The following is a 288358-nucleotide window of genomic DNA, read 5'->3' as shown; positions in this document are numbered from 1 at the left end:
ACGGGGCCCTTCAAAGTGGTCGAGCGCAAAAGCCCCGTCACTTACCTCATCGACATGGGGACCTCCCGGAACCCCCTTCGGGTCCTCCACACCAACCGACTCAAACCACACTTTGTGCGCTCAGAACTTAGCCTCCTGATGGCTACGGACAGTGGTGCAGAAGAAGACTCCGAACCCCTCCCGGATCTCCTGAAGACTCAGGAGAATGACGGCGCCGTGGACGGGGTCCGGCTCTCTGACGCCCTCACTTCGGAGCAACGCCAGGACTGCCGGAACCTCCTGCTGCAGTTCGCTGCCCTGTTCTCCCTCACCCCCGGGGTCACCCCTTGGTGTTTGCACGACGTAGACACCGGGGACAGTCCCCCTGTCCGACACCGGGCCTACCGCGTACCAGATCGGGTACGGGCCTGCATACAGGAGGAAGTGGCCAAGATGCTCACGATCGGGGTCATCGAGCCCTCGGACAGTCCCTGGGCCAGTCCGGTTGTATTGGTTCCCAAAGCCGCTGCCCCCGGCACCGCACCCGAACTGAGATTCTGCGTCGACTACCGGGGCTTGAACGCTGTCACCCGGACCGACGCTCATCCTATCCCCCGAGCAGACGAGCTGATCGACCGGCTGGGGGCCGCCCGCTACCTTAGTATCTTCGACCTAACAGCGGGCTACTGGCAGATCGGCCTCACACCCAGGGCTCAGGAACGGTCAGCCTTCTCTACCCCCGATGGCCACTATCAATTCAAGGTCATGCCCTTTGGCATGAAGAATGCCCCCGCCACGTTTCAACGCCTTGTGAACCAGGTCTTGGCGGGGCTCGAAGAGTTCAGCGCTGCCTACCTGGACGATATCGCTGTATACAGCCGCCACTGGTCCGACCACCTCCGTCACCTCCAAGAGGTCCTACAAGCCCTCCAGCGGGCCGGCCTCACCATTAAGGCCGGCAAGTGCCAAATTGGCCAAGGGTCTGTGACCTACCTTGGGCACCAAGTGGGAAGCGGGCTGGTGGCCCCGCTACAACTTAAGATTGCTGCCATCCAGTCCTGGCAGCCCCCCGTCACCCAGACCGAGGTCCGAGCCTTCTTGGGGCTCACCGGCTACTACCGGCGGTTCGTGAAGGACTACGGCAGCATCGTGGGGCCCCTCACGGGTCTCACGTCCAAGAACCAACCGAAGCGGATTAACTGGACTCCTGATTGTCAAGCGGCCTTCGAGAAGCTGAAGGCCGCCCTGTGCACCGCCCCTGTGCTCCAGGCCCCCGATTACAGTCGGGAATTTGTGGTGCAGACCGACGCCTCCGACCACGGCATCGGAGCCGTCCTTTCTCAGTTAAACCCCGAAGGTCATGACCAGCCGGTGGCCTTCATCAGTCGACGTCTCCTGGCCCGAGAACAGCGTTGGAGCACCATCGAGAGGGAGGCATTCGCAGTAGTGTGGGCCCTCAAAAAGCTCCGACCCTATCTCTTCGGTACCCACTTCCGGGTACAAACCGACCATCGACCCCTGCAGTGGCTGATGCAGATGCGGGGGGAGAACCCAAAACTCTTGCGCTGGTCCATTTCCCTGCAGGGAATGGACTTCACCGTGGAGCACCGACCAGGCCAAGACCACGCCAACGCGGATGGCCTGTCCCGCTTTTTCCGCCTCGACGAAGAGAGTCCCCAAGGAGATGGGTGACTCTCCCCGCCTTCAGCTGGGGGGGACGCATGTTGGACAGGCCACACAGAGGGCTTGCTCCCTCCCCGCACGACAGGGCCCAAGCTCCGGCCCACCAGGCATACCCCACGAAAAGCACCTGTACCCCGTCTCCCGACGGATCTTCTGCCCTCGGACCTCTACTCATCACGGGGGCCAGCCGCCATCTTGGGCCCTGCACCACGAGGCCGCGTGGCCTCACCCCGACCCTAACTCCGGGCCTGGCCGGCCCCGACATCCCGGCACCACCATCCACCCAGGAGGTGAGCGGACCACTTGGCAGGTCAATGGGAGAATGAAGTGTCAAGGGCTCTCCCCCGCCAGGTGCCGATCGCCTCCAGCTCCCCCAGGCACTGGCTCCACCCCCTGCTGGGTGTCTGGACACCTTCATCCCGGACCCTCCGACCTCCAAGTGCGAGGGTCCGGACATCAAAGGGCACCAGCCCTATAACTGGGGCAGCTCCGGAGCAGGAAGGCAGTTGTATCCTGGAGTCGAGAGACACCGAGAGAACTCAGCCTTGACGGACTACTGGCGCTGCCGTAGCCCGCTCTTGTGAACCATCGTCCTGCCTGCTGGCGCTGCCGCGGCCTTCTGCAACCTCCATCCTCGTCGGGACCTGCTGGCGCTGCCGCGGCCCGTTGTAACGACCATCCTCGTCGGGACCTGCTGGCGCTGCCGCGGCCCGTTGTAACGACCATCCTCGTCGGGACCTGCTGGCGCTGCCGCGGCCCGTACATCGACCATCTTTCCGGGACCTGCTGGCGCTGCCGCGGCCCGTACATCGACCATCTTTCCGGGACCTGCTGGCGCTGCCGCGGACCGTGTACCGACCATCTCAACCGGGACCTGCTGGCGCTGCCGCGGCCCGTACCACCTAAGCCACCAAGCTCGAGGATTGTGAGCTAGTCATCATCTCACCCGAACTACCTGACTGGTAGACAGACTGTCCCGCTACCCCTTACCCTGCTTTGAGAGACTTGAATCGAGGGGACCCCTGAGTCCAGACCTCCTTGTACCATTCAACCGTACCTTAAGAAGTGCTTATAAAGAACACTGAACCTTATCCGTGTGTGGTATCTGTCTGTGGGGGGGAAGTTACTTGTCTGTACGATCGTTGGAGACGGATCTCCCCGGAGACCTCTCCTCCTGTCCCCGGCCGACCCTCCCGGTCCATCTACCCTTTCTAACACTCACCCTGCACACCCACACATTTCTCACCCTGCACACTCACACTGCTGGCCCTGGGCTCCACACACTGCTCACCATGCATACTCACACACTTCTCACCCTACACACCCACACACTGGTCATCCTGCATACTCACACACTGTTCACCCTGCATGCTCACACACTACTCACCCTGATTATTCACACACTGCTGGCCCTGGACACCCATACACTGCTCACCCTGCACTCTCACCCACTTCTCACACACACAGTGCTCACCCTGCACACCCACACCCTGGACACTCACACGCTGCTCATGCTGCACATTCACACATTACTCACCTTGCACACCCACACACTGCACACCCTGCACACCCACACACTGCTCACACTCACACACTGCTCACCCTGCATGCTCGCACACTGCTCACCCTGCACACTCACACCCTGGACACTCACACGCTGCTCACGCTGCACATTCACACACTACTCACCTTGCACACCCACACACTGCACACCCTGCACACCCACACACTGCTCACACTCACACACTGCTCACCCTGCACACCCACACACTGCTCACCCTGCATATCAACACACTGCTCACCCTGTACAGTCACACACTGCTGGCCCTGGACACACACACACTGCTCAGCCTGCACACCCACACACTGGTCACCCTGCACTCTCAAGCACTGCTCACTCTTTAACACACTGCTGGCCCTGGACACTCACACACTGCTCAACCTGTATACTCACACACTGCTCGCCCTGCACACCCACACACTGCTCACCCTGCTCACCCACACTCTGCTCACCCTGCACACCCACAGACTGCTCACCCTGCATACCCACACATTTCTCACCCTGCACACTCACACACTGCTCACCCTGCATACTGACACACTACTCACCCTGTACACCCACAATCTGCTCACCCTGCATACTCACACTCTGCTCACCATGCATGCTCACACACTGCTATCCCTGTACACCCACACACAGCTCACCTTGCACAACCACACACTGCTCACCCTGCACACCCACACACTGCTCACCCTGCACATCCACACACTGCTCACCCTGCACACTCACTCTGCTGGCCCTGGACACTCACACACTGCTCACCCTGCTCACCCACACTCTGATCACCCTGCACACCCACAGACTGCTCACCCTGCACACCCACACATTGCTCACACTGCATACTCACACACTGCTTACCCTGCTCACTCACACTGCTGGCCCTGGACACCCACACACTGCTCACACTGCATACTCACACACTACTCACCCTGCACACCCACAATCTGCTCACCCTGCATACTCACACACTGCTCACCCTGCATGCTCGCACACTGCTGGCCTTGGACACTGTTAGAATTGGGAATCTCTAGTTGGCACAGGTATGCACTTGCGACAAGCAGGGACTCTCAATTCTAAGTCAGGATAAGGGGATCACCCTTTCAAATAACCCCTGCTCACCCTTTAGGTAGTGTGGCGCAAGCAGTCAAGACTATTCTCAGGGCGTCATAGGTTAAGCATTTGTGAACACATACAGTAATGCAATGACACACCACAAATGGACACCAGTCAAGGTTATATCAAAAATAGTTTTCTTTATATTAGGCTTAGCACAAGACCAGAATACCGATTAAAATGACCACAGTATTATTTTAAAGTTCAATGTTCTTGTAAAAAGGCTTAAAATGCAAAATTACCAAAAAGACAGCTCCTGAGGCGGAAGCCGGGAGTATTGCTCGCTATTTTTAAAGAATCAATCTGCTACAAAAATTGTTTTTTATCTCTGTGTCACTCTGCCCTGAGCACTCCCCCTGAATTCGAGTCACCGTTCACGCCGCACAGCCGATCTAAACGCTGCTGCGGGTGTAACCATTCTCTTGCTGCCAATTACGAGGACAGTGAGGCCACACCTATCGCCCTGAGGCCACGCCCCCTCTACTTGGTATTTAAGTCCCGCCAAACCCCAAACACGCTATTACCAAAAAGACAGCTCCTGAGGCGGAAGCCGGGAGTATTGCTCGCTATTTTTAAAGAATCAATCTGCTACAAAATTGTTTTTTACCTGTGTGTCACTCTGCCCTGAGCACTCCCCCTGAATTCGAGTCGCCGTTCACGCCGCACAGCCGATCTAAACGCTGCTGCGGGTGTAACCATTCTCTTGCTGCCAATTACGAGGACAGTAAGGCCACGCCCATCACCCTAAGGCCACGCCCCCTCCTTTCCCTTACAAAACATGTGCCTGGGACGGACACGCAGTGGACGAGCGCAGCGGGCGCGCCGCCTGTGCGCCGAAGGCGCACCAAAGGTAAGCCTGTCTGCGCCCGTCCGCGACCGGCCGGGACTAGGGGCTATACCCCCTGCTGGTTCGACTCAAAACTCGTCTACACCCACCCGCTACTCTCGCAATGAATTGCTAGCCTTTCATAATGATAATAAGGGTATAAAAACACCTCTATGTACCCAAACGGGGCCAGGATTATCCTATGGACCAATCTCCTGCCTCGCTTGTCGCTGGTCCAGCATGGGTCAAACCCCATCAGGAAACCACACAACCCATGCAAAAAATCACTTGACTCTGAACTGTCTATATTTTAACGCTAGATCCTTACCTAGACACGCCCTGGACATCTGGGATCTACTTATATCTAAGACCCCGGACCTAGTTTTCATTGCCGAAACCTGGCTATCCGAGACCAATGCTCCAGACTTAGCAAACGCCCTCCTCTCTAATTACAAAATCATTACGCAAGACAGACTTGGTAAAAGAGGAGGGGGGGTTGCTGTGATATTCAGGGAACAACTAACATGCTTTGTGGAACCTACAACTGCCCACATCGAACATCAGACCTTACCTTTTAAAGTACTTTACGAGGGCCTTACCATCCTAGCTGGTGCAGTTATATACAACCCCCCTGGACAACAAGCCAGTCTCGGCGCCAAATTATTGAATCAACTTCTGCCACTCTGTCTGAAACACAAAAATTATCTAATTGTTGGCGATTTTAACATTCACTACGAGAAAATGGATGCCCCGGCAGCCTCCCAGCTTGAATATGACATGGGAATTCTCAATCTTAAGCAGTGGGCCCCACTCATACAGCTGGCCACACACTAGACCTACTACTTACTAATATCGAATCCACCAACATAAGAGAGGTCCACCCCCTATCCTGGTCGGACCACTCCTTTATTTCCTTCTCATTCGACCTTCCCGGTAAACCTCCGAAATCCAAGGTAGCCCCTCATATCTCCAAACGAGCTTGGAGGCTAATCAACGTATCCAATTTTGAGAAGCACTTTCAAGAGGCTATTATTAAATTATCGGAGGACTCCTCTGTCTGTAATGATGTTGCCCTACTAGATGCTGGAATATTGCAAACATTAAATAAACTAGCCCCGATGCGGGAATCCAGAAAAAAATCTATAACAGAGAAATGGTATGCCCCCCATCTAAAAAATCTTAAAAAGGAATGCCAAAAAACTGAACATCTATGGAGACAGTCCAAAGACAGCGAAACGAGACTAACCTATGTCCATAAACGAAAGCAGTATATTCTTGCCATCAACAATGCAAAAAAGGATTACTTTACTCAGCGTATTCAAGAAAACAGTAATTCAGCGAAAGAACGGTTTAGGATAGTGAAGGAGCTTAGCAAACCATCCAGCACTTCACAAACACTCACCCCCTCGACCGAGGCTTGTGAGCGTATCAGTATCTTCTTTTCTGAAAAGATCAAGAAAATATACTCTACTTTCACCCCCCAACATACCCACAGCAACTCAGATAACCCATCTAAGATTGCGATGCTACCAGAAATACCCACAGCCCCTGCAGACTCAGGAAATGCACCCCGCTTAACCAGCTTTGAACCACTCTCTGCAGATGAGGTTCTAGCAGTTCTAAACACAGTTAAATCTGGATCTCCTTTGGACCCCTGTCCCCACTTCGTGTTTTCAGAAATTGCGCCCACGCTCTGCCCCCTGATCACTCAACTTTTCAATAAATCGTTAATCACTGCTATCTTCCCTGATGTCTGGAAGCACGCCTCTGTGACCCCCCTTCTGAAAAAAGCGGGATCCGATATTCTCAATCCAGAGAACTACAGACCGATTTCCCAGCTTCCTTACCTCTCTAAAGCTCTGGAGAAATTGGTCAATGCACAGCTGACTAGGTACCTAGAAAGTAACTCCCTTCTGGATCCCTCCCAGACTGGCTTTAGAGCCAATAACAGCACCGAGGCAACGTTGCTGGCAGTGTCGGACAGTATCAGATCCTCCACCGATCAATGTGGAGCGGTGGCGCTGATACTGCTTGACCTGTCAGCGGCATTTGACACGGTATCCCACAAGTGTCTGATGAACATACTTCAGAGCAAGGGAGTTCAATCCACGGCACTGAACTGGCTACACTCTTTCCTGAGCAACCGTACCCAGGCAGTACATATGGGTCAGTTCCATTCAAGGCCCAACCCCATCGGCTGCGGGTTCCCTCAGGGCGCCTCACTGAGCCCCACTCATTTCAATGTCTATATTTCATCTCTTGCTGACATCGGAAGGAAGTGGGGCATTGGCATCTGCTCCTATGCGGACGACACGCAGCTGATGGTGGCCATGGACGAAGGGCCAGATGTAACCAAAACCAAGCTACATGACTGCCTTTCCGAAATGGCACAATGGATGCATGATCACTGCCTAAAGTTGAATGCAGGTAAATCGGAGATTCATCTGTTCGGTGGTGCCAAACGCATGTGGGATGCCACATGGTGGCCACCTTCACTGGGATTGGCCCCCACTCCAAAACAACATGCCAGGAACCAGGGAATCATCATGGACGATGCCTTGTCCATGAAGGATCACGTCCGATCCCTTTTTGGCAAGGGCTTTGCCATACTAAAACTTCTCGCCAGGATATTTCCCTGGATACCCCTAGATTGCAGACGCTCAGTCACACAGGCCCTATTGGTCAGTCGCCTGGACTATGGCAATGCGTTGTTTGTAGGGATGAACGAACATTTATTCTCCCGCTTACAGGTTCTGTAAAATCTGGCGGCCAAACTCATCTGCAAAAAAGGTAAACGAGACTGGGCATCAGAATGCTTAAAGAAACTTTACTGGCTCCCGATGCGTCAGAGGGCTGCCTTTAAATTGCTTAGCCATGCCCATAGGGCTTTACACAAGACCGGCCCCACAATTCTCCAAGGGAAAATTGAATTTTATGTGCCCAATAGGAACCTACGCTCATGTCAATCAGCTTTGGCTAAAATCAAACGCATCTACAAAGTTCGAACAGGCGGCCGCTCCTTCTCTTACCTAGCAGCAAAAAGGTGGAATGAGCTTCCCACTGACCTAAGACATACTACAAATTATCTCCAGTTTCGTAGAAAGTTGAAAACCCATCTCTTCCCCAATCCTTAAACATCTCAGCATACGCCATCAGCAGTCCTTATTTTGGTATAAAGCGCCGTGATATCCCATGGGATGAGTGTCGCGCTCTATAAAAACCGCAAATAAATAAATAAATACATAAATAAATAAATAAAAATAGGCTTCTTTTACTCAATTCTGCTTCTTTTCAGGCTTTGTACGGTTCGTACCTGGGTGTGCGGCTCGTCCGCATTAAAACCAAGGAAAGTACGAGTCAAAAAATCGGTGCGGACTCCGGGGTCCGTGACGCGCACGCTGCGGTGCGAACAGAACAAAGTACCTTAAGTTCGTGGGGTCCGCGACGGACAGTGCGGGACAAGTTGATGGGTCCGGGTCGTAGTTCGGCAGCGTATTCGGTCTGGTCGGGTCGCGGCGTCGGTACGCAGCGTTGGTAAGCGGCGTTGGTACGGGGCCTTCAGGGATATGTGCGGATGGCCTGGATCAGCTTGCAGAGTCCGTGGCGTTCGGCGTTCGAGCCGTACCTTCAGTGCGGATAGGCAGCGACACTTCTCGGCGCCGTACAGCGTACGGGGAGGATCAGCATACTGCGGCTTCTTGGCTCTGAGTAGGGCACGGTGCAGAACGTTAGCAGCGTACGGACCGTACCTGCGGGACGATGGAACTTGGGTCCGGCGTATAGGGTTCGGCAGCCAGGTCTGTACGTCTCGAATCGGTGGGGAAGGTTAGGTGCAATGCGGCCGGGAGGAATACGGTGCGTACTAACGCTTTTGGATCAGCGTAAACACACGGTGCCGGGCGGCAAAGACACGGCTTCGTGGCGGATGGGGTACGAGGCGTACTGGGGCCAAATCCAGCGGGAAACAAGCACAGATCGTCCAGGCAACTCAATTTTGGAAGGCAGATGAGTCCAATGGTCCTGGGACTCAGTTCAGGATGCAAGCTCTTCTTCCAAGCCCTTGGAGATAGTTGAAAAACAAAGTGCAAAGTCTCTTTCAGTCTTTTCCTCTCCTTTCTCAGCAAGGCACCAACTGCAGGCCAATCCCCCAGGTCAGGGAAAGTTACTCCTCCTTCAGCTTCTTCCAGGTCCTTCTAGTCAGGCAGAGTTCCTTCGTGGTTCAATCAGGATCTGATTTCTTAGGAGCAGGGCTCCTACATTTATACTAAGGTTCTTTTGTCTTTACAGGCCAGGGGGGCCTTTGCATAATCCCAGTCCAGTGTTTTTCAGTGAGGAGCACTTTGTTGCTGGGACTCTGGCTTCTTCTTTCAGCAGGCAGGGCAGAGACATCAGACGCTCCCCAGGGGGTGGAGCCAGCATTGTGGAGGCAGAGCACTGCCCTATTCAGAGTCAAGGTGCACTCCTCCCACCCATCCTGGTGTAATCTTTCTATTCACCACCTGGCAGCCCCAGCCTGTCTCCTGGAACTTCCCAGCCCTGTCACTCAGCTACACACAAAGAAGATAACCCCTCCCAGCAGAGGCGGACTGAAATGGTTAGGCAAGCAAATGCTAACTTTCTAAAAGTAGCATTTGCAAACCCAGGATATTAAAATAAACTTTACTAAAAGATGTATTTTATTATTCTGAGTTCAGGCATACTAAACACGAATTTCTACCATGCTTCCTGAGCCTGCTAGGATTATAGAGTGTTATAATCTAGCAGCCCATTCTGGCCTATGGAGAGCAGGTAGCCTTACAATAGTGAAAAACGAAAATGGCTGTAATTCACTATTAGGACATGCCACACACCTCAGGGCATGTCCTACCTTATCCTTACAATGCACCCTGCCCTAGGGCCTACCATAGGGGTGACTAATATGAAGGTAAGGGAAGGTTTAGGGACTGGAAAGTGGGGACACTTGCCCAGTCAGCATGACAGTAACAAACTGCATGCAGGTTGTACAATGGCAGACTTTAGACACATTTTACCCCGCTGCTTCTGTGGGTGGCACAACCAGTGCTGCAAGCCCACTAGCAGCATTTGGATATACAAACCCTTGGCACCACTGGTGCACTCTACTAGGGACTGATAGTAAACCAAATAGCCAAACATGGAAGTCAATTCACATAATACATTTTACCATAGGGAGCACTTGCACTGTGGCACTGGATGGCAGTGGCACAGTGCCCTGAGCAGCTCTCACCAGCACAAAAATACATTGAGGCACAGACAAAAAATGTAAGGGTGACCCACGACAATGGTGCCAGGTCTAACAGACACCAACCCACTGCTCACCCTGCACACTCACACACTGCTCACCCTGCACAATCACAAACTTCTCACACTCATATACTGCATACCCTGCACACCCATACACTGCTCACCCTGCATACTCACACACTGCTCACCCTGCATACTTACACACCGCTCACTCTGCACACTCAAACACTGCTCACCCTGCACACTCACACACTACTCTCCCTGCACAACCACACACTGCTCACCCTGCACACCCACACTGCTCACCCTGCACATCCACACACTGCTCACCATGCATACTCACACACTGCTCACCCTGCATACTCACACACTGCTCACCATGCACACCTACACTCTCCTCACCCTGCACTCCCACACACTGCTGACCCTACACACCCACACACTGTTCACACTGCACAGCCACACACTGCTCACCGTGTGTTGGAGAGAGGCCCGCCAGGTAGTCAGGGAGACTATTCCGGCACCTTCCTACCGCAAAGTTATAGCCGAGCGCCTCTGAGAAGCCTCCTCGGGGAGGTCTTTCTCCTATAATCGTACTAGGCCCAGTAACACCACCACACAGGACTCAATAGTAGTTGCGAGATTAGATTCTTTATCGGCAGGAATACGTGCAATATTTACAGAGGGATCGAGGGATCCGGTCAGAGTCTCAGTGTTCGTTCAAGAGGATAGGGTAGCGGGACAGTCTTAGTGCCAGCCAGGCATGGGAGGGTTCTGCGCCAGACCTTGGATGCTGGTCTCAGAGCGGCTCGGACGTGGAGAGCCGCGACGTCGTCTGCAGGGCTCGGATGGTAGTTCCGCTTAGGTCGAGCCGCGACACGGTCAGCAGGGCTCTGGTGGTAGGTCCGCTTCGGTCGAGCCGCGACGAGGTCAGCTGGGCTCTGGTGGTAAGGTTCAACAAGGTCGGGCCGCGACAGCGTCAGCAGGGCCCCAAGGGTTCGTGAAGGTCTTTAAGCACGGTGGAGCCGCGACGTCGTCAGCAGGGCTCAAGGGGTGGTTCAGGGTGAGTCTTCTTCGTGGGGTCAGCCGCGATCCGATCAGCAGGGCTCTCGACTCCAGGATACAACTACTGCCCTGTTGTCGGGTCGCCCCAGATATAGGACGAGAGCCCTTTGATGTCCGGACCCGTGCGCCCGGAGGGGGCGGAGAGGACGGGTAGGGGGCGGCCAGATGCCCAGCAGGAGAGGCGCCAGGCCCCAGAGAGCTGTGGGGTGATCACACCCAGGTGTGGAGAGACGGTAGGGGGTCCCATCGATACTGCCCTCCGCCGAGAGTGGGAAGGGCTCACGTGGTATCCCCCGAGCCAGGGGTTGGCGTCTCGATGTCGGGCCTCGCTGGGACCGAGGCCGGGTAGAGCAGGGTCATATAGGTGGTCACGTGGAGTGACGTGCAATCCAAGATGGAGGAGCCCCGATGTGCATGGGACCTCGTGCGGCTTAGCGCGGGGAAACAGGACCACGCCACGAGGCCGGCTCCCACACGCGTCCCCCCCAACTGAAGGCAGGGAGAGTCACCCATCTTCTTGAGGGTTCTCCTCGCCGAGGCGGAAGAATCGGGACAGGCCGTCAGCATTGGCGTGGTCGTTGCCGGGCCGGTGTTCAACAGTGAAGTCCATCCCGTGTAGAGCGATGGACCAGCGTAACAGCTTGGGGTTCTCGCCCCGCATTTGCATGAGCCACCGCAAGGGCCGGTGGTCAGTCTGGACCCTGAAGTGGGTACCGAAAAGGTAGGGCCGGAGCTTTTTGAGAGCCCATACCACAGCGAAGGCCTCCCGCTCGATGGTGCTCCACCTCTGTTCTCGCGGCAGCAGTCGGCGGCTGATAAAGGCCACCGGTCGGTCGAGGCCCTTGGCGTCCAGCTGGGAGAGGACGGCCCCGACCCCGTACTCCGAGGCATCGGTCTGGACTACAAATTCCTTGCTGTAGTCGGGGGCCTGTAGCACAGGGGCAGCGCACATGGCTGCTTTGAGAGTATCAAACGCGGTCTGGCAGCGGGGCGTCCAGTGCACCGCCTTGGGTTGTTTCTTTGAAGTGAGTTCCGTAAGAGGGCCCACAATGCTGCCGTAATCCTTTATGAAGCGTCGGTAGTAGCCTGTGAGGCCCAGGAATGCCCGGACAGCGGTTTGGGTGCCGGGGGGCTCCCACGCCTGGATGGCGTCCACTTTTACCCGGAGGGGGGCCACCTGGCCACTCCCCACCTGATGGCCCAGATAGGTCACAGATCCTTGACCGATCTGGCACTTGCTGGCCTTAATTGTGAGGCCGGCTCTTTGGAGAGCGGCCAGGACTTCCCCCAGGTGTCCTAGGTGCCCAGTGGTCGTTGAAGACAGCAATGTCATCGAGGTAGGCCGCGCTGAAGGCTTCGAGACCGGCCAGGACCTTATGTACCAGCCTCTGAAAGGTCGCTGGGGCGTTCTTCATGCCGAAGGGCATCACCCGGAAGTGGTAGTGGCCGTCGGGGGTAGAGAAAGCTGATCGTTCTTGTGCGCCGGGAGTGAGTTTGATCTGCCAGTACCCAGCAGTGAGATCAAAGGTGGTTAGGTAACGGGCGGCCCCTAAGCGATCAATCAGCTCATCGGCTCGTGGCAAAGGGTGGGCATCGGTCTTGGTAACTGCATTCAGGCCCCGGTAGTCGACACAGAATCTGAGTTCGTGGGCCGTGCCGGGGGCGGCGGCCTTCGGTACCAAGACTACGGGGCTGGCCCACGGGCTGTCGGAAGGCTCGATGACTCCGAGGGCGAGCATCTTGGCGACCTCGGTCTTTATGCAGGCCCGGACTCGGTCAGGCACTCTATAAGCGCGGTGTCGTACAGGGGGGCTATCCCCCGTGTCCACGTCGTGGACGCACCAGGGGGTTACCCCGGGCGTGAGAGAAAAGAGGGCAGCGAAGGGTTGCAGTAGCTTCTGGCAATCCTGGCGCTGTTCTGGTGTCAGGGTGGTGGAGAGGTGGACGCCCTCCAAGGAGCCGTCTTGGCTCGAGGACCCCAGGAGGTCCGGTAGGGGCTCGGAGTCACTTTCACCCCCATCGTCGGTAGCCAGTAGCAAGCTTAGTTCAGTTCGGGCAAAATGGGGCTTGAGCCGGTTGGCGTGCAGGACCCTGAGGGGGTTCCTCGGAGACTCCATATCGACGGGTACGTGACGGGGCTCTTCCTTTCAACTATCTTGAAGGGCCCGGTCCACTTGTCCTGCAGGGCGCAGGGGTCCACGGGTGACATGACCCAGACTTGCTGGCCCGGCTCAAACTCGACGGCTGAGGCATTCTCGTCACACCAGCGTTTCATATCTTCTTGGCTGGCTTCAAGGTTGGCTTCTGCCAGGGCACGGAACTTTCGAGTCTGGTTCCGCAAGGTCAGGAGGTACCGGTAGACGTCGGGCGGGGCACTCTGGACGTTCGCCTCCCAACCCTCCTTGACCAGGCTGAGGGGCCCTCGAACGGGGTGCCCATACAACAGTTCGAAGGGGCTGAAGCCCAGGGACTTCTGGGGTACCTCCCGGTAGGCGAACAGGAGGCAGGGCAACAGGACATCCCATCTCCTCCTGAGGGGCTCTTCCAGGCCCTTGATCATCCCCTTCAGGGTTCGGTTGAACCGCTCGACCAGTCCGTTCCCCTGGGGGTGGTAATGGGTGGTGAATTTATAGGTGACCCCACATTGTTGCCAGAGGGATCTCATATACTTCGAGATAAAGTTCGTCCCCCTGTCGCTCACCACTTCTCGGGGGAACCCCACCCTGGAGAAGATGCCCATCAGGGCCCGGCCCACCACTGGAGCGGTCACAGTTCGGAGGGGAACAGCTTCTGGGTACCGGGTGGCGTGGTCGACCAGTACCAGGATGAAGCGGTGGCCCAGGGCGGTCCGGGGGTCGAGGGGCCCCACGATGTCTATCCCCACTCGTTCGAACGGGGTGTGGACGGCTGGAAATGGTTGCAGGGGGGCTTTCACGCGTCCCCCAGTCTTCCCGCTAGCTTGGCAGGTCGGGCAGGACCGCCAGTGCTGGTCCACGTCTCGTCTCATTCGGGGCCAATAGAAATGGGTCACGAGGCGGCTGTACGTCTTGTCCCGCCCGAGATGTCCGGCGAGGGGCACGTCATGTGCCAGGTTCAAGAGGAATTCTCGGAATCGGAGGGGGACCACCAGCACCCGGCTGGCCCCTAGTTCGGCGACTTTCTGCTCGCTATACAATAAGTCATTGTCCCAATAGACCCAGTGGGTTCCCGAGGGGTCCCCCGCAGCCTGGGCGGCCGCCTGGTGTCAGGCCCCCTCGAGGGACGGGCAGCCCTTCTGTTCTTGCTGGAATTGTTCACGGGTGGGGCCCCCGTCGTGGCGCCACTGGGCCAGCTCGGGGATCTCGCTGAGGGGAGCGGCCTCGTTGGAAGAAAGTTCGGAGGGCCCGGCCTCCTCGTCAGGTTCCTCCGGGCTGGAGGAGGTGGATGGTTCGGGGCCCGCCGGTTTGTCGGGGGCCGGGGCCGCAGCTGGCTGGACGGTCATGGACCGAGTGGTGGCGCAGGCCCACTCGGGTAGTCCTAACATCCCCAGATGCTCTCGGCGCTCCACCTGGGCCCAGGGGGAGCTCTCTAGGTCGTTCCCCAGGAGGCAGTCCACCGGGGCGTCGTCGCGGACAGTCACTTTTAGGGTGCCGGACACTCCTCCCCACTCGAAGGGGATTCGGGCCATCCGGCAAATGCTCTCGGTGTTGTCGGCGGTCCGGACAGGGCAGAGGACATGTGGTAGGATCTGTTCGGGGGTCACCAGATGGCAGCGGACAGCGGTCACACTGGCCCCAGTGTCCCGGAGGGCCTCGGCCCGTCGCCCATTGATGGTGACCCACTGTTGGTACTTCTGGGTGTTGCTTGGGATGGTGGCGCGGGGCACCATTTCTCGGGAGCCTAGGCATACAAGCGACATGGCGGCTGGTTCCCACTCGGGGGACCCGTCGTCGTGGTTCTCCTCCTCGTCCTCTCCCTCCCCAGGGCTGCGGCGGCAATTTGTCAGGGAGGTGGCCCCGTGGTCCCGTTCCGTCGGTTCACGGGGCAAGCCGGGTCACTTGCATAATGGCCGGTCTGTTGGCATCCAAAGCAGGTTACTGTTGGTCGTGGTCCAGACCGGGCGATAGGGGTCCCTCTTCGGCCCTGGGTCGGGGAAGCGGGGTTGGTTGTTTGCCCTCGTGGCGGACTTCTGGGCGGTCCAGCTGGGAATTCTCGACTGCGGTGGGACCCCCCTCCTCCGCCGCGCTGGTGGGGAGGTCCCGTGGTGCTCCGTTGGTAGTCCCCCACGGGGTTCCGGGGGACCCGGGTGTTGACCCATCGGTCCGCTTCGGCGGCGAGCTTCCGGGGCTCGGTCAGTTTACTGTCCAGGAGGTGTTGCCTTAGTTCCACAAAGCAGTTGTTGGCGAGGTGCTCCCAGACAATGAGGTCGAATAGTTTGTTTTAGGAGGTGACCTTGCTCCCTTTGATCCATCCCTCCAGCGCTCGGCTGAAGAAGTCCACGTATTCGACCCATGTGGTACCGGGGATCTTCTTGCAGTCCCGGAAGCGTTGCCGGTACATCTCGGCCGACAGTCCGTAGCGTGTGAGTAGGGCTTCCTTCATGTGGTCGTACGAGGTCATCACTGCGTTGGGGAGTTGCAGCAGGGTATCCCGTCCCTCGCTGAGGAACCTCCCCCACAGGCCGGCGCCCCAATCCTTCCGGGGTACCCGATGGGAGGTCATGGCGACTTCGTACGCTCGGAACCATTGCTGGATGTCGTCATTTTTATAGTACTCCTTGACGACATCCTTGGGGATGTGAACCTTTGGCTCGGTCGGGGGCAGAGCGTCCCGGGCTCCGGGGTTGCTGGTCTCCCCAGCTTTAGCTTTTAGTTCAAGTTCTTTAAGGCTCCTCTCGTGCTCGAGGGTTAGCCGTCTCTCCTCTAGCTCCCGATGCCTTTTCTTCTCCTCGATTTCATCTTGTAGTCGTAGTTGCTCCAGGGCTATCTTTTTCTCCGCCAGTAGGAGCTCACCGTCCAGCCGGAGTCGGGCAAGATCCATTTCGTGTGTCCGGGCCCTTTCCCGTTCTCGTATCTCTTCGGGGGAAAGGCTGGTGTCTGGGATGGTTCGCTCCCCGTTTGTCGGGGCCGTGGTCGGCAGGTTTCCGTCCCGGGCCGAGGTCCCTTCGGCTCGGGGTGGAGGGGTCTCGGGTTCTGCCCAGGCTTTCAGGGCTTTCTGCATTTCCTCCTTGGTGCCCAATCCTGTGGTTGGGATCCCTTTGTCTTTGCAGAATTGTTTGAGTTCCTTGTGGGTGTATTCCTCCAGTTTCTCCAACTGGAAGGTTGCGGTCGTGGTTGCTTCTTGGCCATCCGTGGTTCCCTTTTTCTCTTCTCGTCTGGTCAGGTAGTGGTTGCGTTACTTGCTTGTACGATTGCGTTTGCTCGGATCCCGCCGCTGGCCACCAAATGTTGGAGGGAGGCCCGCCGGGTAGTCGGGGAGACTATTCCGGCACCTTCCTACCGCAAAGTTATAGCCGAGCGCCGATGAGAAGCCTCCTCGGGGAGGTCTTTCTCCTATAATCGTACTAGGCCCAGTAACACCACCACACAGGACTCAATAGTAGTTGCGAGATTAGATTCTTTATCGGCAGTGTTGGAAAGGCGCCTGCCGGAAGGGGGTTCGATACACGTCTTGCCCACCCCTTCGACCCACCTCTCCCAAGTAAGCCGAACCAGGCGCGCACACCCTGATCTGGACTGTGAACAGAGGGACACCACACGTATTCTTTGTAGGACGATAAGTTCTTTTATAGATGATTTCAGGGATCTTTATGACCCAAAAGGCAAATAGTACAGCAGTGGCACAACGTACCACAAATCAGTCGTGGGGAATGGGGGTAGCGGGACAGTCTTTCAAGATAGTGTCTCTGCGAAATACCCTGCGGAAGCTCACAATCCTCGAGCTGGAGGGTGTCGTGTCTCTGGGCGATCTCTTATCGAGTCGTCCTCAAGGGGAGCGCCGCGAGTCTCTCAGCAGGCACAGGTGGTCGGAGTTCAGGAGCCGCGATTCCGTCCGCAGGGCTCAGATGGTTCAATAGCTGGGGGGCCGCGAGTCACTCAGCAGGCCTAGGTGGATCAGTGTTCGGGAGCCGTGACCTCGTCCGCAGGGCTCAGATGGTTCAATAGCAAGAGGCCGCGAGTCACTCAGCAGGCCCAGGTGACTTCAGCGTTCAGGAGCCGCGACAGCGTCAGCCGGCTCAGATGGTTCCAGCTCTTCTCAGTCCTTGTTCCTCCGGCACCCCTTGTTATACTCAGCTGGTTCTTTGAAGTCCGGAGTGCTCGCAGGGGGGGGACTGGGGTGACGGAGGGGGGTCGGCGGGATTTCCTGCCGCTCACTTCTTTGGTCTTTTCAGGTGGGTCTGGGAGGGACCCCAGACGCTCGGGGAGGCGCCTGCTCCCCAGGGGCCTGGTGGCCGATTGAGTCCTCCCGGGGAAGGCGACCCGAGGTGTGACTGGGCTGGCGCCTCTGGGTCTGGCTCGAGGGTTACCCGCTCCCTCGGTTGGGCATGCGTGGTAGGGTGTTGAGTCTGTCAGGTCTCTGGCCGGCCCGTGGATCGGGGGTGGCTGGGGCGGCCGGAGTCGGGGATGTCGTGTCTTGAGGGTGGTTGCAGGTTGGCGGGATGATGGAGAGGGCAACGGCGTGAGGCCGGTCTCACACGCGTCCCCCCCAGCTGAAAGGCGTGGAGAACTACCCATCCACTGGGGGGTTCTCCTCGCCGAAGCGGAAGAACCGGGACAGGCCGTCGGCGTTGGCATGATCCGTCCCGGGGCGATGTTCGACAGTGAAATCCATCCCTTGGAGAGAGATGGACCATCGTAGTAGCTTGGGGTTCTCCCCCCTCATCCGCATTAGCCACTGCAAGGGCCGGTGGTCAGTCTGTACTCGAAAATGGGTTCCGAATAAGTAGGGCCGCAGTTTCTTGAGGGCCCAGACTACGGCAAAGGCCTCTCGCTCTATAGTGCTCCAACGCTGCTCCCTCGGCAGCAGCCTTCGGCTGATGAAGGCTATGGGCTGATCAATGCCCTTGTCGTCGAACTGCGAGAGCATGGCCCGATGCCATGTTCGGATGCGTGGATCTGGACCACGAACTCTCGGGAGTAGTTGGGGACCTTGAGTACGGGAGCGGTGCACATGGCGGTTTTCAAGGCCTCAAACGCCTGCTGGCACTGGGGGGTCCACTGCACCTTCTGCGGAAGCTTTTTGGAGGTCAACTCTGTGAGGGGCCCTATAATGAACCTCCGGTAGTACCCCGTAAGGCCCAGGAAGGCCCGAACCTCTGTCTGCGTGGTGGGGGGCTCCCAGGACTTGATGGCATCGATCTTCGGCTGGAGAGGGGCGACCTGGCCGCTGCCCACCTGATGCCCCAGGTAGACCACGGAGCCTTGTCCGAGCTGGCATTTGCTGGCTTTCACTGTCAGGCCCGCTTGGCGCAGGGCCATTAGTACTTCTCGGAGGTGCTGGAGATGCTTGTGCCATTGAGAGCTGAATACGGCGATGTCGTCAAGGTACGCTGCGCTGAACTCCTCGAGTCCGGCCAGGACCTTGTTCACCAACCGCTGGAACGTGGCTGGGGCGTTTTTCATCCCGAACGGCATGACCCTGAAGCGGTAGTGGCCATCTGGCGTGGAGAAAGCAGAGCGCTCCTTCGCCCCTTCCGTGAGAGCGATCTGCCAGTACCCGCAGGTCAGGTCGAAAGTGCTGAGGAACTGGGCGGCCCCCAGGCGGTCGATGAGCTCGTCGGCTCGGGGAATAGGGTGAGCGTCTGCGCGGGTGACCGCATTGAGCCCCCGATAGTCTACACAGAATCTTAGTTCGGGGGCGACCCCTGGGGAGGCAGCCTTCGGGACCAGAACCACCGGGCTGGCCCAGGGGCTGTCGGAGGGCTCGATGACCCCTAGGTTGAGCATTTTCTGTACCTCGGTCTTGATGCAGGTGCGGACCCGGTCAGGCACCCGGTAGGCTCGGTGTCTCACAGGCGGGCAGTCTCCGGTGTCCACGTCATGGACACACCAGTCGGTCACCCTTGGAATGAGGGAGAAAAGGTCTGCGAATTGTCCGAGCAGCTGGCGGCAATCGTCGGCCTGCTGGGGAGTGAGGGTGTCCGACAGTTTCACACCCTCCACGGAACCGTCCAGTTCTTTTGTGCACAGGAGATCGGGCAGGGGTTCAGTGTCCTCCTCTGCCCCCTCATCGGTGGCCAGTAGCAAACTCAGTTCTGTCCTTACGAAGTGGGGCTTGAGACGGTTTACGTGGAGGACCCGGAGGGGGTTCCGTGGGGATTGTACGTCGACCAGATACGTGACCTGGCTCTTCCGTTCGACCACCTTGAATGGACCAGTCCATTTGTCTTGTAGGGCGCAGGGTCTCACCGGAGCCATGACCCAAACCTGCTGGCCCGGCTGGAACTCGACCAAGGTTGCGTTCTGGTCATACCAGCGCTTCATTTCTTCTTGGCTGGCCTCGAGGTTAGCCTCTGCAAGTTCCCTAAACTTCCTCGTCTGGTTGCGGAGCGCCAGGATGTAGCGGAACACATCTGGGGGTGTCCCCCGGGGGCTTGTTTCCCAGCCCTCTTTGACCAGGCTTAGGGGCCCTCGAACGGGATGTCCGTACAGCAGTTCGAAGGGGCTGAACCCCAGAGACTTTTGGGGAACCTCCCGGTACGCGAACAGGAGGCAAGGGAGGAGGACGTCCCATTTCCGGCGCAGGGGCTCTTCGAGGCCCAGGATCATTCCCTTCAGAGTTCGGTTGAAGCGTTCCACCAGGCCGTTGCCCTGGGGGTGGTAGGGGGTCGTGAATTTATACGTGACTCCGCACTGCTGCCACAGGGACTTCATGTAGCGGGATATAAAGTTCGTGTCGCGATCACTCACAACCTCGCGGGGAAATCCGACCTGGGAGAAGATCCCCATGAGAGCCCGGCCCACCACGGGAGCCGTCACGGTGCGGAGGGGGATGGCCTCGGGGTAGCGGGTGGCATGGTCCACCAGGACGAGGATGAATCTGTGGCCCTGGGCGGTCTTCGGATCCAGGGGTCCCACGATGTCGATGCCGACCCGCTCGAACGGGGTACTTACAACGGGGAACGGTTGTAAGGGAGCTTTGCGTTTTCGGCCACTCTTCCCACTGCCCTGGCACGTGAGGCAGGACTTGCAGTGTGTTTCTACATTCGCTCGCATCTTGGGCCAATAGAAGTGGGTCACCAATCGCTGGTATGTCTTGTCTTGGCCTAAGTGTCCTGCCAAGTGTACATCGTGGGCCAGGCCCAGGAGGAGGCTCCGGAACCGCAGGGGTACCACCAGTACTCGTGCTGCGCCTAGCTCGGCGGACTTTTGCTCGCTGTAGAGGAGGCCATTGTCCCAATAAACCCAATGGGTTCCGGTTTGATCACCGGCGACCTGGGCTTCGGCTTGTTGTCTCAGTCCCTCGAGGGAGGGGCAAGTGGTCTGTTCCTGGCAGAACTCTTCGCGGGAGGGCCCCCCTTCGCAGTGCCACTGGGCCAACTCGGGCAGTTCGTCGGGTTCCATCGGGGCCTCTGGGGCGGAAGGTTCCGGTCCTTCCCCTGGGTTAGTGTCTCCTTCTTCCTCGGAAGGAGGGTTGTCTGCTTCTGGTAGGGGGTCCCTGTTCTCGGGGAAAGTGTTCGGTAAGAGGGCTTCACCGCCCTTGGAGGGGGCCACTCGTGCGGTCATGGAGCGTGTGGTGGCGCAGACCCATTCCGGTAGGCCCATCATCTCTAGGTGGGCTCTTCGTTCTACCTGCCCCCACGGGGAATTTTCCAGGTCGTTGCCCAGGAGGCAGTCTACGGGCTGCGAGGTCCGGACCGCTACCTTCAGTTCTCCGGAGACCCCTCCCCACTCGAAGGGCACCAGGGCCATCTGGCAGAGGCTCTCAGAATTGTCGGAGGATACGACCGGACAGAGGGCCCCGGCTAGGATCTGGTCTTCGGAAATTAGGCTGTGGTGGACCGCGGTGACACTCGCCCCGGTGTCGCGAAGGCCCTCGACTCGGTGGCCGTTGATAGTCACCTGCTGTCGGTATTTCTCTGTGTTGGCGGGCAAGGGTGTCCCAGGGACCATTTCTCGATCACCAAGGGAGACCAGGGCCATGGCCGCCGGTTCCCATTCCTCGGAGTCTTCCATTTCTTCCCCCAGAGCCACGGAGGCCATCTGCCGGGTCGTGGGGTTGGTCGTTGTGGTTCGCTGATACTGGGGACACTGGGGGTCATTGGCGTAGTGTCCGGGCTGCTGGCAGCGGAAGCAGGTGATCCTAGCTCGTGGACCTGGTCGTCCTGGGGCTCCGGTGCTGGCTGGAGACTGGGCCGAACCCGCCGCTGGTGGGCTGCTGGGGGGGCTGGTGGAGGACCCCCCGGCAAAGTCTCTTGGTCGGCCCTCTGGCGGGGGGGACCCTGACTGTTGCGGCCGTAGTCCCCCACGGGGCCCCGGGTGGCCCGGGTGTTCACCCAACGATCAGCCTCAGCGGCCAGCTTCCGAGGGTCGGTGAGTTTACTGTCTAGGAGATGCTGGCGCAGTTCTATAAAGCAATTGGCCGCTAAATGTTCCCAGGCGATCAGATCGAACAGTTCTTCGAAGGTGGAGACCTTGCTGCCCTTGATCCACCCGTCCAGAGCTCGGCTGTAAAAGTTCACGTATTCGACCCACGTGGTGCCCGGTATCTTTTTGCAATCTCGGAACCGTTGTCGGTACATTTCGGGGGTGAGTCCGTACCGGCCCACGAGGGCTTCCTTCATGTGGCTGTAGGAGTTCATGACCGCGGAGGGCAGATCGAGCAGAGTGTCCCTTCCTTCGCTTAAGAACCGGCCCCATAGGCCAGCCCCCTGCGGGACTCGGTGAGAGGTCATGGCGACTTCGTAGGCTTTAAACCACTGCTGGATATCATCGTTCTTATAATACTCCTTGACCACATCCTTGGGGATGTGAACTTTGGTTTCCCCGGCGGGAGCGGGCTGGGGATTCCCGGGCGGCTGTGACTTTTCGTGTCTAGCCCGCCACTCAATTTCCTTCAGGCCGCGTTCATGTTCTAGCTGGAGTTTCCTTTCGTCGTGCTCCCTTTGGAGTCTCTTCTCTTCGAGTTCCCCTTGTAGCCGTAACTGCTCGACGGCTAACTTCTTCTCTGCCAGTTTTATCTCTCCCTCGATTTTTAGTTTTGCCAGTTCCAGTTCGTGGTTGCGGCTTCTCTCTCGGTCCGCTAGTTCCTCGGAGGACAGGTTCCCCTCTGGTCCGTTGTTTCTCGCCGGGGTGCTTGTTTGTTCATGGGTAGAGTCTCTTTCCGTTTGGGTCGGGGGCGCCCCCGTCTCGACCCAGGCTTTCAGTACTTTCTGGTAGTCTTCCTTTGTGCTCAGTCCGGTGGTAGCGATGCCAAGGTCTTTGCAAAACTGTTTTAGTTCTCTATGCGTGTAATAGTCCAATTGATCTTCTCGGAACGGTGAGCTTATTTCGGTACCTGTGGCACCCAGGGAGGTTTCTCCTTCCATTTCTGTTTGGTAGTGCGTCAGTCGTTTACTGCACGCTCTCCTTCGGTGTCGGCTCGGATCCCGTCGTCTGCCACCAAATGTTGGAAAGGCGCCCGCCGGAAGGGGGTTCGATACACGTCTTGCCCACCCCTTCGACCCACCTCTCCCAAGTAAGCCGAACCAGGCGCGCACACCCTGATCTGCACTGTGAACAGAGGGACACCACACGTATTCTTTGTAGGACGATAAGTTCTTTTATCGATGATTTCAGGGATCTTTATGACACAAAAGGCAAATAGTACAGCAGTGGCACAACGTACCACAAATCAGTCGTGGGGAATGGGGGTAGCGGGACAGTCTTTCAAGATAGTGTCTCTGCGAAATACCCTGCGGAAGCTCACAATCCTCGAGCTGGAGGGTGTCGTGTCTCTGGGCGATCTCTTATCGAGTCGTCCTCAAGGGGAGCGCCGCGAGTCTCTCAGCAGGCACAGGTGGTCGGAGTTCAGGAGCCGCGATTCTGTCCGCAGGGCTCAGATGGTTCAATAGCTGGGGGGCCGCGAGTCACTCAGCAGGCCTAGGTGGATCAGTGTTCGGGAGCCGCGACCTCGTCCGCAGGGCTCAGATGGTTCAATAGCAAGAGGCCGCGAGTCACTCAGCAGGCCCAGGTGACTTCAGCGTTCAGGAGCCGTGACAGCGTCAGCCGGCTCAGATGGTTCCAGCTCTTCTCAGTCCTTGTTCCTCCGGCACCCCTTGTTATACTCCGCTGGTTCTTTGAAGTCCGGAGTGCTCGCAGGGGGGGACTGGGGTGACGGAGGGGGGTCGGCGGGATTTCCTGCCGCTCACTTCTTTGGTCTTTTCAGGTGGGTCTGGGAGGGACCCCAGACGCTCGGTAGGGGAGGCGCCTGCTCCCCAGGGGCCTGGTGGCCGATTGAGTCCTCCCGGGGAAGGCGACCCGAGGTGTGACTGGGCTGGCGCCTCTGGGTCTGGCTCGAGGGTTCCCGCTCCCTCGGTTGGGCATGCGTGGTAGGGTGTTGAGTCTGTCAGGTCTCTGGCCGGCCCGTGGATCGGGGGTGGCTGGGGCGGCCGGAGTCGGGGATGTCGTGTCTTGAGGGTGGTTGCAGGTTGGCGGGATGATGGAGAGGGCAACGCCGTGAGGCCGGTCTCACAGGCAGGAATACGTGCAATATTTACAGAGGGTTCGAGGGATCCGGTCAGAGTCTCAGTGTTCGTTCAAGAGGATAGGGTAGCGGGACAGTCTTAGTGCCAGCCAGGCACGGGAGGGTTCTGCGCCAGACCTTGGATGCTGGTCTCAGAGCGGCTCGGACATGGAGAGCCGCGACGTCGTCTGCAGGGCTCGGATGGTAGTTCCGCTTAGGTCGAGCCGCGACACGGTCAGCAGGGCTCTGGTGGTAGGTCCGCTTCGGTCGAGCCGCGACGAGGTCAGCTGGGCTCTGGTGGTAAGGTTCAACAAGGTCGGGCCGCGACAGCGTCAGCAGGGCCCCAAGGGTTCGTGAAGGTCTTTAAGCACGGTGGAGCCGCGACGTCGTCAGCAGGGCTCAAGGGGTGGTTCAGGGTGAGTCTTCATCGTGGGGTCAGCCGCGATCCGATCAGCAGGGCTCTCGACTCCAGGATACAACTACTGCCCTGTTGTTGGGTCGCCCCAGATATAGGACGAGAGCCCTTTGATGTCCGGACCCGTGCGCCCGGAGGGGGCGGAGAGGACGGGTAGGGGGCGGCCAGACGCCCAGCAGGAGAGGCGCTGTTAGACGGGCCGGGAGGGTCGGCCGAGGACAAGGGGAGAGGTCTCCGGGGAGAGCCGTCTCCAGCGATCGTACAGATGAGTAACTTCCCCCCCACAGATATACACCACACAAGGATAGGATTTAGCGTTCTTTATAAGCGATTTCTTAAGGTACGATGGAATGGTACAAGGAGGTCTGGACTCAGGGGTCCCCTCGATTCTAGTCTCTTGGTTTGGGAAAGGGGGTAGCAGGACAGTCTGGTTACCAATCTGGTAGCTGAGATGGTATGGTGGATAGCTCACAATCCTCGAGCTCGGTGTTCTAGCTTGGACGGGCCGCGGCAGCGCCAGCAGGTCCCGGTGAAGGTGGTCGTTACACGGTCCGCGGCAGCGCCAGCAGGTCCCGGTGAAGGTGGTCGTTACACGGTCCGTGGCAGCGCCAGCAGGTCCCGATGAAGGTGGTCGTTACACGGTCCGCGGCAGCGCCAGCAGGTCCCGATGAAGGTGTTGTTACAACGGTCCGCGGCAGCGCCAGCAGGTCCCGACGAGGATGGAGGATGCAGAAGGCCGCGGCAGCGCCAGCAGGCAGGACGACAGTTCACAAGGCAGGGCTACGGCAGCGCCGGTAGTCCGTCAAGGCTGAGTTCTTCTCGGTGTCTCTCGACTCCAGGATACAACTGCCTTCCTGCTCTGGCGCTGCCCTAGTTATAGGTCTGGCGCCCTTTGATGTCCGGACCCTCGCACTTGGAGGTCGGGGGGTCCGGGATGAGTGAGTCCAGACACCCAGCAGGGGGGTGGAGCCAGCGCCCGGGGGAGCTGGAGGGCGATCGGCACCTGGCGGGGGAGAGCCATCGACACTTCTTTCTCCCATTGACCTGCCAAGTGGTCCGTTCACCTCCTGGGTGGATGGTGGTGCCGGGATGTCGGGGCCGGGCCAGGCCCAGGGTTAGGGTCGAGCTGAGGCCACTCGGCCTCGTGGTGCAGTGTCCAAGATGGCGGCTGATCCGGCCGGGGGAGCCGGTAGTGGTTCGGCCCCATGATACATGGATGTCCGGGGGCAGGAGTTCCGTCGGGAGACGGGGTGCGGGTTGCTCTTGTGGGTAACACCTGGGAGTCCGGGGCTTGGGCCCTGTCATGCGGGGAGGGAGCAAGCCCTTCATGTGGCCTGTCCAACATGCGTCCCCCCCAGCTGAAGGCGGGGAGAGTCACCCATCCTCTTGGGGACTCTCCTCGTCGAGGCGGAAAAAGCGTGACAGGTCATCTGCGTTGGCGTGGTCTTGGCCCGGTCGATGTTCCACAGTGAAGTCCATCCCCTGCAGGGAGATGGACCAGCGCAATAGTTTTGGGTTCTCCCCCCGCATCTGCATTAGCCACTGCAGGGGTCGATGATCGGTTTGCACCCGGAAGTGGGTACCGAAGAGATAGGGCCGGAGCTTTTTGAGGGCCCACACCACGGCGAAGGCCTCCCTCTCGATTGTGCTCCAGCGCTGTTCTCGGGCCAGGAGGCGTCTGCTGATGAAGGCCACCGGCTGGTCAAGACCCTCGGGGTTCAGCTGGGAGAGAACCGCCCCGATGCCGTGGTCGGAGGCGTCCGTTTGCACAATGAATTCCCGACTGTAATCGGGGGCCTGGAGCACAGAGGCGGTGCACAGGGCGGCTTTCAGCTTCTCGAAGGCCGCTTGACAGTCGGGGGTCCAGTTAATCTTCTTCAGGTGGTTCTTGGACGTGAGACCCGTGAGGGGCCCCACAATGCTGCCATAGTCCCTCACGAACCGCCGGTAGTAGCCGGTGAGTCCCAAGAAGGCTCGGACCTCGGTCTGCGTGACTGGGGGTTGCCAGGACTGGATGGCAGCGATTTTGAGTTGCAGAGGGGCCACCAGACCGCTTCCCACCTGGTGTCCGAGGTAGGTCACGGACCCCTGACCAATTTGGCACTTGCCGGCCTTGATTGTGAGGCCGGCCCGCTGTAGGGCTTGCAGGACCTCTCGGAGGTGGTGGAGGTGGTCGGACCAGTGGCGGCTGTACACAGCGATATCATCCAGGTAGGCGGCGCTGAACTCTTCGAGCCCCGCCAAGACCTGGTTCACTAGTCGCTGAAAAGTAGCTGGGGCATTCTTCATGCCGAAGGGCATGACCTTGAAGTGGTAGTGGCCATCGGGGGTAGAAAAGGCGGACCGTTCTTGGGCTCGGGGTGTGAGACCGATCTGCCAGTAGCCCGCTGTCAGGTCGAAGATGCTGAGGTAGCGGGCAGCCCCCATGCGGTCGATCAATTCATCCGCTCGGGGGATGGGATGAGCGTCGGTCCTGGTGACAGCATTCAAGCCCCGATAGTCGACGCAGCATCGGAGTTCAGGAGTGGTGCCGGGGGCAGCGGCTTTGGGGACCAGCACGACTGGGCTGGCCCAGGGGCTGTCTGAGGGCTCGATGACCCCGAGCGTGAGCATCTTGGACACTTCCTCTTGGATGCAGGCCCGCACCCGATCTGGTACGCGGTATGCCCGGTGTCTGATAGGGGGACTGTCCCCAGTGTCCACGTCGTGCAAGCACCAGGGGGTGACCCCTGGGGTGAGGGAAAACAGAGTAGCAAACTGCAGCAGGAGGTCCCGGCAGCCTTGGCGCTGCTCTGGGGTGAGGGCATCGGAGAGCCGGACCCCGTCCCCGGAACAGTCTTTCTCCTGAGTCTTCAGGAGATCAGGGAGAGGCTCGGAGTCTTCTTCTGCCCCACTGTCTGTAGCCATCAGGAGGCTGAGTTCCGAGCGCACAAAGTGGGGTTTGAGTCTGTTGGTGTGGAGGACCCGGAGGGGGTTCCGGGGAGACTCCATATCGATGAGATAGGTGACGGGGCTCTTGCGTTCGACCACTTTGAAGGGCCCCGTCCACTTGTCCTGCAAGGCACATGGTTCGGTGGGGGACATCACCCACACTTGTTGACCAGGTTCGAATTCGACGGAGGAGGCATTTTGATCGTACCATTTTTTCATGTCCTCCTGACTGGCCTCAAGATTCGCTTTTGCCATTTCCCTGAATCGCCGGGTCTGATTGCGTAGTGCCAGGAGGTACTTGAAGACGTCTGGAGGGGTCTTTAGGGGGGCCATCTCCCAACCTTCTTTGACTAGGCTGAGGGGCCCTCGCACAGGGTGCCCGGACAAGAGTTCCAAAGGGCTAAAACCGAGGGACTTCTGGGGAACTTCTCGATAGGCGAAGAGGAGGCACGGAAGTAGCACATCCCACTGGCGACGGAGGGGCTCTTCCAATCCCCCAATCATTCCCTTGAGCGTGCGGTTGAATTGCTCGACTAGTCCGTTTCCTTGAGGATGATAGGGGGTCGTGAATCGGTAGGTGACCCCGCACTGTTGCCAGAGGGACTTCATATATTTCGAGATAAAGTTTGTGCCTCGGTCGCTGACGACTTCTCGGGGGAAGCCCACCCGGGAGAAGATCCCCATTAAGGCCCGGCCGACCACCGGAGCTGTTACAGTTCGCAGGGGCACAGCCTCGGGGTAGCGGGTGGCGTGGTCCACCAGTACCAGGATGAACCGATGTCCTTGTGCTGTGCGGGGGTCCAGGGGCCCCACAATGTCTATTCCCACCCTCTCGAACGGGGTGGTGACAACTGGGAAGGGTTGCAGAGGTGCTTTGAGCTTGCGGCCGCTCTTCCCGCTGGCCTGGCACGTGGGGCAGGACCGGCAGTGGTTGAGGACGTCGTTTCGCATCCTCGGCCAGAAAAAGTGGGTCACCAGGCGACTGTAGGTTTTGTCCTGGCCCAGGTGTCCAGCCAGAGGGACATCGTGGGCCAAATTTAGCAGGAAGTCTCTGAAACGGAGGGGCACCACCAGCACTCGACTGGCCCCTAGCTCCGCGATTCTCTGTTCACTGTATAACAGGTCGTTATCCCAATAGACCCAATGGGCTCCGGTGGAGTCCCCTGCGCTCTGGGCGATGGCTTGCTGGCGGAGTCCCTCGAGGGAGGGACAGGTCTTCTGCTCCTGGCGGAACTGTTCCTGGGTGGGCCCCCCTTCTTGACGCCACTGAGCCAGGCCGGGAAGGTCCTGGGGCTGGGCGACCCCTTCGGGGGTTTGCTCTGGGGGGTCGGTATAGTCGGTGTCCTCTACTGGAGCGATCGGGGGAGGAGGTGCAGGCCATTCTGGTTCTTCTGGTCGGGGATGGCACGGGCGGCCATGGACCGGGTGGTTACGCACGCCCAGTCCGGGAGGCCCAGCATCCCCAGGTGCTCTCTTCTTTCGACGGCGGCCCACGGGGAACTCTCAAGATCATTCCCCAGGAGACAGTCCACGGGGGCATCATCCCGGACCGTCACCTTCAACATGCCGGAGACCCCTCCCCATTTGAAGGGGACGCAGGCCATCCGACATAGACTCTCGGAATTGTCGGCTGAGCGGACGGGGCAGAGAATGTTCGGCAGGATCTGCTCTGGTTTTACCAGGTGACAGCGGACGGCCGTCACACTGGCCCCTGTGTCACGTAGGGCTTCGGCCCGGCGCCCATTAATGTTCACCCACTGGCTATATTTTCTGGTGTTGGCGGGTAGGGGGGCCCGCGGGACCATGTCTTTTCCCCCTAGGCACGCTAGAACCATGGCGGCCGGTTCCCACTCTTGTTGTGCCTGCTCGTATTCTTCTTGTTCTTCGGAGATTTGTTCTCCCCCCAGGGCGGCGGCAGCTACCTGGCGGGGTTTTGGAGTTTGGTTCTGTGGACAGTTCGGGTCATTGGCGTAGTGGCCGACTCGCTGGCATCGGTGACACGTGACGTTGGCTCGGAACCCCGGGCGCATCGGGGGGTTCCCCCGGCTGGCCGGGGGCGGGGTGCTGGCAGCGGGAGCGGCCGGGACGGTGTCTCTCCCTCGCCCCTGGCCTCCTCCTCCTCCTCGGGGACGGTGCTGACCTTGGTTGTTCCGGTTCTGCTCGTGTGGCCCTCTCCGGCCCACTCGGGTGCTTTCCCACCGGTCAGCTTCGGCGGCGAGTTGCCGTGGGTCAGTCAATTTACTGTCGAGGAGGTGCTGCCTGAGCTCGACGAAGCAGTTGTTAGACAGGTGCTCCCACACCATGAGATTAAAAAGTTGCTCGTAGGTCGTTACGTGGCTTCCCTTGATCCAACCCTCGAAGGCTCGGCTGAAATAGTTGACATATTCCACCCACGTTGTACCCGGGATCCGGGTGCATTCCCGAAACCTCTGGCGGTACATTTCGGGTGTGAGCCCATATCGGGTGAGGAGGGCAGCCTTCATGTGGTCATAGGATGACATCTGATGGTGTGGGAGCTGCAGTAGGGCATTGCGGCCTTCGTTGACGAACCTCTCCCATAGGCCGGCTCCCCAGTCACTTCGATCGATCCGGTGGGAGGTCATGGCGATCTCGTAGGCCTAGAACCACTGTTGTATGTCGTCCTCTCGGACATACTCTCGGACAACATCCTTGGGGATGTGGACTTTCTTTTCTGTCGCTCCCGGGGTGCGCGGTCGCTCGGGCACTTCCGGTTCTTTGTTCTGCTTCCGTAGTTCTATTTCTGCCAGTTTGCGCTCGTGTTCGTATGTTAGTCTTTTTTCTTCGAGCTCTCTCTGCCTCTGTTTTTCTTCCCGTTCTTCTCGGAGCCGCAGATGTTCTAGGTTCAGTTTTTGTTCGGCTAATTTTAGTTCACCGTCCATTTTGAGTCGTGCCATTTCTAACTCATGTAATCTGTTTTTTTCTCTTTCTTGGATCTCTTCCTGCGAGAGGCCCGTTCCTCGCTCCTCGGGAGCCGTGGCGTTCCTCTCCGATGCTGCACCGTTTTGGTCTGGGGATCTGGCGACCCCGGTTTCTGCCCACGACTCAATGGCGTGCTTAAAATCGTCTTTGGTACTCAGGCCGGTGGTAGCAATGCCTAGTTCCATGCAGAATTGTTTCAATTCACGATGGCTATACTCTTCCAATTTATCCATCTGGAATTTCTCGGTGGATCCGCTCTCTTTGGTTGACATCGTGGTTTTGTCGTGGGGTGAGCTACTCTCTGTACGATTACGCGTTGATTCGGATCGCGCCGCTGGCCACCAATGTTAGACGGGCCGGGAGGGTCGGCCGAGGACAAGGGGAGAGGTCTCCGGGGAGAGCCGTCTCCAGCGATCGTACAGATGAGTAACTTCCCCCCCACAGATATACACCACACAAGGATAGGATTTAGCGTTCTTTATAAGCGATTTCTTAAGGTACGATGGAATGGTACAAGGAGGTCTGGACTCAGGGGTCCCCTCGATTCTAGTCTCTTGGTTTGGGAAAGGGGGTAGCGGGACAGTCTGGTTACCAATCTGGTAGCTGAGATGGTATGGTGGATAGCTCACAATCCTCGAGCTCGGTGTTCTAGCTTGGACGGGCCGCGGCAGCGCCAGCAGGTCCCGGTGAAGGTGGTCGTTACACGGTCCGCGGCAGCGCCAGCAGGTCCCGGTGAAGGTGGTCGTTACACGGTCCGCGGCAGCGCCAGCAGGTCCCGATGAAGGTGGTCGTTACATGGTCCGCGGCAGCGCCAGCAGGTCCCGATGAAGGTGTTGTTACAACGGTCCGCGGCAGCGCCAGCAGGTCCCGACGAGGATGGAGGATGCAGAAGGCCGCGGCAGCGCCAGCAGGCAGGACGATAGTTCACAAGGCAGGGCTACGGCAGCGCCGGTAGTCCGTCAAGGCTGAGTTCTTCTCGGTGTCTCTCGACTCCAGGATACAACTGCCTTCCTGCTCTGGCGCTGCCCTAGTTATAGGTCTGGCGCCCTTTGATGTCCGGACCCTCGCACTTGGAGGTCGGGGGGTCCGGGATGAGGGAGTCCAGACACCCAGCAGGGGGGTGGAGCCAGCGCCCGGGGGAGCTGGAGGGCGATCGGCACCTGGCGGGGGAGAGCCATCGACACTTCTTTCTCCCATTGACCTGCCAAGTGGTCCGTTCACCTCCTGGGTGGATGGTGGTGCCGGGATGTCGGGGCCGGGCCAGGCCCAGGGTTAGGGTCAAGCTGAGGCCACTCGGCCTCGTGGTGCAGTGTCCAAGATGGCGGCTGATCCGGCCGGGGGAGCCGGTAGTGGTTCGGCCCCATGATACATGGATGTCCGGGGGCAGGAGTTCCGTCGGGAGACGGGGTGCGGGTTGCTCTTGTGGGTAACACCTGGGAGTCCGGGGCTTGGGCCCTGTCATGCGGGGAGGGAGCAAGCCCTTCATGTGGCCTGTCCAACATGCGCCAGGCCCCAGAGAGCTGTGGGGTGATCACACCCAGGTGTGGAGAGACGGTAGGGGGTCCCATCGATACTGCCCTCCGCCGAGAGTGGGAAGGGCTCACGTGGTATCCCCCGAGCCAGGGGTTGGCGTCTCGATGTCGGGCCTCGCTGGGACCGAGGCTGGGTAGAGCAGGGTCATACAGGTTGTCACGTGGAGTGACGTGCAATCCAAGATGGAGGAGCCCCGATGTGCATGGGACCTCGTGCGGCTTAGCGCGGGGAAACAGGACCACGCCACGAGGCCGGCTCCCACACCGTGCATACTCAAACACTGCTCACCCTGCACACTCACACACTGCTCACCCTGCATACTCACACACTGCTCACCCTGCACACCCACACTCTGTTCACCCTGCACACCCACACACTGCTCACCCTGCACATCCACACACTGTTCACACTGCACACCCACACACTGTTCACCCTGCATACTCACACACTGTTCACCCTGCACACTCACATACTGCGCACTCTGCATACTCACACACTACTGGCCCTGCACACCCACAAACTGCTCACCCTGCATACTCACACACTGCTCACCCTGCATACTCACACACTGCTCACCCTGCACACTCACACACTGCTCACCCTGCTCAACCACACTCTGCTTCCCTGCTCACCCACAGATCGGGTGAGGAGGGCAGCCTTCATGTGGTCATAGGATGACATCTGATGGTCTGGGAGCTGCAGTAGGGCATCGCGGCCTTCGTTGACGAACCTCCCCCATAGGCCGGCTCCCCAGTCACTTCGATCGATCCGGTGGGAGGTCATGGCGATCTCGTAGGCCTTGAACCACTGTTGTATGTCGTCCTCTCGGACATACTCTCGGACAACATCCTTGGGGATGTGGACTTTCTTTTCTGTCGCTCCCGGGGTGCGCGGTCGCTCGGGCACCTCCGGTTCTTTGTTCTGCTTCTGTAGTTCTATTTCTGCCAGTTTGCGCTCGTGTTCGTATGTTAGTCTTTTTTCTTCGAGCTCTCTCTGCCTCTGTTTTTCTTCCCGTTCTTCTCGGAGCCGCAGATGTTCTAGGTTCAGTTTTTGTTCGGCTAATTTTAGTTCACCGTCCATTTTGAGTCGTGCCATTTCTAACTCATTTAATCTGTTTTTTTCTCTTTCTTGGATCTCTTCCTGCGAGAGGCCCGTTCCTCACTCCTCGGGAGCCGTGGCGTTCCTCTCCGATGCTGCACCGTTTTGGTCTGGGGATCTGGCGACCCCGGTTTCTGCCCACGACTCAATGGCGTGCTTAAAATCGTCTTTGGTACTCAGGCCGGTGGTAGCAATGCCTAGTTCCATGCAGAATTGTTTCAATTCACGATGGCTATACTCTTCCAATTTATCCATCTGGAATTTCTCGGTGGATCCGCTCTCTTTGGTTGACATTGTGGTTTTGTCGTGGGGTGAGCTACTCTCTGTACGATTACGCGTTGATTCGGATCGCGCCGCTGGCCACCAATGTTAGACGGGCCGGGAGGGTCGGCCGAGGACAAGGGGAGAGGTCTCCGGGGAGAGCCGTCTCCAGCGATCGTACAGATGAGTAACTTCCCCCCCACAGATATACACCACACAAGGATAGGATTTAGTGTTCTTTATAAGCGATTTCTTAAGGTACGATGGAATGGTACAAGGAGGTCTGGACTCAGGGGTCCCCTCGATTCTAGTCTCTTGGTTTGGGAAAGGGGGTAGCGGGACAGTCTGGTTACCAATCTGGTAGCTGAGATGGTATGGTGGATAGCTCACAATCCTCGAGCTCGGTGTTCTAGCTTGGACGGGCCGCGGCAGTGCCAGCAGGTCCCGGTGAAGGTGGTCGTTACACGGTCCGCGGCAGCGCCAGCAGGTCCCGGTGAAGGTGGTCGTTACACGGTCCGCGGCAGCGCCAGCAGGTCCCGATGAAGGTGGTCGTTACACGGTCCGCGGCAGCGCCAGCAGGTCCCGATGAAGGTGTTGTTACAACGGTCCGCGGCAGCGCCAGCAGGTCCCGACGAGGATGGAGGATGCAGAAGGCCGCGGCAGCGCCAGCAGGCAGGACGATAGTTCACAAGGCAGGGCTACGGCAGCGCCGGTTGTCCGTCAAGGCTGAGTTCTTCTCGGTGTCTCTCGACTCCAGGATACAACTGCCTTCCTGCTCTGGCGCTGCCCTAGTTATAGGTCTGGCGCCCTTTGATGTCCGGACCCTCGCACTTGGAGGTCGGGGGGTCCGGGATGAGGGAGTCCAGACACCCAGCAGGGGGGTGGAGCCAGCGCCCGGGGGAGCTGGAGGGCGATCGGCACCTGGCGGGGGAGAGCCATCGACACTTCTTTCTCCCATTGACCTGCCAAGTGGTCCGTTCACCTCCTGGGTGGATGGTGGTGCCGGGATGTCGGGGCCGGGCCAGGCCCAGGGTTAGGGTCGAGCTGAGGCCACTCGGCCTCGTGGTGCAGTGTCCAAGATGGCGGCTGATCCGGCCGGGGGAGCCGGTAGTGGTTCGGCCCCATGATACATGGATGTCCGGGGGCAGGAGTTCCGTCGGGAGACGGGGTGCGGGTTGCTCTTGTGGGTAACACCTGGGAGTCCGGGGCTTGGGCCCTGTCATGCGGGGAGGGAGCAAGCCCTTCATGTGGCCTGTCCAACATGCGCCAGGCCCCAGAGAGCTGTGGGGTGATCACACCCAGGTGTGGAGAGACGGTAGGGGGTCCCATCGATACTGCCCTCCGCCGAGAGTGGGAAGGGCTCACGTGGTATCCCCCGAGCCAGGGGTTGGCGTCTCGATGTCGGGCCTCGCTGGGACCGAGGCTGGGTAGAGCAGGGTCATACAGGTGGTCACGTGGAGTGACGTGCAATCCAAGATGGAGGAGCCCCGATGTGCATGGGACCTCGTGCGGCTTAGCGCGGGGAAACAGGACCACGCCACGAGGCCGGCTCCCACACCGTGCATACTCAAACAATGCTCACCCTGCACACTCACACACTGCGCACTCTGCATACTCACACACTACTGGCCCTGCACACCCACAAACTGCTCACCCTGCATACTCACACACTGCTCACCCTGCATACTCACACACTGCTCACCCTGCACACTCACACACTGCTCACCCTGCTCAACCACACTCTGCTTCCCTGCTCACCCACAGACTGCTCACCCTACAGACCCATACATTGCTCACCCTGTACACTCACACACTGCTCACCCTGCACATTCACACACTTCTTTCCCTGCACACTCACACACTGTTCACCCTGCATACTCACACACTGCTCACCCTGCATACTCACACATGGCTCACCATACATACTCACACACTGCTCACCCTGCATACTCACACACTGCTCACCATGCACACCTACACTGCTCACCCTGCACTCCCACACACTGCTCACCCTGCACACCCACACACTGTTCACATTGCATAGCCACACACTGTTCACACTGTACACCCACACACTGCTCACCCTGCATACTCACACACTGTTCACCTTGCACACTCACACACTGCACACCCCGCATACTCACACACTACTGGCCCTGCACAACCACACACTGCTCAACCTGCACACCCACACACTGCTCACTATGCATACTCACACACTGCTCACCCTGCATACTCACACACTGCTCACAATGCACACCTACACTCTGCTCAACCTGCACTCCCACACACTGCTCATCCTGCACACCCACACACTATTCACACTGCACAGCCACACACTGCTCACCCTGCATACTCACACACTGCTCACCCTGCACACTCACACACTGCTCACCCTGCATACTCACACACTGCTCAACCTGCACACCCACACTCTGCTCACCCTGCACACCCACACACTGTTCACACTGCACACCCACACACTGCTCACCCTGCATACTCACACACTGTTCACCCTGCACACTCACACACTGCACACACTGCACACCCTGCATACTCATACACTACTGGCCCTGCACACCCACACACTGCTCACCCTGCATACTCACACACTGTTCACCCTGCATACTCACACACTGCTCACCGTGCATGCTCACACACTGCTAGCCCACTTACATCCACACACAGCTCACCTTGCACAACCACACACTGCACACCCGGCACACCCACACACTGCTCACACTCGCACGCTGCTCACGCTGCACATTCACACACTACTCACCTTGCACACCCACACACTGCACACCCTGCACACCCACACACTGCTCACACTCACACACTGCTCACCCTGCACACCCACACACTGCTCACCCTGCATATCAACACACTGCTCACCCTGTACAGTCACACACTGCTTGTCCTGGACACACGCACACTGCTCAGCCTGCACACACACACACTGGTCACCCTGCACTCTCAAGCACTGCTCACTCTTTAACACACTGCTGGCCCTGGACACTCACACACTGCTCAACCTGCATACTCACACACCCACACTCTGCTCCCATGCACACCCACAGACTGCTCACCCTGCACACCCATACATTGCTCACCCTGCACACGCACACACTGCTCACCCTGCACATTCACACACTTCTCTCCCTGTACACTCACACACTGTTCACCCTGCATACTCACACTGTGCTCACCATGCATGCTCACACACTGCTAGCCCTGTACACCCACACACAGCTCCCCTTGCACAACCACACACTGCACACACACACACTGCTCACACTCACACATTGCTCACGCTGCACATTCACACGCTACTCACTTTGCACACCCACACACTGCACACCCTGCACACCCACACACTGCTCACACTCACACACTGCTCACCCTGCACACCCACACACTACTCACCCTGCATATCAACACAATGCTCACCCTGTACAGTCACACACTGCTGGCCCTGGACACACGCACACTGTTCAGCCTGCACACACATACACTGGTCACCCTGCACTCTCAAGCACTGCTCACTCTTTAACACACTGCTGGCCCTGGACACTCACACACTGCTCAACCTGCATACTCACACACTGCTCACCCTGCACACCCACAATCTGCTCACCCTGCATACTCACACACTGCTCACCCTGCACACTCACACACTGCTCACCCTGCATACTGACACACTACTCACCCTGTACACCCACAATCTGCTCACCCTGCATACTCACACACTGCTCACCATGCATGCTTACACACTGCTAGCCCTGTACACCCACACACAGCTCACCTTGCACAACCACACACTGCTCACCCTGCACATCCACACACTGCTCATCCTGCACACTCACTCTGCTGGCCCTGGACACTCACACACTGCTCACCCTGCTCACCCACAATCTTATCACCCTGCACACCCACAATCTGATCACCCTGCACACCCACAGACTGCTCACCCTGCACACCCACACATAGGTCACACTGCATACTCACACACTGCTCACCCTGCTCACTCACACTGCTGGCCCTGGACACCCACACACTGCTCACACTGCATACTCACACTCTACTCACCCTGCACACCCACCATCTGCTCACCCTGCACACTCACACACTGCGCACCCTGCATACTCACACACTACTGGCCCTGCACAGCCACACACTGCTCACCCTGCATACTCACACACTGCACACCCTGCATACTCACACACTGCTCACCCTGCATACTCACACACTGCTTATCCTGCACACCCACACTCTGCTCCCCTGCACACCCACAGACTGCTCACCCTGCACACCCATACATTGCTCACCCTGCATACTCACAAACTGCTCACCCTGCATACTCACACACGCGTCACCCTGCACACTCACACACTGCTCACCCTGCATACTCACACTCTGCTGGGACTGGACACCCACACACTGCTCCCACTGCACACTCACACACTGCTCACACACTGCTCACCCTGCATACCCACACACTGCTTACCATGCATACTCACAAACTGCTCACCCTGCATACTCACACACTGCTCACCTTGCAAACCTACACTCTGCTTACCCTGCACTCCCACACACTGCTCACCCTGCACACCCACACACTGTTCACACTGCACAGCCACACACTGCTCACCCTGCATACTCACACACTGCTCACCCTGCACACTCACACACTGCTCACCCTGCACACTCACATACTGCGCACTCTGCATACTCACACACTACTGGCCCTGCACACCCACAAACTGCTCACCCTGCATACTCACACACTGCTCACCCTGCATACTCACACACTGCTCACCCTGCACACTCACACACTGCTCACCCTGCTCAACCACACTCTGCTTCCCTGCTCACCCACAGATCGGGTGAGGAGGGCAGCCTTCATGTGGTCATAGGATGACATCTGATGGTCTGGGAGCTGCAGTAGGGCATCGCGGCCTTCGTTGACGAACCTCCCCCATAGGCCGGCTCCCCAGTCACTTCGATCGATCCGGTGGGAGGTCATGGCGATCTCGTAGGCCTTGAACCACTGTTGTATGTCGTCCTCTCGGACATACTCTCGGACAACATCCTTGGGGATGTGGACTTTCTTTTCTGTCGCTCCCGGGGTGCGCGGTCGCTCGGGCACCTCCGGTTCTTTGTTCTGCTTCCGTAGTTCTATTTCTGCCAGTTTGCGCTCGTGTTCGTATGTTAGTCTTTTTTCTTCGAGCTCTCTCTGCCTCTGTTTTTCTTCCCGTTCTTCTCGGAGCCGCAGATGTTCTAGGTTCAGTTTTTGTTCGGCTAATTTTAGTTCACCGTCCATTTTGAGTCGTGCCATTTCTAACTCATTTAATCTGTTTTTTTCTCTTTCTTGGATCTCTTCCTGCGAGAGGCCCGTTCCTCACTCCTCGGGAGCCGTGGCGTTCCTCTCCGATGCTGCACCGTTTTGGTCTGGGGATCTGGCGACCCCGGTTTCTGCCCACGACTCAATGGCGTGCTTAAAATCGTCTTTGGTACTCAGGCCGGTGGTAGCAATGCCTAGTTCCATGCAGAATTGTTTCAATTCACGATGGCTATACTCTTCCAATTTATCCATCTGGAATTTCTCGGTGGATCCGCTCTCTTTGGTTGACATTGTGGTTTTGTCGTGGGGTGAGCTACTCTCTGTACGATTACGCGTTGATTCGGATCGCGCCGCTGGCCACCAATGTTAGACGGGCCGGGAGGGTCGGCCGAGGACAAGGGGAGAGGTCTCCGGGGAGAGCCGTCTCCAGCGATCGTACAGATGAGTAACTTCCCCCCCACAGATATACACCACACAAGGATAGGATTTAGCGTTCTTTATAAGCGATTTCTTAAGGTACGATGGAATGGTACAAGGAGGTCTGGACTCAGGGGTCCCCTCGATTCTAGTCTCTTGGTTTGGGAAAGGGGGTAGCGGGACAGTCTGGTTACCAATCTGGTAGCTGAGATGGTATGGTGGATAGCTCACAATCCTCGAGCTCGGTGTTCTAGCTTGGACGGGCCGCGGCAGTGCCAGCAGGTCCCGGTGAAGGTGGTCGTTACACGGTCCGCGGCAGCGCCAGCAGGTCCCGGTGAAGGTGGTCGTTACACGGTCCGCGGCAGCGCCAGCAGGTCCCGATGAAGGTGGTCGTTACACGGTCCGCGGCAGCGCCAGCAGGTCCCGATGAAGGTGTTGTTACAACGGTCCGCGGCAGCGCCAGCAGGTCCCGACGAGGATGGAGGATGCAGAAGGCCGCGGCAGCGCCAGCAGGCAGGACGATAGTTCACAAGGCAGGGCTACGGCAGCGCCGGTTGTCCGTCAAGGCTGAGTTCTTCTCGGTGTCTCTCGACTCCAGGATACAACTGCCTTCCTGCTCTGGCGCTGCCCTAGTTATAGGTCTGGCGCCCTTTGATGTCCGGACCCTCGCACTTGGAGGTCGGGGGGTCCGGGATGAGGGAGTCCAGACACCCAGCAGGGGGGTGGAGCCAGCGCCCGGGGGAGCTGGAGGGCGATCGGCACCTGGCGGGGGAGAGCCATCGACACTTCTTTCTCCCATTGACCTGCCAAGTGGTCCGTTCACCTCCTGGGTGGATGGTGGTGCCGGGATGTCGGGGCCGGGCCAGGCCCAGGGTTAGGGTCGAGCTGAGGCCACTCGGCCTCGTGGTGCAGTGTCCAAGATGGCGGCTGATCCGGCCGGGGGAGCCGGTAGTGGTTCGGCCCCATGATACATGGATGTCCGGGGGCAGGAGTTCCGTCGGGAGACGGGGTGCGGGTTGCTCTTGTGGGTAACACCTGGGAGTCCGGGGCTTGGGCCCTGTCATGCGGGGAGGGAGCAAGCCCTTCATGTGGCCTGTCCAACATGCGCCAGGCCCCAGAGAGCTGTGGGGTGATCACACCCAGGTGTGGAGAGACGGTAGGGGGTCCCATCGATACTGCCCTCCGCCGAGAGTGGGAAGGGCTCACGTGGTATCCCCCGAGCCAGGGGTTGGCGTCTCGATGTCGGGCCTCGCTGGGACCGAGGCTGGGTAGAGCAGGGTCATACAGGTGGTCACGTGGAGTGACGTGCAATCCAAGATGGAGGAGCCCCGATGTGCATGGGACCTCGTGCGGCTTAGCGCGGGGAAACAGGACCACGCCACGAGGCCGGCTCCCACACCGTGCATACTCAAACACTGCTCACCCTGCACACTCACACACTGCGCACTCTGCATACTCACACACTACTGGCCCTGCACACCCACAAACTGCTCACCCTGCATACTCACACACTGCTCACCCTGCATACTCACACACTGCTCACCCTGCACACTCACACACTGCTCACCCTGCTCAACCACACTCTGCTTCCCTGCTCACCCACAGACTGCTCACCCTACAGACCCATACATTGCTCACCCTGTACACTCACACACTGCTCACCCTGCACATTCACACACTTCTTTCCCTGCACACTCACACACTGTTCACCCTGCATACTCACACACTGCTCACCCTGCATACTCACACATGGCTCACCATACATACTCACACACTGCTCACCCTGCATACTCACACACTGCTCACCATGCACACCTACACTGCTCACCCTGCACTCCCACACACTGCTCACCCTGCACACCCACACACTGTTCACATTGCATAGCCACACACTGTTCACACTGTACACCCACACACTGCTCACCCTGCATACTCACACACTGTTCACCTTGCACACTCACACACTGCACACCCCGCATACTCACACACTACTGGCCCTGCACAACCACACACTGCTCACCCTGCACACCCACACACTGCTCACTATGCATACTCACACACTGCTCACCCTGCATACTCACACACTGCTCACAATGCACACCTACACTCTGCTCAACCTGCACTCCCACACACTGCTCATCCTGCACACCCACACACTATTCACACTGCACAGCCACACACTGCTCACCCTGCATACTCACACACTGCTCACCCTGCACACTCACACACTGCTCACCCTGCATACTCACACACTGCTCAACCTGCACACCCACACTCTGCTCACCCTGCACACCCACACACTGTTCACACTGCACACCCACACACTGCTCACCCTGCATACTCACACACTGTTCACCCTGCACACTCACACACTGCACACACTGCACACCCTGCATACTCACACACTACTGGCCCTGCACACCCACACACTGCTCACCCTGCATACTCACACACTGTTCACCCTGCATACTCACACACTGCTCACCGTGCATGCTCACACACTGCTAGCCCACTTACATCCACACACAGCTCACCTTGCACAACCACACACTGCACACCCGGCACACCCACACACTGCTCACACTCGCACGCTGCTCACGCTGCACATTCACACACTACTCACCTTGCACACCCACACACTGCACACCCTGCACACCCACACACTGCTCACACTCACACACTGCTCACCCTGCACACCCACACACTGCTCACCCTGCATATCAACACACTGCTCACCCTGTACAGTCACACACTGCTTGTCCTGGACACACGCACACTGCTCAGCCTGCACACACACACACTGGTCACCCTGCACTCTCAAGCACTGCTCACTCTTTAACACACTGCTGGCCCTGGACACTCACACACTGCTCAACCTGCATACTCACACACCCACACTCTGCTCCCATGCACACCCACAGACTGCTCACCCTGCACACCCATACATTGCTCACCCTGCACACTCACACACTGCTCACCCTGCACATTCACACACTTCTCTCCCTGTACACTCACACACTGTTCACCCTGCATACTCACACTGTGCTCACCATGCATGCTCACACACTGCTAGCCCTGTACACCCACACACAGCTCCCCTTGCACAACCACACACTGCACACACACACACTGCTCACACTCACACATTGCTCACGCTGCACATTCACACGCTACTCACTTTGCACACCCACACACTGCACACCCTGCACACCCACACACTGCTCACACTCACACACTGCTCACCCTGCACACCCACACACTACTCACCCTGCATATCAACACAATGCTCACCCTGTACAGTCACACACTGCTGGCCCTGGACACACGCACACTGTTCAGCCTGCACACACATACACTGGTCACCCTGCACTCTCAAGCACTGCTCACTCTTTAACACACTGCTGGCCCTGGACACTCACACACTGCTCAACCTGCATACTCACACACTGCTCACCCTGCACACCCACAATCTGCTCACCCTGCATACTCACACACTGCTCACCCTGCACACTCACACACTGCTCACCCTGCATACTAACACACTACTCACCCTGTACACCCACAATCTGCTCACCCTGCATACTCACACACTGCTCACCATGCATGCTTACACACTGCTAGCCCTGTACACCCACACACAGCTCACCTTGCACAACCACACACTGCTCACCCTGCACATCCACACACTGCTCATCCTGCACACTCACTCTGCTGGCCCTGGACACTCACACACTGCTCACCCTGCTCACCCACAATCTTATCACCCTGCACACCCACAATCTGATCACCCTGCACACCCACAGACTGCTCACCCTGCACACCCACACATAGGTCACACTGCATACTCACACACTGCTCACCCTGCTCACTCACACTGCTGGCCCTGGACACCCACACACTGCTCACACTGCATACTCACACTCTACTCACCCTGCACACCCACCATCTGCTCACCCTGCACACTCACACACTGCGCACCCTGCATACTCACACACTACTGGCCCTGCACAGCCACACACTGCTCACCCTGCATACTCACACACTGCACACCCTGCATACTCACACACTGCTCACCCTGCATACTCACACACTGCTTATCCTGCACACCCACACTCTGCTCCCCTGCACACCCACAGACTGCTCACCCTGCACACCCATACATTGCTCACCCTGCATACTCACAAACTGCTCACCCTGCATACTCACACACGCGTCACCCTGCACACTCACACACTGCTCACCCTGCATACTCACACTCTGCTGGGACTGGACACCCACACACTGCTCCCACTGCACACTCACACACTGCTCACACACTGCTCACCCTGCATACCCACACACTGCTTACCATGCATACTCACAAACTGCTCACCCTGCATACTCACACACTGCTCACCTTGCAAACCTACACTCTGCTTACCCTGCACTCCCACACACTGCTCACCCTGCACACCCACACACTGTTCACACTGCACAGCCACACACTGCTCACCCTGCATACTCACACACTGCTCACCCTGCACACTCACACACTGCTCACCCTGCACACTCACACACTGCTCACCCTGCACACCCACACTCTGCTCACCCTGCACACCCACACACTGCTCACCCTGCACACCCACACACTGTTCACACTGCACGCCCACACACTGCTCACCCTGCATACTCACACACTGTTCACCCGGCACACTCACACACTGTGCACCCTGCATACTCACACACTACTGGCCCTGCACACCCACACATTGCTCACCCTGCATACTCACACACTGCTCACCCTGCATACTCACACACTGCTCACCCTGCACACTCACACACTGCTCACCCTGTACACCCACACTCTGCTCCCCTGCACACCCACAGACTGCTCACCCTGCACACCCATACATTGCTCACCCTGTACACTCACACACTGCTCACCGTGCCCACCTACACATTGCTCACCCTGCACATCCACACATTTCTCACCCTGCACAATCACATACTGCTCACCCTGCACACTCACACTGCTGGCCCTGGGCTCCACACAGTGCTCATCCTGCATACTCACACACTACTCACCCTACACACCCACACACTGGTCATGCTGCATACTCAAACACTGTTCACCCTGCATGCTCACACACTGCTCACCCTGATTATTCACACACTGCTGGCCCTGGACACCCACACACTGCTCACCCTGCACTCTCACCCACTTCTCACACACACAGTGCTCACCCTGCACACCCATACACTGCTCACCCTGCATGCTCACACACTGCTCACCCTGCACACTCACACCCTCGACACTCACACGCTGCTCACGCTGAACATTCACACACTACTCACCTTGCACACCCACACACTGCACACCCACACACTGCTCACATTCACACACTGCTCAACCTGCACACCCACACACTGCTCACCCTGCATATCAACACACTGCTCACCCTGTACAGTCACACACTGCTGGCCCTGGACACACGCACACCGCTCAGCCTGCACACCCACACACTGGTCACCCTGCACATCCACACACTGCTCATCCTGCACACTCACTCTGCTGGCCCTGGACACTCACACACTGCTCACCCTGCTCACCCACAATCTGATCACCCTGCACACCCACAGACTGCTCACCCTGCACACCCACACATAGGTCACACTGCATACTCACACACTGCTCACCCTGCTCACTCACACTGCTGGCCCTGGACACCCACACACTGCTCACACTGCATACTCACACTCTACTCACGCTGCACACCCACAATCTGCTCACCCTGCAAACTCACGCACTGCGCACCCTGCATACTCACACACTACTGGCCCTGCACACCCACACATTGCTCACCCTGCATACTCACACACTGCACACACTACATACTCACACACTGCTCACCCTGCATACTCACACACTGCTTATCCTGCACACCCACACTCTGCTCCCCTGCACACCCACAGACTGCTCACCCTGCACACCCATACATTGCTCACCCTGCACACTCACACACTGCTCACCCTGCACATTCACACACTGCTCTCCCTGCACACTCACACACTGTTCACCCTGCATACTTACAAACTGCTCACCCTGCATACTCACACACGCGTCACCCTGCACACTCACACACTGCTCACCCTGCATACTCACACTCTGCTGGGACTGGACATCCACACACTGCTCCCACTGCACACTCACACACTGCTCACACACTACTCACCCTGCATACCCACACACTGCTCACCATGCATACTCACACACTGCTCACCCTGCATACTCACACACTGCTCACCATGCAAACCTACACTCTGCTTACCCTGCACTCCCACACACTGCTCACCCTGCACACCCACACACTGTTCACACTGCACAGCCACACACTGCTCACCCTGCATACTAACACACTGCTCACCCTGCACACTCACACACTGCTCACCCTGCATACTCACACACTGCTCACCCTGCATACTCACACACTGTTCACCCTGCACACTCACACACTGTGCACCCTGCATACTCACACACTACTGGCCCTGCACACCCACACGTTGCTCACCCTGCATTCTCACACACTGCTCACCCTGCATACTCACACACTGCTCACCCTGTTCACCCACACTCTGCTCCCCTGCACACCCACAGACTGCTCACCCTGCACACCCATACATTGCTCACCCTGTACACTCACACACTGCTCACCCTGCCCACCTACACATTGCTCACCCTGCACATCCACACATTTCTCACCCTGCACAATCACATACTGCTCACCCTGCACACTCACACTTCTGGCCCTGGGTTCCACACACTGCTCACCCTGAATACTCATACACTACTCACCTTACACACCCACACACTGGTCATCCTGCATACTCACACACTGTTCACACTGCATGCTCACACACTGCTCACCCTGATTATTCACACACTGCTGGCCCTGGACACCCCACACTGCTCACACTGCTCTCTCACCCACTTCTCACACACACAGTTCTCACCCTGCACACCCACACACTGCTCACCTTGCATGCTCACACACTGCTCACCCTGCACACTCACACCCTGGACACTCACACGCTGCTCACGCTGAACATTCACACACTACTCACCTTGCACACCCACACACTGCACACCCTGCACACCCACACACTGCTCACACTCACACACTGCTCAACCTGCACACCCACACACTGCTCACCCTGCATATCAACACACTGCTCACCCTGTACAGTCACACACTGCTGGCCCTGGACACACGCACACCGCTCAGCCTGCACACCCACACACTGGTCACCCTGCACTCTCAAGCACTTCTCACTCTTTAACACACTGCTGGCCCTGGACACTCACACACTGCTCAACCTGCATACTCACACACTGTTTGCCCTGCACACCCACACACTGCTCACCCTGCTCACCCACACTCTGCTCACCCTGCACACCCACAGACTGCTTGTGAGACCGGCTTCACGGCGTTGCCCTCCCAATCATCCAGCCAACCTGCAACCACCCTCAAGACACGACATCTCCGACTCCGGCCGCCCCAGCCACCCAGATCCGAGGGCCGGCCAGAGCCCTGACAGACTCGACACCCTACCACGCATGTCCGACCGAGGGAGCGGGAACCCTCGAGCCAGACCCAAAGGCGCCAGCTCAGTCACACCTCGGGTCGCCTTCCCCGGGAAGACTCGATCGGCCACCAGGCCCCTGGGGAGCAGGCGCCTCCCCTGCCGAGCGTCTGGGGTCCCTCCCAGACCCACCTGAAAAGACCAAAGAAGTGAGCGGCAGGAAATCCTGCCGAACACCCTCCGTCACCCCAGTCCCCCCTCTGCGAGGACCCCGGACTTCAAAGAGCAAGCGGAGTATAACAAGGGGTGCCGGAGAAACAAAGGCAGAGAAGACCTGGAACCATCCGAGCCTGCTGACGCTGTCGCGGCTCCTGAACGCTGAAGTCACCTGGGCCTGCTGAGTGACTCGCGGCCTCCTGCTATTGAACCATCTGAGCCCTGCTGACGAGGTCGCGGCTCCCGAGCACTGTAAAGCATCGATAAAAGAACCTATCGTCCTACAAAGAATACGTGTGGTGTCACTCTGTTCGTAGTGTATATCAGGGTGTGCGCGCCTAGTTCGGCCTACGTGGGAGAGGTGGGTCAAAGGGGTGGGCAAGACGGGCATCGAACCCCCCTCCGGCGAACGCCTTTCCAACATTTGGTGGCAGACGACGGGATCCGAGCCGACACCGAAAGAGAGCGTGCAGTAAACGACTGATACACTACCAAACAGAGATGGAAGGAGAAACCTCCCTGGGTGCCGCAGGTACCGAAATAAGCTCACCGTTCCGAGAGGATCAATTGGACTATTACACACATAGAGAATTAAAACAGTTTTGCAAAGACCTTGGTATCGCTACCACCGGATTAAGCACAAAGGAAGACTTCCAGAAAGTATTGAAAACCTGGGTCGAGACGGGGGCGCCCCCGACCCAAACGGAAGGAGACTCTGCCCATGAACCACAAAGCATCCCGGCGAGAAACAACGGGCCAGAGGGGAACCTGTCCCCCGAGGAGCTAGCGGACCGAGAGAGAAGCCGCAACCACAAACTTGAACTGGCCAAGCTGAAAATCGAGGGAGAACTAAAACTGGCCGAGAAAAAGCTAGCCGTCGAGCAGTTACGGCTACAAGGGGAACTCGAAGAGAAGAGACGCCAAAGAGAGCACGACGAAAAGAAGCTCCAGCTAGAACATGAACGCAGCCTGAAGGAGATCGAGTGGCGGGCTAAAAACGAAAAGTCACAGCCACCCGGGAATCCACCACCCGCTCCCACCGGGGAAACCAAAGTCCACATCCCCAAGGATGTGGTAAAAGAGTATTACAAGAACGACGATATCCAGCAGTGGTTTAAGGCCTACGAAGTCGCCATGACCTCTCACCGAGTCCCGCAGAAGGATTGGGGGGCTGGCCTATGGGGCCGGTTCTTAAGCGAAGGAAGAGACACCCTGCTAGATCTGCCCTCCACGGTCATGAACTCCTACAGCCACATGAAGGAAGCCCTCGTGGGCCGGTATGGACTCACCCCCGAAATGTACCGACAACGGTTCCGAGATTGTAAGAAGATACCGGGCACCACGTGGGTAGAATACGTGAACTTTTACAGCCGAGCCTTGGACGGGTGGATCAAGGGCAGCAAGGTCTCCACCTTCGAAGAACTGTTTGATCTGATTGCCTGGGAACATTTAGCGGCCAATTGCTTTGTAGAACTGCGCCAGCATCTCCTGGACAGTAAACTCACCGACCCTTGGAAGCTGGCCGCTGAGGCTGATCGCTGGGTGAATACCCGAGCCGCCCGAGGCCCCGTGGGGGACTACGGCCGCCACAGTCAAGGCCCCCCCGCCAGAGGGGCGGAGGGAACCACGGCCGACCAAGAGACTTTCCCGGGGGGTCCTCAACCAGCCCCCCCAGCAGCCCACCAGCGGCGGGTTCAGCCCCGTCTCCAGCAAGCACCGGAGTCGCAGGACGGCTAGGTCCACGAGCTAGGATCACCTGCTTCCGCTGCCAACGGCCCGGACACTACGCCAATGACCCCCAGTGTCCCCAGTATCAGCGAACCACAACGACCAACCCCCCGGCCCGGCAGATGGCCTCCGTGGCTCTGGGGGAAGAGATGGAGGACTCCGAAGAATGGGAACCGGCGGCCATGGCCCTGGTCTCCCTTGGTGATCGAGAAATGGTCCCCGGGACACCCTTGCCCGCCAACACAAAGAAATACCGACAGCAGGTGAACATCAACGGACACCGAGTCGAGGGCCTCCGCGACACCGGGGCGAGTGTCACCGCGGTCCACCGCAGCCTAATTTCAGAAGACCAGATCCTAACCGGTGCCCTCTGTCCGGTCGTATCCTCCGACAATTCTGAGAGCCTCTGCCAGATGGCGCTGGTGCCCTTCGAGTGGGGAGGGGTCTCCGGAGAACTGAAGGTAGCGAGTCCGGACATCACAGCCCGTAGACTGCCTCCTGGGCAACGACCTGGAGAGTTCCCCGTGGGGGCAAGTAGAACGAAGAGCCCATCTGGAGATGATGGGCCTACCAGAATGGGTCTGCGCCACCACGCGCTCCATGACCGCGCGATTGCCTCTCTCAGAGGGCAGTGAGGCCCTCCTACCGAACACTATCCCCGAGAGCCGGGACACTCTACCAGAAGCGGACAACCCTCCTTCGGAGGGAGAAGAAGACACTAACCCGGGAGAAGGGCCAGAACCTTCCGCCCCGGAGGCCCTGACTGAGCTCGGAGAACTGCCCGAGATGGGCCAGTGGCGCTGTGAGGGGGGGCCCTCCCGGGAAGAATTCTGCCAGGAACAAGCCACTTGCCCCTCCCTCGTGGGACTCAGACAGCAAGCCGAAGCCCAGGCCGCCGGTGACCGAACCGGAACCCATTGGATCTATTGGGACAATGGCCTCCTATACAGCGAGCAAAAGTCCGCCGAGCTAGGCGCAGCCCGGGTACTGGTGGTACCCCTGCGTTTCCGGAGCTTCCTCCTGGGCCTGGCCCACGATGTACCCTTGGCAGGACACTTAGGCCAAGACAAGACATATCAGCGATTGGTTACCCACTTCTATTGGCCCAAGATGCGAGCGAATGTAGAAGTACACTGCAAATCCTGCCTCACGTGCCAGGGCAGTGGGAAGAGTGGCGGAAAACGCAAAGCTCCCTTACAACCGTTCCCCGTTGTGAGTACCCCATTCGAGCGGGTCGGCATCGACATCGTGGGACCCCTGGATCCGAAGACCGCCCAGGGCCACAGATTCATCCTTGTCCTGGTGGACCATGCCACCCGCTACCCTGAGGCCATCCCCCTCCGCACCGTGACGGCTCCCGTGGTGGGCCGAGCTCTCATGGGGATCTTCTCCCGTGTCGGATTTCCCCGCGAGGTTGTGAGTGATCGCGGCACTAACTTTATATCCCGCTACATGAAGTCCCTGTGGCAGCAGTGCGGAGTCACGTATAAGTTCACGACCCCCTACCACCCCCAGGGCAACGGCCTAGTGGAATGCTTCAACTGTACACTAAAGGGAATGATCCTGGGCCTCGAAGAGCCCCTGCGCCGGAAATGGGACGTCCTCCTCCCTTGCCTCCTGTTCGCATACCGAGAAGTTCCCCAAAAGTCTCTGGGGTTCAGCCCCTTCGAACTGCTATACGGACATCCCGTCCGAGGGCCCCTGAGCCTGGTCAAAGAGGGCTGGGAGACAAGCCCCCGGGGGACACCCCCTGATGTGTTCCGCTACATCCTGGCGCTCCGCAACCAGACGAGGAAGTTCAGAGAACTCGCAGAGGCTAACCTCGAGGCCAGCCAAGAAGAAATGAAGCGCTGGTATGACCAGAACGCAACCCTGGTCGAGTTCCAGCCGGGCCAGCAGGTTTGGGTCATGGCCCCGGTGAAGCCCTGCGCCCTACAAGACAAATGGACTGGTCCCTTCAAGGTGATCGAGCGGAAGAGCCAGGTCACGTACCTGGTCGATGAACAGTCCCCCCGGAACCCCCTCCGGGTCCTCCACGTGAACCGTCTCAAGCCCCACTTTGTGAGAACGGAATTAAGTTTGCTACTGGCCACCGATGATGGGGCGGAAGAAGACACCGAACCCCTGCCTGACCCCCTGTGCGCTAAAGACCTGGATGGCTCCGTGGAGGGAGTAAGACTTTCAACCACCCTCACTCCCCAACAGTCCAACGACTGCCGCCAGCTGCTCAGACAATTCGCAGACCTCTTCTCCCTCATTCCAAGGGTCACCGACTGGTGTGTCCACGACGTGGACACCGGCGACAGCCCGCCTGTGAGACACCGAGCCTACCGGGTGCCTGACCGGGTCCGCACCTGCATCAAGACCGAGGTACAGAAGATGCTCACCCTTGGAGTAATCGAACCCTCCGACAGCCCCTGAGCCAGCCCGGTGGTCCTGGTCCCGAAGGCGGCTTTCCCGGGGGTCGCCCCTGAACTAAGATTCTGTGTGGACTACCGGGGGCTCAATGCGGTCACCCGAGCAGACGCTCACCCTATCCCCCGCGCCGACGAGCTCATCGACCGCCTGGGGGCCGCCCGGTTCCTCAGCACTTTCGACCTGACCTGCGGATACTGGCAGATTGCTCTCACGGAGGGAGCGAAAGAACGCTCTGCCTTCTCCACACCAGATGGCCACTACCGCTTCAGGGTCATGCCGTTCGGGATGAAGAACGCCCCGGCCACGTTCCAGCGGTTGGTGAACAAGGTCCTGGCCGGACTCGAGGAGTTCAGCGCAGCATACCTTGACGACATCGCCGTATTCAGCTCTCAATGGCACGAGCACCTCCAGCACCTCCGACAAGTACTCATGGCCCTGCGCCAAGCCGGCCTAACAGTGAAAGCCAGCAAATGCCAGCTCGGGCAAGGCTCCGTGGTCTACCTGGGGCATCAGGTGGGCAGCGGCCAGGTCGCCCCCCTCCAACCGAAGATCGACGCCATCAAGTCCTGGGAGCCCCCCACCACGCAGACGGAGGTCTGGGCCTTCCTGGGCCTTACAGGGTACTACCGGAGGTTCATTAAAAACTATGGTAGTATCGCGGGGCCCCTCACGGAGTTGACCTCCAAAAAGCTTCCGAAGAAGGTGCAGTGGACCACCCCGTGCCAGCAGGCGTTCGACGCCTTGAAAACCGCCATGTGCACCGCCCCGTACTCAAGGCCCCCGACTACTCCCAAGAGTTTGTGGTCCAGACCGACGCATCCGAACACGGCATCGGGGCCGTCCTCTCGCAGTTCGACGACAAGGGCATCGATCAGCCCATAGCCTTCATCAGCCGAAGGCTGCTGCCGCGAGAGCAGCGTTGGAGTACTATAGAACGAGAGACCTTTGCTGTAGTCTGGGCCCTCAAGAAACTACGGCCCTACTTGTTCGGAACCCATTTCCGAGTACAGACGGACCACCGGCCCTTGCGGTGGCTAATGCAGATGAGGGGGGAGAACCCCAAGCTACTACGATGGTCCATCTCTCTCCAAGGGATGGATTTCACTGTCGAACATCGCCCGGGGCGGATCATGCCAACGCCGACGGCCTGTCCCGGTTCTTCCGCTTCGGCGAGGAGAATCCCCCAGTGGATGGGTAGTTCTCCACGCCTTTCAGCTGGGGGGGACGCGTGTGAGACCGGCCTCACGGCGTTGCCCTCCCAATCATCCAGCCAACCTGCAACCACCCTCAAGACACGACATCTCCGACTCCGGCCGCCCCAGCCACCCAGATCCGAGGGCCGGCCAGAGCCCTGACAGACTCGACACCCTACCACGCATGTCCGACCGAGGGAGTGGGAACCCTCGAGCCAGACCCAAAGGCGCCAGCTCAGTCACACCTCGGGTCGCCTTCCCCGGGAAGACTCGATCGGCCACCAGGCCCCTGGGGAGCAGGCGCCTCCCCTGCCGAGCGTCTGGGGTCCCTCCCAGACCCACCTGAAAAGACCAAAGAAGTGAGCGGCAGGAAATCCCGCCGAACCCCCTCCGTCACCCCAGTCCCCCCTCTGCGAGGACCCCGGACTTCAAAGAGCAAGCGGAGTATAACAAGGGGTGCCGGAGAAACAAAGGCAGAGAAGACCTGGAACCATCCGAGCCTGCTGACGCTGTCGCGGCTCCTGAACGCTGAAGTCACCTGGGCCTGCTGAGTGACTCGCGGCCCCCAGCTATTGAACCATCTGAGCCTTGCTGACGGAATCGCGGCTCCCGAACTCCGACCACCTGTGCCTGCTGAGAGACTCACGGCGCTCCCCTTGAGGACGACTCGGTAAGAGATCGCCCAGAGAACCGACACCCTCCAGCTCGAGGATTGTGAGCTATCCGCAGGGTATTTCGCAGAGACACTATCTTGAGAGACTGTCCCGCTACCCCCATTCCCCACGACCGATTTGTGGTACTGTGTGCCACTGCTGTACTACTTGCATCTTGGATCCTAAAGATCCATTGTAAAGCATCGATAAAAGAACCTATCGTCCTACAAAGAATACGTGTGGTGTCACTCTGTTCGTAGTGTATATCAGGGTGTGTGCGCCTAGTTCGGCCTACGTGGGAGAGGTGGGTCAAAGGGGCGGGCAAGACGGGCATCGAACCCCCTCCGGCGAACGCCTTTCCAACACTGCTCACCCTGCATACCCACACATTGCTCTTCCTGCACACTCACACACTGCTCACCCTGACTACTGACACACTACTCACCCTGTACACCCACAATCTGCTCACCCTGCATACTCACACACTGCTCACCATGCATGCTCACACACTGCTATCCCTGTACACCCACACACAGCTCACCTTGCACAACCACACACTGCTCACCCTGCACACCCACACACTGCTCACCCTGCACATCCACACACTGCTCACCCTGCACACACACTCTGCTGGCCCTGGACACTCACACACTGCTCACCCTGCTCACCCACACTCTGATCACCCTGCACACCCACAGACTGCTCACCCTGCACACCCACACATTGCTCACACTGCATACTCACACACTGCTCACCCTGCTCACTCACACTGCTGGCCCTGGACTCCCACACACTGCTCACACTGCATACTCACACACTACTCACCCTGCACACCCACAATCTGCTCACCCTGCATACTCACACACTGCTCACCCTGCATGCTCGCACACTGCTGGCCTTGGACACCAACACACTGCTCACCCTGCACACTCACACACCGCTCACCCTGCATACTCACACACTTCTCACACTCGTATACTGCATACCCTGCACACCCATACACTGCTCACCCTGCATACTCACACACTTCTCACCCTGCATACTCACACACTGCTCACCCTGCACACTCACACACTGCTCTCCCTGCACAACCACATGCTGCTCACCCTGCACACCCAGACTGCTCACCCTGCACATCCACACACTGCTCACCCTGCACACTCACACACTGCTCACCCTGCACACTCCCACTGCTGGCCCTGGACACCCCCACACTGCTCACACTGCATACTCACACACTACTCACCCTGCACACGCACAATCTGCTCACCCTGCATACTCACACACTGCTCACCCTGCATGCTCGCACACTGCTGGCCTTGGACACCAACACACTGCTCACCCTGCACACTCACACACTGCTCACCCTGCACACTCACACACTTCTCACACTCATATACAGCATACCCTGCACACCCATACACTGCTCACCCTGCATACTCACACACTTCTCACCCTGCATACTCACACACCGCTCACCCTGCACACTCACACACTGCTCTCCCTGCACAACCACATGCTGCTCACCCTGCACACCCAGACTGCTCACCCTGCACATCCACACACTGCTCACCCTGCACACTCACACACTGCTCACCCTGCACACTCCCATTGCTGGCCCTGGACACCCACACACTGCTCACCATGCATACTCACACACTACTCACCCTGCATACTCAACACTGCTCAACCTGCATACTCACACACGGCTCACCCTGCACACTCACGCACTGCTCACCCTGCATACTCACACTTTGCTGGGCCTGGACATCCACACACTGCTCCCACTGCACACCCACACACTGCTCACCCTGCACACCCACACACTGCTCACCATGCATACTCACACACTGTTCACCCTGCATACTCACACACTGCTCACCCTGCACACTCACGCACTGCTCACCCTACATACTCACACTTTGCTGGGCCTGGACATCCACACACTGCTCCCACTGCACACCCACACACTGCTCCCACTGCACACCCACACACTGCTCACCCTGCAAGCCCACACACTGTTCACCCTGCATACTCACACACTACTCACACTGCATGCTCGCACACTGCTCACCCTGCATACTCACACACTGCTGGCCCTGCACACCCACACACTGCTCACCCTGCACATGCACACACTTCTCACACTCACACACTGCTCACCTTGCACACCCACACACTGCTCACCCTGCACTCTCACACACTGCTCAACCTGCATACTCACACATGGCTCACCCTGCACACTCACACACTGCTCACCCTGCATACTCACACTTTGCTGGGCCTGGACATCCACACACTGCTCCCACTGCACACTCACACACTGCTCACCCTGCACACCCACACAATGCTCACCATGCATACTCACACACTGCTCACTCTGCATACTCACACACTGCTCATCATGCACACCTACACTCTGCTCACCCTGCACTACCACACACTGCTCACCCTGCACACCCACACACTGTTCACATTGCATAGCCACACACTGATCACCCTTCATACTCACACACTGCTCACCCTGCACACTCACACACTGCTCACCCTGCATACTCACACACTGCTCACCCTGCACACCCACACACTTCTCACCCTGCACACCCACACACTGTTCACACTGCACACCCACACACTACTCACCCTGCATACTCACACACTGTTCACCCTGCACACTCACACACTGCACACCCTGCATACTCACACACTACTGGCCCTGCACAACCACACACTGCTCACCTTGCACACCCACACACTGCTCACTATGCATACTCACACACTGCTCACCCTGCATACTCACGCACTGCTCACCATGCACACCTACACTCTGCTCACTCTGCACTCCCACACACTGCTCACCCTGCACACCCACACACTGTTCACACTGCACAGCCACACACTGCTCACCCTGCATACTCACACACTGTTCACCCTGCACACCCACACTCTGCTCACCCTGCACACCCACACGCTGCTCACCCTGCACACTCACACACTGCTCACCCTGCATACTCACACACTGCTCACCCTGCACACCCACACTCTGCTCACCCTGCACACCCACACACTGCTCACACTGCACACCCACACACTGCTCACCCTGCATACTCACACACTGTTCACCCTGCACACTCACACACTGCACACCCTGCATACTCACACACTACTGGCCCTGCTCACCCACACATGGCTCACCGTGCAAACTCTCACCCTGCACACTCACACACTGCTCACACTCGCACACTGCTCACGCTGCACATTCACACACTACTCACCTTGCACACCCACACACTGCACACCCTGCACACCCACACACTGCTCACACTCACACACTGCTCACCCTGCACACCCACACACTGCTCACCCTGCATATCAACACACTGCTCACCCTGTACAGTCACACACTGCTTGTCCTGGACACACGCACACTGCTCAGCCTGCACACACACACACTGGTCACCCTGCACTCTCAAGCACTGCTCACTCTTTAACACACTGCTGGCCCTGGACACTCACACACTGCTCAACCTGCATACTCACACACTGCTCGCCCTGCACACCCACACACTGCTCACCCTGCTCACCCACACTCTGCTCACTCTGCACACACATAGACTACTCACCCTGTACACCCACAATCTGCTCACCCTGCATACTCACACACTGCTCACTGTGCATGCTCACACACTGCTAGCCCTATATACCCACACACAGCTCACCTTGCACATCCACACACTGCTCACCCTGCACATCCACACACTGCTCACCCTGCACACTCACTCTGCTGGCCCTGGACACTCACACACTGCTCGCCCTGCTCACCCACAATCTGCTCACCCTGCACACCCACAGACTGCTCACCCTGCACACCCACACGTTGCTCACACTGCATACTCACACACTACTCACCCTGCTCACTCACACTGCTGGCCCTGGACACCCACACACTGCTCACACTGCATACTCATACACTGCTCACACTGCATACTCACACACTACTCACCCTGTACACCCACAATCTGCTCACCCTGCACACTCACACACTGCATACTCACAAACTACTGGCCCTGCACACCCACACACTGCTCACCCTGCATATTCACACACTGCTCACCCTGCATACTCACACACTGCTCACCCTGCACACTCACACACTGCTCACCCTGCACACTCACACACTGCTTACCCTGCACACCCACACTCTGCTCCCCTGCACACCCACAGACTGCATACCCTGCACACCCCTACATTGCTCACCCTGCACACTCTTTAACACACTGCTGGCCCTGGACACTCACACACTGCTCAACCTGCATACTCACACACTGCTCGCCCTGCACACCCACACACTGCTCACCCTGCTCACCCACACTCTGCTCACTCTGCACACCCACAGACTGCTCACCCTGCATACCCACACATTGCTCACCCTGCACACTCACACACTGCTCACCCTGCATACTGACACACTACTCACTCTGTACACCCACAATCTGCTCACCCTGCATACTCACACACTGCTCACCGTGCATGCTCACACACTGCTAGCCCTGTACACCCACACACAGCTCACCTTGCACAACCACACACTGCTCACCCTGCACACCCACCCACTGCTCACCCTGCACATCCACACACTGCTCACCCTGCACACTCACTCTGCTGGCCCTGGACACTCACACACTGCTCACCCTGCTCACCCACAATCTGATCACCCTGCACACCCACAGACTGCTCACCCTGCACACCCACACATTGCTCACACTGCATACTCACACACTGCTCACCCTGCTCACTCACACTGCTGGCCCTGGACACCGACACACTGCTCACACTGCATACTCACACACTGCTCACACTGCATACTCACACACTACTCACCCTGCACACCCACAATCTGCTCACCCTGCACACTCACACACTGCATACTCACACACTACTGGCCCTGCACACCCACACACTGCTCACCCTACATACTCACACACTGCTCACCCTGCATACTCACACACTGCTCACCCTGCAACCTCACACACTGCTTAGCCTGCACACCCACACTCTGCTCCCCTGCACACCCACAGACTGCTCACCCTGCACACCCCTACATTGCTCACCCTGCACACTCACACACTGCTCACCCTGCACATTCACACACTGCTCTCCCTGCACACTCACACACTGTTCACCCTGCATAATCACACACTGCTCACCCTGCATACTCACACATGGCTCACCCTACACACTGACACACTGCTCACCCTGCATACTCACACTCTGCTGGGCCTGGACACCCACACACTGCTCCCACTGCACACTCACACACTGCTCACACTCACACACTGCTCACCCTGCATACCCACACACTGCTCACCATGCATACTCACACACTGCTCACCCTGCATACTCATACACTGCTCACCATGCACACCTACAATCTGCTCACCCTGCACTCCCACACACTGCTCACCCTGCACACCCACACACTGTTCACCCTGCATCCTCACACACTGCTCACCCTGCACACCCACACTCTGCTCACCCTGAACATCCACACTCTGCTCATCCTGCACACCCACACTCTGCTCACCCTGCACACCCACACACTGCTCACCATGCACACCCACACACTACTGGCCCTGCACACCCACACACTGCTCACCATTCATACTCACACACTGCTCACCCTGCATACTCACACACTGCTCACCCTGCACACTCACACACTGCTCACCCTGCACACCCACATTCTGCTCCCCCGCACACCCACAGACTGCTCACCTTGCACACCCATACATTGCTCACCCTGTACACTCACACACTGCTCACCCTGCACATTCACACACTGCTCTCCCTGCACACTCACACACTGTTCACCCTGCATACTTACACACTGCTCACCCTGCACACTCACACATTGCTCACCCTGCACTCTCAAGCACTGCTCACTGTTGGAAGGGGCGATCCCAGGGGGGTTACAGAACACGTTCCTGACCACCCCGTGACCCACCTCTCCCAGAACAGGGCCGAGCACTGGCGGGGAGGCCCTTTCAGGGAAGGGTCTTGTACTTTAGGATCGCACGCGCTGAGCTTGCACTACTTGACAAAGGGACACCACACAGTAGGTTTCAGTAGACGGAGATCTTTATCTAAGTTTCTTTGGATCTTTATGATCCGCAAGGTAGTCTTTGGTCGATACAACAAGCTTGGTAATTCCTTCACAGGGGGGTTGGGGTAGCGGGACAGTTCTAGGTTCAGAGTCAATGCCGAGTATCCTTCGCACAGCTCTCAATCCTCGAGCCGGGGGACACGGTACAGTCTCGGGTCCATCTGGACCAGTGTATTCTCGAGCCGCGACCACGACCGCAGGGCTCCGGCAGGAAGGAACTGTCGATCGGGTGATCTTCGGGGAGCCGCGATTCACTCGGCAGGCTCAGCCGGTCCTAGAGTTGGTGTGAGCCGCGAGTCTCTCAGCAGGGCTCCGATGGTCTTATGGTCTGGGGGAGCCGCGAGTCTCTCAGCAGGGCTCCGGTGTTCTTAGTGTTCTCGGGAGCCGCGACGACGTCAGCAGGGCTCGGATGGTTTCCAAGGATGAGGTAGCGTCCTTCTTTCCGGTTTCGTCGAGCCGTGACCAGGTCCGCAGGGCTCTCGTAGTTCCAGGTCTTCTCTACCCCAGTCCCCTCAGCACCCCTGTTATACGCCTTCTTCTCTTTGAAGTCCGGCATCCTCACAGAGAGGGGTCTAGGCGTCTGGGGGCGGTGTGTTGTGATTTCCTGCCGCTCGGCTCTTTGATCCTTTCAAGTTGGGCCGGGAGGGACTCCAGACACCCAGCATGCGGGCAGCCAGCTCCTTGGGGGCCCAGAGGGCGATCGAAACCCTCTATTGAGAGAAGGCCAGAGGTGTGACAGAGACTACTCCTCCCTGTCTTGCTTGGGGGGTTCCCTCTCCCTCAGCCGGGCATGGCCGTTTAGGGTCTAGGTTTCGCTGGGGCCCCGGGCCGGCCATCGGAACATAGGGACATGTTGGCCGGGGGTCTTCGGTGGCTACGGGGTGGGGAGGCCGGGCCGCTATAACCAGGGATCAGGGGTGGTGCATGAGTTGGGTTGGGGTGCTAATGGTCATGGAGGCCCACGCCACGAGGCCAGGCCCCACACGTGCCCCCCCAGTTGAAAGTCGGGGAGAACTACCCATCCTCTTGGGGGTTCTCCTCGCTGAGGCGTGTTGGACTTGGGCCTTTTTGCAGGGTCATCCCTAAACTTTTTGCCTTCCTTCTGTATTTTTTCTGACCTGGTGTTGGCTGTTTTATGACTCTGGGCACCTTACCACTGCTGACCAGTGCTAAGGTGCATATGCTCTCCCTATGGGAAAATGTATTATGTGAATTGACTTCCATGTTTGGCTTATTTGGTTTAATGTCAGTCCCTAGTAGAGTGCACCAGGGGTGCCAAGGGCTTGTATATCCAAATGCTGCTAGTGGGCTTGCAGCACTGGTTGTGCCACCCACAGAAGCAGCCTGGTAAAATGTGTCTAAGGTCTGCCACTGCAGAACCTGCATGCAGTCTGGTACTGTCATGCTGACTGGGCAATTGTCCCCACTTGCCAGTCCCTAAACCTTCCCTTACCTTCATGTTAGTCACCCCTATGGTAGGCCCTAGGGCAGGGTGCATTGTAAGGATAAGGTACGACATGCCCTGAGGTGTGTGGCAATTCCTAATAGTGAATTACAGCCATTTTCGTTTTTCACTATTGTAAGGCTACCTGCTCTCCATAGGCCAGAATGGGCTGCTAGATTATAACACTCTATAATCCTAGCAGGCTCAGGAAGCATGGTAGAAATTCATGTTTAGTATGCCTGAACTCAGGATAATACAATACATCTTTTAGCAAAGGTTATTTTAATATCCTGGGTTTGCAAATGCTACTTTTAGAAAGTTAGCCTTTGCGTGCCTAACCATTTCAGTCCGCCTCTGGAGGGGAGGGCTATCTTCTTTGTGTGTAGCTTGAGTGACAGGGCTGGGGCTACCAGGTGGTGAATAGAGAGATTACACCAGGATGGGTGGGAGAGTGCACCTTGACTCTGAATAGGGCAGTGCTCTGCCACCACAATGCTGGCTCCACCCCCTGGGGAGCGTCTGATGTCTCTGCCCTGCCTGCTGAAAGAAGAAGCCAGAGTCCCAACAACAAAGTGCTCCTCACTGAAAAGAACGGGACTGGGATTATGCAAAGGCCCCCCTGGCCTGTAAAGACAAAAGAAACTTGGTATAAATGTAGGAGCTCTGCTCCTAAGAAATCAGATCCTGATTGAACCACGAAGAAACTCTGCCTGACTAGAAGGACCTGGAAGAAGCTGAAGGAGGAGTAACTTTCCCTGACCTGGGGGATTGGCCTGCAGTTGGTGCCTTGCTGGGAAAGGAGAAGAAAAGACTGAAAGAGACTTTGCACTTTGTTTTTCAACAATCTCCAAGGGCTTGGAAGAAGAGCTTGCCCCCTGAACTGAGTCCCAGGACCATTGGACTCATCTGCCTTCCAAAATTGAGTTGCCTGGACAATTTTTGCTTGTTTCCCGCTGGATTTTGCCCAAGTACCGCTCGTACTCCATCCGCCGCGAAGCCGTGTCTTTGCCGCCCGGCACCGTGTGTCTACGCTGACCCAAAAGCGTTAGTACGCACCGTATCCCTCCTGGCCGCATCGCACCTAACCTTCCCCGCCGATTCCAGTCGTACAGCCCTGGCTGCCGAACCCTGTACGCCGGACCCAAGCTTCATTGTCCCGCAGGTACGGTTCATACGCTGCTAACGTACTGCACCGTGCCGTACTCAGAGCCGTGAAGCCGCATCACGCTGATCCTCCCCGTACGCTGTACGGCGCCGAGAAGTGTCGCCGCCTATCCGCACCGAAGGTACGGCTCAAACGCCGAACGCCACGGACTCTGCCAGCTGATCCGGGCCATCCACACTTATCCCTGAAGGTCCCGTACCAACGCCGCGTCCGGACGCCGCGACCCGACCAGCATCTGAATACGCTGCCGAACTACGACCCGGACCCATCAACTTGTCCCGCACTGTCCGTCGCGGACCCCACAAACTTAAGGTACTTTGTTCTGTTCGCACCGCAGCGTGCACGTCACGGACCCTGGAGTCCGCCACGATTGTTTGACTCGTACTTTCCTTGTTTTTAATGCCTACGAGTCGCACATCTAGGTACGAACCATACAGAGCCTGAAAAGAAGCAGAATTGACTAAAAGAAGCCTATTTTTGTATTTTAAGCCTTTTTACAAGAACATTGAACTTTAAAATAATACTGTGGTCATTTTATTCGTTATTCTGGCCTTGTGCTAAGCCTTATATAAAGAGAACTATTTTTGATATAACCTTGACTGGTGTCCATTTGTGGTGTGTCATTGCATTACTGTATGTGTTCACAAATGCTTAACCTATGACGCCCTGAGAATAGTCTTGACTGCTTGCTCCACACTACCTAAAGGGTGAGCAGGGGTTATTTGAAAGGATGATGCCCTTATCCTGACTTAGAATTGAGAGTCCCTGCTTGTCGCAAGTGCATACCTGTGCCAACTAGAGATTCCCAATTCTAACATTGGTGGTCAGCGGTGAGGATTTGAATTTGCATTTGTGATTCATGTACAGTGATTGAGTGAACGCCACGTAGTGAGTTCAGACCGATAACGCACCCACACTGTATTGATTTTTTGTTTTGCTGAAGAATCTATCTCCACTTTAAGAAACCATGCCTAGGTCAGTCAATGGAGGCGGGGCGTCCTCTATATTCTCTGGGGTTGATGATATAGATTGAGAGGAGAGGGCACTGCTGAAGTGCACAAATAAAGTCTTGAAAGGATACCTCTCCAAGTACAGAATTAACCAAACTGGATTGAAAAACAAGGAGCAGTATACAAAGGCGCTGAGGGCCTGGTACGAATCCAAGTTCCCAGAGAATGTGCTGGAGGTGATACCCCCAGAAGGTGCTTCTAAGCCTGGCAGAGGCCTGTCGCCAGAGGAGATGGCCGACAGGAATGCTGCGAGAGCACATGAAGTGAAGATGGCAAAACTGCGAATGGAAATGGAAAGACAAAGGCTGGCCATGGAACATGAGGTAAAAATGAGGGAGTTGGATCTCAAGGTCAAGAGTTTAGACCGCTCTCCCTCTGGTGGCAGCAATATTGAATTTTCTAGTGCTGAGAGAGTAGTACGCACACCCAGAGATGTGGCGCCTGACTTGAAGGAGGGGGTTAACATACACCAGGAGGTTCAAGGGCATGAGGTAACTCCAGTAGTGCACAGTATCCCTGAAGGGAATAGGGTAACTGGCGCAGGGGTTCATTGTCCTAGTGGCGAGAGGGACACTCTACTGACTCTAGCTGAGAGGTGCAGGGAGAGGGGTTCCCCCAAAATTGAAGTCCTGGTGGGTGAGTGTGAAGACCGCCCAGAAGAGTGTGGGTTGTGTGACAGGGACAGTCAGATACTGTCTTGCCAGTCTCAGGAGAGTGGTGTGGAGTACGTGTGTGAAGCACTGGATGGGAAGGTGATGGATAGTTTGGTTAACCCTGCTAGGGGGCTGTGTGATCCAATTGTGGGAGAGCATATTGTAAATCCCTGTTTTCCAGAGCTATGCCAACACCTGTGTGAGGGTGAGTTCTCTGACCGCAGAGAGCCCACATTGGAGGCAGACCTTTTGGTGGATTCCAGAGGGTCTGGAGAGGCATTGGGGAGTGACCCCGTGGGGAGTGGCTCAGGTATCTTCCAACCCAGAGTGGTGGGAGTGGTGCAGAGTAGCCCAGCTAGGTCCCCTGGTAGTGGGAGGGGTGTAGGGGCTCACGTCCTGTCTCAGTGGAGAAGGAGTGAGTGTGGGGCTGCGTGCCCCCAGGTGCCCGAAACCCAGTCTCAGAGCCTGGATGGATCTTTAAGGGAACACCAGGCGGGGAGCCTAGGCTGTTCTGATGGTCCGCCCATTGAAGGGGATCCCCTAGTGTCTAGTGGACGGGGAGTGTCTGTAAGCAGGCCTCCCTCGGCTCTGGTGTCTGGCAGTACCGTTCCAGTTGGGAGGGTGCAGAAGTCCAGAGTGAGGGGTGAGAGGGGGAAAGAGTCCCCAGTGGAAGAACCAGTGGGTCAGGGGCCAGCCAGAAGGGCTGCGTCACCAGTGAATGACCATGGTGACACCACTTCTGTCCTGGGGGATCTTCAGGCACTGTCAGATGGACAGGGGTCGGGAGATCAGCGCAAGGCAGACTGTCACAAGACACATGAGTTATGTGTCACCCCCAGGGGGGGGCATGCGTGCTCCCCGGGAAGTCCTGGTGCGCCAGGCGAGCGTTCAACCGCATGGGTTGGACCCAGGGTTGGGAAGCCAGGTTCAGGTGTTGTCTGACCTGGAGGGTGGGACCACTGTAAGCAGTGTCCTGACCCATGTTTCTTCTAGGGGTACCACGCCAGTTGGGAGTGGGCAGTACTCTGGAAGGGGGTGCAGAGGGAGGGAGTCCTCGCCTCTGACCCCGGCTCAACTAAGGGGTTTAGACCCTAGGTTGGAGGGCCAGGTTCAGGGTGTTCCCCCTGACCTGGACGCCCAGTTGCAGGATAGAACCCCTGAACTGGTGGGCGAATTGCGCAGGACACCTGCCCCAGGTGCCCTGGCAATTCTGGAAGGGGGTACCACTCCAGGTGGGAGGGTACAGAGCCCCAAGAGGGAGGACTGGGTGTGGGAGAGGCCACCCCAGTCTTTAGTCCAGCCACCGGGTACAGTCCTGGGGCTGGTGAGTCAGTGGCAGGATGTCATACCTGACCTGACAAGGGGGAGAATGGACAGAGGGTGCCAAGCACCTGGGGCTACTGCCCCCCGCTCCCTGGCGCCACAGAGGTTTGAGAGCCCTGAGATGCATACGGCCTGGGTCTTATCCCTGACTACTGTCAGTGGCCACGGTAGCATTTTGCTGTCTGTCTGTTGGGACACACCTGTGGGCCAGTTAAGGTTAGGTGCTGCGCAGGTGGTGTCCACAGGTGAGGAGAAGCGTTCCCCAGGGATTGGCTTGGTGGGCCCTGAGAGTATGGACAGAGGGATTCCAATAGGTTCAGATTGGCGTAGAACTGGAGTCTGCCCCTGCAGTTGCGGGCCAGGTCCTTGTTCTATCGCCCCAAGCAGCGAAGACCATCACGGTGGTGATTGGTCTACCCTGCGTTTTGGCTGGAAGGGGGTTGTGTTGGACTTGGCCCTTTTTGCAGGGTCATACCTAAATGTTTTGCCTTCCTCCTGTATTTTTTCTGACCTGGTGTTGGCTGTTTTATGACTCTGGGCACCTTACCACTGCTGACCAGTGCTAAGGTGCATATGCTCTCCCTGTGGGAAAATGTATTATGTGAATTGACTTCCATGCTTGGCTTATTTGGTTTACTATCAGTCCCTAGTAGAGTGCACCAGGGGTGCCAAGGGCTTGTATATCCAAATGCTGCTAGTGGGCTTGCAGCACTGGTTGTGCCACCCACAGAAGCAGCCTGGTAAAATGTGTCTAAGGTCTGCCACTGCAGAACCTGCATGCAGTCTGGTACTGTCATGCTGACTGGGCAAGTGTCCCCACTTGCCAGTCCCTAAACCTTCCCTTACCTTCATGTTAGTCACCCCTATGGTAAGCCCTAGGGCAGGGTGCATTGTAAGGATAAGGTAGGACATGCCCTGAGGTGTGTGGCATGTCCTAATAGTGAATTACAGCCATTTTAGTTTTTCACTATTGTAAGGCTACCTGCTCTCCATAGGCCAGAATGGGCTGCTAGTTATAACACTCTATAATCCTAGCAGATTCAGGAAGCATGGTAGAAATTCATGTTTAGTATGCCTGAACTCAGGATAATAAAATACATCTTTTAGCAAAGGTTATTTTAATATCCTGGGTTTGCAAATGCTACTTTTAGAAAGTTAGCCTTTGCGTGCCTAACCATTTCAGTCCGCCTCTGGAGGGGAGGGCTATCTTCTTTGTGTGTAGCTTGAGTGACAGGGCTGGGGCTACCAGGTGGTGAATAGAGAGATTACACCAGGATGGGTGGGAGGAGTGCACCTTGACTCTGAATAGGGCGGTGCTCTGCCACCAAAATGCTGGCTCCACCCCCTGGGGAGCGTCTGATGTCTCTGCCCTGCATGCTGAAAGAAGAAGCCAGAGTCCCAACAACAAAGTGCTCCTCACTGAAAAGAACTGGACTGGGATTATGCAAAGGCCCCACTGGCCTGTAAATACAAAATAAACTTGGTATAAATGTAGGAGCCTGCTCCAAGAAATCAGATCCTGATTGAACCACGAAGAAACTCTGCCTGACTAGAAGGACCTGGAAGAAGCTGAAGGAGGAGTAACTTTCCCTGACCTGGGGGATTGGCCTGCAGTTGGTGCCTTGCTGAGAAAGGAGAGGAAAAGACTGAAAGAGACTTTGCACTTTGTTTTTCAACAATCTCCAAGGGCTTGGAAGAAGAGCTTGCCCCCAGGACCATTGGACTCATCTGCCTTCCAAAATAGAGTTGCCTGGACAATTTTTGCTTGTTTCCTGCTGGATTTGGCCCCAGTACGACTCGTACTCCATCCGCCGCGAAGCCGTGTCTTTCCCGCCCGGCACCGTGTGTCTACTCTGATTCAAAAGCGTTAGTACGCACCGTATCCCTCCCGGCCGCATCGCACCTAACCTTCCCCACCGATTCGAGTCGTACAGCCCTGGCTGCCGAACCCTGTACACCAGACCCAAGCTTCATTGTCCCGCAGGTACGGTCCGTACGCTGCTAACGTACTGCACCGTGCCGTACTCAGAGCCGAGAAGCCGCATCACGCTGATCCTCCCCGTACACTGTACAGCGCCGAGAAGTGCAGCCGACAGCTCACTGGGTTGATGTGCCAGCTGGAGAGATCTGTATATCAGTGTAGATCACGAACAGGAGCTTTTAGAGGAAGTACCTCGGGGCAAAGCCGGAAAACCGGAATCAGGTAGAGCCATACTATGCTTAAAATGATCCCCCGGCTGTGCTCTTACAGCCCCTTGTGACGTCAGCCCCCAGCAGCGGGCCAGTGTGGGGGGCCAGACGTCATTTAGCAAATCTGGACCCGGCTCCCGAATGGACTCAGATGTGAACTAGATTTTTTTTTTCTGTAGCCTGTTTGTTAAAAACGTTTTCTTTTTAAAATTGTTTCTGACTTTCCGGGGGTGCAGTGACACGACGAGTCCTCGAGGAGAGCACAGGCACTGGACACTGCTTCGGTGGGAAAGAAGCGCAGAACACAAGCCAGCTTGGAGGCCGTCAGAGAGACATCAATGCTTTTGTCCGTAATGGGACACCGCCCTTTCTCTCCGCGCCAAGAAAGACAAGTAAATGAGTAAAGGATGCTGGTGGCTTAAGTCCTTCCTTGTTCCCCCGAACTTGACCCGAACTTGACCCTTATCTCGCTCATCGCTGCATTGACTGCCTGGATGCACGCGCTCACACCTTCAATTCTCCTGAATACAAGAATCATTTTTCGCGTTTATAACACAATTATTGTTTAAACCCTGCAGGTTGAACTGTGGCACTCACCTGCTTGGAGTCGAACGCTGAAACCTCGAGGATCTTGGTCTCGAATGCTTCGATGAACTGATCGTCTGCCTCTGCTTCCATCAACCTGCCTGACACCACCCCCATCTAGTGGAGAGAACTGGAATATTTTTTTTTTTTTTTTTTATTATTGAATTACACATTATTGCCCTGGATGTTATTTTTGGGTCTGTGAATAATCCGGTCACAGGATTGAATGGACAAAGAGCGTGAATTCCCCCCCTGGGATGCTTGTTTGTTTGTATCTGGAGGCACCTCTGAGGCCAAATATATCGTTGCTACACTTGAAATTGAGGCGAGGCGAGGTAAGGTGAGGTGAGCCTGAGGAGTGTTTTCACTACAGCTGCTGGAACTTATTCCAGGACTTACATTGAGCTGGAGCTGGAGCTGGAGGCGCCCGACTGGTCCCTGGTGCGTTCGTTCTACGAAGCGTGAGTTGAGACGCCGGGGAGACGACGGCTGTGACAGGGAGAGAGATACCTTACCCATAGAGTGAGTCGGTGCATGTTTTATTTTGGCAAAAGCTGAGCAGTGCTTTACCTGCTGTGACTCCTCTCTTCAGATACGAACTTGTTTAAGCCTGTGGTATCCTGCGAGACACGCTTTAGTGTCCCGCAGGAAGTTAGCCTTGCTAAAACTTCCTGCGCTGTAAGTACAGCTGACCTGACCTGCTGGTGTGCGGTGTCCTTTGAAGCTTGCCTGGGTCCCCCTCGCCGCCGCAGCATCCTAGAGTGCGGCCGCAGTTGAGGGGTAGAAACTACACTACCCAGGATCTTCGGCTTGAGGAAAGCCACCCGGGGGCACGTCCACAACGCGATTGGTGGCGCTCATAAGGCCGCGAACATCCCGGTGGAGCGGGGAGCCTTGCTAAAACTTTGGGGGCATAGCGCTGTAAAGTACAGCTGACCTGTTGGTGCCTGGTGTCCTTTGAAGCTTACCTGGGTCCCCCTCACCGCCGCAGCATCCTCGAGTGCGGCCGCAGTGGAGGGGCAGAAACTACACTACCCAGGATCCTCGGCTTGAGGGAGTACGCGGGAGCACCGGGAGAAGCCTGGGACAAGGGTGGGTTCATCCGTGCCCATCAGTGACTGAAGAGGCTGGGCTGGATCACCCCCCCTTGTGTCTACGATAAAGGTATTCGAGAAAAGAGACACAAACTGTGAACTGTATGGACATTCTTTCCCCAGGGAGTGGATTGCTCCTTCCAAACACCAATAATAGCCTGTTGATAATGACTACTGAATACACTGAGTTCGGGGGAAGCCACCCATTCACACACACGGTAGGGATAAAAAGTAGGCCATCTGACCAATTGCTGGAACAACCAGGGCAGTAGGGAGCTCATGGTGCTATAGTTCCTTTTAAACTGACTTTGTTGAAACTTTGGGTATGTCTAACAAAACTAAAACACGATCTGCCACAAGTAAAACCCAGTCATCTCGGTCTGATAATCCCCCAGGTGCGGCACTAAATGGGATGTTACAACCCACTGCAATTGATTTGATGCTGCAAAAAGTAAACAGGGAGATAGAACGAACCAAGAGAAGCTTGTCCACCCCAAACACACCGATACAACCCATTGCACCGGAAATTCTAGAAATTTCGGGAAATGAGTCATCGGAAAATTCTACAGATATAATCCCTTGCGCCCAAGTGGTAAACGAAATAGTGATGGAAAATAACAGGAAACCCAAACCAGGGGCTAGCAGGAAGAGCAGAGTTAACAAAAAGAAGCAAAGCAAGGGAGTAGGGGGGACAAAAAGCAGGGGGGAGACAGTGATTGAAGAGTTTAGAGGTACAATAGCAGGGCAGCAACTCCCACCAGGTTGGTTGGAAGAAGTGATGGGCGATTTCCAAAAACGTATGGAAACATTTATAGTGAACCAACTAAAACCAATTATAAGCAGGCTAGACAAAGCAATAAATAAAATAGCAAAGCAGGGGAAAAGTAAGGGAACATCTGACACCAATCAAATAGTAAATCACCCCGCAGTAGGAATCAGGACAGGGGAACATGCACGAGGTAGAAACAACTGTGTGAGTAACGAGGACTGTGGCATAGTGCTACTACATGACACACCCTCGGCAATGGCTCAAGGAGACAGGGGTAACCCTAACCTAGGGGGGGTAACCGTACGCGAAAATACCCCACAGAGAACAATTCCTACACTCCCACAAGAAGGGACTGTAAAAAGTCAGTGCTGTGTAGAGAAACCCCAAACTGGGTGCAGTCCCCCAGATATCCCCACTGACTATGTACCAACATGTATCAATTTACCACCTGAAGCTGCCGCTTATGTGGTGGTTTTTACGGGAGTACCTGGTCTTAGGACAGGGGAGAGAGAGTCACATGCAGAGTTAAAAATGAAAATAATTAAGTGGCTAAATATACACAGGCCCCTGAGAGGAGGAAAATGTGTGGCAACCCCATGTTGCAATGGGGAGGAACAAACTCTCTAAATCTATTAACTCTGTCATCTCTCTTCGCCAACCCCATCGGGCTGATGTGGTTTCCAGTTTATTACAAATTTATCGGACTCAATGTCTCCCAACTGGAACGTATGGAGCAGAAGTCTGGGGGTTCTCGAACTGTTCAGAGATACAAAGAGAAGAGAATAGATTCTGTCGGAAGATCTTGGGGGGGGTTATTACCGCACCGACCTACGTATGTCATAAAGAATTAAATTTACACTATATTGAGGATTTTATAAGAGCCAGACCTGCATTGTTTTGGTTAAGGATTTGGCAAAACCCAGCAGCTTCCCTTTCCCGTGAGATCATTATGGACTGTTTGAAAAGTGAGAAATCGAGTTTAATCCCCTGGATAAATGCGGTGGAAAGGAGCCTTGTGAGTGTCAACTATGGTCACCTTTTCACAGATCCCCACCAGATTGACTGCTCTCATAAAAATCTGGTGAGAAGGGCACTTTATCAACACTTTTACAATGAGAGGGAAAGAGTGGACTTACTGAAACCATCCACAATAAACTACTTAACGATCCAGGAGTTATATATTGAATCCTCGACGTTACCCCAGCCCTATCTACGCAAAAAATTGGGCAGGTGGAACAGGAGCTTAATATTTAGATTTAGGGACAGGAGCATTGTAAACCTTATCTGCTTTCCACTGGGCTATATTAAAAATTTGGAAAAACTACATTGCCCCTGCGATCATGGTGGAACCCAGAGTATGCTCCATTTTATTTTTGGCTGTGGTTTTTATAGGAAATATACAAAGTATTACCTAATCCCTTATTGCAGGAAATATGATTTGACTGACCACAACCATGCTTTTAAACACTTTTTAATGCTTGGATCGGATGAATTAATTTTTAGAGTCAGTGGTTTTCTCAATGCAATTGTACGTTCACGCAGGTCTTTGAAAATTGAGTAATTCTGTTTATATACGCATTATGCACTTTAAAGCTTTATCTGCACAAATCCAATGCATTGTATCTGCTTTGCCCTTATAACGCTAGTAGTTAACATTATTAACTGCGGCCTAAAATTGTAGATGTTTAAACGTGTATTTTAAACTCAGGTTTCGTGCTTTTATGGATGTTTTTTTTTTTAAATCCGAATAAAGACTATTTGAATTGAATTTGAATTGAATTGAGGAGGAAAATGTGGGGAGATCCTGTTAGTAAGAAGAACAAACTGGGTAGGCAGCAGGAGGAAAGATGCTGCAGGAGACTGCATCGTGGCAAACTTTAGGGACACGGAGCTAGTAAAATATATACTAGGAGGCTACAATAGAAATCACACTAGCACAATATGCCCTCTACCACTAAGATACTTTTACCCCAGGAGATGTGCCCCAAATCCCCTACACCATGCCCAGGATAGACCAAGAAACATAGCGGCTAGAAATTGGCCAAGAGAGGAGGGACAGAGAGGGCAGGATTACACACAGTGGGCAAACAGATTCAGTCCTTTGCAATCCTTAGAAGAACTAGACTGACTATCCCAATCACCCCAGGAAAGGGCCTCTAAATGGGTGGTAAAGGAGTATGGGGAAGGGAGGGATCTAGATAGCATCCCAGAGAAGGGGACAGTTATCACCCAAACACATACAGGCAAAGGGGGCCAGGGAGGGACCAAGAGTAGGGCAGCAGATCCCATAACATCAACACAGGGTGAAGAAGGGGAGAGGGAACTACCAAGGGAAGGCCTAAAAATACTGTCCTGGAATATTGCTGGTTTGGCGGGGAAATTTGACAATGTGGACTGGATAAGCAATCTCCAGGGGTACCATGTCATAGCCTTGCAGGAGACATGGGCACTAGACCCATCCGCCTACCAACTAGAAGGCTTTAAATGTTTTTCTGTCCCTGCAAGGGGCAGAAGATCGGGCAGAGCGAAGGGTGGGCTAGCCCTGTATGTTAATCTAGAGCTGGAAGGCACATGGTCAGAACCCTCATGGTCGTCACACCTAATCCAGGCAGTCGAATTTCAGGGGCAGGGACTAAGGTTACTGATATTTAACATCTACAACTCAGTCTCAGGGGAAGGAAATGAATCAATAACTCAGGAACTAGAAAATAGGTTAAAGCATGAGACCAAACAACAGAGAAGGGGCGGCATCCTGTCCGGTAGAAAGTGGGCCTCACTTCGAGGATAACAGGGAGGGAAACAGCCTCATGAAAACTCTGGACACCTTTGCCATGACCCACACTATAGATCTGATAACCCCAGGGAGGGATGGCTTCCTCACTCCAACATTTAAGGGCAGAGGTTGTTATTCAATTATAGATTTTATGTTGATATCCTCTGCCATAAAGGACAGGGTGAAGGAAGTGAGAATAGACTGGAACCCCTTTAGCGACCATAACCCGCTGATAATGGTCCTAGAATACAGCGATGGACGCAGTAGAACTCAACAGGCCGCCTCTATACTGATTCCAACAGACCAGGGGAGGCGATTAAGATGGGCTGAGATCAATGCAGAGGAGTTTTATAAATCCCTGGTGATAAAAGGCAAACACCAAATTGAAGACTGTCTTGATCCCCTAGTAGAAGGTGGGTGTTTGGTTTCTGCCTTTGAGGTACTAACCACCATGATAGGGGAACTCCTGAAAGCAAAAGGCCCAGTAAAAATTGTAACACAGCCACGCTGGTTTAATCCCGAATGTGCGAGAGCACTTAGGGAATTGAAACTATGTCTCAAAACCTACCCTAGGGACAAACAGGCAGTAGCCCTATGTAGAAAGGTATACAAGATAAAGGTCAAGCAGAGGAAGATTACGCTCCAAGCAGAAGTGTGGGCGGACCTGAGGGAAGCGGGGGAACATAGAGACATCAGCGAATTTTGGAGGATTATCAATAGGCCCTGCTTCCAAGAGAAAAACTCCCCAGGGATCAGTAACAATATTCTTTCTGACCAGTGGGTGGCACATTTTAAGAGTCTGTACAATCATGAAAGTGATACTGTGACTACAGCGGGATGGGAGGAATGCCGATCGTGCAAGGTCGAATTCTCACTCCAAGAAATTACCCAAGCAATCAGAGGGCTAACTCGCAACAAAGCACCCGGGCCTGATGGGACGCCACCTGACCTTTACCTGAGTAACCCTGATCTCTGGGCTCCCATTATGACGAGGGTCCTAAATGCAGCAATTGCCACGGGTCTGCCACAGTCTTGGTCTATGGCACTGATTGTCCCTATTTTTAAGAAGGGGTGTAGGGACAATCCACAGTGCTACAGACCAATATCGTTGATAGACGTATCGGCCAAACTATTGGGCAGGGCAATTTTGAGTCGCTTGATGTCATGGACAGAAGAACATAACATTATAGCAGACACTCAATACGGCTTTAGGCCAGGCAAGTCTACCAGTGACCAATGCTTGAATTTGTACCTATTAATAACTAAATACACAAAAGCTGGTAAAGGCACACTATTCATGGGTTTCATGGACCTGGTGGCAGCCTTCGATAATGTTAACAGGAGCAAACTTTGGGATCTGATGACCAACCTGGGAATTGAGCCTGGACTCATTGACATCTTAAAAGAATTGCACTGGAACACCACTGCGAGGGTCCGCTGCACAACGGGGGGGGGGGTGCACGGATCCCTTCCCCTGCACGAGCGGAGTGAGGCAGGGGTGTATCCTTGCCCCATTTTTGTTCTCTCTCTACATTAACGATTTGGAGAGAAGGTTGGTTGCCTTAAATGTGGATTGTCCCAAAGCTGGAAATCGTCACATACCGGTTCTACTGTATGCTGACGATGCCGTCCTGCTTGCCAGGACGGCCGAGAGCCTACAACAATTGGTCAATGGATTTGTGGAGTTTATGGGCGAATTAGATTTGTCCGTAAATTTGAGCAAATCGTATGTCATGATAGCTGGCAAGAAACCAAGCAGGAAATTTGCTTTTAAAATAGGGTCGCACAAATTGGAAACAGTGAGCTCTTTTTCTTATCTGGGTCTACTGTTTGACGGGGATACAAAGTTTGATCTGTTAATGGAGGATAGATGCAGAAAGCTGGTATCGGCAAATGGGGCTATTCATAACTTTGCTCGTAGACTGGGGAGGTGGTCTCCGGAACAGGTGATGAATCTGTATGTGGCGGTTAGCACCGCAAAAGCCATTTACGGAGCGGAGGTTTGGGGATTTAGAGATGTAAGGCCCCTGCAACTGGAGGAAGATACATTTTTTAGGAGGATATTGAAGCTACCACAGGGTACCCCAGCAGGTATAACACACACAGAACTGGGGTTACCTTATATCACCGACTGGGTAAAGGTGAGACCCATTATGCTATGGCTTAGGTTATGGGTGAATCCCGCAGCGGAACTAAGCAGGCAAATAGCTCGGGACTGCTTGCAAATGGACAACCACCTACGTATCCCATGGCTGAGGTACATAAAAGAGACATTGGATTCAATCGACCACCTATCTCTTTTCAGTGATCCTACCTCCATTACCCCCACATGTAGAAACCAGATTAAGAGAGAGCTACTGGATAAATTTGAAGCACAAAGAGCAAGCACTGACTCCTTAAAGAAATCAGTTATAGCACACCACCGAGTGAGCAATGGAGCAGGAATGGAGCCCTATTTATATCTAATGCATAATCACCAGGACAGATTTTTAATGTGCCGTTTTAGGCTCAACCTGTTACACCACATTTTAGCTTATCCTCCAGGTTTCACAGTAACGGTTGAACAGAAGGGTGCCTGCGGCTGCGACAATAGGTCTCCGCAGGACACCCTTCATTTTGTACTTCTGTGTTCTTTTTATCAAATCCCCCGTCACAAATTTCTTGTTCATATCCTAAAGGAGGCTAAAATACGTGAAGCCAAGAGTGCCCTGAATTTCTTACAAATAGCCGTGGACACCCGCACTTTGTGCTCGATTGTAAATTTCTTGAGAGTGTCGGTAAGATTGAGGAATACCCGTGACTGAATAATGATAAATTAATAATGTAATGTGCCCTTTGCAAAGTGCCTTTTTAAAGTTTCGTTTTTAACCTGTTTTTAATGTCCATCGGCTCAAATCTAATGTAAATATACTGTACACTGTATATTGTATTTGTATTTTGTACTTTTTATGTTGATTTTTAATCAGCGAAATAAAGATTTACTGAACTGAACTGACTGAAAGAGACTTTGCACTTTGTTTTTCAACAATCTCCAAGGGCTTGGAAGAAGAGCTTGCCCCCTGAACTGAGTCCCAGGACCATTGGACTCATCTGCCTTCCAAAATTGAGTTGCCTGGACAATTTTTGCTTGTTTCCCGCTGGATTTGGCCCCAGTACGACTCGTACTCCATCCGCCGCGAAGCCGTGTCGTTGCCGCCCGGCACCGTGTGTCTACGCTGATCCAAAAGCGTTAGTACGCACCGTATCCCTCCCGGCCGCATCGCACCTAACCTTCCCCACCGATTCGAGTCGTACAGCCCTGGCTGCCGAACCCTGTACACCGGACCCAAGCTTCATTGTCCTGCAGGTACGGTCCGTACGCTGCTAACGTACTGCACCGTGCCGTACTCAGAGCCGAGAAGCCGCATCACGCTGATCCTCCCCGTACACTGTACGGCGCCGAGAAGTGTCGCCGCCTATCCGCACCGAAGGTACGGCTCGAACGCCGAACGCCACGGACTCTGCAAGCTGATCCGGGCCATCCGCACGTATCCCTGAAGGTCCCGTACCAACGCCGCGTCCCGACGCCGCGACCCGACCAGCATCTGAATACGCTGCAGAACTACGACCCGGACCCATCAACTTGTCCCGCACTGTGTGTCGCGAACCCCACGAACTTAAGGTACTTTGTTCTGTTCGCACCGCAGCGTGCATGTCACGGACCCCGGAGTCCGCCACGATTGTTTGACTCGTACTTTCCTTGTTTTTAATGCCTACGAGTCGCACATCCAGGTACGAACCGTACAGAGCCTGAAAAGAAGCAGAATTGACCAAAAGAAGCCTATTTTTGTATTTTAAGCCTTTTTACAAGAACATTGAACTTTAAAATAATACTGTGGTCATTTTATTCGTTATTCTGGTCTTGTGCTAAGCCTTATATAAAGAGAACTATTTTTTATATAACCTTGACTGGTGTCCATTTGTTTTGTGTCATTGCATTACTGTATGTGTTCACAAATGCTTAACCTATGACGCCCTGAGAATAGTCTTGACTGCTTGCGCCACACTACCTAAAGGGTGAGCAGGGGTTATTTGAAAGGGTGATCCCCTTATCCTGACTTAGAATTGAGAGTCCCTGCTTGTCGCAAGTGCATACCTGTGCCAACTAGAGATTCCCAATTCTAACAAGGCGGAAGAATCGGGACAGGCCGTCAGCGTTGGCGTGGTCAGTACCTGGGCGATGCTCTACAGTGAAGTCCAGCCCCTGGAGGGAGATCGGCCATCGCAGCAGTTTGGGGTTCTCTCCTCTCATTTGCATCAGCCACCGTAAGGGTCAATGATCTGTTTGGACTCGGAAGTGGGTTCCGAACAAGTAAGGCCGTAGTTTCTTTAGTGCCCAGACTACTGCGAAGGCCTCTCCTTCAATGGTGCTCCACCGTCGTTCCCGGGGTAGTAGCCTCCGGCTAATGAAGGCTACGGGCTGGTCTAGGCCCTTCTCGTTGAATTGTGAGAGGACGGCCCGATGCCGTGCTCCGAAGCATCCGTCTGGACTACAAATTCCTTGGAGTAATCGGGGGCTTGGAGCACGGGGGCAGTACACATGGCGGTTTTTAGGGCGTCGAACGCCTCCTGGCAGGGGGGGGTCCATTGTACTCTCTTCGGTTGTTTCTTGGAGGTTAGCTCTGTGAGGGGGCCTACTATGCTGCCATAGTTTTTAATGAATCTTCGGTAGTAGCCGGTGAGGCCTAAGAAGGCCCGAACTTCTGTCTGGGTCGCAGGGGATTCCCAGGCCAAGATGGCGTCGATCTTGGGCTGAAGGGGGGCGACCTGCCCGCTCCCGACCTGGTGTCCCAGGTAAACCACTGAACCTTGTCCAATTTGGCATTTGCTGGCTTTGACGGTTAGGCCCGCTTGGCGCAGGGCCTTCAGCACCTGTCGGAGGTGCTGGAGGTGTTCGGTCCATTGGGAGCTGAACTCCGCAATGTCGTCTAGGTACGCAGCGCTGAACCCTTCGAGCCCGGCCAGGACCCTGTTGACCAGCCGCTGGAAGGTGGCCGGGGCATTTTTCATTCCAAAGGGCATGACTCAGAAGCGATAGTGCCCATCTGGGGTGGAGAAAGCGGACCGCTCCTTGGCTCCCTCGGTGAGCGCAACTTGCCAGTACCCGCAGGTCAAGTCGAAGGTGCTGAGGTAGTGAGCAGCCCCCAGGCGGTCAATGAGCTCGTCGGCGCGGGGAATAGGATGAGCGTCGGCTCGGGTGACCGCGTCGAGCCCCCGGTAGTCCACACAGAACCTTAGTTCGGGGGCGACCCCAGGGGCCGCTGCTTTCAGAACCAGTACCACAGGGCTGGCCCATGGACTGTCGGAGGGTTCGACCACCCCTAGGGCTAGCATCTTGGTTACCTGGATGCAGGTCCGGACCATGTCAGGGACGCGGTAGGCTCTGTGCCGTACTGGCGGGATGTCTCCGGTATCCACGTCGTGGACACACCAGTCGGTGACCCTGGGGGTGAGGGAGAAGAGGTCTGCAAATTGCCCCAATAGCTGGCGGCAATCGTCGTATTGTTGGGGGGTGAGGGAGGAGGAAAGTCTCACTCCTTCTATAGAGCCATCTTTTTCCTTAGTGCACAGGAGGTCCGGGAGGGGCTCGGTGTCCTCCTCGGCCCCATCGTCGGTGGCCAGGAGCAAACTCAACTCCGTCCTCACAAAGTGAGGTTTGAGGCGGTTGACGTGGAGGACCCGGAGGGGGTTCTGAGGGAACTGGACGTCAACTAAATAAGTGACTTGACTCTTCCGCTCTATGACCTTGAAGGGTCCAGTCCATTTGTCTTGGAAAGCGCAGGGTTTCACCGGGGCCATCACCCAGACCTGTTGGCCCGGCTGGAACTCGACCAGAGTGGCATTCTGGTCATACCAGCGCTTCATCTCCTCCTGGCTAGTCTCGAGATTTGCTTCGGCGAGCTCTCGGAATTTCCGAGTCTGGTTGCGGAGCGCCAGGATGTATCGGAATACATCTTGGGGGGGCCCTCGGGGGGCGGTCTTCCAGCCCTCCTTGACCAGGCTCAGGGGTCCCGGACCCCAGACGGGGTGCCCGTAGAGCAATTCGAATGGGCTGAACCCCAGGGATTTTTGGGTGACTTCCCGGTAGGCGAATAGGAGGCAGGGGAGGAGGACGTCCCACCTTCAACGAAGGGGCTCCTCGAGGCCCATGATCATCCCCTTCAGGGTCCGGTTAAACCGTTCCACTAGACCATTGCCTTGGGGATGGTACGGGGTGGTGAATTTGTACGATATCCCACATTGCTGCCATAAGGACTTCATGTACTTCGAGATAAAGTTAGTGCCGCGATCACTCACGACCTCGCAAGGGAACCCTACGCGGGAGAATATCCATATCAAGGCTCATCCCACTACGGGGGCCGTCACGGTTCGGAGGGGGATGGCCTCGGGGTAGCGGGTGGCATGGTCCACCAGTACGAGGATGAACCGGTGGCCCTGGGCGGTCCTTGGATCTAGAGGTCCCACGATGTCTATCCCCACCCGCTCGAAGGGGGTACTAACGACGGGGAAGGGTTGTAGTGGCGCCTTGCGCTTTCCGCCACTTTTTCCGCTGGCCTGGCACGTGGGACATGACTTACAGTGGGCCTCGACATTAGCTCGCATCTTGGGTAAATAGAAGTGGGTGACTAAGCGATGATAGGTTTTGTCTTGGCCCAAGTGTCCCGCCAGGGGCACATCGTGGGCTAGGCCCAGGTGGAAGTCTCGGAAGCGCAGGGGTACCACCAGTACCCGGGCCGATCCTAGCTCGGCAGACTTCTGCTCACTGTACAGGAGGTCGTTTTCCCAATACACCCAATGGGTTCCGGACCTGTGGCCCACCGCCTGGGCTTCGGCCTGCTGCCGGAGCCCGGTGAGGGAAGGGCAGGCGGCTTGTTCTCTGCAGAACTCCTCCCGGGAGGGGCCCCCCTCGAAGCGCCATTGCGCCAACTCAGGCAGGTCACCTAGCTCCGTCATTTGCTCGGGGTTCCGATATAATGGTCCGTTGTCGGGGACGGGTTCCCCTTCTGGGGGGAGGTCACCGGGCTCGGGTAGCCCGTCCCGTCCCTCGGGGATGGCGACTGGGTTCAGGGTTGGGGCCTCACCTCCCTCGAGGGTAGGCGATCGGGCTGACATGGAGTGTGTGGTGGCGCACACCCATTCGGGTAGGCCCATCATTTATAGGTGGGCCCTTCGTTCCACCTGTCCCCACAGGGAGCTCTCAAGATCGTTGCCCAGGAGGCAGTCCACTGGCTGGGAGGTTCGGACGGCCACTCTCAATTTACCGGTTACCCCCCCCCCATTCGAAGGGTACCAGGGCCATCCTGCAGAGGCTCTCGGAATTGTCCGAGGATATAACCGGACAGACGACGTCGGGTAGTATCTGGTCTTCGGCGACCAGGTGGCAGTGGACCGCTGTGACACTCGCCCCAGTGTCGCGGAGGGCCTCGACTCAATGACCGTTTTATTTCTTGGTGTTGGCGGGTAAGGGAGTTCCGGGAACCATTTCTCGGTCTCCTAGGGAGACCATGGCCATGGCTGCAGGCTCCCACTCCTCGGTGTTCTCCATCTCCTCCCCTAGGGCCACGGTGGCCATCTGTCGTGCTGGGGGAGCGGTCGCTGCGGCCCGTTGGGACATGGGACATTGGGGGTCACTGGCGTAGTGACCCGTCTGTTGGCATCGGTAACAGGTGATCTTGACTCGGGGTCCCTGTCTCCCCGGGGGACCCGTGCTGGCTGGAGGTGGTGCTGGGAAGTGCGGGGGTTGGTTTCTGGGGGGACTATGCTGGGGGCCTGCCTGAAATTCCCTCTGTCTTCCCTGGTTCCCCCCAACCCTCTGGCAGGGAGATCCGTGGGAACTGTGGCGGCCGTAGTCTCCCACGGGGCCCCGGGGGGCCCGGGTGTTCACCCAGCGGTCAGCTTCAACAGACAGTTTCCGAGGATCCGTGAGCTTGCTGTCGAGGAGGTGCTGGCGTAACTCTACAAAGCAATTGGCGGACAAATGTTCCCAAGCGATTAGGTCGAACAGCTCCTCAAAGGTGGAGACCTTGCTGCCCTTGATCCACCCGTCCAAGGCTCTGCTGTAAAAGTTTACGTACTCCTCCCACGTAGTACCGGGTATCTTTTTGCAGTCTCGGAACCGTTGCTGGTACATCTCGGGGGTGAGTCCATATCTCGCTAATAAGGCCTCTTTCATGTGGCTGTAGGAATTTAGCAAGGTGGAAGGCAGGTCCAGCAGGGTGTCTCTCCCCTCACTCAGGAACCGGCCCCACAAGCCAGCCCCCCAATCCTTCTGTGGAACTCGGTGGGAGGTCATGGCGACCTCGTAGGCCTTGAATCATTGCTGGATGTCGTCGTTTTTGTAATATTCTTTCACCACATCCTTGGGGATGTGTACCTTTGGTTCCATTGGGGGAGAGGTCTCTTGATTCCCGAGGGGCTGGATTCCTTATTCTTGGCTTTGAGTTCGATCTCTTTTAGGCTGCGCTCATGTTCCAGTTGAAGTTTTCTTTCTTCGTGTTCTCGCTGGCGTTTCTTTTCCTCTAGTTCCCCTTGTAGGCGTAACTGTTCAACAGCTAACTTTTTTTCGGCCAATTTTAGCTCTCCCTCTATCTTAAGCTTGGCCAATTCTAGTTCGTGGCTGCGGCCCCTTTCCCAGTCCGATAGTTCCTCCAGGGATAGGCCCCCGTCTGGGGCGTTGCTCCTCACCGGGGTGCTTCGGAGTTCGTTTGGCAGTTCCCCCTCTCGAGCGTCTCGTTCGGTTTAGGAAGGGGAAGCTCCGGACTCTATCCAGGCTTTCAATGCTTTCTGGAAATCTTCTTTTGTGCTTAATCCGGTGGTAGCGATTCTAAGGTCTTTACAAAACTGTTTTAATTCTCGGTGCGTATCCTCGTCCAACCGGTCCTCTCGGAACGTAGGGCTCGCATTGGTTCCTGTGGTACTCATGGCGGTTCCTTCTTCCATCTTTGTTCGGTAGTGCGTCAGCCGTTTACTGTACGATCTCTAGGTGTCGGCTCGGATCCCGTCGCCTGCCACCAAATGTTGGAAGGGGCGATCCCAGGGGGGTTACAGAACACGTTCCTGACCACCCCGTGACCCACCTCTCCCAGAACAAGGCCGAGCACTGGTGGGGAGGCCCTTTCAGGGAAGGGTCTCGTACTTTAGGATCGCACGCGCTGAGCTTGCACTACTTGACAAAGGGACACCACACAGTAGGTTTCAGTAGACGGAGATCTTTATCTAAGATTCTTTGGATCTTTATGATCCGCAAGGTAGTCTTTGGTCGATACAACAAGCTTGGTAATTCCTTCACAGGGGGGTTGGGGTAGCGGGACAGTTCTAGGTTCAGAGTCAATGCCGAGTATCCTTCGCACAGCTCTCAATCCTCGAGCCGGGGGACACGGTACAGTCTCGGGTCCAGCCGGACCAGTGTATTCTCGAGCCACGACCACGTCCGCAGGGCTCCGGCGGGAAGGAGCTGTCGATCGGGTGATCTTCGGGGAGCCGCGATTCACTCTGCAGGCTCAGCCGGTCCTAGAGTTGGTGGGAGCCGCGAGTCTCTCAGCAGGGCTCCGATGGTCTTAGGGTCTGGGGGAGCCGCGAGTCTCTCAGCAGGGCTCCGGTGTTCTTATTGTTCTCGGAAGCCGCGACGACGTCAGCAGGGCTCAGATGGTTTCCAAGGATCAGGTAGCGTCCTTCTTTCCGGTTTCGTCGAGCCGCGACCAGGTCCGCAGGGCTCTCGTAGTTCCAGGTCTTCTCTACCCCAGTCCCCTCAGCACCCCCTGTTATACGCCTTCTTCTCTTTGAAGTCCGGCGTCCTCACAGAGAGGGGTCTTGGCGTCTGGGGGAGGTGTGTTGTGATTTCCTACCGCTCGGCTCTTTGATCCTTTCAAGTTGGGCCGGGAGGGACTCCAGACACCCAGCATGCGGGGAGCCAGCTTCCTGGGAGCCCGGAGGGCGATCGAAACCCTCTATTGAGAGAAGGCCAGAGGTGTGACAGAGAATACTCCTCCCTGTCTTGCTTGGGGGGTTCCCTCTCCCTCGGCCAGGCATGGCGCGTTTAGGGTTTAGGTTTCGCTGGGGCCCCGGGCCGGCCATCGGAACATCGGGACATGATGGCCGGGGGACTTCGGTGGCTACGGGGTGGGGAGGCCGGGCGGCTATAACCAGGGATCAGGGGTGGTGCATGAGTTGGGTTGGGGTGCTAATGGTCATGGAGGCCCACACCACGAGGCCGGGCCCCACACTCACTCTTTAACAGACTGTTGGCCCTGGACATCCAAACACTACTCACCCTGCACACTCACACACTGTTCACCCTGCCCACCCACTAACTGCTCACCCTGCACACCTACACATTGCTCACCATGTGCATACACACATTTCTCACCCTGCACAATCACATACTGCTCACCCTGCAAACTCACACTGCTGGCCCTGGGCTCCACACACTGCTCACCCTGCATAATCACACACTACCCACCCTACACACCCATACACTAGTCATCCTGCATACTCACACACTGTTCACCCTGCATGCTCACACACTGCTCACCCTGGTTATTCACACACTGCTGGCCCTGGACACCCACACACTGCTCACCCTGCACTCTCACCCACTTCTCACACACAAAGTGCTCACCCTGCACACCCACACACTGCTCACCCTGCATGCTCAAACATTGCTCTCCCTGCACACTCACACCCTGGACACTCACACACTGCTCACGCTGCACATTCACACACTACTCACCTTGCACACCAACACACTGCACACCCTGCACACCTACACACTGCTCATACTCACACACTGCTCATCCTGCACACCCACACACTGCTCACCCTGCATATCAACACACTGCTCCCCTATACAGTCACACACTGCTGGCCCTGGACACACGCACACTGCTCAGCCTGCACACCCACAGACTACTGGCCCTGCACACCCACACACTGCTCACCCTGCATACTCACACACTGCTCACCCTGCATACTCACACACTGCTCACCCTGCACACCCACACACTGCTCCCCTGCACACCCACAGACTGCTCACCCTGCACACCCCTACATTGCTCACCCTGCACACTCACACACTGCTCTCCCTCCACACTCACACACTGTTCACCCTGCATACTCACACACTGCTCACCCTGCACACTCACACATTGCTCACCCTGCACTCTCAAGCACTGCTCACTCTTAAACATACTGCTGGCCCTGGATACCCACACACTGTTCACCCTGCATACCCACACACTGCTCACCCTGCATACTCACACACTGCTCACCCTGCACACCCACACTCTGCTCCCCTGCACACCCACAGACTGCTCACCCTGCACACCCCTACATAGCTCACCCTGCACACTCACACACTGCTCTCCCTCCACACTCACACACTGTTCACCATGCATACTCACACACTGCTCACCCTGCACACTCACACATTGCTCACCCTGCACTCTCAAGCACTGCTCACTCTTAAACATACTGCTGTCCCTGGATACCCACACACTGTTCACCCTGCATACCCACACACTGCTCACCCTGCATACTCACACACTGCTCACCCTGCACACCCACACTCTGCTCCCCTGCACACCCACAGACTGCTCACCCTGCATACTCACACACTGCTCACCCTGCATACTCACACACTGCTCACCCTGCACACTCACACACTGCTCACCCTGCACACTCACACACTGCTTACCCTGCACACCCACACTCTGCTCCCCTGCACACCCACAGACTGCTCGCCCTGCACACCCCTACATTGCTCTCCCTGCACACTCACACACTGCTCTCCCTGCACACTCACACACTGCTCACCCTGCATACTCACACACGGCTCACCCTGCACACTCACACACTGCTCACTCTGCATACTCACACTCTGCTGGGCCTGGATACCCACACACTGCTCCCACTGCACACTCACACACTGCTCACCCTGAACACCCACACACTGCTCACCATGCATACTCACACACTGCTCACCCAGAATACTCACACACTGCTCACCATGCACACCTACACTCTGCTCATCCTGCACTCCCACACACTGCTCACCCTGCACACCCACACACTGTTCACATTGCATAGCCACACAATGCTCACCCTGCATACTCACACACTGCTCACCCTGTACACTCACACACTGCTCACCCTTCATACTCACACCCTGCTCACCCTGCACACCCACACTCTGCTCACCCTGCACACCCACACACTGCTCACCCTGCACACCCACACACTGTTCACACTGCACACCCACACACTGCTCACCCTGCATACTCACACACTGTTCATCTTGCACACTCACACACTGCGCAACCTGCATGCTCACACACTACTGGTCCTGCACAACCACACACTGCTCACCCTGCACACCCACACACTGCTCACTATGCATACTCACACACTGCTCACCCTGCATACTCACACACTGCTCACCATGCACACCTACACTCTGCTTATCCTGAACACCCACAGACTGCTCACCCTGCACACCCACACGTTGCTCACCCTGCACACACATATACTGCTCACCCTGCACACTCACACTGCTGGCCCTGGACACCCACTCACTGCTCACCCTGCATACTCACACACTACTCACCCTGCACACCCACATTCTGCTTACTCTGCATACTCACACACTGCTCAACCTGCATGCTCACACACTGCTGGCCCTGGACACCCACACACTGCTCAACCTGCACACTCACACACTGCTCATACTGCACACTCACACAGTGCTCACCCTGCACACTCACACACTGCTCACCATGCACACTCACATACTGTTTACCTGCATATGAACACACTAATCACCCGGTAGACTCACACATGGCTGGCCCTGGACACCCACACACTGCTCACACTGCACACCCACACACTGCTCACCCTGCACTCTCAAGCACTGCTCACTCTATAACGCACTGCTGGCCCTGGACACCCACACACTGCTCACCTTGCTCACTCACATACTGCTCACCCTGAACACTCACACACTGCTGGCCCTGGACACCCACACACTGCTCACCCTGCACACACACACAGCTCACACTGCACAACCACACGCTGCTCACCCTTCACACCCACACACTGCTCACCCTGCACACTCACACACTGCTCACCCTGCACACTCAGACTGCTGGCCCTGGACACCCACACACTGCTCACCATGCATACTCACACACTACTCACCCTGCATGCTCGCACACTGCTTACCCTGCATACTCACAAACTGCTGGCCCTGGACACCCACACACTGCTCACCCTGCACATGCACACACTTCACACACTGCTCACCTTGCACACCCACACACTGCTCACCCTGCATACTCACACACTGCTCAACCTGCATACTCACACACGGCTCACCCTGCACACTCACACACTGCTCACCCTGCATACTCACACTTTGCTGGGCCTGGACATCCACACACTGCTCCCACTGCACACTCACACACTGCTCACACTCACACACTGCTCACCCTGCACACCCACACACTGCTCACCATGCATACTCACACACTGCTCACCCTGCATACTCACACACTGCTCACCATGCACACCTTCACTCTGCTCACCCTGCACACCCACACACTGTTCACCCTGCATACTCACACACTGCTCACCCTGCACACCCACACACTGCTTACCCTGCACACCCACACTATGCTCCCATGCACACCCACAGACTGCTCACCCTGCACACCCATACATTGCTCACCCTGCACACTCACACACTGCTCACCCTGCACATTCACACACTGCTCTCCCTGCACACTCACACACTGTTCACCCTACATACTCAAACACTGCTCACCATGCATACTCACACAATACTGGCCCTGCACACCCACACACTGCTCACCCTGCACACCCACACACTGCTCACTGTTAGGAATGAGGGGGCTCTGGTTGACGCAGGTGTGAACCCACAACAAGCAGGGACCCTTTACTTCTTGTCAGGGCGAAGGATGACTCCCCAGAATAACCCCTGCTCACCCTCTAGGTGCGTGGCGCGAGCAGTCTAGGCTAAGTCTCAGGCGTACACGGTTAAGCAAATGCAATTACACATACAGTAAACCCCTTGCATGCACCACAAATGGACACCAATCAGGAAGTATATAAAAATACGCTTTTATGTAGATTCAGCAGATTCAAATACAAGGCCCAGTAACGTTGAACTGATGGGGCCACAATTCTTGGAAATACGGTAAAGTTCTCTTTGTTTTACGTAAAGTTCTTTAGGCGGGCACAAGGTAACTGTAGGCCTCAGCGTACTTTGTGCTGAGGCAGCGCCCCGGAAGCACACAGCAGATGACAGGGAAATAAGAACGTTGCGGACCCTGGATCCGATGCGAGCTCGCGGTCGAGTTCGTAAGTACAGTACCTTGTTTCTTGACGCAAAGGCGGGTGCGGGATTTCAGCGGCTCTTCGACAGAAGAGCGAGGCGGCGTCCGGGGCTCCCACACTTCACGAGGGTGTCTGATCCTCAGGCTCACGACAAGAGCGGGGTGTTGTAGGTGGCGGGTGAACAAAGCGGGGCAGCCGGGCACGCAGATGCGTCCGGGCCGTCCGAGGCTTGGAGATGCTCACACGCCGATTCCGGCGGGAGGGTGAAGGTGCACAGCGAGCCTCCACGAGCGAGGTGACGGGGCAGCCCTGCACAGCGTAGGGGGAGCGGCTCCGATCGAGCGAGGCTCTTCCCAAGGCGGGGGCGGCTAAGCAGTCCTGGTCACGGCTCAGGGAGGGACTGGGCACGAGGGTCACAGCTCCGGCGAGGGAAAGGACACCACAGTCCAGCAGCAGGCGAGTGAAGATCAGGTAGAGCCCAATGGTCCTGGGGCTCAGTTCAGGGGGCAAGCTCAGTTCCAAGCCCTTGGAGATCGTTTTGGAAAAGCACAAGTCTTGAAAGTAAAAGTAAAGTAAAGTTTTCAGCAACAGTTTCTCTTCTCTCCTTTGGCAGCAAGGTCACCACTGCAGGCCAATCCCCCAGGATAGGGACAGTCTTCCTCCTACAGCTTTCCCGGTGCCTCCTCCTCAGGCAGAGATTCTTCTTGGTCAAAAGCGGATCTAGTTTCTTAGGAGCAGGGCTCCTCCATTTATACCACAAATCTTTTGTTCTCCCAGGCCAGGGGGGCCCTTGCCTAGTTCAGTCCGGTTTCTGAGCACTTTGTTTACGTGATGCAGGCTTCTTCTTTCAGAGTGCAGGGCAGAGTCATCAGACGCTCCACAGGGGGTGGAGCCGGCATCGAGGTAGCGGAGCACTGTCCTATTCAGAACCTAGGAGCACTCCTCCCACCCATCTACCTGTCGATCGTCCTATTCATACCAGGCTACCTGGCCCTGCCCATCTGGGTTCCCCCAGCCCTGTCACTCACACCAGCCAGACATCAGATACACATCACGCAGAGGCGGCTGAAATGTTTAGGCAAGCAAAGGCCGACTTTCTAAAAGCGGCATTTGCAAACCCGGAATATTAAAATAAACCTTGCGAAAAGATGTACCTTATTATTCCGAGTTCAGGCATACTAAACTCGATCTTCTACCATGTTCCCTGGGTCGGTTAGGATCATAGGGTGTAATAATCCAGGCCGCCCATACTGGCCTATGAGAACAGGGTAGCCTTGCAGTAGTGAACAACAAGATGGCGGTAATTCACTACTAGGACATGCCACGCATCCGGGCTTGTCCTACCTTAGGCTTACAACGCACCCTGCCCGTGGGCCTACCAGAGGGGTGACTAACATGCAGCTAAGGGAAGGTTTTAGGGACTGGCAAGTGTGGGCACTTGCCGGTCAGCATGTCAGTACCAGACTGCACGCAGGTTCTGCGGTGGCAGACCTCAGACATATTTTACCGGCCGCTCCTGTGGGTGGCACAACCAGTGCTGCAAGCCCACCAGCGGTGTTCGCATTTACATGCCCTGGCGCCCCTGGCGCACTTTACTGGGGTCTGACAGTAAATCAACCAATCCAATCATGGAATCCAACCAACATATACAATTTACATAGGGAGCACTCGCACCGCGACACTGGTTGGCAGTGGCACAGCGCGCTGAGCGGCCAACACCATAAAAACACATGAGGCACAGCGACAAAAAGAGGAAGGGAGACTCACGCCAAGGTGCCAGGTCTAACACGTGTCCCCTCCAGCTGAAAAGTGGGGAGAACTACCCTACCCCAGGGAGTTCCTCATCACTAAGGCGGAAAAATCTGGACAGACCGTCAGCATTGGCGTGATCTGTACCAGGGCGATGTTCCACCGTGAAATCCATACCCTGTAGGGAAATGGACCACCTCAACAGCTTTGGATTCTCACCCCTCATATGCATCAACCATCTGAGGGGCCTGTGGTCCGTCTGAACCCGGAAGTGAGACCCAAACAAGTAGGGTCTTAGCTTCTTCAGCGCCCAGACCACAGCAAATGCCTCACGCTCAATAGCACTCCACCTTTGTTCCCGTGGAAGTAACCTCCTGCTAAGAAAGGCTACGGGTTGATCTAGGCCCTCCTCATTAATCTGTGAAAGAACAGCCCCCACACCATGCTCTGAAGTGTCTGTCTGAACGATAAACTCTTTGGAGAAGTTGGGAGCCAAGAGCACGGGCGCCGTGCACATAGCAGTTTTCAAGGCCTCAAAAGCTTTCTGACAGGTGTCAGTCCAAATCACTTTCCTGGGCTGCTTCTTCGAAGTCAGCGCTGTCAAGGAGGCAACCATGTTGCCATACCCCTTGACAAACCTCCTGTAGTACCCGGTGAGACCTAGGAAGGCTCTCACCTCCGTCTGGGTTTTGGGCGCCTCCCAATTCAGGATGGTTTCTATCTTGGGCTGAAGGGGTGCCACCTGGCCACTCCCAACTTGGTGTCCCAAGTACACCACGGAACCCTGCCCGATCTGGCACTTACTCGCCTTGATCGTGAGGCCTGCCTTGCGCAGCGCCATCAACACTTCCCAGAGGTGACGCAAGCGTTCCTCCCAAGTGGAGCTGAACACTGCGATGTCATCCAGGTAGGCCAACACCTGGTTGACCAATCTCTGGAAGGTGGCAGGGGCATTCTTCATCCCAAATGGCATAACCCGGAACTGGTAGTGCCCATCTGGGGGTGGAAAATGCTGACCTCTCTTTGGCCCCCTCGGTCAAGGCGATCTGCCAATACCCAGACGTTAAATCAAACGTGCTGAGGTAGTTGGCAGCCCCTAGCCGATCGATGAGCTCATCAGCTCTGGGGATGGGGTGGGCGTCTGTCCTAGTGACCGAATTGAGTCCTCTGTAGTCCACACAGAACCGGAGTTCGGGTGTGGCTCCCGGCGCTGCAGCCTTTGGGACCAAGACCACGGGGCTGGCCCAAGGACTGCTAGAAGACTCAATTACCCCGAGTGCAAACATCTTGGAGACCTCCTCCTTGATGCATGTCCTCACCCTGTCAGTCACCCTGTAGGCCTTGTGCCGCACAGGTGGACTATCCCCAGTGTCCACATCATGGACGCACCAATCAGTGACACCAGGGACCAGGGAAAACAGGTCAGAAAACTGTCCCAGCAACTGGCGACAATCATTCTGTTGCTCAGGGGTCAGGGTGGAAGAGAGGATGACACCATCCACTGACCCATCTTGCTCCTTGGCTGACAGGAGGTCAGGAAGAGGTTCTGTCTCCTCTTCCATTCCAGCATCTGTTGCCAAGAGCATGCCCACTTGGGACCTCTCCAAGTGGGGCTTGAGGCGGTTGACATGTAGGACCCTTAAGGGGTTCCTAGGAGACTTCAGGTCCACCACGTAGGTAACAGGACTCTTGCGCTCCACCACCTCAAAGGGACCGGTCCACTTATCCTGGAGCGCACACGGCTCCACGGGGGCCAAGACCCATACTTTCTGTCCAGGCTGAAGCTCTACCAGAGTGGCATTCTGGTCGTACCACCGCTTCATCTCCTCCTGGCTGGCTTCCAGATTTGCCTCAGCAAGTTGCCTGAATCGCCTAGTCTGATTCCTGAAGGCCAGCATGTAACTATATACATTCTGGGGAGGCTTCCTGGGAGATTGCTCCCAGCCTTCTTTGACCAGACTTAGAGGTCCTCTGACTGGGTGGCCATACAGAAGCTCAAAGTTACTGAACCCCAGAGACTTCTGTGGCACCTCACGGTAAGCGAAGAGAAGGCATGGTAAGAGGACGTCCCACTTACGCCTCATGGCTCCTGCTAGGCCCATTATCATGCCTTTGAGGGTTCGGTTGAATCTCTCAACCAACCCGTTTCCTTGGGGGTGGTAAGGGGTGGTGAACTTGTAGGTTACACCACACTCTTGCCAAAGAGATTTCATGTACTTGGACATGAAATTGGTACCTCGGTCAGACACCACTTCTAGAGGGAATCCCACTCGGGAGAAAATTCCCATCAGTGCCCGTCCCACCACGGGGGCCGTCACTGTCCTTAGAGGAATGGCTTCCGGGTACCGGGTGGCATGGTCCACCAGGACCAGGATGAACCTATTGCCCATCGCTGTCCTGGGGTCCAGTGGCCCTACAATGTCAATCCCCACTCGCTGGAATGGGGTACCGACCACAGGGAATGGCTGGAGTGGAGCCTTCTGCTTCCTTCCACTCTTTCCACTGGCCTGGCAAGTCTGGCATGTCCTGCAGTGAGTATCTGAACTCCTGCGCATTTGAGGCCAATAAAAGTGGGTGACAAGCCTTTCAAAGGTCTTGTCCTGCCCCAAATGCCCTGCCAATGGCACATCGTGAGCCAGCCCCAGTAGGAAGGCTCTGAAGTCCTGGGGTACCACCAGCGCACGGGCTGACCCAGGCTCAGCAACCTTAGGCTCTGTATATAGGAGGTCGTTCTCCCAGTAAACGAAATGTGATCCTGACTGATCACCTGCGGCCTGGTCTGCAGCCTGCTGCCGCATACCCACGAGAGAAGGGCACTCCTTCTGTGCCTTGCAAAAGTCCTCCCTGGTGGGACCCCCTTCCTGCTGCCAATGGGTCAGCTCCGACAGGTCTCCCAGTTCAGCTATCTGCTCCCCTGTAGGCTCCAGGGCATCCCCCTCAAGGTCTGCTCCCTCCTGGACCGTGGGAACTTCAGGGGCCGGCTTCCCGCGCCCCTTGCTCCTTCTCTCTGAGGCCGGTTCCTGGGCCTCCCTCTCAGGCTCCAGGACCTCTTGAGTACCTCTACTGGCTGCCATGGACCGTGTGGTGACACACGCCCAATCCGGCATACCCAACATCTCCAGGTGAGCACTCCGCTCCACCTTAGCCCAAGGTGAGCTCTCCAAATCGTTCCCTAACAAACAGTCTACAGGCATGGCGGGCCTCACAGCTACCTGAAGAGTACCAGAGACCCCCCCCCCACTCAAAGGGAACCTGAGCCACCTTGCAGTGTCTCTCTGTGTTGTCAGCGGCAACAATGGGATAGAATGCATTGGGGACCACCTGCTCCTGAGACACCAGGTGACACCTGACAGCTGTCACACTGGCTCCTGTATCCCTAAGAGCTTCCACTCTATGGCCATTTATGGTCACCCACTGCCTGTACTTCTTAGTGTTCTCAGGCAGCTGGGTTGGAGGGACCACTTCACGGTCTCCTAGCGAGACCAGGGACATCTCTGCGGGACCCCACCCACCTTGGACATCCCTCTCCTCCCCCAAGGCTACACTAGTCACCTGCCGGGATGGAGCACCAGTGGGTGCTGGTTTACCAAACAATGGACACTTTACATCAGAGGCAAAATGCCCCAAATTGTTACACCTGTAACATCTTACGGGCCCCTTTTGAACAGGAGGACCTGTCGGGGCCCCGGTCGGTTTCTGGGGTGGGGGAGGCTGAGAACCCTTCCCTTGGTTCCCTTGGGGACTATTTTGGGGCCCTTTTTGGAACTGCTTCTGTTTACCCCTGTCCCCCCCACTCTTCTGCTGGGGACCCTGCCCACCTTTGGCGGAATCTCCCACGGTACCCTTGTGGACCCTGGTACTGACCCAGCGGTCCGCCTCCTCAGCAAGCTTCCTAGGGTTAGTCAGCCTACTATCGATCAGGTGCTGGCGTAGCTCAGGAAAACAATTACTGGACAAGTGCTCCCATGCCATTAAATCAAGAAGCCCTTGATAATCATTCACCTTACTACCCTTTACCCAACCATCCAGCGCTCTGCAAAAGAAAGTCACATACTCCACATACGTACTATTGGGAATCTTAGTGCAACCCCTGAACCTCTGTCTATATAACTCAGGGGTCAACCCATACCTAGCCATCAATGCTTCCTTCATATGGGCATAAGAATTATGAACATCAGCAGGTAAATCTAACAGTGTGTCCCGCCCTTCACTCAGGAACCGTCCCCACAACCCCGCTCCCCAATCTTTCTCAGGGACCCGGTGGGAAGACATGGCTACCTCGTAGGCTCTGAACCACTGCCCGATGTCGTCATTCTTGAAGAACTCCTTCACCACATCCTTGGGAATATAAACTCTTGGTTCCACCGGTACTGGCGGTGTGCTGCCACCAGAGGGATTAAGCTCCAAACTTTTTGCTTTCAGCTCCAGCTCCCTCAGCTTCATGTCATGCTCTAATTGTAGTTTCTTTTCTTCCATGGCTAGTCTTTGTTTTTCCATATCCATCTGCCCATGAAGTTTTGCCATCTCCACCTCGTGTGCCCGGGTTGCTGCCCTGTCTGCCAATTCTTCTGGCGACAGGCCTCTGCCAAACTCATGGACACTTTCTGGTGGAACCACTTCCACCTGATTCTCTGGTGCCTTTGACTCATACCAGGCCCTCAGCGCCTTCACGAATTGGGTCTTGTTTTTCAATCCAGTTTGGGCAATCCTGAACTTGGAGCAAAGACCTTTCAAGTCTTCATTGGTACGATTCAGAAGCGCGTCTTCTTCCCAATCTACGTCTTCAAATCCAGAGATTATGGAAGCCGCCCTTCCGGCGGAAAGTGAACCAGGCATGGCTCTAACAACGGAGACTCTTGGCAAAACAAAAACAAATGCTAGCCTTGTGGCTGTGTTACTGGTCTGCTCTCACTACGTGGTGATCAGTGATTCACTATACGCAAACCACAAATGCAAATCCGTAAATCCCCACCGCTGCCACCAATGTTAGGAATGAGGGGGCTCTGGTTGACGCAGGTGTGAACCCACAACAAGCAGGGACCCTTTACTTCTTGTCAGGGCGAAGGATGACTCCCCAGAATAACCCCTGCTCACCCTCTAGGTGCGTGGCGTGAGCAGTCTAGGCTAAGTCTCAGGCGTACACGGTTAAGCAAATGCAATTACACATACAGTAAACCCCTTGCATGCACCACAAATGGACACCAATCAGGAAGTATATAAAAATAAGCTTTTATGTAGATTCAGCAGATTCAAATACAAGGCCCAGTAACGTTGAACTGATGGGGCCACAATTCTTGGAAATACGGTAAAGTTCTCTTTGTTTTACGTAAAGTTCTTTAGGCGGGCACAAGGTAACTGTAGGCCTCAGCGTACTTTGTGCTGAGGCAGCGCCCCGGAAGCACACAGCAGATGACAGGGAAATAAGAACGTTGCGGACCCTGGATCCGATGCGAGCTCGCGGTCGAGTTCGTAAGTACAGTACCTTGTTTCTTGACGCAAAGGCGGGTGCGGGATTTCAGCGGCTCTTCGACAGAAGAGCGAGGTGGCGTCCGGGGCTCCCACACTTCACGAGGGTGTCTGATCCTCAGGCTCACGACAAGAGCGGGGTGTTGTAGGTGGCGGGTGAACAAAGCGGGGCAGCCGGGCACGCAGATGCGTCCGGGCCGTCCGAGGCTTGGAGATGCTCACACGCCGATTCCGGCGGGAGGGTGAAGGTGCACAGCGAGCCTCCACGAGCGAGGTGACGGGGCAGCCCTGCACAGCGTAGGGGGAGCGGCTCCGATCGAGCGAGGCTCTTCCCAAGGCGGGGAAGCAGTCCTGGTCACGGCTCAGGGAGGGACTGGGCACGAGGGTCACAGCTCCGGCGAGGGAAAGGACACCACAGTCCAGCAGCAGGCGAGAGAAGATCAGGTAGAGCCCAATGGTCCTGGGGCTCAGTTCAGGGGGCAAGCTCAGTTCCAAGCCCTTGGAGATCGTTTTGGAAAAGCACAAGTCTTGAAAGTAAAAGTAAAGTAAAGTTTTCAGCAACAGTTTCTCTTCTCTCCTTTGGCAGCAAGGTCACCACTGCAGGCCAATCCCCCAGGATAGGGACAGTCTTCCTCCTACAGCTTTCCCGGTGCCTCCTCCTCAGGCAGAGATTCTTCTTGGTCAAAAGCGGATCTAGTTTCTTAGGAGCAGGGCTCCTCCATTTATACCACAAATCTTTTGTTCTCCCAGGCCAGGGGGGCCCTTGCCTAGTTCAGTCCGGTTTCTGAGCACTTTGTTTACGTGATGCAGGCTTCTTCTTTCAGAGTGCAGGGCAGAGTCATCAGACGCTCCACAGGGGGTGGAGCCGGCATCGAGGTAGCGGAGCACTGTCCTATTCAGAACCTAGGAGCACTCCTCCCACCCATCTACCTGTCGATCGTCCTATTCATACCAGGCTACCTGGCCCTGCCCATCTGGGTTCCCCCAGCCCTGTCACTCACACCAGCCAGACATCAGATACACATCACGCAGAGGCGGCTGAAATGTTTAGGCAAGCAAAGGCCGACTTTCTAAAAGCGGCATTTGCAAACCCGGAATATTAAAATAAACCTTGCGAAAAGATGTACCTTATTATTCCGAGTTCAGGCATACTAAACTCGATCTTCTACCATGTTCCCTGGGTCGGTTAGGATCATAGGGTGTAATAATCCAGGCCGCCCATACTGGCCTATGAGAACAGGGTAGCCTTGCAGTAGTGAACAACAAGATGGCGGTAATTCACTACTAGGACATGCCACGCATCCGGGCTTGTCCTACCTTAGGCTTACAACGCACCCTGCCCGTGGGCCTACCAGAGGGGTGACTAACATGCAGCTAAGGGAAGGTTTTAGGGACTGGCAAGTGTGGGCACTTGCCGGTCAGCATGTCAGTACCAGACTGCACGCAGGTTCTGCGGTGGCAGACCTCAGACATATTTTACCGGCCGCTCCTGTGGGTGGCACAACCAGTGCTGCAAGCCCACCAGCGGTGTTAGCATTTACATGCCCTGGCGCCCCTGGCGCACTTTACTGGGGTCTGACAGTAAATCAACCAATCCAATCATGGAATCCAACCAACATATACAATTTACATAGGGAGCACTCGCACCGCGACACTGGTTGGCAGTGGCACAGCGCGCTGAGCGGCCAACACCATAAAAACACATGAGGCACAGCGACAAAAAGAGGAAGGGAGACTCACGCCAAGGTGCCAGGTCTAACACTCACCATGCATACTCACACAATGCTCACCCTGCATACTCACACACTGCTCACCATGCACACCTACACTCTGCTCATCCTGCACTCCCACACACTGCTCACCCTGCACACCCACACACTGTTCACATTGCATAGCCACACACTGCTCACCCTGCATACTCACACACTCCTCACCCTACACTCACACTGCTCACCCTGCATACTCACACTCATTCACCCTGCACACCCACACTCTGCTCACCCTGCACACCCACACACTGCTCACCCTGCACACCCACACACTGTTCACACTGCACACCCACACACTGCTCACCCTGCATACTCACACACTGTTCACCCTGCACACTCACACACTGCGCACCCTGCATGCTCACACACTACTGGCCCTGCACAACCACACACTGCTCACCCTGCAAACCCACACACTGCTCACTATGCATACTCACACACTGCTCACCCTGCATACTCACACACTGCTCACCATGCACACCTATACTCTGCTCACCCTGCACTCCCACACACTGCTCACCCTGCACAGCCACACACTGTTCACACTGCACAGCCACACACTACTCACCCTGCATACTCACACACTGCTCACCCTGCTCACTCACACACTGCTCACCCTGCATACTCACACACTGCTCACCCTGCACACCCACACTCTGCTCACCCTGCACACCCACACACTGTTCACACTGCACACCCACACACTGCTCACCCTGCATACTCACACACTGTTCACCCTGCACACTCACACACTGCACACCCTGCATACTCACACACTACTGGCCCTGCACACCCACACACTGCTCACCCTGCATACTCACACACTGCTCACCCTGCATACTCACACACTGATCACCCTGCACACTCACACACTGCTTACCCTGCACACCCACACTCTGCTCCCATGCACACCCACAGACTGCTCACCCTGCACACCCATACATTGCTCACCCTGCACACTCACACACTGCTCACCCTGCACATTCACACACTGCTCTCCCTGCACACTCACACACTGTTCACCCTGCATACTCACACACTGCTCACCGTGCATGCTCACACACTGCTAGCCCTGTACACCCACACACAGCTCATCTTGCACAACCACACACTGCACACCCTGCACACCCACACACTGCTCACACTCACACACTGCTCACGCTGCACATTCACACGCTACTCACCTTGCACACCCACAGACTGCACACCCTGCACACCCGCACACTGCTCACACTCACACACTGCTCACCCTGCACACCCACACACTGCTCACCCTGCATATCTACACACTGCTCACCCTGTACAGTCACACACTGCTGGCCCTGGACACACGCACACTGCTCAGCCTGCACACACACACTGGTCACCCTGCACTCTCAAGCACTGCTCACTCTTTAACACACTGCTGGCTCTGGACACTCACACACTGCTCAACCTGCATTCTCACACACTGCTCGCCCTGCACACCCACAATCTGCTCACCCTCCATACTCACACACTGGTCACCCTGCACACTCACACACTTCTCACTATGCATACTGACACACTACTCACCGTGTACACCCACAATCTGCTCACCCTGCATGCTCACACACTGCTAGCCCTGTACACCCACACACAGCTCACCTTGCACAACCACACACTGCTCACCCTGCACACCCACACACTGCTCACCCTGCACATCGACACACTGCTCACCCTGCACACTCACTCTGCTGGCCCTGGACACTCACACACTGCTCACCCTGCTCACCCACAATCTGATCACCCTCCACACCCACAGACTGCTCACCCTGCACACCCACATATAGGTCACACTGCATACTCACACACTGCTTACCCTGCTCACTCACACTGCTGGCCCTGGACACCCACACATTGCTCACACTGCATACTCACACACTACTCACCCTGCACACCCACAATCTGCTCACCCTGCACACTCACACACTGTGAACCCTGGATACTCAAACACTAGTGGCACTGCACACCCACACACTGCTCACCCTGCATACTCACACACTGCACACCCTGCATACTCACACACTGCTCACCCTGCACACTCACACACTGCTTATCCTGCACACCCACACGCTGCTCCCCTGCACACCCACAGACTGCTCACCCTGCACACCCATACATTGCTCACTGTGCACACTCACACACTGCTCACCCTGCACATTCACACACTGCTCTCCCTGCACACTCACACACTGTTCACCCTGCATACTCACACATGGCTCACCCTGCATACTCACACACAGCTCACCCTGCACACTCACACACTGCTCACCCTGCATACTCACACTCTGCTGGGCCTGGACATCCACACACTGCTCCCACTGCACATTCACACACTGGTCACACTCACACACTGCTCACCCTGCATACCCACGCACTGCTCACCATTCATACTCACACACTGCTCACCCTGCATACTCACACACTGCTCACCATGCACACGTACACTCTGCTCACCCTGCACTCCCACACACTGCTCACCCTGCACACCCAAACACTGTTCACACTGCACAGCCACACACTGCTCACCCTGCATACTCACACACTGCTCACCCTGCACACTCACACACTGCTCACCCTGCATACTCACACACTGCTCACCCTGTACACCCACACTCTGCTCACCCTGCACACCCACACACTGCTCACCCTGCACACCCACACACTGTTCACATTGCACGCCCACACACTGCTCACCCTGCATACTCACACACTGTTCACCCTGCACACTCACACACTGTGCACCCTGCATACTCACACACTACTGGCCCTGCACACCCACTGTTGGAAGGGGCGATCCCAGGGGGGTTACAGAACACGTTCCTGACCACCCCGTGACCCACCTCTCCCAGAACCAGGCCGAGCACCGGCGGTGAGGTCCTTTCAGGAAGGGGTCTGGTACTTTAGGATCGCACGCGCTGAGCTTGTACTACTTGACAAAGAGACACCACACAGTAGGTTTCAGTAGACGGAGATATTTATCTAAGATTCTTTGGACCTTTATGATCCGTAAGGTAGTCTTTGGTCGATACAACAAGCTTGGTAATTCCTTCACAGGGGGGTTGGGGTAGCAGGACAGTTCTAGGTTCAGAGTCAATGCCGAGTATCCTTCGCACAGCTCTCAATCCTCGAGCCGGGGGACACGGTACAGTCTCAGGTCCAGCCGGACCAGTTTATTCTCGAGCCGCGATTCACTCAGCCGGTCTTGAGTTGGTGGGAGCTGCGAGTCTCTCAGCAGGGCTCCGAGGGTCTTAGGGTTGGGGGGAGCCGCGAGTCTCTCAGCAGGGCTCCGGTGTTCTTAGTGTTCTCGGGAGCCGCGACGGCGTCAGCAGGGCTCAGGTGGTTTCCAAGGATCAGGTAGCGTCCTTCTATCGGGTTTCGTAAAGCCGCGACCAGGTCCACAGGGCTCTCGTAGTTCCAGGTCTTCTCTGCCCCAGTCCCCTCAGCACCCTCTGTTATACACCTTCTTCCCTTTGAAGTCCGGCGTCCTCACAGAGAGGGGTCTTGGCGTCTGGGGGCAGTGTGTTGGGATTTCCTGCCGCTCGGCTCTTTGATCCTTTCAAGTTGGGCCGGGAGGGACTTCAGACACCCAGCATGTGGGGAGCCAGCTCCCTGGGGGCCCGGAGGGCGATCGAAACCCTCCATTGAGAGGAGGTCAGAGGTGTGACAGAGACTACTCCTCCCTGTCTTGCTTGGGGGGTTTCCTCTCCCCCGGCCGGGAACTCACCTCCCTCGAGGGGAGGCGATCGGGCTGACATGCAGCGCGTGGTGGCGCACACCCATTCGGGTAGGCCCATCATGCCTAGGTGGGCCCTTCGTTCCACCTGTCCCCACAGGGAGCTCTTGCGATCGTTGCCCAGGAGGCAGTCCACTGGCTGGGAGGTTTGGACGGCCACTCTCAATTTACTGGTTACTCCCCCCCATTCGAAGGGTACCAGGGCCATCCTGCAGATGCTCTCGGAATTGTTCGAGGATATAACCGGACAGAAGACGTCGGGTAGTATCTGGTCTTCGGGGACCAGGTGGCAGTGGACCGCTGTGACACTCGCCTCGCTGTGGCGGAGGGCCTCGACTCGGTGACCGTTGACTGTCACCTGCTGTCGGTATTTCTTGGTGTTGGCGGGTAAGGGAGTTCCGGGAACCATTTCTCGGTCTCCTAGGGAGACCAGGGCCATGGCTGCAGGCTCCCACTCCTCGGTGTCCTCCATCTCCTCCTCTAGGGCCACGGTGGCCATCTGTCGGGCTGGGGGAGCGGTCGCTGCTGCCCGTTGGTACATGGGACATTGGGGGTCACTGGTGTAGTGACCAGTCTGTTGGCATCGGTAACAGGTGATCTTGACTCGGGGTCCCTGTCTCCCCGGGGGCCTCGTGCTGGCTGGAGGTGGTGCTGGAAAGTGCGGGGGTTGGTTTCTGGGGGGACTATGCTGGGGGCCTGCCTGGAAGTCCCTCTGTCTTCCCTGGTTCCCCCCACCCCTCTGGCGGGGAGGTCCCTGACTGTGGTGGCCGTAGTCTCCCACGGGCACCCAGGGGGCCCGGGTGTTCACCCAGCAGTCAGCTTCAACAGCCATTTTCCGAGGATCTGTGAGCTTGCTGTCGAGGAGATGCTGGCGTAACTCTACAAAGCAATTGGCGGACAAATGTTCCCAAGCGATTAGGGGGAACAGTTCCTCAAAGGTGGAGACCTTGCTGCCCTTGATCCACCCGTCCAAGGCTCTGCTGTAAAAGTTTACGTACTCCACCCACGTAGTACCGGGTATCTTTTTGCAGTCTCGGAACCGTTGCCGGTACATCTCGGGGGTGAGTCCATATCTCGCTAATAAGGCCTCTTTCATGTGGCTGTAGGAATTTAGCACGGTGGACGGCAGGTCCAGCAGGGTGTCTCTCCCCTCACTCAGGAAACAGCCCCACAAGCCAGCCCCCAATCCTTCTGTGGAACTCGGTGGGAGGTCATGGCGACTTCCTAGGCCTTGAACCATTGCTGGATGTTGTCGTTTTTGTAATACTCTTTCACCACATCCTTGGGGATGTGTACCTTTAGTTCCATTGGGGGAGAGGTCTCTTGATTCCCCGAGGGGCTGGATTCCTTATTCTTGGCTTTGAGTTCGATCTCTTTTAGGCTGCGCTCGTGTTCCAGTTGAAGTTTTCTTTCTTCGTGTTCTCGCAAGCGTTTCTTTTCCTCTAGTTCCCCTTGTAAGCATAACTGTTCTACAGCTAACTTTTTTTCGGCCAATTTTAGCTCTCCCTCTATCTTAAGCTTGGCCAGTTCTAGTTCGTGGCTGCTGCCCCTTTCCCGGTCTGCTAGTTCCTCCGGGGATAGGCCCCCCTCTGGGGCATTGCTCCTAACCGGGGTGCTTCGGAGTTCGTTCGGCAGTTCCCCCTCTCTAGCGTTTCCTTCGGTTTGGGAAGGGGAAGCTCCGGACTCTATCCAGTCTTTCAATGCTTTCTGGAAATCTTCTTTTGTGCTTAATCCGGTGGTAGCGATTCTAAGGTCTTTGCAAAACTGTTTTCATTCTCGGTGCGTATACTCTTCCAACCGGTCCTCTCGGAACGTAGGGCTTGCGTTGGTTCCTGTGGTACTCATGTCGGTTCCTTCTTCCATCTCTGTTCGGTAGTGCGTCAGCCGTTTACTGTACGATCTCTAGGTGTCGGCTAGGATCCCGTCACCTGCCACCAAATGTTGGAAGGGGCGATCCCAGGGGGGTTACAGAACACGTTCCTGACCACCCCGTGATCCACCTCTCCCAGAACCAGGCCGAGCACCGGCGGTGAGGCCCTTTCAGGAAGGGGTCTCGTACTTTAGGATCGCACGCGCTGAGCTTGTACTACTTGACAAAGAGACACCACACAGTAGGTTTCAGTAGACAGAGATCTTTATCTAAGATTCTTTGGACCTTTATGATCCGCAAGGTAGTCTTTGGTCGATACAACAAGCTTGGTAATTCCTTCACAGGGGGGTTGGGGTAGCGGGACAGTTCTAGGTTCAGAGTCAATGCCGAGTATCCTTCGCACAGCTCTCAATCCTCGAGCCGAGGGACACGGTACATTCTCAGGTCCAGCCGGACCAGTGTATTCTCGAGCCGCGATTCACTCAGCTGGTCTTGAGTTGGTGGGAGCCGCGAGTCTCTCAGCAGGGCTCCAAGGGTCGTAGGGTCGGGGGGAGCCGCGAGTCTCTCAGCAGGGCTCCAGTGTTCTTAGTGTTCTCGGGAGCCGCGACGGCGTCAGCAGGGCTCAGGTGGTTTCCAAGGATCAGGTAGCGTCCTTCTATTGGGTTTCGTCGAGCCGCGACCAGGTCCGCAGGGATCTCGTAGTTCCATGTCTTCTCTGCCCCAGTCCCCTCAGCACCCTCTGTTATACGCCTTCTTCCCTTTGAAGTCCGGCGTCCTCACAGAGAGGGGTCTTGACGTCTGGGGGCGGTGTGTTGGGATTTCCTGCCGCTCGGCTCTTTGATCCTTTCAAGTTGGGCCGGGAGGGTCTCCAGACACCCAGCATGCGGGGAGCCAGCTCCCTGAGGGCCCGGAGGGCGATCGAATCCCTCCATTGAGAGGAGGTCAGAGGTGTGACAAAGACTACTCTTCCCTGTCTTGCTTGGGGGGTTTCTTCTCCCCCGGCCGGGCATGGCGCGTCTAATGTCTAGGTTTCGCTAGGGCCCTGGGCCGGCCATCGGAACATCGGGACATAGTGGCCGGGGGTCTTCGGTGGCTACGGGGTGGGGAGGCCGGGCGGCTATAACCAGGGATCAGAGGTGGTGCATAAGTCGGGTTGGGGTGCTAATGGTCAGGGAGGCCCACGCCACGAGGCCGGGTCCCACACCCACACACTGCTCACCCTGCATACTCACACACTGCTCACCCTGCATACTCACACACTGCTCACCCTGCACACTCACACACTGCTCACCCTGCACACCCACACTCTGCTCCCCTGCACACCCACAGACTGCTCACCCTGTACACCCATACATTTCTCACCCTGTACACTCACACACTGCTCACCCTACCCACCTACACATTGCTCACCCTGCACATCCACACATTTCTCACCCTGCACAATCACATACTGCTCACCCTGCACACTCACACTGCTGGCCCTGGGCTCCACACACTGCTCACCCTGCATACTCACACACTACTCACCCTACACACCCACACACTGGTCATCCTGCACACTCACACACTGTTCACCCTGCATGCTCACACACTGCTCACCCTGATTGTTCAAACACTGCTGGCCCTTGACACCCACACACTGCTCACCCTGCACTCTCACCCACTTCTCACACACACAGTGCTCACCCTGCACACCCACACACTGCTCACCCTGCACGCTCACACACTGCTCACCCTGCACACTCACACCCTGCACACTCACACGCTGCTCACGCTGCACATTCACACACTACTCACCTTGCACACCCACACACTGCACACCCTGCACACCCACACACTGCTCGCACTCACACACTGCTCACCCTGCACACCCACACACTGCTCAACCTGCATATCAACACACTGCTCACCCTGTACAGTCACACACTGCTGGCCCTGGACACACACACACCGCTCAGCCTGCACACCCACACACTGGTCACCCTGCACTCTCAAGCACTGCTCACTCTTTAACACACTGCTGGCCCTGGACACTCACACACTGCTCAACCTGCATACTCACACACTGCTCGCCCTGCACACCCACACACTGCTCACCCTGCTCACCCACACTCTGCTCACCCTGCACACCCACAGACTGCTCACCCTGCATACCCACACATTGCTCACCCTGCACACTCACACACTGCTCACCCTGCATACTGACACACTACTCACCCTGTACACCCACAATCTGCTCACCCTGCATACTCACACACTGCTAACCGTGCATGCTCACACACTGCTATCCATGTACACCCACACTCAGCTCACCTTGCACAACATCACACTGCTCACCCTGCATACCCGCACACTGCTCACACTGCATACTCACACACTGCTCACCCTGCTCACTCACACTGCTGGCCCTGGACAATCACACACTGCTCACACTGCATACTCACACACTATTCACCCTGCACACCCACAATCTGCTCACCCTGCATACTCACACACTGCTCACCCTGCATGCTCGCACACTGCTGGCCTTGGACACCAACACACTGCTCACCCTGCACACTCACACACTGCTCAGCGTGCATACTCACACACTTCTCACACTCATATACTGCATACCCTGCACACCCATACACTGCTCACCCTGCATACTCACACACTGCTCACCCTGCATACTCACACACCGCTCACCCTGCACACTCAAACACTGCTCACCCTGCACACTCACACACTGCTCTCCCTGCACAACCACACACTGCTCACCCTGCACACCCACACTGCTCACCCTGCACATCCACACACTGCTCACCCTGCACACTCACACACTGCTCACCCTGCACACTCACACTGCTGGCCCTGGACACCCACACACTGCTCACCGTGCATACTCACACACTACTTACCCTGCATGCTCGCACACTGCTGGCCCTGCACACCCACACACTGCTCACCCTGCATACTCACAAACTGCTCAACTTGCATACTCACACACGGCTCACCCTGCACACTCACGCACTGCTCACCCTGCATACTCACACTTTGCTGGGCCTGGACATCCACACACTGCTCCCACTGCACACTCACACACTGCTCACCATGCATACTCACACACTGCTCACCATGCATACTCACACACTGCTCACCCTGCATACTCACACACTGCTCACCATGCACACCTACACTCTGCTCACCCTGCACTCCCACACACTGCTCACCCTGCACACCCACACACTGTTCACACTGCACAGCCACACACTGCTCACCATGCATACTCACACACTGCTCACCCTGCAAACTCACACACTGCTCACCCTACATACTCACACACTGCTCACCCTGCACACCCACACTCTGCTCACCCTGCACACCCACACTTTGCTCACCCTGCACACTCACACACTGTTCACACTGCACACCCACACTCTGTTCACCCGGCATACTCACACACTGTTCACCCTGCACACTCACACACTGCACACCCTGCATAATCACACACTACTGGCCCTGCACACCCACAAACTGCTCACCCTGCATACTCACACACTGCTCACCCTGCATACTCACACACTGCTCACCCTGCACACTTACACACTGCTCACCCTGCTCAACCACACTCTGCTCCCCTGCTCACCCACAGACTGCTCACCCTGCAGACCCACACATTGCTCACCATTTACACTCACACACTGCTCACTCTGCACATTCACACACTGCTCTCCCAGCACACTCACACACTGTTCACCCTGCATACTCACACACTGCTCACCCTGCATACTCACACACGGCTCACCATGCATACTCACACACTGCTCACCCTGCATACTCACACACTGCTCACCATGCAAACCTACACTCTACTCACCCTGCACTCCCACACATTGCTCACCCTGCACACCCACACACTGTTCACATTGCATAGCCACACACTGATCACCCTTCATACTCACACACTACTGGCCCTGCACAACCACACACAGCTCACCCTGCACACCCACACACTGCTCACTATGCATACTCACACACTGCTCACCCTGCATACTCACACACTGCTCACCATACACACCTACACTCTGCTCACCCTGCACTCCCACACACTGCTCACCCTGCACACTCACACACTGCTCACCCTGCATACTGACACACTACTCACCCTGTACACCCACAATCTGCTCACCCTGCATACTCACACACTGCTAACCGTGCATGCTCACACACTGCTATCCATGTACACCCACACTCAGCTCACCTTGCACAACCACACACTGCTCACCCTGCATACCCGCACACTGCTCACACTGCATACTCACACACTGCTCACCCTGCTCACTCACACTGCTGGCCCTGGACAATCACACACTGCTCACACTGCATACTCACACACTATTCACCCTGCACACCCACAATCTGCTCACCCTGCATACTCACACACTGCTCACCCTGCATGCTCGCACACTGCTGGCCTTGGACACCAACACACTGCTCACCCTGCACACTCACACACTGCTCACCCTGCATACTCACACACTTCTCACACTCATATACTGCATACCCTGCACACCCATACACTGCTCACCCTGCATACTCACACACTGCTCACCCTGCATACTCACACACCGCTCACCCTGCACGCTCAAACACTGCTCACCCTGCACACTCACACACTGCTCTCCCTGCACAACCACACACTGCTCACCCTGCACACCCACACTGCTCACCTTGCACATCCACACACTGCTCACCCTGCACACTCACACACTGCTCACCCTGTACACTCACACTGCTGGCCCTGGACACCCACACACTGCTCACCGTGCATACTCACACACTACTTACCCTGCATGCTCGCACACTGCTGGCCCTGCACACCCACACACTGCTCACCCTGCATATTCACAAACTGCTCAACTTGCATACTCACACACGGCTCACCCTGCACACTCACGCACTGCTCACCCTGCATACTCACACTTTGCTGGGCCTGGACATCCACACACTGCTCCCACTGCACACTCACACACTGCTCACCATGCATACTCACACACTGCTTGTTGGACAGGCCACACGAAGGGCTTGCTCCCTCCCCGCACGACAGGGCCCGAGCTCCGGCCCACCAGGCATAACCCACGAAAAGCACCTGTACCCCGTCTCACGACGGATCTTCTGCCCTCGGACCTCTACTCATCACGGGGCCCAGCCCCACCGGCTCCCCCGGCCGGTTCAAGCCGCCATCTTGGGCCCTGCACCACGAGGCCGCGTGGCCTAGCCCCGACCCTAACCCCGGGCCTGGCCGGCCCCGACATCCCGGCACCACCATCCACCCGGGAGGTGAGCGGACCACTTGGCAGGTCAATGGGAGGACGAAGTGTCAAGAGCTCTTCCCCCGCCAGGTGCCGATCGCCTCCAGCTCCCCCAGGCGCTGGCTCCACCCCCTGCTGGGTGTCTGGACACCTTCATCCCGGGCCCTCCGACCTCCAAGTGCGAGGGTCCGGACATCAAAGGGCGGCTGCCCTATAACTGGGGCAACTCCGGAGCAGGAAGGCAGTTGTATCCTGGAGTCGAGAGACACCGAGAGAACTCAGCCTTGACGGACTACTGGCGCTGCCGTAGCCCGCTCTTGTGAACCATCGTCCTGCCTGCTGGCGCTGCCGCGGCCTTCTACAACATCCATCCTCGTCGGGACCTGCTGGCGCTGCCGCGGCCCGTTGTAACGACCATCCTCACCGGGACCTGCTGGCGCTGCCGCGGACCGTACCTCGACCATCTCCACTGGGACCTGCTGGCGCTGCCGCGGACCGTACCTCGACCATCTCCACTGGGACCTGCTGGCGCTGCCGCGGACCGTGTACCGACCATCTCCACCGGGACCTGCTGGCGCTGCCGCAGCCCGTACCAACTAAGCTCGAGGATTGTGAGCTAATCATCATCTCATCCAAACTACCTGACTGGTAGACAGACTGTCCCGCTACCCCTTACCCTGCTTTGAGAGACTTGAATCGAGGGGACCCCTGAGTCCAGACCTCCTTGTACCATTCAACCGTACCCTAAGAAGTGCTTATAAAGAACCCTGAACCTTATCCGTGTGTGGTATCTGTCTGTGGGGGGGAAGTTACTTGTCTGTACGATCGCTGGAGACGGCTCTCCCTGGAGACCTCTCCTCCTGACCCCGGCCGACCCTCCCGGTCCGTCTACCCTTTCTAACATTGGTGGCCAGCGGCGCGATCCGAATCAACGCGTAATCGTACAGAGAGTAGCTCACCCCACGACAAAAACACAATGTCAGCCAAAGATAGCAACTCCACCGAGAAATTCCAAATGGATAAAATAGAAGAATACAACCACCGCGAACTGAGACAATTCTGCATAGAACTTGGCATTGCTACCACCGGCCTGAGTACCAAGGATGATCTAAAACACGCCCTAGAGTCGTGGACAGAAACTGGGGTCGCCGGACCCTCCGACCAAAGCAGCATCACACCAGAGGGGAACGCCACGGCTCCCGAGGAGCGGGGAACGGGCCTCTCGCAGGAGGAGATCCGAGAAAGAGAAAGAACCAGATTGCACGAGTTGGAAATGGCACGACTCAAGATGGATGGGGAACTCAAGTTAGCTGAACAGAAACTCAACCTCGAGCACATGCGGCTCCGAGATGAACGAGAAGAGAAGCAGAGACAGAGAGAGCTGGAGGAGAAAAAAATAACGCTCGAGCACGAGCGCCAACTAGCGGAAATAGAACTTCGGAAACAGAATAAGGAACTGGGGGTGCCTGAGCGACCACACACCCCGGGGCCAATCGAGAAAAAAGTCCACATCCCCAAGGATGTTGTCCGCGAGTATGTCCGAGAAGACGACATACAACAGTGGTTTAAAGCCTACGAGATCGCCATGACCTCCCACCGGATCGACCGGAGTGATTGGGGAGCCGGACTTTGGGGGAGGTTTATCAACGAGGGTCGCGATGCCCTACTGCAGCTCCCAGATCACCAAATGTCGTCCTACGACCACATGAAGGCTGCCCTCCTCACCCGCTACGGCCTCACACCCGAGATGTACCGCCAGAGGTTCAGAGATTGCACCCGGATCCCAGGTACAACTTGGGTAGAATACGTGAACTATTTCAGCCGTGCCTTCGAGGGTTGGATAAAGGGGAGCCAGGTCACCACCTACGAACAACTCTTTAACCTGATGGTATGGGAGCACCTGTCAAACAACTGCTTCGTCGAGCTCAGGCAGCACCTCCTCGACAGTAAGCTGACTGACCCCCGGCAGCTCGCCGCCGAAGCTGACCGATGGGAAAGCACCCGAGTGGGCCGGAGGGGGCCACACGAACAGAACAGAAACAACCAAGGCCAGCACCGTCCTCGGGGAGGAGGAGGGGGCCAGGGGCGAGGGAGAGACGCCTTGCCCGCAACACCCGTGGCCAGCACCCCGGCTCCGGCCGGTCGGGGCAACCCCCCGTGGCGTCCTGGGGTCCGAGCCAACGTCACGTGCCACCGATGCCAGCGAGTCGGCCACTACGCCAATGACCCGAGCTGCCCGCAGAACCAAACACCCAAGCCCCGCCAGGTAGCTGCCGCCGCCCTGGGGGAAGAGCGATCATTGGAGGAACCAGAGGAGTATGAGCCGGCCCAGCAAGAGTGGGAACCGGCCGCCATGGTCCTGGCGTGCTTAGGGGGAAGAGACATGGTCCCGCGGGCTCCCCTACCCGCTAACACCAGGAAATACGGTCAGTGGGTGACCATTAATGGACAACGAGCCGAGGCCTTGCGTGACACAGGCGCCAGTGTGACGGCCGTCCGCTGTCACCTGGTGAAGCCCGAGCAGATCCTGCCGAACATTCTCTGCCCCGTCCGCTCGGCAGACAACTCTGAAAGTATGTGTCAAATGGCCTGCGTCCCATTCGAATGGGGAGGGGTCTCCGGCCTGTTGAAGGTGACGGTCCGGGACGATGCCCCCGTGGACTGCCTCCTGGGGAATGACCTCGAGAGTTCCCCGTGGGCCACCGTTGAGAGAAGAGAGCACCTGGGGATGCTGGGCCTCCCGGACTGGGCCTGCATAACCACCCGGTCCATGGCCGCCCGTGCCGTCCCTCGATCAGAAGAACCAGAATGGCCAGCACCCCCGCCCCCAGTCGCCCCAGTAGAAGACAACGACGAGGCCAGCCTCCCAGACTCGACGACCGAAGGGGACGCGCAACCCCAGGACCTTCCTGACCTGGCTCAGTGGCGTCAAGAAGGGGGGCCCACCCAAGAACAGTTCCGCCAGGAACAAAAGACCTGTCCCTCCCTCGAGGGACTCCGCCAACAAGCCAGCGCCCAGAACACAGGGGACTCCACCGGAACTCACTGGGTCTACTGGGATAACGACCTGCTATACAGCGAGCAAAGAATCGCCGAGCTGGGGGCCGGTCGAGTACTGGTGGTACCTCTCCGCTTCAGAGACTTTCTGCTCAACCTGGCCCACGATGTCCCCCTGGCTGGACACCTGGGCCAGGATAAAACGTACAGCCGCCTAGTGACCCACTTTTTCTGGCCGAAAATGAGGAACGACGTCCTGAACCACTGCCGATCTTGCCCCACATGCCAAGCCAGCGGGAAGAGTGGTCGGAAGCTGAAAGCCCCTCTGCAACCCTTCCCTGTGGTCACCACCCCGTTCGAAAGGGTGGGGATAGACATCGTGGGGCCTCTGGACCCCCGCACGGCACAAGGACACAGGTTCATCTTAGTACTGGTGGACCATGCCACCCGCTACCCCGAGGCGGTGCCCCTACGGACCGTGACAGCTCCGGTGGTTGGCCGGGCCCTAATGGGGATCTTCTCCCGGGTAGGCTTCCCCCGAGAAGTCGTCAGCGACCGAGGCACGAACTTTATATCCAAATACATGAAGTCCCTCTGGCAACAATGCGGGGTCACCTACAGATTCACGACCCCCTATCACCCCCAAGGGAACGGACTAGTGGAGCGTTTTAACCGCACCCTCAAGGGGATGATTGGGGGATTGGAAGAGCCCCTCCGTCGCCAGTGGGATGTACTACTCCCGTGCCTCCTCTTCGCTTACCGAGAAGTTCCCCAGAAGTCCCTCGGTTTTAGCCCTTTCGAACTCCTGTACGGGCACCCTGTGCGAGGGCCCCTCAGCCTAGTAAAAGAAGGTTGGGAGATGGCCCCCCTTAAGACCCCTCCAGACGTCTTCAAATACCTCCTGGCCCTACGCAACCAGACCCGGCGCTTCAGAGAGATGGCCAAGGCGAACCTCGAGGCCAGCCAGGAGGACATGAAGAAGTGGTATGATCACAATGCCTCCTCCGTTGAGTTCGAGCCTGGACAACAAGTATGGGTGATGTCCCCCACCGAACCATGTGCCTTGCAAGATAAGTGGACGGGGCCCTTCAAAGTGGTCGAGCGCAAAAGCCCCGTCACTTACCTCATCGACCTGGGGACCTCCCGGAACCCCCTTCGGGTCCTCCACACCAACCGACTCAAACCACGCTTTGTGCGCTCAGAACTCAGCCTCCTGATGGCTACGGACAGTGGGGCAGAGGAGGACTCCGAGCCCCTCCCGGATCTTCTGAAGACTCAGGAGAATGACGGCTCCGTGGACGGGGTCCGGCTCTCTGACACCCTCACTTCGGAGCAACGCCAGGGCTGCCGGAACCTCCTGCTGCAGTTTGCTACCCTGTTCTCCCTCACCCCCGGGGTCACCCCTTGGTGTTTGCACGACGTGGACACCGGGGACAGTCCCCCTGTCCGACACCGGGCCTACCGCGTACCAGATCGGGTACGGGCCTGCATACAGGAGGAGGTGGCCAAGATGCTCACAATCGGGGTCATCGAGCCCTCGGACAGTCCCTGGGCCAGTCCGGTTGTATTGGTCCCCAAAGCCGCTGCCCCCGGCACCGCACCTGAACTGAGATTCTGCGTCGACTACCGGGGCTTGAACGCTGTCACCCGGACCGACGCTCATCCGATCCCCCGAGCAGGCGAGCTGATCGACCGGCTGGGGGCCGCCCGCTACCTCAGTATCTTCGACCTAACAGCGGGCTACTGGCAGATCGGCCTCACACCCAGGGCTCAGGAACGGTCAGCCTTCTCTACCCCCGATGGCCACTACCAATTCAAGGTCATGCCCTTCGGCATGAAGAATGCCCCCGCCACGTTTCAACGCCTCGTGAACTAGGTCTTGGCGGGGCTCGAAGAGTTCAGCGCTGCCTACCTGGACGATATCGCTGTATACAGCCGCCACTGGCCCGACCACCTCCGTCACCTCCAAGAGGTCCTACAGGCCCTCCAGCGGGCCGGCCTCACAATTAAGGCCGGCAAGTGCCAAATTGGCCAAGGGTCTGTGACCTACCTTGGGCACCAAGTGGGAAGCGGGCTGGTGGCCCCGCTACAACTTAAGATTGCTGCCATCCAGTCCTGGCAGCCCCCCGTCACCCAGACCGAGGTCCGAGCCTTCTTGGGGCTCACCGGCTACTACCGGCGGTTCGTGAAGGACTACGGCAGCATCGTGGGGCCCCTCACGGGTCTCACGTCCAAGAACCAACCAAAGCGGATTAACTGGACCCCCGATTGTCAAGCGGCCTTCGAGAAGCTGAAGGCCGCCCTGTGCACCGCCCCTGTGCTCCAGGCCCCCGATTACAGTCGGGAATTCGTGGTACAGACCGAGGCCTCCGACCACGGCATCGAAGCCGTTCTTTCTCAGTTAAACCCCGAAGGTCATGACCAGCCGGTGGCCTTCATCAGTCGACGTCTCCTGGCCCGAGAACAGCGCTGGAGCACCATCGAGAGGGAGGCCTTCGCAGTGGTGTGGGCCCTCAAAAAGCTCCGGCCCTATCTCTTCGGTACCCATTTCCGGGTACAAACCGACCATCGACCCCTGCAGTGGCTGATGCAGATGCGGGGGGAGAACCCAAAACTCTTGCGCTGGTCCATTTCCCTGCAGGGAATGGACTTCACTGTGGAGCACCGACCAGGCCAAGACCACGCCAACGCGGATGGCCTGTCCCGCTTTTTCCGCCTCGACGAAGAGAGTCCCCAAGGAGATGGGTGACTCTCCCCGCCTTCAGCTGGGGGGGACGCATGTTGGACAGGCCACACGAAGGGCTTGCTCCCTCCCCGCACGACAGGGCCCGAGCTCCGGCCCACCAGGCATAACCCACGAAAAGCACCTGTACCCCGTCTCACGACGGATCTTCTGCCCTCGGACCTCTACTCATCACGGGGCCCAGCCCCACCGGCTCCCCCGGCCGGTTCAAGCCGCCATCTTGGGCCCTGCACCACGAGGCCGCGTGGCCTAGCCCCGACCCTAACCCCGGGCCTGGCCGGCCCCGACATCCCGGCACCACCATCCACCCGGGAGGTGAGCGGACCACTTGGCAGGTCAATGGGAGGACGAAGTGTCAAGAGCTCTTCCCCCGCCAGGTGCCGATCGCCTCCAGCTCCCCCAGGCGCTGGCTCCACCCCCTGCTGGGTGTCTGGACACCTTCATCCCGGGCCCTCCGACCTCCAAGTGCGAGGGTCCGGACATCAAAGGGCGGCTGCCCTATAACTGGGGCAACTCCGGAGCAGGAAGGCAGTTGTATCCTGGAGTCGAGAGACACCGAGAGAACTCAGCCTTGACGGACTACTGGCGCTGCCGTAGCCCGCTCTTGTGAACCATCGTCCTGCCTGCTGGCGCTGCCGCGGCCTTCTACAACATCCATCCTCGTCGGGACCTGCTGGCGCTGCCGCGGCCCGTTGTAACGACCATCCTCACCGGGACCTGCTGGCGCTGCCGCGGACCGTACCTCGACCATCTCCACTGGGACCTGCTGGCGCTGCCGCGGCCCGTACCAACTAAGCTCGAGGATTGTGAGCTAATCATCATCTCATCCAAACTACCTGACTGGTAGACAGACTGTCCTGCTACCCCTTACCCTGCTTTGAGAGACTTGAATCGAGGGGACCCCTGAGTCCAGACCTCCTTGTACCATTCAACCGTACCCTAAGAAGTGCTTATAAAGAACCCTGAACCTTATCCGTGTGTGGTATCTGTCTGTGGGGGGGAAGTTACTTGTCTGTACGATCGCTGGAGACGGCTCTCCCTGGAGACCTCTCCTCCTGACCCCGGCCGACCCGGTCCGTCTACCCTTTCTAACACTGCTCACCATGCATACTCACACACTGCTCACCCTGCATACTCACACACTGCTCACCATGCACACCTACACTCTGCTCACCCTGCACTCCCACACACTGCTCACCCTGCACACCCACACACTGTTCAAACTGCACAGCCACACACTGCTCACCATGCATACTCACACACTGCTCACCCTGCAAACTCACACACTGCTCACCCTACATACTCACACACTGCTCACCCTGCACACCCACACTCTGCTCACCCTGCACACCCACACTTTGCTCACCCTGCACACTCACACACTGTTCACACTGCACACCCACACTCTGTTCACCCGGCATACTCACACACTGTTCACCCTGCACACTCACACACTGCACACCCTGCATAATCACACACTACTGGCCCTGCACACCCACAAACTGCTCACCCTGCATACTCACACACTGCTCACCCTGCATACTCACACACTGCTCACCCTGCACACTTACACACTGCTCACCCTGCTCAACCACACTCTGCTCCCCTGCTCACCCACAGACTGCTCACCCTGCAGACCCACACATTGCTCACCATTTACACTCACACACTGCTCACTCTGCACATTCACACACTGCTCTCCCAGCACACTCACACACTGTTCACCCTGCATACTCACACACTGCTCACCCTGCATACTCACACACGGCTCACCATGCATACTCACACACTGCTCACCCTGCATACTCACACACTGCTCACCATGCAAACCTACACTCTACTCACCCTGCACTCCCACACATTGCTCACCCTGCACACCCACACACTGTTCACATTGCATAGCCACACACTGATCACCCTTCATACTCACACACTACTGGCCCTGCACAACCACACACAGCTCACCCTGCACACCCACACACTGCTCACTATGCATACTCACACACTGCTCACCCTGCATACTCACACACTGCTCACCATGCACACCTACACTCTGCTCACCCTGCACTCCCACACACTGCTCACCCTGCACACCCACACACTTGTCACACTGCACAGCCACACACTGCTCACCCTGCATACTCACACACTGCTCACCCTGCACACCCACACTCTGCTCACCCTGCACACCCACACACTGCACACCCACGCACTGTTCACACTGCACACCCACACACTGCTCACCCTGCATACTCACACACTGTTCACCCTGCACACTCACACACTGCACACCCTGCATACTCACAAACTACTGGCCCTGCACACCCACACACTGCTCACCCTGCATACTCACACACGGCTCACCCTGCATACTCACACACTGCTCACCCTGCACACTCACACACTGCTTACCCTGCACACCAACACTCTGCTCCCCTGCACACCCACAGACTGCTCACCCTGCACACCCATACATTGCTCACCCTGCACACTCACACACTGCTCACCCTGCACATTCACACACTGCTCTCCCTGCACACTCACACACTGTTCACCCTGCATACTCACACACTGCTCACCCTGTATACTCACACACGGCTCACCCTGCACACTCACACACTGCTCACCCTGCATACTCACACTCTGCTGGGCCTGGACACCCACACACTGCTCCCACTGCACACTCACACGCTGCTCACACTCACACACTGCTCACCCTGCATACCCACACACTGCTCACCATGCATACTCACACACTGCTCACCCTGCATACTCACACACTGCTCACCATGCACACCTACACTCTGCTCACCCTGCACTCCCACACACTGCTCACCCTGCACACCCACACACTGTTCACACTGCACAGCCACACACTGCTCACCCTGCATACTCACACACTGCTCACCCTGCACACTCACACACTGCTCACCCTGCATACTCACACACTGCTCACCCTGCCCACCCACACTCTGCTCACCCTGCATACCCACACACTGCTCACCCTGCATACTCACACACTGCTCACTCTGCACACCCACACTCTGCTCACCCTGCACACCCACACACTGCTCACCCTGCATACTCACACACTGTTCACCCTGCAAACTCACACACTGTGCACCCTGCATACTCACATAGTACTGGCCCTGCACACCCACACACTGCTCACCCTGCGTACTCACACACTGCTCACCCTGCATACTCACACACTGCTCACCCTGCACACCCACACTCTGCTCCCCTGCACACCCACAGACTGCTCACCCTGCACACCCACACATTGCTCACACTGCATACTCACACACTGCTCACCCTGCTCACTCACACTGCTGGCCCTGGACACCCACACACTGCTCACACTGCATACTCACACACTACTCACCCTGCACACCCACAATCTGCTCACCCTGCATACTCACACACTGCTCACCTTGCATGCTCGCACACTGCTGGCCTTGGACACCAACACACTGCTCACCCTGCACACTCACACACTGCTCCCCCTGCACACTCACACACTTCTCACACTCATATACTGCATACCCTGCACACCCACACACTGCTCACCCTGCATACTCAAACACTGCTCACCGTGCATACTCACACACCGCTCACCCTGCACACTCAAACACTGCTCACCCTGTACACTCACACACTGCTCTCCATGCACAACCACACGCTGCTCACCCTGCGCACGCCCACTGCTGGCCCTGGACACCCACACACTGCTCACCATGTATACTCACACACTACTCACCCTGCATGCTCGCACACTGCTCACCCTGCATACTCACACACTGCTGGCCCTGGACACCCACACACTGCTCACCCCGCACACGCACACACTTCTTACACTCACACACTGCTCACCTTGCACACCCACACACTGCTCACCCTGCATACTCACACACTGCTCAACCTGCATACTCACACATGGCTCACCCTGCACCCTCACGCACTGCTCACCCTGCATAAACACACTTTGCTGGGCCTGGACATCCACACACTGCTCCCACTGCACACTCACACACTGCTCACCCTGCACACCCACACACTGCTCACCATGCATACTCACACACTGCTCACCCTGTATACTCACACACTGCTCACCATGCGCACCTACACTCTGCTCACCCTGCACTCCCATACACTGCTCACCCTGCACACCCACACACTGTTCACACTGCACAGCCACACACTGCTCACCATGCATACTCACACACTGCTCACCCTGCACACTCACACACTGCTCACCCTGCATACTCACACACTGCTCACCCTGAACACCTACACTCTGCTCACCCTGCACCCCCACACACTGCTCACCCTGCACACCCACACACTGCTCACCCTGCACACTCACACACTGCTCACCCTGCTCAACCACACTCTGCTCCCCTGCTCACCCACAGACTGCTCACCCTGCAGACCCATACATTGCTCACCCTGTACACTCACACACTGCTCACCCTGCACATTCACACACTGCTCTACCTGCACACTCACACACTGTTCACCTTGCATACTCACACACTGCTCACCCTGCATACTCACTCACGGCTCACCCTGCACACTCACACACTGCTCACCCTGCATACTCACACTCTGCTGGGCCTGGACACCCACACACTGCTCCCACTGCACACCCACACACTGCTCACACTCACACACTGCTCACCCTGCACACCCACACACTGCTCACCATGCATACTCACACACGGCTCACCCTGCATACTCACACACTGCTCACCATGCACACCTACACTCTGCTCACCTTGCACACCCACACACTGCTCACCCTGCACACCCACACGACTGTTCACATTGCATAGCCACACACTGATCACCCTTCATACTCACACACTGCTCACCCTGCATACTCACACACTGCTCACCCTGCATACTCACACACTGCTCACCCTGCACACCCACACTCTGCTCCCCTGCACACCCACAGACTGCTCACCCTGCACACCCACACATTGCTCACACTGCATACTCACACACTGCTCACCCTGCTCACTCACACTGCTGGCCCTGGACACCCACACACTGCTCACACTGCATACTCACACACTACTCACCCTGCACACCCACAATCTGCTCACCCTACATACTCACACACTGCTCACCTTGCATGCTCGCACACTGCTGGCCTTGGACACCAACACACTGCTCACCTTGCACACTCACACACTGCTCCCCCTGCACACTCACACACTTCTCACACTCATATACTGCATACCCTGCACACCCATACACTGCTCACCCTGCATACTCACACACTGCTCACCCTGCATACTCACACACCGCTCACCCTGCACACTCAAACACTGCTCACCCTGCACACTCACACACTGCTCTCCATGCACAACCACACGCTGCTCACCCTGCACACCCAAACTGCTCACCCTGCACATCCACACCCTGCTCACCCTGCACACTCACACACTGCTCACCCTGCACACGCCCACTGCTGGCCCTGGACACCCACACACTGCTCACCATGCATACTCACACACTACTCACTCTGCATGCTCGCACACTGCTCACCCTGCATACTCACACACTGCTGGCCCTGGACACCCACACACTGCTCACCCTGCACACGCACACACTTCTTACACTCACACACTGCTCACCTTGCACACCCACACACTGCTCACCCTGCATACTCACACACTGCTCAACCTGCATACTCACGCATTGCTCACCCTGCATACTCACACTTTGCTGGGCCTGGACATCCACACACTGCTCCCACTGCACACTCGCACACTGCTCACCCTGCGCACCCACACACTGCTCACCATGCATACTCACACACTTCTCACCCTGCACACCCACACACTGTTCACACTGCACAGCCACACACTGCTCACCATGCATACTCACACACTGCTCACCCTGCACACTCACACACTGTTCACCCTGCATACTCACACACTGCTCACCCTGCACACCCACACTCTGCTCACCCTGCACACCCACACACTGCTCACCCTGCACACCCCCACACTGCTCACCCTGCACACTCACACACTCCTAACCTGCTCAACCACACTCTGCTCCCCTGCTCACCCACAGACTGCTCACCCTGCAGACCCATACATTGCTCACCCTGTACACTCACACACTGCTCACCCTGCACATTCACACACTGCTCTCCCTGCACACTCACACACTGTTCACCTTGCATACTCACACACTGCTCACCCTGCATACTCACTCATGGCTCACCCTGCACACTCACACACTGCTCACCCTGCATACTCACACTCTGCTGGGCCTGGACACCCACACACTGCTCCCACTGCACACTCACACACTGCTCACACTCACACACTGCTCACCCTGCACACCCACACACTGCTCACCATGCATACTCACACACGGCTCACCCCGCATACTCACACACTGCTCACCATGCACACCTACACTCTGCTCACCCTGCACTCCCACACACTGCTCACCCTGCACACCCACACACTGTTCACATTGCATAGCCACACACTGATCACCCTTCATACTCACACACTGCATACCCTGCACACCCACACACTGCTCACCCTGCATACTCAAACACTGCTCACCCTGCATACTCACACACCGCTCACCCTGCACACTCAAACACTGCTCACCCTGTACACTCACACACTGCTCTCCATGCACAACCACACGCTGCTCACCCTGCACACGCCCACTGCTGGCCCTGGACACCCACACACTGCTCACCATGTATACTCACACACTACTCACCCTGCATGCTCGCACACTTCTCACCCTGCATACTCACACACTGCTGGCCCTGGACACCCACACACTGCTCACCCTGCACATGCACACACTTCTTACACTCACACACTGCTCACCTTGCACACCCACACACTGCTCACCCTGCATACTCACACACTGCTCAACCTGCATACTCACACATGGCTCACCCTGCACCCTCACGCACTGCTCACCCTGCATACTCACACTTTGCTGGGCCTGGACATCCACACACTGCTCCCACTGCACACTCACACACTGCTCACCCTGCACACCCACACACTGCTCACCATGCATACTCACACACTGTTCACCCTGTATACTCACACACTGCTCACCATGCGCAACTACACTCTGCTCATCCTGCACTCCCATACACTGCTCACCCTGCACACCCACACACTGTTCACACTGCACAGCCACACACTGCTCACCATGCATACTCACACACTGCTCACCCTGCACACTCACACACTGCTCACCCTGCATACTCACACACTGCTCACCCTGAACACCTACACTCTGCTCACCCTGCACCCCCACACACTGCTCACCCTGCACACCCCCACACTGCTCACCCTGCACACTCACACACTGCTCACCCTGCTCAACCACACTCTGCTCCCCTGCTCACCCACAGACTGCTCACCCTGCAGACCCATACATTGCTCACCCTGTACACTCACACACTGCTCACCCTGCACATTCACACACTGCTCTCCCTGCACACTCACACACTGTTCACCTTGCATACTCACACACTGCTCACCCTGCATACTCACTCATGGCTCACCCTGCACACTCACACACTGCTCACCCTGCATACTCACACTCTGCTGGGCCTGGACACCCACACACTGCTCCCACTGCACACTCACACACTGCTCACACTCACACACTGCTCACCCTGCACACCCACACACTGCTCACCATGCATACTCACACACGGCTCACCCTGCATACTCACACACTGCTCACCATGCACACCTACACTCTGCTCACCCTGCACTCCCACACACTGCTCACCCTGCACACCCACACACTGTTCACATTGCATAGCCACACACTGATCACCCTTCATACTCACACACTGCTCACCCTGCACACTCACACACTGCTCACCCTGCATACTCACTGTTGGACTTGGCCCTTCTGGCAGGTTCACCCCTAAACTTTTTTTGCTTTTACTGGTGACCTGGTGGTAGTGATTTCTGGTTTCTGCGCACTTTCCCTGTGTCCCAGAGTAAAGTGCGTGCGCACTCTGAGTGCATGTGGTGAGATAGGCCTGCCCTCCCATAGGAATGCATGGGGAATGTATGTGTCCCTGGTAGTTCCTGATGCGTGGGGTGTGCAGGGTCGAGTCTGGTATGTGCGGACTCGTGTGATTGAATGCTGCGCAATGATGTATGCAGCGTGTATGTGTCTAGTGTGGAAGTGCCACTTCTAGACATGGCTGTGCGTGTGCTGACACGTGAATGGATAGAGCTGGCTGGTGAGCCTGGCTCCAGGAGTCTGGATGGGTCTGCCCCGGTGGTGAGTGTTGAGATCAGCATGTGTGATGTGAGGGAGTGGTGCACCTGGGTCCTGTGAATAGGGCTGGTATTTCCCCACACAATGCTGGTTCCGCCCCCTGTGGTGCGACTGATGACCCTAGCCCTGCCAGTGAATAGAGTGAGGGGCTGAGCACATCAAGGGTGCTCCCCAACCAGCTGCGACTGGTTTTCCCCCTCACCCTGAACCAAGAACAAAGGGAAAAGGTGTATAAAAATGGGGCTGTGTCCCCACAGAGGTGTTCTCTTCCAGGATCCTGCCTGAGGGGGCTGCTGCTGTTGCTGGGCCAGAGGACTGCCACTTGGACTACCTCCCTGCCTGGAGGCCCAGTGAGCTGGCTCTGGGCCCAGCCTTTCCCCCCCTGCCTTGCTGTATACAGAGGAGAACTGTGCTGGACTGTTATATTCTCCCCTAAGCGCTAGGAGCGCTGTATTTGGACCTCAGCATCGAGAAGCGCTCTCCCTGAAGAGCGCTTTCATTGTGGCCCGCAGCGCGGCGCTACGATAATCTGCGAGGGAATCCCGACGTAGGGATTCCCCGCTTTCTGCCGCGTTTTGAGGCGGGTGCCCACCCCGCATTGTGGTGCTCGAGCGGGAGCCCACCCCGCTTTATTGGAGAATTAATATCCCTAGCGGGTGCCCACCCTGCCAGGGACTTTGCCGTCCTTGTTGCATCCCCCTCGCGGGTGCCCACCCTGCATCACCGCGATCGGAAAATCACCGCCGCGGCCCCCGCGAAACCGGAAGCCAGGCAACCGGAGTCAGGACGTGGGCGGGACATCGAGCCGGAAGTGACGGGAGCCTACTCCGCGCTTCTGCAGAGGAAGAAGGAAGCGAGGCAGCGAGACGCTGCTGCCCCACCGGAGTGCTGCCGGCGAGAGTGAGAGAGCCCCGAGGAGCGGGAGCCCTCTTGTGACAGGTGAGGCGCTCTGTTGAGCCCAAAGTCCCCGTGTGGCTGGGAACATTTCCTCGCGCCCCCAGCCTGTGCAGTGCCCGGGAAGGCACAGGGCAGTTCTGCCTCGCTGTTCTGCTGCGTGCGAAGCCCAAACCCCGCTGGCAATATTTGTTTAGAGTCCCCCGAGCGGGACTCCAACGAGGCGGTCATTATTCGTTGCTCAGAGTCCAGAGGGACTCCAAGACGGCGCATTGTTTGTTAAGAGCCCACGAGGCTCCAACGTTGCCCCAGGGCACATTTGCAGTTCAGAGCCACAGAGGCTCTAAGGGGCATTTCTTGTTACCTGAGCCCAGAGAGGCTCCAAGGGGCCAGTCCTTTGTTTAGAGCCCAGAGGGGCTCAGGGGACAGTCAGTTGGCCAGAGCCTGCAAGGTTCCAGCATTGGCCCCATCATTGTTCTACAGCTGCCCAGCACTTCGTGGGCAGCTGCTCCGTTTAGGTCCCTGACATTGGGACACAGGGCGTCCTAGCCCCTACGAGGCCAGTTGGCCTAGGGACTGCCACAGGTGGTGGCTAATGTGAGTTTTGCGCTATTGTTCCCAACCTACACCTCTGAATGTGTTGTGATGCATCATGTGTAATGTGTTCCTACCCCTACAGGTATTGTGATACCTAGGTGGTTATTCTCCCTAGTACAGGTGGTGCTAGTGAGGTCCTGGTTCCCTGCGTGACATTCTCCTAAGGTGGTTAGGGTTGCGTAGGTGGTACTTACCTGTTACCAGTAGTTACTGGTTGTGTGCTACATGTGTTATTTTGTGCTACAGTAATTTTATATCCTATGCTCTAAGTGCTAAGTTCTAAAAGTGCTAATTCCTGACAGTGGTCCATGTGGCCCTGTCCCCTGGACATAAAATCCCTTGTAAAATTCTGCCCAGTGCCAGTTGGCACAGTGTAAATTGTGTGAATATTATCTAAAGTGTTTTGGTATAATACAAAGGCTTTCTTTATATAACCTTGTGTGGAGTTTCTTTTGTGGTGGGCCTAGGGTGTTGTTGCCGTGTGCGCGCGCAAACGCTTTACACATTGCCTCCGGGATAAGCCTGACTGCTCGTGCCAAGCTACCAAGGGGGTGAGCAGGGGTTATCTTTGGTGTGTAACTCCCCAGCCCTGACTAGAGTGGTGGTTTCTGCTTGGCTTTGGTGCAAGCCCTAGCCAACCAGAAATCCCATTTCTAACACTCACACACTGCTCACCCTGCACACACACACTCTGATCACCCTGCACACCCACACACTGCTCACCCTGCACACCCACACACTGTTCACACTGCACACCCACACACTGCTCACCCTGCATACTCACACACTGTTCACCCTGCACACTCACACACTGCACACCCTGCATACTCACACACTACTGGGCCTGCACAACCACACACTGCTCACCCTGCACACCCACACACTGCTCACTATGCATACTCACACACTGCTCACCCTGCATACTCACACACTGCTCACCATGCACACCTACACTCGGCTCACCCTGCACTCCCACACACTGCTCACCCTGCACACCCACACACTGTTCACACTGCACAGCCACACACTGCTCACCCTGCATACTCACACACTGCTCACCCTGCACACTCACACACTGCTCACCCTGCATACTCACACACTGCTCACCCTGCACACCCACACTCTGCTCACCCTGTACACCCACACACTGCTCACCCTAAACACCCACACACTGTTCACACTGCACACCCACACACTGCTCACCCTTCATACTCACACACTGTTCACCCTGCACACTCACACACTGCACACCCTGCATACTCACACACTACTGGCCCTGCACACCCACACACTGCTCACCCTGTAAACTCACACACGGCTCACCCTGCATACTCACACACTGCTCACCCTGCACACTCACACACTGCTTACCCTGCACACCCACACTCTGATCACCCTGCACACCCACACACTGCTCACCCTGCACACCCACACACTGTTCACACTGCACACCCACACACTGCTCACCCTGCATACTCACACACTGTTCACCCTGCACACTCACACACTGCACACCCTGCATACTCACACACTACTGGGCCTGCACAACCACACACTGCTCACCCTGCACACCCACACACTGCTCACTATGCATACTCACACACTGCTCACCCTGCATACTCACACACTGCTAACCATGCGCACCTACACTCTGCTCACCCTGCACTCCCACACACTGCTCACCCTGCACACCCACACACTGTTCACACTGCACAGCCACACACTGCTCACCCTGCATACTCACACACTGCTCACCCTGCACACTCACACACTGCTCACCCTGCATACTCACACTGCTCACCCTGCATACTCACACACTGCTCACCCTGCACACTCACACACTGCTCACCCTGCATACTCACACACTGCTCACCCTGCACACCCACACTCTGCTCACCCTTCATACTCACACACTGTTCACCCTGCACACTCACACACTGCACACCCTGCATACTCACACACTACTGGCCCTGCACACCCACACACTGCTCACCCTGTAAACTCACACACGGCTCACCCTGCATACTCACACACTGCTCACCCTGCACACTCACACACTGCTTACCCTGCACACCCACACTCTGCTCGCCTGCACACCCACAGACTGCTCACCCTGCACACCCATACATTGCTCACTCTGCACACTCACACACTGCTCACCCTGCACATTCACACACTGCTCTCCCTGCACACTCACACACTGTTCACCCTGCATACTCACAAACTGCTCACCGTGCATGCTCACACACTGCTAACCCTGTACACCCACACACAGCTCACCTTGCACAACCACACACTGCACACCCTGCACACCCACACACTGCTCACACTCGCACACTGCTCACGCTGCACATTCACACACTCCTCACCTTGCACACCCACACACTGCACACCCTGCACACCCACACACTGCTCACACTCACACAATGCTCACCCTGCACACCCACACACTGCTCACCCTGCATATCAACACACTGCTCACCCTGTACAGTCACACACTGCTTGTCGGGAACCCACACACACACTGCTCAGCCTGCACACACACACACTGGTCACCCTGCACTCTCAAGCACTGCTCACTCTTTAACACACTGCTGGCCCTGGACACTCACACACTGCTCAACCTGCATACTCACACACTGCTCGCCCTGCACACCCACACACTGCTCACCCTGTTCACCCACACTCTGCTCACTCTGCACACCCACAGACTGCTCACCCTGCATACCCACACATTGCTCACCCTGTACACTCACACACTGCTCACCCTGCATACTGACACACTACTCACCCTGTACACCCACAATCTGCTCACCCTGCATACTCACACACTGCTCACCGTGCATGCTCACACACTGCTAGCCCTGTACACCCACACACAGCTCACCTTGCACAACCACACACTGCTCACCCTGCACACCCACCCACTGCTCACCCTGCACATCTGCACACTGCTCACCCTGCACACTCACTCTGCTGGCCCTGGACACTCACACACTGCTCACCCTGCTCACCCACAATCTGATCACCCTGCACACCCACAGACTGCTCAACCTGCACACCCACACATTGCTCACACTGTATACTCACACACTGCTCACACTGCATACTCACACACTACTAACCCTGCACACTCACAATCTGCTCACCCTGCACACTCACACACTGCATACTCACACACTACTGGCCCTGCACACCCACACTCTGCTCACCCTGCATACTCACACACTGCTCACCCTGCACACTCACACACTGCTTACCCTGCACACCCACACTCTGCTCCCCTGCACACCCACAGACTGCTCACCCTGCACACCCCTACATTGCTCACCCTGCACACTCACACACTGCTCACCCTGCACATTCACACACTGCTCTCCCTGCACACTCACACACTGTTCACCCTGCATACTCACATACTGCTCACCCTGCATACTCACACATGGCTCACCCTGCACACTCACACACTGCTCACCCTGCATACTCACACTCTGCTGGGCCTGGACACCCACACACTGCTCCCACTGTACACTCACACACTGCTCACACTCACACACTGCTCACCCTGCATACTCACACACTGCTCACCCTGCATACTCACACACTGCTCACCATGCACACCTACACTCTGCTCACCCTGCACTCCCACACTGCTCACCCTGCACACCCACACACTGCTCACCCTGCATACTCACACACTGCTCACCCTGCACACTCACACATTGCTCACCCTGCATACTCACACACTGCTCACCCTGCACACCCATACTCTGCTCACACTGCACACCCACACACTGCTCACCCTGCACACTCACACACTGCGCACCCTGCATACTCACACACTACTGGCCCTGCACACCCACACACTGCTCACCATGCATACTCACACACTGCTCACCCTGCATACTCACACACTGCTCACCCTGCATACTCACACACTGCTCACCCTGCACACTCACACACTGCTCACCCTGCTTAACCACACTCTGCTCCCCTGCACACCCACAGACTGCTCACCCTGCAGACCCATACATTGCTCACCCTGTAAACTCACACACTGCTCACCCTGCACATTCACACACTGCTCTCCCTGCACACTCACACACTGTTCACCCTGCATACTCACACACTGCTCACCCTGCATACTCACACACGGCTCACCCTGCACACTCACACACTGCTCACCCTGCATACTCACATTCTGCTGGGCCTGCACACCCACACACTGCTCCCACTGCACACTCACACACTGCTCACACTCACACACTGCTCACCCTGCACACCCACACACTGCTCACCATGCATACTCACACACGGCTCACCCTGCATACTCACACACTGCTCACCATGCACACCTACACTCTGCTCACCCTGCACTCCCACACACTGTTCACCCTGCATACTCATACACTGTTCACCCTGCACACTCACACACTGCACACCCTGCATACTCACACACTACTGGCCCTGCACAACCACACACTGCTCACCGTGCACACCCACAAACTGCTCACTATGCATACTCACACACTGCTCACCCTGCATACTCACACACTGCTCACCCTGCACACCCACACACTGCTCACCCTGCACACCCACACACTGTTCACACTGCACACCCACACACTGCTCACCCTTCATACTCACACACTGTTCACCCTGCACATTCACACACTACACACCCTGCATACTCACACACTACTGGCCCTGAACACCCACACACTGCTCACCCTGCATACTCACACATGGCTCACCCTGCATACTCACACACTGCTCACCCTGCACACTCACACACTGCTTACCCTGCACAACCACACTCTGCTTGCCTGCACACCCACAGACTGCTCACCCTGCACACACATACATTGCTCACTCTGCACACTCACACACTGCTCACCCTGCACATTCACACACTGCTCTCCCTGCACACTCACACACTGTTCACCCTGCATACTCACAAACTGCTCACCGTGCATGCTCATGCACTGCTAGCCCTGTACACCCACACAGAGCTCACCTTGCACAACCACACACTGCACACCCTGCACAGCCACACGCTGCTCACACTCGCACACTGCTCACGCTGCACATTCACACACTACTCACCTTGCACACCCACACACTGCACACCCTGCACACCCACACACTGCTCACACTCACACACTGCTCACCCTGCACACCCACACACTGCTCACCCTCCATATCAACACACTGCTCACCCTGTACAGTCACACACTGCTTGTCCGGGACACACGCACACTGCTCAGCCTGCACACACACACACTGGTCACCCTGCACTCTCAAGCACTGCTCACTCTTTAACACACTGCTGGCCCTGGACACTCACACACTGCTCAACCTGCATACTCACACACTGCTCACCCTGCACACCCACACACTGCTCACCCTGCTCACCCACACTCTGCTCACTCTGCACACCCAGAGACTGCTCACCCTGCATACCCACACATTGCTCACCCTGCACACTCACACACTGCTCACCCTGCATACTGACACACTACTCACCCTGTACACTCACAATCTGCTCACCCTGCATACTCACACACTGCTCACCTTGCATGCTCACACACTGCTAGCCCTGTACACCCACACACAACTCACCTTGCACAACCACACACTGCTCACCCTGCACACCCACCCACTGCTCACCCTGCACATCCGGACACTGCCCACCCTGCACACTCACTCTGCTGGCCCAGGACACTCACACACTGCTCACCCTGCTCACACACAATCTGATCACCCTGCACACCCACAGACTGCTCAACCTGCACACCCACACATTGCTCACACTGCATACTCACACACTTCTCATCCTGCATACTCACACACTACTCACCCTGCACACCCACAATCTGCTCACCCTGCACACTCACACACTGCATACTCACACACTACTGGCCCTGCACACCCAAACACTGCTCACCCTGCATACTCACACACTGCTCACCCTGCATACTCACACACTGCTCACCCTGCACACTCACACACTGCTTACCCTGCACACCCACACTCTGCTCCCCTGCACACTCACACACTGCTCACCCTGCACATTCACACACTGCTCTCCCTGCACACCCACACTTTTCACCCTGCATACTCACATACTGCTCACCCTGCATACTCACACATGGCTCACCCTGCACACTCACACACTGCTCACCCTGCATACTCACACTCTGCTGGGCCTGGACACCCACACACTGCTACCACGGTACACTCACACACTGCTCACACTCAAACACTGCTCACCCTGGATACCCACACACTGCTCACCATGCATACTCACACACTGCTCACCCTGCATACTCACACACTGCTCACCATGCACACCTACACTCTGCTCACCCTGCACTCCCACACACTGCTCATCCTGCACACCCACACACTGCTCACCCTGCATACTCACACACTGCTCACCCTGCACACTCACACTACTGGCCCTGGGCTCCACACACTGCTCACCCTGCATACTCACACTCTACCCACCCTACACACCCACACACTGGCCATCCTGCATACTCACACACTGTTCACCCTGCATGCTCACACACTGCTCACCCTGATTATTCACACACTGCTGGCCCTGGACACCCACACACTGCTCACCCTGCACTCTCACCCACTTCTCGCACACACAGTGCTCACCCTGCACACCCACACACTGCTCACCCTGCACACCCACACACTGCTCACCCTGCATACTCACACACTGCTCACCCTGCACACCCACACTCTGCTGACCCTGCACACCCACACACTGCTCACCCTGCACACCCACACACTGTTCACCCTGCACACTCACACACTGCGCATCCTGCATACTCACACACTACTGGCCCTGCACACCCACACACTGCTCACCATGCATATGCACACACTGCTCACCGTGCATACTCACACACTTCTCACCCTGCACACTCACACACTGCTCACCCTGCACACCCACACTCTGCTCCCCTGCACACGCACAGACTGCTCACCCTGCACACCCATACATTGCTCACCCTGTACACTCACACACTGCTCCCCCTGCACATTCACACACTGCTCTCCCTGCACACTCACACACTGTTCACCCTGCATACTCACACACTGCTCACCCTGCACACTCACACATTGCTCACCATGCACTCTCAAGCACTGCTCACTCTTAAACATACTGCTGGCCCTGGATACCCACACACTGCTCACCCTGCATACCCACACACTGCTCACTCTGCACTCGCAAGCACTGCTCACTCTTTAACCCCTTCCATGCTGCGCAAATTCCGCCGCTGTGCTGACGGAATCTTGCGCGGGCGTGGTCATGACGGAACGGTTCCGTCATGAGCACAGCTCAACCGTGGCTCATGACGGAACCGTTCCGTCATGAGCACCGAAGGGGTTAACAGACTGTTGGCCCTGGACATCCAAACACTACTCACCCTGCACACTCACACACTGTTCACCCTGCCCACCCACTCACTGCTCACCCTGCACACCTACACATTGCTCACCCTGCACATCCACACATTTCTCACCCTGCACAATCACATACTGCTCACCCTGCACACTCACACTACTGGCCCTGGGCTCCACACACTGCTCACCCTGCATACTCACACACTACCCACCCTACACACCCACACACTGGTCATCCTGCATACTCACACACTGTTCACCCTGCATGCTCACACACTGCTCACCCTGATTATTCACACACTGCTGGCCCTGGACACCCACACACTGCTCACCCTGCACTCTCACCCACTTCTCGCACACACACTGCTCACCCTGCACACCCACACACTGCTCACCCTGCATGCTCACACACTGCTCACCCTGCACACTCACACCCTGGACACTCACACACTGCTCATGCTGCACATTCACACACTACTCACCTTGCACACCAACACACTGCACACCCAGCACACCCACACACTGCTCACACTCACACACTGCTCCCCCTGCACACCCACACACTGCTCGCCCTGCATATCAACACACTGCTCACCCTGTATAGTCACACACTGCTGTCCCTGGACACACGCACACTGCTCAGCCTGCACACCCACACACTACTGGCCCTGCACACCCACACACTGCTCACCCTGCATACTCACACACTGCTCACCCTGCATACTCACACACTGCTCACCCTGCACACTCACACACTGCTTACCCTGCACACCCACACTCTTCTCTCCTGCACACCCACAGACGGCTCACCATGCACACACCTACATTGCTCACCCTGCACACTCACACACTGCTCTCCCTGCACAGTTACACACTGTTCACCCTGCATACTCACACACTGCTCACCCTGCACACTCACACATTGCTCACCCTGCCCTCTCAAGCACTGCTCACTCTTAAACATACTGCTGGCCCTGGATACCCACACACTGCTCACCCTGCATACCCACACACTGCTCACCCTGCACTCTCAAGCACTGCTCACTCTTTAACAGACTGTTGGCCCTGGACATCCAAACACTACTCACCCTGCACACTCACACACTGTTCACCCTGCCCACCCACTCACTGCTCACCCTGCACACCTACACATTGCTCACCCTGCACATCCACACATTTCTCACCCTGCACAATCACATACTGCTCACCCTGCACACTCACACTACTGGCCCTGGGCTCCACACACTGCTCACCCTGCATACTCACACACTACCCACCCTACACACCCACACACTGGTCATCCTGCATACTCACACACTGTTCACCCTGCATGCTCACACACTGCTCACCCTGATTATTCACACACTGCTGGCCCTGGACACCCACACACTGCTCACCCTGCACTCTCACCCACTTCTCGCACACACACTGCTCACCCTGCACACCCACACACTGCTCACCCTGCATGCTCACACACTGCTCACCCTGCACACTCACACCCTGGACACTCACACACTGCTCATGCTGCACATTCACACACTACTCACCTTGCACACCAACACACTGCACACCCAGCACACCCACACACTGCTCACACTCACACACTGCTCCCCCTGCACACCCACACACTGCTCGCCCTGCATATCAACACACTGCTCACCCTGTATAGTCACACACTGCTGTCCCTGGACACACGCACACTGCTCAGCCTGCACACCCACACACTACTGGCCCTGCACACCCACACACTGCTCACCCTGCATACTCACACACTGCTCACCCTGCATACTCACACACTGCTCACCCTGCACACTCACACACTGCTTACCCTGCACACCCACACTCTTCTCTCCTGCACACCCACAGACGGCTCACCATGCACACACCTACATTGCTCACCCTGCACACTCACACACTGCTCTCCCTGCACAGTTACACACTGTTCACCCTGCATACTCACACACTGCTCACCCTGCACACTCACACATTGCTCACCCTGCCCTCTCAAGCACTGCTCACTCTTAAACATACTGCTGGCCCTGGATACCCACACACTGCTCACCCTGCATACCCACACACTGCTCACCCTGCACTCTCAAGCACTGCTCACTCTTTAACAGACTGTTGGCCCTGGACATCCAAACACTACTCACCCTGCACACTCACACACTGTTCACCCTGCCCACCCACTCACTGCTCACCCTGCAAACCTACAAATTGCTCACCCTGCACATCCACACATTTCTCACCCTGCACAATCACATACTGCTCACCCTGCACACTCACACTGCTTGCCCTGGGCTCCACACTGTTAGACGGACCGGGAGGGTCGGCCGAGGACAAAGGGAGAGGTCTCCGGGGAGAGCCGTCTCCAGCGCTCGTACAGACGAATAACTTCCCCCCCACAGAGGTACACCACACAATGATAAGGTTTAACATTCTTTATAAGCAATCTTTAGGTACGATAGAATGGTACAAGGAGGTCAGGACTCAGGGGTCCCCTTGATTCTAGTCTCTTGGTTGGGAAAGGGGGTAGCGGGACAGTCTTGTTACCAATCAGGTAGATGCGATGGTATGATGGATAGCTCACAATCCTCGAGCTCGGCGTTCGAGATGGACGGACCGCGGCAGCGCCAGCAGGTCCCGGTGAAGGTGGTAGTTACAACGGTCCGCGGCAGCGCCAGCAGGTCCCGGCGAGGATGGTAGTTACAACGGTCCGCGGCAGCGCCAGCAGGTCCCGACGAGGATGGTAGTTACAACGGTCCGCGGCAGCGCCAGCAGGTCCCGACGAGGATGAAGGATGCAGAAGGTTGCGGCAGCGCCAGCAGGCAGGATGATAGTTCACAAGGCAGGACTACGGCAGCGCCAGTAGTCCGTCAAGGATGAGTTCTTCACGGTGTCTCTCGACTCCAGGATACAACTCCCTTCCTGCTCTGGAGCTGCCCCAGTTATAGGTCTGGCGCCCTTTGATGTCCGGACCCTCGCACTTGGAGGTCGGGAGGTCCGGGATGAGGGAGTCCAGACACCCAGCAGGGGGGTGGAGCCAGCGCCCGGGGGAGCTGGGGGCGATCGGCACCTGGCGGGGGAGAGCCATCGACCCTTCTTTCTCCCATTGACCTGCCAAGTGGTCCGTTCACCTCCTGGGTGGATGGTGGTGCCGGGATGTCGGGGCCTGGCCAGGCCCAGGGTTAGGGTCGAGCTGAGGCCATGCGGCCTCGTGGTGCAGTGTCCAAGATGGCGGCCGGGCCAGGCGAGGGAGCCGGTAGTGGTTCGGCCCCATGATACAGAGATGTCCGGGGGCAGGAATTCCGTCTTGGGACGGGGTGCGGGTTGCTTCTGTGGGTAACACCTGGGGGGCCGGGGCTCGGGCCCTGTCATGCGGGGAGGGAGCAAACCCTTCATGTGGCCTGTCCAACATGCGTCCCCCCCAGATGAAGGCGGGGAGAGTCACCCATCCTCTTGGGGACTCTCCTCGTCGAGGCGGAAAAAGCGTGACAGGCCATCCGCGTTGGCGTGGTCTTGGCCCGGTCGGTGTTCCACAGTGAAGTCCATCCCCTGCAGGGAGATGGACCAACGCAATAGTTTGGGGTTTTCCCCCTGCCTCTGCATTAGCCACTGCAGGGGCCGATGATCTGTTTGCACCCGGAAGTGGGTACCGAAGAGATAGGGCCGGAGCTTTTTGAGGGCCCACACCACTGCGAAGGCCTCCCTCTCGATGGTGCTCCAGCGCTGTTCTCGGGCCAGGAGGCATCTGCTGATGAAGGCCACTGGTTGGTCAAGTCCCTCGGAGTTCAACTGGGAGAGGACCGCCCCGATGCCATGGTCGGAGGCATCTGTTTGTACGATGAATTCCCGACTGTAGTCGGGGGCCTGGAGCACAGGGGCAGTGCACATGGCGGCTTTCAGCTTCTCGAAGGCCGCTTGACAGTCTGGGGTCCAGTTGACCTTCTTCGGGTGGTTTTTGGATGTGAGTCCCGTGAGGGGCCCCACAATGCTGCCATAGTCCCTCACGAACCGCCGGTAGTAGCCGGTGAGCCCCAAGAAGGCTCGGACCTCGGTCTGTGTGACTGGAGGCTGCCAGGACTGGATGGCAGCGATCTTGAGTTGTAGAGGGGCCACCAGACCGCTTCCCACCTGGTGTCCGAGATAGGTCACGGACCCCTGACCAATTTGGCACTTGCCGGCCTTGATTGTAAGGCCGGCTCGTTGGAGGGCCTGCAGGACCTCTCGGAGGTGGTGGAGGTGGTCGGACCAGTGGCGGCTGTACACAGCGATATCGTCCAGGTAGGCGGCGCTGAACTCCTCGAGTCCCGCCAAGACCTGGTTCACTAGTCGCTGAAAAGTAGCTGGGGCATTCTTCATGCCGAATGGCATGACTTTGAAGTGGTAGTGGCCATCTGGGGTAGAAAAGGCGGATCGTTCTTGGGCCCGGGGTGTGAGACCGATCTGCCAGTAGCCCGCTGTCAGGTCGAAGATGCTGAGGTAGCGGGCAGCCCCCATGCGGTCGATCATTTCATCCGCTCGGGGGATGGGATGAGCGTCGGTTCTGGTGACAGCATTCAAGCCCCGATAGCCGACGCAGAATCGGAGCTCAGGAGTGGTGCCGGGGGCAGCAGCTTTGGGGACCAGCACGACCGGGCTGGCCCAGGGGCTGTCCGAGGGCTCGATGACCTCGAGCGTGAGCATCTTTGATACCTCCTCTTGGATTCAGGCCCGTACCCGATCTGGTACGCGGTACGCCCGGTGTCTGATAGGGGGACTGTCCCCAGTGTCCACGTCGTGCAAGCACCAGGGGGTGACCCCTGGGGTGAGGGAAAACAAGGTCGCAAACTGCAGCAGGAGGTCCCGGCAGCCTTGGCGCTGTTCCGGGGTGAGGGCATCTGAGAGTCGGACCCCGTCCACGGAACCATCTTTCTCACGAGTCTTCAGGAGATCAGGGAGAGGCTCGGAGTCTTCTTCCGCTCCACTGTCTGTAGCCATCAGGAGGCTGAGCTCCGAGCGCACAAAGTGGGGTTTGAGTCTGTTGGTGTGGAGGACCCGGAGGGGGTTCCGTGGAGATTCCACATCGATGAGATAGGTGACGGGGCTCTTGCGCTCGACCACTTTGAAGGGCCCCGTCCACTTGTCCTGCAAGGCATATGGCTCGGTGGGGGACATCACCCACACTTGTTGGCCAGGTTCGAATTCGATGGAGGAGGCATTTTGATCGTACCATTTTTTCATGTCCTCCTGACTGGCCTCAAGGTTCGCTTTCGCCTTTTCTCTGAATCGCCTGGTCTGATTGCGTAGGGTCAGGAGGTACTTGAAGACGTCTGGAGGGGTCTTTAGGGGGGCCATCTCCCAACCTTCTTTGACTAGGCTGAGGGGCCCTCGCACAGGGTGCCCGTACAAGAGTTTGAAAGGGCTAAAGCCGAGGGACTTTTGGGGGACTTCTCGATATGCGAAGAGGAGGCACGGAAGTAGCACATCCCACTGGCGACGGAGGGGCTCTTCCAACCCCCCAATCATTCCCTTGAGCGTGCGGTTGAACCGCTCGACTAGTCCGTTTCCTTGAGGGTGATAGGGGGTCGTGAATAGGTAGGTGACCCCGCACTGTTGCCAGAGGGACTTCATATATTTCGAAATAAAGTTTGTGCCTCTGTCGCTGACGACTTCTCGGGGGAAGCCCACCCGGGAGAAGATCCCCATTAAGGCCCGGCCGACCACCGGGGCTGTTACAGTTCGCAGGGGCACAGCCTCGGGGTAGCGGGTGGCGTGGTCCACCAGTACCAGGATGAACCGATGTCCTTGTGCGGTACGGGGGTCCAGGGGCCCCACAATGTCTATTCCCACCCTCTCGAACGGGGTGGTGACAACTGGGAAGGGTTGCAGAGGTGCTTTGAGTTTGCAGCCGCTCTTCCCGCTGGCCTGGCACGTGGGGCAGGACCGGCAGTGGTTGAGGACGTCGTTTCTCATCTTTGGCCAGAAAAAGTGGGTCACCAGGCGACTGTAGGTTTTGTCCTGGCCCAGGTGTCCAGCCAGAGGGACATCGTGGGCCAAATTTAACAGGAAGTCTCTAAAACGGAGGGGCACCACCAGCACTCGACTGGCCCCTAACTCTGCGATTCTCTGTTCACTGTACAATAGGTCGTTGTCCCAATAGATCCAATGGGCTCCGGTGGTGTCCCCTGCGCTCTGGGCGAGGGCTTGCTGGCGGAGTCCCTCGAGGGAGGGACAGGTCTTCTGTTCTTGACGGAACTGTTCCTGGGTGGGCCCCCCTTCTTGACGCCACTGAGCCAGGTCGGGAAGGTCCTGGGGCTGAGCGAGCCCTTCGGGGGTTTGCTCTGGGGGGTCGGTATGGTCGGTGTCCTCTACTGGAGCGATCGGGGGAGGAGGTGCTGGCCATTCTGGTTCTTCTGATCGGGGGATGGCCCGGGCGGCCATGGACCGGGTGGTTACGCACGCCCAGTCCGGGAGGCCCAACATCCCCAGGTGCTCTCTTCTTTCTACGGCGGCCCACGGGGAACTCTCAAGATCATTCCCCAGGAGACAGTCCACGGGGGCATCATCTCGGACCGTCACCTTCAACATGCCGGAGACTCCTCCCCATTCGAAGGGGACGCAGGCCATCCGACATAGACTCTCCGAGTTGTCGGCTGAACGGACGGGGCAGAGAATGTTCGGCAGGATCTGCTCTGGTTTTACCAGGTGACAGCGGACGGCCGTCACACTGGCCCCCGTGTCACGTAGTGCTTCCGCCCGGCGTCCATTAATGTTCACCCACTGACTATATTTTCTGGTGTTGGCGGGTAGGGGAGCCCGCGGGACCATGTCTCTTCCCCCTCAGCACGCTAGAACCATGGCGGCCGGTTCCCACTCTTGTCGTTCCTGTTCGCATTCTTCCTGTTCTTCGGAGATTTGTTCTCCCCCCAGGGCGGCGGCAGCTACCTGGCGGGGTCTCGGAGTTTGATTCTGTGGACAATTCGGGTCATTGGCATAGTGGCCGACTCGCTGGCATCGGTGACACGTGACATTGGCTCGGAACCCCGGGCGCATCGGGGGGTTGCCCCGGCTGGCCGGGGGCGGGGTGCTGGCAGCGGGAGCGGCCGGGACGGTGTCTCTTCCTCGTCCCTGACCTCCTCCTCCTCCTCGGGGACGGTGCTGACCTTGATTGTTCCGGTTCTGTTCGTGCGGCCCTCTCCGGCCTACTCGGGTGCTTTCCCACCGGTCAGCTTCGGCGGCGAGTTGCCGTGGGTCAGTCAATTTACTGTCGAGGAGGTGCTGCCTGAGCTCGATGAAGCAGTTGTTAGAGAGGTGCTCCCACACCATGAGATTAAAAAGTTGCTCGTAGGTCGTTACGTGGCTTCCCTTGATCCAACCCTCGAAGGCTCGGCTGAAATAGTTGACATATTCCACCCAAGTTGTACCCGGGATCCGGGAGCAGTCTCGGAACCTCTGGCGGTACATTTCGGGTGTGAGCCCATATCGGGTGAGGAGGGCAGCCTTCATGTGATCATAGGATGACATCAGATGGTCTGGGAGCTGTAACAGGGCATCGCGGCCTTCATTGACGAACCTCCCCCATAGACCGGCTCCCCAGTCACTTCGATCGATCCGGTGGGAGGTCATGGCGATCTCGTAGGCCTTGAACCACTGTTGTATGTCGTCCTCTCGGACATACTCTCGAACGACATCCTTGGGGATGTGGACTTTCTTTTCTGTCGCTCCTGGGGTGCGCGGTTGCTCGGGCACCTCCAGTTCTTTGTTCTGCTTCCGTAGGTCTATTTCTGCCAGTTTGCGCTCGTGCTCGTACGCTAATCTCTTTTCTTCGAGCTCTCTCTGCCTCTGTTTTTCTTCCCGTTCTTCTCGGAGCCGCAGATGTTCTAGGTTCAGTTTTTGTTCGGCTAATTTTAGTTCACCGTCCATTTTGAGCCGTGCCATTTCTAACTCATGTAGTCTGTTTTTCTCTCTCTCTTGGATCTCTTCCTGCGAGAGGCCCGTTCTTCGCTCCTCGGGAGCCGTGGTGTTCCTCTCTGATGCTGCAATGTTTTGGTCCGGGGGTCTGGCGGCCCCGGTTTCTGCCCACGACTCAATGGCGTGCTTGAAATCGTCTTTAGTACTCAGACCGGTGGTAGCAATGCCTAGTTCAATGCAGAATTGTTTCAACTCACGATGGCTGTACTCTTCCAATTTCTCCATTTGGAATTTCTCGGTGGATCCGCTCTCTTTGGTTGTCATTGTGGTTTCGTCATTGGGGTGAGTTACTCTCTGTACGATTACGCGTTGATTCGGATCGCGCCGCTGGCCACCAATGTTAGACGGACCGGGAGGGTCGGCCGAGGACAAAGGGAGAGGTCTCCGGGGAGAGCCGTCTCCAGCGCTCGTACAGACGAATAACTTCCCCCCCACAGAGGTACACCACACAATGATAAGGTTTAACGTTCTTTATAAGCAATCTTTAGGTACGATAGAATGGTACAAGGAGGTCAGGACTCAGGGGTCCCCTCGATTCTAGTCTCTTGGTTGGGAAAGGGGGTACCGGGACAGTCTTGTTACCAATCAGGTAGATGCGATGGTATGATGGATAGCTCACAATCCTCGAGCTGGACGGACCGCGGCAGCGCCAGCAGGTCCCGGTGAAGGTGGCAGTTACAACGGTCCGCGGCAGCGCCAGCAGGTCCCGGCGAGGATGGTAGTTACAACGGTCCGCGGCAGCGCCAGCAGGTCCCGACGAGGATGGTAGTTACAACGGTCGGCGGCAGCGCCAGCAGGTCCCGACGAGGATGGTAGTTACAACGGTCCACGGCAGCGCCAGCAGGTCCCGACAAGGATGAAGGATGCAGAAGGTTGCGGCAGCGCCAGCAGGCAGGATGATAGTTCACAAGGCAGGACTACGGCAGCGCCAGTAGTCTGTCAAGGATGAGTTCTTCACGGTGTCTCTCGACTCCAGGATACAACTCCCTTCCTGCTCTGGAGCTGCCCCAGTTATAGGTCTGGCGCCCTTTGATGTCCGGACCCTCGCACTTGGAGGTCGGGAGGTCCGGGATGAGGGAGTCCAGACACCCAGCAGGGGGGTGGAGCCAGCGCCCGGGGGAGCTGGGGGGGCGATCGGCACCTGGCGGGGGAGAGCCATCGACACTTCTTTCTCCCATCGACCTGCCAAGTGGTCCGTTCACCTCCTGGGTGGATGGTGGTGCCGGGATGTCGGGGCCTGGCCAGGCCCAGGGTTAGGGTCGAGCTGAGGCCATGCGGCCTCGTGGTGCAGTGTCCAAGATGGCGGCCGGGCCGGGCGAGGGAGCCGGTAGTGGTTCGGCCCCATGATACAGAGATGTCCGGGGGCAGGAATCCCGTCTTGGGACGGGGTGCGGGTTGCTTCTGTGGGTAACACCTGGGGGGCCGGGGCTCGGGCCCTGTCATGCGGGGAGGGAGCAAGCCCTTCATGTGGCCTGTCCAACACACACACTGCTCACCCTGCATACTCACACACTGTTCACACTGCATGCTCACATTGCTCACCCTGATTATTCACACACTGCTGGCCCTGGACACCCACACACTGCTCACCCTGCACTCTCACCCACTTCTCACACACACAGGCTCACCCTGTACACCCACACACTGCTCACCCTGCATGCTTACACACTGCTCACCCTGCACACTCACACCCTGGACACTCACACACTGCTCACGCTGCACATTCACACACTACTCACCTTGCACACCCACACACTGCACACCCTGCACACCCACACACTGCTCACACTCACACACTGCTCACCCTGCACACCCACACACTGCTCATCCTGCATATCAACACACTGCTCACCCTGTACAGTCACACACTGCTGGCCCTGGACACATGCACACTGCTCAGCCTGCACACCCACACAATACTGGCCCTGCACACCCACACACTTCTCACCCTTCATACTCACACACTGCTCACCCTGCATACTCACACACTGCTCACCCTGCACACTCACACACTGCTTACCCTGCACACCCACACTCTGCTCCCCTGCACACTCACACACTGCTCACCCTGCACATTCACACACTGCTCTCCCTGCACAGTCACACACTGTTCACCCTGCATACTCACACACTGCTCACCCTGCATACTCACACACGGCTCACCCTGCAAACTCACACACTGCTCACCCTGCATACTCACACTCTGCTGGGCCTGGACACCCACACACTGCTCCCACTGCACACTCACACACACACTGCTTACCCTGCATACCCACACACTGCTCACCATGCATACTCACACACTGCTCACCCTGCATGCTCACACACTGCTCACCATGCACACCTACACTCTGCTCACCCTGCACTCCCACACATTGCTCTCCCTGCACACCCACACACTGCTCACCCTGCATACTCACACACTGCTCACCCTGCACACCCACACTCTGCTCACCCTGCACACCCACACACTGCTGGCCCTGGACACTCACACACTGCTCAACCTGCATACTCACACACTGCTCACCCTGCACACCCACACACTGCTCACCCTGCTCACCCACACTCTGCTCACCCTGCATGCTCACACACTGCTCACCCTGATTATTCACACACTGCTGGCCCTGGACACCCACACACTGCTCACCCTGCACTCTCAAGCACTGCTCACTCTTTAACACACTGCTGGCCCTGGACACTCACACACTGCTCAACCTGCATACTCACACACTGCTCACCCTGCACACCCACACACTGCTCACCCTGCTCACCCACACTCTGCTCACCCTGCATGCTCACACACTGCTCACCCTGATTATTCACACACTGCTGGCCCTGCACACCCACACTCTGCTCACCCTGCATGCTCCCACACTGCTCACCCTGCACACTCGCACCCTGGACACTCACACACTGCTCACGCTGCACATTCACACACTGCTCACCTTGCACACCCACACACTGCACACCCTGCACACCCACACACTGCTCACACTCACACACTGCTCACCCTGCACACCCACACACTGCTCACCCTGCATATCAACACTGTTAGAAGTGGGATTTCTGGTTGGCTAAGGCTCGCGCCAAAGCCAGGCAGAAACCACCACTCTAAGTCAGGGCTGGGGAGTTACACGCCAAAGATAACCCCTGCTCACCCCCTTGGTAGCTTGGCACGAGCAGTCAGGCTTATCCCGGAGGCAATGTGTAAAGCGTTTGCACGCGCACACAGCAACAACACCCAAGGCCCACCACAAAAGAAACTCCACACAAGGTTTTATATAAAAATAGCCTTTGTATTATAATAAACACATTAGATGATAATCACATAGTATACACTGTGCCAACTGGCACTGGGCAGAATTTTACAAGGGACTATTTACACGGGACAGGGCCACATGGACCACTGTCAGAATCAGCACAAATCACCAATTGTACATGTAGAACATATACTAACTGTAACACAAATTATCACTGTAGAGCACAACCAGTAACTACTGGCGCAATAATGACCTCAACGTCATCACACTAGAATCAGGTATAAAAGCCATCCTGCATCCATCACAGGGGCATAAACACATTATGCAATTTCTCATAAGTCTAACGCATTAGACCTTACCTCCTAAGCATAATTACACTAGGGGCGTACATCGCACAGGGAAGTATAATCTCCCTAACATAAACCTAAATAGATAAAACAACCTCCTATGCAGAAATCCTATCTAGAGGTATAAAACACAGGGTGCGCAGAACATACTACACACAGTACATTTCCTAACACCCAACGCATTAGTATGTTAATCACTAAATCACATAAGGGCCCAGGTTGCGCCAGAACCTAAACGTAGCAGCTGCCCACTACTTGCTGGGCAGCTGGGGACAAGAACAGGGCCTAAACGCTGCAGCTGGCACTAAGTGCTGCGTAGCTGGGGAAGTCAAAATGAGGCATGGGCTCTCTTGGCCCTGGAAATAATGTCACAAAGTTGGAGCCACCTAGGCTCTAAGACAACATGTCCCCCCAGTACTGTGGAGCCACATGGGGCTCCTGAAATTAATATGCACCAACTAGAGAAAAACGCTGCCCCCCCCAATCACTGTGGAGCGCACTGGCACTTTTAGGGAATGAAATGCGCAGTTGTTGGAGCCACGGAGGCTCTAAAGATAACATGTCCCCCAAATCGTGGTAGCTGCATCTAACCATTGGGGCAGCGGGAAACACGGAATATGGGCAGGGCACCTCAGTGCCCTCTAGGACTTGGAAATGACTTGCCCCATCGTGGGGGCGACCCGCTGCCAGACGGGGCCGCCCAGGAAACCGGAACACTGTGCCTTCACTGGCACTCACAACCTGTGCCACGACATGCCCCTCAAATAATAGAAGCATGGGCCCCTCTGGGCCCTGATAACCAATTATGCAGCATCGGTGGAGCTGCCCACTCTCCTGGCGGGACCGCTCAGACTCCCGGACCAGCCCCTACTCACCGGAGCTTCTTTTGGGGACTCCCAGGTCTTCGGGTTGGGTCAGTAGCTGGCGTTGCTCTCTCCGCTCACTAGAGCCCCGCCTCGAATCCGGCCGGCACTTTGCTTTTCACCCGGGCCCCCTCCTGGGACCCGGGACTTGAACGTGGAGCCTGCGAGGCTCCCGGCTTCCTCTCGGCACGTCCCAGCGCGGGGTGGGCTCCCGCCTGGGTCTTCCAGCAGCACTGCTCTTTCACCCAGGCCCCCTACTGGGACCCGGGACTTTTTAGACATACATGGGGCTCCCTCAACTCTCGGGAGCCCCGCGAGGCAGGCACAGTCTTCTGGGATGCTTTCTCCCGGTCGGGCGAAATGACGGTGAGGCCCCGCCCCTGTCCCAGGCAGACGTGCCTGGCTTCCGGTTTTCGATCGGGCCGGCGGCGGTGATCTTCTTCTGGCGGCAATGCGGGGTGGGCACCCGCTTAAATAAAGATAAATAGGCGGGGTGGGCTCCCACATTCAGAATTAATAAAATGAAGAGGTGGCACTTACGGGTAGGCTCCCTCCGAATAAAAAGTGTAACGCGGGGTGGGCACCCTCTTCGGCTGACATCATGGGGGAATCTCTACGATGGGGATTCCCTCTACACAGACGGCAGCCCAGCGCTGCGGAGCTCCAGCGATCCTCGGGCTCAAAATAAAGTAATATAGCGCTCCCAGGGCGCTAGAAGCTAGAAGAAGCAATGAAGCGCTCACCAGGCGCTAGAAGTATGCAAAGGTCCTGGGGCAAAGAAGATAAATCCAAGTAGGTCCCAGAAGTCCATCAGGCATCCAGGGGCTGGGCAGGGCCCAGGGAGGCAAGCCTTCCCCTGGGCCCCAGCAGCAGCATGCCCCTGGTAGATTCAAGTCAGAACAAGAACATTTTCATGGGGTCTCAGCCCCTCTTTTATACACCAAATCCTTTGTTTCCAAAGGTGCAGGGAAGGGGCGGACCAGATGCAACTGGTTCCTGAGCACTTTGTTTTGCTCAGCCCCTCTCCCTATTCACAGGACAGGCCAGGGACATCAGACGCACCACAGGGGGTGGAGCCAGCATTGTGTGGGGAAAGCCCAGCCTTATTCAGGTCCCAGGTGTACTCCTCCCTGCCATCAACATGCAGCTCTCTCCATTCACCACCGGGGCAGACCCATCCTGACTCCTGGAGCTAGACACACCAGCCAATCGCAAGCCAGACAGTCACTGCACATTTATGCCAGCGTCTAGAAGTGGGTTGTTGGCTTCTCAGTGTCAATCACCCTGGTGGTACTTTTTTCATCTGATTTTTGGGAGGTGTTCAGTAGGTCTTACACGTGGTGGATTAATCACATTACACCTGATTTCCTTGATGTATAGACAATACAGATTCTGAACTCAAAGTATTTCTTAGTGTGTTTTTTGAATTGTAATTATTGAATGTGAATACTGTGAGACCGGCCTCGTGGCGTGGGCCCTCCCGACCAGCAAGTTACCCTGCAACCACGCCGAACCTCGTTGATACAGCCTTCCGGCTCCCGCGGGCCAACATCCCGAGGGCCGACCAGATCCCCAACACGCATGCCCGGCCGAGGGAGAGCGAAACCCCCCCCAAACCAGACCGAGAGGCGCCGATCCTGTCACACCTCTGGTCTCTCCCCCGAGGGAGGTTTCGATCGACCACCAGGCTCCCGGGGAGCAGGCGCCTCGTCCGCTGGGTGTCTGGAGTCCCTCCCGGACCCACCTGAACAGATCAAAGGGCCGAGCGACAGGAAACCCCGACACACCGCCTCCCAGGCACCAGACCCCTCTCCGCGAGGACCCCGGACTTCAAAGAGGAGGGGGAGTATAACAAGGGGTGCTGAAGGGACGAAAGCGGAGAAGACCTGGACTGACGAGAGCCTGCTGACCTGGTCGCGGCTCGATCGCTCCCCGAACCGAAGAACGCTACCCGAACTCTGAACCATCTGAGCCCTGCTGACGCTGTCGCGGCTCCCCGAACTCTGGACCATCTGAGCCCAGCTGACGCTGTCGCGGCTCCCCGAACTCTGAACCATCTGAGCCCTGCTGACGCTGTCGCGGCTCCCCGAACTCTGAACCATCTGAGCCCTGCTGATGCCGTCGCGGCTCCCCGAACTACGAACCTCCGGTGCCTGCTGAGTGACTCGCAGCCCGCTCTTCCAAGAGAAACGGCAGAGATTGCCGAGAGAAGCAACATCCCCTCAGCTCGAGGATTGAGAGCTGTGCGCCGGATACCTCGCAGAGACACTGATTCAAAGACTGTCCCACTACCCCTTTTCCTTCATCACGAGATCGCTGCCGCTTGTGGCATCAATTCTGCACCTGCCTTCCGGATCATAAAGATCCCTGACAACTACCGATAAAAGTCTATTGTCTTACAACGAATTACTGTGTGGTGTCCCTCTATCCGAAGAGAGAGTAAGCGCGGCGTGTGCGATCCTAGGTACGAGACCCTTCCAGGAAGGGCCTCCCCGCTCTTGCTTGGCCTAACTCTGGGAAAGGTGGGCCTCCGGGTGGTCAGGAACGCATTCCAAAGCCTCCCCGGGGAACGCCTTCCAACATTTGGTGGCAGGCGACGGGATCCGAGCCAACACCTAGAGATCGTGCAGTAGACGGCTTACGCACTACCAAGAAGAAATGGAAGGAGAAACTTCCCTAGGTGCCGCAGGCACCAACCCGAGCACGACATTCCAAAAGGACCTGTTAGAATCTTATATGCACCGAGAACTGAAACAATTTTGCAAAGACCTTGGAATCGCTACCACCGGACTAAGCACGAAAGAGGACTTCCAGGGGTCATTAAAAACCTGGGTCGAGGCGGGAACTCCCCGGACACAAACAGAAGGAGAGCCTCCCAACGAACCACGAAGCACCCCGGGGAGGAACGGCGCCCCCGAGGGGGGCCTATCCCCAGAGAAAACTAGCGGACCGAGAAAGAGGTCGCAACCACGAACTAGAACTAGCAAAATTAAAAATCGAAGGAGAGCTAAAACTGGCGGAAAAAAAGCTGGCGGTGGAACAGCTACGCCTACAAGGAGAACTCGAGGAAAAGAAACGACAAAGAGAACACGAAGAAAGAAAACTCCAACTGGAGCACGAACGTAGCCTGAAAGAGATCGAGCTCAAAGCGAAGAATGCGGAGGCCAGACCCTCGGAAACCCAACCCCTCTCCTCCACCGTGGAACCAAAGGTCCACATCCCCAAAGACGTGGTGAAAGAATACTATAAGAACGACGACATCCAGCAATGGTTCAAAGCCTACGAAGTCGCCATGACCTCCCACCGAGTCCCGCAGAAAGACTGGGGGGCTGGGCTGTGGGGCCGGTTCCTGAGCGAGGGGAGAGATACCCTGCTGGACCTGCCCTCCATGGTGATGAACTCCTACAGTCACATGAAAGAGGCCCTAGTAGCCAGATATGGGCTCACCCCTGAAATGTACCGGCAACGGTTTAGAGACTGCAAGAAGATACCCGGTACCACCTGGGTGGAGTACGTGAACTTTTACCGCCGGGCCTTGGACGGGTGGATCAAGGGCAGCAAGGTCTCCACCTTTGAGGAGCTGTTCGACCTAATCGCATGGGAACACTTGTCCGCTAATTGCTTTGTAGAGCTGCACCAGCACCTCCTGGACAGCAAACTCACAGACCCTCGGAAACTGGCCGTCGAGGCTGACCGGTGGGTAAACACCCGGGCCTCCCGGGGCCCCGTGGGAGACTACAGTCGCCACAGTCAGGGACCCCCCCGCCAGAGGGGCGGAGGGAATCAAGGCCGGCCAAGGGAACTCCCGGGGGGATCCCCGCTCAGCCCCCCCAGAGGACAACCTCCGCCCTTTCCAGCTCCACCTCCGGCCAGCACCGGGCCACCGGGGAGGCCGGGGCCCCGAGTGAGGATCACCTGTTTCCGCTGCCAACAGACCGGACACTATGCCAGCGACCCTCAATGTCCCATGTACCAGCGAACCGCCACAAAAACCCCACCGGCTCGACAAATGGCCTCCGTAGCCCTGGGGGAAGAGATGGAAGACTCCGAAGAATGGGAACCAGCCGCCATGGCCTTGGTCTCCCTAGGGGACCGGGAGATGGTCCCCGGAACGTCCCTGCCCACCAACACGAAGAAGTACCTACAGCAGGTAACGGTCAACGGTCACCGCGTCGAGGGCCTCCGGGACACGGGGGCGAGTGTCACGGCGGTTCATTGTCACCTGGTCTCCGAAGATCAGATCCTACCCGGCGCCTTTTGTCCCGTCATATCGTCAGACAATTCCGAGAGCCTCTGCCGGATGGCCCTAGTCCCCTTCGAATGGGGGGGAGTCACCGGCAAGTTAAAGGTGGCGGTCCGAACCTCCCAGCCCGTGGACTGCCTCCTGGGCAACGACCTTGAGAACTCCCCGTGGGGACAAGTGGAACGAAGAGCCCATCTCGAGATGATGGGCCTACCCGAATGGGTATGCGCCACCACGCGCTCAATGACTCTCAGAGTGCCTTCCTCCGAGGGGGGAGAAGCCATGCCGCTAAGCACCGCCACCATCCCCGAGGTCCAGAATACGCCACCAGGGGCCAACGACCCCTTCTGGACGAAACGACCGCTCCCGACGAAGGGTCCGTGCCTTCCGACCCCGAATCCCTGACCGAACTCGGGGACCTGCCAGAACTGGCCCAGTGGCACTGCGAAGGAAGGCCCTCCCGTGAAGAATTCTGCCAAGAACAATCCACCTGCCCGTCCCTCATTGGACCCCGACAACAGGCCGAGGCCCAAGCAGCAGGCGACCGGACCGGCACCCACTGGGTATACTGGGAAAACGGCCTCCTGTACAGCGAACAGAAGTCGGCCGAGTTGGGATCGGCCCGAGTACTAGTGGTACCCCTGCGCTTCCGAAGTCTCCTCCTGGGCCTGGCCCATGATGTACCCCTGGCCGGACACTTAGGCCAAGATAAGACCTACCAACGACTCGTCACCCACTTCTATTGGCCCAAGATGCGAGCAAATGTGGAGGCCCACTGCAAGTCCTGCCCCACGTGCCAGGCCAGCGGAAAGAGTGGGGGCAAGCGCAAGGCTCCGCTACAACCCTTCCCAGTCGTCAGTACCCCTTTTGAGCGGGTAGGAATCGACATCGTGGGACCACTGGACCCCAAGACCGCCCAGGGCCACCGGTTCATCCTCGTCCTGGTGGATCATGCCACCCGTTACCCCGAAGCCATCCCTCTCCGCACCGTGACGGCCCCCGTGGTAGGCCGGGCCTTGATGGGGATCTTCTCCCGCGTGGGGTCCCCCCGCGAAGTCGTGAGTGACCCGGGTACGAACTTTATCTCCCGATATATGAGGTCCCTCTGGCAGCAGTGCGGAGTATCGTACAAGTTCACCACCCCGTACCACCCCCAAGGAAACGGCCTAGTCGAGCGCTTTAACAAAACACTGAAAGGAATGATCATGGGCCTCGAGGAACCCCCACGCCGGAGGTGGGACGTCCTCCTCCCATGCCTCCTGTTCGCCTACTGGGAGGTTCCACAAAAATCCCTGGGGTTCAGCCCATTCGAACTACTATATGGACACCCCGTCCGGGGACCCCTGAGCCTGGTCAAGGAGGGTTGGGAAACGACTCCCTGGGGGACCCCTCCGGATGTGTTCCGATACATCCTGGCGCTCCGCAACCAGACCCGGAAATTCCGAGAACTCGCAGAGGCGAACCTCGAAGCTAGCCAGGAAGAGATGAAGCGCTGGTATGACCAGAATGCTACGCTGGTCGAGTTTCAGCCGGGCCAACAAGTCTGGGTCATGGCCCCGGTGAAACCCTGCGCCCTCCAAGATAAATGGACTGGACCCTTCAAGGTGGTCGAGCGGAAGAGCCAAGTCACCTATCTCATCGATGTGCAGTCCCCGCGGAACCCCCTCAGGGTTCTCCACGTGAACCGCCTCAAACCCCACTTTGTACGGACAGAATTGAGTTTGCTCCTGGCCACCGACGATGGGGCCGAAGAAGGCACCGAGCCCCTTCCAGACCCCCTGGGGGCGAAAGAGACCGATGGTTCCATGGAGGGGGTGAGACTATCAATCACCCTCACAGCCCAACAGTCCGACGACTTCAGCCAGCTACTAAGGCAGTTCGCGGACCTCTTCTCCCTAACACCTGGGGTCACCAACTGGTGTGTCCACGACGTGAACACCGGCGACAGCCCGCCAGTGAGACACCGGGCCTATCGGGTCCCTGATCGGGTCCGAACCTGCATCCAGACCGAGGTGGCGAAGATGCTGGACCTCGGGGTGATTGAACCCTCCGACAGCCCCTGGGCCAGCCCGGTAGTCCTGGTTCCGAAAGCGGCTACCCCGGGTGTCGCCCCCGAGCTGAGGTTTTGCGTGGACTACCGAGGGCTCAATGCGGTCACCCGAGCGGATGCTCACCCTATCCCCCGTGCCGACGAGCTCATTGACCGCCTCGGGGCCGCTCGCTACCTCAGCACCTTCGACCTGACTAGTGGATACTGGCAGATTGCCCTCACCGAGGGAGCCAAGGAGCGCTCCGCCTTCTCCACCCCGAATGCCCCGGCCACCTTCCAGCGGCTGGTGAACAGGGTCCTGTCCGGACTAGAGGGGTTCAGCGCAGCATACCTCGACGATATAGCGGTATTCAGCTCCCAATGGACCGAGCACCTCCAGCACCTCCGACAAGTCCTGCTGGCTCTGCGCCAGGCCGGCCTCACCATCAAAGCCAGCAAATGTCAAATTGGGCACGGCTCCGTAACCTATCTGGGGCACCAGGTGGGAAGTGGGCAGGTCGCCCCCATCCAACCGGAGATCGATGCCATCTTGTCCTAGGAACCCCCCACGACCCAAACGGAAGTCCGGGCCTTCCTGGGCCTCACCGGTTACTACCGGAGGTTTATTAAGAACTATGGCAGCATCGCAGGCCCCCTCACAGAACTAACCTCCAAAAAACACCCCAAGAAAGTACACTGGACTCCCTCCTGCCAGAAGGCATTCGACACCCTAAAGGCCGCCATGTGCGCGGCGCCGGTGCTCAAAGCACCCGACTACGCCCAGGAGTTTGTGGTCCAGACGGACGCCTCGGAACACGGCATCGGGGCAGTCCTCTTCCAGTTCGACGACAAGGGCATAGATCGGCCCATAGCCTTCATCAGCCGAAGGTTGCTGCCCCGAGAACAGCGGTGGAGCACCATTGAGAGAGAGACCTTCGCAGTAGTCTGGGCCCTCAAAAAGCTACGGCCCTACCTGTTCGGAACACACTTCCGAGTACAAACGGATCACCGACCCTTGCGGTGGTTGATGCAGATGTGAGGGGAAAACCCCAAGTTGCTACGCTGGTCCATCTCCCTCCAGGGGATGGATTTCACGGTGGAACATCGCCCCGGGACGGACCACGCCAACGCGGACGGCCTGTCCCGATTCTTCCGCTTCAGCGAGGAGAACCCCCAAGTGGATGGGTAGTTCTCCCCGCCTTTCACCTGGGGGGGGCACGTGTGAGACCGGCCTCGTGGCGTGGGCCCTCCCGACCAGCAAGTTACCCTGCAACCACGCCGAACCTCGTTGATACAGCCTTCCGGCTCCCGCGGGCCAACATCCCGAGGGCCGACCAGATCCCCAACACGCATGCCCGGCCGAGGGAGAGCGAAACCCCCCCCCCAAACCAGACCGAGAGGCGCCGGTCCTGTCACACCTCTGGTCTCTCCCCCGAGGGAGGTTTCGATCGACCACCAGGCTCCCGGGGAGCAGGCGCCTCGCCCGCTGGGTATCTGGAGTCCCTCCCGGACCCACCTGAACAGATCAAAGGGCCGAGCGACAGGAAACCCCGACACACCGCCCCCCAGGCACCAGACCCCTCTCCGCGAGGACCCTGGACTTCGAAGAGGAGGGGGAGTATAACAAGGGGTGCTGAAGGGAAGAAAGCGGAGAAGACCTGGACTGACGAGAGCCTGCTGACCTGGTTGCGGCTCGATCGCTCCCCGAACCGAAGAACGGTCCCCGAACTCTGAACCATCTGAGCCCTGCTGACGCTGTCGCGGCTCCCCGAACTCTGAACCATCTGAGCCCTGCTGACGCTGTCGCGGCTCCCCGAACTCTGAACCATCTGAGCCCTGCTGACGCTGTCGCGGCTCCCCGAACTCTGAACCATCTGAGCCCAGCTGACGCTGTCGCGGCTCCCCGAACTCTGAACCATCTGAGCCCAGCTGACGCTGTCGCGGCTCCCCGAACTCTGAACCATCTGAGCCCTGCTGACGCCGTCGCGGCTCCCCGAACTACGAACCTCCGGTGCCTGCTGAGTGACTCGCGGCCCGGTCCTCCAAGAGAAACGGCAGAGATTGCCGAGAGAAGCAACATCCCCTCAGCTCGAGGATTGAGAGCTGTGCGCCGGATACCTCGCAGAGACACTGATTCAAAGACTGTCCCGCTACCCCTTTTCCCTCATCACGAGATCGCTGCCGCTTGTGGCATCAATTCTGCACCTGCCTTCCGGATCATAAAGATCCCTGACAACTACCGATAAAAGTCTATTGTCTTACAACGAATTACTGTGTGGTGTCCCTCTATCTGAAGAGAGAGTAAGCGCGGCGTGTGCGATCCTAGGTACGAGACCCTTCCAGGAAGGGCCTCCCCGCTCTTGCTCGGCCTAACTCTGGGAAAGGTGGGCCTCCGGGTGGTCAGGAACGCATTCCGAAGCCTCCCCGGGGAACGCCTTCCAACAAATAAGTTGTTTTTATGTTAGATTCATGGTGCAACATTTGTCCTGAGGATGGTCTTGTGGATTTGGTTTTCCAATACTGAGACCGAAACGTCGACGCAACGACACTTCTTTTGTATATGCAATTATCATTTGATGTCATCAGGAATCATATTTGTACAAACTAATTGATTTCAATATATGGCTGATTTTATATGGCTCATATGTTTCCATAAAATGTGTCTCATACTACTGTATATTTGATATAAAATTAAACAGTAGTTATTCAGGTTGCCTTTCATGATTTGATATATGGATCAATACTCAATGCTCTACTGAATGAAAGTATTGAATATATTAATACATTAAATGATTAACTCTGTTAAAAAATAATTTGTGTTTACACGCAATTTATTTGTGTTCTGCGGAATTATGTTCACTTTCGTGACTATTTAAATAAGAAATATAAGGTAAATGATTCCTCAAGGTTTAATTGTGTTCTGTGAGCGTCTAGAATTGGCACTTCCACACTAGACACCGTAACGCTGCACACATCATCGCGCAGCATTTAATCTCACGAGTGCGCACATACCAAACTCGACCCTGTACTCCTCTCACATCAGGACTTAGCACGGTCACTCAGATCCCCCATGCATTCCTATGGGAGGGCAGGTCGGTCTCACTAAACCATACACAGAGCGCACGCACTTTCCACTGGGACACAGTGTGAAAGCACCTAGAGGCCTAAAACCACTAGTACAACATAGGAAAAAGGCTAGGATAATGCAAAAAGTTCTAGGGGTGAACTTGCCAGAAGGGCCAAGTCCAACAAATACACTGCTCACCCTGTACAGTCACACACTGCTGGCCCTGGACACACGCACACTGCTCAGCCTGCACACCCACACACTGGTTACCCTGCACTCTCAAGCACTGCTCACTCTTTAACACACAGCTGGCCCTGGACACTCACACACTGCTCAACCTGCATACTCACACACTGCTCGCCCTGCACACCCACACACTGCTCACCCTGCTCACCCACACTCTGATCACCCTGCACACCCACAGACTGCTTACCCTGCACACCCACACATTGCTCACACTGCATACTCACACACTGCTCACCCTGATCACTCACACTGCTGGCCCTGGACACCCACACACTGCTCACACTGCATACTCACACACTACTCACCCTGCACACCTACAATCTGCTCACCCTGCATACTCACACACTGCTCACCCTGCATGCTCACACACTGCTGGCCCTGGACACCCACACACTGCTCACCCTGCACACTCACACACTGCTCACCCTGCACACTCACACACTTCTCACACTCACATACTGCATACCCTGCACACCCATACACTGCTCACCCTGCATACTCACACACTGCTCACCCTGCATACTCACACACCGCTCACCCTGCACACTCAAACACTGCTCACCCTGCACACTCACACACTGCTCTCCCTGCACAACCACACGCTGCTCACCCTGCACACCCACACACTGCTCACCCTGCACATCCACACACTGCTCACCCTGCACACTCACACACTGCTCACCCTGCACACTCACACTGCTGGCCCTGGACACCCACACACTGCTCACCGTGCATACTCACACACTACTCACCCTGCATGCTCGCACACTGCTCACCCTGCCTGCTCACACACTGCTGGCCCTGGACACCCACACACTGCTCACCCTGCACACGCACACACTTCTCACACTCACACACTGCTCACCTTGCACACCCACACACTGCTCACCCTGCATACTCACACACTGCTCAACCTGCATACTCACACACGGCTCACCCTGCACACTCACACACTGCTCACCCTGCATACTCACACTTTGCTGGGCCTGGACATCCACACACTGCTCCCACAGCACACTCACACACTGCTCACACTCACACACTGCTCACCCTGCAAACCCAAACACTGCTCACCATGCATACTCACACACTGCTCACCCTGCATACTCACACACTGCTCACCATGCACACCCACAATCTGCTCACCCTGCATACTCACTGTTAGACCTGGCATCATTGGCATGAGTCTCTCCTCCATTTTTTTTCCTGTTGGCCTCCTCTGTTTACGATGTTTTGCTGGAATATTGCTTTGGGCACTGTGCCGCTGCTGATCAGTGCCACAGTGCAAGTGCTCCCTATGTTAAATTGATACATTGATTGGTGTTACCATGATTGGCTTGGTTGACTTACTGTTCAGACCCTAGTCTAGTGCACTGCGTGTGCCAAGGGCTTGTAAGTTAACTGCTGCTGGTGGGCTTGCAGCACCGGTTGTGCCACCCACAAAAGCAGCTTGTAAAATGTGGCCCAGGCCTGCCATCGCAGAGCCTGTGTGCAGTCCCTGACTGCCATGTCGACTTGGCAAGGAAACCTACTTGCCATTCTCTAAAACCTTCACTTTGCCACATTTCAGACACCTCTATGGTAGGCCCTAGGGCTGGGTGCATTGTTGGTAAAAGGTAGGTCATGCCTGATGCGTGTGGCATGACCTAATAGTGAATTACAGCCATTTTCGATTTTCACTATTGAAGGGCTACCTGCCTTCCATAGGCCAGAATGGGCAGACTGATTATTAACTCCATTATAATCTTATCTGACTCAGAGAGCATGGTAGCGGTTTGAGTTTAGTATCCCTGAACTCAGAATTTAATAACACATCCTTTAGGATGGATGGTTTTTAAATTCGCTGTTTGAAAATAGCCCTTTTAGAAAGTGGCTATTTTCTTGTCCAACTATCCACCGGTCTCTGCTGGTTTGGTGTGTGTGTCAGGGGCTGGGTGGCTCCAGAGGTCTGAATGAGTCAGTGTGGGGTGAATGAGGCATTTACCTTTAGAGTGGGGGAAGAGTAGTCCCTGGTAGCCTGCCCTGCCTGACACAATGCTGGCTCCACCTCCTGCTGGGCGACTGATGGCCCTGCCCCTGCCAGTGACAATACTGGCTCCACCTACTGCTGGGCGACTGATGGCCCTGCCCCTGCCAGTGACAATCATGGCTCCGCCTCCTGCTGGGCGGCTGATGACCCTGCCCTGATCAGTGAATCGGCCAGGTGCCTTGGCCTGGCAACACCCACAACAAACCTGGGATGGGGGGAATTTCCCTGCTTGGACAAAGGGAACAAAGCAGAAATGGGGTATAAAAGAAGGACCCCTGAACCAAAGAACTTAGATCACTTCTGACAAGGAAACCTCTACCAAGAACAAGAAGCCTGCTGATCCAAGGACTTGCCTCCCCCTTCTGCCAGTGTGCTGTTTGCTGGGGGGAACCTGAAGCTGCTTCTTTACTTTTGCCAAGGGACAAGGAGCGAGGAACTTAGTGTGTACTCTCAAGCCTGCAAGAAAATCTCCAAGGGCTGGAAGAGTGCCAGCCTCCTGTTGAAGTCACAGGGCTAAAGGACTTCACCCTCTGCTGAATTGCTTGTTGCTGGAATGTGGTATTTCCAGTGCACCGGGGAAATCTGCAATCTCGACGTCGCCGGACGCCGCCGAATTCAGCTCGACATCGTGAGTACGGCTCCAGTGTTCCGAGCCTTCGACGCCGGACGCCGGGCCCGATCGACGCCAGTAGCGACGCCAGTGAGTAGTGAGTTTGGCGCTGCTGATCGCATCGACGCGGCGCCCTTCTCGATGCCGTGAGTGCTGCTCCGGCCCGACACCTCTCGACGCTGCTGCGGATCGCCCCGACTCCGAGGCACGATTGACGCCGACCTCTCGACGCCGGCCTCTCGACGCCGTGGATCATTGTGTTACTTCATTCTGAAGGTACTGTGTTTGTGGGGTCTGTTGCGACTCCAGGCTCGATGTAGCGCTCCTCGCGGTCGACGCCGAACCTTGGGAATATCGTAACCTCGACGTCGTGTGACTCCTGTGGGGGTCACATTGTTGCCAAGAACTGTGTTTTAAGAAGCATACTTACTTTTGTTGCTAAAGAACTATTTCCTAAGAAGAAGCTTTACCTGAACTATTATTTTACCTTCCAAAGAGTATTTATTTAGATTGTGGTATATTTTTATCGTTATTTGGTCTTGTGCTAAGCCTTATATAAAAATACTTATTTTTTATAATAACTCCTGTGTTGTGTCCGCTTGTAGTGTATTCACTTTATTACTGTATGTGGTCAAAAATGCTTAACACACTGCCTCTGAGATAAGCCTGTCTGCTCTGCCAAGCTACCAAGGGGGTGAGCAGGGGTTATCTGAGTGTGTAATCCCCTTGCCCTGACTAGAGGAGGTGGGTCCCTATTTGTCAGAAGTGTATACCTCTGCCAACTAGAGACCGCCGGTTCTAACACTCACACACTGCTCACCCTGTATGCTCACACACTGCTGGCCCTGCCCACACACTGCTCACTCTGCACACTCACACACTGCTCACCCTGCACACTCATACACTGCTCGCCCTGCACACTCACACACTGCTCACCCTGCACTCTCAAGCACTGCTCACTCTTTAACGCATTGCTGTCTCTGGACACCCACACACTGCTCACCCTGCTCACTCACACACTGCTCACCCTGCACACTCACACACTGCTCACCCTGCACAACCACACACTGCTCACCCTGCACATCCACACACTGTTCACACTGCACACCCACACACTGCTCACCCTGCATACTCACACACTGCTCACCCCGCACGCTGCGCACCCTGCATACTCACACACTACTGGCCCTGGACACCCACACACTGCTCACCCTATACCCCCATACACTGCTCACCCTGCACACTCACACATTGCTCACCCTGCACAGCCAAACACTGCTCACCCTGCACACCAACACTCTGCTCACCCTGCACACCCACACACTGCTCATCCTGTACACCCACACACTGGTCACGAGGCACACTCACTAACTGCTCACCCTGCAGACTCACACATTGCTCACCCTGCACACTCACACCCTGCACACCCACACTCTGCTCACGCAGCACACCCACACAATGCTCACCCTGTACACCCACACACTGTTCACCCTGCACACTCACTGTTGGAGCCGGCCTCGTGGCGTGGTCCTGTTCCCCCTCGCCAAGCCGCACGAGGTCCCCTGCACCTCGGGGCTCCTCCATTTTGGATTGTACGTGACTCTGCGCACCAGCCTACGTGACCCCGCTCAACCCGGCCTCGGCCCCAGCAAGCCCCGACATCAAGGCACCAACAACTGGCCAGGGGGTACCACGTGAACACTTCCTCACTCCTGGCGGAGGGCAGTATCGATGGGACCCCCAACCGTCCTCCCACACCTCGGTGCGATCGCCCCACAGCTCTCCTGGGCCTGGCGCCTCTCCTGCTGAGCATCTGGCCGCTCCCGACCCGGCCTCTCCGCCCCCCCGGGCGCAAGGGTCCGCACATCAAAGGGCTCCAGACCTATATCTGGGGCGACCCTGCAACAGGACAGCAGTTGTATCCCGGAGTCAAGAGCCCTGCTGATCGGATCGCGGCTGACCCTACGGAGAAAGACTCATCCTGGAACCACGCTCTGAGCCCTGCTGACTACGTCGCGGCTCCACCGTGCTTAAAGACCTTCACGAACCTTTGGGGCCCTGCTGACGCTGTCGCGGCCCGACCTTGTTGAACTTGCCACCAGAGCCCAGCTGACCTCGTCGCGGCTCGACCGAAGCGGACCTACCACCGGAGCCCTGCTGACTGTGTCGCGGCTCGACCCAAGCGGAACTACCACCCGAGCCCTGCAGACACCGTCACGGCTCTCCACGTCCGAGCTGCTTTGAGACCAGCGCCTGCCGCTCCGGTCCCCGGAGCCACCTTCGGCCTAACGCAAGGTCTGGCGCAGAGCTTCCCCGTACCAGGCTGGTACTAAGACTGTCCCGCTACCCTGTCCCTACAAAGACATTGAGACTCTTTCTGGATCTCTTGATCCCCCTGTAAATATTTTGAATGTGCTACTATTGATAAAGTACCTCGATAAGCAACTGATATGGAGTCCTGTGTGGTGGTGTTACTGGGCCTAGTACGATCATAGGAGAAAGACCTCTCCTAGGAGGCTTCTCAGTGGCGCTCGGCTATAACTTTGCGGTAGGAAGGTGCCCCGGAGTGGTCCCCCTGTCTCCCCGGTGGTCCTCCCTCCAGCATTTGGTGGCCAGCGACGGGATCCGAGCCAGACGCAATCGTACAGGCAAGTAACGCACCCGCTGCCTAACCAGACGGAAAAAGAAAGAGAACCATGAGCAGCCAAGAAACAACCGTGGCCGCAACCTTCCAGCAAGAAAGGTTGGAAGAATACACCCACAAAGAATTGAAACAATTCTGCAAGGACAAAGGGATCCCAACCACAGGATTGGGCACCAAGGAAGAAATGCGGAAAGCCCTGAAAGCCTGGGCAGAATCCGAGGCCACTCCACCCCAAGGCGAAGGGACCTCGGCCCGGGACGAAAACCTGCCGCCGACCATGACCCCGGCAGATGGGGGACCAAGCATCCCGGAAGCCGGCCTATCCCACGAAGAAATGCGAGAACGGGAGAGGGTCCGGACACACGAATTGGAACTCGCACGACTCCGGCTGGACGGTGAACTCCTGCTGGCGGAGAAAAAGTTGGCCTTGGAGCAACTACGGCTGCAGGAGGAAATCGAAGAAAAGAAACGGCATTGAGAACTAGAAGAGAAACGGCTAACCCTCGAGCACGAGAGGGGCCTCAAGGAACTCAAACTAAAATCCAAAACGGGGGAGACCAGCACCCCCGGATCCCGGGACGCTCTGCCACTGACCGAGCCAAAGGTTCATATCCCCAAGGATGTCGTCAAGGAGTACTATAAAAACAACGACATCCAGCAATGGTTCCGAGCATACGAGGTAGCCATGACCTCCCATCGGGTACCCCGGAAGGATTGGGGTGCCGGCCTATGGGGGAGGTTCCTCAGCGAGGGCCGGGATACCCTGCTGCAACTCCCCGACGCGGTGATGACCTTGTACGACCACATGAAAGAGGCCTTACTCACCCGCTACGGACTATCAGCCGAGATGTACCGGCAGCGCTTCCGGGACTGCAAGAAGCTCCCCGGTACCACATGGGTCGAATACGTGGACTTCTTCAGCAGAGCCTTCGAAGGGTGGATAAGAGGGAGCAAGGTCACCTCGTACAACGAACTGTTCGACCTCATTGTCTGGGAGCATCTCGCCAACAACTGCTTTGTCGAACTAAGGCAACACCTCCTTGACAGCAAACCGACCGAGCCCCGGAAGCTCGCCGCCGAAGCCGACCGATGGGTCAACACCTGGGTCCCCCAGAACCCCGTGGGGGACTACCAACGGAGTACCACTGGACCTCCTCGCCAGCAGGGCGGAGGAGGAGTGTCCCACCGCAGTCGAGAATTCCCGGCAGGGCCGCCCCGAAGCCCCCCACGAGGCCAAACCGCCAACTACACGTCCCCGACCCTGGTCCGTAGGGGGACCCCCATCGCCAGGCCTGGACCCCGACCAACAGTGACCTGCTTCGGCTGCCAACAGACAGGCCACTATGCGAGCGACCCGGCCTGCCCCGTGAACAGACGAAACGGGACCGCTGGGCCCCCTCCCCGACAAATAGCCGCCGCAGCCCTGGGGGAAGGAGAAGAAGAGGAGGGAAACCGCGACGTCGGGTCCCCCGAGTGGGAACCGGCTGCCATGTCACTCGTATGCCTGGGCACCCGAGAAATGGTGCCCCGAGCCCCCATCCCGAGCAACACCCAGAAGTACCAGCAGTGGGTCACCATCAATGGGCAACGGGCCGAAGCCCTCCGTGACACTGGGGCCAGTGTGACCGCTGTCCGCTGCCACCTGGTGACCCCGAACAGATCCTGCCGCATGTCCTATGCCCTGTCCGGACCGCGGACAACACCGAAAGCATGTGGCGGATGGCCCGGATCCCCTTCGAGTGGGGAGGAGTGTCAGGCACCCTGAAAGTAACTGTCCGCGACGACGCTCCAGTGGACTGCCTCCTGGGGAACGACCTGGAGAGCTCCCCCTGGGCCCAGGTGGAGCGCCGAGAGCATCTGGGGATGCTAGGGCTGCCCGAATGGGCCTGCGCCACCACCCGGTCCATGACCGCCCAACCAGCCGCTGCAGCGGCCCCCGCCGAGCCTGCGGGTCCAGAACTGCCACCCTCCTCCGGCACGGAGGAGCCTGACGAGGAGGCCGGGCCATCCGAACTTTCCCCCGACGAGGCCGCCTCCCTCAGCGAGATCCCCGAGCTGGCCCAGTGGCGCCACGACGGGGGCCCCACCCGCGAACAGTTCCAACAAGAACAGAAGGCCTGCCCGTCCCTCGAGGGGGCCCGACAGCAAGCGACCGCCCAGGCCACGGGGGACCCCACGGGAACCCACTGGATCTATTGGGACAATGACTTATTATATAGCGAACAGAAACTAGGAGCCGGCCGTGTGTTAGTGGTTCCCCTCCGATTCCGAGAGTTCCTCCTGAACCTGGCGCATGACGTGCCCCTCGCCGGACACCTCGGGCGAGACAAGACCTACAGCCGCTTGGTGACCCATTTTTATTGGCCCCGAATGCGGAGAGACGTGGACCACCACTGCCGGTCCTGCCAGACCTGCCAAGCCAGCGGGAAAACTGGGGGTCAAGTCCAGGCCCCCCTCCAACCATTTCCAGCCGTCCACACCCCGTTCGAACGGGTAGGGATCGACATCGTGGGGCCCCTCGACCCCCGAACCGCCCTGGGCCACCGCTTCATCCTGGTACTGGTCGACCACGCCACCCGATACCCGGAGGCCATCCCCCTCCGAACTGTGACAGCTCCAGTGGTGGGCCGGGCCCTGATGGGCATCTTCTCCAGGGTGGGGTTCCCCCGAGAAGTGGTGAGCGACAGGGGTACGAACTTCATCTCGAAATACATGAGATCCCTCTGGCAACAATGTGGGGTCACCTACAAGTTCACCACCCCTTACCACCCCCAGGGGAACGGACTGGTCGAGCGGTTCAACAGAACCTTGAAAGGAATGATCAAGGGCCTGGAAGAGCCCCTGAGGAGGAGATGGGACGTCCTGCTGCCATGCCTCCTGTTCGCCTATCGAGCGGTTCCACAGAAATCCCTGGGCTTCAGTGTGAGAAGTTGGCCTGATATGTAGTGCTCACTATTCTAGTGATCACTGTGTATCATTCAAAACGACCCTTATTGATGATTGGTTGTAAGTCAACATTATAGACCAGCTATCCTAGTAGCGTGGATACGAGCAGTCTTTAGGCTAAACTCTAGAGGGCGTGTTAAGCTAGCTGTTTACCATCACATATACCCCTTGAACACCAAGTGAAAGGACACCACACAAGTTGTTATGAAAATAAAGGATATTTATTTATAACAAGACTACCCTGGCTCTTTATGAGTCAGGGAGCTAAGCACACTACAAAACTCTTATGAAAATACTTCTGGTTGCACAATTTACACAAGTGCCCGAAGGGCACGAAACCATTTACACTGCAAGTGGAATGGGAAAGGTTGGATAGTTTAAAGTTACTGATTCCGGAGGAATCCGATCAGTGGGACTAAACGAAAAAGGAACTGGACACTTGTAGAGTGAACCTACGATGGAGCACCGAGATGCTCGAGTTACCTAGCCCCGAGGCTGCGGCTGCGTGGGGTTCAGCAAGATGTCGGGAGTCCTCGTTGTAGTCTCAGGAGCCTGAAAGAAGAAGTTGCTGGCAGGCGACCAGTGTCGATGTTCAGAGAGATCCAAGCCTGGATCGGTGATGAAGGAAACCTGAAAGCAGAGGGGACTCAGTTCTCAACCGCTAGCCAGCGATCGTGTGGGTACCAGGAAGGTACCGGCTGAAGTCACCTCGACCAGGTGAGTGGATGACGTCGGACTCGGCTGTTCCTTGGACCAGGAGGCGCGGCGGCGACCCGGAGGGAGGGCGAGCTGTCCCACGAAGGTGTCTGCTGTCGATGATGCTGGGCCCAGGAATGGGGCAGCAGGTCTTGGCAGTGGCAAACCCACGCGGTGGAGTCAAGATGGCGTCGGGAGTGGACCAGGAGGGTCCGAGGTACTCCTCCGTGGAAGGGGAGCAAGAGCCAGTCTGGAGCAACCAGACCAGTGATGAAAGTCTGTCGTGGTGCGTCGTGAAGAGGGCCACAAGCCGGTCGGCGAGTGGTCGGACAACGCGGTGAGCAGTAAGGAGCAGAAGGGCCCCCACGCAGATCTCGTGGATGCTGGGGAGGCAGACTTCGGTGCTGGAGCCGCTCAGGGTTAGGGCTTCTCAAACCCTAGGTGCACTCACTCAAGGGTCCCTCGGTGGGCGTGCTAGATAAGCATCGTGCAGGTTCTGAAGATGGCCGGTCCCGCAGGTTTCGTCACACCTACGAATCTCAGCTGGACTGATGATGTAGGTAGAGGTCAGAGATGGCAGGGAACCCGGGTCTCGTCGAGCTGGGCAGTCTTGATCCGTGGGAGAGACGTACAGCCAACCGCAAGCGCTTAGGTGGTGCCTGCTGGTGCAGGGTGGCTACTCCTTAGCCACAAGGGAGAGTCTTCAGAAATAGTCAAGAGTTCCTTTCGTGGAAAGTAGTTCAAGATTCAGAATTATCCAATTTGGGAAGGGGACTCGCTCCTACCTTTATTCTAAGAAAAGGGGCTGGCCCGTGACTAGGTCCTACCTATGGGTGGGGCCAGGAGGGGGGTGGTTACACCCCTATCCTTTGTCTGGCTTCGCCCCAGCTCAGGGGCAGGGTTGCCCCCGAAACTGGTTTGAGCCGGGCTATGCACAGTGAGCACCGGGGTGCCACTTGCAATCACCTTCCTTTCAGCCCTGCCTACCTGGGATACACAAACCCTGTCTGGGATGGTGCTAACACCGCCCTTGACAGGAAACCCTTTGTCCAAGCTCCCCTCGCTGGAAGGTCTCCCAGCAGCAGGAGGTCAGACTTGTGTCTGGTGGCAGCATCCATTTTGTGATGCTGAGGCTTGAGTCAACTTTAACCGGGGTTCAAGGTTACTTCCATGTCGTGTCCCTCTAGAAGGGTGGAATGCTAACCCCGTCGCCAGAACTGGCGAGGGGTTCGTATTCCAATTCGTATGACACCTTACTCGACATGTTTGGGTGATGCGATGCCAAAGTTAGCAAATAACCGCAAGGGTGATCATAGGATTGCAGACCCTACTCTCCTACATGACCCCCCCCAAACTTTGGGACAATAAGCTAACCTTGACCGGGTGAGTCTTCTTGCTCTAAGTGGAAATGCCTGGAGAGCCCATCTGCATTGCCATGATCAGTGCCAGGTCTATGCTCCACTGTGAAGTCCATCCCCTGTAGGGAAATGGACCACCTAAGTAGTTTGGGGTTTTCACCCTTCATTTGATTTAGCCACAAGAGGGGCTTATGGTCGGTCTGAATCTTGAAGTGAGTGCCAAACAAGTATGGCCTCAACTTCTTCAGGGCCCAAACCACAGCAAAGGCCTCCCTCTCAATAGCTGACCAATTCTTCTCTCTGGGGGTCAGCCTCCTGCTAATGAAAGCTATGGGCTGGTCATGACCATCAAAATTCAGCTGAGATAGAACAGCTCCCACACCCAACTCCGAAGCGTCTGTTTGGACAATGAATGTTTTGGAGTAGTCTGGACTCTTCAGGATAGGCGCTGTGCACATGGCCTGCTTTAGGTCATCGAATGCCTTTTGACAGCTGGCTGTCCACTGAACTTTTTTTGGCATCTTCTTACTTGTCAGATCGTTTAGCGGGGTCACAATGGATCCATAATTTCTGACAAATTTCCGGTAATAACCAGTCAGGCCCAAGAAAGCTCGAACCTTAGTCTGGGTGGTTGGAGAAGCCCAGTCCTGGATGGCCTGTATTTTGCTCTCCAATGGCTGAACCTGGCCTCCACCTACAAGGTGGCCCAGGTATACAACCTGTGTCTGCCCTATCTGGCACTTAGTGGCCTTGATAGTGAGGCCTGCCTTTTGCAGGGCCTCTAACACTTTCCTCAGGTGGACCAGGTGATCCTCCCAGGTGGAACTAAAGACAGCGATATCGTCCAGATACGCCGCACAGAAGTCGTCCAACCCAGTGAGAACTCGATTCACCAGCCTTTGGAAGGTGGCAGGTGCATTTTTCAAACCAAAGGGCATTACCACGAACTGATAATGCCCACCCGGGGTAGAAAATGCTGTTTTGGGCTTGGCCTCCTCAGCTAACCTGATTTGCCAATACCCAGCTGTCAGGTCAAACGTACTTAAGTAGTTGGCCGAAGCCAACCGGTCTATAAGTTCGTCTGCTCTCGGTATCGGGTGGGCGTCAGTCTTAGTGACTGCATTGAGGCCTCTGTAGTCCACGCAAAACCTCATCTCTTTCTTACCGCCCTGGGTGTGAGGTTTCGGCACGAGAACTACGGGACTAGCCCAGGGGCTGTCCGAGGGCTCAATGACTCCCAGCTCCAACATTTTCTGCACCTCTGTCTTGATGCAGTCTCTGACATGATCAGGCTGTCGATAGATTTTACTCTTTACGGGCAGACTGTCCCCAGTGTCGACCTCATGGGTACACCAATTGGTCTGACTGGGTGTCAGAGAGAACATATGTCGAAAGGATTGAAGAACCTGTTTACAATCCTTTTGTTGATGTCCAGAGAGGCTGCCGCAAAAGACAACACCATCTGCCGACCCATCGTCAGGGTTCTGAGAGAGCAGGTCCGGGAGAGGGTCACTCTCCTCCTCCTGTCCCTCATCTGTGGCCATGAGCAAGCCCATGCCCTCCCTGTCGACATATGCCTTGAGCCTATTTACATGGAGCACCCTGTGGGGGCTCCGGGGAGTTCCCAGGTCTACCAAGTAGGTGACCTCTCCCTTTTGCTCAATGATCGTGTGGGGCCCAGACCATTTGTCTTTGAGTGCTGCTGGGGCCACTGGCTCCAGCACCCACACCTTCTGCCCAGGCTGATACACAGTCAGGACAGCCTTTTGGTCGTGCCAAGCTTTTTGTAATTCTTGGCTCGCCTCAAGGTTTTTAGATGCCTTTTCCATGTACTCAGCCATCCGCGAGCGGAGACCGAGCACATAGCCCACAATATTTGATGCCGGCTTTTTGAGAGGTCTCTCCCATCCTTCCTTTACCAAACAAAGGGGTCCCCTTACAGGATGTCCGAACAGAAGTTTAAAAGGGCTGTAGCCAACCCCCTTCTGCGGGACCTCTCTGTAGGCGAACAAGAGGCAGGGTATCAGGACATCCCATCTCCGCCGAAGCTTTTCAGGTAGTCCATGAATCATCCCTTTGAGGGTCCTGTTGAATCTCTCAACAAGCCCATTGCATTGTGGGTGATAGGGTGTGGTGAATTTGTAGTTGACACCACACTCCTTCCACATAGCAGTCAGATATCCCGACATGAAGTTTGCACCTCTGTCTGAGACAACCTCCTTAGGGAAGCCCACTCTGGAGAACACTCCAACTAGGGCTCGTGCCACAACAGGTGCTGTAGTGGTCCTAAGGGGAATAGCTTCAGGATACCTGGTGGCGTGGTCCACCACCACCAGTATAAACTTGTACCCTGATGCTGTCTGGGGTTCCATTGGTCCGACAATGTCGATCCCCACTCGTTCAAAGGGTACCCCCACCACCGGTAGTGGTATAAGGGGGGCCTTTGTCGTGCCACCTGACTTACCACTGGCTTGGCAAGTGACACAGGAGCGGCAAAACTCCTTCGTATCTTCGGACATGTGGGGCCAGTGAAAGTGTGGAACAATTCTGTCCCAAGTCTTATTCTGGCCTAAGTGACCTGCAAGGGGAATCTCGTGGGCCAAGGTAAGGAGGAAACCTCTCAGAGACAAGGGGACGACCAGCCTCCTGGTCGCGCCAGGCTTGGGGTCTCTTGCCTCGGAGTACAGGAGTCCATCGTCCCAGTACACTTTGTGGGTACCTGTGGCGTTCCCTGCAGCCTCAGCAGCAGCCTGCTGTCTGAGGGGTTCAAGTGAGGGGCAGTCTAACTGTGCCTTCCCCAGGTCTTCCCTGGAGGGTCCCCCTGAGCCCAGAAACTCAACCTGACCAGGTTCAAGCTCTTTCGGCTCAGTTTCCCTCAGTTCTTTAAGGTCAGCCTCCTCAGAGACTTGATCCACGACCTGGGGCAAGGGGGAAGGCGAAGCCTTACCCTTACTGCTCCTTTTCTTGGAAGGTGTCTGGTCCGTTCTTCCAGGATCCAGCACCTGTTCAGTGGGGCATCTTTTGGCCTGTGACCTGGTCACAGCAAGGACATGTGCTGGCAAGCCTAACATTTCCATGTGAGTCCTCTGCTCCACTTCTGACCATTGTGACGTTTCCAAATCATTGCCCAACAGACATTCTACGGGGAGGTCTGAACTAACCACAACCTTTTTCGGGCCACTTACCCCTCCCCAGGAGAAATCAACAACTGCCATACTGTGATTGGTAGTGACATTGCTGGCATTGGTCACTAGGTAGTCGGTACCTAGCATGATCTGTCCAGGGTCCACAAAGTTAGGCGTCACCATGGTGACACTGGCACAAGTGTCCCTGTAGGCCTGAGCCACTTTTCCATTGATCAAAGGTGTCTGTCTGTATTTGCCCAAAGTATTGGGACTGGCACCAGGGGACATATCCATATCCCCTGTACAGACAAGGACGGCCTGAGTGAGCGTGCTGACTAAGTCGTCACTCCCCTCGGTTCCCAAGGTTAACCCAACTAATGCCTTGGGAGGCGCACTACCACTGCTGACTGTACTAGGGGGTGCAGGTGCCTTAGGGGCTGCAGTGGCAGGAGTTTGCCCTCCTTTCTTGGTGCACTCACTAAACCAGTGAGTCTTACTTTTACAGTATTGGCACCACCTTTTTGACTGGCCTTCTTGAGTCTTCTTCTTCTGTGAAGCCTGACCCCCACCCTCTTTAGTTTGTTGGGGACCTGTCGAAGACTTCTGGTCATTTTGTTCGTTCTTGTTACTACCCTTTTGGTCTGCTTTCTTCTGACCACCCTGGTTCTCAGTCTGGTTCTGCTTGACCCTTGTTCTGACCCATCTGTCTGCCTTCTTTCCCAATTCTTGGGGAGAGGTCAGATCCGAGTCGACAAGGTGCTGATGCAACAATTGGTTCTGACAGTTGTTTAAAATCTGTTCTCTCATGATAAGATTGTACAATCCTGTGTAATCAGTAACCTTGCTACAAAGCAACCAGCCCTCCAAAGCCTTAGTGGCACAATCGACAAAGTCAGTCCAATCCTGAGACTGAATTTTCTGGGTGTCCCTGAACAGCACCCGGTACTGCTCGGTGGTTAAGCCGAACCCATCAATCAGTGTATTCTTCAGGACTTGGTAGTTGTTCGCATCCTCAGCTCTAGTAGTGAGGAGCTTGTCTCGTCCTTTACCCTCAAAGGAGAGCCACAGTATAGCTGCCCACTGACTTTGGGGGACGCACTGGACAGTGCAGGCCCTCTCCAAAGCAGTTATCCACTTGTGGATGTCGTCCCCTTGTTTAAAGGGGGGCACTATTTTACTCAGGTGTCTAGTATCTATACCCCTGTCTTTCTCTCTAATGAGAATGCTGCCACCAGTGGGATCTAACCCACTTAATTTCTGCTCTCGGGCTAAGGCAAGTCTTTCTTTGGCTCGATCCTTAGATTGACTTCCCTCATCTTCGCTTCATGCTCCCTTCTCTGAGGGGACGTCATTCCTCTCTGAGAAGATGCCTGAGAGACATGTGTACGAACAGATCTGTTAGAGCCTCTGGAGAGAGACCTAGCTCGTCCGTTCCCAATGTTAGGCCTGCTTGAGCGTGGGGCCGGGGCTCCCCCGGTTCCATTCTCATGCCTGCTTAAGTTGGTCCTCGTAAGCCTGCCGACTACCACTGGACCTTTGTTTGCCTCGTCTCCTGATAACTCCTCCTCGTCTTCCTCCTCTGTATGGAGGTCGAGGTCTGGGTCACCAAGGGTTCCCTCTAAGGGAGGCATGTTCCCATCAGCATTGGGGGGACCTGTGTTAGAGGACCTCCTAGCATCGTACGTCTCTAAGAGACCTATCAGAAATGCGATGGAGGGTTAGAACCCTGGTTTAGCTTCCTGGAGGCACACAGCTGTCTCATCTCCTTGAAGCTAAGAGCTGCATATCGTGACACGACCTGTGGAGGGTCACTGACCACTAAGGGAGTCTCCGCAGACTCTCCGTGGACCGACATGCTTCTAGTGAGGTGTAAGTGATGCACCTACCTACACTATTTGTTTACCTACTGATCCCTTGCTAAGAGTTGTAGTCAGGGTGTGCTAAGCCCTGTTACACTACAACAGCTGGTTCGGTAGAACTCAGAGTATTCTAAGCTAAGTTATATGTACCTGGGTACTTATGTGATCTTTCACTTTGATATTCTTAGGATACGTGTGTGGTAACCAACAGCAAGCTCAAATCCCAACCGCTGCTCACCAATGTGAGAAGTTGGCCTGATATGTAGTGCTCACTATTCTAGTGATCACTGTGTATCATTCCAAACGACCCTTATTGATGATTGGTTGTAAGTCAACCTTATAGACCAGCTATCCTAGTAGCGTGGATACGAGCAGTCTTTAGGCTAAACTCTAGAGGGCGTGTTAAGCCAGCTGTTTACCATCACATATACCCCTTGAACACCAAGTGAAAGGACACCACACAAGTTGTTATGAAAATAAAGGATATTTATTTATAACAAGACTACCCTGGCTCTTTATGAGTCAGGGAGCTAAGCACACTACAAAACTCTTATGAAAATACTTCTGGTTGCACAATTTACACAAGTGCCCGAAGGGCACGAAACCATTTACACTGCAAGTGGAATGGGAAAGGTTGGATAGTTTAAAGTTACTGATTCCGGAGGAATCCGATCAGTGGGACTAAACGAAAAAGGAACTGGACACTTGTAGAGTGAATCTACGATGGAGCACCGAGATTCTCGAGTTACCTAGCCCCGAGGCTGCGGCTGCGTGGGGTTCAGCAAGATGTCGGGAGTCCTCGTTGTAGTCTCAGGAGCCTGAAAGAAAAAGTTGCTGGCAGGCGACCAGTGTCGATGTTCAGAGAGATCCAAGCCTGGATCGGTGATGAAGGAAACCTGAAAGCAGAGGGGACTCAGTTCTCAACCGCTAGCCAGCGATCGTGTGGGTACCAGGAAGGTACCGGCTGAAGTCACCTCGACCAGGTGAGTGGATGACGTCGGACTCGGCTGTTCCTTGGACCAGGAGGCGCGGCGGCGACCCGGAGGGAGGGCGAGCTGTCCCACGAAGGTGTCTGCTGTCGATGATGCTGGGCCCAGGAATGGGGCAGCAGGTCTTGGCAGTGGCAAACCCACGCGGTGGAGTCAAGATGGCGTCGGGAGTGGACCAGGAGGGTCCGAGGTACTCCTCCGTGGAAGGGGAGCAAGAGCCAGTCTGGAGCAACCAGACCAGTGATGAAAGTCTGTCGTGGTGCGTCGTGAAGAGGGCCACAAGCCGGTCGGCGAGTGGTCGGACAACGCGGTGAGCAGTAAGGAGCAGAAGGGCCCCCACGCAGATCTCGTGGATGCTGGGGAGGCAGACTTCGGTGCTGGAGCCGCTCAGGGTTAGGGCTTCTCAAACCCTAGGTGCACTCACTCGAGGGTCCCTCGGTGGGCGTGCTAGATAAGCATCGTGCAGGTTCTGAAGATGGCCGGTCCCGCAGGTTTCGTCACACCTACGAATCTCAGCTGGACTGATGATGTAGGTAGAGGTCAGAGATGGCAGGGAACCCGGGTCTCGTCGAGCTGGGCAGTCTTGATCCGTGGGAGAGACGTACAGCCAACCGCAAGCGCTTAGGTGGTGCCTGCTGGTGCAGGGTGGCTACTCCTTAGCCACAAGGGAGAGTCTTCAGAAATAGTCAAGAGTTCCTTTCGTGGAAAGTAGTTCAAGATTCAGAATTATCCAATTTGGGAAGGGGACTCGCTCCTACCTTTATTCTAAGAAAAGGGGCTGGCCCGTGACTAGGTCCTACCTATGGGTGGGGCCAGGAGGGGGGTGGTTACACCCCTATCCTTTGTCTGGCTTCGCCCCAGCTCAGGGGCAGGGTTGCCCCCGAAACTGGTTTGAGCCGGGCTATGCACAGTGAGCACCGGGGTGCCACTTGCAATCACCTTCCTTTCAGCCCTGCCTACCTGGGATACACAAACCCTGTCTGGGATGGTGCTAACACCGCCCTTGACAGGAAACCCTTTGTCCAAGCTCCCCTCGCTGGAAGGTCTCCCAGCAGCAGGAGGTCAGACTTGTGTCTGGTGGCAGCATCCATTTTGTGATGCTGAGGCTTGAGTCAACTTTAACCGGGGTTCAAGGTTACTTCCATGTCGTGTCCCTCTAGAAGGGTGGAATGCTAACCCCGTCGCCAGAACTGGCGAGGGGTTCGTATTCCAATTCGTATGACACCTTACTCGACATGTTTGGGTGATGCGATGCCAAAGTTAGCAAATAACCGCAAGGGTTATAATGCATTTAAAAGGAGTTGGCCCGCGTCACCATGGAACGGCTATTAGGATTTGGTTCCGCAAGCCGTCGACGGGCTCAGCTCGCGCCAGAGCACCATCTCACATGATTCCCAGCACTCTGCCTTCAGGATTGATAAGGCCTGCCATAGGAGTGACTGACAGGAATCCATGCGTCCATTTTCGGGTTAGGTATAGGAATACTACACCTACAGCAACGGGTGATTACACCACCTTGCCCCAGCTGTCGTGCAGCCAGTTGTGTCAGATTTGGGCGGCCATCCAGGGGTGGCACAATACATGCTGCAGCCCCTGGTAGGCCCTGGGTACACCGATGCCCTGGATACCTGTGGTATGCTGATACAGGGACTGATAAGGCGGCCCAGTTCCAATTAGTGGATGCACCTAATGTACATGTGTGTTAATTTCGAGAGGGAACAGCTAGGCTGTGGGTCTGATTGGCAGGCCCGCAGCCGGGGAAAGTCGTAAACCAATGAAGCAAAAGCAAAACATCTGGGTGATCATAGGATTGCAGACCCTACTCTCCTACATTCAGCCCCTTCGAACTGTTGTATGGGCACCCCGTCCGAGGGCCCCTCAGCCTGGTCAAAGAGGGCTGGGAGGCGAGCGTCCAAGATGCCCCCCCCGACGTCTACAGGTACCTCTTGACCCTGCGGAACCAGACTCGGAAGTTCCGGGCCCTGGCAGAAGCTAACCTCGAAGCCAGCCAAGAAGACATGAAACGCTGGTATGACGAAAATGCCTCGACTATCGAGTTCGAGCCGGGCCAGCAAGTCTGGGTCATGTCGCCCGTGGACCCCTGCGCCCTTCAGGACAAATGGACCGGGCCCTTCAAGGTGGTTGAGAAGAAGAGCCCCGTTGTTGGACAGGCCACACGAAGGGCTTGCTCCCTCCCCGCACGACAGGGCCCGAGCTCCGGCCCACCAGGCATAACCCACGAAAAGCACCTGTACCCCGTCTCCCGACGGATCTTCGGCCCTCGGACCTCTACTCATCACGGGGCCCAGCCCCACCGGCTCCCCTGGCCGGTTCAAGCCGCCATCTTGGGCCCTGCACCCCGAGGCCGCGTGGCCTCGGCCCGACCCTAACCCCGGGCCTGGCCGGCCCCGACATCCCGGCACCACCCTCCACCCAGGAGGTGAGCGGACCACTTGGCAGGTCAATGGGAGAACGAAGTGTCAAGAGCTCTTCCCCCCGCCAGGTGCCGATCGCCTCCAGCTCCCCCCAGGCGCTGGCTCCACCCCCTGCTGGGTGTCTGGACACCTTCATCCCGGGCCCTCCGACCTCCAAGTGCGAGGGTCCGGACATCAAAGGGCGCCTGCCCTATAACTGGGGCAACTCCGGAGCAGGAAGGCAGTTGTATCCTGGAGTCGAGAGACACCGAGAGAACTCAGCCTTGACGGACTACTGGCGCTGCCGTAGCCCGCTCTTGTGAACCATCGTCCTGCCTGCTGGCGCTGCCGCGGCCTTCTGCAACATCCATCCTCGTCGGGACCTGCTGGCGCTGCCGCGGCCCGTTGTAACGACCATCCTCGTTGGGACCTGCTGGCGCTGCCGCGGCCCGTATATCGACCATCTTTCCGGGACCTGCTGGCGCTGCCGCGGACCGTGTACTGACCATCTCAACCGGGACCTGCTGGCGCTGCCGCGGCCCGTACCAACTAAGCCACCAAGCTCGAGGATTGTGAGCTAATCATCATCTCATCCGAACTACCTGACTGGTAGACAGACTGTCCCGCTACCCCTTACCCTGCTTTGAGAGACTTGAATCGAGGGGACCCCTGAGTCCAGACCTCCTTGTACCATTCAACCGTACCTTAAGAAGTGCTTATAAAGAACACTGAACCTTATCTGTGTGTGGTATCTGTCTGTGAGGGGGAAGTTACTTGTCTGTACGATCGCTGGAGACGGCTCTCCCCGGAGACCTCTCCTCCTGACCCCGGCCGACCCTCCCGGTCCATCTACCCTTTCTAACATTGGTGGCCAGCGGCGCGATCCGAATCAACGCGTAATCGTACAGAGAGTAGCTCACCCCACGACAAAAACACGATGTCAGCCAAAGATAGCAGCTCCACCGAGAATTTCCAAATGGATAAATTAGAAGAATACAACCACCGCGAACTGAGACAATTCTGCATAGAACTTGGCATTGCTACCACCGGCCTGAGTACCAAGGATGATCTAAAGCACGCCCTAGAGTCGTGGACAGAAACTGGGGTCGCCGGACCCTCCGACCAAAGCAGCATCACACCAGAGGGGAACGCCACGGCTCCCGAGGAGCGGGGAACGGGCCTCTCGCAGGAGGAGATCCGAGAAAGAGAAAGAACCAGATTGCACGAGTTGGAAATGGCACGACTCAAGATGGATGGGGAACTCAAGTTAGCTGAACAGAAACTCAACCTCGAGCATATGCGGCTCCGAGACGAACGAGAAGAGAAGCAGAGACAGAGAGAGCTGGAGGAGAAAAAAATAACGCTCGAGCACGAGCGCCAACTAGCGGAGATAGAACTTCGGAAACAAAATAAAGAACTGGGGGTGCCTGAGCGACCACACACCCCGGGGCCAATCGAGAAAAAAGTCCACATCCCCAAGGATGTTGTCCGCGAGTATGTCCGAGAAGACGACATACAACAGTGGTTTAAAGCCTACGAGATCGCCATGACCTCCCACCGGATCGACCGGAGTGATTGGGGAGCCGGACTTTGGGGGAGGTTTATCAACGAGGGTCGCGATGCCCTACTGCAGCTCCCAGATCACCAAATGTCGTCCTACGACCACATGAAGGCTGCCCTCCTCACCCGCTACGGCCTCACACCCGAGATGTACCGCCAGAGGTTCAGAGATTGCACCCGGATCCCAGGTACAACTTGGGTAGAATACGTGAACTATTTCAGCCGTGCCTTCGAGGGTTGGATAAAGGGGAGCCATGTCACCACTTACGAACAACTCTTTAACCTTATGGTATGGGAGCACCTGTCGAACAACTGTTTCGTCGAGCTCAGGCAGCACCTCCTCGACAGTAAGCTGACTGACCCCCGGCAGCTCGCCGCCGAAGCTGACCGATGGGAAAGCACCCGAGTGGGCCGGAGGGGGCCACACGAACAGAACAGAAGCAACCCAGGCCAGCACCGTCCTCGGGGAGGAGGAGGGGGCCAGGGGCGAGGGAGAGACGCCTTGCCAACAACACCCGTGGCCAGCACCCCGCCTCCGGCCGGCCGGGGCAACCCCCCGTGGCGTCCTGGGGCCCGAGCCAACGTCACGTGCCACCGATGCCAGCGAGTCGGCCACTACGCCAATGACCCGAGCTGCCCGCAGAACCAAGCACCCAAGCCCCGCCAGGTAGCTGCCGCCGCCCTGGGGGAAGAGCGATCATCGGAGGAACCAGAAGAGTATGAGCCGGCCCAGCAAGAGTGGGAGCCGGCCGCCATGGTCCTGGCGTGCTTAGGGGGAAGAGACATGGTCCCACGGGCTCCCCTACCCGCTAACACCAGGAAATACGGTCAGTGGGTGACCATTAATGGACAGCGAGCCGAGGCCTTGCGTGACACAGGCGCCAGTGTGACGGCCGTCCGCTGTCACCTGGTGAAGCCCGAGCAGATCCTGCCGAACATTCTCTGCCCCGTCCGCTCGGCAGACAACTCTGAAAGTATGTGTCAAATGGCCTGCGTCCCATTCGAATGGGGAGGGGTCTCCGGCCTGTTGAAGGTGACGGTCCGGGACGATGCTCCCGTGGACTGCCTCCTGGGGAATGACCTCGAGAGTTCCCCGTGGGCCACCGTTGAGAGAAGGGAGCACCTGGGGATGCTGGGCCTCCCGGACTGGGCCTGCATAACCACCCGGTCCATGGCCGCCCGTGCCGTCCCTCGATCAGAAGAACCGGAATGGCCGGCACCTCCGCCCCCGGTCGCCCCAGTAGAAGACAACGACAAGGCCAGCCTCCCAGACCCAACGACCGAAGGGGACGCACAATCCCAGGACCTTCCTGACCTGGCTCAGTGGCGTCAAGAAGGGGGGCCCACCCAGGAACAGTTCCGCCAGGAACAAAAGACCTGTCCCTCCCTCGAGGGACTCCGCCAACAAGCCAGCGCCCAGAACGCAGGGGACTCCACCGGAACTCACTGGGTCTACTGGGATAACGACCTGCTATACAGCGAGCAAAGAATCGCCGAGCTGGGGGCCGGTCGAGTACTGGTGGTACCTCTCCGCTTCAGAGACTTTCTGCTCAACCTGGCACACGATGTCCCCCTGGCTGGACACCTGGGCCAGGACAAAACGTACAGCCGCCTAGTGACCCACTTTTTCTGGCCGAAAATGAGGAACGACGTCCTGAACCACTGCCGATCTTGCCCCACATGCCAAGCCAGCGGGAAGAGTGGTCGGAAGCTGAAAGCCCCTCTGCAACCCTTCCCTGTGGTCACCACCCCGTTCGAGAGGGTGGGGATAGACATTGTGGGGCCTCTGGACCCCCGCACGGCACAAGGACACAGGTTCATCTTAGTACTGGTGGACCATGCCACCCGCTACCCCGAGGCGGTGCCTCTACGGACCGTGACAGCTCCGGTGGTTGGCCGGGCCCTAATGGGGATCTTCTCCCGGGTAGGCTTCCCCCGAGAAGTCGTCAGCGACCGAGGCACGAACTTTATATCCAAATACATGAAGTCCCTCTGGCAACAATGCGGGGTCACCTACAGATTCACGACCCCCTATCACCCCCAAGGGAACGGACTAGTGGAGTGGTTTAACCGCACTCTCAAGGGGATGATTGGGGGATTGGAAGAGCCCCTCCGTCGCCAGTGGGATGTACTACTCCCGTGCCTCCTCTTCGCTTACCGAGAAGTTCCCCAGAAGTCCCTCGGTTTTAGCCCTTTCGAACTCCTGTACGGGCACCCTGTGCGAGGGCCCCTCAGCCTAGTAAAAGAAGGTTGGGAGATGGCCCCCCTAAAGACCCCTCCAGACGTCTTCAAATACCTCCTGGCCCTACGCAATCAGACCCGGCGCTTCAGACAGATGGCCAAGGCGAACCTCGAGGCCAGCCAGGAGGACATGAAGAGGTGGTATGATCACAATGCCTCCTCCGTTGAGTTCGAGCCTGGACAACAAGTATGGGTGATGTCCCCCACCGAACCATGTGCCTTGCAAGATAAGTGGACGGGGCCCTTCAAAGTGGTCGAGCGCAAAAGCCCCGTCACTTACCTCATCGACCTGGGGACCTCCCGGAACCCCCTCCGGGTCCTCCACACCAACCGACTCAAACCACACTTTGTGCGCTCAGAACTCAGCCTCCTGATGGCTACGGACAGTGGGGCAGAGGAAGACTCCGAACCCCTCCCGGATCTTCTGAAAACTCAGGAGAATGACGGCTCCGTGGACGGGGTCCGGCTCTCTGACGCCCTCACTTCGGAGCTACGCCAGGGCTGCCGGAACCTCCTGCTGCAGTTCACTACCCTGTTCTCCCTCACCCCTTGGTGTCTGCACGACGTGGACACCGGGAACAGTCCCCCTGTCCGACACCGGGCCTACCGCGTACCAGATCGGGTACGGGCCTGCATACAGGAGGAAGTGGCCAAGATGCTCACAATCGGGGTCATCGAGCCCTCGGACAGTCCCTGGGCCAGTCCGGTTGTATTGGTTCCCAAAGCCGCTGCCCCCGGCACCGCACCTGAACTGAGATTCTGCGTCGACTACCGGGGCTTGAACGCTGTCACCCGGACCGACGCTCATCCGATTCCCCGAGCAGACGAGCTGATCGACCGGCTGGGGGCCGCCCGCTACCTCAGTATCTTCGACCTAACAGCGGGCTACTGGCAGATCGGCCTCACACCCAGGGCTCAGGAACGGTCAGCCTTCTCTACCCCCGATGGCCACTACCAATTCAAGGTCATGCCCTTCGGCATGAAGAATGCCCCCGCCACGTTTCAACGCCTCGTGAACCAGGTCTTGGCGGGGCTCGAAGAGTTCAGCGCTGCCTACCTGGACGATATCGCTGTATACAGCCGCCACTGGCCCGACCACCTCCGTCACCTCCAAGAGGTCCTACAGGCCCTCCAGCGGGCCGGTCTCACAATTAAGGCCGGCAAGTGCCAAATTGGCCAAGGGTCTGTGACCTACCTTGGGCACCAAGTGGGAAGCGGGCTGGTGGCCCCGCTACAACTTAAGATTGCTGCTATCCAGTCCTGGCAGCCCCCCGTCACCCAGACCGAGGTCCGAGCCTTCTTGGGGCTCACCGGCTACTACCGGCGGTTCGTGAAAGACTACGGCAGCATCGTGGGGCCCCTCACGGGTCTCACGTCCAAGAACCAGCCGAAGCGGATTAACTGGACCCCCGATTGTCAAGCGGCCTTCGAGAAACTGAAGGCCGCCCTGTGCACCGCCCCTGTGCTCCAGGCCCCCGATTACAGTCAGGAATTCGTGGTACAGACCGACGCCTCCGACCACGGCATTGGGCCGTCCTTTCTCAGTTAAACCCCGAGGGTCATGACCAGCCGGTGGCCTTCATCAGTCGACGTCTCCTGGCCCGAGAACAGCGCTGGAGCACCATCGAGAGGGAGGCATTCGCAGTGGTGTGGGCCCTCAAAAAGCTCCGGCCCTATCTCTTCGGTACCCACTTCCGGGTACAAACCGACCATCGACCCCTGCAGTGGCTGATGCAGATGCGGGGGGAGAACCCAAAACTCTTGCGCTGGTCCATTTCCCTGCAGGGAATGGACTTCACTGTGGAGCACCGACCAGGCCAAGACCACGCCAACGCGGACGGCCTGTCCCGCTTTTTCCGCCTCGACGAAGAGAGTCCCCAAGGAGATGGGTGACTCTCCCCGCCTTCAGCTGGGGGGGACGCATGTTGGACAGGCCACACGAAGGGCTTGCTCCCTCCCCGCACGACAGGGCCCGAGCTCCGGCCCACCAGGCATAACCCACGAAAAGCACCTGTACCCCGTCTCCTGACGGATCTTCGGCCCTCGGACCTCTACTCATCACGGGGCCCAGCCCCACCGGCTCCCCCGGCCGGTTCAAGCCGCCATCTTGGGCCCTGCACCCCGAGGCCGCGTGGCCTCGGCCCGACCCTAACCCCGGGCCTGGCCGGCCCCGACATCCCGGCACCACCCTCCACCCAGGAGGTGAGCGGACCACTTGGCAGGTCAATGGGAGAACGAAGTGTCAAGAGCTCTTCCCCCCGCCAGGTGCCGATCGCCTCCAGCTCCCCCCAGGCGCTGGCTCCACCCCCTGCTGGGTGTCTGGACACCTTCATCCCGGGCCCTCCGACCTCCAAGTGCGAGGGTCCGGACATCAAAGGGCGCCTGCCCTATAACTGGGGCAACTCCGGAGCAGGAAGGCAGTTGTATCCTGGAGTCGAGAGACACCGAGAGAACTCAGCCTTGACGGACTACTGGCGCTGCCGTAGCCCTCTCTTGTGAACCATCGTCCTGCCTGCTGGCGCTGCCGCGGCCTTCTGCAACATCCATCCTCGTCGGGACCTGCTGGCGCTGCCGCGGCCCGTTGTAACGACCATCCTCGTTGGGACCTGCTGGCGCTGCCGCGGCCCGTTGTAACGACCATCCTCACCGGGACCTGCTGGCGCTGCCGCGGACCGTATATCGACCATCTTTCCGGGACCTGCTGGCGCTGCCGCGGACCGTGTACTGACCATCTCAACCGGGACCTGCTGGCGCTGCCGCGGCCCGTACCAACTAAGCCACCAAGCTCGAGGATTGTGAGCTAATCATCATCTCATCCGAACTACCTGACTGGTAGACAGACTGTCCCGCTACCCCTTACCCTGCTTTGAGAGACTTGAATCGAGGGGACCCCTGAGTCCAGACCTCCTTGTACCATTCAACCGTACCTTAAGAAGTGCTTATAAAGAACACTGAACCTTATCTGTGTGTGGTATCTGTCTGTGAGGGGGAAGTTACTTGTCTGTACGATCGCTGGAGACGGCTCTCCCCGGAGACCTCTCCTCCTGACCCCGGCCGACCCTCCCGGTCCATCTACCCTTTCTAACACCCGTCACCTACTTGGTCGACATGGAGTCCCCAAGGAACCCCCTCCGGGTCCTGCACGCCAACCGGCTCAAGCCCCACTTTGCCCGAACCGAACTAAGCCTGCTGCTGGCTACCGAGGATGGGGGCAAAAGCGACTCCGAGCCCCTACCCGACCCCCTGGGGTCCTCGGACCAAGACGGCTCCATGGAGGGCGTCAAACTCTCCACCACCCTGACCCCAGAACAGCGCCATGACTGCCAGCAGCTGCTGCAACCCTTCGCTGCCCCCTTCTCTCTCACGCCCGGGGTGACCCCCTGGTGCGTCCACGACGTGGATACCGGGGACAGCCCCCCTGTGCGACACCGTGCCTACAGAGTGCCCGACCGGGTCCGAGCCTGCATACAAACGGAGGTCTCCAAGATGCTCGCCCTCGGAGTCATCGAGCCATCCGACAGCCCGTGGGCCAGCCCTGTGGTCTTGGTGCCGAAGGCCGCCGCCCCCAGCACCCCCCCCGGAACTCAGATTTTGTGTGGACTACAGGGGTCTAAACGCAGTCACCAAGACCGATGCCCACCCCCTGCCACGGACAGACGAGCTGATCGACCGCTTAGGGGCCGCCCGCTACCTAAGCACTTTTGATCTCACCGCTGGGTACTGGCAGATCAGGCTCACCCCCGGCGCCCAGGAACGATCCGCCTTCTCCACCCCCGATGGGCACTACCACTTTCAGGTGATGCCCTTCGGTATGAAGAACGCCCCAGCGACCTTCCAGAGACTGGTGAACAAGGTCCTGGCCGGACTAGAAGCCTTCAGCGTGGCCTACTTAGACGACATTGCAGTCTTCAGCAACCACTGGGCCGCGCACCTAGGACACCTCAGAGAAGTCCTGGCCGCTCTCCAAAGGGCCGGGCTCACGATTAAGGCCAGCAAGTGCCAGATAGGTCAAGGATCAGTGACCTATCTGGGCCATCAGGTGGGGAGGGGCCAGGTGGCGCCCCTCCAGTTGAAGGTCGATGCCATCCAGGCGTGGGAGCCCCCCGCCACCCAAACAGGTGTCCGGGCCTTCTTAGGCCTCACAGGCTACTACCGGCGATTTATCAAAGACTATGGCAGTATTGTGGGCCCCCTCATGGAGCTCACTTCCAAAAAGCAGCCCAAGACGGTGCACTGGACACCCCGCTGTCAGACCGCTTTTGAAACCCTCAAGGCGGCAATGTGCGCTGCCCCTGTACTACAGGCCCCTGACTACGGCAAGGAATTCGTGGTTCAGACAGATGCCTCGGAGTACGGGGTTGGGGCGGTCCTCTCCCAGATGGACACCGAGGGCCTCGACAGACCGGTGGCCTTCATCACACTCACGCTCACACTCTGCTCACCCTGCACACCCACACACTGCTCACCCTGTACACTCGCACACTGCTAGCCCTGGACACACGCACACTGCTCAGCCTGCGCACCCACACACTGGTCACCCTGCACTCTCAAGCACTGCTCAATCTTTAACACACTGCCGGCCCCGGACACTCACAGACTGCTCACCCTGCGCACACACACACTGCTCACCCTGCACACCCACACACTGCTCACCTTGCTCACCCACACTCTACTCACTCTGCACACCCATAGACTGCTCACCCTGCACACCCACACACTGCTCACCCTGCACACTCACACTGCTGGCCGTGGACACCCACACACTGCTCACCCTGCATACTCACACACTACTCACCAAGCACCCCCCCAATTTGCTCACCCTGCATACTCACACACTGCTCACCCTGCATGTTCATGCACTGCTGGCCCTGGACACCCACACACTGCTCACCCTGCACACTCACACACTGCTCACCCTGCACACACACCCTGCTTGCCCTGCACACTCACACACTGTTCACCCTGCACACACACACTGCTCACCTGCATATGAACACACTGATCACCCTGCACACTCACACACTGCTGGTCCTGGACACACACACACTGCTCAGTCTGCACACCCAAACACTGTTCACCCTGCACTCTCAAGCACTGCTCACTCTTTAACACACTGCTGGCCTTTGACACTCACACACTGCTCACCCTGCCTACTCACACACTGCTCACCCTGCACACTCACACACTGCTAACCCACACTCTGCTCACCCTGCACACCCACAGACTGCTCACCCCGCATACCCACACATTGCTCACCCTACACACTCACACACTGCTCACCCTGCATACTCACACACTACTCACCCTGTACACCCACAATCTGCTCACCCTGCATACTCACACACTGCTCAACTTGCATGCTCACACACTGCTGGCCCTGTACACCCACACACAGCTCACCTTGCACAACCACACACTGCTCACCCTGCTCATAAACACTCTGCTCACCCTGCACACCCACAGACTGCTCACCCACACATTGCTCACACTGCATACTCACACACTGCTCACCCTGCTCACTCACACTGCTGGCCCTGGACACCCACACACTGCTCACCCTGCACATTCACACACTGCTCACCCTGCACACTCACACACTGCTCGCCCTGCACACTCACACACTGCTCATCCTGTACACTCACACACTGCTGACCTGCATATGAACACACTGATCACCCTGCACACTCACACATGGCTGGCCCTGGACACCCACACACTGCTCACCCTGCACAGCCACACACTGCTCTCCCTGCACTCTCAAGCACTGCTCACTCTATAACATACTGATGTCCCTGGACACCCACACACTGCTCACCCTGCTCACTCACACACTGTTCACCCTGCACACTCACACACTGCTGGCCCTGGACACCCACACACTGCTCACCCTGCACACTCACACACAGCGCACCCTGCACAACCACACACTGCTCACCCTGCACATCCACACACTGCTCATCCTGCACACCCACACACTGCTCACCCTGCATGCCCACACACTGTTCACACTGCACACCCACACACTGCTCACCCTGCATACTCACACACTGCTCACCCTGCACACTGCAAACCCTGCATACTCACCCACTACTGGCCCTGGACACCCACACACTGTTCACCCTACACCCCCACACACTGCTCATCCTGCACACTCACACATTGCTCACCCTGCATACCAACACTCTGCTCACCCTGCACACCCACACACTGCACATCCTGCACACCCACACACTGGTCACGAGGCACACTCACTCACTGCTCACCATGCAGACTCGCACATTGCTCACCCTGCACACTCACACCTTCCACACCCACACTCTGCTCACGCAACACACCCACACAATGCTCACCCTGCACACCCAAACACTGTGGGTATGCAGTGTGTGGGTGTCCAGGGCCAGGACTGCTCACACTCAAATGCTGCTTACCCTGCACACCCACACATTGCTCACCCTGCATACTCACACACTGCTCAACCTGCACACTCAAACACTGTTCACGCTGCATACTCACACACTGCTGGCCCTGGACAACCACACACTGCTCACCCTGCACACTCACACACTGCTCACCATGCACACTCACAGATTGCTCATCCTCCACACTCACACACTGCTTACCCTGCACACTCACACACTGCTCTCCCTGCACACTCACACACTGTTCACCCTGCATACTCACAAACTGCTCACCCTGCACACTTACATCTTGCCCACCCTGCACACTCACACACTGCTCACCTTGCACACCCACACACTGCTCACCCTGCACACCCACACACTGCTCACCCTACATATCAACACACTGCTCACCCTGTACACTCACACACTGCTGGCTCTGGACACACGCACATTGCTCACCCTGCACACCCACACACTGCTCACCCTGCACTCTCAACCACTGCTCACTCTTTAACACACGGCTGGCCCTGGACACCCACACACTGCTCAGCCTGCACACTCACACACTGTGCACCCTGCACACCCACAATCTGCTCACCCTGTGTTAGAAGGCGACCTCAGAGGGGCCCGGAGGGGGCCCTGACTGCCCTGAGACCCACCCTCGAGGTATCGTAGCCGGGCACTGGCGGGAGACTCCTCAGGGAAGGAACCTCGTATCTAGGATCGTACACTCGGCACCACACGACAGAGAGACACCACACGAGGAGTTCTTAAGAGCAAATCTTTATCAGATCGGAGTGGTAGGATCTTTATGATCAGCAAGGCAAGATATATACAAGTAGAGCGCGGGCTCACAAAGTCTTGGAGGGGGGTTAGGAGGTAGCGGGACAGTCTTTGGGGATAGGAATCAAATGCAGGAGCGTACCCGGCGCACAGGCTCACAATCCTCGAGCTGGGGGATACGCTTGTCGTCGTGGGGCCCGGCGGGACCAAGAGAGTCTGTGGGAGATGCGAGTCACTCAGCAGGCTCGAGTACAAGTTCGGAGGTCTTACGATCTTCGGGGAGCCGCGAGTCACTCAGCAGGGCTCAAGCACAAGTTCGGAGGTCTTACGATCTTCAGGGAGCCGCGAGTCACTCAGCAGGGCTCAAGCACAAGTTCGGAGGTCTTACGATCTTCAGGGAGCCGCGAGTCACTCAGCAGGGCTCAAGCACAAGTTCGGAGGTCTTACGATCTTCAGGGAGCCGCGAGTCACTCAGCAGGGCTCAAGCACAAGTTCGGAGGTCTTACGATCTTCAGGGAGCCGCGAGTCACTCAGCAGGGCTCAGGTGTTTCCAAGGCGAATCTGCCGGACAGTCCCAGAGCACCCCTTGTTATAGGGCGACTCCTCTTTGATGTCCGGAGCCTGTGCCGGCAGGGGTCTTGTCACCTGGGGGTCGCTCGTTGGGGGTTTCCTGCCATTGTCCTTTGATCCTTTCAGGGCCGGGTCGGGAGGAGTCCCAGACACCCAGCAGGCGTGGAGCCAGACCTCGGGGAGGCCGGCGGGTCGATCGAAACCCACCTTACCAGGGAAGCGCAGAGGTGTGATGGAAACTGCTCCTCCCTTTCTCATCCCAAGGGGAGCGCGATGTCCTCCAGCCGGAGTGGCGCCTATAGGCAAGGGTCGCGCTGGGGCCGGGCGGCCATCTTGGTGCATGAAGTGGGCACGCGGGCCCGGTGTGGCCAAAGGAGGAAGGCCACGGACGGGGAAGCCCGGGTCGGGGGTGTGTGTTCTGGTGGGAAGGATCGGCTAGGCCGTGGGCTCGGGGCTGGTGTGAGGTGCAGGGGTCAGGTCTGGCTATGTTACGAGGGCCGGGTCTAACACGCGTCCCCCCCAGCTGAAAGCCGGAGAGAACTACCCATCTTCTTGGGGGTTCTCTTCGCTGAGGCGGAAGAACCGGGAGAGGCCATCGGCGTTGGCGTGGTCCGTACCAGGGCGATGTTCCACGGTGAAATCCATCCCCTGGAGGGAGATTGACCACCGCAGAAGCTTGAAGTTTTCTCCTCGCATCTGCATGAGCCATCGCAAGGGGCGATGGTCGGTTTGGACCCTGAAATGAGTGCCGAACAGGTAAGGGCGTAGTTTCTTGAGGGCCCAGACTACGGCGAACGCCTCGCGCTCGATGGTACTCCATCTCTGTTCCATGGGCAACAGCCTTCGGCTGAGGAAGGCTACGGGCTGGTCTAGGCCCTGGTCATTTACCTGGGAGAGGACTGCCCCGATGCCATGCTCGGAGGCATCAGTTTGTACCACAAACTCTTTGGAGTAGTCGGGGGCCTGGAGGACGGGGGCCGTACACATGGCCACTTTCAGGGCATTGAACGCCTCTTGGCAGGCAGGGGACCACTGCACCTTCTTGGGCTGCTTCTTGGACGTGAGTCCCGTGAGGGGACCGACCAGGCTGCCGTAATTCCGGATGAATCTCCGGTAGTAGCCCGTGAGGCCCAGAAAGGCTCGGACCTCTGTTTGGGTAGTGGGGTGTTCCCAGGCTAGGATGGCGTCGATTTTGGGCTGTAGAGGGGCGACCTGCCCGCTTCCGACCTGGTGCCCCAGGTAGGTTACCGAACCTTGCCCAATCTGGCATTTGCTGGCTTTCACGGTGAGGCCTGCCTGGCGTAGGGCGGTTAGCACCCTCCGGAGATGCTGGAGGTGCTCACTCCATTCGGAACTTAAAACTGCAATATCGTCGAGATATGCAGCGCTGAATTTTTCCAGCCCGGCCAGGACTCTATTTACCAGTCGCTGGAAGGTGGCCGGGGCATTTTTCATCCCGAAGGGCATCACGCGAAAGCGATAGTGCCCATCCGGGGTGGAGAAGGCGGACCGCTCCTTGGCTCCCTCTGTGAGCGCAATTTGCCAGTAGCCGCAGATGAGATCGAAGGTGCTGAGGAACCGAGCAGCCCCGAGCCGGTCAATGAGCTCGTCGGCTCGGGGAATGGGGTGGGCATCGGCTCGGGTGACTTCATTGAGTCCCCGGTAGTCCACGCAGAAGCGGAGTTCTGGGGCGACACCGGGGGCAGCTGCTTTTGGGACCAGGACCACGGGGCTGTCCCAGGGCCTGTCTGAGGGTTCGATCACGCCTAGGGTCAACATTTTCGAGACTTCGGCTTGAATACAGGACCGGACCCGATCAGGGACTCGGTAGGCTCGGTGTCTCACTGGCGGGCTGTCCCCGGTATCCACATCATGGGCACACCAGTCGGTGACCTTGGGGACCAGGGAGAAGAGGTCCGGGAACTGCCCTAGGAGCTGGCGGCAATCCTCACGTTGCTGGGGAGTGAGGGACGGGGAGAGGTTCACTCCCTCTACGGAGCCGTCCTTCTCTTTGGTGCACAGAAGATCAGGGAGAGGATCTGACTCTTCTTCGGACCCGTCATCAGTGGCCAGTAGGAGGCTCAGCTCCGTCCGCACAAAGTGGGGCTTGAGGCGGTTCACGTGGAGGACCCGGAGGGGGTCCCGGGGTGACTGGATGTCTACCAAGTACGTGACCGGGCTCTTCCGCTCCACTACTTTGAAGGGCCCGGTCCATTTATCCTGGAGAGCGCAGGGTTTCACGGGGGCCATGACCCATACCTGCTGGCCCGGCTGAAACTCGACCAGCGCGGCGTTCTGGTCGTACCAGCGCTTCATCTCCTCCTGACTCGCCTCCAGGTTGGCCTCTGCCATCTCTCGGAACCTCCTAGTCTGATTTTGGAGGGTCAGGACGTAACGGAACACATCTCGGGGGGGGCCTCGGGGCGCCGCCTCCCACTCTTCCTTGACCAGGCTGAGGGGCCCCCTGACGGGGTGCCCGTAGTGTAACTCAAAGGGGCTGAAACCCAAGGATTTCTGGGGAACTTCTCGGTATGCGAATAGGAGGCAGGGGAGCAGGATGTCCCACTTACGCCGGAGGGGCTCTTCCAGGCCTGCGATCATCCCCTTCAGAGTCCGGTTAAACTGCTCTACCAAGCCGTTTCCTTGGGTGTGGTACGGGGTGGTGAACTTATAGGACACCCCGCACTGTTGCCATAAGGACCTCATGTATCGGGAGATAAAGTTGGTACAGCGATCGCTCACGACCTCGCGGGGAAAACCCATGCGGGAGAAGATCCCCATCAACGCCCGGCCCACCACGGGGGCTGTGATGGTGCGCAGGGGGATGGCCTCCGGGTAACGGGTGGCATGGTCCACCAGGACGAGGATGAACCGGTGCCCTTGGGAAGTTGGGGGGTCCAGAGGTCCTACAATGTCGATCCCGACCCGCTCAAAAGGGGTACTGATGACAGGGAAGGGTTGGAGGGGAGCCTTGCGCTTCCCTCCGATATTTTCCCACTGGCCTGGCACGTGGGACAGGACTTGCAGTGGGCTTCCACATCTGCTTTCATTCTGGGCCAGTAGAAGTGAGTCACGAGGCGACTGTATGTTTTGTCCTGGCCCAAGTGGCCTGCGAGGGGAATGTCGTGGGCCAAGCCCAGGAGGAGGTTTCGGATGCGTAGGGGTACCACCAGCACCCGGCCAGACCCTAGCTCCACCGACTTCTGTTCGCTGTACAAAAGGTCATTCTCCCAATACACCCGGTGCGTCCCCGTTTGGTCACCTGCGGCCTGGGCCTCTGCCTGTTGCCGGGGCCCGACCAGGGAGGGACAGGTAGCCTGCTCTCGGCAGAACTCCTCTCGGGAGGGGCCCCCCTCGTGGCGCCACTGGGCTAATTCGGGCAGATCGCCTAACTCGGTGACTTGGGTGGAGTCTGAAGGCGGGGGTTCGTCACTGGCGATCGACTCTTCTGGTGGGGGGATGTGGGGACCCTCGGCCGGGACCATCCTATCCTCAGGGGTCGGGGCGTCGTCGACTTCCCTCAGGGGGGTCAGTCGAGCCGCCATGGATCGAGTGGTGGCGCACACCCACTCAGGGAGGCCCATCATCCCTTGGTGGGTCTTGCGCTCGACTTGTCTCCAGGGGGAACTTTCCAGGTCGTTCCCCAGGAGACAGTCGACGGGCTGGGAGGTTCTCACTGCGACCTTCAGTTTACCGACCACCCCTCCCCACTCAAAGGGCACCAGGGCTACCTTACATAGGCTTTCTGTGTTGTAGGCTGAAATGACAGGGAAAAATACGGTGGGGAGGACCTGGTCTTCGTGGACTAAATGGCTGAGGACACCGGTGATGCTGGCCCCGGTGTCACGGAGGGCTTCTACTTGGTGGCCATTGATCGTTACGAGCTGCCCATATTTCTTTGTGTTAGAGGGCAGGAGGCTCCCAGGGACCATCTCTCTATCTCCTAAGGATACTAGGGCCATAGCGGCGGGTTCCCACTCCTCGGCCTCCTCAACCTCCTCCCCCAGTGCTACATTGGCTATCTGTCTAGCGGGGGGTGCTGCCTGGGTGGTGCGTGGGGCCATGGGGCATTCCGGGTCGTTGGCGTAATGCCCGGGCCTCTGGCAACGGAAACAAGTGATGGTTACCCGGTGCCCCCGTCTCAGGGGGGGGCCGGGTACAGCTGGTGGGGTTGCCGGGAAAGGTGGAGGTTGGGACTTCGGGGGACTAGCCTGGGACTCTCTCTGCCCTCCCTGGTTTCCCCCCCCTCTCTGGCGGGGTGGTCCCTGACTGGCTCGGGGGTACTCTCCTACAGGGCCCCGGGAGACCTGGGTGTTGGTCCAGCGATCCGCCTCGACAGCCAGCTTTCTTGGGTCCGTGAGCTTGCTGTCGAGCAGATGCTGGCGTAGTTCCACAAAGCAGTTCGCAGCCAGGTGTTCCCACAACATAAGGTCTGTTAGTTCTTCCAGGGTGGTTACCTTGCTGCCCTTGATCCACCCATCGAAGGCGCGGCTGAAGAAATTCACATATTCCACCCAGGTGGTACCCGGGATCTTCCTGCAGTCCCGGAACCGCTGGCGGTACATCTCCGGGGTGAGGCCGTACCTTGTGAGGAGGGCCGCTTTCATGTGGTCATAGGAGGTCTGCATGGAGGTGGGTAGGTCGAGCAGGGTGTCTTGCCCTTCGCTCAGGAATCGTCCCCACAACCCGGCCCCCCAATCCTTTTGCGGGACCCGATGGGAGGTCATGGCGACCTCGTAGGCCCGGAACCACTGCTGAATGTCATCATTTTTGTAATATTCTTTGACCACATCCTTGGGGATGTGGACCTTCTGCTCCGCCGGGGCGGCCGCCTCCCGGTTCCCCAGGGGCCGCACTTCTTCGCTTCTTGCTTTCAGTTCTATTTCCTTCAAGCTGCGTTCAAGTTCCAGTTGAAGTCTCCTTCCCTCGTGTTCTCGTTGGAGTTTCTTCTCTTCTAGTTCTCCTTGTACTCGCATCTGTTCTACTGCTAGCTTTTTCTCGGCTAATTTCAACTCGCCCTCAATTTTGAGCTTGGCTAATTCGAGCTCGTGATGGCGACTTTTTTCTCTGTCTGCGAGTTCCTCCGGGGATAGGCCCCTGTCTGGTACGAAGCCTCGCACCTGGTTGCTGCTGCGTTCTCCTTGGGAGGGTCCAGCTTCGTCGTAGGGCTCCCCCGCTCCTTCTGGGCGGGAGGCTCCAGAATCCACCCAAGCTTTCAGTGCCTTTTGCATATCTTCTTTGGTGTTGAGACCAGTGGTAGCGATATTGAGTTCCTTACAGAATTGCTTTAGTTCTTTGTGAGTGTACTCTTCCAGCTGTTCCACCTGGAACACGGTACTGGTGTCGTTTTCTATGAGAACCACGGCGTTTCCTTCTGCCATCTTTGTCGGAAGTGCGTCAGCCGTTCACGGTACGATCTCTAGATTATGGGCCCGAATCCCGTCGCTTGCCACCAATGTTAGAAGGCGACCTCAGAGGGGCCCGGAGGGGGCCCTGACTGCCCTGAGACCCACCCTCGAGGTATCGTAGCCGGGCACTGGCGGGAGACTCGTCAGGGGAGGAACCTCGTATCTAGGATCGTACACTCGGCACCACACGACAGAGAGACACCACACGAGGAGTTCTTAAGAACAAATCTTTATCAGATCGGAGTGGTAGGATCTTTATGATCAGCAAGGCAAGATATATACAAGTAGAGCGCGGGCTCACAAAGTCTTGGAGGGGGGTTAGGAGGTAGCGGGACAGTCTTTGGGGATAAGAATCAAATGCAGGAGCGTACCCGGCGCATAGGCTCACAATCCTCGAGCTGGGGGATACGCTTGTCGTCGTGGGACCCGGCGGGACCAAGAGAGTCTGTGGGAGCTGCGAGTCACTCAGCAGGCTCGAGTATAAGTTCGGAGGTCTTACGATCTTCGGGGAGCCGCGAGTCACTTAGCAGGGCTCAAGCACAAGTTCGGAGGTCTTACGATCTTCAGGGAGCCGCGAGTCACTCAGCAGGGCTCAAGCACAAGTTCGGGGGTCTTACGATCTTCAGGGAGCCGCGAGTCACTCAGCAGGGCTCAAGCACAAGTTCGGAGGTCTTACGATCTTCAGGGAGCCGCGAGTCACTCAGCAGGGCTCAGGTGTTTCCAAGGCGAATCTGCCGGACAGTCCCAGAGCACCCCTTGTTATAGGGCGACTCCTCTTTGATGTCCGGAGCCTGTGCCGGCAGGGGTCTTGTCACCTGGGGGTCGCTCGTTGGGGGTTTCCTGCCATTGTCCTTTGATCCTTTCAGGGCCGGGTCGGGAGGAGTCCCAGACACCCAGCAGGCGTGGAGCCAGCCCTCGGGGAGGCCGGCGGGTCGATCGAAACCCACCTTCACAGGGAAGCGCAGAGGTGTGATGGAAACTGCTCCTCCCTTTCTCATCCCAAGGGGAGCGCGATGTCCTCCAGCCGGAGTGGCGCCTATAGGCCAGGGTCGCGCTGGGGCCGGGCGGCCATCTTGGTGCATGAAGTGGGCACGCGGGCCCGGTGTGGCCAAAGGAGGAAGGCCACGGACGGGGAAGCCCGGGTCGGGGGTGTGTGTTCTGGTGGGAAGGATCGGCTAGGCCATGGGCTCGGGGCTGGTGTGAGGTGCAGGGGTCAGGTCTGGCTATGTTACGAGGGCCGGGTCTAACACCCTGCATACTCACACACTGCTCACCCTGTATGCTCACACACTGCTGGCCCTGGACACCCACACACTGCTAACTCTGCACACTCACATACTGCTCACCCTGCACACTCACACACTGCTCGCCCTGCACACTCACACACTGCTCAACTTGCACACTCACACACTGCTGACCTGCATATGAACACACTGATCACCCTGCACACTCACACATGGCTGGCCCTGGACACCCACACACTGCTCACCCTGCACAGCCACACACTGCTCACCCTGCACTCTCAAGCACTGCTCACTCAATAACACACTGCTGTCTCTGGACACCCACACACGTCTCACCCTGTTCACTCACACACTGCTCACCCTGCACACTCACACACTGCTGGCCCTGGACACCCACACACTGCTCACCCTGCACACTCACACATATCTCACCCTGCATACTCACACACTGCTCACCCTACACACTGCGCACCGTGCATACTCACACACTACTGGCCCTGGACACCCACACACTGCTCACCCTACACCCCCACATACTGCTCACCCTGCACACTCACACATTGCTCCCCCTGCACAGCCACACACTGCTCATCCTGCACACCAACACTCTGCTCACCCTGCAAACCCACACACTGCTCATCCTGCACTCCCACACACTGGTCACGAGGCACACTCACTCACTGCTCACCCTGCAGACTCCCACATTGCTCACCCTGCACACTCACACCCTGCACACCCACACTCTGCTCACGCAGCACACCCATACAATGCACCCCCTGCACACCCACACACTGTTCACCCTGCACACTCACTGACTGCTCACCCTGCATACTCACACACTGCTCACCCTGTACACCCACATACTGCTCAACCTGCACACTCACACACTGCTCACCCTGCACACTCATACACTGCTCACCCTGCACACTCACACTGCTTGCCCTGGACACCCACACACTGCTCACCCTGCGTACTCACACACTACTCACCCTGCACACCAACACACTGCCCACCTTGCATACTCACACACTGCTCACCCTCTATGCTCAAACACTGCTCACCCTGTATACTCACACACTGCTGGCCCTGGACACCCACAAACTGCTCGCCCTGCACACACACACACTTCTCATACTCAAACACACCATATAATGCATACCCATACACTGCTCACCCTGCATACTCACACACTGCTCACCCTGCATACTCACACACTGCTCTCCCTGCACACTCGCACAATGCTCACCCTGCACACTCACACACTGCTCACCCTGCACACCCACACACTGCTCCCCTGCACACACACAGACTGCTCACCCTGCACACCCATACATTGCTCACCCTGCACACTAACACACTGCTCATCCTGCACACTCACACACTGCTGACCTGCACACTCACACACTGCTCAACTTGCACACTCACACACTGCTGACCTGCATATGAACACACTGATCAGCCTGCACACTCACACATGGCTGGCCCTGGACACCCACACACTGCTCACCCTGCACAGCCACACACTGCTCACCCTGCACTCTCAAGCACTGCTCACTCTATAACGCACTGCTGTCTCTGGACACCCACACACTGCTCACCCTGCACACTCACACACTGCTGGCCCTGGACACCCACAATCTGCTCACCCTGCATACTCACACACTGCTCACCCTGTATGCTCACACACTGCTGGCCCTGGACACCCACACACTGCTCACTCTGCACACTGACATACTGCTCACCCTGCACACTCACACACTGCTCGCCCTGCACACTCACACACTGCTCAACTTGCACACTCACACACTGCTGACCTGCATATGAACACACTGATCACCCTGCACACTCACACATGGCTGGCCCTGGACACCCACACACTGCTCATCCTGCACAGCCATACACTGCTCACCCTGCACTCTCAATCACTGCTCACTCTATAACACACTGCTGTCTCTGGACACCCACACACTGCTCACCCTGCTCACTCACTCACTGCTCACCCTGCACACTCACACACTGCTGGCCATGGACACCCACACACTGCTCACCCTGCACACTCACACATAGCTCACCCTGCACAAACACACACTGCTTACCCTGCACATCCACACTCTGCTCACCCTGCACACCCACACACTGCTCACCCTGCACATCCACACACTGTTCACACTGCACACCCACACACTGCTCACCCTGCATACTCACACACTGCTCACCCCGCACGCTGCGCACCCTGCATACTCACACACTACTGGCCCTGGACACCCACACACTGCTCCCCCTACACCCCCATACACTGCTCACCCTGCACACTCACACATTGCTACCCCTGCACAGCCACACACTGCTCACCCTGCACACCAACACTCTGCTCACCCTGCACACCCACACACTGCTCATCCTGCACTCCCACACACTGGTCACGAGGCACACTCACTCACTGCTCACCCTGCAGACTCACACATTGCTCACCCTGCACACTCACACCCTGCACACCCACACTCTGCTCACGCAGCACACCCACACAATGCTCACCCTGCACACCCACACACTGTTCACCCTGCACACTCACTGACTGCTCACCCTGCACAACCAAACACTGCTCACCCTGCACACCCACACACTGCTCACTCTGCGTACTCACACACTACTCACCCTGCACACCAACACACTGCCCACCCTGCATACCCACACACTGCTCACCCTGTATGCTCAAACACTGCTCACCCTGCATACTCACACACTGCTGGCCCTGGACACCCACAAACTGCTCGCCCTGCACACTCACACACTTCTCATACTCAAACACACCATATAATGCATACCCAAACACTGTTCACCCTGCATCCTCACACACCGCTCACCCTGCATACTCACACACTGCTCTCCCTGCACACCCATACATTTCTCACCCTGCACACTCACACACTGCTCACCCTGCACACTCACACACTGCTCTCCCTGCACACTCACACACTGTTCACCCTGCACACTCACACACTGCTCGCCCTGCACACTCACACACTGCTCAACTTGCACACTCACACACTGCTGACCTGCATATGAACACACTGATCACCCTGCACACTCACACATGGCTGGCCCTGGACACCCACACACTGCTCACCCTGCACAGCCACACACTGCTCACCCTGCACTCTCAAGCACTGCTCATTCTATAACGCACTGCTGTCTCTGGACACCCACACACTGCTCACCCTGCTCACTCACACACTGCTCACCCTGCACACTCACACACTGCTGGCCCTGGACACCCACACACTGCTCACCCTGCACACTCACACACAGCTCACCCTGCACAACCACACACTGCTCACCCTGCACATCCACACTCTGCTCACCCTGCACACCCACACACTGCTCACCCTGCTGTAGTGAAAGAGCCACTCTTGTAGTCTGGCACCCTATGATGACCTCCGACTGCCACCATTTACACTGACTTTAGTGTGTTATTTTACCCTAGCCTTAATGTAGGATGGCCCTGCATATACTTGCTTCTCTTCCATCCTGTAATCTTGCTGTCTTTCTTTGACATGGCATGGGGTAATAAACCCCAAGCCTTATTCTAAAAGTAATAGAGTCTTTGCATTTTGTTAAATAAAACCCCTTTTCAAAAGGTGCTGTTTGTTTTGTGTTGAAGTCTTGCTGTGCCAGGGGTGGTAAGACATGCTCAAACGTGTATATTATTCAAAGGTGCAGTGGTATATTTGCCTCCCAGGTGAGAGTGCAGGGATTGCGTGTGGCTTATTGGTGAGAAGCCACATTCAAAACATTTTGGCGTTGTCGGTTGCAGGATGTGAACGTTGATTTAAAAGGGGAAGAAATATGTTTTCTAGAAATTAAAAGCGGACTCTCAGATGCCAATTGATATACATATATATTTGGATGGGAGATAGCCCATATGGTGTGCTAGCCCGTGAGAGAGCTAATTGTACCTGGCTGAGTGAGAATTGGAGTGTGTGTTTAAGTATGTTTTGTAAAAAGTGCATATACATAATTGGCTACGTTAAGCAGAAAGGGCTGGATCCCTTTCAAGTGTTTATTAAGAAATGCATACAAAATATGCTCAGCTGCAGTGTGAATTTGAGACATGAGAGACACAGTTTGTGGAGCCAAAAATACCTCTGCAAAGTTAACCTTTCAGAATAAATTATTGCAAATATAAGTGGGAAACCGACCAGACTGTGATAGGAAAAGGATATGGTTTGTATCATGCAAAATAAGTATAGGAAAACCAGAGGAAGGGTTACTAGGAGAACAGTGCGTTTAAAGGTTGGAATTGACTGGAACCCTGAAATGTGGGATGTTCTTTGTTTAACGTTGCATGAAATTGTTTGACTTCTTAGAGAACATTATAAAATAAAAGGAGCATTTGCAATTGCTTTCCCAGGCAAACTAATGAATTTGGTCCTTTTCTGAAAATGCCTGGCAGGAGTTTCTTGTTGTCCTGGTTGTTCTTAATTTGTAAAATGTAACAAATGTAAAAAATATGGTTTGATTAGAAGTATTAGAATGTATACATTATTTTAACATAGGAAGTGATTTAACATGACAGGAATGTTAGGAAAAAGAAATGTGCGTTTAAATCAAAGGCAGTTCTATGACTGCTTAGGCCAGTGTGAATTTGTGCTGCACAGACATGCATTTTAAATGTGCACTAGGACAAGTGAAATACAGACTCATGGTCTGATAGGGGGCAGTTTATAGCTTTGAGATAAGAACAGAAGAAAGGGAGACAATGGTGTATTAGTGTTGAATAAAATGTTTAGCTTGTGAATTCTGTTTCGTTCTGACAAGAGGTGAAAGTGTTGAGAAACAAAAAATATGAGGCTGTTTTCCGTCTCTGACATGAAATGCGTCCTGGGAGTGGATGGCACATAAAAATCTGGTGCAGGTGGAGAAATGAAATACACAATCTGTATGTTAGTGATGGTGAAGTGCTTGTGTCTTTAAGCTAGATGTTTGGGAGGCTTGCAGTGAGATCATCTAGCAGCCCTGAGAAGAGGTCAGACTTTCTGTGAAGACTGAGGAGGAATTCCTACGGGAGGGGTCATCCCAGCTCCTCGCCCCAGTAGACAGAGACAGCATCTTTGAGATAGATGTTTGGGAGGCTTGCAAAGGCGCAGGTTTCCTCCCCCCCTCATGAGGAGAGTCCCAGAGCAGATAGGAGCAGACGAAAGTTGGCAGGAGTGCATGGCACTTCGGCCTTGGAGGAGATAAGGTGGGGGCTAGAGGAAGCAGAGGAAGAAGGCTCTGCTTGTTATTTTTGGCATGGGCCCAGAAGGTTCCGCGGAAGCCTTACAGAGGAGGTGCAGTGCTCAAGGGGGATTGAGAGACACACAGAGAGCAGCTTCTGATAGTGGAAAAAGGTACAGAGAATAGGAGTTAAAAGGTGTCCTTTTGCCATCCTTGTAACAGATTTGAACATTAGATGTAGAGATGTATTTTTAAAGCAATTTGAAAACGAGTTTTTTTTTTTTTTTGAAGAGAGAATTAAACATGTACTCTAGCCATTTGTTTTGACCAGCCAGGATGAGTCATATGTGAAAAAATGTGAGTTTAGAAAACGTGAGGAAAATGAATAGACCAGTTTTTTTATTTTAGATTTAACGATCGCTGTTCATAGGTATAACTTAGACATGTTGGTGAATAATGCATTTTGCTTTACAGGGATGTATGTTATTTTAGAAACTGAAATGTAGTAAATTCAGGAATGTGCAGTGTGTTCTTTATAGTTTTTGTAATGTACAGGGAAAGGTAAATATACAATGTGATTTCTCAGGTCCTAATGAAAAGTCCAGGGGTGGAAATTGATATATAGGATTCCCCAGAGTGTCAGTTATTGTACATGACATCACATTTAATTTCCTTACAGATGAAAAGGCTAACAGAGGTGGTGATACAGGATTCAAATTTGGTGTGCATGATTAATTTCGAGCACCTAGGAGATAAAGACCATACAAACAGGGGGGTAGACAATGAAGGGATGTATATCCCCCTAGATTTCCTCAGATTTGTGATTCTTATGTGTCAGAATGCACAAGCCAGATCAGCCCCACCGATGGTGAAGGGCGTGTTGGGGTAAGGAAAATTACCAGAGCAGATGAAGGGCCTTGGGCTGCTGCCAATTGATAAAGGGAGCACGTTTTCAGCAGTGAGTGAATAAATAGTCAGGAAGTAGACTGCCCCAGCCCTTCTTGCTGTGCAGGGAAAAAGTGAGTTTAATTCCAATACCAAGGATTCAGAGGCTAAAGCATGGGTAGAATTCTCCGACAATTCTCCAAAGCCAGCGGAGAGCGATGCAGACAAGAATGAAAATATTGTACTTTCAAGATGGGGACAGGAAAAAAACGCGTGCTTTTGAAAAATGTTTTTTGCAAGAAATGTGATGCTTGTTTCTTTTTTCAGATCATCGTACTGCGGCGCCTTGGTGTGCGTGGTGCCCAGACCCCGTATGAGTGGGATCCCCCCTTTCCCCTCCTTCCCCTTCCCCTTCCCTCCCCCCCCCCAAGCCTGGAGTAATCGCTGGACAGTGGAAGCTGAAGTCCAGTGACTGACCGGACCGGATGGGGTCCTCCTTTGCTGAAAGGACCGGATGGGGTCCTCCTTTGCCGAGCAAACTGTACTGATGTGTTGGAGATGGAGAGGACGCGACAAGCGAAAAGGCTGTGTGTCTTTCACAGAGACAGACTGCTTCGTTTTTAAGTGAATAGTGAGCAGCAGAATGTGCTGCAATTGGAGTTGTTTTATTGACATGTGATGAAACAAAATGCATGAGAGCTGTGTGTCTTTCACACAGAAGAACTTTTGGTGAAAACACAAAAGAAGGTGAAGAACTGAGACGTTGTGCTGCAATTTGAGCAGATGTTTTCTGAGCTATAAAATGAAACAAAAAAAAAACTGTTGCTTTTAGCAAAATATATATATCAGTTTGGCTGTTCCAGCAGTAGAAGCTCTAATATTAACCATTAGAGACATTAGGAGATTTAGTTCCAAAGCTTGGTATCCATCAAACATGTATCCAGATATGCATGAGCTATTTCTGTGCTTTCAGTTCAGCACATAAGTTGGTGTCTCAACATGTATTTTGGAAATGTAGTTCTCTATTCACATTTGTGTTCTGAAATGCAGTTCTTTCAGTTTTAGTTGTGTTTCTTCAGTTCTGAAATGCAGTTCTTCAATCATGGCTATGTTTTCAGGTACAACTTGCTTTCCAGTAATGCTTATCACATGCATTTCTAAATGAGGTTTTTCACTTATAGTTGTGTTTCCAATTAAGGAATGCAGTTTGTGTGCTTTCACTAGTGGTGGTGTCTTTAGTTCAGAGGTTCAGTTTTTGATATATGTGAATGGTGATAGTCGAAGGTCATGGGATGGAATGTAGTGAAAGAACCACTCTTGTAGTCTTGCACCCTATGATGACCTCCGACTGCCACCATTTCAACTAACTTTAGTATGTTATTTTACCCTAGCCTTAATGTAGGATGGTCCTGCATATACTTGCTTCTCTTCCATCCTGTAATCTTGCTGTCTTTCTTTGACATGGCCTCATGTCATCCTGCCTTCTGACTTTATCTTGCTTCAAACTTTCCTGTGTGCACAGTGGTGCTTGTACTATTGCCTTTGACAGGGCCTCATGTCTGACTCTGCCTTGCTGCTGCGTGCACAGCAGTGCTTGCAAGTTGTTTGGGTTATTCACATTCAAGGTCTTGGTGTTTTCCTGAGCGATTGTTTTTGTTTAGTGTACTGTGGGAGGCCTTGTGAGAGCTTCGTCAAGACAGAGGCTGGAAGAAGTGCGAATGGAGGAAGAGACTTGAGAGCTCCTTACTGCCATGGAGATGCTTGCTTGAACTTGGCCAGTTCTGGTAAAATTCCTCTGGCGGTGGGAGGAGGTCTTTCACGAATCTTCTAGTGTGTTTAAAGCTGAGGGTTGCAGGCTGAGAAACTGGGAGTTTGGATTCCGAGCGAGGGCAGACGTGTCTATCTCGGATTGAACCCTGGCTTGCTGAGCTCTGACCCCCGGCTGTGATTCCCCCGGTCAGAAGTGGGCAGTGTATGCACCAGGTGATGTATTGAGTTTTGTGGTTATTGTCATTGTGCTGTGATCATTTGAGGTGTTTTCTTTGTGGTGTGGGAGGTGCACATCCAGAGCTCCTCTACTGTATATATATCTTTCTGATCTCTTGCAGGACGTCCAGTGTATCTTATCTTATATCAGTTATTGCTTGTGTATTAATCAGTATTCTAGTTTGCTCAGTTATTGATTCATGCCTTTAGATTATAAGTTTGCTACATATATTTGAATCTTATGCATTTGGTATCTGAGACAGCTTTTGTTTAGAGAGTATTTTGTAATAAACCCCAAGCCTTATTCTAAAAGTAATAGAGTTTTTGCTTTTTGCTAAAAAAAAAACCCTTTTCAAAAGGTGCTTTTTGTTTTATGTTGAAGTCTTGCTGTGCCAGGGGTGGTAAGACATGCTCAAATGTGTGTATATTATTCAAAGGTGTAGTGGTATATTTGCCTCCCAGGTGGGAGTGCAGGGATTGGGTGTGGCTTATTGGTGGGAAGCCACATTCAAAACACCTGCACATCCACACACTGTTCACACTGCACACCCACACACTGCTCACCCTGCATACTCACACACTGCTCACCCTGCATACTGTGCACCCTGCATGCTCACACACTACTGGCCCTGGACACCCACACACTGCTCACCCTACACCCCCACACACTGCTCACCCTGCAAACTCACACATTGCTCCCCCTGCACAGCCACACACTGCTCACCCTGCACACCAATACTCTGCTCACCCTGAACACCCACACACTGCTCATCCTGCACACCCACACACTGGTCACGAGGCACACTCACTCACTGCTCACCCTGCATACTCACACACTGCTCACCCTGTATGCTCAAAAACTGCTCACCATGCATACTCACACACTGCTGGCCCTGGATACCCACAAACTGCTGGCCATGCACACTCACACACTGCATACCCTGCACACCCATACACTGCTCACCCTGCATACTCACACACTGCTCACCCTGCATACTCACAAACTGCTCACCCTGCACACTCACACAATGCTCGCCCTGCACACTCACACACTGCTCACCCTGCACACCCACACACTGCTCCCCTGCATACCCACAGAATGCTCACCCTGCACACCCATACATTGCTCACCCTGCACACGCACACACTGCTCACCCTGCACACTCACACACTGCTCTCCCTGCACACTCACACACTGTTCACCCTGCACACCCACACACTGCTCACCCACACTCTACTCACCCTGCACACCCATAGATTGCTCACCCTGCACACACACACACTGCCCACCCTGCACACTCACACTGCTGGCCCTGGACACCCACACACTGCTCCCCCTGCATACTCACACACTACTCACCCTGGACACCCCCAATTTGCTCACCCTGCATACTCACACACTGCTCACCCTGCATGCTCACACACGGCTGGCCCTTGACACCCACACATTGCTCACCCTGCTCACTCACACACTGCTCACCCTGCACACACACACTGCTTGCCCTGCACACTCACACACTGCTCACCCTGCATACTCACACACTGCTCACCTGCATATGAACACACTGATCACCCTGCACACTCACACACTGCTCACCCTGCACTCTCAATCACTGCTAACCCTGCACTCTCAATCACTGCTCAGTCTATAACACACTGCTGGCCCTGGACACCCACACACTGCTCACCCTGCTCATTCACACACTGCTCACCCTGTACACTCACACATTGCTGGCCCTGGACACAGGCACATTTCTCAGCCTGCACACCGACACACTGGTCACCCTGCACTCTCAAGCACTGCTCACTCTTTAACACACTGCTGGCCCTGCATACTCACACACTGCTCACCCTGTATGCTCAAAAACTGCTCACCCTGCATACTCACACACTGCTGGCCCTGGATACCCACAAACTGCTGGCCCTGCACACTCACACACTGCATACCCTGCACACCCATACACTGCTCACCCTGCATACTCACACACTGCTCACCCTGCATACTCACACACTGCTCACCCTGCACACTCACACAATGCTCACCCTGCACACTCACACACTGCTCACCCTGCACACCCACACACTGCTCCCCTGCATACCCACAGAAGGCTCACCCTGCACACCCATACATTGCTCACCCTGCACACGCACACACTGCTCACCCTGCACACTCACACACTGCTCTCCCTGCACACTCACACACTGTTCACCCTGCACACCCACTCACTGCTCACCCACACTCTACTCACCCTGCACACCCATAGATTGCTCACCCTGCACACACACACACTGCCCACCCTGCACACTCACACTGCTGGCCCTGGACACCCACACACTGCTCACCCTGCATACTCACACACTACTCACCCTGGACACCCCCAATTTGCTCACCCTGCATACTCACACACTGCTCACCCTGCATGCTCACACACGGCTGGCCCTTGACACCCACACATTGCTCACCCTGCACACTCACACACTGCTCACCCTGCACACACACACTGCTCGCCCTGCACACTCACACACTGCTCACCCTGCATACTCACACACTGCTCACCTGCATATGAACACACTGATCACCCTGAACACTCACACACTGCTCACCCTGCACTCTCAATCACTGCTAACCCTGCACTCTCAATCACTGCTCAGTCTATAACACACTGCTGGCCCTGGACACCCACACACTGCTCACCCTGCTCATTCACACACTGCTCACCCTGTACACTCACACACTGCTGGCCCTGGACACACGCACATTTCTCAGCCTGCACACCCACACACTGGTCACCCTGCACTCTCAAGCACTGCTCACTCTTTAACACACTGCTGGCCCTACACACCCACACACTGCTCACCCTGCACTCTCAATCACTGCTCAGTCTATAACACACTGCTGGCCCTGGACACCCACACACTGCTCACCTGCATATGAACACACTGCTCACCCTGTACACTCACACACTGCTGGCCCTGGACACACGCACATTTCTCAGCCTGCACACCCACACACTGGTCCCCCTGCACTCTCAAGCACTGCTCACTCTTTAACACACTGCTCACCCTGCACACTCACACACTGCTCTCCCTGCACACTCACACACTGTTCACGCTGCACACCCACAATCTGCTCACCCTGCATACTCACACACTGCTCACCCTGTATGCTCACACACTGCTGGCCCTGGACACCCATCACTGCTCACTCTGCACACTCACATACTGCTCACCCTGCAGACTCACACACTGCTCGCCCTGCACACTCACACACTGCTCAACTTGCACACTCACACACTGCTGACCTGCATATGAACACACTGATCACCCTGCACACACACACATGGCTGGCCCTGGACACCCACACACTACTCATCCTGCACAGCCATACACTGCTCACCCTGCACTCTCAAGCACTGCTCACTCTATAACACACTGCTGTCTCTGGACACCCACACACTGCTCACCCTGCTCACTCACTCACTGATCACCCTGCACACTCACACACTGGCGGCCCTGGACACCCACACACTGCTCACCCTGCACACTCACACATAGCTCACCCTGCACAACCACACACTGCTCACCCTGCACATCCACACTCTGCTCACCCTGCACACCCACACACGGCTCACCCTGCACATCCACACACTGTTCACACTGCACACCCACACACTGCTCACCCTGCATACTCACACACTGCTCACCCCGCACGCTGTGCACCCTGCATACTCACACACTACTGGCCCTGGACACCCACACACTGCTCCCCCTACACCCCCATACACTGCTCACCCTGCACACTCAGACATTGATCCCCCTGCACAGCCACACACTGCTCACCCTGCACACCAACACTCTGCTCACCCTGCACACCCACACACTGCTCATCCTGCACTCCCACACACTGGTCACGAGGCACACTCACTCACTGCTCACCCTGCAGACTCACACATTGCTCACACTCACACCCTGCACACCCACACTCTGCTCACGCAGCACACCCACACAATGCTCACCCTGCACACCCACACACTGTTCACCCTGCACACTCACTGACTGCTCACCCTGCACAACCAAACACTGCTCACCCTGCACACCCCACACACTGCTCACCCTGTACACCCACATACTGCTCAACCTGCACACTCACACACTGCTCACCCTGCACACTCACACACTGCTCACCCTGCACACTCACACTGCCTGCCCTGGACACCCACACACTGCTCACCCTGCGTACTCACACACTACTCACCCTGCACACCAACACACTGCCCACCCTGCATACTCACACACTGCTCACCCTGTATGCTCAAACACTGCTCACCCTGCATACTCACACACTGCTGGCCCTGGACACCCACAAACTGCTCACCCTGCACACTCACACACTTCTCATACTTAAACACACCATATAATGCATACCCATACACTGTTCACCCTGCATACTCACACACTGCTCACCCTGCATACTCACATACTGCTCTCCCTGCACACTCACACAATGCTCACCTTTGCACACTCACACACTGCTCACCCTGCACACCCACACACTGCTCCCCTGCACACCCATAGACTGCTCACCCTGCACACCCATACATTGCTCACCCTGCACACTCACACACTGCTCACCCTGCACACTCACACACTGCTCTCCCTGCACACTCACACACTGTTCACCCTGCACACTCACACACTGCTCGCCCTGCGCACTCACACACTGCTCAACTTGCACACTCACACACTGCTGACCTGCATATGAACACACTGATCACCCTGCACACTCACACATGGCTGGCCCTGGACACCCACACACTGCTCACCCTGAACAGCCACACACTGCTCACTCTGCACTCTCAAGCACTGCTCACTCTATAACGCACTGCTGTCTCTGGACACCCACACACTGCTCACCCTGCTCACTCACACACTGCTCACCCTGCACACTCACACACTGCTGGCCCTGGACACCCACACACTGCTCCCCCTGCACACTCACACACAGCTCACCCTGCACAACCACACACTGCTCACCCTGCACATCCACACTCTGCTCACCCTGCACACCCACACACTGCTCACCCTGCTGTATTGAAAGAGCCACTCTTGTAGTCTGGCACCCTATGATGACCTCCGACTGCCACCATTTCAACTGACTTTAGTGTGTTATTTTACCCTAGCCTTAATGTAGGATGGTCCTGCATATACTTGCTTCTCTTCCATCCTGTAATCTTGCTGTCTTTCTTTGACATGGCCTCATGTCATCCTGCCTTCTGACTTTATCTTGCTTCAAACTTTTCTGTGTGCACAGTGGTGCTTGTACAATTGCCTTTGACAGGGCCTCATGTCTGACTCTGCCTTGCTGCTGCGTGCACAGCAGTGCTTGCAAGTTGTTTGTGTTATTCACATTCAAGGTCTTGGTGTTTTCCTGAGCGATTGTTTTTGTTTAATGTACTGTGGAAGGCCTTGTGAGAGCTTCGTCAAGACAGAGGCTGGAAGAAGTGCGAATGGAGGAAGAGACTTGAGAGCTCCTTACTGCCATGGAGATGCTTGCTTGGAACTTGGCCAGTTCTGGTAAAATTCCTCTGGCGGTGGGAGGAGGTCTTTCACGAATCTTCTAGTGTGTTTAAAGCTGAGGGTTGCAGGCTGAGAAACTGGGAGTTTGGATTACGAGTGAGGGCAGACGTGTCTATCTCGGATTGAACCCTGGCTTGCTGAGCTCTGATCCCTGGCTGTGATTCCCCCGGTCAGAAATGGGCAGTGTATGCACCAGGTGATGTATTGAGTTTTGTGGTTATTGCCATTGTGCTGTGATCGTTTGAGGTGTTTTCTTTGTGGTGTGGGAGGTGCACATCCAGAGTGATCCTCTACTGTGTATATATCTTTCTGATCTCTTGCAGGACGTCCAGTGTATCTTATCTTATATCAGTTATTGCTTGTGTATTAATCAGTAGTATAGTTTGCTCAGTCATTGATTCATTGTTGGACCCGGCCTCGTGGTGTGGTCCTGGCCCCCTTTTTAGGCCGACCGGGGACCCCTGCACCCTTCGGGGTCCCCCCTGGATTGTACACATCTACCCACACCAGCCAACGTGACCCGGCCTCCTCCCGGCCGCGGCCCCAGCGAAACCCCGACATCAAGGCACCAAGATCCGGCCAGGGGGCACCACGTGACCAATCCCCCGATCATGGAGGAGGGGAGTGTCGATGGGACCCCCTACCGTCCCCCAACGCCTGGGTGTGATCGCTCTCCGGCCTCCCTGAGCACTGGCGCCTCTCCCGCTGGGCGTCTGGCCTCTCCCAACCCGGCCTCTCCGCCCCCTCTGGACGCAAGGGTCCGGACATCAAAGGGCTCCAGACCTATATCTGGGGCGAACCCGCACCAGGACGGTAGTTGTATCCTGGAGTCGAGAGCGCTGCTGATCGGATCGCGGCTGACCCTACGGAGAAAAGACTCTTATCTGGACCTGTACCTCGAGCCCTGCTGACTGCGTCGCGGCTCCCCCTTGCTGAGAACAAGACCCTCACGGAAACATCGGAGCCCTGCTGACGCCGTCTCGGCCCAACCTCGCTGAACTACCATCAGAGCCCTGCTGACGCCGTCGCGGCCCAACCTCGCTGAACTACCATCGGAGCCCTGCTGACGACGTCGCGGACCAACCTCGCTGAACTACCATCGGAGCCCTGCTGACGCCGTCGCGACCCAACCTCGCTGAATGACCATCGGAGCCCTGCTGACTTCGTCGCGGCTCGAGCTAGCTGAACTGACCCGCCGAGCCCTGCTGACTCCATCGCGGCTCAACCTCTTCGAGCTGCCCTCGTGTCGGGCACCCGACACTCCAACTCCCGGAGCTCCTCCCAGCTTGAGGCTTATACCTGGGCGCAGGGTAACCCCGTACCAGGCTGAAACTGAGACTGTCCCGCTACCCCTTCCCCACAAAGACATTGAGACTCTTTTGCGGATCCCTCGATCCACCTGTACATATTGCCAAAGAAACCTACGATCATTACTGATAAAGATATATGAGAACGGATACTCGTGTCGAGTCCTGTGTGGTGGTGTTACGGGGCTAGTACGATTATAGGGGAAGGACCTCGCCTCGGAAGCTTCTCAGCGGCGCTCAGCTACTTCCTTGCCGTAAGGAGGCCCACTGGGTGGTCCCGCCGACTCCCCCGCGGTCCGCCTTCTAACATTTGGTGGCCAGCGACGGGATCCGAGCCGGACGCAAATCGTACAGCAAGTAATTCACCCGCTACCTAACCAGACGCAGAATAACCATGAGCAGCCAGGAGACCACCATGACCGCGGGGTTCCAACAAGTACGGTTGGAGGAATATACCCAAAAAGAACTCAAACAGTTCTGCAAAGACAAAGGTATTTCGACCACCGGATTAGGCTCAAAAGAGGACATGCAGAAAGCCCTAAGAGCCTGGGTAGAGTCCGAAGCAGCATCGCCCCAAAACGAAGGAACGTCAGAACTAAACGTAGCCTTGCAGCCAGCCACGGCCCCGGCAAATGGGGAGAGAAACCGCATGGAAGCCGGCCTATCCCCAGAAGAGATACGGGAGCGGGAGAGGGTCCAGACCCATGAATTAGAACTCGCACGACTCCGGCTGGACGGAGAACTCCTGCTGGCGGAAAAGAAGTTGGCCCTAGAGCAACTACGGTTGCAAGAAGAGATTGAGGAAAAAAAACGGCACAGAGAACTGGAGGAGAAAAAGCTAACCCTCGAGCACGAGCGGAGCCTCAAGGAACTTGAACTTAAGTCCAAAAAGGGGGAGACCGGCACCCCCGAAAACAAGGACACTCCTCCGCCGACAGAGGCGAAGGTACATATCCCCAAGGATGTCGTCAAAGAATACTACAAAAACGACGACATCCAACAATGGTTCAAAGCCTACGAAGTGGCCATGACCTCCCATCGGGTACGCCGGAAGGATTGGGGTGCCGGCCTATGGGGACGATTCCTCAGCGAGGGTCGAGACACCCTGCTACAGCTCCCGGACGACGTAATGACCTCGTACGATCACATGAAGGAGGCCCTGCTCACCCGCTATGGCCTCACCGCCGAAATGTACCGCCAGCGCTTCCGAGACTGCAAGAAACTCCCCGGTACCACTTGGGTGGAGTACGTCGACTTTTTTAGCAGAGCCCTGGAAGGGTGGGTCAAGGGCAGCAAGGTCACCTCCTACGAGCCGCTGTTCGACCTCATTGTCTGGGAGCATCTCTCCAACAACTGTTTCGTCGAGCTAAGACAGCACCTCCTCGACAGCAAACTGACCGAGCCACGGAAGCTCGCCGTCGAGGCCGATCGGTGGGTGAACACCCGGGTCCCCCGGAACTCAATGGGGGAGTACCAGCGGAACGCCACAGGACCCCCCCGCCAGCGCGGCAGAGGAGGGGGAACAAACCGGAACCGAGACTTTACAGCAGGGCCGCCCCGGAGTCCTCCTTGGGGTCCGCCCTCGAACCGCACGTCCCCGACCCTAGCACGAAGGGGGACAACCCCAGCCCGACCAGGACCTCGGACAACGGTAACCTGCTACAGCTGCCAACAACCAGGACACTATGCCAGTGACCCATCCTGCCCCATGAACCGACGAAGCGGGGCCACCGGGCACCCGCCCCGACAGCTGGCGGCCGCCGCCCTGGGGGAAGGGGAGGAGGAGGAAGAGAACACCGACGCCATGTCCCTCGTATGCCTGGGTAGCCGAGAAATGGTGCCCCAAACCCCCATCCCGAGCAACACCCAGAAATACCAGCAGTGGGTCACCATTAATGGACGCCGGGCCGAAGCCCTCCGTGACACTGGAGCCAGCGTAACCGCTGTCCGCTGCCACCTGGTGACCCCAGAACAGATCCTGCCTCATGTACTATGCCCCGTCCGGACGGCCGACAACACCGAGAGCATGTGCCGGATGGCCCGGATTCCATTCGAGGGGGGAGGAGTGTCAGGCCTGCTGAAAGTGACCGTCCGCGACGACGCCCCGGTGGACTGCCTCCTGGGGAACGACCTGGAAAGTTCCCCCTGGGCCCAGGTCGAGCGCCGGGAGCACCTAGGGATGCTGGAACTGCCCAAATGGGCCTGTGCCACCACCCGGTCCATGACCGCCCAGGCTCACCGACCAACCGTAGCGGCGGCCCCCGACGAGCCCGAGGGGCCCGAACCCCCACCTCCCTCGGTCGAGGAGGAACCCGACGTGGAGGCTGGGCCGTCCGAACTTCCCCAGAACGAGATCGCCTCCCTCGGCGAACTCCCTGAACTTGCACAGTGGCGTCACGACGGGGGCCCCACCAGGGAACAGTTCCAGCAAGAACAGAGAACCTGCCCCTCCCTCGAGGGGACTCGACAGCAGGCGGCCGCCCAGGCCGCCGGTGACCAAACAGGAACGCACTAGGTCTATTGGGACAATGACCTGCTCTACAGCGAGCAGAAGATCGCAGAACTAGGGGCCGGTCGAGTGCTGGTGGTCCCCCTCCGATTCCAAGGATTCCTCCTCAACTTGGCACATGATGTGCCCCTCGCCGGGCACATGGGGCAAGACAAAACATACAGCCGCCTGGTGACCCACTTCTACTGGCCCCGAATGCGTAAGGACGTGGACAATCACTGCCGGACCTGCCCGACCTACCAAGCCAGCGGGAAGACTGGGGGACGGGTCAAAGCCCCTCTCCAGCCCTTCCCGGCCGTCAACACTCCGTTCGAACGAGTGGGAATCGACATAGTGGGGCCCCTGGACCCCCGAACCGCCCTGGGTCACCGCTTCATCCTCGTCCTAGTCGACCACGCCACCCGATACCCTGAGGCCATCCCTCTCCGAACTGTGACAGCCCCCGTGGTGGGCCGGGCCTTGATGGAAATCTTCTCGAGAGTGGGATTCCCCCGGGAAGTGGTGAGCGATCGAGGTACAAACTTTATATCAAAATAAATACGGTCCCTACGGCAACAATGCGGGGTCACCTACAGGTTCACCACCCCGTACCACCCCCAGGGGAACGGACTAGTTGAACGTTTCAACAGAACACTGAAAGGGATGATCAAGGGCCTGGAAGAGCCCCTGAGGCGGAAATGGGACGTCCTGCTGCCCTGCCTCCTATTTGCCTATCGGGAGGTCCCCCAGAAGTCTCTAGGGTTCAGCCCCTTCGAACTCTTATACGGACACCCTGTCCGAGGTCCCCTCAGCCTGGTCAAGGAAGGCTGGGAGACAAACATCCGAAATTCCCCTCCCGACATCTACCGGTACCTCCTGACTCTGCGGAACCAAACCCGGAGGTTCCGAGCACTGGCCGAGGCCAACCTCGAGGCCAGCCAAGAGGACATGAAACGCTGGTATGACCAGAACGCCTCCTCCATTGAGTTCGAGCCGGGCCAGCAAGTCTGGGTCATGTCGCCCGTGGACCCCTGTGCCCTCCAGGACAAATGGACCGGGCCCTTCAAGGTGGTGGAGAAGAAGAGCCCCGTCACCTACCTAGTCGACCTGGAGTCCCCCAGGAACCCCCTCCGGGTTCTACACGCCAACCGGCTCAAACCCCACTTTGCCCGAACGGAACTAAGCCTGCTGCTGGCTACCGACGATGGGGGCGAGGGCGACTCCGAGCCCCTACCCGACCTCCTGAGAACCTCCGACCAAGACGGCTCCATAGAGGGCGTCAAACTCTCCACCACCCTGACCTCGGAACAGCGCCACAACTGTCAACAGCTGCTGCGACCCTTCGCTGCCCTCTTCTCCCTTACTCCCGGGGTCACTCCCTGGTGCATCCATGACGTCGACACCGGGGACAGCCCCCCGTGCGACACCGGGCCTATAGGGTGCCCGACCGAGTGCGTGCCTGCATCCAAGCCGAGGTCGCCAAGATGCTAGCCCTCGGGGTCATCGAACCTTCCGACAGTCCCTGGGCCAGCCCGGTGGTCCTGGTGCCGAAGGCCGCCGCCCCAGGCACCACCCCAGAACTCAGATTTTGCGTGGACTACCGAGGGTTGAATGCCGTCCCCAAGACCAATGCCCACCCCATTCCTCGGGCCGACGAACTAATCGACCGCCTAGGAGCCGCCCGCTACCTAAGCACCTTCGACCTCACTGCCGGATACTGGCAGATCAAGCTCACCCCCGGCGCCCGTGAGCGATCCGCCTTCTCCACTCCCGATGGGCACTACCACTTTCGGGTAATGCCTTTCGGCATGAAAAATGCCCCGGCGACCTTCCAAAGACTAGTGAACAAGGTCCTGGCCGGACTGGAAGCGTTCAGCGCCGCCTACCTGGACGATATTGCCGTATTCAGCAGCCACTGGGCCGAGCACCTGGAGCACCTCGGGGAAGTTCTGGCCGCCCTCCAAAGAGCCGGACTCACGATAAAACCCAGCAAATGCCAGTTAGGCCAGGGATCCGTGACCTATCTGGGCCATCAAGTGGGGAGCGGCCAGGTGGCTCCCCTCCAGCCAAAAATTGATGCCATCCAGGCCTGGGAGCCCCCAGCCACCCAAACCGCTGTCCGGGCCTTCCTGGGCCTCACGGGCTATTACCGGCGGTTCATCCAAAACTATGGGAGCATTGTGGGACCCCTCACGGAGCTTACGTCCAAGAAGCAACCCAAAAAGGTGAACTGGACACCCCGCTGCCAGGCGGCCTTCGAGACCCTCAAGACAGCAATTCCTGTGCTGCAAGCCCCCGACTACAGCAGGGAATTCATAGTACAGACCGATGCCTCAGAGTACGGGGTGGGGGCGGTCCTGTCCCAAGTAAATTCGGAAGGCCTTGACAGACCAGTGGCCTTCATCAGCCGGCGACTGCTGCCCCGGGAGCAGAGATGGAGCACCATCGAGCGAGAGGCCTTCGCCGTGGTATGGGCCCTCAAAAAGCTCCGGCCCTACCTCTTCGGCACCCACTTTTGGGTCCAAACCGACCACCGGCCCTTGCGGTGGCTAATGCAAATGAGAGGAGAAAACCCGAAGTTGTTGCGATGGTCCATCTCTCTGCAAGGGATGGACTTCACAGTAGAACACTGGCCCGGCAACGACCACGCCAATGCCGACGGCCTGTCCCGTTTCTTCCGCCTTGGCGAGGAGAACCCCCAAGGAGATGGGTGACTCTCACTGCCTTCGGCTGGGGGGGACGCCTGTTGGACCCGGCCTCGTGGCGTGGTCCTGGCCCCCTTTTCAGGCCAACCGGGGACCCCTGCACCCTTCGGGGTCCCCCCTGGATTGTACACATCTACCCACACCAGCCAACGTGACCCGGCCTCCTCCCGGCCGCGGCCCCAGCGAAACCCCGACATCAAGGCACCAAGATCCGGCCAGGGGGCACCACGTGACCAATCCCCCGATCCCAGAGGAGGGGAGTGTCGATGGGACCCCCTACCGTCCCCCAACGCCTGGGTGCGATCGCTCTCCGGCCTCCCTGAGCACTGGCGCCTCTCCCGCTGGGCGTCTGGCCTCTCCCAGCCCGGCCTCTCCGCCCCCTCCGGACGCAAGGGTCCGGACATCAAAGGGCTCCAGACCTATATCTGGGGCGAACCCGCACCAGGACGGTAGTTGTATCCTGGAGTCGAGAGCCCTGCTGATCGGATCGCGGCTGACCCTACGGAGAAAAGACTCTTATCTGGACCTGTACCTCGAGCCCTGCTGACTGCGTCGCGGCTCCCCCTTGCTGAGAACAAGACCCTCACGGAAACATCGGAGCCCTGCTGACGCCGTCGCGGCCCAACCTCGCTGAACTACCATCGGAGCCCTGCTGACGCCGTCGCGGCCCAACCTCGCTGAACTACCATCGGAGCCCTGCTGACGCCGTCGCGGCCCAACCTCGCTGAACTACCATCGGAGCCCTGCTGACGCCGTCGCGGCCCAACCTCGCTGAACGACCATCGGAGCCCTGCTGACTTCGTCGCGGCTCGAGCTAGCTGAACTGACCCGCCGAGCCCTGCTGACTCCATCGCGGCTCAACCTCTTCGAGCTGCCCTCTTGTCCGGCACCCGACGCTCCAACTCCCGGAGCTCCTCCCAGCTTGAGGCTTATACCTGGGCGCAGGGTAACCCCGTACCAGGCTGAAACTGAGACTGTCCCGCTACCCCTTCCCCACAAAGACATTGAGACTCTTTTGCGGATCCCTCGATCCACCTGTACATATTGCCAAAGAAACCTACGATCATTACTGATAAAGATATATGAGAACGGATACTCGTGTCGAGTCCTGTGTGGTGGTGTTATGGGGCTAGTACGATTATAGGGGAAGGACCTCTCCTCGGAGGCTTCTCAGCGGCGCTCTGCTACTTACTTGCCGTAAGGAGGCCCACTGGGTGGTCCCGCCGACTCCCCAGCGGTCCGCCTTCTAACATTCATGCCTTTAGATTATAAGTTTGATGCATATATTTGAATCTTATGCATTTGGTATCTGAGACAGATTTTGTTTAGAGAGTATTTTGTAATAAACCCCAAGCCTTATTCTAAAAGTAATAGAGTCTTTGCATTTTGTTAAATAAAACCCCTTTTCAAAAGGTGCTGTTTGTTTTGTGTTGAAGTCTTGCTGTGCCAGGGGTGGTAAGACATGCTCAAATGTGTATATTATTCAAAGGTGCAGTGGTATATTTGCCTCCCAGGTGGGAGTGCAGGGATTGCGTGTGGCTTATTGGTGAGAAGCCACATTCAAAACATTTTGGCGTAGTCGGTTGCAGGATGTGAACGTTGATTTAAAAGGGGAAGAAATATGTTTTCTAGAAATTAAAAGCGGACTCTCAGATGCCAATTGATATACATATATATTTGGATGGGAGGTAGCCCATTTGGTGTGCTAGCCCATGAGTGAGCTAATTGTGCCTGGCTGAGTGAGAATTGGAGTGTGTGTTTAAGTATGTTTTGTAAAAAGTGCTTATACATAATTGGCTACGTTAAGCAGAAAGGGCTGGATCCCTTTCAAGTGTTTATTAAGAAATGCATACAAAATATGTTCAGCTGCAGTGTGAATTTGAGACATGAGAGACACGGTTTGTGGAGCCAAAAATACCTCTGCAAAGTTAACCTTTCAGAATAAATTATTGCAAATATAAGTGGGAAACCGACCAGACTGTGGTAGGAAAAGGATATGGTTTGTATCATGCAAAATAAATATAGGAAAACCAGAGGAAGGGTTACTAGGAGAACAGTGTGTTTAAAGGTTGGAATTGACTGGAACCCTGAAATGTGGGATGTTCTTTGTTTAACGTTGCATGAAATTGTTTGACTTCTTAGAGAACATTATAAAATAAAAGGAGCATTTGCAATTGCTTTTCCAGGCAAACTAATGAATTTGGTCCTTTTCTGAAAATGCCTGGCAGGAGTTTCTTGTTGTCCTGGTTGTTCTTAATTTGTAAAATGTAACAAATGTAAAAAATATGGTTTGATTAGAAGTATTAGAATGTATACATTATTTTAACATAGGAAGTGATTTAACATGACAGGAATGTTAGGAAAAAGAAATGTGCGTTTAAATCAAAGGCAGTTCTATGACTGCTTAGGCCAGTGTGAATTTGTGCTGCACAGACATGCATTTTAAATGTGCACTAGGACAAGTGAAATACAGACTCAGGGTCTGATAGGGGGCAGTTTATAGCTTTGAGATAAGAACAGAAGAAATGGAGACAATGGTGTATTAGTGTTGAATAAAATGTTTAGCTTGTGAATTCTGTTTCGTTCTGACAAGAGGTGAAAGGGTTGAGAAAACAAAAAAAATGAGGCTGTTTTCCGTCTCTGACATGAAATGCGTCCTGGGAGTGGATGGCATATAAAAATCTGGTGCAGGTGGAGAAATGAAATACACAATCTGTATTTTAGTGATGGTGAAGTGCTTGTGTCTTTAAACTAGATGTTTGGGAGGCTTGCAGTGAGATCATCTAGCAGCACTGAGAAGAGGTCAGACTTTCTGTGAAGACTGAGAAGGAATTCCTACGGGAGGGGTCATCCCAGCTCTTCGCCCCAGTTGACAGAGACAGCATCTTTGAGATAGATGTTTGGGAGGCTTGCAAAGGCGCAGGTTTCTTCCCCCCCCCCCCCCATGAGGAGAGTCCCAGAGCAGATAGGAGCAGACGAAAGTTGGCAGGAGTGCATGGCACTTCGGCCTTGGAGGAGAAAAGGTGGGGGCTAGAGGAAGCAGAGGAAGAAGGCTCTGCTTGTTATTTTTGGCACGGGGCCCAGAAGGTTCCACGGAAGCCTTACATAGGAGGTGCAGTGCTCAAGGGGGATTGAGAGACACACAGAGAGCAGCTTCTGATAGTGGAAAAAGGTACCGAGAATAGGAGTTAAAAGGTGTCCTTTTGCCATCCTTATAACAGATTTGAACATTAGATGGAGAGATGTATTTTTAAAGAAATTTGAAAACATGTTCGTTTTTTTTTTTTGAAGAGAGAATTAAACATGTACTCTAGCCATTTGTTTTGACCAGCCAGGATGAGTCATATGTGAAAAAATGTGAGTTTAGAAAACGTGAGGAAAATGAATAGACCAGTTTTTTTATTTTAGATTTAACGATCGCTGTTCATAGGAATAACTTAGACATGTTGGTGAATAATGCATTTTGCTTTACAGGGATGAATGTTATTTTAGAAACTGAAATGTAGTAAATTCAGGAATGTGCAGTGTGTTCTTTATAGTTATTGTACTGCACAGGGAAAGGGAAATATACAATGTGATTTCTCAGGACCTAATGAAAAGTCCAGGGGTGGAAATTGATATATAGGATTCCCCAGAGTGACAGTTATTGTACATGACATCACATTTAATTTCCTTACAGATGAAAAGGCTAACAGAGGTGGTGATACAGGATTCAAATTTGGTGTGCATGATTAATTTCGAGCACCTAGGAGATAAAGACCATACAAACAGGTGGGCAGACAATGAAGGGATGTATATCCCCCTAGATTTCCTCAGATTTGTGATTCTTATGTGTCAGAATGCACAAGCCAGACCAGCCCCACCGATGGTGAAGGGCGTGTTGGGGTCAGGAAAATTACCAGAGCAGATGAAGTGCCCTGGGCTGCTGCCAATTGATAAAGGGAGCACGTATTCAGCAGTGTGTGAAAAAATAATCAGGAAGTAGACTGCCCCAGCCCTTCTTGCTGTGCAGGGAAAAAGTGAGTTTAATTCCAATACCAAGGATTCAGAGGCTAAAGCGTGGGTAGAATTCTCAGACAATTCTCCAAAGCCTGCGGAGAGCTATGCAGACAAGAATGAAAATATTGTACTTTCAAGATGGGGACAGGAAAAAAACGCGTGCTTTTGAAAAATGTTTTTTGCAAGAAAAGTGATGCTTGTTTCTTTTTTCAGATCATTGTACTGCGGCGCCTTGGTGTGCGTGGTACCCAGACCCCGTATGAGTGGGATCCCCCCTTTCCCCTCATTCCCCTTCCCCTTACCTTCCCCCCCACCCCCCCCCCAAGCCTGGAGTAATCGCTGGACAGTGGAAGCTGAAGTCCAGTGACTGACCGGACCGGATGGGGTCCTCCTTTGCTGAAAGGACCGGATGGGGTCCTCCTTTGCTGAAAGGACCGGATGGGGTCCTCCTTTGCCGAGCAAACTGTACTGATGTGTTGGAGATGGAGAGGACGCGACAAGCGAAAAGGCTGTGTGTCTTTCACAGAGACAGACTGCTTCATTTTTAAGTGAATAGTGAGCAGCAGAATGTGCTGCAATTGGAGTTGCTTTATTGACATGTGATGAAATAAAATGCATGAGAGCTGTGTGTCTTTCACACAGAAGAACTTTTGGTGAAAACACAAAAGAAGGTGAAGAACTGAGACGTTGTGCTGCAATTTGAGCAGATGTTTTCTGAGCTAGAAAATGAAACAAAAAAAAACTGTTGCTTTTAGCAAAATATATATATCAGTTTGGCTGTTCCAGCAGTAGAAGCTCTAATATTAACCATTAGAGACATTAGGAGATTGAGTTCCAAAGCTTGGTATCCATCAAACATGTATCCAGATATGCATGAGCTGTTTCTGTGCTTTCAGTTCAGCACATAGGTTGGTGTCTCAACATGTATTTAGGAAATGTAGTTCTTTATTCACATTTGTGTTCTGAAATGCAGTTCTTTCAGTTTTAGTTGTGTTTCTTCAGTTCTGAAATGCAGTTCTTCAATCATGGCTATGTTTTCAGGTACAACTTGCTTTCCAGTAATGCTTATCACATGCATTTTTTAATGAGGTTTTTCACTTATAGTTGTGTTTCCAATTAAGGAATGCAGTTTTTGTGCTTTCACTAGTGGTGGTGTCTTTAGTTCAGAGGTTCAGTTTTTGATATATGTGAATGGTGATAGTCGAAGGTCATGGGATGGAATGTAGTGAAAGAACCACTCTTGTAGTCTTGCACTCTATGATGACCTCCGACTGCCACCATTTCAACTGACTTTAGTGTGTTATTTTACCCTAGCCTTAATGTAGGATGGTCCTGCATATACTTGCTTCTCTTCCATCCTGTAATCTTGCTGTCTTTCTTTGACATGGCCTCATGTCATCCTGCCTTCTGACTTTATCTTGCTTCAAACTTTTCTGTGTGCACAGTGGTGCTTGTACTATTGCCTTTGACAGGGCCTCATGTCTGACTCTGCCTTGCTGCTGCGTGCACAGCAGTGCTTACAAGTTGTTTGGGTTATTCACATTCAAGGTCTTGGTGTTTTCCTGAGCGATTGTTTTTGTATAGTGTACTGTGGAAGGCCTTGTGAGAGGTTCGTCAAGACAGAGGCTGGAAGAAGTGCGAATTGAGGAAGAGACTTGAGAGCTCCTTACTGCCATGGAGATGCTTGCTTGGAACTTGGCCACTTCTGGTAAAATTCCTCTGGCGGTGGGAGGAGGTCTTTCACGAATCTTCTAGTGTGTTTAAAGCTGAGGGTTGCAGGCTGAGAAACTGGGAGTTTGGATTCCGAGCGAGGGCAGACGTGTCTATCTCGGATTGAACCCTGGCTTGCTGAGCTCTGATCCCCGGCTGTGATTCCCCCGGTCAGAAGTGGGCAGTGTATGCACTAGGTGGTGTATTGAGTTTTGTGGTTATTGCCATTGTGCTGTGATCGTTTGAGGTGTTTTCTTTGTGGTGTGGGAGGTGCACATCCAGAGTGATCCTCTACTGTGCATATATCTTTCTGATCTCTTGCAGGATGTCCAGTGTATCTTATCTCATATCACTTATTGTTTTTGTTTTAATCAGTATTATAGTTTGCTCAGTTATTGATTCATGCCTTTAGATTATAAGTTTGCTACATATATTTGCATCTTATGCATTTGGTATCTGAGACAGCTTTTGTTTAGAGAGTATTTTGTAATAAACCCCAAGCCTTATTCTAAAAGTAATAGAGTCTTTGCATTTTGTTAAATAAAACCCCTTTTCAAAAGGTGCTGTTTGTTTTGTGTTGAAGTCTTGCTGTGCCAGGGGTGGTAAGACATGCTCAAATGTGTATATTATTCAAAGGTGCAGTGGTATATTTTCCTCCCAGGTTGAAGTGCAGGGATTGGGTGTGGCTTATTGGTGAGAAGCCACATTCAAAACACCTGCACATCCACCCACTGTTCACACTGCACACCCACACACTGCTCACCCTGCATACTCACACACTGCTCACCCTGCATACTGTGCACCCTGCATACTCCCACACAACTGGCCCTGGACACCCACACACTGCTCTCCCTACACCCCCACACACTGCTCACCCTGCACACTCACACATTGCTCCCCCTGCACAGGAACACACTGCTCACCCTGCACACCAACACTCTGCTCACCCTAAACACCCACACACTGCTCATCCTGCACACCCACACACTGGTCACGAGGCACACTCACTCACTGCTCACTCTGCATACTCACACACTGCTCACCCTGTATGCTCAAACACTGCTCACCCTGCATACTCACCCACTGCTGGCCCTGGACACCCACAAACTGCTGGCCCTGCACACTCACACACTTCTCACACTCACACACTGCATACCCTGCACACCCATACACTGCTCACCCTGCATACTCATACACTGCTCACCCTGCATACTCACACACTGCTCACCCTGCACACTCACACAATGCTCACCCTGCACACTCACACACTGCTCACACTGCACACCCACACACTGCTCCCCTGTACACCCACAGACTGCTCACCCTGCACACCCATACATTGCTCACCCTGCACACTCACACACTGCTCACCCAGCACACTCACACACTGCTCTCCCTGCACACTCATACACTGTTCATCCTGCACACCCACACACTGCTCACCCTGCTCACCCACACTCTACTCACCCTGCACCCCAATAGACTGCTCACCCGGCACACCCACACACTGCCCACCCTGCACACTCACACTGCTGGCCTTGGACACCCACACACTGCTCACCCTGCATACTCACACACTACTCACCCTGGACACCTCCAATTTGCTCACCCTGCATACTCACACACTGCTCACCCTGCATGCTCACACACGGCTGGCCCTTGATACCCACACACTGCTAACCCTGCACACTCACACACTGCTCACCCTGCACACACACACACTGCTCGCCCTGCACACTCACACACTGCTCACCCTGCACACTCACACACTGCTCACCTGCATATGAACCCACTGATCACCCTGCACACTCACAAATGGCTGGCCCTGGACACCCACACACTGCTCACCCTGCACACCCACACACTGCTCACCCTGCACTCTCAATCACTGCTCAGTCTATAATACACTGCTGACCCTGGACACCCACACACTGCTTACCCTGCTCATTCACACACTGCTCACCCTGTACACTCACCCACTGCTGGCCCTGGACACACACACATTTCTCAGCCTGCACACCCACACACTGGTCACCCTGCACTCTCAAGCACTACTCACTCTTTAACACACTGCTGGCCCTGCACACTCACACACTGCTCACCCTGCATACTCACACACTGCTCACCCTACACACCCACACACTGCTCACCCACACTCTGCTCACCCTGTACATCCATAGACTGCTCACCCCGCATACCCACACATTGGTCACCCTGCACACTCACACACTACTCACCCTGTAAACACACAATCTGCTCACCCTGCATACTCAAACACTGCTCACCCTGCATGCTCACACACTGCTGGCCCTGTACACACACACACAGCTTACCTTGCACAACCGCACACTGCTCACCCTGCACACCCACACACTGCACACCCTGCACACTCACACTGCTGGCCCTGGACACCCACACACTGTTCACCCTGCTCACCCACACTCTGCTCACCCTGCACACCCACACACTGTTCACCCTGCTCACCCACACTCTGCTCACCCTGCACACCCACACACTGCTCACCCTGCTCACTCACACTGCTGGCCCTGGACTCCCAGACACTGCTCCCACTGCATACTCACACACTACTCACCCTGCACACCCACAATCTGCTCACCCTATATGCTCACACACTGCTGGCCCTAGACACATACACACTGCTCACTCTGCACACTCACACACTGCTCACCCTGCACATCCACACACTGCTCACCCTGCACACTCACACTGCTGGCCCTGGAAACCCACACACTGTTCACCCTGCTCACCCACACTCTGCTCACCCTGCACACCCACAGACTGCTCACCCTGCACACCCACACATTGCTCACACTGCATACACACACACTGCTCACCTTGCTCACTCACACTGCTGGCCCTGGACTCCCAGACACTGCTCACACTGCATACTCACACACTACTCACCCTGCACACCCACAATCTGCTCACCCTGCATACTCACACACTGCTCACCCTGTTTGCTCACACACTGCTGGCCCTGGACACCTACACACTGCTCACCCTGCACACTCACACACTGCTCAACCTGCACACTCACACACTGCTGACCTGCATGAACACACTGATCACCCTGCACACTCACACATGGCTGGCCCTGGACACCCACACACTGCTCACCCTGCACAGCCACACACTGCTCAACCTGCACTCTCAAGCACTGCTCACTCTATAACGCACTGCTGTCTCTGGACACCCACGCACTGCTCACCCTGCTCACTCACACAGTGCTCACCCTTACACTCACACGTTGCTGGCCCTGGACACCCACACACTGCTCACCCTGCACATTCACACAAAGCTCACCCTGCACAACCGCACACTGCTCACCCTGCACATCCACACTCTGCTCACCCTGCACACCCACACACTGCTCACCCTGCACATCCACACACTGTTCACACTGCACACCCACACACTGCTCACCCTGCATACTCACACACTGCTCACCCTGCACACTGTGCACCCTGCATACTCACACACTACTGGCCCTGGACACCCACACACTGCTCACCCTAAACCCCCACACACAGCTCACCCTGCACACTCACACATTGCTCACCCTCCACAGCCATACACAGCTCACCCTGCACACCAACACTCTGCTCACCCTGCACACCCACACACTGCTCATACTGCACACCCACACACTGGTCACGAGGCACAATCACTCACTGCTCACCCTGCAGACTCACACATTGCTCACCGTGCACACTCACACACTGCACACCCACACTCTGCTCACGCAGCACACCCAGACAATGCTCACCCTGCACACCCACACACTGTTCACCCTGCACACTCACTGACTGCCCACCCTACACAACCAAACACTGCTCACCCTGCACACCCACACACGGCTCACCCGGTACAGCCACATACTGCTCAACCTGCTCACTCACAAACTGCTCACCCTGCACACTCACACACTGCTCACCCTGCACACTCACACTGCTTGCCCTGGACACCCACACACTGCTCACCCTGCGTACTCACACACTACTCACCCTGCACACCAACACACTGCCCACCCTGCATACTCACACACTGCTCACCGTGTATGCTCAAACACTGCTCACCCTGCATACTCACACACTGCTGGCTCTGGACACCCACAAACTGCTCGCCCTGCACTCTCACACTCACACACTGCATACCCTGCACACCCATACACTGCTCACCCTGCATACTCACACGCTGCTCACCCTGCACACTCACACACTGCTCACCCTGCAAACCCACACTCTGCTCCCCTGCTCACCCACAGACTGCTCACTCTGCACACCCATACATTGCTCACCCTGCACACACACACTGCTCACCCTGCACACTCACACACTGCTCTCCCTGCACACTCACACACTGTTCAACCTGCATACTCACACACTGCTCACCCTGCACACTCACACATTGCTCACCCTGCACTCTCAAGCACTGCTCACTCTTTAACATACTGAAGGCCCTGGACACCCAAACACTACTCACCCTGCACACTCACACACTGCTCACCCTCCACAACCACACACTGTTCACCCTGCACACCCTGCACACTGCTCACCCTGCACACCTACACATTGCTCACCCTGCACATCCACACATTGCTCACCCTGCACACTCACACTTCTGGCCCTGGGCTCCACACACTGCTCACCCTGCATACTTACACAGTACTCACCCTGCACACCCACACACTGGTCATCCTGCATACTCACACACTGCTCACCCTGCATGCTCACACACTGCTCACCCTGCATATTCACACACTGGTGCCCTGGACACCCACACACTGCTCACCCTGCACACTCACCAACTTCTCACACTCACACAGTGCTCACCATGCACACCCACACACTGTTCACCCTGCATACTCACACACTGCTCACCCTCCACAACCACACACTGTTCACCCTGCACAACCACACACTGCTCACCCTGCACACCTACAAATTGCTCACCCTGCACATCCACACATTGCTCACCCCGCACACTCACATACTGCTCATCCCGCACACTCACACTGTTGGCCCCAGGCTCCACACACAGCTCACCCTGCATACTCACACAGTATTCGCCCTGCACACCCACACACTGGTCATCCTGCATACTCACACACTGCTCACCCTGCATGCTCACACACTGCTCACCCTGCACACTCACCCACTTCTCACGCTCACACAGTGCTCACCCTGCACACCCACACACTGTTCACCCTGCATACTCACACACTGCTCACCCTGCACACTCACACCCTGCTCACCCTGCACACTCACACACTGCTCACACTGTACACTCACACACTGCTCACCTAGCATACCCTCACACTGCTCACCCTGCACACCCACACACTGCTCACACTCACACACTGCTCACCCTACTTACTCACACACTGCTCACCCTGCATATCAACACACTGCTCACCCTGTACACTCACACACTGCTGGCCCTGGACACACGCACACTGCTCAGCCTGCGCACTCACACACTGGTCACCCTGCACTCTCCAGCACTGCTCACTCTTTAACACACTGCCGGCCTGGACACTCACACACTGCTCACCCTGCACACTCACACACTGCTCACCCTGCACACCCCCACACTGCTCACCCTGCTCACCCACACTCTACTCACCCTGCACACCCATAGACTGCTCACCCTGCACACCCACACACTGCTCACCCTGCACACTCACACTGCTGGTCCTGGACACCCACACACTGCTCACCCTGCATACTCACACTGCTCACCCCGCATACCCACACATTGCTCACCCTGCACACTCACACACTACTCACCCTGTACACCCACAATCTGCTCACCCTGCATACTCACACACTGCTCACCCTGCATGCTCACACACTGCTGGCTCTGTACACCCACACACAGCTCACCTTGCACAACCACACACTGCTCACCCTGCACACCCACACACATGGCTGGCCTTGGACACCCACACACTGCTCACCCTGCACACCCACACACTGCTCACCCTGCACTCTCAAGCACTGCTCACTCTTTAACACACTGCTGGCCTTGGACACTCACACACTGCTCACCCTGCATACTCACACACTGCTCACCCTGCACACTCACACACTGCTCACCCTGCACACCCACAGTCTGCTCACCCCGCATACCCACACATTGCTCACCCTGCACACTCACACACTGCTCACCCTGCATACTCACACACTACTCACCCTGTACACCCACAATCTGCTCACCCTGCATACTCACACACTGCTCACCCTGCATGCTCACACACTGCTGGCCCTGTACACCCACACACAGCTCACCTTGCACAACCACACACTGCTCACCCTGCACACCCACACACTGCTGGCCCTGGACACCCACACACTGCTCACCCTGCTCACCCACACTCTGCTCACCCTGCACACCCACAGACTGCTCACCCCGCATACCCACACATTGCTCACCCTGCACACTCACACACTACTCACCCTGTACACCCACAATCTGCTCACCCTGCATACTCACACACTGCTCACCCTGCATGCTCACACACTGCTGGCCCTGTACACCCACACACAGCTCACCTTGCACAACCACACACTGCTCACCCTGCACACCCACACACATGGCTGGCCTTGGACACCCGCACACTGCTCACCCTGCACACCCACACACTGCTCACCCTGCACTCTCAAGCACTGCTCACTCTTTAACACACTGCTGGCCTTGGACACTATCACTGCTCACCCTGCATACTCACACACTGCTCACCCTGCATACTCACACACTACTCACCCTGTACACCCACAATCTGCTCAACCTGCATACTCACACACTGCTCACCCTGCATGCTCACACACTGCTGGCCCTGTACACCCACACACAGCTCACCATGCACAACCACACACTGCTCACCCTGCACACCCATACACTGCTGGTCCTGGACACCCACACACTGCTCACCCTGCTCACCCACACTCTGCTCACCCTGCACACCCACAGACTGCTCACCCTGCACACCCACTCATTGCTCAAACTGCATACTCACACACTGCTCACCCTGTTCTCTCACACTGCTGGTCCTGGACACCCACACACTGCTCACACTGCACACCCACGCACTGCTCACCCTGCATACTCACACACTGCTCACCCTGCACACTCCACTGCTGGCCCCAGGCTCCACACACAGCTCACCCTGCATACTCACACAGTATTCACCCTGCACACCCACACACTGGTCATCCTGCATACTCACACACTGCTCACCCTGCATGCTCACACACTGCTCACCCTGCACACTCACCCACTTCTCATGCTCACACAGTGCTCACCCTGCACACCCACACACTGTTCACCCTGCATACTCACACACTGCTCACCCTGCACACTCACACCCTGCTCACCCTGCACACTCACACACTGCTCACACTGTACACTCACACACTGCTCACATAGCATACCCTCACACTGCTCACCCTGCACACCCACACACTGCTCACACTCACACACTGCTCACCCTACACACTCACACACTGCTCACCCTGCATATCAACACACTGCTCACCCTGTACACTCACACACTGCTGGCCCTGGACACACACACACTGCTCAGCCTGCGCACCCACACACTGGTCACCCTGCACTCTCAAGCACTGCTCACTCTTTAACACACTGCCGGCCCGGACACTCACACACTGCTCACCCTGCACACTCACACACTGCTCACCCTGCACACCCACACACTGCTCACCCTGCTCACCCACACTCTACTCACACTGCACACCCATAGACTGCTCACCCTGCATACCCACACACTGCTCACCCTGCACATGCACACTGCTGGCCCTGGACACCCACATACTGCTCACCCTGCATACTCACACTGCTCATCCTGCATACCCACACATTGCTCAACCTGTACACTCACACACTGCTCACCCTGCATACTCACACACTACTCACCCTGTACACCCACAATCTGCTCACCCTGCATACTCACACACTGCTCACCCTGCATGCTCACACACTGCTGGCCCTGTACACCCACACACAGCTCACCTTGCACAACCACACACTGCTCACCCTGCACACCCACACACATGGCTGGCCTTGGACACCCACACACTGCTCACCCTGCACACCCACACACTGCTCACCCTGCACACTCACACATTGCTCACCCTGCACACCCACAGACTGCTCACCCTGCATACCCACACATTGCTCACCCTGCACACTCACACACTGCTCACCCTGCATACTCACACACTACTCACTCTGTACACCCACAATCTGCTCACCCTGCATACTCACACACTGCTCACCCTGCATGCTCACACACTGCTGGCCCTGTACACCCACACACAGCTCACCTAGCACAACCACACACTGCTCACCCTGCACACCCACACACTGCTGGTCCTGGACACCCACACACTGCTCACCCTGCTCACCCACACTCTGCTCACCCTGCACACCCACAGACTGCTCACCCTGCACACCCACACATTGCTCAAACTGCATACTCACACACTGCTCACCCTGTTCTCTCACACTGCTGGTCCTGGACACCCACACACTGCTCACACTGCACACCCACGCACTTCTCACCCTGCTTACTCACACACTGCTCACCCTGCACACTGTTTACCCTGCATACTCACACACTACTGGCCCTGGACACCCACACACTGTTTACCCTACACCCCCACACACTGCTCATCCTGCACACTCACACATTGCTCACCCTGCACACCCACACACTGCTCACCCTGCACACCAACACCCTGCTCGCCCTGCACACCCACACACTGATCATCCTGCACACCCACACACTGGTCATGAGGCACACTCACTCACTGCTCACCCTGCAGACTTACGCCCTGCACACCCACACTCTGCTCACGCAGCACACCCATAGAATGCTCACCCTGCACACCCAAACACTGTGGGTATGCAGTGTGAGCAGTGTGTGGGTGTCCAGGGCAGGACTGCTCACACTCAAATACTGCTTACCCTGCACACCCACACACTGCTCACCCTGCATATTCACACACTGCTCAACCTGCACACTCACACACTGCTCACCCTGCACACTCACACACTGCTCAGCATGCACACTCACAGATTGCTCATCCTCCACACTCACACACTGCTTACCCTGCACACTCACACACTGCTCTCCCTGCATACTCACAAACTGCTCACCCTGCACACTTACACCCTACTCACCCTGCACACTCACACACTGCTCACCTTGCACACCCTTACACTGCTCACCCTGCACACCCACATACTGCTCACACTCACACACTGCTCACCCTGCACACCCACACACTGCTCACCCTACATATCAACACAGTGCTCACCCTTTACACTCACACACTGCTGGCCCTGGACACACGCACAGGGCTCACCCTGCACACTCACACACTGCTCACCCTGCACACCCACACACTGCTCACCCTGCTCACCCACACTCTACTCACCCTGCACACCCATAGACTGCTCACCCTGCACACCCACACACTGCTCACCCTGCACACTCACACTGCTGGTCCTGGACACCCACACACTGCTCACCCTGCATACTCACACTGCTCACCCCGCATACCCACACATTGCTCACCCTGCACACTCACACACTACTCACCCTGTACACCCACAATCTGCTCACCCTACATACTCACACACTGCTCACCCTGCATGCTCACACACTGCTGGCCCTGTACACCCACACACAACTCACCTTGCACAACCACACACTGCTCACCCTGCACACCCACACACATGGCTGGCCTTGGACACCCACACACTGCTCACCCTAGACACCCACACACTGCTCACCCTGCACTCTCAAGCACTGCTCACTCTTTAACACACTGCTGGCCTTGGACACTCACACACTGCTCACCCTGCATACTCACACACTGCTCACCCTGCACACTCACACACTGCTCACCCTGCACACCCACAGTCTGCTCACCCCGCATACCCATACATTGCTCACCCTGCACACTCACACACTGCTCACCCTGCATACTCACACACTACTCACCCTGTATACCCACAATCTGCTCACCCTGCATACTCACACACTGCTCACCCTGCATGCTCACACACTGCTGGCCCTGTACACCCACACACAGCTCACCTTGCACAACCACACACTGCTCACCCTGCACACCCACACACTGCTGGTCCTGGACACCCACACACTGCTCACCCTGCTCACCCACACTCTGCTCACCCTGCACACCCACAGACTGCTCACCCCGCATACCCACACATTGCTCACCCTACAAACTCACACACTACTCACCCTGTACACCCACAATCTGCTCACCCTGCATACTCACACACTGCTCACCCTGCATGCTCACACACTGCTGGCCCTGTACACCCACACACAGCTCACCTTGCACAACCACACACTGCTCACCCTGCACACCCACACAGATGGCTGGCCTTGGACACCCGCACACTGCTCACCCTGCACACCCACACACTGCTCACCCTGCACTCTCAAGCACTGCTCACTCTTTAACACACTGCTGGCCTTGGACACTCAGACACTGCTCACCCTGCATACTCACACACTGCTCACCCTGCATACTCACACACTACTCACCCTGTACACCCACAATCTGCTCAACCTGCATACTCACACACTGCTCACCCTGCATGCTCACACACTGCTGGCCCTGTACACCCACACACAGCTCACCATGCACAACCACACACTGCTCACCCTGCACACCCACACACTGCTGGTCCTGGACACCCACACACTGCTCACCCTGCTCACCCACACTCTGCTCACCCTGCACACCCACAGACTGCTCACCCTGCACACCCACTCATTGCTCAAACTGCATACTCACACACTGCTCACCCTGTACTCTCACACTGCTGGTCCTGGACACCCACGCACTGCTCACCCTGCATACTCACACACTGCTCACCCTGCACACTCACACTGCTGGCCCCAGGCTCCACACACAGCTCACCCTGCATACTGACACAGTATTCACCCTGCACACCCACACACTGGTCATCCTGCATACTCACACACTGCTCACCCTGCATGCTCACACACTGCTCACCCTGCACACTCACCCACTTCTCATGCTCACACAGTGCTCACCCTGCACACCCACACACTGTTCACCCTGCATACTCACACACTGCTCACCCTGCACACTCACACCCTGCTCACCCTGCTCACTCACACACTGCTCACACTGTACACTCACACACTGCTCACATAGCATACCCTCACACTGCTCACCCTGCACACCCACACACTGCTCACACTCATACACTGCTCACCCTACACACTCACACACTGCTCACCCTGCATATCAACACACTGCTCACCCTGTACACTCACACACTGCTGGCCCTGGACACACACACACTGCTCAGCCTGCGCACCCACACACTGGTCACCCTGCACTCTCAAGCACTGCTCACTCTTTAACACACTGCGGGCCTGGACACTCACACACTGCTCACCCTGCACACTCACACACTGCTCACCCTGCACACCCACACACTGCTCACCCTGCTCACCCACACTCTACTCACACTGCACACCCATAGACTACTCACCCTGCACACCCACACACTGCTCACCCTGCACATGCACACTGCTGGCCCTGGACACCCACATACTGCTCACCCTGCATACTCACACTGCTCACCCTGCATACCCACACATTGCTCAACCTGTACACTCACACACTGCTCACCCTGCATACTCACACACTACTCACCCTGTACACCCACAATCTGCTCACCCTGCATACTCACACACTGCTCACCCTGCATGCTCACACACTGCTGGCCCTCTACACCCACACACAGCTCACCTTGCACAACCACACACTGCTCACCCTGCACACCCACACACATGGCTGGCCTTGGACACCCACACACTGCTCATCCTGCACACCCACACACTGCTCACCCTGCACTCTCAAGCACTGCTCACTCTTTAACACACTGCTGGCCTTGGACACTCACACACTGCTCACCCTGCATACTCACACACTGCTCACCCTGCACACTCACACATTGCTCACCCTGCACACCCACAGACTGCTCACCCTGCATACCCACACATTGCTCACCCTGCACACTCACACACTGCTCACCCTGCATACTCACACACTACTCACTCTGTACACCCACAATCTGCTCACCCTGCATACTCACACACTGCTCACCCTGCATGCTCACACACTGCTGGCCCTGTACACCCACACACAGCTCACCTAGCACAACCACACACTGCTCACCCTGCACACCCACACACTGCTGGTCCTGGACACCCACACACTGCTCACCCTGCTCACCCACACTCTGCTCACCCTGCACACCCACAGACTGCTCACCCTGCACACCCACACATTGCTCAAACTGCATACTCACACACTGCTCACCCTGTTCTCTCACACTGCTGGTCCTGGACACCCACACACTGCTCACACTGCACACCCACGCACTTCTCACCCTGCTTACTCACACACTGCTCACCCTGCACACTGTTTACCCTGCATACTCACACACTACTGGCCCTGGACACCCACACATTGTTTACCCTACACCCCCACACACTGCTCATCCTGCACACTCACACATTGCTCACCCTGCACACCCACACACTGCTCACCCTGCACACCAACACCCTGCTCGCCCTGCACACCCACACACTGATCATCCTGCACACCCACACACTGGTCACGAGGCACACTCACTCACTGCTCACCCTGCAGACTTACGCCCTGCACACCCACACTCTGCTCACGCAGCACACCCATACAATGCTCACCCTGCACACCCAAACACTGTGGGTATGCAGTGTGAGCAGTGTGTGGGTGTCCAGGGCAGGACTGCTCACACTTAAATACTGCTTACCCTGCACACCCACACACTGCTCACCCTGCATATTCACACACTGCTCAACCTGCACACTCACACACTGCTCACCCTGCACACTCACACACTGCTCACCATGCACACTCACAGATTGCTCATCCTCCACACTCACACACTGCTTACCCTGCACACTCACACACTGCTCTCCCTGCATACTCACAAACTGCTCACCCTGCACACTTACACCCTACTCACCCTGCACACTCACACACTGCTCACCTTGCACACCCACACACTGCTCACCCTGCACACCCACACACTGCTCACACTCACACACTGCTCACCCTGCACACCCACACACTGCTCACCCTACATATCAACACAGTGCTCACCCTGTACACTCACACACTGCTGGCCCTGGACACACGCACAGTGCTCACCCTGCACACCCACACACTGCTCACTCTGCACTCTCAACCACTGCTCACTCTTTAACACACTGCTGGCCCTGGACACACGCACAGTGCTCACCCTGCACACCCACACACTGCTCACTCTGCACTCTCAACCACTGCTCACTCTTTAACACACTGCTGGCCCTGGACACCCACACACTGCTCAACCTGCACACTCACAAACTGCTCACCCTGCACACCCACAATCTGCTCACCCTGAATACTCACACAGTGCTCACCCTGTATACTCACACACTGCTCACCCTGTATGCTCACACACTGCTGGCCCTGGACACCTACACACTGCTCACCCTGCACACTCACACACTGCTCGCCCTGCACACTCACACACTGCTCGCCCTGCACACTCACACACTGCTCAACCTGCACACTCACACATGGCTGGCCCTGGACACCCACACACTGCTCACCCTGCACAGCCACACACTGCTCACCCTGCACTCTCAAGCACTGCTCACTCTATAATGCACTGCTGTCTCTGGACACCCATGCACTGCTCACCCTGCTCACTCACACACTGCTCACCCTGCACACTCACACACTGCTGGCCCTGGACACCCACACAATGCTCACCCTGCACACTCACACACAGCTCACCCTGCACAACCACACACTGCTCACCCTGCACATCCACACTCTGCTCACCCTGCACACACACACACTGCACACCCTGTACATCCACACACTGTTCACACTGCACACCCACACACTGTTCACCCTTCATACTCACACACTGCTCACCCTGCATACTCACACACTACTGGCCCTGGACACCCACACAATGCTCACCCTACACCCCCACACACTGCTCACCCTGCACACTCACACATTGTTCACCCTGCACAGCCACACGCTGCACACCCTGCACACCAACACTCTGCTCACCCTGCACACCCACACAGTGCTCATCCTGCACACCCACACACTGGTCACGAGGCACAATCACTCACTGCTCACCCTGCAGACTCACACATTGCTCACCCTGCACACTCACACCCTGTACACCCACACTCTGCTCAAGCAGCACTCCCACACAATGCTCACCCTACACACTCACTGACTGCTCAGCCTGCACAACCAAACATTGCTCACCCTGCACACCGACACACTGCTCACCCGGTACACCCACATACTGCTCAACCTGCACACTCACAAACTGCTCACCCTGCACACTCACACACTGCTCACCCTGCACACTCACACTGCTTGCCCTGGACACCCACACACTGCTCACCCTGAGTACTCACACACTACTCACCCTGCACACCAACACACTGCCCACCCTGCATACTCACACACTGCTCACCCTGTATGCTCAAACACTGCTCACCCTGCATACTCACACACTGCTGGCCCTGGACACCCACAAACTGCTCGCCCTGCACACTCACACACTTCTCACACTCACACACTGCATACCCTGCACACCCATACACTGCTCACCCTGCATACTCACACACTGCTCACCCTGCATACTCACACACTGCTCACCCTGCACTCTCACATACTGCTCACCCTGCACACCCACACTCTGCTCCCCTGCTCACCCACAGACTGCTCACCCTGCACACCCATACATTGCTCACCCAGCACACACACACTGCTCACCCTGCACACTCACACACTGCTCTCCCTGCACACTCACACACTGTTCACCCTGCATACTCACACACTGCTCACCCTGCATATCAACACACTGCTCACCCTGTACACTCACACACTGCTGGCCCTGGACACACACACACTGCTCAGCCTGCGCACCCACACACTGGTCACCCTGCACTCTCAAGCACTGCTCACTCTTTAACACACTGCCGGCCCGGACACTCACACACTGCTCACCCTGCACACTCACACACTGCTCACCCTGCACACCCACACACTGCTCACCCTGCTCACCCACACTCTACTCACACTGCACACCCATAGACTGCTCACCCTGCACACCCACACACTGCTCACCCTGCACATGCACACTGCTGGCCCTGGACACCCACATACTGCTCACCCTGCATACTCACACTGCTCACCCTGCATACCCACACATTGCTCAACCTGTACACTCACACACTGCTCACCCTGCATACTCACACACTACTCACCCTGTACACCCACAATCTGCTCAACCTGCATACTCACACACTGCTCACCCTGCATGCTCACACACTGCTGGCCCTGTACACCCACACACAGCTCACCATGCACAACCACACACTGCTCACCATGCACACCCACACACTGCTGGTCCTGGACACCCACACACTGCTCACCCTGCTCACCCACACTCTGCTCACCCTGCACTCTCAAGCACTGCTCACTCTTTAACACACTGCTGGCCTTGGACACTCACACACTGCTCACCCTGCTCACCCACACTCTGCTCACCCTGCACACCCACAGACTGCTCACCCCGCATACCCACACATTGCTCACCCTGCAAACTCACACACTACTCACCCTGTACACCCACAATCTGCTCACCCTGCATACTCACACACTGCTCACCCTGCATGCTCACACACTGCTGGCCCTGTACACCCACACACAGCTCACCTTGCACAACCACACACTGCTCACCCTGCACACCCACACACATGGCTGGCCTTGGACACCCGCACACTGCTCACCCTGCACACCCACACACTGCTCACCCTGCACTCTCAAGCACTGCTCACTCTTTAACACACTGCTGGCCTTGGACACTCACACACTGCTCACCCTGCATACTCACACACTGCTCACCCTGCATACTCACACACTACTCACCCTGTACACCCACAATCTGCTCAACCTGCATACTCACACACTGCTCACCCTGCATGCTCACACACTGCTGGCACTGTACACCCACACACAGCTCACCATGCACAACCACACACTGCTCACCCTGCACACCCTACACACTGCTGGTCCTGGACACCCACACACTGCTCACCCTGCTCACCCACACTCTGCTCACCCTGCACACCCACAGACTGCTCACCCTGCACACCCACTCATTGCTCAAACTGCATACTCACACACTGCTCACCCTGTTCTCTCACACTGCTGGTCCTGGACACCCACGCACTGCTCACCCTGCATACTCACACACTGCTCACCCTGCACACTCACACTGCTGGCCACAGGCTCCACACACAGCTCACCCTGCATACTCACACAGTATTCACCCTGCACACCCACACACTGGTCATCCTGCATACTCACACACTGCTCACCCTGCATGCTCACACACTGCTCACCCTGCACACTCACCCACTTCTCATGCTCACACAGTGCTCACCCTGCACACCCGCACACTGTTCACCCTGCATACTCACACACTGCTCACCCTGCACACTCACACCCTGCTCACCCTGCTCACTCACACACTGCTCACACTGTACACTCACACACTGCTCACATAGCATACCCTCACTGTTGGACCCGGCCTCGTAGAATGGCCCTCCGTGCCCCCGCACCACCGAAACCTGGTACATACAGCCCAAGCCCCCGGCCCCGCCGAACCTCCCCACCAGGACACACGCACCGACCCGGACATCCCCGTCCCTGGCCTCTTCCCTTTCGGCCACCCCGGGCCCGTGTGCCCACTTCATGCACCAAGATGGCCACCCGGCCCCAGCGCGACCCGGGCATAGAGGCGCCACTCCGGCTGGAGGACATCCCGCTTCCAGGGGATGAGAGAGGGAGGAGCAGTTTCTATCGCACCTCTGAACTCCCCCGGGACGATGGGTTTCGATCGGCCCTCCGGCCTCCCTGAGGGCTGGCTCCACGCCTGCTGGGTGTCTGGGACTCCTCCCGACCCGGCCCTGAAAGAATCAAAAGACTATAGCAGGAAATCCCGACAAGCGACCCCCAGGTGACAAGACCCCTGCCTGCACAGACTCCGGACATCAAAGAGGGGTCGAACTATAACAAGGGGTGCTCTGGGGCTGTCCGGCAGATTCGACGCTGGAACAACGAGAGCCTGCTGACGTGGTCGCGGCTCCTGGAACTGGAACTTGTACCTGAGCCCTGCTGAGTGACTCGCGGCTCCCTGAAGATCGTAAGACCTCCGAACTTGTACCTGAGCCCTGCTGAGTGACTCGCGGCTCCCTGAAGATCGTAAGACCTCCGAACTTGTACCTGAGCCCTGCTGAGTGACTCGCGGCTCCCTGAAGATCGTAAGACCTCCGAACTTGTACCTGAGCCCGCTGAGTGACTCGCGGCTTCCACAGACTCCACCGGTCCCGCCGGACCCCACGACAACCAGCCTACCCCCCAGCTCGAGGATTGTGAGCTGTGCGCCGGGTACGTCCCTCCTTTGAACCGTTACCAGAGACAGTCCCGCTACCCCCTACCTTTCCGAGACTCTTGAGCCCGTGCTCACCTTGTACATATTTGCAGTGATACCTGTTTGATAAAACTTGTTCTGAGAATACCCAGTGTGGTCCCTCTGTGTCGTGTGGTGCCAGAAGTACGATCCTAGTTGCGAGAGTCCTCCTCCTGGGGAATCTCCCGCCAGTGCCCGGCTACGATACTTTGAGGGTGGGTCTCAGGGTAGTCAGGACCCCTTTCCGGGCTCCTCTGAGGTCGCCGTCTAACATTGGTGGCAAGCGACGGGATTCGGGCCCATCACCTAGAGATCGTACAGTAAACGACGGACGCACGACCAACAAAGATGGCAGAAGGAAGCGCCATGAGCTCCGCAGAAACCAACGCCAACAGAGTGTTCCAGGTGGAGCATCTGGAAGAATACACACACAAAGAGCTAAAACAATTTTGCAAAGAACTTAAAATCGCTACCACTGGCCTCAACACTAAGGAAGACTTGCAGAAAGCACTGAAAACTTGGGTGGAGACCGGGGCCTCCCGCCCGGAAGGCACGGGGGAGCGCCCCGACGAAGCCGAACCCCCCCAAAGTGAAAGCAGTAGCAATCAGGTGCGAGGCATCGTACCAGACGGGGGCCTATCCCCGGAAGAGCTCGCGGACAGAGAGAGAAGCCGCAGTCATGAACTCGAGTTAGCCAAACTCAAAATCGAGGGCGAATTGAAGTTAGCGGAGAAGAAGCTAGCAGTAGAGCAAATGCGTGTACAAGGCGAACTGGAAGAAAAGAAGCTCCAACGGGAGCACGAAGGAAGAAAGCTCCAACTGGAGCACGAACGGAGCTTAAAGGAACTCGAGCTCAAGGCCCGAAATGAGGACGGGAGGCCCTCGGGGAACCGAGAGACGGCCCCCCCAGCGGAACAGAAGGTCCACATCCCCAAGGATGTGGTCAAAGAATATTATAAAAACGATGACATTCAGCAATGGTTTCGGGCCTACGAGGTCGCCATGACCTCCCATCAGATTCCACAGAAGGACTGGGGGGCGGGGTTGTGGGGACGGTTTCTGAGCGAAGGAAGGGACACCCTGCTCGACCTACCCCTCTCCCTCCAGACCTCCTACAGCCACATGAAAGAGGCTCTCCTCACAAGATACGGCCTCACCCCAGAAATGTACCGCCAACGGTTCCGGGACTGCAGGAAGATCCCGGGCACCACCTGGGTGGAGTATGTAAACTTTTTTAGTCGGGCCTTCGATGGGTGGGTCAAGGGCAGCAAAGTCACCACCCTTGCCGAACTCACTGACCTCATGTTATGGGAACATCTGGCTGCGAACTGCTTCGTAGAGCTACGTCAACATCTGCTGGATAGCAAGCTCACAGATCCCCGGAAGCTGGCCGTGGAGGCCGACCGCTGGACCAACACCCGGGTCTCCCGGGGCATGGTAGGAGAGTACCCCCGAACCAGTCAGGGACCACCCCGCCAGAGAGGGGGAGGGAACCCGGGAGGGCCGAGGGAGTCCCAGCCTAGCACCCCGAAGACACCACCTCCACCTTTCCCGGCGCCCCCCCCACCAGTAACAGGGCCCCCTGGGAGACGGGGACACCGGGTGACCGTCACATGTTTCCGCTGCCAGAAACCCGGGCACTACGCCAATGACCCAGAGTGCCCCATGGCCACCCAAGTCACCCCTGCGAGACAGATAGCCAACGTGGCCCTAGGGGAGGAGGTTGAGGAAGCCGAGGAGTGGGAACCAGCCGCGATGGCCCTAGTATCCCTGGGAGATAGGGAAATGATCCCTGGTAGCCTCCTACCGTCCAACACACAGAAATATGGGCAGCTCGTCAAGATCAATGGCCACCAGGTAGAGGCCCTGCGGGACACCGGGGCCAGTATCACCGGTGTCCTCAGGCACCTAGTTCCCGAGGAGCAGATCCTCCCCAATGTCTTTTGCCCCGTGATATCTGCAGACAATAGGGAAAGTATGTGTCAGGTGGCCCTGGTACCATTTGAGTGGGGAGGGGTGATAGGTAAACTCAAGGTGGCCGTAAGAACCTCCCAGCCGGTCGACTGCCTCTTAGGGAACGACCTGGAGAGTTCTCCCTGGAAGCACGTAGAGCGCAAGGCCCACCTAGGAATGATGGGACTCCCCGAGTGGGTGTGTGCCACCACCCGATCTATGACAGCCCGACTCACTCCCCGGAGAGAAATCGAGAGCACCCCGGTCGAAGTAGCCAGCACCGTCCCCGCCGAGGGTCCTCCCGTTCCCCCATCGGAAGGGTCCGTCGCCAGCGACGGACCCGCACCATCCAACCCCGCCCCGGTCCCCGAGTTGGGGGATCTACCCGAGTTGGCCCATTGGCGCCACGAGGGCGGGCCCACCCGAGAAGAATTTTGCCAGGAACAAGCCACCTGTCCTTCCCTGGTCGGGCTGCGGCGCCAGGCCGAGGGCCAAGCCGCAGGTGACCAGACCGGAACGCACCGAATCTATTGGGAGAATAACGTCCTGTATAGTGAGCAGAAATCAGTGGAGCTGGGATCCGGACGGGTACTGGTGGTACCTCTCCGCTTCCGGGATTTCCTCCTGGGCTTAGCCCACGATGTCCCCCTCGCCGGTCACCTGGGTCAGGACAAGACCTACAGCCGTCTCGTGACCCATTTTTATTGGCCTAAGATGAAAGCAGCGGTAGAGGCCCACTGCAAGTCCTGCCCCACGTGCCAAGCCAGTGGGAAGAGTGGGGGGAAGCGCAAGGCTCCCCTCCAACCCTTCCCGGTCGTCAGTACCCCCTTCGAACGAGTCGGGATCGACATCGTGGGGCCACTGGACCCCCCCACCTCCCAAGGTCACCGGTTCATCTTGGTCCTAGTGGACCACGCCACCCGCTACCCAGAGGCTATTCCCCTGCGCACCATTACGGCCCCCGTGGTGGGCCGGGCCCTGATGGGGATCTTCTCCAGGGTGGGTTTCCCTCGCGAGGTCGTGAGCGATCGCGGCACTAATTTTATATCCAGGTATATGACGTCCCTATGGCAACAATGTGGGGTGTCCTATAAGTTCACCACCCCGTACCATCCCCAAGGGAACGGCCTAGTAGAGAGGTTTAATAGGACTTTGAAAGGGATGATCGCTGGCCTAGAAGAGCCCCTCCGGCGTAAGTGGGACGTCCTGCTCCCCTGCCTCTTGTTCGCTTACCGGGAGGTCCCCCAGAAGTCCTTAGGGTTCAGCCCGTTTGAATTACTCTATGGGCACCCCGTCCGAGGTCCCCTCAGTTTAGTTAAGGAAGGGTGGGAGGCAGCACCCCAGACCACCCCCCGAGAGGTGTTCCAATATGTCCTGGCCCTCCGGAACCAGACCAGGAGGTTCCGAGAACTGGCCGAGGCCAACCTGGAGGCGAGTCAAGAAGAAATGAAGCGCTGGTACGACCAGAATGCTACTCTGGTCGAGTTCCAGCCGGGCCAGCAGGTGTGGGTCATGGCCCCCGTGAAGCCTGGCGCTCTCCAGGACCGATGGACTGGGCCCTACAAAGTGGTCGAGAAGAAGAGCCAAGTCACCTACTTGGTGGACGTCCAGTCGCCTCGGGATCCCCTCCGGGTCCTGCACGTGAACCGCCTCAAGCCTCACTTCCAGCGGACAGAACTGAGCCTCCTGCTGGCCACCGATGACGGGGCCGAAGATGAGTCGGATCCCCTCCCGGACCTCCTGTGTATCAAGGAGCAGGATGGCTCCGTGGAAGGAGTGAACCTCTCCCCAGCCCTCACTGCCCAGCAACAAGCGGACTGCCGCCAGCTCCTAAGACAATTTTCTGACCTCTTCTCCCTGACCCCCCGGGTCACCAACTGGTGTGTTCATGATGTGGACACCGGGGACAGCCCGCCGGTGAGACACCGAGCCTACCGGGTTCCTGACCGGGTCCGGTCCTGCATTCAAGCGGAAGTCTCGAAGATGTTGACCCTGGGGGTGATCGAGCCCTCTGACAGTCCCTGGGCCAGCCCCGTGGTCCTGGTCCCGAAGGCAGCGGCCCCCGGTGTCGCCCCCGAGCTCCGATTCTGCGTGGACTACCGGGGGCTCAATGACGTTACCCGAGCCGATGCCCACCCCATTCCACGAGCCGACGAACTCATTGACCGACTAGGGGCAGCCCGGTTCCTCAGCACATTCGACCTCACCTGCGGATACTGGCAGATTGCGCTCACCGAAGGGGCCAAAGAGCGGTCCGCTTTCTCCACCCCCGATGGGCACTACCGCTTCCGTGTAATGCCCTTCGGGATGAAAAATGCCCCGGCCACTTTCCAGCGACTGGTGAATAGAGTCCTGGCCGGGCTAGAACAGTTCAGCGCGGCATACCTGGACGACATCGCTGTCTTCAGTTCAGAGTGGAGTGAGCACCTCCAGCACCTCCGAAGGGTGCTAATCGCCCTGCGCCAGGCAGGCCTCACAGTAAAAGCCAGCAAGTGCCAGATCGGGCAAGGATCCGTGGTCTACTTGGGGCACCAGGTCGGGAGTGGCCAGGTCGCCCCGCTACAGCCAAAGATCGACGCCATCCTGGCCTGGGAACCACCCATCACCCAGACGGAGGTCCGAGCCTTTCTGGGACTCACGGGCTACTACCGAAGATTCATTCGGGGGTATGGCAGCCTTGTCGGCCCTCTCACAGAACTCACGTCTAAAAAACAGCCAAAGAAAGTGCAGTGGACGGCTGCCTGCCAGGAAGCTTTCGATGCCCTAAAAAGGGCCATGTGTACTGCCCCCGTCCTCCAGGCTCCCGACTACGCCAAGGAGTTCATAGTCCAAACCGATGCCTCCGAGCATGGCATTGGGGCCGTCCTGTCCCAAGTAAATGACCAAGGCCTAGACCAGCCCGTCGCCTTCCTCAGTCGGCGGCTGTTGCCCCGAGAACAAAGATGGAGCACCATAGAGCGCGAAGCCTTTGCCGTGGTCTGGGCACTCAAAAAGCTACGACCCTACCTGTTTGGCACCCATTTCAGAGTCCAAACTGACCATCGGCCCTTACGTTGGCTCATGCAGATGCGAGGAGAAAACCCCAAGCTACTGCGGTGGTCAATCTCCCTCCAGGGGATGGATTTCACCGTGGAACACCGCCCTGGTACGGACCACGCCAATGCTGACGGCCTCTCCCGGTTCTTCCGCCTCAGCGAAGAGAACCCCCCAAGCTGATGGGCAGTTCTCTCCGGCTTTCAGCTGGGGGGGACGCGTGTTGGACCCGGCCTCGTAGAATGGCCCTCCATGCCCCCGCACCACCGAAACCTGGTACATACAGCCCAAGCCCCCGGCCCCGCCGAACCTCCCCACCAGGACACACGCACCGACCCGGACATCCCCGTCCCTGGCCTCTCCCCTTTCGGCCACCCCGGGCCCGCGTGCCCACTTCATGCACCAAGATGGCCACCCGGCCCCAGCGCGACCCGGGCATAGAGGCGCCACTCCGGCTGGAGGACATCCCGCTTCCAGGGGATGAGAGAGGGAGGAGCAGTTTCTATCGCACCTCTGAACTCCCCCGGGACGATGGGTTTCGATCGGCCCTCCGGCCTCCCTGAGGGCTGGCTCCACGCCTGCTGGGTGTCTGGGACTCCTCCCGACCCGGCCCTGAAAGAATCAAAAGACTATAGCAGGAAATCCCGACAAGCGACCCCCAGGTGACAAGACCCCTGCCTGCACAGACTCCGGACATCAAAGAGGGGTCGAACTATAACAAGGGGTGCTCTGGGGCTGTCCGGCAGATTCGACGCTGGAACAACGAGAGCCTGCTGACGTGGTCGCGGCTCCTGGAACTGGAACTTGTACCTGAGCCCTGCTGAGTGACTCGCGGCTCCCTGAAGATCGTAAGACCTCCGAACTTGTACCTGAGCCCTGCTGAGTGACTCGCGGCTCCCTGAAGATCGTAAGACCTCCGAACTTGTACCTGAGCCCTGCTGAGTGACTCGCGGCTCCCTGAAAATCGTAAGACCTCCGAACTTGTACCTGAGCCCTGCTGAGTGACTCGCGGCTCCCTGAAGATCGTAAGACCTCCGAACTTGTACCTGAGCCCGCTGAGTGACTCGCGGCTTCCACAGACTCCACCGGTCCCGCCGGACCCCACGACAACCAGCCTACCCCCCAGCTCGAGGATTGTGAGCTGTGCGCCGGGTACGTCCCTCCTTTGAACCGTTACCAGAGACAGTCCCGCTACCCCCTACCTTTCCGAGACTCTTGAGCCCGTGCTCACCTTGTCCATATTTGCAGTGATACCTGTTTGATAAAACTTGTTCTGAGAATACCCAGTGTGGTCCCTCTGTGTCGTGTGGTGCCAGAAGTACGATCCTAGTTGCGAGAGTCCTCCTCCTGGGGAATCTCCCGCCAGTGCCCGGCTACGATACTTTGAGGGTGGGTCTCAGGGTAGTCAGGACCCCTTTCCGGGCTCCTCTGAGGTCGCCGTCTAACACTCACACTGCTCACCCTGCACACCCACACACTGCTCACACTCATACACTGCTCACCCTACACACTCACACACTGCTCACCCTGCATATCAACACACTGCTCACCCTGTACACTCACACACTGCTGGCCCTGGACACACACACACTGCTCAGCCTGCGCACCCACACACTGGTCACCCTGCACTCTCAAGCACTGCTCACTCTTTAACACACTGCCGGCCCGGACACTCACACACTGCTCACCCTGCACACTCACACACTGCTCACCCTGCACACCCACACACTGCTCACCCTGCTCACCCACACTCTACTCACACTGCACACCCATAGACTACTCACCCTGCACACCCACACACTGCTCACCCTGCACATGCACACTGCTGGCCCTGGACACCCACATACTGCTCACCCTGCATACTCACACTGCTCACCCTGCATACCCACACATTGCTCAACCTGTACACTCACACACTGCTCACCCTGCATACTCACACACTACTCACCCTGTACACCCACAATCTGCTCACCCTGCATACTCACACACTGCTCACCCTGCATGCTCACACACTGCTGGCCCTCTACACCCACACACAGCTCACCTTGCACAACCACACACTGCTCACCCTGCACACCCACACACATGGCTGGCCTTGGACACCCACACACTGCTCATCCTGCACACCCACACACTGCTCACCCTGCACTCTCAAGCACTGCTCACTCTTTAACACACTGCTGGCCTTGGACACTCACACACTGCTCACCCTGCATACTCACACACTGCTCACCCTGCACACTCACACATTGCTCACCCTGCACACCCACAGACTGCTCACCCTGCATACCCACACATTGCTCACCCTGCACACTCACACACTGCTCACCCTGCATACTCACACACTACTCACTCTGTACACCCACAATCTGCTCACCCTGCATACTCACACACTGCTCACCCTGCATGCTCACACACTGCTGGCCCTGTACACCCACACACAGCTCACCTAGCACAACCACACACTGCTCACCCTGCACACCCACACACTGCTGGTCCTGGACACCCACACACTGCTCACCCTGCTCACCCACACTCTGCTCACCCTGCACACCCACAGACTGCTCACCCTGCACACCCACACATTGCTCAAACTGCATACTCACACACTGCTCACCCTGTTCTCTCACACTGCTGGTCCTGGACACCCACACACTGCTCACACTGCACACCCACGCACTTCTCACCCTGCTTACTCACACACTGCTCACCCTGCACACTGTTTACCCTGCATACTCACACACTACTGGCCCTGGACACCCACACATTGTTTACCCTACACCCCCACACACTGCTCATCCTGCACACTCACACATTGCTCACCCTGCACACCCACACACTGCTCACCCTGCACACCAACACCCTGCTCGCCCTGCACACCCACACACTGATCATCCTGCACACCCACACACTGGTCACGAGGCACACTCACTCACTGCTCACCCTGCAGACTTACGCCCTGCACACCCACACTCTGTTCACGCAGCACACCCATACAATGCTCACCCTGCACACCCAAACACTGTGGGTATGCAGTGTGAGCAGTGTGTGGGTGTCCAGGGCAGGACTGCTCACACTCAAATACTGCTTACCCTGCACACCCACACACTGCTCACCCTGCATATTCACACACTGCTCAACCTGCACACTCACACACTGCTCACCCTGCACACTCACACACTGCTCACCATGCACACTCACAGATTGCTCATCCTCCACACTCACACACTGCTTACCCTGCACACTCACACACTGCTCTCCCTGCATACTCACAAACTGCTCACCCTGCACACTTACACCCTACTCACCCTGCACACTCACACACTGCTCACCTTGCACACCCACACACTGCTCACCCTGCACACCCACACACTGCTCACACTCACACACTGCTCACCCTGCACACCCACACACTGCTCACCCTACATATCAACACAGTGCTCACCCTGTACACTCACACACTGCTGGCCCTGGACACACGCACAGTGCTCACCCTGCACACCCACACACTGCTCACTCTGCACTCTCAACCACTGCTCACTCTTTAACACACTGCTGGCCCTGGACACACGCACAGTGCTCACCCTGCACACCCACACACTGCTCACTCTGCACTCTCAACCACTGCTCACTCTTTAACACACTGCTGGCCCTGGACACCCACACACTGCTCAACCTGCACACTCACAAACTGCTCACCCTGCACACCCACAATCTGCTCACCCTGAATACTCACTCAGTGCTCACCCTGTATACTCACACACTGCTCACCCTGTATGCTCACACACTGCTGGCCCTGGACACCTACACACTGCTCACCCTGCACACTCACACACTGCTCGCCCTGCACACTCACACACTGCTCGCCCTGCACACTCACACACTGCTCAACCTGCACACTCACACATGGCTGGCCCTGGACACCCACACACTGCTCACCCTGCACAGCCACACACTGCTCACCCTGCACTCTCAAGCACTGCTCACTCTATAATGCACTGCTGTCTCTGGACACCCATGCACTGCTCACCCTGCTCACTCACACACTGCTCACCCTGCACACTCACACACTGCTGGCCCTGGACACCCACACAATGCTCACCCTGCACACTCACACACAGCTCACCCTGCACAACCACACACTGCTCACCCTGCACATCCACACTCTGCTCACCCTGCACACACACACACTGCACACCCTGTACATCCACACACTGTTCACACTGCACACCCACACACTGTTCACCCTTCATACTCACACACTGCTCACCCTGCATACTCACACACTACTGGCCCTGGACACCCACACAATGCTCACCCTACACCCCCACACACTGCTCACCCTGCACACTCACACATTGCTCACCCTGCACAGCCACACGCTGCACACCCTGCACACCAACACTCTGCTCACCCTGCACACCCACACAGTGCTCATCCTGCACACCCACATACTGGTCACGAGGCACAATCACTCACTGCTCACCCTGCAGACTCACACATTGCTCACCCTGCACACTCACACACTGTACACCCACACTCTGCTCAAGCAGCACTCCCACACAATGCTCACCCTACACACTCACTGACTGCTCAGCCTGCACAACCAAACATTGCTCACCCTGCACACCGACACACTGCTCACCCGGTACACCCACATACTGCTCAACCTGCACACTCACAAACTGCTCACCCTGCACACTCACACACTGCTCACCCTGCACACTCACACTGCTTGCCCTGGACACCCACACACTGCTCACCCTGAGTACTCACACACTACTCACCCTGCACACCAACACACTGCCCACCCTGCATACTCACACACTGCTCACCCTGTATGCTCAAACACTGCTCACCCTGCATACTCACACACTGCTGGCCCTGGACACCCACAAACTGCTCGCCCTGCACACTCACACACTTCTCACACTCACATACTGCATACCCTGCACACCCATACACTGCTCACCCTGCATACTCACACACTGCTCACCCTGCATACTCACACACTGCTCACCCTGCACTCTCACATACTGCTCACCCTGCACACCCACACTCTGCTCCCCTGCTCACCCACAGACTGCTCACCCTGCACACCCATACATTGCTCACCCTGCACACACACACTGCTCACCCTGCACAACCACACACTGCTCACCCTGCACACCCACACACATGGCTGGCCTTGGACACCCGCACACTGCTCACCCTGCACACCCACACACTGCTCACCCTGCACTCTCAAGCACTGCTCACTCTTTAACACACTGCTGGCCTTGGACACTCACACACTGCTCACCCTGCATACTCACACACTGCTCACCCTGCATACTCACACACTACTCACCCTGTACACCCACAATCTGCTCAACCTGCATACTCACACACTGCTCACCCTGCATGCTCACACACTGCTGGCCCTGTACACCCACACACAGCTCACCATGCACAACCACACACTGCTCACCCTGCACACCCACACACTGCTGGTCCTGGACACCCACACACTGCTCACCCTGCTCACCCACACTCTGCTCACCCTGCACACCCACAGACTGCTCACCCTGCACACCCACTCATTGCTCAAATTGCATACTCACACACTGCTCACCCTGTTCTCTCACACTGCTGGTCCTGGACACCCACGCACTGCTCACGCTGCATACTCACACACTGCTCACCCTGCACACTCACACTGCTGGCCCCAGGCTCCACACACAGCTCACCCTGCATACTCACACAGTATTCACCCTGCACACCCACACACTGGTCATCCTGCATACTCACACACTGCTCACCCTGCATGCTCACACACTGCTCACCCTGCACACTCACCCACTTCTCATGCTCACACAGTGCTCACCCTGCACACCCACACACTGTTCACCCTGCATACTCACACACTGCTCACCCTGCACACTCACACCCTGCTCACCCTGCTCACTCACACACTGCTCAGACTGTACACTCACACACTGCTCACATAGCATACCCTCACACTGCTCACCCTGCACACCCACACACTGCTCACACTCACACACTGCTCACCCTACACACTCACACACTGCTCACCCTGCATATCAACACACTGCTCACCCTGTGCACTCACACACTGCTGGCCCTGGACACACACACACTGCTCAGCCTGCACACCCACACACTGGTCACCCTGCACTCTCAAGCACTGCTCACTCTTTAACACACTGCCGGCCCGGACACTCACACACTGCTCACCCTGCACACTCACACACTGCTCACCCTGCACACCCACACACTGCTCACCCTGCTCACCCACACTCTACTCACACTGCACACCCATAGACTACTCACCCTGCACACCCACACACTGCTCACCCTGCACATGCACACTGCTGGCCCTGGACACCCACATACTGCTCACCCTGCATACTCACACTGCTCACCCTGCATACCCACACATTGCTCAACCTGTACACTCACACACTGCTCACCCTGCATACTCACACACTACTCACCCTGTACACCCACAATCTGCTCACCCTGCATACTCACACACTGCTCACCCTGCATGCTCACACACTGCTGGCCCTGTACACCCACACACAGCTCACCTTGCACAACCACACACTGCTCACCCTGCACACCCACACACATGGCTGGCCTTGGACACCCACACACTGCTCACCCTGCACACCCACACACTGCTCACCCTGCACTCTCAAGCACTGCTCACTCTTTAACACACTGCTGGCCTTGGACACTCACACACTGCTCACCGTGCATACTCACACACTGCTCACCCTGCACACTCACACATTGCTCACCCTGCACACCCACAGACTGCTCAGCCTGCATACCCACACATTGCTCACCCTGCACACTCACACACTGCTCACCCTGCATACTCACACACTACTCACTCTGTACACCCACAATCTGCTCACCCTGCATACTCACACACTGCTCACCCTGCATGCTCACACACTGCTGGCCCTGTACACCCACACACAGCTCACCTAGCACAACCACACACTGCTCACCCTGCACACCCACACACTGCTGGTCCTGGACACCCACACACTGCTCACCCTGCTCACCCACACTCTGCTCACCCTGCACACCCACAGACTGCTCACCCTGCACACCCACACACTGGTCATCCTGCATACTCACACACTGCTCACCCTGCATGCTCACACACTGCTCACCCTGCACACTCACCCACTTCTCATGCTCACACAGTGCTCACCCTGCACACCCACACACTGTTCACCCTGCATACTCACACACTGCTCACCCTGCACACTCACACCCTGCTCACCCTGCTCACTCACACACTGCTCAGACTGTACACTCACACACTGCTCACATAGCATACCCTCACACTGCTCATCCTGCACACCCACACACTGCTCACACTCACACACTGCTCACCCTACACACTCACACACTGCTCACCCTGCATATCAACACACTGCTCACCCTGTGCACTCACACACTGCTGGCCCTGGACACACACACACTGCTCAGCCTGCACACCCACACACTGGTCACCCTGCACTCTCAAGCACTGCTCACTCTTTAACACACTGCCGGCCCGGACACTCACACACTGCTCACCCTGCACACTCACACACTGCTCACCCTGCACACCCACACACTGCTCACCCTGCTCACCCACACTCTACTCACACTGCACACCCATAGACTACTCACCCTGCACACCCACACACTGCTCACCCTGCACATGCACACTGCTGGCCCTGGACACCCACATACTGCTCACCCTGCATACTCACACTGCTCACCCTGCATACCCACACATTGCTCAACCTGTACACTCACACACTGCTCACCCTGCATACTCACACACTACTCACCCTGTACACCCACAATCTGCTCACCCTGCATACTCACACACTGCTCACCCTGCATGCTCACACACTGCTGGCCCTGTACACCCACACACAGCTCACCTTGCACAACCACACACTGCTCACCCTGCACACCCACACACATGGCTGGCCTTGGACACCCACACACTGCTCACCCTGCACACCCACACACTGCTCACCCTGCACTCTCAAGCACTGCTCACTCTTTAACACACTGCTGGCCTTGGACACTCACACACTGCTCACCGTGCATACTCACACACTGCTCACCCTGCACACTCACACATTGCTCACCCTGCACACCCACAGACTGCTCAGCCTGCATACCCACACATTGCTCACCCTGCACACTCACACACTGCTCACCCTGCATACTCACACACTACTCACTCTGTACACCCACAATCTGCTCACCCTGCATACTCACACACTGCTCACCCTGCATGCTCACACACTGCTGGCCCTGTACACCCACACACAGCTCACCTAGCACAACCACACACTGCTCACCCTGCACACCCACACACTGCTGGTCCTGGACACCCACACACTGCTCACCCTGCTCACCCACACTCTGCTCACCCTGCACACCCACAGACTGCTCACCCTGCACACCCACACATTGCTCAAACTGCATACTCACACACTGCTCACCCTGTTCTCTCACACTGCTGGTCCTGGACACCCACACACTGCTCACACTGCACACCCACGCACTTCTCACCCTGCTTACTCACACACTGCTCACCCTGCACACTGTTTACCCTGCATACTCACACACTACTGGCCCTGGACACCCACACACTGTTTACCCTACACCCCCACACACTGCTCATCCTGCACACTCACACATTGCTCACCCTGCACACCCACACACTGCTCACCCTGCACACCAACACCCTGCTCGCCCTGCACACCCACACACTGATCATCCTGCACACCCACACACTGGTCACGAGGCACACTCACTCACTGCTCACCCTGCAGACTTACGCCCTGCACACCCACACTCTGCTCACGCAGCACACCCATACAATGCTCACCCTGCACACCCAAACACTGTGGGTATGCAGTGTGAGCAGTGTGTGGGTGTCCAGGGCAGGACTGCTCACACTCAAATACTGCTTACCCTGCACACCCACACACTGCTCACCCTGCATATTCACACACTGCTCAACCTGCACACTCACACACTGCTCACCCTGCACACTCACACACTGCTCACCATGCACACTCACAGATTGCTCATCCTCCACACTCACACACTGCTTACCCTGCACACTCACACACTGCTCTCCCTGCATACTCACAAACTGCTCACCCTGCACACTTACACCCTACTCACCCTGCACACTCACACACTGCTCACCTTGCACACCCACACACTGCTCACCCTGCACACCCACACACTGCTCACACTCACACACTGCTCACCCTGCACACCCACACACTGCTCACCCTACATATCAACACAGTGCTCACCCTGTACACTCACACACTGCTGGCCCTGGACACACGCACAGTGCTCACCCTGCACACCCACACACTGCTCACTCTGCACTCTCAACCACTGCTCACTCTTTAACACACTGCTGGCCCTGGACACACGCACAGTGCTCACCCTGCACACCCACACACTGCTCACTCTGCACTCTCAATCACTGCTCACTCTTTAACACACTGCTGGCCCTGGACACCCACACACTGCTCAACCTGCACACTCACAAACTGCTCACCCTGCACACCCACAATCTGCTCACCCTGAATATTCACACAGTGCTCACCCTGTATACTCACACACTGCTCACCCTGTATGCTCACACACTGCTGGCCCTGGACACCTACACACTGCTCACCCTGCACACTCACACACTGCTCGCCCTGCACACTCACACACTGCTCGCCCTGCACACTCACACACTGCTCAACCTGCACACTCACACATGGCTGGCCCTGGACACCCACACACTGCTCACCCTGCACAGCCACACACTGCTCACCCTGCACTCTCAAGCACTGCTCACTCTATAATGCACTGCTGTCTCTGGACACCCATGCACTGCTCACCCTGCTCACTCACACACTGCTCACCCTGCACACTCACACACTGCTGGCCCTGGACACCCACACAATGCTCACCCTGCACACTCACACACAGCTCACCCTGCACAACCACACACTGCTCACCCTGCACATCCACACTCTGCTCACCCTGCACACACACACACTGCACACCCTGTACATCCACACACTGTTCACACTGCACACCCACACACTGTTCACCCTTCATACTCACACACTGCTCACCCTGCATACTCACACACTACTGGCCCTGGACACCCACACAATGCTCACCCTACACCCCCACACACTGCTCACCCTGCACACTCACACATTGCTCACCCTGCACAGCCACACGCTGCACACCCTGCACACCAACACTCTGCTCACCCTGCACACCCACACAGTGCTCATCCTGCACACCCACACACTGGTCATGAGGCACAATCACTCACTGCTCACCCTGCAGACTCACACATTGCTCACCCTGCACACTCACACACTGTACACCCACACTCTGCTCAAGCAGCACTCCCACACAATGCTCACCCTACACACTCACTGACTGCTCAGCCTGCACAACCAAACATTGCTCACCCTGCACACCGACACACTGCTCACCCGGTACACCCACATACTGCTCAACCTGCACACTCACAAACTGCTCACCCTGCACACTCACACACTGCTCACCCTGCACACTCACACTGCTTGCCCTGGACACCCACACACTGCTCACCCTGAGTACTCACACACTACTCACCCTGCACACCAACACACTGCCCACCCTGCATACTCACACACTGCTCACCCTGTATGCTCAAACACTGCTCACCCTGCATACTCACACACTGCTGGCCCTGGACACCCACAAACTGCTCGCCCTGCACACTCACACACTTCTCACACTCACACACTGCATACCCTGCACACCCATACACTGCTCACCCTGCATACTCACACACTGCTCACCCTGCATACTCACACACTGCTCACCCTGCACTCTCACATACTGCTCACCCTGCACACCCACACTCTGCTCCCCTGCTCACCCACAGACTGCTCACCCTGCACACCCATACATTGCTCACCCTGCACACACACACTGCTCACCCTGCACACTCACACACTGCTCTCCCTGCACACACACACACTGTTCACCCTGCATACTCACACACTGCTCACCCTGCATATCAACACACTGCTCACCCTGCACACTCACACACTGCTGGCCCTGGACACACACACACTGCTCAGCCTGCGCACCCACACACTGGTCACCCTGCACTCTCAAGCACTGCTCACTCTTTAACACACTGCCGGCCCGGACACTCACACACTGCTCACCCTGCACACTCACACACTGCTCACCCTGCACACCCACACACTGCTCACCCTGCTCACCCACACTCTACTCACACTGCACACCCATAGACTGCTCACCCTGCACACCCACACACTGCTCACCCAGCACATGCACACTGCTGGCCCTGGACACCCACATACTGCTCACCCTGCATACTCACACTGCTCACCCTGCATACCCACACATTGCTCAACCTGTACACTCACACACTGCTCACCCTGCATACTCACACACTACTCACCCTGTACACCCACAATCTGCTCACCCTGCATACTCACACACTGCTCACCCTGCATGCTCACACACTGCTGGCCCTGTACACCCACACACAGCTCACCCTGCACAACCACACACTGCTCACCCTGCAAACCCACACACATGGCTGGCCTTGGACACCCACACACTGCTCACCCTGCACACCCACACACTGCTCACCCTGCACTCTCAAGCACTGCTCACTCTTTAACACACTGCTGGCCTTGGACACTCACACACTGCTCACCCTGCATACTCACACACTGCTCACCCTGCACACTCACACATTGCTCACCCTGCACACCCACAGACTGCTCACCCTGCATACCCACACATTGCTCACCCTGCACACTCACACACTGCTCACCCTGCATACTCACACACTACTCACTCTGTACACCCACAATCTGCTCACCCTGCATACTCACACACTGCTCACCCTGCATGCTCACACACTGCTGGCCCTGTACACCCACACACAGCTCACCTAGCACAACCACACACTGCTCACCCTGCACACCCACACACTGCTGGTCCTGGACACCCACACACTGCTCACCCTGCTCACCCACACTCTGCTCACCCTGCACACCCACAGACTGCTCACCCTGCACACCCACACATTGCTTAAACTGCATCCTCACACACTGCTCACCCTGTTCTCTCACACTGCTTGTCCTGGACACCCACACACTGCTCACACTGCACACCCACGCACTTCTCACCCTGCTTACTCACACACTGCTCACCCTGCACACTGTTTACCCTGCATACTCACACACTACTGGCCCTGGACACCCACACACTGTTTACCCTACACCGCCACACACTGCTCATCCTGCACACTCACACATTGCTCACCCTGCACACCCACACACTGCTCACCCTGCACACCAACACCCTGCTCGCCCTGCACACCCACACACTGATCATCCTGCACACCCACACACTGGTCACGAGGCACACTCACTCACTGCTCACCCTGCAGACTTACGCCCTGCACACCCACACTCTGCTCACGCAGCACACCCATACAATGCTCACCCTGCACACCCAAACACTGTGGGTATGCAGTGTGAGCAGTGTGTGGGTGTCCAGGGCAGGACTGCTCACACTCTAATACTGCTTACCCTGCACACCCACACACTGCTCACCCTGCATATTCACACACTGCTCAACCTGCACACTCACACACTGCTCACCCTGCACACTCACACACTGCTCACCATGCACACTCACAGATTGCTCATCCTCCACACTCACACACTGCTTACCCTGCACACTCACACACTGCTCTCCCTGCATACTCACAAACTGCTCACCCTGCACACTTACACCCTACTCACCCTGCACACTCACACACTGCTCACCTTGCACACCCACACACTGCTCACCCTGCACACCCACACACTGCTCACACTCACACACTGCTCACCCTGCACACCCACACACTGCTCACCCTACATATCAACACAGTGCTCACCCTGTACACTCACACACTGCTGGCCCTGGACACACGCACAGTGCTCACCCTGCACACCCACACACTGCTCACTCTGCACTCTCAACCACTGCTCACTCTTTAACACACTGCTGGCCCTGGACACACGCACAGTGCTCACCCTGCACACCCACACGCTGCTCACTCTGCACTCTCAACCACTGCTCACTCTTTAACACACTGCTGGCCCTGGACACCCACACACTGCTCAACCTGCACACTCACAAACTGCTCACCCTGCACACCCACAATCTGCTCACCCTGAATACTCACACAGTGCTCACCCTGTATACTCACACACTGCTCACCCTGTATGCTCACACACTGCTGGCCCTGGACACCTACACACTGCTCACCCTGCACACTCACACACTGCTCGCCCTGCACACTCACACACTGCTCGCCCTGCACACTCACACACTGCTCAACCTGCACACTCACACATGGCTGGCCCTGGACACCCACACACTGCTCACCCTGCACAGCCACACACTGCTCACCCTGCACTCTCAAGCACTGCTCACTCTATAATGCACTGCTGTCTCTGGACACCCATGCACTGCTCACCCTGCTCACTCACACACTGCTCACCCTGCACACTCACACACTGCTGGCCCTGGACACCCACACAATGCTCACCCTGCACACTCACACACAGCTCACCCTGCACAACCACACACTGCTCACCCTGCACATCCACACTCTGCTCACCCTGCACACACACACACTGCACACCCTGTACATCCACACACTGTTCACACTGCACACCCACACACTGTTCACCCTTCATACTCACACACTGCTCACCCTGCATACTCACACACTACTGGCCCTGGACACCCACACAATGCTCACCCTACACCCCCACACACTGCTCACCCTGCACACTCACACATTGCTCACCCTGCACAGCCACACGCTGCACACCCTGCACACCAACACTCTGCTCACCCTGCACACCCACACAGTGCTCATCCTGCACACCCACACACTGGTCACGAGGCACAATCACTCACTGCTCACCCTGCAGACTCACACATTGCTCACCCTGCACACTCACACACTGTACACCCACACTCTGCTCAAGCAGCACTCCCACACAATGCTCACCCTACACACTCACTGACTGCTCAGCCTGCACAACCAAACATTGCTCACCCTGCACACCGACACACTGCTCACCCGGTACACCCACATACTGCTCAACCTGCACACTCACAAACTGCTCACCCTGCACACTCACACACTGCTCACCCTGCACACTCACACTGCTTGCCCTGGACACCCACACACTGCTCACCCTGAGTACTCACACACTACTCACCCTGCACACCAACACACTGCCCACCCTGCATACTCACACACTGCTCACCCTGTATGCTCAAACACTGCTCACCCTGCATACTCACACACTGCTGGCCCTGGCCACCCACAAACTGCTCGCCCTGCACACTCACACACTTCTCACACTCACACACTGCATACCCTGCACACCCATACACTGCTCACCCTGCATACTCACACACTGCTCACCCTGCATACTCACACACTGCTCACCCTGCACTCTCACATACTGCTCACCCTGCACACCCACACTCTGCTCCCCTGCTCACCCACAGACTGCTCACCCTGCACACCCATACATTGCTCACCCTGCACACACACACTGCTCACCCTGCACACTCACACACTGCTCTCCCTGCACACTCACACACTGTTCACCCTGCATACTCACACACTGCTCACCCTGCACACTCACACATTGCTCACCCTGCACTCTCAAGCACTGCTCACTCTTTAACATACTGAATGCCCTGGACACCCAAACACTACTCACCCTGCACACTCACACACTGCTCACCGTCCACAACCACACACTGTTCACCCTGCACACTGCTCACCCTGCACACCTACACATTGCTCACCCTGCACATCTACACATTGCTGTTAGAAGGCGACCTCAGAGGGGCCCGGAAGGGGCCCTGACTGCCCTGAGACCCACCCTCGAGGTATCGTAGCCGGGCACTGGCGGGAGACTCCTCAGGGGAGGAACCTTGTATCTAGGATCGTACACTCGGCACCACACGACAGAGAGACAGTACACGAGAAGTTCTTAAGAGCAAATCTTTATCAGATCGGAGTTGTGGGATCTTTATGATCAGCAAGGCAAAATATATACAAGTAGAGCGCGGGCTCACAAAGTCTTGGAGGGGGGGTTAGGAGGTAGCGGGACAGTCTTCGGGAATAAGAATCAAATGCAGGAGCGTACCCGGCGCACAGCTCACAATCTTTGAGCTGGGGGATACGCTTGTCGTCGTGGGGTCCGGCGGGACCAAGAGAGTCTGTGGGAGCCGCGAGTCACTCGGCAGGCTCGAGTATAAGTTCGGAGGCCTTACGATCTTCAGGGAGCCGCGAGTCACTCAGCAGGGCTCAGGCACAAGGTCGGAGGTCTTACGATCTTCAGGGGAGCCGCGAGTCACTCAGCAGGGCTCAGGTGTTCCAAGGCGAATCTGTCGGACAGTCCCAGAGCACCCATTGTTATAGGGCGACTCCTCTTTGATGTCCGGAGTCTGTGCAGGCAGGGGTCTTGTCACCTGGGGGTCGCTTGTTGAGGGTTTCCTGCCATTGTCCTTTGATCCTTTCAGGGCCGGGTCGGGAGGAGCTCCAGACACCCAGCAGGCGTGGAGCCAGCCCTCGGGGAGGCCGGCGGGTCGATCGAAACCCACCTTCCCAGGGAAGCGCAGAGGTGTGATGGAAACTGCTCCTCCCTTTCTCATCCCAAGGGGAGCGCGATGTCCTCCAGCCGGAGTGGCGCCTCTAGGCCAGGGTCGCGCTGGGGCCGGGCAGCCATCTTGGTGCATGAATTGGGCACGCTGGCCCGGGGTGGCCGAAGGAGGAAGGCCACGGACGGGGGAAGTCCGGGACGGGTGTGTGTGTTCTGGTGGGAAGGATCGGCTAGGCCGTGGGCTCGGGGCTGATGTGAGGTGCAGGGGTCAGGTCTGACTATGTTACGAGGGCCGGGTCTAACACGCGTCCCCCCCAGCTGAAAGCCGGAGAGAACTGCCCATCTTCTTGGGGGTTCTCTTCGCTGAGCGGAAGAATCGGGAGAGGCCATCGGCGTTGGCGTGGTCCGTACCAGGGCGATGTTCCACGGTGAAATCCATCCCCTGGAGGGAGATTGACCACCGCAGAAGCTTGGGGTTTTCTCCTCGCATCTGCATGAGCCATCGCAAGGGGCGATGATCGGTTTGGACCCTGAAATGGGTGCCGAACAGGTAAGGGTGTAGTTTCTTGAGGGCCCAGACTACGGCGAACGCCTCGCGCTCGATGGTACTCCATCTCTGTTCCCGGGGCAACAGCCTTCGGCTGAGGAAGGCCACGGGCTGGTCTAGACCCTGGTCATTTACCTGGGAGAGGACTGCCCCGATGCCATGCTCGGAGGCATCAGTTTGTACCACAAACTCTTTGGAGTAGTCGGGGGCCTGGAGGACGGGGGTCGTACACATGGCCATTTTCAGGGCATTGAACGCCTCTTGGCAGGCAGGGGACCACTGTACCTTCTTGGGCTGTTTCTTGGACGTAAGTCCCGTGAGGGGACCAACCAGGCTGCCGTAATTCCGGATGAATCTCCGGTAGTAGCCCGTGAGGCCCAGAAAGGCTCGGACCTCTGTTTGGGTAGTGGGGGGTTCCCAGGCTAGGATGGCGTCGATTTTGGGCTGTAGAGGAGCGACCTGCCCGCTTCCGACCTGGTGCCCCAGGTAGGTTACCGAACCTTGCCCAATCTGGCATTTGCTGGCTTTCACGGTGAGGCCCGCCTGGCGTAGGGCGGTTAGCACCCTCCGGAGGTGCTGGAGGTGCTCACTCCATTCGGAACTAAAAACGGCAATATCGTCGAGATATGCAGCGCTGAATTTTTCCAGCCCGGCCAGGACTCTATTTACCAGTCGCTGGAAGGTGGCCGGGGCATTTTTCATCCCGAAAGGCATCACGCGAAAGCGATAGTGCCCATCCGGGGTGGAGAAGGCGGACCGCTCCTTGGCTCCCTCTGTGAGCGCAATTTGCCAGTAGCCGCAGATGAGATCGAAGGTGCTGAGGAACCGAGCAGCCCGAGCCGGTCAATGAGCTCGTCGGCTCGGGGAATGGGGTGGGCATCGGCTCGGGTGACTTCATTGAGTCCCCGGTAGTCCACGCAGAAGCGGAGTTCTGGGGCGACCCCGGGGGCAGCTGCTTTTGGGACCAGGACTACGGGGCTGGCCCAGGGGCTGTCTGAGGGTTCGATCACGCCTAGGGTCAACATTTTTGAGACTTCGGCTTGGATACAGGACCGGACCCGATCAGGGACTCAGTAGGCTCGGTGTCTTACTGGCGGGCTGTCCCTGGTATCCACATCATGGACACACCAGTCGGTGACCTTGGGGACCAAGGAGAAAAGGTCCGGAAACTGCCCTAGGAGCTGGCGGCAATCCTCACGTTGCTGGGGAGTGAGAGACGGGGAGAGGTTCACTCCCTCTACGGAGCCGTCCTTCTCCTTGGTGCACAGAAGATCAGGGAGAGGATCTGACTCTTCTTCGGACCCATCGTCAGTGGCCAGTAGGAGGCTCAGCTCCGTCCGCACAAAGTGGGGCTTGAGGCGGTTCATGTGGAGGACCCGGAGGGGGTCCCGGGGTGACTGGACGTCTACCAAGTACGTGACCGGGCTCTTCCGCTCAACTACTTTGAAGGGCCCGGTCCATTTATCCTGGAGAGCGCAGGGTTTCACGGGGGCCATGACCCACACCAGCTGGCCCGGCTGAAACTCGACTAGCGCGGCGTTCTGGTCGTACCAGCGCTTCATCTCCTCCTGACTCGCCTCCAGGTTGGCCTCTGCCATCTCCCGGAACCTCCTAGTCTGATTTTGGAGGGTCAGGACGTAACGGAACACGTCTCGGGGGGGGCCTCGGGGCGCCGCCTCCCACTCTTCCTTGACCAGGCTGAGGGGCCCCCTGACGGGGTGCCCGTAGAGTAACTCAAATGGGCTGAAACCCAAGGATTTCTGGGGAACCTCTCGGTATGCGAATAGGAGGCAGGGGAGCAGGAGGTCCCACTTACGCCGGAGGGGCTCTTCCAGGCCCACGATCATCCCCTTCAGAGTCCGGTTAAACCACTCTACCAGTCCGTTTCCTTGGGGGTGGTACGGGGTGGTGAACTTGTAGGACACCCCGCACTGTTGTCATAAGGACCTCCTGTATCGGGAGATAAAGTTGGTACCGCGATCGCTCACGACCTCGCGGGGAAAACCCATGCGGGAGAAGATTCCCCTCAACACCCGGCCCACCACGGGGGCCGTGACGGTACGCAGGGGGATGGCCTCAGGGTAACGGGTGGCATGGTCCACCAGGACGAGGATGAACCGGTGCCCCTGGGAAGTTGGGGGGTCCAGAGGTCCTACAATGTCGATCCCGACCCGCTCAAAAAGGGTACTGACGACAGGGAAGGGTTGGAAGGGAGCCTTGCGCTTCCCTCCACTCTTCCCACTGGCCTGGCACGTGGGACAGGACTTGCAGTGGGCTCCCACATCCGCTTTCATTCTGGGCCAGTAGAAGTGAGTCACGAGGCGACTGTATGTTTTGTCCTGACCCAAGTGGCCTGCGAGGGGAACGTCGTGGGCCAAGCCCAGGAGGAGGGTTCGGAAGCGTAGGGGTACCACCAGCACCCAGCCGGACCATAGCTCCACCGACTTCTGTTCGCTGTACAAAAGGTCATTCTCCCACTATACCCGGTGCGTCCCCGTCTGGTCGCCTGCGGCCTGGGCCTCTGCCTGCTGCCGGGGCCCGACCAGGGAGGGACAGGTAGCCTGCTCTCGGCAGAACTCCTCTCGGGAGGGGCCCCCCTCATGGCGCCACTGGGCTAATTCGGGCAGATCGCCTAACTCGGTGTCTGGGGTGGAGTCGGAAGGCGGGGGTTCATCACTGGCGATCGACTCTTCTGGTGGGGGGATGTGGGTACCCTCGGCCGGGACCATCCCATCTTCAGGGGCCGGGGCGTCGTCGACGTCCCTCAGGGGGGTCAGTCGAGCCGCCATGGATCGAGTGGTGGCGCACACCCACTCAGGGAGGCCCATCATCCCTAGGTGGATCTTGCACTCAACTTGTCCCCAGGGGGAACTTTCCAGGTCGTTCCCCAGGAGACAGTCGACGGGCTGGGAGGTTCTCACTGCGACCTTCAGTTTGCCGACCACCCCTCCCCACTCAAAGGGCACCAGGGCTACCTTACATAGGCTTTCTGTGTTGTCGGCTGAAATGACAGGGCAAAATACGTTGGGGAGGACCTGGTCTTCGTGGACTAAGTGGCTGAGGACCCCGGTGATGCTGGCCCCTGTGTCACGGAGGGCTTCTACTTGGTGGCCATTGATCGTTACGAGCTGCCCATATTTCTTTGTGTTAGAGGGCAGGAGGCTCCCAGGGACCATCTCTCTATCTCCTAAGGATACTAGGGTCATAGCGGCGGGTTCCCACTCCTCGGCCTCCTCAACCTCCTCCCCCAGGGCTAAATTGGCTATCTGTCTAGCGGGGTTGCTGCCTGGGTGGTGCGTGGGGCCATGGGGCATTCAGGGTCGTTGGCGTAATGCCCGGGCTTCTAGCAACGGAAACAAGTGATGGTTACCCGGTGCCCCCGTCTCAGGGGGGGGCCGGATGCAGCTGGTGGGGGTGCCGGGAAAGGTGGAGATTGGGACTTCGGGGGCCTAGCATGGGACTCTCTCTGCCCTCCCTGGTTTCCACCCCCTCTCTGGCGGGGTGGTCCCTGACTGGTTCGGGGGTACTCTCCTACAGGGCCCCGGGAGACCCGGGTGTTGGTCCAGCGATCCGCCTCGACAGCCAGCTTCCTCGGGTCCGTGAGCTTGCTGTCGAGCAGATGCTGGCGTAGTTCCACAAAGCAGTTGGCAGCCAGGTGCTCCCACAACATAAGGTCGGTTAGTTCTTCCAGGGTGGTTACCTTGCTGCCCTTGATCCACCCATCGAAGGCGCGGCTGAAGAAATTCACATATTCCACCCAGGTGGTATCCGGGATCTTCCTGCAGTCCCGGAACCGCTGGCGGTACATCTCCGGGGTGAGGCCGTACCTAGTGAGGAGGGCCGCTTTCATGTGTTCATAGGAGGTCTGCATGGAGGTGGGTAGGTCGAGCAGGGTGTCTCTCCCTTCGCTCAGGAATCGTCCCCATAACCCAGCCCCCCAATCCTTCTGTGGGACCCGATGGGAGGTCATGGCGACCTCGTAGGCCCGGAACCACTGCTGAATGTCATCATTTTTGTAATATTCTTTGACCACATCCTTGGGGATGTGGACCTTCTGCTCCGTCGGGGCGGCCGCCTCCCGGTTCCCCGGGGGCCGCGCTTCTTCGCTTCTAGCGTTCAGTTCTATTTCCTTCAAGCTGCGTTCATGTTCCAGTTGAAGTCTCCTTCCCTCGTGTTCTCGTTGGAGTTTCTTCTCTTCTAGTTCTCCTTGTACTCGCAACTGTTCTACTGCTAGCTTTTTCTCGGCTAATTTCAACTCGCCCTCAATTTTGAGTTTGGCTAATTCGAGCTCGTGATGGCGACTTTTTTCTCTGTCTGCGAGTTCCTCCGGGGATAGGCCCCCGTCTGGTACGAAGCCTCGCTCCTTGGGAGGGTCCAGCTTCGTCATGGGGCTCCCCCGCTCCTTCTGGGCGGGAGGCTCCAGAATCCACCCAAGCTTTCAGTGCCTTTTGCATATCTTCTTTGGTGTTGAGACCAGTGGTAGCGATTCTGAGTTCCTTGCAGAATTGCTTTAGTTCTTTGTGAGTGTACTCTTCCAGCTGTTCCACCTGGAACACGGTACTGGCGTCGTCTTCTATGAGAACCGCGGCGTTTCCTTCTGCCATCTTTGTCGGTAGTGCGTCAGCCGTTCACGGTACGATCTCTAGATTATGGGCCCGAATCCCGTCGCTTGCCACCAATGTTAGAAGGCGACCTCAGAGGGGCCCGGAAGAGGCCCTGACTGCCCTGAGACCCACCCTCGAGGTATCGTAGCCGGGCACTGGTGGGAGACTCCTCAGGGGAGGAACCTCGTATCTAGGATCGTACACTCGGCACCACATGACAGAGAGACAGTACACGAGAAGTTCTTAAGAGCAAATCTTTATCAGATCGGAGTTGTGGGATCTTTATGATCAGCAAGGCAAAATATATACAAGTAGAGCGCGGGCTCACAAAGTCTTGGAGGGGGGTTAGGAGGTAGCGGGACAGTCTTCGGGGATAAGAATCAAATGCAGGAGCGTACCCGGCGCACAGCTCACAATCCTCGAGCTGGGGGATACGCTTGTCGTCGTGGGGTCCGGCGGGACCAAGAGAGTCTGTGGGAGCCGCGAGTCACTCGGCAGGCTCGAGTATAAGTTCGGAGGCCTTACGATCTTCAGGGAGCCGCGAGTCACTCAGCAGGGCTCAAGCACAAGTTCGGAGGTCTTACGATCTTCAGGGAGCCGCGAGTCACTCAGCAGGGCTCAAGCACAAGTTCGGAGGTCTTACGATCTTCAGGGAGCCGCGAGTCACTCAGCAGGGCTCAGGCACAAGGTCGGAGGTCTTACGATCTTCAGGGGAGCCGCGAGTCACTCAGCAGGGCTCAGGTATTCCAAGGCGAATCTGCCGGACAGTCCCAGAGCACCCCTTGTTATAGGGCGACTCCTCTTTGATGTCCGGAGTCTGTGCAGGCAGGGGTCTTGTCACCTGGGGGTCGCTTGTTGGGGGTTTCCTGCCATTGTCCTTTGATCCTTTCAGGGCCGGGTCGGGAGGAGCCCCAGACACCCAGCAGGCGTGGAGCCAGCCCTCGGGGAGGCCGGCGGGTCGATCGAAACCCACCTTCCCAGGGAAGCGCAGAGGTGTGATGGAAACTGCTCCTCCCTTTCTCATCCCAAGGGAAGCGCGATGTCCTCCAGCCGGAGTGGCGCTCTAGGCCAGGGTCGCGCTGGGGCCGGGCGGCCATCTTGGTGCATGAAGTGGACACGCTGGCCCGGGGTGGCTGAAGGAGGAAGGCCACGGACGGGGGAAGTCCGGGTCGGATGTGTGTGTTCTGGTGGGAAGGATCGGCTAGGCCGTGGGCTCGGGGCTGGTGTGAGGTGCAGGGGTCAGGTCTGACTATGTTACGAGGGCCGGGTCTAACAATTGCTCACCCTGCACACTCACATACTGCTCACACTGCACACTCACACTTCTGGCCCGGGCTCCACACAATGATCACCCTGAACACTCACACATGGCTGGCCCTGGACACCCACACACTGCTCACCCTGCACAGCCAAACACTGCTCACCCTGCACTCTCAAGCACTGCTGTCTCTGGACACCCACGCACTGCTCACCCTGCTCACTCACACACCTCTCACCCTGCACACTCACACACTGCTGACCCTGGACACCCACACACTGCTCACCCTGCACACTCACACACTGCTCACCTTGCACATCCACACTCTGCTCACCCTGCACACCCACACACTGCTCACCCTGCACATCCACACACTGTTCACACTGCACACCCACACACTGCTCACCCTGCATACTCACACACTGCTCACCCTGCACACTGTGCACCCTGCATACTCACACACTACTGCCCCTGGACACCCACACACTGCTCACCCTACACCCCCACACATTGCTCACCCAGCACACTCACACATTGCTCACCCTGCACAGCCACACTCTGCTCACCCTGCACACCAGCACTCTGCTCACCCTGCACACCCACACACTGCTCATCCTGCACACCCACACACTGGTCACAAGGCATAATCACTCACTGCTCACCTTGCAGACTCACACATTGCTCACCCTGCACACTCACACACTGCACACCCACACTCTACTCACGCAGCACACCCACACAATACTCACCCTACACACTCACTGACTGCTCACCCTGCACAACCAAACACTGCTCACCCTGCACACCCACACACTGCTCACCCGGTACACCCACATACTGCTCAACCTGCACACTCACAAACTGCTCACCCTGCACACTCACACACTGCTCACCCTGCACACTCACAATGCTTGCCCTGGACACCCACACACTGCTCACCCTGCATACTCACACACTACTCACCCTGCACACCAACACACTGCCCACCCTGCATACTCACACAAGGCTCACCCTGTATGCTCAAACACTGCTCACTCTGCATACTCACACACTGCTGGCCCTGGTCACTGTTAGACCCGGCCTTGTGGCATGGCCATCCCTGTCCCTGCACCACATAACCTGACCCATGCACCTCCTGCAGCCCCCGAGCACACGGCCTAGACGATCCTTCCCACCAGACCACACACACACCCGACCCGGACTTCCCCCGTCCGTGGCCTTCCTCCTTTCGGCCACACCGGGCCCGCGTGCCCACTTCATGCACCATGATGGCCGCCCGGCCCCAGCGCGACCCTGGCCTAGAGGCGCCACTCCGGCTGGAGGACATCGCGCTCCCATTGGGATGAGAGAGGGAGGAGCAGTTTCCATCGCACCTCTGAGCTCCCCTGGAAAGGTGGGTTTCGATCGGCCCTCCGGCCTCCCCGAGGGCTGGCTCCACGCCTGCTGGGTGTCTGGGTCTCCTCCCGACCCGGCCCTGAAAGGATCAAAAGACAATGGCAGGAAACCCCGACAAGCGACCCCCAGGTGACAAGACCCCTGCCTGCACAGACTCCAGACATCAAAGAGGAGTCGACCTATAACAAGGGGTGCTCTGGGACTATCCGGGAGATTCGCATTTGGAAACACCTGAGCCCTGCTGAGTGACTCGCGGCTCCCTGAAGATCGTAAGACCTCCGAACTTGTGCTTGAGCCCTGCTGAGTGACTCGCGGCTCCCTGAAGATCGTAAGACCTCCGAACTTGTGCTTGAGCCCTGCTGAGTGACTCGCGGCTCCCTGAAGATCGTAAGACCTCCGAACTTGTGCTTGAGCCCTGCTGAGTGACTCGTGGCTCCCATAGACTCTCCTGGTCCCGCCGGACCCCGACGACGACAAGCGTATCCCCCTGCTCGAGGATTGTGAGCTGTGCGCCGGGTACGCCCCTGCATTTGATCCATATCCCCAAAGACTGTCCCGCTACCTCCTACCCCTCCGAGACTCTGTGAGCCCGTGCTCGACTTGTATATATTTGCCTTGCTGATCATAAGGATCCTACGACTATGATCTGATAAAGATTTGTTCTTAAGAACTCACGGTGTGGTGTCTCTTTGTCGTGTGGTGCCGAGTGTACGATCCTAGATACGAGATTCCTCCCCTGAGGAGTCTCCCGCCAGTGCCCGGCTACGATACCTCGAGGGTTGGTCTCAGAATAGTCAGGGCCCCCCTCCGGGCTCCTCTGAGGTCGCCTTCTAACATTGGTGGCAAGCGACGGGATTCGGGCCCATAATCTAGAGATCGTACCGTGAACGGCTGACGCACTACCGACAAAGATGGCAGAAGGAAACACCATGATTCTCACAGAAAACGACACCAGTACCGTGTTCCAGGCGGAACAACTGGAAGAGTACACACACAGAGAACTGAAGCAATTCTGCAAAGAACTAAAAATCGCTACCACTGGTCTCAACACCAAAGAAGATATGCAGAAGGCACTGAAAGCTTGGGTGGATTCTGGAGCCCCCCGCCCAGAAGGAGCGGTGGAGCCCCACGACGACGTTGGACCCTCCCAAGGAGAACGCGGCAGCAACCAGGTGCGAAGCTTCGTACCAGACGGGGGCCTATCCCCGGAGGAACTCGCAGACAGAGAAAGAAGTCGCCATCACAAACTCGAATTGGTCAAACTTAAAATCGAGGGCGAGTTGAAATTAGCCGAGAAAAACCTAGCAGTGGAACAGATGCGAGTACAAGGAGAACTAGAAGAGAAGAAACTCCAACGGGAACACGAAGGAAGGAAACTTCAACTGGAGCACGAACGCAGCTTGAAGGAAATCGAGCTAAAAGCAAAAAGCGAAGAAGCGCGGCCCCCGGGAAACCGAGAGGCGGCCTCCCCGGCGGAGCAGAAGGTCCACATCCCCAAGGATGTGGTCAAAGAATATTACAAAAACAATGACATTCAACAGTGGTTCAGGGCCTACGAGGTCGCCATAACCTCCCATCGGGTCCCGCAGAAGGATTGGGGGGCCGGGTTGTGGGGACGATTCCTGAGCGAGGGGAGAGACACCCTGCTCGACCTACCAACCTCCATGCAGACCTCCTACGACCACATGAAAGAGACCCTCCTCACAAGGTACGGCCTCACCCCGGAGATGTACCGCCAGAGGTTCCGGGACTGCAGGAAGATCCCGGGCACCACCTGGGTGGAGTATGTAAACTTCTTCAGCCGTGCATTCGATGGGTGGATCAAGGGCAGCAAGGTAACCACCCTAGAAGAACTAACCGACCTTATGTTGTGGGAACACCTGGCTGCGAGCTGCTTTGTGGAACTTCGCCAGCCTCTGCTCGACAGCAAGCTCACGGATCCGAGAAAGCTGGCTGTCGAGGCGGATCGCTGGACCAACACCCGGGTCTCCCGGGGCCCTGTAGGAGAGTACCCCCGAGCCAGTCAGGGACCACCCCACCAGAGAGGGGGGGGGAACCAGGGAGGACAGAGAGAGTCCCAGTCCAGTCCCCCGAAAACCCAACCTCCGCCTTTCCCGGCACCCACACCAGCTGTATCCGGCCCCCCCTGAGACGGGGGCACCGGGTGACCAACACTTGTTTCCGTTGTCAGAAGCCCGGGCATTACGCCAACGACCCTGAATGCCCCATGGCCCCACACATCACCCAGGCAGCACCCCCCGCTAGACAGATAGCCAATGTAGCACTGGGGGAGGAGGTTGAGGAGACCGTAGAGTGGGAACCCACAGCCATGGCCCTAGTATCCTTAGGAGATAGAGAAATGGTCCCTGGAAGCCTCCTGCCCTCCAACACGAAGAAATATGGGCAGCTCGTAACGATCAATGGCCACCAAGTAGAAGCCCTTCGTGACACCGGGGCCAGCATCACCGGTGTCCTCAGTCATTTGGTCAACGAAGACCAGGTCCTCCCCAACGTCTTTTGCCCGGTCATTTCCGCTGACAATACGGAAAGTCTGTGTAAGGTAGCCCTGGTGCCTTTTGAATGGGGAGGGGTGGTCGGTAAACTGAAAGTCGCAGTAAGAACCTCCCAGCCAGTCGACTGTCTCCTGGGGAACGACCTGGAAAGTTCCCCCTGGAAACAAGTCGAGGGCAAGGCCCACCTAGGGATGATGGGTCTCCCTGAGTGGGTGTGCGCCACCACCCGATCCATGGCAGCCCGACTGACACACCCCTTGGGGAAGTCGACGACGCCCCGACCACTGAAGACAGGATGGTCTCCGCCGAGGGTCCCCACATCCCCCCACAAGGAGGGTCGGTCGCCAGTGACGAACCCCCACCTTCCGACTCCGCACAGGTCACCGAGTTAGGCGATCTGCCCGAATTGGCCCAGTGGCGCCACGAGGAGGGCCCCTCCCGAGAGGAGTTCTGCCGAGAGCAGGCTACCTGTCCTTCCCTGGTCGGGCCCCGGCAACAGGCAGAGGCCCAGGCCGCGGGCGACCAAACTGGAACACACCGGGTGTATTGGGAGAATGACCTTTTGTACAGCGAGCAGAAGTCGGTGGAGCTAGGATCCGCCCGGGTGCTGGTGGTACCCCTACGCTTCCGAGACCTCCTCCTGGGCTTGGCCCACGACGTTCCCCTCGCAGGCCACTTGGGCCAGGGCAAAACCTACAGTCACCTCGTGACTCACTTCTACTGGCCCAGAATGAAAGCAGATGTAGAAGCCCACTGCAAGTCCTGTCCCACGTGCCAGGCCAGTGGGAAGAGCGGAGGAAAGCGCAAAGCTCCCCTCCAACCCTTCCCTGTCGTCAGTACCCCTTTTGAACGGGTCGGGATCGACATCGTGGGGCCTCTGGACCCCCCAACTTCCCAAGGGCACCGCTTTATCCTCGTCCTGGTGGATCATGCCACCCGATACCCTGAAGCCATACCCCTGCGCACCGTCACAGCCCCCGTGGTGGGCCGGGCGTTGATGGGAATCTTTTCCCGTATGGGTTTTCCCCGCGAGGTCGTGAGCGATTGCGGTACGAACTTCATCTCCAGATACATGACGTCCTTGTGGCAACAATGCGGAGTGTCCTATAAATTCACCACCCCGTACCACCCCCAAGGAAACGGCCTGGTAGAGCGGTTTAACAGGACTCTGAAAGGGATGATCGCGGGCCTGGAAGAGCCCCTCCGGCGTAAGTGGGACGTCCTGCTCCCCTGCCTCCTGTTCGCCTACCGAGAAGTTCCCCAGAAATCCTTGGGGTTCAGCCCCTTTGAGTTACTCTACGGGCACCCCGTCCGGGGGCCCCTCAGCCTGGTCAAGGAAGGGTGGGAGGCGGCGCACCGAGGCCACCCCCGAGATGTGTTCCGATACGTCCTGACCCTCCGAAACCAGACTAGGAAGTTCCGAGAGATGGCCGAGGCCAACCTGGAGGCGAGCCAGGAAGAGATGAAGCGCTGGTACGACCAGAATGCCACTCTGGTCGAGTTCCAGCCGGGCCAGCAGGTATGGGTCATGGCCCCCGTGAAACCCTGCGCCCTCCAGGATAAATGGACCGGGCCCTTCAAAGTGATTGAGCGGATGAGCCAGGTCACGTACTTGGTGGACGTCCAGTCACCACGGGACCCCCTCCGGGTCCTCCACGTGAACCGCCTCAAGCCCCACTTTATGCGGACGGAGCTGAGCCTCCTGCTGGCCACTGATGCCGGGGCCGAGGAGGAGTCGGATCCCCTCCCTGATCTCCTGTGCACCAAAGAGAAGGACGGCTCCGTAGAGGGAGTGAACCTCTCCCCATCCCTCACTTCCCAGCAACGTGAGGATTGCCGCCAGCTCCTAGGGCAGTTTTCCGACCTCTTCTCCCTGGTCCCCCAAGTCACCGACTGGTGTGTCCGTGACGTGGATACCGGAGACAGCCCGCCGGTGAAACACCGAGCCTACCGAGTCCCTGATCAGGTCCGGTCCTGCATTCAAACCGAGGTCTCGAAGATGTTGACCTTAGGAGTGATCGAACCCTCAGACAGTCCCTGGGCCAGCTCCGTGGTCCTGGTCCCGAAAGCAGCTGCCCCCGGTGTCGCCCCAGAACTCCGCTTCTGCGTGGACTACCGGGGACTCAATGAAGTCACCCGAGCCGATGCCCACCCCATTACCCGAGCCGACGAGCTCATTGACCGACTCGGGGCTGCTCGGTTCCTCAGCACCTTCGACCTCACCTGCGGCTACTGGCAAATTGCGCTCACAGAAGGAGCCAAGGAGCGGTCCGCCTTCTCCACCCCGTATGGGCACTATCACTTTCGCGTGATGCCCTTCGGGATGAAAAATGCCCCGGCCACCTTCCAGCGACTGGTAAATAGAGTCCTGGCCGGGCTGGAAAAATTCAGCGCTGCCTATCTAGACGATATCGCAGTTTTCAGTTCCGAATGGAGTGAGCACCTCCAGCACCTCTGGAGGGTGCTAACCGCCCTGCGCCAGGCAGGCCTCACCGTGAAAGCCAGCAAGTGCCAGATTGGGCAAGGTTCGTTAACCTACCTGGGGCACCAGGTCGGAAGCGGCCAGGTCGCCCCTCTACAGCCCAAAGTCGATGCCATCCTAGCCTGGGAACCCCCCACTACCCAAACGGAGGTCCGAGCCTTTCTGGGCCTCACGGGCTACTACCGAAGATTCATCCGGGGGTACGGCAGCCTAGTCGGTCCCCTCATGGGACTCACGTCCAAGAAACAGCCCAAGAAAGTGCAGTGGACCCCTGCCTGCCAAGAGGCGTTCGATGCCCTAAAAATGGCCATGTGCACAGCCCCCGTCCTTCAGGCTCCCGACTACTCCAAGGAGTTTGTGGTACAAACGGACGCCTCCGAGCATGGAATTGGGGCCGTCCTGTCCCAGGTGAATGACCAAGGCCTAGACCAGCCCGTAGCCTTCCTCAGCCGAAGGCTGTTGCCTAGAGAACAGAGATGGAGCACCATCGAACGCGAGGCGTTCGCCGTAGTCTGGGCCCTCAAGAAGTTACGCCCTTATCTGTTCGGCACCCATTTCAAGGTCCAAACCGACCATCGCCCCTTGCGATGGCTCATGCAGATGCGAGGAGAAAACCCCAAGCTACTGCGGTGGTCAATCTCCCTCCAGCGGATGGATTTCACCGTGGAACATCGCCCTGGTACTGACCACGCCAACGCCGATGGCCTCTCCCGGTTCTTCCGCCTCAGCGAAGAGAACCCCCAAGAGGATGGGTAGTTCTCTCCGGCTTTCAGCTGGGGGGATGCGTGTTAGACCCGGCCTCGTAGCATAGTCATCCCTGTCCCCGCACCACATAACCTGACCCATGCACCTCACGCAGCCCCCGAGCCAACGGCCTAGCCGATCCTTCCCACCAGAACACACACACACCGACCCGGACTTCCCCGTCCGTGGCCTTCCTCCTTTGGGCCACACCGGGCCCGCGTGCCCACGTCATGCACCATGATGGCCGCCCCGGCCCAAGCGCGACCCTGGCCTAGAGGCGCCACTCCGGCTGGGGGACATTGCGCTCCCATTGGGATGAGAGAGGGAGGAGCAGTTTCCATCGCACCTCTGAGCTCCCCTGGGAAGGTGGGTTTCGATCGGCCCTCCGGCCTCCCCGAGGGCTGGCTCCACGCCTGCTCGGTGTCTGGGACTCCTCCCGACCCGGCCCTGAAAGGATCAAAAGACAATGGCAGGAAACCCCGACAAGCGACCCCCAGGTGACAAGACCCCTGCCTGCACAGACTCCAGACATCAAAGAGGAATCGACCTATAACAAGGGGTGCTCTGGGACTATCCGGGAGATTCGCCTTTGGAAACACCTGAGCCCTGCTGAGTGACTCGCGGCTCCCTGAAGATCGTAAGACCTCCGAACTTGTGCTTGAGCCCTGCTGAGTGACTCGCGGCTCCCTGAAGATCGTAAGACCTCCGAACTTGTGCTTGAGCCCTGCTGAGTGACTCGCGGCTCCCTGAAGATCGTAAGACCTCCAAACCTGTGCTTGAGCCCTGCTGAGTGACTCGCGGCTCCCCGAAAAGATCGCAAGACCTCCGACTTGTGCTTGAGCCCTGCTGAGTGACTCGCGGCTCCCTTGGTCCCGCCGGACCCCGACGACAACAAGCGTATCCCCCAGCTCGAGGATTGTGAGCTGTGCGCCGGGTACGCCCCTGCATTTGATCCATATCCCCAAAGACTGTCCCGCTACCTCCTACCCCCTCCAAGACTCTATGAGCCTGCGCTCCACTTGTATATATTTGCCTTGCTGATCATAAAGATCCTACAACTCCGATCTGATAAAGATTTGTTCTTAAGAACTCCCGGTGTGGTGTCTCTTTGTCGTGTGGTGCTGAGTGTACGATCCTAGATACGAGATTCCTCACCTGAGGAGTCTCCCGCCAGCGCCCGGCTACGATACCTCGAGGGTTGGTCTCAGGATAGTCAGGGCCCCCTCCGGGCTCCACTGAGGTCGCCTTCTAACAGTGTGCAGGGTGAGTAGTGTGTGAGTACGCAGGGTGAGCAGTGTGTGGGTGTCCAGGGCAAGCAGGGTGAGTGTGCAGGGTGAGCAGTGTGTGAGTGTGCAGGGTGAGCAGTGTGTGAGTTTGCAGGTTGAGCGGTATGTGGGTGTACAGGGTGAGCAGTGTGTGGGTGTGCAGGGTGAGCAGTGTTTGGTTGTGCAGGGTGAGCAGTCAGTGTGTGTGCAGGGTAAACAGTGTGTGGGTGTGCAGGGTGAGCATTGTGTGGGTGTGCTGCGTGAGCAGAGTGTGGGTGTGCAGGGTGTGAGTGTGCAGGGTGAGCAGTGAGTGAGTGTGCCTCGTGACCAGTGTGTGGGTGTGCAGGATGAGCAGTGTGTGGGTGTGCAGGGTGAGTAGAGTGTTGGTGTGCAGGGTGAGCAGTGTGTGGGTGAGCAGGGTGAACAATGTGTGAGTGTGCGGGGTGAGCAGTATGTGGGTGTCCAGGGTCAGTAGTGTGTGAGTATGCAGGGTACGCAGTGTGCAGGGTGAGCTGTGTGTGAGTATGCAGGGTGAGCAGAGTGTGGGTGTGCAGGGTGAGCAGAGTGTGGATGTGCAGGGTGAGCAGTGTGTGGTTGTGCAGGGTGAGCTGTGTGTGAGTGTGCAGGGTGAGCAGTGTGTGAGTGAGCAGGGTGAGCAGTGTTTGGGTGTCCAGGGACAGCAGTGTGTTATAGAGTGAACAGTGCTTGAGAGTGCAGGGTGAGCAGTGTGTGGTTGTGCAGGGTGAGCAGTGTGTGGGTGTCCAGGGCCAGCCATGTGTGAGTGTGCAGGGTGATCAGTGTGTCCATATGCAGGTCAGCAGTGTGTGAGTGTTCAGGTTGAGCAGTGTGTGAGTGTGCAGGACGAGCAGTGCGTGAGTGTGCAGGGTGAGCAGTTGCTGAGTGTGCAGGGTGAGCAGTGTGTGGGTGTCCAGGGCCAGCAGTGTGTGAGCATGCAGGGTGAGCAGTGTGTGAGTATGCAGAGTGAGCAGATTGTGGGTGTGCAGGGTGAGTAGTGTGTGAGTATGCAGTGTGAGCAGTGTGTGGGTGTCCAGGGCTAGCAGTGTGAGTGAGCAGGGTGAGCAGTGTGTGAGTATGCAGTGTGAGCAATGTGTGGGTGTGCAGGGTGAGCAGTCTGTGGGTGAGCAGAGTGTGGGTGAGCAGGGTGAGCAGAGTGTGGGTGTCCAGGGCCAGAGTGTGAGAGTGCAGGGTGAGCAGTCTGGGGGTGTGCAGGGTGAGCAGTGCGTGGTTGTGCAAGGTGAGCTGTGTGTGGGTGTACAGGGCCAGCAGTGTGTGAGCATGCAGGGTGAGCAGTGTATGAGTATGCAGGGTGAGCAGATTGTGGGTGTACAGGGTGAGTAGTGTGTGAGTATGCAGGGTGAGCGGTGTGTGAGTGTGTGAGTGTGCAGGGTGAGCAATGTGTGGGTATGCGGGGTGAGCAGTCTGTGGGTGTGCAGGGTGAGCAGAGTGTGGGTGAGCAGTGTGTGGGTGTTGGACTTGGCCCTTCTGGCAAGTTCACCCCTAGAACTTTTTGCATTATCCTAGCCTTTTTCCTGTGTTTTACTAGTGGTTTTAGGCCTTTAGGCGCTTTCACACTGTGTCCCAGTGTATGTTTTAGTGAGAGTGACCTGCCCTCCCATAGGAATGCATGGGGGATCTTAGTGACCGTGTTAAGTCCTGATGTGAGAGGAGTGCAGGGTCGAGTTTGGTGTGTGCGAACTCGTGAGAGTGAATGCTGCGCAATGTGAGACCAGCCTCGTGGCGTGGGCCCTCCCAACCAGCAAGCTACCCTGCAACCGCACCGATCCTCGATGTCACAGACTTCCAGCCCCCATGGCCCAACATCCCGAGGGCCGGCCAGATCCCCAACACGCATGCCCGGCCGAGGGAGAGCAAAACCCCCCAAACCAGACCGAGAGGCGCCGACCCTGTCACACCTCTGGTCTCTTCCCCGAGGGAGGTTTCGATCGACCACCAGGCCCCTGGTGAGCGTGCGCCTCACCTGCTGGGTGTCTGGAGTCCCTCCCGGACCCACCGAACAGATCAAAGCGCCGAGCGACAGGAAATCCCGACACACCGCCCCCAGGCACCAGACCCCTCTCCGCGAGGACTCCGGACTTCAAAGAGGAGGGGGAGTATAACAAGGGGTTCTGAAGGGACGGGAGCTAGAGAAGACCTGGACTGACATGAGCCTGCGGACCTGGTCGCAGCTCGACCGCTCCCCGAACCGAAGAACTCTGAACCCTCTGAGCCCTGCTGACGCTGTCGCGGCTCCCCGAACTCTGAACCATCTGAGCCCTGCTGACGCTGTCGCGGCTCCCCGAACTCTGAACCATCTGAGCCCTGCTGACGCTGTCGCGGCTCCCCGAACTCTGAACCATCTGAGCCCTGCTGACGCCGTCGTGGCTCCCCGAACTACGAACCTCCGGTGCCTGCTGAGTGACTCGCGGCCCGCTCCTCCCAGAGAATCGGCAGAGATTGCTGAGAGAAGCAACATCCCCTCAGCTCGAGGATTGAGAGCTGGGCGCTGGATCCTCCGCAGAGACACTGATTCAAAGACTGTCGCGCTACCCCTTACCCCTCATCCCGAGATCGCTGCCGCTTGTGGCACTAATTCTGCACCCGCCTTCCGGATCATAAAGATCCCTGACACTAACGATAAAGTCTATTGTCTTGCAAAGAATTACTGTGTGGTGTCCCTCTATCCGAAGAGAGTACGCGCAGCGTGTGCGATCCTAGGTGCGAGACCCTTCCAGGAAGGGCCTCCCCGCTCTTGCTCGGCCTAACTCTGGGAAAGGTGGGCCTCCGGGTGGTCAGGAACGTATTCCACAGCCTCCCCGGGGAACGCCTTCCAACATTTGGTGGCAGGCGACGGGATCCGAGCCAACACCTAGAGATCTTGCAGTAGACGGCTAACGCACTACCAAGAAGAAATGGAAGGAGAAACCTCCCTAGGTGCCGCAGGCACCAACCCGAGCACGACATTCCGAGAGGACCAGTTGGAATCTTAGACGCACCGAGAACTGAAACAATTTTGCAAAGACCTTGGAATCGCTACCACCGGACTAAGCTCGAAAGAGGACTTCCAGGGAGCATTAAAAACCTGGGTCGAGGCGGGAACTCCCCGGACACAAACAGAAGGAGAGCCCCCTAACGAACCACGAAGCACCCCGGGGAGGAACGGCGCACCCGAGGGGGGCCTATCCCCAGAGGAACTAGCGGACCGAGAAAGAGGTCGCAACCATGAACTAGAGCTAGCAAAATTAAAAATCGAAGGAGAGCTAAAACTGGCCGAAAAGAAGCTGGCGGTAGAACAGTTACGCCTACAAGGAGAACTCGAGGAAAAGAAACGACAAAGAGAACACGAAGAAAGAAAACTCCAACTGGAGCACGAACGTGGCCTGAAAGAGATCGAGCTCAAGGCTAAGAATGCGGAGGCCAGACCGTCGGAAACCCAACCCCTCTCCTCCACCGTGGAACCAAAGGTCCACATCCCCAAAGATGTGGTGAAGGAATACTATAAGAACGACGACATCCAGCAATGGTTCAAAGCCTACGAAGTCGCCATGACCTCCCACCGAGTCCCGCAGAAAGACTGGGGGGCTGGGCTGTGGGGCCGGTTCCTGAGCGAGGGGAGAGATACCCTGCTGGACCTGCCCTCCACGGTGATGAACTCCTACAGTCACATGAAAGAGGCCCTAGTAGCCAGATATGGGCTCACCCCTGAAATGTACCGGCAACGGTTTAGGGACTGCAAGAAGATACCCGGTACCACCTGGGTGGAGTACGTGAACTTTTACAGCCGGGCCTTGGACGGGTGGATCAAGGGCAGCAAGGTCTCCACCTTTGAGGAGCTGTTCGACCTAATCGCATGGGAACACTTGTCCGCTAATTGCTTTGTAGAGCTGCGCCAGCACCTCCTGAACAGCAAACTCACAGACCCTCGAAAACTGGCCGTCGAGGCTGACCGGTGGGTAAACACCCGGGCCTCCCGGGGTCCCGTGGGAGACTACGGTCGCCACAGTCAGGGACCCCCCCGCCAGAGGGGCGGAGGGAATCAAGGCCGGCCAAGGGAACTCCCGGGGGGATCCCCGCTCAGCCCACCCCGAGGACAACCTCCGCCCTTTCCAGCTCCACCTCCGGCCAGCACCGGGCCACCGGGGAGGCCGGGGCCCCGAGTGAGGATCACCTGCTTCCGCTGCCAACAGACCGGACACTACGCCAGCGACCCTCAATGTCCCATGTACCAGCGAACCGCCACAACCACCCCGCCGGCTCGACAAATGGCCTCCGTAGCCCTGGGGGAAGAGATGGAAGACTCCGAAGAATGGGAACCAGCCGCCATGGCCTTGGTCTCCCTAGGGGACCGGGAGATGGTCCCCGGAACGTCCCTACCCGCCAACACCAAGAAGTACTGACAGCAGGTGACGGTCAACGGTCACCGCGTCGAGGGCCTCCGGGACACGGGGGCGAGTGTCACGGCGTTTCATTGTCACCTGGTCTCCGAAGATCAGATCCTGCCCGGCGCCTTTTGTCCCGTCATATCATCAGACAATTCCGAGAGCCTCTGCCGGATGGCCCTAGTTCCCTTCCAATGGGGGGGAGTCACTGGCAAGTTAAAAGTGGCGGTCCAAACCTCCCAGCCCGTGGACTGCCTCCTGGGCAACGACCTTGAGAATTCCCCGTGGGGACAAGTGGAACGAAGAGCCCATCTCGAGATGATGGGCCTACCCGAATGGGTATGCGCCACCACGCGCTCGATGACTCTCAGAGTGCCTTCCTCTGAGGGGGGGAGGCCATGCCGCGGAGCACCGCCACCATCCCCGAGGTCCAGGATGCGCCACCCGAGGCCAACGACCCCCTTCCGGACGAAGCGACCGTTCCCGACGAGGGGTCCGTGCCTTCCGACCCCGAACCCCTGACCGAGCTCGGAGACCTGCCGGAAATGGCCCAGTGGCACTGCGAAGGAGGCCCCTCCCGAGAAGAATTCTGCCAAGAACAATCCACCTGCCCTTCCCTCATTGGACCCCGACAACAGGCCGAGGCCCAAGCAGCAGGCGACCGGACCGGCACCCACTGGGTATACTGGGAAAACGGCCTCCTGTACAGCGAACAGAAGTCGGCAGAGTTGGGATCGGCCAGAGTACTGGTGGTACCCCAGCACTTCCGAAGTCTCCTCCTGGGCCTGGCCCATGATGTACCCCTGGCCGGACACTTAGGCCAAGATAAGACCTACCAGCGACTCGTCACCCACTTCTATTGGCCCAAGATGCGGGCGAATGTGGAGGCCCACTGCAAGTCCTGCCTCACGTGCCAGGCCAGCGGAAAGAGTGGGGGGAAGCGCAAGGCTCCGCTACAACCCTTCCCCGTCGTCAGTACCCCTTTTGAGCGGGTAGGAATCGACATTGTGGGACCGCTGGACCCCAAGACCGCCCAGGGCCACCGGTTCATCCTCGTCCTGGTGAACCATGCCACCCGCTACCCCGAAGCCATCCCCCTCCGCACCGTGACGGCCCCCGTGGTAGGCCGGGCCTTGATGGGGATCTACTCCCACGTGGGGTTCCCCCGCGAAGTCGTGAGTGATCGGGGTACGAACTTTATCTCCAGATACATGAGGTCCCTCTGGCAGCAGTGCGGAGTATCGTACAAGTTCACCACCCCGTACCACCCCCAAGGGAATGGCCTAGTCGAGCGCTTTAACAGGACACTGAAAGGAATGATCATGGGCCTCGAAGAACCTCTACGCCGGAGATGGTACGTCCTCCTCCCATGCCTCCTGTTCGCCTACCGGGAGGTTCCACAAAAATCCCTGGGGTTCAGCCCATTCGAACTGCTATATGAACACCCCATCCGGGGACCCCTGAGCCTGGTCAAGGAGGGTTGGGAAAAGACTCTCCGGGGGACCCCTCCGGATGTGTTCCGATACATCTTGGCGCTCCGCAACCAGACCCGGAAATTCCGAGAACTCGCAGAGGCGAACCTCGAGGCTAGCCAGGAAGAGATGAAGCGCTGGTATGACCAGAATGCTACGCTGGTCGAGTTTCAGCCGGGCAAACAAGTCTGGGTCATGGCCCCGGTGAAACCCTGCGCCCTCCAAGATAAATGGACTGGACCCTTCAAGGTGGTCGAGCGGAAGAGCCATGTCACCTATCTCGTCGATGTGCACTCCCCGCGGAACCCCCTCCGGGTTCTCCACGTGAACCGCCTCAAACCCCACTTTGTAAGGACGGAATTGAGTTTACTCCTAGCCACCGACGATGGGGCCGAAGAAGACACCGAGCCCCTACCAGACCCCCTGGGGGCGAAAGAGACTGATGGTTCCGTGGAGGGGGTGAAACTATCAACCGCCCTCACAGCCCAACAGTCCGACGACTGCCGCCAGCTCCTAAGGCAGTTCGCGGACCTCTTCTCCCTAACCCCTGGGGTCACCGACTGGTGTGTCCACGACGTGAACACCGGCTATAGCCCGCCGGTGAGACACCGGGCCTACCGGGTCCCTGATTGGGTCCGAACCTGCATCCAGACCGAGGTAGCGAAGATGCTGGCCCTCGGGGTGATTGAACCCTCCGACAGCCCCTGGGCCAGCCCGGTAGTCCTGGTTCCGAAAGCGGCTACCCCGGGTATCGCCCCCGAGCTGAGGTTTTGCGTGGACTACCGAGGACTCAATGCGGTCACCCGAGCGGAAGCTCACCCTATCCCCCGCGCAGACGAGCTCATTGACCGCCTCGGGCCGCTCGCTACCTCAGCACCTTCGACCTAACCTGTGGATACTGGCAGATTGCCCTCACCGAGGGAGCCAAGGAGCGCTCCGCCTTCTCCACCCCGGATGGGCACTACCGCTTTAGGGTGATGCCGTTTGGAATGAAGAATGCCCCGGCCACCTTCCAGCGGCTGGTGAACAGGGTCCTGTCCGGACTAGAGGGGTTCAGTGCAGCATACCTCGACGATATAGCGGTATTCAGCTCCCAATGGACCGAGCACCTCCAGCACCTCCGACAAGTCCTGCTGGCTCTGCGCTGGGCCGGCCTCACCATCAAAGCCAGCAAATGTCAAATTGGGCACGGCTCCATAACCTATCTGGGGCACCAGATGGGAAGCGGACAGGTCGCCCCCCTCCAGCCAAAGATCGACACCATCTTGTCCTGGGAAACCCCCACGACCCAAACGGAAGTCCGGGCCTTCCTGGGCCTCACCGGTTACTACCGGAGGTTTATTAAGAACTATGGCAGCATCGCAGGCCCCCTCACAGAGCTAACCTCCAAAAGACACCCCAAGAAAGTACAATGGACTCCCCCCTGCCAGAAAGCATTTGACGCCCTAAAAGCCGCTATGTGTACGGCTCCGGTACTTAAGGCCCCCGACTACGCCCAGGAGTTTGTGGTCCAGACGGACGCCTCGGAACACGGCATTGGGGCAGTCCTCTCACAGTTCGACGACAAAGGCATAGATCAGCCCATAGCCTTCATCAGCCGAAGGTTGCTGCCCCGAGAACAGCGGTGGAGCACCATTGAAAGAGAGACCTTCGCAGTAGTCTGGGCCCTCAAAAAGCTACGGCCCTACCTGTTCGGAACACACTTCCGAGTACAAACAGATCACCGACCCTTGCGGTGGTTGATGCAGATGCGAGGGGAAAACCCCAAGCTGCTACGCTGGTCCATCTCCCTCCAGGGGATGGATTTCACTGTGGAACATCGCCCCGGGACGGACCACGCCAACGCGGACGGCCTGTCCCGATTCTTCCGCTTCAGCGAGGAGAACCCCCAAGTGGATGGGTAGTTCTCCCCGCCTTTCAGCTGGGGGGGGCACGTGTGAGACCGGCCTCGTGGCGTGGGCCCTCCCGACCAGCAAGCTACCCTGCAACCGCACCGATCCTCGATGTCACAGACTTCCGGCCCCCATGGCCCAACATCCCGAGGGCCGGCCAGATCCCCAACACGCATGCCCGGCCGAGGGAGAGCGAAACCCCCCAAACCAGACCGAGAGGCGCCGACCCTGTCACACCTCTGGTCTCTTCCCCGAGGGAGGTTTTGATCGACCACCAGGCCCCCGGTGAGCGGGCGCCTCGCCTGCTGGGTGTCTGGAGTCCCTCCCGGACCCACCGAACAGATCAAAGGGCCGAGCGACAGGAAATCCCGACACACCGCCCCCAGGCACCAGACCCCTCTCCGCGAGGACTCCGGACTTCAAAGAGGAGGGGGAGTATAACAAGGGGTGCTGAAGGGACGGGAGCTAGAGAAGACCTGGACTGACGAGAGCCTGCGGACCTGGTCGCGGCTCGATCGCTCCCCGAACCGAAGAACTCTGAACCCTCTGAGCCCTGCTGACGCTGTCGCGGCTCCCCGAACTCTGAACCATCTGAGCCCTGCTGACGCTGTCGCGGCTCCCCGAACTCTGAACCATCTGAGCCCTGCTGACGCTGTCGCGGCTCCCCGAACTCTGAACCATCTGAGCCCTGCTGACGCCGTTGCGGCTCCCCGAACTACGAACCTCCGGTGCCTGCTGATTGACTCGCGGCCCGCTCCTCCCAGAGAATCGGCAGAGATTGCCGAGAGAAGCAACATCCCCTCAGCTCGAGGATTGAGAGCTGGGCGCTGGATCCTCCGCAGAGACACTGATTCAAAGACTGTCTCGCTACCCCTTACCCCTCATCCCGAGATCGCTGCCGCTTGTGGCACTAATTCTGCACCCGCCTTCCGGATCATAAAGATCCCTGACACTAACGATAAAGTCTATTGTCTTGCAAAGAATTACTGTGTGGTGTCCCTCTATCCGAAGAGAGTACGCGCAGCGTGTGCGATCCTAGGTGCGAGACCCTTCCAGGAAGGGCCTCCCCGCTCTTGCTCGGCCTAACTCTGGGAAAGGTGGGCCTCCAGGTGGTCAGGAACGTATTCCACAGCCTCCCCGGGGAACGCCTTCCAACACGCATTGATGTGTGCGGCGTTATGGTGTCTCGTGTAGAAGTGCCACTTCTAGAAGCTGGCCTGTCTGTGTAATAAATGTGCAGTGACTGTCTGGCTTGTGATTGGCTGGTGTGTCTGGCTCCAGGATGGGTCTGCCCCGGTGGTGAATGGAGAGATCTGCATGTGATGGCAGGGAGGAGTACACCTGGGACCTGAATAGGGCTGGGCTTTCCCTACACAATGCTGGCTCCACCCCCTGTGGTGCGTCTAATGTCCCTGGCCTGTCCTGTGAATAGGGAGAGGGGCTGAGCAAAACAAAGTGCTCAGGAACCAGTTGCATCTGGTCCGCCCCTTCCCTGCACCTTTGGAGACAAAGGATTCTGTGTATAAAAGAGGGGCTGTGACCCCATGAAAATGTTCTTGTTCTTGGACTCGAATCGACCAGGGGTGTGCTGCTGCTGGGGCCCAGGGGAAGGCTTGCCTCCCTGGGCCCTGCCCAGCCCTTGGATGCCTGATGGACTTCCTGGACCTGATGCTTTCTCCCTCTGATTTTGCCAAGGCTTGATACAGCCTTCTAGCACCCTGGAAGCGCTGTATCTTTATTTTGCCCAGAAGAGGAGCGTGTATGCTCTGCAGCGCGCAGCTGCCGTCTTTGTCCCCAGAGGGAATCCCCAGCGTAGGGATTCCCCCGTAATGGCTGCTGAGCGGGAGCCCACCCCGCTGATTGATCGTGGTTGCGGTTTGTGGGTTTTAATTAGGAAGGAGCCCACCCCTCATTGCCGCATCTTTATTTTATTAATTTGAATGCGGAAACCCACCCCGCCTATGGCCGCTTATTTTGATTAGTGCGCGGGTGCCCACCCCGCGACTTTGCTTTATTTGGATAGAGGGAGCCTACCCCTCATTTCGCCCAGAGTCAGAATTGCCGCCGCTGCCCAGCCGCGGCCGCCAGGAAGTCAGGCAAGTCTGCCTGTGACGTGAGCTGTGGGGAGCCCCGGAAGAGGAATCGCCGCCGCCGAAGTGAAGCCGTGCCTGTGGCCATCCCCGGTGCCTTTGCAGCAAGTGTCTCTTCACTGGAAGCCACCAAGACAATCCTCTCCACTCTTGTTTTTATAGAATTCATGTTGTTGTTGCAATTTTGTATAGTGCAAACTTGGCCCAGGGAAGTGTGAGCGCGTTACATGAGCACCAGATTACATTACCCAAGTTTCCCCCCACCTTTTTACTTTTATTAGGCACTGGGAGATTAAGTGATTTGCTTAGAATCGCAGGATGTTGAGCCGATGGCAGGACTTAAACCTGGTTCCCTAGTCAGCAGCTGTGGCAGTTAAGCCCCATTTTCTCCTTGGTTTTGTGAAGACGTATTTGCTAATATTTGTTGCTGACATTTGCATGAGCTATCTACCCTCTGGTGATATTTGCTGTACTCTAGTGTTATGTGCAGCACATGGAAAAAAGGCAACCATCAAGACCTAGTCAAGACAGTTTGAAGTTTAAATTACTAATTGGAGCAGTTTTTAGTCCAGGGTCTCCTCTCAACCCGCTAAAAGAATCAGCTCAAGCTTTAAATAAGTGTATTTTTTGGTGAAAGTCATGGATAATCGAGAAATGTTTATTAAAAGCCACACAAATTTGATACCCGAATCAAATGCCCGTGTAGTCCTGAAATTTCGAGGTTTGCAGCTACTTTTAGTGTTTTCTCGCATAAAAGTGGTATGCTTTTGTTTAAACTTGGAGCTACTCTTCCGCCTGTCTGGATGCCACCCGAGTCTGTAGTAGCGGTGCCTACTTGAGCAGGGCTCCCATGTGCCGAGGGGAGCCCTGCCTACGCCCAGAGTTGCCTCCAGAGCCCCGTCCGAAGAGCGGAGACCGGAGAAGAAGAAGCTGCCCCCAGAGCCGGTGAGTGAGGGCTCAAGGGGGCGGGGTGGTGCCGGTCGAGGCCCGATCCCGAGCGGTCCCGCCAGCGAGCGGGCCGCTCCACCATTATTGCTAAATGCCCACTCCCCGGTGGGGGGGGGGGGTGGTCCCGAGGTCCGAGGTCCCGTGCCGCCCCTGTGGGCAATTCTCTCCAGCTGCCCCACTTTGCAGGGGTCAGCTGCAACGATGGGGGCGCATTGATTTCCCGAGCGTATGGCTCCAACGGTGACATATTTCTCAGAGCCCATTGTGGCTCCCACGATGGCCATAATTGTTTTAGACGGGCCCAGAGGGGCCCAGGCTTTCTCAAGTTTGTTCTTAGAGCCTAGATGGCTCCACCGTTTGGCGCATATTAATTTCAGGAGCCCCGTGTGGCTCCAACAGTATTGGGGGCACATTCCATTTTAAAAGCGCCAGTGCGCTCCACAGTACTGGGGGACATGTTGTTTTTAGAGCCTAGGTGGCTCCCACGTTTTGACATCATTTCAAGGGCCATTGAGAGCCCATGCCTCATTTGACTTCCCCAGCTGCGCAGCACTTAGTGCCAGCTGCAGCGTTTAGGCCCTGTTTTTGTCCCCAGCTGCCCAGCAAGTAGTGGGCAGCTGCTACGTTTAGGTTCTGGCGCAACCTGGACCCTAATGTGATTTAGGTGTTATTGTGATTTATATACCAATGCGTTGGGTGTTAGGAAATGTACTGTGTGTAGTATGTTTTGCGCACCCTGTGTTTTATACCTCTAGATATGATTTCTGCATAGGAGGTTGTTTTACCTGTTTAGGTTGATGTTAGGGAGGTAATACTTCCCTGTGTGATGTACGCCCCTAGTGTAATTATACTTAGGTGGTAGGGTCTAATGCGTTAGACTTGTGAGAGACTGCATAATGTGTTTATGCCCCTGGGATGTATACAGGATAGGTTTTATACCCGATTCTATTGTGATAATGCTGAAGTCATTATTGCGCCAGTAGTTACTGGTTGTGCGCTACAGTGATAATTTGTGTTACAGTTAGTATATGTTCTACATTTACAATTGGTGATTTGTGCTCATTCTGACAGTGGTCCATGTGGCCCTGTCTTGTGTAAATAGTCCCCTGTAAAATGATGGGGAACAGCCATTACAACGCGGTTTTTAGCACGCGCAGCTTTTACATCGCATGCGTTACAACGCATGCGATGTTACAACGCAATGCAATTACAACGCAAGTCTTTACATCGACTTGCGCTAGATGGCGTGCTAACATTACAAATAGTGGAGTTTACTATCCCAACACCTTCCCTACTGTTATGTGGACTGGAGTTGGAATAGTAAATTACACTTTTCTAATGTTAGCACGCCATCTAGTGCAAGTCGATGTAAAGACTTGCGTTGTAATGGCATAGCGTTGTAACATCGCATACGTTGTAACGCATGCGATGTAACTGCACGCGTTGTAATGACACGCGTTGTAATGTCATACATCCAAAATGATGCCCAGTGCCAGTTGGCACAGTGTAAATGTGGGACCCCGCCTCGTGGCGTGGGCCTCCCTGACCATTAGCACCCCAACCCACCTCATGCACCACCCCTGATCCCTGATTATAGCTGCCCGGCCTCCCCACCCCGTAGCCACCGAAGACCCCCGGCCACCATTTCCCGATGTTCCGATGGCCGGCCCAGGGCCCCAGCGAAACCTAGACCTTAGACGCGCCATGCCCTGCCGAGGGAGAGGGAACCCCCCAAGCAAGACAGGGAGGATTAGTCTCTGTCACACCTCTGACCTCCTCTCAATGGAGGGTTTCGATCGCCCTCCGGGCCCCCAGGGAGCTGGCTCCCCGCATGCTGGGTGTCAGGAGTCCCTCCCGACCCAACTTGAAAGGATCAAAGAGCCGAGCGGCAGGAAATCCCAACACACCGCCCCCAGATGCCAAGACCCCTCTCTGTGAGGACGCCGGACTTCAAAGGGAAGAAGGCGTATAACAGAGGGTGCTGAGGGGACTGGGGCAGAGAAGACCTAGAACTACGAGAGCCCTGCGGACCTGGTCGCGGCTCGACAAAACCCGATAGAAGGACGCTACCTGATCCTTGGAAACCACCTGAGCCCTGCTGACGCCGTCGCGGCTCCCGAGAACACTAAGAACCCCGGAGCCCTGCTGAGAGACTCGCGGCTCCCCCCGACCCTAAGACCATCGGAGCCCTGCTGAGAGACTCGCGGCTCTCACCAACTCGAGACCGGCTGAGCCTGCAGAGTGAATCGCGGCTCCCCGAAGATCACCCGATCGACCGTTCCTTCCCACCAGAGCCCTGCGGACGTGGTCGCGGCTCGAGAATACACTGGTCCGGCTGGACCTGAGACTGTACCGTGTCCCTCGGCTCGAGGATTGAGAGCTGTGCGAAGGATACTCGGCATTGATTCTGAACCTAGAACTGTCCTGCTACCCCAACCCCCCTGTGAAGGAATTACCAAGCTTGTTGTATCGATCAAAGACTACCTTGCGGATCATAAAGGTCCAAAGAATATTAGATAAAGATCTCCGTCTACTGAATCCTACTGTGTGGTGTCTCTTTGTCAAGTAGTGCAAGCTCAGCGCGTGCGATCCTAAAGTACGAGACCCCTTCCTGAAAGGGCCTCCCCGCCGGTGCTCGGCCTGGTTCTGGGAGAGGTGGGTCACGGGGTGGTCAGGAACGTGTTCTGTAACCCCCCTGGGATCGCCCCTTCCAACATTTGGTGGCAGGTGACAGGATCCGAGCAGACACCTAGAGATGGTACAGTAAGCGGCTGACGCACTACCGAACAAAGATGGAAGAAGGAACCGACATGAGTACCACAGGAACCAACGCGAGCCCTACGTTCCGAGAGGACCGGTTGGAAGAGTATACGCACCGAGAATTAAAACAGTTTTGCAAAGACCTTAGAATTGCTACCACCGGATTAAGCACAAAAGAAGATTTCCAGAAAGCATTGAAAGCCTGGATAGAGTCCGGAGCTTCCCCTTCCCAAACCGAAGGAAACGCTCGAGAGGGGGAACTGCCGAACGAACTCCGAAGCACCCCGGTGAGGAGCAACGCCCCAGAGGGGGGCCTATCCCCGGAGGAACTAGCAGACCGGGAAAGGGGCCGCAGCCACGAACTAGAACTGGCCAAGCTTAAGATAGAGGGAGAGCTAAAATTGGCCGAAAAAAAGTTAGCTGTAGAACAGTTACGCCTACAAGGGGAACTAGAGGAAAAGAAACGCCAGCGAGAACATGAAGAAAGAATACTTCAACTGGAACACGAGCGCAGCCTAAAAGAGATCGAACTCAAAGCCAAGAATAAGGAATCCAGCCACTCGGGGAATCAAGAGACCTCTCCCCCAATGGAACCAAAGGTACACATCCCCAAGGATGTGGTGAAAGAGTATTACAAAAACGACGACATCCAGCAATGGTTCAAGGCCTACGAAGTCGCCATGACCTCCCACCGAGTTCCACAGAAGGATTGGGGGGCTGGCTTGTGGGGCCGGTTCCTGAGTGAGGGGAGAGACACCCTGCTGGACCTACCTTCCACCGTGCTAAATTCCTACAGCCACATGAAAGAGGCCTTATTAGCGAGATATGGACTCACCCCCAGATGTACCGGCAACGGTTCCGAGATTGCAAAAAGTCACCCGGTACTACGTGGGTGGAGTACGTAAACTTTTACAGCAGAGCCTTGGACGGGTGGATCAACGGCAGCAAGGTCTCCACCTTTGAGGAACTGTTCAACCTAATCGCTTGGGAACATTTGTCCGCCAATTGCTTTGTAGATTTACGCCAGCACCTCCTCGACAGCAAGCTCACAGATCCTCGGAAACTGGCTGTTGAAGCTGACCGCTGGGTGAACACCCGGGCCCCCGGGGCCCCGTGGGAGACTACGGCCGCCACAGTCAGGGACCTACCCGCCAGAGGGGTGGGGGGAACAGGGAAGACAGAGGGACTTCCAGGCAGGCCCCCAGCATAGTCCCCCCAGAAACCAACCCCCGCACTTTCCAGCACCACCTCCAGCCAGCACGGGGCCCCCGGGGAGACAGGGACCCTGAGTCAAGATTACCTGTTACCGATGCCAACAGACTGGTCACTACGCCAGTGACCCCCAATGTCCCATGTACCAAAGGGCAGCAGCGACCGCTCCCCCAGCCCGACAGATGGCCACCGTGGCCCTAGGAGAGGAGATGGAGGACACCGAGGAGTGGCAGCCTGCAGCCATGGCCCTGGTCTCCCTAGGAGACTGAGAAATGGTTCCCGGAACTCCCTTACCCACCAACACCAAGAAATACCGACAGCAGGTGACAGTAAACGGTCACCGAGTCGAGGCCCTCCGCGACACCGGGGCGAGTGTCACAGCGGTCCACTGCCACCTGGTCGCCGAAGACCAGATAGTACCCGACGTCTTCTGTCCGGTTATATCCTCGGACAATTCCGAGAGCCTCTGCATGATGGCCCTGGTACCCTTCGAATGGGGGGGAGTAACCGGTAAATTGAGAGTGGCCGTCCGAACCTCCCAGCCAGTGGACTGCCTCCTGGGCAACGATCTCGAGAGCTCCCTGTAGGGACAGGTGGAACGAAGGGCCCACCTAGGAATGATGGGCCTACCCGAAAGGGGGTGCGCCACCACGTGCTCCATATCAGCCCGATCGCTTCCCCTCGAGGGAGGTGAGGCCCCAACTCTGAACCCGTCCCCGACAACGGACCATTATATCAGAACCCCGAGCAAATGACGGAGCTAGGTGACCTGCCCGAGTTGGTGCAATGGCGCTTCGAGGGGGGCCCCTCCCGGGAGGAGTTCTGCAGAGAACAAGCCGCCTGCCCTTCCCTCATCAGACTCCGGCAGCAGGCCGAAGCCCAGGCGGCGGGCGACAGGTCCGGAACCAGTTGGGTGTATTGGGAAAACGACCTCCTGTACAGTGAGCAGAAGTCTGCCGAGCTAGGATCGGCCCGGGTACTGTTGGTACCCCTGCGCTTCCGAGACTTCCTCCTGGGCCTAGCCCACGATGAACCCCTGGCGGGACACTTGGGCCAAGACAAAACCTATCATCGCTTAGTCACCCACTTCTATTGGCCCAAGATGCGAGCTAATATTGAGGCCCACTGTAAGTCATGTTCCACATGCCAGGCCAGTGGAAAAAGTGGCGGAAAACGCAAGGCGCCACTACAACCCTTCCCCGTCGTTAGTACCCCCTTCAAGCGGGTGGGGATAGACATCGTGGGACCTCTAGATCCAAGGACCGCCCAGGGCCACCGGTTCATCCTCGTACTGGTGGACCATGCCACCCGCTACCCCGAGGCCATCCCCCTCCAAACCGTGACGGCCCCCGTGGTGGGACGAGCCTTGATGGGGATATTCTCCCGCGTGGGGTTCCCTCACAAGGTCGTGAGTGATCGCGGCACTAACTTTATCTCGAAGTACATGAAGTTCTTATGGCAGCAATGTGGGGTATCGTACAAATTCACCACCCCGTACCATCCCCAAGGCAATGGACTAGTGGAACGGTTTAACCGGACCCTGAAGGGGATGATCATGGGCCTCGAGGAGCCCCTCCATCGCAGGTGGGACGTCCTCCTCCCCTGCCTCCTGTTCGCCTACCGGGAAGTCCCCCAAAAATCCCTGGGGTTCAGCCCATTTGAATTGCTCTACGGGCACCCCGTCCGGTGACCCCTGAGCCTGGTCAAGGAGAGCTGGGAGACCGCCCCCCGAGGGCCCCCCCAAGATGTATTCCTATACATCCTGGCGCTCCGCAACCAGACTCGGAAATTCCGAGAGCTCGCCGAAGCAAATCTCGATACTAGCCAGGAGGAGATGAAGCGCTGGTATGACCAGAATGCCACTCTGGTCGAGTTCCAGCCGGGCCAACAGGTCTGGGTGATGGCCCCAGTGAAACCCTGTGCTCTCCAAGACAAATGGACTGGACCCTTCAAGGTCGTAGAGCGGAAGAGTCAAGTCACTTATTTAGTTGACGTCCAGTCCCCTCGGAACCCCCTCCGGGTCCTCCATGTGAACCGCCTCAAACCTCACTTCGTGAGGACGGAGTTGAGTTTGCTCCTGGCCACCGACGATGGAGGACACCGAGCCCCTCCCGGACCTCCTGTGCGCTAAGGAAAAAGATGGCTCTATAGAAGGAGTGAGACTTTCCTCCTCCCTCACCCCCCAACAATATGACGATTGCCACCAGCTATTGGGGCAATTTGTAGACCTCTTCTCCCTCACCCCCAGGGTCACCGACTGGTGTGTCCACGACGTGGATACTGGAGACAGCCCGCCAGTACAGCACAGAGCCTACCGCGTCCCTGACAGGGTCCGGACCTGCATCCAGGCCAAGGTAGCCAAAATGCTAGCCCTAGGGGTGGTCGAACCCTCCGACAGTCCATGGGCCAGCCCCGTGGTACTGGTTCCGAAAGCAGCGGCCCCTGGGGTCGCCCCCGAACTAAGGTTCTGTGTGGACTACCGGGGGCTCAACGCGGTCACCCGAGCCGACGCTCACCCTATTCCCCGTGCCGACGAGCTCATTGACCGCCTTGGGGCTGCTCACTACCTCAGCACCTTCGACTTGACCTGCGGGTACTGGCAAATTGCGCTCACCGAGGGAGCCAAGGAGCGGTCCGCCTTCTCCACCCCAGATGGGCACTATCGCTTCCGAGTCATGCCCTTTGGAATGAAAAATGCCCCGGCCACCTTCCAGCGGCTGGTCAACAGGGTCCTGGCCCGGCTGGAAGAGTTCAGCGCCGCGTACCTAAACGACATTGCGGTGTTCAGCTCCCAATGGTCCGAACACCTCCAGCACCTCCGACAGGTGCTGATGGCCCTGCGCCAAGCGGGCCTGTGGGACCCGGCCTCGTGGCGTGGGCCTCCCTGACCATTAGCACCCCAACCCGACTCATGCACCACCCCTGATCCCTGGTTATAGCCGCCCGGCCTCCCCACCCCGTAGCCACCGAAGACCCCCGGCCACCATGTCCCGATGTTCCGATGGCCGGCCCAGGGCCCCAGCGAAACCTAGACCTTAGACGCGCCATGCCCGGCTGGGGGAGAGGGAACCCCCCAAGCAAGACAGGGAGGAGTAGTCTCTGTCACACCTCTGACCTCCTCTCAATGGAAGGTTTCGATCGCCCTCCGGGCCCACAGGGAGCTGGCTCCCCGCATGCTGGGTGTCCGGAGTCCCTCCCGGCCCAACTTGAAAGGATCAAAGAGCCGAGCGGCAGGAAATCCCAACACACCGCCCCCAGACGCCAAGACCCCTCTCTGTGAGGACGCCGGACTTCAAAGGGAAGAAGGCGTATAACAGAGGGTGCTGAGGGGACTGGGGCCTAGAAGACCTGGAACTACGAGAGCCCTGCGGACCTGGTCGCGGCTCGACGAAACCCGATAGAAGGACGCTACCTGATCCTAGGAAACCACCTGAGTCCTGCTGGCGCCGTCGCGGCTCCCTAGAACACTAAGAACACCGGAGCCCTGCTGAGAGACTCGCGGCTCCCCCCGACCCTAAGACCCTCGGAGCCCTGCTGAGAGACTCGTGGCTCCCACCAACTCAAGACCGGCTGAGTGAATCGCGGCTCGAGAATACATTGGTCCGGCTGGACCTGAGACTGTACCGTGTCCCCCGGCTCGAGGATTGAGAGCTGTGCGAAGGATACTCGGCATTGACTCTGAACCTAGAACTGTCCCGCTACCCCAACCCCGCTGTGAAGGAATTACCAAGCTTGTTGTATCGACCAAAGACTACCTTGCGGATCATAAAGGTCCAAAGAATCTTAGATAAAGATCTCCGTCTACTGAAACCCACTGTGTGGTGTCTCTTTGTCAAGTAGTACAAGCTCAGCGCGTGCGATCCTAAAGTACGAGACCCCTTCCTGAAAAGGACTCACCGCCGGTGCTCGGCCTGGTTCTGGAAAAGGTGGGTCACGGGGTGGTCAGGAACGTGTGCTGTAACCCCCCTGGGATCGCCCCTTCCAACATTTGGTGGCAGGCGACGGGATCCGAGCCGACACCTAGAGATCGTACAGTGAACGGCTGACACACTACCGAACAGAGATGGAAGAAGGAACCGACATGAGTACCACAGGAACCAACGCGAGCCCTACGTTCCGAGAGGACCGGTTGGAAGAGTATACGCACCGAGAATTAAAACAGTTTTGCAAAGACCTTAGAATCGCTACCTCCGGATTAAGTACAAAAGAAGATTTCCAGAAAGCATTGAAAGCCTGGATAGAGTCCGGAGCTTCCCCTTCCCAAACCTAAGGAAACGCTCGAGAGGGTGAACTGCCGAACGAACTCCGAAGCACCCCGGTGAGGAGCAACGCCCCAGAGGGGGGCCTATCCCCGGAGGAACTAGCAGACTGGGAAAGTGGCCGCAACCACGAACTAGAACTGGCCAAGCTTAAGATAGAGGGAGAGCTAAAATTGGCCAAAAAAAGTTAGCTGTAGAACAGTTACGCTTACAAGGGGAATTAGAGGAAAAGAAACGCCAGCGAGAACACGAAGAAAGAAAACTTCAACTGGAACACGAGCACAGCCTAAAAGAGATCGAACTCAAAGCCAAGAATAAGGAATCCAGCCCCTCGGGGAAGCAAGAGACCTCTCCCCCAATGGAACCAAATGTACACATCCCCAAGGATGTGGTGAAAGAGTATTACAAAAACGACGGCATCCAGCAATGTTTCAAGGCCTACGAAGTCGCCATGACCTCCCACCGAGTTCCACAGAAGGATTGGGGGGCTGGCTTGCGGGGCCGTTTCCTGAGTGAGGGGAGAGACACCCTGCTGGACCTGCCGTCCACCGTGCTAAATTCCTACAGCCACATGAAAGAGGCCTTATTAGCGAGATATGGACTCACCCCCGAGATGTACCGTCAACGGTTCCGAGACTGCAAAAAGATACCCGGTACTACGTAGGTGGAGTACGTAAACTTTTACAGCAGAGCCTTGGACGGGTGGATCAAGGGCAGCAAGGTCTCCACCTTTGAGGAACTGTTCGACCTAATCGCTTGGGAACATTTGTCCGCCAATTGCTTTGTAGAGTTACGCCAGCACCTCCTCGACAGCAAGCTCACAGATCCTCGGAAACTGGCTATTGAAGCTGACCGCTGGGTGAACACCCGGGCCTCCCGGGGCCCCGTGGGAGACTACGGCCGCCACAGTCAGGGACCTCCCCGCCAGAGTGGTGGGGGGAACCCGAGAAGACAGAGGGACTTCCAGGCAGGCCCCCAGCATAGTCCCCCCAGAAACCAACCTTCGCACTTTCCAGCACCACCTCCAGCCAGCACGGGGCCCCCGGAGAGACAGGGACTCCGAGTCAAGATCACCTGTTACCGATGCCAACAGACTGGTCACTACGCCAGTGACCCCCAATGTCCCATGTACCAACGGGCAGCAGCGACCGCTACCCCAGCCCGACAGATGGCCACCGTGGCCCTAGGGGAGGAGATGGAGGACACCGAGGAGTGGGAGCCTGCAGCCATGGCCCTGGTCTCCCTAGGAGACCGAGAAATGGTTCCCGGAACTCCCTTACCCGCCAACACCAAGAAATACCGACAGCAGGTGACAGTCAATGGTCACCGAGTCGAGGCCCTCCGCGACACCGGGGCGAGTGTCACAGCGGTCCACTGCCACCCGGTCGCCGAAGACCAGATACTACCCGACGTCTTCTGTCCGGTTATGTCCTCGGACAATTCCGAGAGCCTCTGCAGGATGGCCCTGGTACCCTTCGAATGGGGGGGGAGTAACCGGTAAATTGAGAGTGGCCGTCCGAACCTCCCAGCCAGTGGACTGCCTCCTGGGCAATGATCTCGAGAGCTCCCTGTGGGGACAGGTGGAACGAAGGGCCCACCTAGGCATGATGGGCCTACCCGAATGGGTGTGCGCCACCACGCGCTCCATGTCAGGCCGATCGCCTCCCCTCGAGGGAGGTGAGGCCCCAACCCTGAACCCAGTCGCCATCCCCGAGGGACGGGACGGACCACTCCAGCCCGGTGACCTTCCCCTCAGAAGGGGAACCCGTCCCCGACGACGGACCATTATATCGGAACCCCGAGCAAATGACGGAGCTAGGTGACCTGCCCGAGTTGGCGCAATGGCGCTTCGAGGGGGGCCCCTCCCGGGAGGAGTTCTGCAGAGAACAAGCCGCCTGCCCTTCCCTCATCGGACTCCGGCAGCAGGCCGAAGCCCAGGCGGCGGGCGACAGGTCCGGAACCCATTGGGTGTATTGGGAAAACGACCTCCTGTACAGTGAGCAGAAGTCTGCTGAGCTAGGATCGGCCCGGGTACTGGTGGTACCCCAGCGTTTCCGAGACTT

This window comes from Triturus cristatus, chromosome 1_1 (genome assembly GCF_964204655.1).
Source record: "Triturus cristatus chromosome 1_1, aTriCri1.1, whole genome shotgun sequence".
Lineage (NCBI taxonomy): Eukaryota > Metazoa > Chordata > Amphibia > Caudata > Salamandridae > Triturus > Triturus cristatus.
This window is presented reverse-complemented; position numbering follows the sequence as displayed.